Source organism: Schistocerca nitens, chromosome 9 (genome assembly GCF_023898315.1).
Source record: "Schistocerca nitens isolate TAMUIC-IGC-003100 chromosome 9, iqSchNite1.1, whole genome shotgun sequence".
Lineage (NCBI taxonomy): Eukaryota > Metazoa > Arthropoda > Insecta > Orthoptera > Acrididae > Schistocerca > Schistocerca nitens.
This window is the reverse complement of record NC_064622.1, coordinates 276,763,628-277,020,518: the sequence shown is the minus strand read 5'-3', so window position 1 is coordinate 277,020,518 and position 256,891 is coordinate 276,763,628. Positions and strand designations below refer to the sequence as shown.

General features: G+C 39.0%; 2 protein-coding genes across 5 annotated transcripts; one reads left to right on the top strand and one right to left on the bottom strand.

Annotated features, from left to right (window-relative positions):
* Nucleotides 1–16,449: 16,449 nt before the first annotated feature.
* On the top strand, nucleotides 16,450–253,153 carry LOC126202895 (calcium uptake protein 1 homolog, mitochondrial). 4 transcript variants are annotated; one of them, XM_049936969.1, is made up of 13 exons: nucleotides 16,450–16,545; nucleotides 61,282–61,509; nucleotides 65,401–65,578; nucleotides 99,079–99,244; nucleotides 150,144–150,181; nucleotides 168,483–168,539; nucleotides 193,889–194,003; nucleotides 236,247–236,407; nucleotides 238,119–238,235; nucleotides 241,900–242,024; nucleotides 242,140–242,267; nucleotides 242,609–242,698; nucleotides 252,157–253,153. In XM_049936969.1, the coding sequence occupies exons 2-13, from the start codon at nucleotides 61,283–61,285 to the stop codon at nucleotides 252,309–252,311; spliced, it is 1,557 nt and encodes a 518-aa protein (XP_049792926.1). In that variant the 5' UTR covers nucleotides 16,450–16,545; nucleotide 61,282; the 3' UTR covers nucleotides 252,312–253,153. The 4 variants fall into 4 exon arrangements, with proteins under 4 accessions (XP_049792926.1, XP_049792927.1, XP_049792928.1 ...); XM_049936970.1 differs by lacking the exon at nucleotides 99,079–99,244 and adding an exon at nucleotides 86,316–86,475; XM_049936971.1 differs by lacking the exon at nucleotides 168,483–168,539.
* Nucleotides 201,798–224,128, bottom strand: LOC126202897 (carbohydrate sulfotransferase 11-like). Its single transcript, XM_049936973.1, has 6 exons — nucleotides 223,573–224,128; nucleotides 211,362–211,574; nucleotides 208,582–208,819; nucleotides 207,099–207,375; nucleotides 206,553–206,789; nucleotides 201,798–204,146 (listed from the first exon to the last, which is right to left on the bottom strand). Exons 2-6 carry the CDS (start codon nucleotides 211,566–211,568, stop codon nucleotides 203,993–203,995), a joined length of 1,113 nt encoding a protein of 370 aa, XP_049792930.1. The 5' UTR covers nucleotides 211,569–211,574; nucleotides 223,573–224,128; the 3' UTR covers nucleotides 201,798–203,992.
* Nucleotides 253,154–256,891: the final 3,738 nt, after the last annotated feature.

Genomic DNA, 256,891 nt, shown 5'->3' with positions numbered 1-256,891 from the left:
TAATGTTCGGAGATTTTGCAAATGTTCTGCTTCTGTCTGTCCTGAGATCACAATATCGTCCAGATAGTTCGCAGCAGTAGGGACCGACGCACAAATAGTTTGTAAATATTGCTGAAACAAAGCAGGGGCGGATGCACACCCGAATGGCAGTCTTTTGAAGCGATACAAGCCAAGATGCGTGTTTACCACCAAGACGCGCTGAGATTCTTCGTCCACAGGTATTTGCAAGTACGCATCTGCTAGGTCCAACTTTGAAAAATATTTTCCCGGGCACAGTTTGTCAAAAAGATCTTCCGGGCGGGGCAAAGGAAAAGTAGCAGTCACAAGTTGAGGATTCACAGTGGCCCTGAAGTCCACACAAAGTCTCAGTTTACCGGAAGGTTTTGGCAAAATTACTAAGGGTGAGGCCCAGAGAGAAGCCTGCACACGTTCAATTACACCTTGAGATTCTAAATCGGCTAATGTTCTTGCGACCTCATCACGCAATGCGTGCGGAACATTGCGCGCTCTGAAAAATTTTGGTTGCGCGTTGTCTTTCAGTTCCAAATGTGCTGCATAGTTCTTAGCGCAACCAAGGCCCGGTGCAAAAATGTCTGCAAATTCTTCACAAAGACTAGAAACACTGGCGGAAGGCACAGTCTGATTCACTGATAGGACCTGATTTACTATAGACATATTAAACAATTTAAACAAATCTAAACCAAACAAGTTCACTGCAGTAGAAGAACGAAGAACGTAAAATGACACAAGTTTTGTTTGTCCCTTGTATGTTGCAATAAGGCTGCACTGTCCTAACACAGGTATATGCTGTCCTGAGTAACTAGTTAACTTAACATTTGCGGCACGCAATGGCGGTTTGCCCAGTTGTTTGTACGTGTCGTGATTGAGCAATGAAACTGCAGCTCCGGTATCGAGCTGGAATGGTATCACTTTGCCTTCAAAGTCTAAGTCCACAAAAAGTTTATTGTCCTGTTGACGACAAGAGCGACTGTCACGTGCAATGTGAACTGATACAGGTACAGAAGCACTTGCGACTTTACGTGATTTCCGGCGACGTCGACGCACACTGTTTGTGGGACGAACACAGTCACTGTTAGCTAAAGTGTCACTGGACGGGTGGGAATGAACTACATGAATGTCCATGGGCGAAGGTCCACGAGCCTGATTGTCCTGGGTTCGATTCCGGCGCGAAGCAAAAGGCCTGGAATTTGTGTGATTGTCTGATCTAAGCTTTTTCTGGCAAACACTTTGAACATGTCCTTTCTTTCGACAGTAAAAGCAAATAGCTTGGCGTGACGGACAATCTTCACGCGAATGTCTAGTTGCACACCGCGGGCATGATTTCACTGCAGTTGCTTGCTTACGCGGCGCACGTGTTTGCAAGGTAGGCTGCCGCTGCTGCGATGGGCGCGAGGGCCGCTTAGCGTCCCGGGCAGCGCGGCCGGCGGGCCGGTTAATGTGACACACTGCTGGCGAAGTTTCAAATGAGTCCTGAGCAAAGTCAAGTGTGTCTTGCCTATCCAATATGTCTCACTTGTTGAAGGGAGGGATTAACTAGTTTCAAAATCTGTTCCCTTATGCGAACATCAGAAACGTTCTGTGCTATTGCATCACGCACCATAGTATCTGAATAAGGGAGGCCACAGTCACATTCAAAGGCACACTCCCTAGTAAGTCCTTGCAAAGTTGCAACCCACTCCCTATTAGTCTAACCGGCCGTACGTTTTGTACGAAAGAACGTATACCGTTTTGCAACTACATTTACTGTTTCTTTGAAATAGGCATCTAAAGCAGACAAAATTTCGTCGTAGGACAGAGTGGCTACGTCGCGTCGGGGAAACAATTTCACTATCACACGGTAGGTAGACACACCGACACAAGAAAGCAAAAACGGCTGCCGCTCGTTACCTTGAATCCTGTATGCTGCTAGATGGAAGGCAAATTGTCGGGACCACTCAGTCCACGACTCTTCGGCCGCCACGTATGGCCGAAAGGGAGGTGCAACAGCGTTTTGTGGCAGCTGTAGCGAAGAAGCGGCGGCTGCCGCATCGGTTTGCAGCGCACGTTGACCCTGGACGAGCTGTCCTAGGGCTTCCAATAACGCCTGCGTCTGCTGATTCTGCAAGCGAAAATATTCGGACAGTACATCTGGAGATTGCGGCGAAGCCATGACACAAGCAAATCAGAGCAAAGTACAATCAATTAAGGCAACGTGGGCGCGGCACCACTCCTCGGCGCCAAATAATGTTGTGTCTATTTCAGAAAGCATAGACACAATGAGGTAGCTAGGTGCACGCTAAACTAACGCAGACGGGCTTGAAGTTCTGGAACATGAGACTTATTAATGAATAAGAGGAAAAGTACGTAGATGCGTTTAATACTTATCTTTATTCTCTTGTTGGAATACATCTCTCTTGAATATTAGTACGCTATTAGCACTGATACAAATGGCGCCTTGCTAGGTAGTAGCTATGGACTAAGCTGAAGGCTATTCTATCTGTCTCTCGGCAAATGAGAGGAAGGCTCGTACGTCTGGTCGCAAGCAATGTCGTCCGTACAACTGGGGCGAGGTCTAGTCCGTGTCTTGTGACCTGCCATGTGGTGGCGCTAGGTTTGCGATTACACAGTGGCGACACGCGGGTCCGACATGTACTACAGGACCGCGGCCGATTTAAGTTACCACCTAGCAAGTGTGGTGTCTGGCGGTGACACCACACTGTTCCCATTCCAGCACTACACAGCCCTCTATTCCACCAATGCATCCAGTCTTTTTACAGGGTCCAGCAATAAAACCTCCTGCATTTGATGTAGCCAGCGTGTGAGTTGTAGTGAGGATACTGATGTAGCGTGTATTTTGTTTGAAAGCAGCATATGTGCCATTTTCAGTGTGCACCATGCTGTGGCTTGGTGAGCATCAAGCGTTTGTTGTGGAGGAATTTATTCGTAATAGTGGTTCTGTGATTAGTACTCTGTGAGCATTTTGGAGATGATTTGAACTGAATTTGTCCTGAATAGAAAAACTAATCAACTGTGGGTGTCAAGCTTTAGAAAGACAGGTTCAGCACTGAAAAGAAAACCTACTGGCCATCCTTGGACTGCAACAACACTGGAAAATGTTGCACGTATGAGAGTGTCTGTGCAACATTCACCAATTTATTCAGCACTTGAACATGCAGCGGCCCTAGGATTATCTGATAGGAATGTAAGAAGAATTCTTCATAGAGAACTTCATTTGCACTCCTTCAAAATGATGGTTACCCAGGAATTAAGTGAAAGAGATTTTTGAACTCACAGAGCTGCATGTGAGGAAGTTCTTCAAAATATTCCATCTGACACTTCGTTTATTTTTTCAGATGAGGCCCATTTCCACTTATCAGGAACTGTAAACAAACAGAATTTCCACTACTGAGCTGCCAAAAACCCTCATGAAATTCATCAGCAGTCACTGCACAGCCCTCATATGACAGTTTGGTGTGCTGTTGCTGAATGTTTTGTGTGGGGAACATATTTTTTTGAAGAAGGTGGACACATGGTAACAATTAATTTAAACCGTTACTGTAACATGCTGGAGACCTGCCTCCAACCCAGGCTAAACCAGTTTATTGCAGATCATGAAGATCAAGAAGTGTGTTTCCAGCAAGATAGAGCAACATCCCACACCTCTTGGCGTTCTACGGAAATGTTGCACGAGTTGGTTCCAGATCATCTCGTTGCTTTGTGAGGAGACATTGCGTGGCCCTTAAGGTCACCTGATTTATCGCCTTGTGATTATTTCTTTGGGGACACTTAAAGACTCTAGTGTACAAACATCATCCACAACACTGCAAGCACTTAAAGAGGCCATTACCCAAGAAGTGGCAGCCACTCCAAGGAAAATGACACCATGACGTATGGAGAACTTTTGGGATAGACTTCATCAATGTGCCAACAATGGAGGACATCATTTAGCAGATATAATTTTTAAAACCAAATAATCCAAAATGGGAAAATATTTATTTTTCATAAATAAAAGTAATTTTTCTCTATCATATTTAGTTTTTCTGTGACAAATTATTAAAATGAGGAATGATGGAAGTTTTATTGCTGCACCCTGTACTTCTTTCCTTTTCTGCTTACCCCCCCCCCCTCCTCTGCCCTCCCTCTCACCTCCCAACTGCATCTACACTACTGGCCATTAAAATTGCTACACCAAGAAGAAATGCAGATGATAAATGGGTATTCATTGGACATATATGTTATACTAGAACTGACATGTGATTACATTTTCACACAATTTGGGTGCATAGATCCTGAGAAATCAGTACCCAGAACAACCACCTATGGCCGTAATAACGGCCTGGGCATTGAGTCAAACAGAGGTTGGATGGCGTGTACAGGTACAGCTGCCCATGCAGCTTCAATACTATACCAAAGTTCATCAAGAGTAGTGACTGGCGTATTGTGATGAGCCAGTTGCTCGGCCACCATTGACCAGACGTTTTCAATTGGTGAGAGATCTGGAGAATGTGCTGGCCAGGGCAGCAGTCGAACATTTTCTGTATTCAGAAAGGCCCATTGTAATGGTCCGCCTGGTCGTAGATATTGCTAATTGCTGTAATCGCACTATTTCACTCCAATTTATGGAGCTTGTTAGCACTTGATGTTAGGTTGGCGCCATTGAAATGTATTGTATTGTAGTAATCGCTGCTGCTTGCTGGATCGCTGCTGTGTCTCGATGCTGATGCTGGCTCTAAATCTGGTTGTCTAGGGTAAACACATGAGGTCCCGTGTTTTTCATGTGCTTTTGATGATAAAGAACGAGCGAAACCAACACATATGTAAACATCAAATATTTATTACTTTGGTGGCCATATTAATTCCACTGTCCACCAAAGACCATAACACAACACAAAGTAGTACTTCCTTTACATGTTCTTTGCATTGTTTTTCCATCCCAAACAATAACACAGAAACACACTTCACCAAAGTGACATTCCGACTGCCCCCGACTGCCTCCGACTGCTTCCGACTCTTCTCGCTGCTTGTATTTATAACATTGTCAAAGAACTACTAAAAAGAGATATAGTTTATAAGTCACATGTACATCTGTTATCATAATTTGTGCAGAAAAGTAATTAATTTGCATCGAGTGACATAATTTAACATGTTATGAAAATGACAGACAGATTTGTTGACTTGACAGAATAATTCTTTGTTACAAAAAGGCCGTTTTTTAGAAGTTTGTCAACTGACTTCTCTAATTTGCATAAATAAGTAAGTAACATGAATTATTAAGAATTACATTGGTTTTCGTCTAAAATAGGATTGATTACGTGAATACTGAGTGAAAACGCTCCTAGTGAACAAATAGGTTTCACTGGGTGATTTTTATTTAAGGAGATCCAAAATACCTAAGTTGGCCACTATTTTTCGTACTTCATATTAATTATTTAAGATAAACTTAGTGTTTTTCATGATGACATTTGCTGTATCAGTGATCAAGTGATATAAACTTTTGTGTGGGTCAGTTATTCAGTGTAATTTAATGGGTTGACTGTTTATGGAGACATGTTGTGCAATCATTGTTAACATACACAATAACTTTTCTATAATCATAAATACTCATTAAACTGGTTGAATTTGGAGGGTATCGCATACTTTGGGAAAGTAAAGCCTTTAATATGTTCCGTTACACCATACAGGACCTGCAACATGCGGTCGTGCATTATCCTGCTGAAATGTAGGGTTTCGCAGGGATCAAATGAAGGGTAGAGCCACGGGTCGTAACACATTTGAAATGTAATGTCCACTGTTCAAAGTGCCGTCAATGCGAACAAGAGGTACGAGATGTGTAACCATACCATCACGCCGGGTGATACGCCAGTATGGAGATGACGAATACACGCTTCCAATGTGCGTTCACCGCGATGTTGCCAAACACAGATGCGACCATTGTGATGCTGTAAACAGAACCTGGGTTCATCCGAAAAAATGGAACTTTTCCAGGGTCTATAGGATGAGTGGTAGTTGCTATTTGACACACCCAGTAAAAACTTTGCTGATAACATGCTTTAAGGAAACTGGGGAAGTAACTGTATTCAAACAGGGAAATGTGCTTAATTATGTTTATATGGTTTCAATTCAGTGATGTTTCTTAATCCAAATAACCTTCTTGATCTGGGAAAGATAAGTCTATATGCATTAGGATGTGGGCTTTCTTTTATTTCAAATGGACAAATGTCAATGTTTACTTTAACATATAGCCAATCTAGATCAACATCTTTGTCTATTTCAGTATTTTCAAACAATATATCATTTTCAATTTCTTTAGTTCCTAAGTCTAATGTCTCTTTCCTACATTTAGCCACATCCCTCTCTGTTTGCAAAGCATTGACATTTAAACATAAACCTTTGTTTTCATCTGTTCCTCTTAACACTGTGTTGCCACTCAACAAACTATTGTTTTCACCCCATTTTTTATAAAGTCCGCTACGGATTCTTATCCACCATATAGGATACAAGATTGCACTTACCTTTGCTAATTCTTTCCAAAAGGCATCTTTCTTTATACAGTTTCCATAGTTGTTCCACAAAACTTCTAAAAACTTTTCCCCTTTTTCTTGAACACCAACATTTACATTCCATCCCTTTATATTTTCTTTAATATTATTCTTATTACCATTCTCATAGATTAGCATTTCATAGTTCCCAATAGGCAATAGCTTGTCCTCAGATACACATTCCCTAGTCTGCATTTCACTTAAATTAACCTCATTATTACCCATGTTTGTCACATCACTTACCTTTACCACAATCACTTTTCAATTCTGCAAATACTTTTATTTCTTCCTCTACACTCTCATCAATAACATCACTTGATTTAGGATCATTATTTAAATGTCCCTCTATTTCTTCTTCCTCCTCCTCCACAACAACCCCATCTTCAGTTTCCCCCCTATGTATCTGAATCTCAGCAATTGAGTCTTTGGCTCCATTAAACACTTCGCCATCCCCCTTCTTATCAAATAAACCCCCCAAAATAGATTCTACTTGTGGTGTGTCTGACTTGTTATTCACACCAGTATCTTTTTCAGCCCAACTATGGAACTCTGCAATACCTTCAACTTCTGCACTTTCACTAACTACCTGTGCTTGAACACAGTTTTTATTAACTGAATCACTTTTACTCATAGTATCCCAAAACCTTTTATTAAATTCTAATTTATTCATTCTAACAACATCAGTATTTTCATGGTATTTAATCTTTACATTGTATCCTCTCATTTTCCAGTTTCGGTTATGTGTTGTCCTGTCATAATATTGTCTAGCCCCAAAACTACGGACATCTAGTGGGACTGTCCACCGTTTCCCGGCTGGTTTCCTCGGTCTGTCCGTTTGTAGTTGTCGTTTTGTTCACTAGTTTCAACAAACCCCCTTCTCTCTTGTTCTCTTCCCCAATACCTATTTCTATCATTCCTGTTATCTCTCCTCCATCCTCCCTCCTGTGTATTGTTTCTGAAATCATTTTCATATCTCCTATCTCTCCTATTTGGAGCATTATTTCCAGAATCTTCAAAGTCTCTCCTCCCATAATAATCTCTATTTACATTCCTGTTCCACCCCCCATACTGGTTGTTGCCAGAGCCAAAACTTTGGTTACTTTCTCTTTCCAAGGCCCTATCTAATCTATCTACAAATTTCAGGAACTCTTCCATTGAATCATCTGGTCCATGGACCAATTCCCACTGCAGTCTCTCTGGTAATCTTCTTTTTAAAACATCAATTTGTGTCATAATATCAAAAGAGTTATTCAAGTGAGCAAGTTTTTTCAATTGATCTCTGCAAAATTTTTGCATTCCCCCTACTTTCCCTCTATACACTGGTCCATTTAGAAATTCTGACTTTAATCTGGCTTGTATGGACTGTGACCAAAATTTACAAATAAATTTAGCTTCAAACTCTTCAAACGTATTCCAAGAATCATTATTCTCATTTGCCCAGGATAGGGCCTCCCCTTCTAGAAACCGTTTTACTAACTTAATTTTTATGTTATCTGACATTCCTACAACAAACATATCCTTACATTGGTGAATAAAGTCAATAGGGTGCAGATTTTCACCAGGAAAGCATTTCACTTGGATGTGCCCATACATTGTATTTTGATTGTAAATCGTTTGTTTGGACATCAATGCGTCCTCCAATTGTGTATATTTAGTGTGTATATTTTCTACTTTTGTATCTACATTAGTGGTGTACAGGTTGTATTCCTGTTTAAGGTTTTCTGATGTTTTGTCTATTCTCTGATCTAATCTTTTAGCTTCAGTATCTACTCTGTTGTAGATGACAGCAATGCTGTCTGTGTTCGCTTGTATGTTTTCATTTAAACTTTCAACTTTAACTTGAAATTCCTTTTCTGAAGTGTATCAACTGTTCGCTAGTGTTCTTACTGAGGGTAGTTTTAATTTCCTCACACTTCTCATTGAGATGAGTACTTAATAGATCAAAATCCAAACTTAACTTATCCAGTCTATCTGTGTTTTCTTCACTTGATTGTTTAAAATCCAAACTTAACTTATTCAGTCTATCTGTGTTTTCTTCAAGTTTCAAACTTACTTGTTCACTCGATTGTTTAAGTTGCGAGCTTATTTGAGTTGCAAACCCTGCTAGCCACTCTGTTAAGTTTAATTGTTCGCCATCCCCTGGTTCAATTTTTACATTTCCTACGATCTCATCACTCTCAGGTAGAGACATGTTCACTAATAATTTTGTAAATGACAACAACAACAAAATACCTTGCTTTATGGCTATGCTATGATGTCGTGGTCGGTGTTCTTGTTGGCTTTCTTCACTTATATTCGGTTTTATTGAAGCTGAAGTCTTGATTGATGAATTCCATTGACATAATCCAGACGTTAATCTTCCGAGCGGTGTGATGATAGTTTTTCGTAGTCGCACAAACACACTTTATTTATTTATTTTTGACATATTTTCACTGTTGCCACAATGCACAAATAAAATTTTTTTGGAGTGCTAAGCACTTACGAAATTTATCGCTGCACTATTATCATCGATGCACTTAAAGATCCCGGACGAGCCCCCACTTTTGTAAATGGACCGCCAAAAGTCGTAGATATTGCTAATTGCTGTAATCGCACTATTTCACTCCAATTTATGGAGCTTGTTAGCACTTGATGTTAGGTTGGCGCCATTGAAATGTATTGTATTGTAGTAATCGCTGCTGCTTGCTGGATCGCTGCTGTGTCTCGATGCTGATGCTGGCTCTAAATCTGGTTGTCTAGGGTAAACACATGAGGTCCCGTGTTTTTCATGTGCTTTTGATGATAAAGAACGAGCGAAACCAACACATATGTAAACATCAAATATTTATTACTTTGGTGGCCATATTAATTCCACTGTCCACCAAAGACCATAACACAACACAAAGTAGTACTTCCTTTACATGTTCTTTGCATTGTTTTTCCATCCCAAACAATAACACAGAAACACACTTCACCAAAGTGACATTCCGACTGCCCCCGACTGCCTCCGACTGCTTCCGACTCTTCTCGCTGCTTGTATTTATAACATTGTCAAAGAACTACTAAAAAGAGATATAGTTTATAAGTCACATGTACATCTGTTATCATAATTTGTGCAGAAAAGTAATTAATTTGCATCGAGTGACATAATTTAACATGTTATGAAAATGACAGACAGATTTGTTGACTTGACAGAATAATTCTTTGTTACAAAAAGGCCGTTTTTTAGAAGTTTGTCAACTGACTTCTCTAATTTGCATAAATAAGTAAGTAACATGAATTATTAAGAATTACATTGGTTTTCGTCTAAAATAGGATTGATTACGTGAATACTGAGTGAAAACGCTCCTAGTGAACAAATAGGTTTCACTGGGTGATTTTTATTTAAGGAGATCCAAAATACCTAAGTTGGCCACTATTTTTCGTACTTCATATTAATTATTTAAGATAAACTTAGTGTTTTTCATGATGACATTTGCTGTATCAGTGATCAAGTGATATAAACTTTTGTGTGGGTCAGTTATTCAGTGTAATTTAATGGGTTGACTGTTTATGGAGACATGTTGTGCAATCATTGTTAACATACACAATAACTTTTCTATAATCATAAATACTCATTAAACTGGTTGAATTTGGAGGGTATCGCATACTTTGGGAAAGTAAAGCCTTTAATATGTTCCGTTACACCATACAGGACCTGCAACATGCGGTCGTGCATTATCCTGCTGAAATGTAGGGTTTCGCAGGGATCAAATGAAGGGTAGAGCCACGGGTCGTAACACATTTGAAATGTAATGTCCACTGTTCAAAGTGCCGTCAATGCGAACAAGAGGTACGAGATGTGTAACCATACCATCACGCCGGGTGATACGCCAGTATGGAGATGACGAATACACGCTTCCAATGTGCGTTCACCGCGATGTTGCCAAACACAGATGCGACCATTGTGATGCTGTAAACAGAACCTGGGTTCATCCGAAAAAATGACGTTTTGCCATTCGTGCACCCTGGTTCGTCATTGAGTACACCATCGCAGGTGCTCCTGTCTGTGATGCAGCGTCAAGGGTAACCACAGCCATGGTCTTCGAGCTGATAGACCATGCTGCTGCAAATGTCATCAAACTGTTCGTACAGATGGCTGTTGTCTTGCAAATGTCCACATCTGTTGACTCAGGGATCGAGACATGGCTGCACAATCTGTTACAGCCATATGGATAAGATGCCTGTCATCTCGATTGCTAGTGATACGAGGCCGTTGGGATTCAGCACAGTATTCCATATTACCCTCCTGAACCCACTGATTCCATATTCTGCCAACAGTGATTGGATCTCGACCAACATGAGCAGCAATGTCACGATACAATAAACTGCAATCGCAATAGGCTACAATCCGACTTTTATCAAAGTCGGAAACGTGATGGTACGCATTTCTCCTCCTTACACGAGGCATCACAACAACGTTTCACCAGGCAATGCTGGTCAACTACTGTTTGTGTATGAGAAATTAGCTGGAAACTTTCCTCATGTCAGCACGTTGTAGGTGTGAACGCTCTTAAAAGCTAATCATTTGCATATCACAGCATCTTCTTCCTGTCGGTTAAATTTCGCGTCTGTAGCACGTCATCTTCGTGGTGTAGCAATTTTAATGGCAAGTAGTGTAGCTGCCCTACCCTCTCTCCAGCTCATCCCTGCATACTCCTGCAGCAGCATTTTACCAACCGTCTGTTAACCTGCTATCCCTCCCCTTACTTGCCCCAACCTCTTCCTTACCCCCACCCAGCTGGCTCTCCCATCATTCACTGCAGTTTGTAGTCTAGCTTCAGCTGCCAGAGAATGTGGTCGTGTGTGTACTAGTTGTGTTTGTGTGTGTGTGTGTGTGTGTGTGTGTGTGTGTGTGTGTGTGTGTGTGTGTGTGTGCGGCGTGCGCGCACGCGTTCTCGCTTGTTTTTTTTTTTTTTTTTTTTTTTTTTTTTTTTTTTTTTTTACAAAGGCCTTGTTAGCCAAAAGCTTATTGTGTGACAGTCTTTCTGCTGTGCCTATCTACGACTCATCATCACCATTATTTTAGCAGAATGTACTCATAATTTTATTCTCAGACGGGATTTCTTGCAAGCATCACAAGCAGTCGTAGACTGTGAGAGATCAGAGCTCCAGACTGAAAAAGCTGTTCCATCACACACTCATAATGAAGTCTGTTCTGGGTGGTTGTTTGCCATTGAGGACATAGTTATCCTACCATCATCAATGAGATGAGTTCATGTCATCAGTTTGGATGCTCAGTTAACCTGTGACACTTTTTTGTATTGCAAAAAACTACTGAGACTCATGAAAGAAATTTATGTGGCAGCAACAATCATATACATTACAAGTGGTCAAGGAGAACTTTGGCTCACTATCTATCATGAGCAGCCACAACTCATCCTGAAAAGTATGTATATAGGAAAAGCCGAACCAGTCCAGGAAGGATGGCTTAGTGTTGTTGACAAAGCATCTTGATTTACTACCACTACAGATGACTCAGGGGAGAAAGTTACTATCAAACTTCCAATAGGATCTGGCCTGACTGAGGAACAATGTTAGCAAGTGTTAGGTGTTCTGCACCTATTTTCAGACACTTTCAAATCCAGAGTGGAGAAAAGACTGACCAAGTGGTTCATGGTGAGATACCGTATCAATGCTGGTGATCATCTACCAATGTCTACCTGCTTAGCTGGGTGGTAATGTGCTTGCCTCCCATGCAGTGGATTCGGGTTCAATTCCCGGTTGGGTTGCAGATTTTCTCTGCTCTTGGACTGGGTGTTGCGTTGTTCTCGTCACCATTTCATCCTCATCACCTGCCACAAGTAGCCCAATGTGGTGTAGATTGAAATAAGACTTGCACTTGGCGGCTGAACTCCCCCAGATGGGGCCTCCCGGCCAGCAATGCCATTCACTCATTTCATTCATCTACCAATTAGCCAGCACTCATGCAGAGTGTTGCTGGCTGAACAAGAGATAATCTGTGGGGAAGTGAAAAAGATGTTGTAAGATGATAAAACTGAACCTTTAGAGAGTCATTGGTCCTTCTCCGGGGACTTTGTGAAGAAGAATGGAACATGATTTTCTGCATTGAATACTGATAACTCGACAAAATCTTGGAGGGAGATGTATATCCTTTGCTGCACATTAATGGCACCCTAGACTGAGTGGAAGGAGCAAGTATTTCCAACTATGGACATGTAGCAGGCTACTGGCAAATCGAGGTAGGAGAGGCTGTCTGGGGAAAGACTTCCTTCATAACTCCTGAGGACCTCTATGAGTTTATAGTTATGTTGCTTAGATTTTGTAACACTTCAGCCATCTTCAAATATATGATGGACAACTTGCTTTATCCGTTAAATGGACAGCATGTCTTTGATATCTGTATGAGATTTCCATTTCTTCTAACACACTTGGAGGACATATAAGCTGGCTGACAACCGTGTTGAAGTGTGTTCAATCTACACGCCTCTGCATGAATTCAAAAAAGTGCATCTTTGTCACCCAACATATAACAACCTTGGTGCACCTAGTGAACATGGATCAAATACGTCCAAACCAAAGAAAATAAGAGCAATCATAGATTTTCTGACTCATTGATGATGTGAGAAGTTTTCTCGGAATGTACTCATACTACCGGTGATTAATAGGGGATTTCTGTGACAAGACATATCCCTTGAACAAATTACTGCAGGGAGACACCAAATTTTCCTGTAATGAGATGCAAGAGAAATCATTCCTTGTCATTAATGAGGCCCTAACATCTACTCCAGTCCTAGTACTGAATGACGAGAATGCCAAGTGAGAATTTTGCACAGAAACTAGCAGCTATGGGATAGGTTGGTTGGTTGTTTGGGGAAGGAGACCAGACAGCGTGGTCATCGGTCTCATCGAATCAGGGAAGGATGGGGAAGGAAGTCGGCCGTGCCCTTTCAGAGGAACCATCCCGGCATTTGCCTGGAGTGATTTAGGGAAATCACGGAAAACCTAAATCAGGATGGCCGGACGCGGGGTTGAACCGTCGTCCTCCCTAATGCGAGTCCAGTGTCTAACAGCTATGGGATGGATGGCAGTTCTAGTGCAATTAAAGGAAGGAGCAGAGAAAGTGGTAGTTATGCTTCCAGAGTAAGTCCTAGATGAACTGCTCAATAATTGCTGTTATTTGGTCCACAACATGTTTCAGTCGTATTTATTTGGCTTACTATTCACCACTGTAATGGTCCACCATTCTCTGTGCTGACTTACCACCTGAAAGATCCACATGGTGAGCTGGCAAGATGGCACTGACGCTTCAGGAGTATGATGTCACAGTGATACAGAAAACAGACATAGACAAAAGGACACTGACTGCCTTTCAAGGAATCCTTTGGCAGAACACAAAAGCGTGGACAGATTCTTAGCTGCCCCTGAGTTAGCCGACATTGCTTCTGAAGAGAAGGAAGATCCAGCACAGTTGGAAACCACAGATGTCTTGAAGAAGGACAAGGTGATGAGAGGAGAATTCGAATTAATAAATGAAACATTGTGTAAGAGGAAGTACCAGCAGATGGAGTGGAAATTGTTGCTCATCATACCAGTTCTGTTATAGAAGTTACTCAGAAGTTTTTCTGTGAAACATCTGGTCCCCTGGGATCTGTGAAACTTCTAGACAGAATCACATGCATGTATCACTGGCCAGACTTCTACCAATCTGTTGACATTATTTGAGCCACTATAAGGAGTGCCATTGACTGAAGCACTTGCTGTAATTACATCCAGGCCATCTGATACCAATCCCATTTGTAAAAGTCTTATTCCACTGACTTAGAGTTGATCTCTTGGGAAGATTCACGAAGATGACAGATGGGAATCAATGGACAATAGTCTGCACTACTGCCTCACCTGCTATGCTTTCACAAAACTGCTGACTGCCAGAGCTATGGAAATTTCAAAGTTCCATATAGAAGTCACTGAGAACCCCAGGTTTTGTTCTCTAATAGTGGAAAAGTTTTCCAGTCGAAGCAAATATCAGAAGCAACGTCATGTTGTGATATCCACAGGATGACAGCTGCCTTCCGTGTACAGTCGAATGACGTCGCAGAAAGCTTTAATAAGATGTTTGCACATATGCTCTCGATGTACATTGAGATCGAGCAGAGAGATTTGGATACAGTACTGCCTATCATGACATTAGCATACAACACTGCAAAGCAAGACACCACAGACTCCATGCCATTCCTACAGCTTGATGGTCACAAGATCGAAATGAGAACAGGTACACAGTTCCGCTTTCAACTGGACAATAATCAGGATGATTTCACGAAACACTTAATCATGCTTGATGGTCACAAGATCGAAATGAGAACAGGTACACTGTTCCGCTTTCAACTGGACAATAATCAGGATGATTTCACGAAACACTTAATCACCAAGATAGAAGAAGCAAGGCGGATGGTTCACATACGGACCCTGGATGGCTAGGAGAAAGATATAACTCCAAGCACCAGACAGTGAAATACAGGTCGGGAGACTAGGTATAGATTTTTACATTTGTCCGGAAAGTAGGCCTACTGGAAACGTTACTAAAGCGCTACTTTGTACTGTATCGAATCCTTCATCATTTGTCGAACGTCACATATGAAGTTGAGAGTTATGACCTTTCATCAAGAAGTTAAAAGCGCGTAGCGTTGTCCATGTCCTCCGTATGAAGTCCTATTACAGTCCAGAGTCGCAGATCAACAATGGGAAGTTCAAGGAAACTAGAGACCCCCTCGAAAACTGCGAAGCTTCGACGGGGACTACCCGGGACTACCTTCGATACTCATCATAGCAACGAGGATGTAACACGATCGGACAATAAGAACCGGCAGGGCTGCCATACAAATCAAGCAAGATCTAGGATGCTGTAGTCGACTCCAGTGAGAAATTCGGAAACAGCGGGCAATTGTTTCTCCAGAAGACGGAGCAATGCTGTGGTACGTGCGGTGTGGAGTAATTGTTAGCGCCGTTGTTTGGCGTGCTGCAGGTCGGTGGTGCAAACCCAACCACAAGCAATTATTTTTTATTTAGTATTTACCATTTCTGGAAGGTTCTTGAAATATGCTTGTACATCATGTAACATTTTATTTTTGTATAAATACCAGCATTCTGGGACATTCGATGTTTGTATAAATTGCTGCACTCTCCGTTCAGGAGTTCAGTTCTGTTCTGGCTCCACGTTGGTGACCGTAATAAACGTGCTTTCAGTGTTAGTATTGTGTTTCACTGACGGCCCTGCTTTGGGATTTGGACTATAATGTAATTACAAGGTGATATTATTACAACCGCTTACACATCGCTCCCAAAGGGACGTGAACAAGAGATTAGACTGATTATAGCGCACACAGAGGCGTTTAAGCAATTTTTCTTCCCGTGCTCCATGCGAGAATGGAACAGGAAGAAAAGTACTACAATTGGAAGTAACCTTTAGGGTGCATTTTACAGTGATTTTCAGAGTATAGATACAAATGAAATGTTTTATGCTATCAATGCAAATATGTTATACACATATTAATCTTTAGCTTCTAAATAAATTTTTCGGGCGTACCGGTACTAAAGTCATTGCTCAGTAATTGCTAAATTGCAAAATCGAAAGCATATAGCAATAATTAAATACCGGTTTCTCGATCATCAATTTCGCTCAAACTTATCAAACATATTAATTACCATATCACTAGAGTTAACTCTATTTATATGATAAATTTCGCTCAAACAAATCAGAGCTCTTATTTCACAAACATGTGAAGCAGCATAGTGGACAATAACTAATATGACAAACACGTGACACCTGATACCATCTACTATATCACTTTTCGTCAATTATTTTAAACTTATTACATTTATATTGTCCCTCTCCTGCCGCAATACAACCAAAGAAATGCGTAATTGGCTGGCTTGTATAGTGAAGATCTGTGGAGAGGCGTGTTTAGTTTAGCAGTAGCAGAAAAGCAATAGAGTTGTAAGAAGGACCAGGAGGCAACAGGGAATCAAAGTAAGCACAGAGAAACTGTTGCTGCATGATCGTATATTGACTTACGAATATTCTCTATTCGTAATGACTATTATTTCTGTGCTCCTTTGCGTATTGCAGCTTCAACAAATGCTGGTAAAGTTATTGACCTTGTTGAAAGCTGAAGTTAGGCAATCCCCGTATAATAACAGCTATGTAAGTTTTGTAGACGTTTAGTTAATTGAAACAGTATTTTTGCATAGCGAAGCTACTACACAATATGAGTTAATATTTAATTATGAAGTATTTCATATCGGACGGAGTTTTAAAAAGTTTACAGAAGATAACTAGCAAAAATAAAGCTCACAAATAAGTTGACACTTGTGCACACCACCCACATTTCGTCCAGTCAACATGGATTCTAATAAATAAATTCGTCGATGAAAGACTTCATTGTCCCAGGAAGTATGTTAAACTGAAATTCAGGTAGCCTAACTGTGTTCCCACAGAGTTGAACACTAGAGTGACAAACGTAGGCAATAATTTTGCGAACTTAACGAATAAGGCGTTTGCAACGTACGTGAACAGTGAAACAGTCTACCTACATAATAAGACCGGCGAGCTTTCACTGAAGATGATGGTATTGAAGTTTATTGTACTGGAAACTACGCTTGAGCAAAAGGAAATCGGGAATTAACCTTGTGTAACCGATAGTAAACGAGCAAGCAGAGAAAATTACATACAGTGGCTTGTAAAATGTCCCAAGGAAGTTATGTAGTTAAAAGAATAGTTTAATGTAAATAGAATTCGCAAGATAAGTGCACATTGTACGCTGTGCTTGCACAATTGTTACGAGTTTACAAAAGAAATAAATGGACAGACAGTAAATGGGAGTCTGTTTTTATTCTGTGAAAATGGTGAAACATGAACCTCTGAATACATCACCATTAAATTATGGGAGTCAGGCCCGCAAGATCTTGCACCTAGCAGGTCATTGTAGTGCAAATCTTTATCTGTTACTTGGCTGACTCTGTGGTGTGCTTCCACTGGGATCAGAATTGTGAAGTTTGAGGGCATCAAAGGGCGGCTGTTCAATGTGTCCTAGGCCCCACAGATGTGTGCTCGGCATCAGGTCTAGAAGTGCTACTGACATGGTAGTGGTTTACACTCTGCTTATATATAACCTACAAGAAGTCGTCATATATATGGTAATTTGCATAAATAAAAAAATTTATTCTTGATGTTAATTTCATTTATTAATGCTTAGCTAGTTTAATAGATTTCTTTCGTATAGGCCTATTAAAAAAAAATCTAAATAGTGAAGAAAATACATTCAATGTGTTCTATTATGAAAATTCCCTTCCTTCCTTCTGGCTCTCCACAAATTAGTATGTAACACCACTTGAACAATTGGAAACAGGATGTATGATTTAGATATGTGTTGTATTATGCACCTAAAAATACCAACTTGCCTCATCAACAGTAAGATGGCAAGATAACTGTGAGTTGAACAGTTACGATGAAAAACAATATTACAGAAAGTACTGAGATGTTGATAAAGGAAACTTTATGAAAATAAGATACTGATAGTGTAAGGAGAACATTAAGGGCCTACATTACAATTAAAACATTCTTGTCTAGGAACTAATAATGTGCATAGTGAGTGTGCTGCAGTGAAAACCAACATGCACATTACAACTGCATAAGACACCCACCTTGCATAGAAAATGGGGTGAAACACTGGTTTTCTCCAAATGTGTACAAATACAAGGGAATTGTGCTTTAGGTGTAACCAGAAGGATTCTTGCACTTGTGAGGACAGTGGTTCCAGGTTCTGAGAGGATGGAGTCCCATACTCTTTCCAGACACCCTTATTTAAATTTTTGATGGTTTTCCTAAATTGTCAGGCAAATGCTGTGATGGGTCCTTCAACAATTCTGTGACCAACCATTTGTCCTCTCCTTGTTAAGTATTATGCATACAATGATATCTCTTGTACGAGTTACATTTCATTTCTCTTCATATTACCAAGCGAAGCTGCACAGTGGTTAGCGCACTGTACTCTCATTTGGGAGGATGATGGTTAAACCCGTGTCCGGCCATTCTGATTTAGGTTTTCTGTGATCTCCTGAAATCATTTTTGGCAAATGCCGAGATGGTTTTCTTTGAAATGGTACGGCTGACTTTCTTCCCCAGTTTTCCCTAATCTGATGGGACTGATGATCTTGCTATTTGGTCCCTTTGCCCAAATCAACCAATCTCTTCATATTAAGCTAGATAATTGAAAAATTATCTATGGGGTGGTAAAATACTAATGTTGTTGTTGTTGTGGTCTTCAGTCCTGAGACTGGTTTGATGCAGCTCTCCATGCTACTCTATCCTGTGCAAGCTTCTTCATCTCCCAGTACCTACTGCAACGTACATCCTTCTGAATCTGCTTAGTGTATTCATCTCTTGGTCTCCCTCTACGATTTTTACCCTCCACGCTGCCCTCCAATTCTAAATTTGTGATCCCTTGATGCCTCAAAACATGTCCTACCAACCGATCCCTTCTTCTAGTCAAGTTGTGCCACAAACTTCTCTTCTCCCCAATACTATTCAATACCTCCTCATTAGTTACGTGATCTACCCACCTTATCTTCAGCATTCTTCTGTAGCACCACATTTGGAAAGCTTCTATTTTCTTCTTGTCCAAACTATTTATCGTCCATGTTTCACTTCCATACATGACTACACTCCATACAAATACTTTCAGAAACGACTTCCAGACACTTAAATCTATACTCAATGTTAACAAATTTCTCTTCTTCAGAAACTCTTTCCTTTCCATTGCCAGTCTACATTTTATATCCTCTCTACTTCGACCATCCTCAGTTATTTTGCTCCCCAAATAGCAAAACTCCTTCACTACTTTAAGTGTCTCATTTTCTAAACTAATTCCATCAGCATCACCCGACCTAATTCAAATACATTCCATTATCCTTGTTTTGCTTTTATTGATGTTCATCTTATATCCTCCTTTGAAGATACCATGCATTCCGTTCAACTGCTCTTCCAAATCCTTTCCTGTCTCTGACAATTACAATGTCATTGGCGAACATCAAAGTTTTTATTTCTTCTCCATGGCTTTTAATACCTACTCTGAACTTTTCTATTGTTTCCTTTACTGCTTGCTCAATATACAGATTGAATAGCATCATGGAGAGGCTACAACCCTGTCTCACTCCCTTCCCAACCACTGCTTCCCTTTCATGTCCCTCGACTCTTATAACTGCCATCTGCTTCTGTACAAATTGTAAATAGCCTTTCACTCCCTGTATTTTACCCCTACCACCTTCAGAATTAAAAGAGAGTATTCCAGTCAACATTGTCAAAAGCTTTCTCTAAGTCTACAAATGCTGGAAACGTAGGTTTGCCTTTCCTTAATCTAGCTTCTAAGATAAGCTGTAGTGTCAGTATTGCCTCACGTGTTCCGATATTTCTACGGAATCCAAACTGATCTTCCCAGAGGTTGGCTTCTACTAGATTTTCCATTCGTCCGTAAAGAATTCACGTTAGTATTTTGCAGCCGTGACTTATTAAACTGATAGTTTGGTAATTTTCACATCTGTCAACACCTGCTGTCTTTGGGATTGGGATTATTATATTCTTCTTGAAGTCTGAGGGTATTTTGCCTGTCTGATACATCTTGCTCACTAGATGGTAGAGTTTTGTCAGGACTGGCTCTCCCAAGGCTGTCAGCAGTTCTAATGGAATGTTGTCTACTCCCGGGGCCTTGTTTCGACTCAGGTCTTTCAGTGCTCTGTCAAATTCTTCACGCAGTATCATATCTCCCATTTCATCTTCATCTACATCCTCTTCCATTTCCATAATCTTTTCCTCAAGTACATTGCCCCTGTATAGACCCTCTATATACTCCTTCCACCTTTCTGCTTTCCCTTCTTTGCTTAGAACTGGGTTTCCATCTGAGCTCTTGATTTTCATGCAAGTGGTTCTCCTTTCTCCAAAGGTCTCTTTAATTTTCCTGTAGGCAGTATCTATCTTACCCCTTGTGAGATAAGCCTCTACATCCTTACATTTGCCCTCTAGCCATCCCTGCTTAGCCATTTTGCACTTCTTGTCGATCTCATTTTTGAGACATTTGTATTCCTTTTTGCATGCTTCATTTATTGCATTTTTATGTTTTCTCCTTTCATCAATTAAATTCAATATTTCTTCTGGTACCAAAGGATTTCTACTAGTCCACGTCTTGTTACCTACTTGATCCTCTGCTGCCTTCACTACTTCATCCCTCAAAGCTACCCATTCTTCTTCTACTGTATTTCTTTCCCCCATTCTTATCAATTGTTTCCTTATGCCCTCCCTGAAACTCTGTACAACCTCTGGTTTAGTCAGTTTATCCAGGTCCCATAACTTGTCCTACTGTGGGAGGCGTAGGCTTCGTGTCTATCTTGGCCGCAATAATCTGTTCACTATGCTGTTTGTAGTAGCTTACCCACACTCCTATTTTTTATTCATTATTAAACCTACTCCTGCATTACCCCTATTTGATTTTGTATTTATAACCCTGTATTCACCTGACCAAAAGTCTTGTTCCTCCTGCCACTGAACTTCACTAATTCCCACTATATCTAACTTTAACCCATCCATTTCCCTTTTTAAATTTTCTAACCTACCTGCCCGATTAAAGGATCTGACATTCCACGCTCCGACCCATAGAACGCCAGTTTTCTTTCTCCTTATAACGACGTCCTCTTGAGTAGTCCCCGCCCGGAGATCCGAATGGGGGACTATTTTACCTCCGGAATATTTTACCCAAGAGGACGCCATCATCATTTAATCATACAGTAAAGCTGCATGCCCTCAGGAAAAATTATGGCTGTAGTTTCCCCTTGCTTTCAGCCGTTCGCAGTACCAGCACAGCAAGACTGTTTTGGTTAGTGTTACAAGGCCAGATCAGTCGATCATCCAGACTGTTGCCCCTGCAACTACTGAAAAGGCTGCTGCCCCTCTTCAGGAACCACATGTTTGTCTGGCCTCTCAACAGATACCTCTCCGATATGGTTGCACCTACAGTACAGCTATCTGTATTGCTGAGGCATGCAAGCCTCCTCACCCACGGCAAGGTCAGTGGTACATGGTGGGGGGGGGGGGGGCGAAAACTCCCATGCTATCTCCTCCCTTGACACCAGTAAACCTGTTAACCACCAACTTACCAGCACTCTTCTAATCAACCGACCTGGGAAAGCTCATCCACATCCTTCGTCATGGCCTATACTGCCTCTTCATGTCCTGTAATACCCCACCCCCATCGCCGAGAGTAGTTTTCCATTGCCCGCCCAACTTACAGAATGTCATTGTCTGTTTGTATTCCAATCCTATTCCAAACCTTGCATCCCATGGATTAGTCCATTGTGGCTGGCCCAGTGTAAGACCTGCCCCATACACCCACCCACCCACCTCAATCCAGTCCCAGGCATTTCTTACTCAATAAAAGGAAGGTCCGTATGTGAAAGCAGCCATGTTACATATCAGCTATGCTGGAATTACTGTACATCTTTCTATGTGGACATGACAACTAACCAACTGTCTATGTGGATGATCGTTCTCTGCCAGACTGTCAGAAACTGCAAATTTTACCATCCAATGGGGGAACTTGCTGCATACCACAACAAATTTTATTATTTTATTTCAACAATTGCTTCATTATAATGACAGTATTGATATTTCTTTCTAACATAATTTTCTCTAAACAAAATAGGCGGTAATTGCCCTGGACTTTTGCATTTCCCCTGGCCTAAATCTCCTTTGAATTATTTCCTATTGCACCACCTTACCTTTTTCATCTCTCTTCTCCCCATCCCCATCCAGGTTGTATACTGCCTTATCCCACCACTCTTCTCCCCCCCCCCCCCCCCGCCCCCACCAATATGGCCTCCACCCTTCTCCCTCTCTCCCCCCTTCCAGTCTCTCTCTTCATCACCGCTTTCCTATCCTTTTTCCCATGCCCTTCCCACTCCCCCTCCCTCCCTCCCTCTTTCTATATCTCTTTTATGCTCTACCTTCTGTACCCTTTTAGTTTTATGTTCAGCCATTGAGTCACCTATCAGAATTAGTCTCTTTCCTGCAACCCCCCCCCCCCCCCCCTCCTTTCTTTCCTATGCTCTTCTCTTCTTCAGCCCAGGCACCAGCTTTCAATAATGTCTCGTGGCAGCCACAGGAGTGTTTGTTTGGGTGTCTATGTGGTTATGTATGTACTTTTACTAGAAAAAGTACAAGAGTCAAAAGATACCCTGTACAGTGTTTCCTGTTACATGGTTCTAGGCTCCACACATCTGTCCACTATAGATGAGTGGTTGCCTTTCCCTTATTTTACATATCATTCATTTATATATTATGTCCTCTAGATCTTGCCATCGACCTAGAGTAAGAAATAGATGCAGAGACCAGGACAAGATGCATGTCTGCAAAGAAATGTTAGTGACAGGTGAGATTTGGAAATTAAAGAAGGAATGTAGAAAGAAGATTCCAGGTTAAAGGTAAAGAAAAGTCTGGCTGAAATTAAAGAACAAAATAGTCAAAAATGAGCAGCAACGAAGGAAATGGAAAGAAGCATGATAAGAAAAGAAAATGGGCAAGAAGTCATAGAATACAAAGAAATGAAAGTGAGATAGCTGGGGATAGGAAAATTCTATCATTTGAGGCCAGCTTGATAATAATAATAATAATAATAATAATAATAATAATAATGATGATGACAGGAATAAATTAGGTGCTAGCAGCAAGTATCTCATTTGCAAAGTGTTTTATGCAAAATATGTTAGGAAGTGTAGGGTAGTGTTACCTGTATAGACACAATGTTGATACCAAATTTCACTTGCATGTATAGATTTTAGCAAATTTTCAGAAATAAAGGCAGGAACATGTGTTAGAGAAAGAGGTGGGGGACACAATAGAAGCATTTGAAAGTCTGAAGACTTTAATGACCATGTTTTTGAATGTGTGTAAAGAGAGCTAGCAGCATTTCTCCTATAAAATTTAAATAGCATGTGTGTCTTGATCATAAGGGGGGGTGGGGAGGGGGGGGGGAGATCTGTTTTGTAAAAGACTCCATGGTAAGTTTCAGATGTGTGTATCCTGTTTACAAAACATAATTCCGAAAATTCAGAAAGTTACAGAAAATTAAATCATATCCAGTTGAATTAGACAGTGGGCTATGTTTCCAGTTGCGATAATTCAAAGTTGTGATATTGAGGTTAGTTAATTATATAAAATGTGTGTTAGCCAGTCAGCAGTTGGTATTTATAAGTTGATGTATTTGTAAGTTGATGCTTGATTAAAATATTGTCTATTGATATTTTCATTGAAGTTTTAATGCACTATTGAAACAAATAGTTCAGCACAATAGTAAAATGTGCTGGAATTTTAAATGGCAGAAATGTGAATTGAACACAGGTGTAGACATTCAGTGGTTTTTCTCAATAGATCTGTTTTGGATGATAGCAAAAATGGTTCCTCAAATGAGACAGCAATCGGTTCCTGTAATGTGTGTTACCTGATCAAGTGTTTAATATATAACAGCATTGCTGTTGAGTGAGGGATAAGACCCATCTTTGAAAAATAAAGTAGCAAAGGTTCATGAAGTACAAGGGAGAAAGTGATGCATGTCATTGCCTGCCAATAATGAGACACCAATATGGAAATCAGCAGTTTTTTGTTCCTCTTTTCAGAAGCTCCTTATTTATGTCCAGTAGCATTGTTCCCCCTCATTTCCCCAAACACGAGACTTGTGTAATGATCTAATGAAAAACTATAAGTAGTACACATAGAATAAAGATAATGAAAGTAAAGAAAGGCAGAGATTGGCATTCTGCTATGCTAATTAGTACTGTACTTTTTATGAAAACCCAACAAAACAGTTACAGTCTCGTGTGTTTATCCAGTACTGTACAACTAATTATGCTGTATAAATTTACAATATTCTTCTAAATAACAAAAGTTATTACTTTATTGTCACGGTTTAATAAAACTGTTAGGGAATTCTTGTGTGGTTAATGCTTTTATTGAGTAGGAGAACTTTTAGGTCACATGGAATAAAGACACTATGAACCAAAGAGCGCAAACTCTGTTACTACAAATAGAGCAATTTTCCCTTTAGACAAAACTTAAATTTATTTTTTTGCAATACAGTTTGATGTATGTAATAATCTTCTTTAGTCTATTATTTAGATCAAATGACATGCTCATACAAATCATGTGAACTTTATCTTTTATCAATTAATTTTATTTTCTTTATGTACAGTAGTGTTCACAAATCTCTTGTAAGTAAATTTCACTACTTGAAGTAGTTATGCTTAAAAATACATTTAAATGTTATAATTAAATAGCTACTCATCAGTCCTCATGTACAAACTACTTTATCAAAACACAATTTTAGAAATCCCTTTATTATTGTCTTTCTTTGAACAAAAATATAACTAAATGCACAAAGCAAAATTTTATTGTCAAAATGGACAAGTGTTCTAAGTGCCACATCAGGAATGGAGATTGATGTGAGGAATGTCAGCATTATTTTCATGAGGGTGTTATATAAATTACATGAGGAATGATACTGGCTGTTATAGGGATGCCATAATTTTCAATATAGCTACGTAACTTCAAACTGATTCAGCAATAACACAGGAGTCTGCACAATTGCATGATGCAATTTGTAGGAGTAATGTTCAGGCTAGATCACTAGACTGAATTACAGTCAACTCTTGCAAACCAGTGAAATGATCCACGAGATGCTACAAGCTTAAAGCCAACCCAACAAGTTCAGAAGCAGCTGATCGGGCAGATGTAAAGTGCAAACTAAGGGCAGAAAGGAAAGTGTAAAGAAGTTCAAATAAGTTGTATTACTGTGTACTAGTCATGGAAGGGGAATATGTAAACTGATACAGAACTCTTTGTAAAAGGATTAACAGGTTAGTAGTACAGTGTTCAGAAGAATTAGAGGAACAATTGTATCGTCTGGTATGTTAAATTTATTTTTATGCAGGTGCTACCTGTGGTTTTATTGCATGGCTTCGAATCTTCACTTTCAATGCAGGCAACGATTAAAATCATTCGCCATCTGTCGGCTGTGTCATGCGTTAATATCAGGTGACCCCTCAGAAGGAAGTGAGTACCAGTGTCCCATGAGTGCTTTAAACTCTGGTCATTATTAACAGATCTTAACAATAGAATATACTGGCCACTTAGGTTCGAATCATAGGGAAAAAGAATTACCTCACAGAATTATACATAATGAATTGATCACAGTGTTTGGAAAGAAATTGCGGAGGAGAAATTTACAAAGCACATGGCATATACAAACAATTAACTCTTTCTTAACCATACTTTTCCAGCATTTTATGTCATTTTCCACTAAAAGAATCAAAGAGACTGTGTAAAATTGAACAAAAGCAATGAAAGGTGATGAATAACTCCAGGTATTAAAGTATCTAGTGATTAAACAAAAGAGTTCTGTCTAATTCAGAGGACAAGCTTTAGGCAAGCGTTGACTGTCCAGCAGCACAAATACTGTTAAATCGTTCACTCTGTTACTGCTAAAGGGAATAGCAAAATAACACTGCATATGGAACTGTGGCCTCGGAAATTAGCTGTGGAAGAAATGACACACTGAAATCACCAACCCCCAAATTCAGTGATCAGTTTCTTGCACTGAATCTAGTAACAAAAACCAATGCATTAGATTTACTTTGGGTGACATTGCGTGTACTACCAGTAGCACTAATTAAAAAAAAAAAAAAAAAAAAGGAGCCGTTAATGTGATTACAAAATTTATCATGTCATTAAGAAATAATAATTCTGGTGACCATGGTGATGATTTTAGTAGAATGTTAAAAGCTTGTGCTGAATACCTATAGGATGTCTTTGCAAATAATAAATGCCTCTGACCAAATTGTCTGATAGACTTAAATATACTGTTGTAAAAACCCTCTATAACATTGCAGATAAGCATATCACTTCTGATTTCATTCATTTTACTTTTTCTGGTCTTTACAAAAGTTTTTGAGAAGTTATTTGCATCCATATATCTTGATTGTGATCTCTTGCTGTGCTGTGTGCGGCATCATCTTTACAATTGCAACACATATTCTTACTTAAAAATATGGCAACATATGTGCGTAAAATTCCTTGAGGTGAACTGAATAACAAGCTACAGTGGAGCTGACATGCAAATAAACTAACCAAAAAGCTCAGTTCAGCATGTTTTAGGAGTACGTTCTGTTCACTAAAGTCGAGTGTGTGTGTGTGTGTGTGTGTGTGTTTTGGGTAGTGCTTAGCTGAGAAAGATGATTGTTTTGACTAGTCTCATTCTCATCATCATCTTGCAAAGACACGAATATCTTATTATTTTGTATATTTTCACTCTCTCTCTTCTAATAGAATTTCCTCCTAGGGCAGTGCATCAAAAATGAAGAAAGTATTTATTCAGAAGAAATAAGCTATAAGAATATTGTGTAAAGTGGGTAACTGTTCACCTTGCAGATGTCTCCTTAAGGATCTTGGAATTCTCACTTGACAGTATAATACTCTGTATTGCTCTTTGTTGTTGGTATTAAAAATCAGTGTCAGTTGAACTGCGATTTGCACTATCATGATAGGAGACAAAAAATGATTTTCATCTTCACTTTACCACGTTGCCCAAGGTTCGGAGTGGAGTGATATATACTTGGCAACAAAGATATGAGGTGTGATACAGAAAGTAATGGGAATTTTTGTTCTTCAAGAATATTTATCATCATCATCCACTTTGTCCCCTTCAAAGTAATCCTCCTCAGATATACTGCACTAGTACCAGCACTTTTTCCAATCTTGCAAGCATTTCTGTAATTCACTTTTCATAATTGTGTTGAGCTCCATCAGCGATTCTGTTTTTTGTCATCAATAGTGACAAAACATCATCCTTTCATGGTTCTCTTCAGTCTCGGGAATAGAAAGAAGTTGCAGGGAGCCATGTCCAGTGACTATAGTGGCTGAGGCAGCATAATTTTTTTTTTAACACAAAAAGTCATGAACAAGCATTGAGTTGTTAGAAGGAGCATTATCACAATGCAATTTCGACGTATGGTTTTGCTATAATTCTGATGGTTTTCTTCAGATTGCTTCACACAAGCAGCACATAACTTCCAAGTAGTATTCTTTATTGACAGTACAATCGTAAAACAGGAACTCATTATATACTGTTACAATGTAATCACAGAATACAATGAGAAAAACCTTCCCATGTTATTGAACTTTTAGTTTTTTTTTTTTTTTTTTTTTTTTTTTTTTTTTTTTTTTTTTTTTTTTTTTTTTTTTTTTGTCGTGGGACGATTGAGCCACGGTTCTGATGTTATACCAATGTTTCATCACTTGTTATAACCTCCTTTATAAGTTCTGGATCGTTGTTGACTTCTTTGAGCAATCCCTGAGCAACGTCTTCACGACATCATTTTTGGCCAGTACCAACAATTTTGGAACAAACTTAGCTGGTACACATTCCATGCCCAAAGGGTCCAAAAAATTTGCTTGGCATTAGTCAGACGATATGCCGGCGTCATCAGAAACCTCTCTGATGGTGCTTTGGCAATTTGCCAGAACCATTTTCTTTAATGCTTCCACATTGCCGGCATTAATTGAAGGGCTATGACATCCAGGGCTGTCTCCGTCTTCAGCATCTTCTCGATCATTTTTGTAATACTTATGCTGCTCGTAAACTCTTGTCTTAGTCATAGTAGATTGTTATAACGTCAAGTTTAACACATATATTTCAGAACGACACAACGCATATAAGTCACAGAGTAAGTTGACAAGCAAGACATGTGTACACGTTAGCATTCAAATGAGCACTGAGTCCCAGTCTAGCGGCCGCTGCTCGGCTGGCCGCTTAGGTGGCGCAGCTGCTGCATGCCTGGCAGACAGCACCGCACGTAGAGGACGCGCGTAATTGTGCGGCGGCTCTTTGAATGATCGGCGAGTCACAACATAGATTCACCAAAACACACAATCAACATTTTGAAAGTAGTGCTGCATTTTTCAAGAAAAATTTAATACAAATTCTTTCAATGAAAATGTTTTTTGAAAGTAAAAATTCAACAAACACTCTAAAACACACACAACCTTTTCAACTGTCAGGTATAAATTAAATACATCAGGAACTTGTGTACCAGCAAGAGATATATATAAAAAACTTGAAAATTGATAGAATAGAGGGAAACATTCCACGTGGGAAAAATATATCTAAAAACAAAGATGATGTGACTTACCGAACGAAAGCGCTGGCAGGTCGATAGACACACAAACAAACACAAACACACAGATCTATCGACCTGCCAGCGCCTTCGTTCGGTAAGTCACATCAACTTGAAAATTGGATTTATATAGTCAGCAAAATTAAAAATTCCTTTTACCTTTTGATCACATGTCATATTCACCAAGCTCTTATCCAACATAAAGTAAGAAATCTGAAATCATGGCCAGTTGAAAAGAAAATTAAAAAATATATATATACTTCATGTGCCACTTTTAGAAACTGCATAATAAGTTGTACTGCAGTGTATTACAGACATTTAGATATGTAGGTATCTATTTGCAATGGAAATACCTATGTTGTGTCTATACATATAAATATCAAACTATTTGTAGCAGCTATTTTATGTAATTGAGGGTGCCCGATGTCTTTCAAAGTAAAGGCTCCCTTTCTAATTTACTAGGTTACAATTAGCTGTTGTAGTCACAGATAGTTTTAAACAGTCAGATGTTAGTTTATTATTGATGAAATGTAAAGATGAAGTTATCTTGTCTTGCTTGTCTTGACACATTCCACATCTTGAAGGTTTTCCTTCATGATGGAATCTATGCAAGATGGATGGATGGATGGATGAATGATTGAATGAACAAGCAATGAAGCAGCAGATGCAATACCCAAACTACTGACTGGTGGAGAACATACTGCAGTGTGACCTGTGCTCTGCCTCAGCTAATTTGTAGTTAGATTAGGAGTTTGAGCTGAAAGATTGCAGGAATCATAATATGATAATCTGTGATCCCTTTTTGCTTGCTGTGCTTATGTACCATGCTGCTTATTCTTGTTGTTGACTTTATGTCCCCTGGCTTACATCTTGAGGCTAAAAATGCAAGTCCAAACTATCTCTCAGCTATACACAAGAAGAGAAATTACTACTTCTTGAAACATTGTATATTGACTTAATATTGCAACAGGAAACACTGTTTGTTATGCTTTTTTGTTTTTAAACGTTGACATTCAGTGCATTAATTGTGAGCAGTCTTTTAGAGACAGAATGAATTTTCAGCTGTCCTCATGATGTCGTCCTTTTATTGTCGTGAGCTTCAGCATTCTCTGGAACACAGCGTGTATCCGAGAATGGGAGTACCTCTATGAAGTAACCAATAACGCAGCAAGTGACGAATGGCAGAAACCAGCTGTCATCACCACCCTTTCTTGTACAAACACAGTCTCCAGCTTCCTACTTTCATGCATGTACAAACAAATAGTCGTATTGTATGCATATTCACATTTTAGCCACAAATTTAGATGTACAAAAATACACAGCATTCACCAGTAACAGATAATAGTAGGTAGCGTACCACTTTTGTGAAATGATACATTACATTCCAATACAGTATTTCTGTGTGACAGCTTCATATCTTCAGTGGTGTTATTGGGGAGTTGGATAGTTTTGGATATGTGGGTGTGAGGAAAGAAATAGATTCATCCATGTGACTACAGAATATCACTGGTGAAACTTTGTAATTCTTGATCACCTTAATATAGAACACTGTCTTTTGATCCATGGTATCCAACTGTGACATACAGAGCCTCCAAACCATGACACTTGTAGTGATACTATAAAGGTATACCATATTTTGACATAATGTCATGTGTATGCTGACACAAGAGCATTAAGTGTTTTGGGTGTAGATGTATGCTCTGCCTCATCTGATGAAAATGACAGTGTCAAACACATTTTAAGGTTTTTTGAGACAATGAGACATTTAAAAACAAATTAATGTAGAAGACATAGTGACTTTCATGTTGTTTTATAAATTCCAATGAATTACATGAATAATTCAAACAAGTTTGTTGTATATTTTGATTATGTTGCTTCAATCACATTTTTACTATTTTAATTAGCATTCATTATCTAATAACATTCAGTTTGTTAATAAAGCTGGATTAATAGTTATTGAAAAGACACTAATAGTCATGTTGCCAAGCATCCAGAACCCTACAACAATACATCATCTTCAGTGTAAATCTTATCTACTAAAAACAATCATAGTGTTCTAGATATTGAATTTTTACTGTATTTAAAGTTACATAATACGGCATAAGTTCTGGAGGTAAAACAGTCCCCCATTCAGATCTCCAGGTGGAAACTACTCAAGATGGTGGTGTCATTAGGAGAGGAAAAATTGGCATTCTATTGGTTGGAGTGTGGAATGTTAGATACTTTAAGTGGGAAAGTAGGTTAGGAAGTTTAAAAAGGGAATGGATAAGTTGAAAATTTATGTAATGGGAATTAGTAAAGTGTTGTGGCAGAAGGAACATGACTTCTGGTTAGATGAGCACAAGGTTATAAATATAAAATCAAATAGATGCAATGCAGGAGTAGGTCTGTTAATGAATAAGAAAATAGGAATGCAGGTAAGCTACTATGACCAGCATAGTGAATATGGTACCATAGCCAAGATAGACACAAAGCCAACACCCACCACAGTACTAAAAATTTATGCCAACTAGCACTCCAGATGATGAAAGAGAGTGAAAGAATGTATGAAGAGATAAACGAAATTATTCAGGTAGTTAAGGACAATGGCATTGTAGAAGTTTTACTTGTGGCTTGAATCCATGTGCTCTGTGCTTGCAAGACAAATTATATGGTGAGCTGCTCCAAAGGTTAACCAAGAAGAATTTCTCAGCAGGCTTGGATAACTTACCAGCACTGCAACACTTCTGAATACTGTCTTAAATACGATCACCAGACTCACATTGACCTACGGGGGAGGGGTCAGACTTACCAATTCACCAAAATCCATCATTAATGCCTTGTAACTATCTAAATATAATCAGCAAGACCCCTGGACTGGAAAACATACATCACTAACAAATAATATTCTGTGTCTAGCTGGTTTGTAGTAACTTGTGCTGTTTATCTCCATAGACAAACCAGGATGACAGTAAATGAAATTTCATGGCTTTATTTGCCAAGTACCTGTATACTGCTCTCCTTTGCAATGTTTCCTAAGACTTGTTACAAGTTACCACTTTGAACTAAGATACTGAAATGCCTACATCTACTGATGGAGGAATGGGTACTAGTCAAACTGTTCGCATGCAACACTGCTAAGCCCCACTTGCAGGTGTCAGAGCTAGGTGGATATGGGGCTCAAAGTAGATTCTATCTAGTAACATGACACCAGTGGTCACCCAAAAGATTTTGGGACAGATGACATTACAGAAAGAGATCTGGCAGTGCCCAAACTAACTACACTGGTCTAAATTGTAAATTTGAACTGAACAGATCAGATTGGAGGAAAATTGAGTAAGAAATGAAATGGATCATACCAATCCTCAGTTGCTACACACACACACACACACACACACACACACACACACACACACACACACACAGTTAAGAATGAACAATACTGTAAATCATTCTTTACTTCAGTAAAGCAGACACTCATGTTTTCCTTATTCAGAATATTCGTATTACAGTATTAGTGTAATTCACTTTACATTCTGTATAATATGTTCATGACCATGTAGCAGTATTTTAGTCATACTATGGAATGCTTGCTGTGCTGGTACTGCGAACGGCTGAAAGCAAGGGGAAACTACAGCCATAATTTTTCCTGGGGGCATGCAGCTTTACTGTATGATTAAATGATGATGGCGTCCTCTTGGGTAAAATATTCCGGAGGTAAAATAGTCCCCCATTCGGATCTCCGGGCGGGGACTACTCAAGAGGACGTCGTTATAAGGAGAAAGAAAACTGGCGTTCTATGGGTCGGAGCGTGGAATGTCAGATCCTTTAATCGGGCAGGTAGGTTAGAAAATTTAAAAAGGGAAATGGATGGGTTAAAGTTAGATATAGTGGGAATTAGTGAAGTTCGGTGGCAGGAGGAACAAGACTTTTGGTCAGGTGAATACAGGGTTATAAATACAAAATCAAATAGGGGTAATGCAGGAGTAGGTTTAATAATGAATAAAAAATAGGAGTGTGGGTAAGCTACTACAAACAGCATAGTGAACAGATTATTGCGGCCAAGATAGATACGAAACCTACGCCTCCCACAGTAGGACAAGTTTATATGCCAACTAGCTCTACAGTTGATGAAGAAATTGATGAAATGTATGATGAAATAAAAGAAGTTATTCAGGTAGTGAAGGGAGACGAAAATTTAATAGTCATGGGTGACTGGAATTCTAAAGTAGGAAAAGGAAGAGAAGGAAACGTAGTAGGTGAATATGGGTTGGGGCTAAGAAATGCAAAAGGAAGCCGCCTGGTAGAATTTTGCACAGAGTATAACTTAATCATAGCTAACACTTGGTTCAAGAATCATGAAAGAAGGTTGTATACATGGAAGAACCCTGGAGGTACTAGATGGTTTCAGCCAGATTATATAATGGTAAGACAGAGATTTAGGAACCAGATTTTAATTTGTAAGAAATTTCCAGGGCAGATGTGGACTCTGACCACAATCTATTGGTTATGAACTGTAGATTGAAACTGAAGAAACTGCAAAAACGTGGGAATTTAAGGAGATGAGACCTGGATAAAGTGAAAGAACCAGAGGTTGTACAGAGTTTCAGGGAGAGCATAAGGGAACAATTGACAGGAATGGGGGAAAGAAATACAGCAGAAGAAGCATGGGTAGCTTTGAGGAATGAAATAGTGAAGGCAGCAGAGGATCAATTAGGTAACAAGACGTGGGCTAGTAGAAATCCTTTGGTAACAGAAGAGATACTGAATTTAATTGATGAAAGGAGAAAATACAAAAATGCAGTAAGTGAAGCAGGCAAAAAGGAATACAAACGTCTCAAAAATGAGATCGACAGGAAGTGCAAAATGGCTAAGCAGGGATGGCTAGAGGACAAATGTAAGGATGTAGAGGCTTATCTCACGAGGGGTAAGATAGATACTGCCTACAGGAAAATTAAAGAGACCTTTGGAGAAAAGAGAACCACTTGCATGAATATCAAGAGCTCAGATGGAAACCCAGTTCTAAGCAAAGAAGGGATTCAAGCAGAAAGATGGAAGGAGTATATAGAGGGTCTATACAGGGGTGATGTTCTTGAGGACAATATTATGGAAATGGAAGAGGAGGTAGATGAAGATGAAATGGGAGATATGATACTGCGTGAAGAGTTTGACATAGCACTGAAATACCTAAGTCGAAACAAGGCCCCGGGAGTAGACAACGTTCCATTAGAACTACTGACAGCCTTGGGAGAACAAGTCCTGACAAAACTCTACCATCTGGTGAGCAAGATGTATGAGACAGGCAAAATTCCCTCAGACTTCAAGAAGAATATAACAATTCCAATCCCAAAGAAAGTAGGTGTTGACAGATGTGAAAATTACCAAACTATCAGTTTAATAAGTCACAGCTGCAAAATACTAACGCGAATTCTTTACAGACGAATGGAAAAACTGGTAGAAGCTGACCTCAGGGAAGATCAGTTCGGATTCCGTAGAAATTTTGGAACACGTGAGTCAATACTGACCCTACAACTTATCTTAGAAGAAAGATTAAGGAAAGACAAACCTACATTTCTAGCATTTGTAGACTTAGAGAAAGCTTTCAAATTCTGAAGGTGGCATGGGTAAAATACAGGGAGCGAAAGGCTATTTACAATTTGTACATAAACCAGATGGCAGTTATATGAGTTGAGGGACATGAAAGGGAAGCAGTGGTTTGGAAGGGAGTGAGACAGGGTTGTAGCCTCTCCATGGTGCTATTCAATCTGTATATTGAGCAAGCAGTAAAGGAAACAATAGAAAAGTTCAGAGTAGGTATTAAAATCCATGGAGAAGAAATAAAAACTTTGAGGTTCGCTGATGACATTGTAATTCTGTCAGAGACAGCAAAGGACTTGGAAGAGCAGTTGAACGGAATGGACAGTGTCTTGAAAGGAGGGTATAAGATGAACATCAACAAAAGCAAAACAAGGATAATGGAATGTAGTCGAATTAAGTCGGGTGATGCTGAGGGAATTAGATTAGAAAATGAGACACTTATAGTAGTAAAGGAGTTTTGCTATTTGGGAAGCAAAATAACTGATGATGGTCGAAGTAGAGAGGATATAAAATGTAGACTGGCAATAGCAAGGAAAGCGTTTCTGAAGAAGAGAAATTTGTTAACATTGAGTATAGATTTAAGTGTCTGGAAGTCGTTTCTGAAAGTATTTGTATGGAGTGTAGTCATGTATGGAAGTGAAACATGGACGATAAATAGTTTGGACAAGAAGAAAATAGAAGCTTTCCAAATGTGGTGCTACAGAAGAATGCTGAAGATTAGATGGGTAGATCACATAACTAATGAGGAGGTATTGAATAGAATTGACCGGAAGAAGGGATCGGTTGGTAGGACATGTTCTGAGGCACCAAGGGATCACCAATTTAGCATTGGAGGGCAGCGTGGAGGGTAAAAATCGTAGAGGGAGACCAAGAGATGAATACACTAAGCAGATTCAGAAGGATGTAGGCTGCAGTAGGTACTGGGAGATGAAGCAGCTTGCACAGGATAGAGTAGCATGGAGAGCTGCATCAAACGAGTCTCAGGACTGAAGACAACAACAACAACAACAACAACAACATGGAATTAGAAAGAGAAAGAGAGAGGGCTGGTATAGACTATTTGGTAATTCTGTGCATGTTGCAAGAGGCAACTGAACTAAATCTTACACCTAGTAAAGCTCTTATATTGATTATTCAGCTATTAGTAAGACACCTGTCAGTGTTAGCACCTTTCCCTCAATCTTTTTGCTGTAATTATTTATGTTCTTTTTGGGTTTGACCTCTACTTTTCTAAATTTCATGGAAGTGTGGGTTGGTTGCAGGACACCTTATCAGGAGTATAAACTATCCATCGTGCGCTATAATCTTCTGCACCTACTATTAGAGTGGATTAATATTTGCACCCAAAATCCAGTGTGTTAGCTAATGCATCATAGGGGATTCGTCACTTACCCTCATGGTTGTAGCCCCTCCTGACAACACAGAGTTTGTACTGACAATGCCTGAGCTGTAACATCCCCATATATGCCAAGGAATAGGTGCCTTGCCAATCTGGGGCACTGAGATGCCCAACCTCTACTACGCCAGGTAGCCTTTGACGTGGTGGTATGGAATCTGTGGGGAGAGCCTCTGATCAAAATGTGTGGCATCATGACAGAAGAACTGCAATGAAATGGGTCAAACTCACCTTCACTGTGACTATGCCAACACGGCTGTCTTGGTAGATAGAAAGCAAGATACCAGTACAGAGGCTTACAACTCCATGGTGTTTCCACCTTTCGCCACACCACAAGGTGAAAGTCAGACAAGGGGAAATGGAGGCTGACAGTTTGCCCAGTTCTTGGTATGCTCTAGAACTGGTAGAAAATCTTTTGCCATCTCATCTCATAACAAACTCAGTGGGATTCAAGATGTCATCTTCCATTGGTACCTAATACTACAAATAGATGAAGAACTGCATGCTGACCTGGGTTGCTATGGAATACATTTTGTTTGTCACTTTGAGAGAGGATCTAAGGGTAATAGGATGGACTGTGAAGCTTTTGTCCTACATTTCAGTGAACATGTTTTATGTAAGGAAGTTAAGGTCATAATGTATAGGTATGATGTCAAACACTATTTTACTCCTCCTATGAGATGTTCAGAGATTTAGACACATTCTCCCACGGTACTAACGAGGCTACTTGTGGAACATATGGAAGGACAATGCATGAGAGCAGCTTTGCAAACAACCAGTTGTGTGTGTAAACTGCCCAGAACACCACATCTGTCATTCACGGACATGTTCAAGTTGTCAAGTGGGAGAAGAAAAAGCAGAGATGTAAAACAAATGCTCACCTGTCTTATCACGATGCAGAGGAAAAGTTTAAATGACTCCTCCCAATTGCAAACATTGTGTCAAAATTCACACCTTTCATGATGACAAGGTGTCAAAGAGCAACTCCTGGCCCTAGGCAACTGTTTCCTCAGGTGGGGGAGGTGATATCAGCTCACTCAACACCCCCCCCCCCCCCCGGCTATAGGTCATAGAAAAGAACAGTCCTCTTCTTTCCCAGAACTCAAGATAGGAAAATTCTCACAGAGGCTGAAAACTTACAGGGGCAAGAAGGGAAAATTCCAAAGTTCAGCTGAATTCTGCAGCTCCTGTTGATCCAGATCCCACCCTCCCCAAAGTTGAAACTATGAGTATTGAAGGAGAACCTCACATTCATAAGGAGCATTATTCATCCCAGCAATATAATTTGTACCCCTCTTTCCCCTTCACTGCTTGCTCAGGACATTTAGTGGAGTTTTAATGCACGAAATGTATTCACAGTTGGAATATCAGCTGTATAATGGAATGATGGCAATGAGATCTGTGCCAGACTGGGACTTGAACCTGGGTTTTCTGCCTATTGCGAGTGGTCGCCATACCATTTATCTATACAAACATGTGTGCATATGCAAAGGAACATTGCATCATAATTCGGAATAATACAGGCACTGCAACATTGTATTTATCCACTGATGCTGGGCGAGTGGGCTTAGAGTAAAATGTCTCCCATACAGGGAATATATTTAATGGTTGTTGGAATACAGGTTGTAGATGCATGGCTGACATATGGAAGTTTGTGTCTGGCCATGAGTCATGTTGGGGTAGCTAAATGGTAAGGCGACCACTTGCAATAAGTGGAAAATGAGGTTTAAATCCCAGCCTGGCACAAATTTTCATTGTCGTCATTCCATTGTACAGCTGATGGTTGTCCATATTTGCAACTGCAAATACATTTCATGTATTTCATAACGGCTTAATCGCAACAGTGCCCATTCCTTCGGAATTAAATGGGCACTGCAATATCAGAACTTTAATGACTACCATCACCATCTGGTCCAGCTCCAACTATTTATTGCTTCTTAGTCCACAGTTGGAGTGGCTACTCAAGAGACTGGTTCTCAGAAACCCCATTAAACTGTGTGGATTTTTGTTTAAATTCTTAAATTTCTTGCATATTTGTGAATCTAGTAGTCACAGTTCTGCATTTTAATAACTGTGTTTTGTATGTATTTGCTGCTTGTGTTGCAACAGGCATTTGTTTTTGTGTGAACAGCCGTTACAGTTGTAGATCTTGCTTGTTGTGCAGTATTGTTTTGGTGACCAGAGTGGGGGCTTCAATAACTGTCTAGGCTACACACTGAGGTGACTAAAGTCATGGGATACCTCATAATATCATGTTGGACCTACTTTTTCCCAGCATAGTGCAGCAACTTGATGTGCTAAGGACTCGACAAGTTATTGGAAATCCTCTGCAGAAACACTGAGCCATGCTGCCTCTATAACCATCCATGATTGTGAAAGTGTTACTGGTGCAAGATTTTGTGCACAAACTGGCCTCTTGATTATGTTGGATAAATGTTTGATGAAATTTATGTCAGGCAGTCTGGATGACCAAATCTTTCACTTGAATTTTCCAGAATGTTCAAGCTGGTGACATGGCAATCTCACCCATAAAAATTCTGTCATTGTTTCGGAACATGAAATCCGTGAATGATCTCCAATTAGTCGAACACAATCAGTTGCAGTGAATGATCTGTTCAATGGGCCCGGAGGACCCACTCCATTCCACATAAACACAGACCACATCATTATGGAGCCGCCACTAGCTAGCACAGTGCCTTGTTGACAACTTGGGTCCACGTCTTTGTGGGCCCTACACTACACTCAAACACTACCTTTTAGCACATTGGACGCGCATTTGAGAGGACGATGGTTCAAACCTGCCCCAGCCATGCTGATTTAGATATTCCGTGATTTCCTTAAATTGCTTCAGGCAAATGCCTGGATGTTTTCTTTGAATGGGCATGGCTGACTTCCTTCCCTTATCCGATGGGACCGATGACCTCGCTGTTTGGTCTCCTCCCCTAAATCAACCATTTGAACTGTACTATCAGCTCTTACCATCTGAAATTGGGACTCATCTGACCAGGCCACAGTTTCCCAGTCATCTAGGACCCAACCAATATCCTCACTTGCCAAGGAGAGACACTGCAGGTGATGTCATGCTGTTAGCAAATGCATTTGTGTTGGTTGTCTGCTGCCGTAGCCCATTAAAGCTAACTTTTACCACACTATCCTAATGGATACATTCGTTGAGCATCCTGCAGTGATATCTGCGATTATTTCATGCAGTGTTACTTGTCTGCTAACACTGACAACTTAAGGCAAATGCCGCTGCTCTCAGACATTAAGTGAAGGCCATCGGCCACTGTGTTGTTGATGGTGAGAGGTAATGCCTGAAACATGGTATTCACGGCACACTGTTGACACTATGGATCTTGGAATATTGAATTCCCACATGCTTTCAGAAATGGAATGCCCCATATTACTAGATCCAACCACCATTCCACATTCAAAATCTGTTAATTCCTGTTGTGCAGCCATAATCATGTCAGAAACCTTTTCACATGACTTGCCCGAGTACAAATGCCAGCTCCACCAAATCACTGTACTTTTATACCCTGTGTGTATGATATTAGCATCAGTGGTATATGTGCATATCGCTACCCCACAACTTTTTCATGTCACTTTAGTTCCACCACCTTTAGTATGGATAGATACTGTGACTGCTGTAGTCAGATGTGAGCTGATTTGGTGACTTTTAGTTTGCAGCTCCAGATGCTGCTGGCTTCAGTTATACAGCTTGAGACTGTTTCCTATGGGCATCACTCTAAGGAACCAGATCTGGGGATCCGAGGTACTAACAGTGCATGCATGTATCACCCTATCGGTCCAGGACTGGACTCTTCCTGTTACTGGCCACATTGAGAATGACCACGAACCCACGACCAAGTGGGATTTCATTTCAGTGTGGCATGCAGCAAATGACTTTCTGGGGGACCTGTAGAAAGGCCTCCCCTGTTCATCTGACAAACAGGTTTCAAGTGCTGTCTGTGGCTGATAAAGATCCTGAGCCAAATGCAGTTGCTTGCCCAGTGTCAGAGGAAGCCTCAGGCCAGCAAGGTATGGCCATTCGTAGAGGGTAGGATTACTAGTGGATGGGAGCTCCAATGTTAAGCGTGTAATGGGGCCCTTTATGGCTAGGACTACCAAGGAGTGGAAGAAATGCAGTGTGCACTCTACGTGCATAATGGGTGGAGTCATTCTGGATGTGGAAAGGCTGCTTCTGGATGCCGTTAAGAACACAGCATGCAGCCTACTGCAGGTAGTGGCTCAAGTTGGTTCCAACAATGTGTGTTGCTTTGGATCATAAGAGATTCTATCTGATTTCAGGTTGTTAGCTGAAGTGGTAAATACTGCTGGTCATGTTGGGCAGATGAAAGCATAACTCACCATCTGTAGCTTCGTTAACATAGCATTGTTAACAGGACTGATTGTGGGCCTTCAGTGCAGAGCCGAGTGGAGAGTCTGAGTCAGAGGCTCAGATGGTTCTCTGACTGTGTAGGGTGCAGATTTGTGGTCTTGCTACATATGGTGGTGGGGTTCATGTTCCAGTTAATAGGTCAGGAGTCAACTCCATACAGAAGGCAGCTACATTCGTAATGGGGGCTGTATAGAATGCACTGGGCAGTTTTTTTAGGTTAGAGGGTTTCGGAAAAGCAAAAGAAGGGGCTTCAGTCTTGAAAGATAGAGGGCAAACGCAGGGTGTGGGTAGACATAGCAACAATAAGTATTATAGCTGTAAATTGTGGTAGCCGTGTTGGGAAAGAACCACAGCTCCTAGCACTAATAGAAAGCACTGAAGCTCAAATCATTATCAGAACTTAAAGCTGGAGATAAGTTCAGCTGAAGTTTTTACCATGGGCCTAAGGGTAGTCAGAAAGTATAGATTAAATACAGCTGTTATGACGTGTTGGTTGCAGTTAGAAGTAGTTTATCTTGTATTGAAATTTAAGTACATAGCTCCTTGAGCTAGTGTGGGGCTTGACAACTGGAGTAAGTAATAATTGGTTCCTTTTAACCCCCCTCCCCACAAATCAGATGATTCAGTTACTGAACAGTTCAAAGAAAACCTGAGTATCACATCAAATATGTGCCCCACTCATACACATATATTTGGTGGTGATTTCAGTCTACTCTCTGTTTGTTGGTGAAAATGTGTGTTCAATTATAGTGGTAGGAATAAGTCCTTGTCAGATATTGTTCTAAATTCTTTCTCTAAAAATTATTTTGAACAATTAGTTCAGGAGCCCACTCAAACTGTAAATGGTTGCGAAAATGTTCTTGACCTCTTAGTGACAAATAATTCTGAGCTAATTGGGAACTTCACGAGGGATACAGGGATTAGTGACCACGTGATCATAATAATGGGACTGAATATCCCAACATCCAAATCAACCAAAAATGAACACAAAATATATCTATTTAGAAAGCATATAAAAATTTACTTGACTCTTTCTAACAGACAGCCTCCACTCATTGCAAACTAACTATGTAAGTGTAGACCTGATGTGGCTTACACTCCAAGAAATAATATCAACAGAAATTGTGAGATTATTGCGAATAAAGTCATAAAAGATGGCACTGAACCCTTATGGTATACAAAACAGGTCAAAACACTATTGCAAAAACAACGAGAAAAGCATGCCAAATTTAAAAGAACACAAAATTCCAAGACTGATGATGTTTTACTAAAGCCTGAAACTTAACATGGACTTCTATGAAGGATGCATTTAATAGCCCCACAGTGCTGTCTCAAAATGTACCAGAAAATTGTAAGAGATTATGATTATGTATAAAATACACCAGCTGGAAGACACAACCAATAACTTCACTGGATGATAGCAATGGTAATATTACCATTGACAGTGCCACCAAAGAAGGGCTACCAAATACAGTTTTCCAAAATTCCTTCACTAAAGAAGATGAAATAAATATTCCAGAGCTCGACTCAAGAACAGCTGTCGACATGAGTAACTTAGAAGTATATATCCTAGGTGTAGTGAAGCAGCTTAAATCACTTAGTAATGGCAAGCCTTTTGGTTGAGGTTGTATACCAATTAGGTTCCTTTCAGAGTATACTGGTACAGTAATTCCATACTTAGCTATCATATAAAACTGCTCGCTCGACAAAAGATCCATAACAAAAGACTGGAGTTGCATAGGTCACACCAAGTCAAGAGGGGTAGTAGGCATAATCTGATGGATTATAGACCCAAATCATGGACATCGATTTGCAGTAAGATTTTGGAGCATATACTGCGTTCAAACATTATGAAATACTTTAAACAAAATGGTCTGTTGACAAATAGTCTGCACAGTATCAGAAAAAAAAATCGTCATGAAACACAAGTACTCTTTATTCACATGAAGTAATAGATGCTATCGCAGTGAATCTCAAATTAGTTCCATATTTCTAGATTTTCAGAAGGCTTTTGACACTGGTCCTCAAAAGAGACTTCTAACCAGATTACATGCCTGATGAGTATCACATCTGTTGTGTGAATAGATTCATGATTTGATGTCAGAAAGGTCACAGTACACGGTAATAGATGGAAAGTCATGGAGCAAATCAGAAATCATATCTGGCATTCCCCAATGAAGTGTTACAGGGCCTCTGCTGTTCCTAATGCAGATAATGCTGTCATTTATCATGTAGTGAAGTCATCAAAAGATCAAAACCAATTGCAAAATGACTTAGACATGATATCTGTGTGGTGTAGAAAGTGCAGTTGACTCTGAGTAAGGAAAAGTGTGGGGTCATTCAGATGAGTACTAAAAGAAATACGTTAAGATTCAGTTGCACAATAAATTGCACAAACCTGATAGCTGTCAATTCAACTAATACCTAGGAATTACAATTACAAACAATTTGGATTGGGACTATCACATAGATAATGTTGTAGGGAAGACAAGCACAAGACTGAATTAAGTTGGCAGAACACTTAGAAGGTGCAATAGATCTACTAAAGAGACCACCTACACTGCACATTCTCTGTTCTCTGCTAGAGTATTGCTGTGTGGTGTGGGATCTTTACCAGATAGAATTGACAGAGGATGTCAAAAAAGTCCAGAAAGGGCAGCTTCTTTTGTATTACCATAAAATAGTAAGAGTGTCAAGAGTATGATAAGGGAATAGGTTGGCATTTACAGTGTGCAGAGGAACTTTTCATGAAATTTTAATCATGAATTTTCCCCTCTGAATGTAAAAGTATTTTGATGGCACCAGCCCACATAGCGAGAAATGATGATCATCATCATAAAATAAGAAAGAAAAATTGAAGCTGCTAGGGAGAGTGTGTTAATTATTTTCACGAGCTGTTACAACAACGAAACTGTAGAGAAATAGTCTGAAGGTGGTCTGAAGAACCCTCTGCCAGGCACTTAATTCTGTTTTGCAGATTAGTTATGTAGATGTAGAAGTAGATTTAGAATAAAAAATCGTACTGTAAATATCAGATTAACACAAAGAGGGCAGCTTGGGAAATCTGCACCGTCATACGCTCTGACACTTTCAGTGAACCAGTGTCATTAACCACTGCCTTAGAAACTGTAGCCATTCATCAATACAGTATCACGAGCTGGTGGAGCTAATGGGACAGCTGCCTCCATCCTTACTCTTGCTGGGTGACTTCAGTGCCCAAAAGCCTCTTTGAGGCAGCCAAACTACGTCTAACAGGTGCCAAGTAATAGAGCAAGTAATTTCAGACCTGGAAGTCTGGCTACATAACACCTTTCAGTATGGTCCATGGAACATAATCAGCCACAGATATTACAGTTTGCAGCTCGAGCATCTCACCTTTGATCCAGTGGTATGTCCATAGCGACCGCTGCAACTACTACCAGGTGCCCACCACTCTCTTTCGCAAACCACTGACCAATAGAACATGCACTACATTTGTCACTTTAGAAGGCCAACTGGCAAGCTTTCACATCCAAAGCAATTTTTGAAACCAGCCAAGATAAGGATATCAAGGGAGTGGTACAAGGTACTATTGACACAATTACACACACTGCAAAAGCAATGATACCCTATCCGTTGGTCTCTCCCTGCCAGAAATGTGTGCCATAGTGGTCTGAAGATAAAGCTGCAGCTATCACTTTAGTGACACAGATGTTGCCCTCAGAACACTTGCTAGCATTTAGGAGACTTTAAGTGAAAGCACAATTTTTAATAAGAAAGAAAAGGTGTTGGGAACTGTATGTATTATCTTTAATTGCCAACACCCCACTGTCTGAAGATGGACCAAAATCTACCTCATTTGTGGCTGCTCACCATCCATATTAGTTCATGGCACCTCCCTCTGTGGCAACATCTATGCTGATACACTGAGGTCATTGCTGAGTGTTTCGTGGCACACTTTGCTGAAGTGTCTGCTTGCAGTAGCTACCATCCTAACCTCCGGACCTGGAAATGTCAGGTGGATCAGAACTATTTAATCCCCCTTGCAAAAGGCTTCAAATCACACATTGTCCTATTTAGTGACTGGGAGTTCTGCAGCACTTTAGTTGATTGTTTGGAGACAACACCTGGACATGATAAAATCCAAAATCAAATGCTTATACGCAACAGCATAAAACAAATGCTCAGGGTTTTCAATTGTTTTTTTTGGGAAAGGGAGTTACCTTTCCAGTAGTGGGGTGGTACAATTATGCCAATCCTGAAACTGGGAAAAGGCCCTCAAATTTTGACTCATTATTGACCAATCCGTCAATGAAATGGGCTGTGCAAATTATCCAAAATAATGAACAACTGATGACTGTGTTGGTGCCTGGGACCTAGAGAACATATATTGCAATTTCAAAGTGGCTGTCAGGCATTCCGCTCCACCACAGACCAATAGATTCACTGTAATCTGTAGTGCGCACTGCTTTTGAACCTTGCCAACACCTAATCGCTGTGTTTTTTGATCTGCAGAGGGCTTACTATATTATCTGGCGCCATCAGATGTTGTCTACACTGCGTGAGTGGGTCTTTATTCAGAATTTCCTAACCCTACGTTCAATTCCAGATGGGTTGAACATTCAGCAATCAATGTTTACAGGAAACTGGGGGTACCTCAGAGATCAGTCCTGAGTGTAACTCACTTCGCCATCACAATCAATGGTATTGTGACTGCAGTGGGACCCACGGTCTCAATGTCACTGTGTGCCAACTTCAGGAGGCTGTACAGCAAGTACATAACTGGGCTGTGAGTCATGGATATAAATTTTCTGCCATGAAAACTTGGGTTATTCACTTCTGTCAATCCAGGACTACATCCGCATCCAGAACTTAACTGTGGTAACCAGTTACTTGTAGTTGTGGAAACTTTCAAAGTTTTAGGCCTTTTATTCGACAGTAAGTTAACATGGTTGCCACATGTACACCAGCTCAGGGCAAGTCACATGGGGAAACTTGATACTCTCAAATTTCTCAGCAGCTCCTCCTGGGCACAGACTACACTGTTCCTCTGGGGTTTTGCAAAGCTTTGATGTTATCCCACTTGGACTATGGATGTGTTGCCTATGGGTGAGCAGCATTGTCAGAACAGAGCTTGTTACACTCTGTCTGCCAGCAATGTGTGGTTAGTAACAGGAGATTCATGTACGAGCTCTATAAAACAACCTCCTATTGGAAGTTGGTAGCCCACCACTGAAGGCCAGGTGTCAGCAACTGTTGGCAAACTATGTGGTCACAATGTGTCAGGTGCCTTCACATCAATGTTGCTCAACTGTTTCACAAACAACAGTTTTGGCTGTTTAAGAATCTCTCAAAAATGGATAGACCAGCTTGGATATGATTGGAGGTTTTATGCAAGACCTCAAACTACCACTGATACTCATATTAACGGAGTTCCCTCTTGGCACCCCCATGATGTGCATCCAGCCCTATGATTCTGATGGGCTTCTTCTGCAGCCCTAAGGAAACTGCTGACACCACCATTCTCAGACATCATTCTGTCTGGTTCTCCACAACAGTCCAAAGTCGACATGCATCTGCACCGGCGGTTTCCAACCCTGGGGGTAATTACCCTCATGGTTAAAACAAAATTTTCTGAGGGATGAAAACAAAATTGTTTGACTCTGTTTTGCTTACTGTGATGTTTGCCTGCTTTATTTCTTCATTGATAGTCCTTGGTGTTGATACTGTATTGTTATATGGGCTGGGTTGAAAAATGGGGGGTGGAAGTTCAACAGTGACTACTGTAAATGATGTAGCCGACAGTTACACAGTTGCATTTCACAGTTCTTTACTTTCACTGTTCACAACCCCACAATATTACACAGTTATATGGCCAGTTCACTATTGGTTAACTTTTGAATAGCCTCATTAATAGTTTGCAGGCAAACTTCAGCATACTGCTACAACAGTTTACTTTTGAACATCTATGAGCAGTAAAAACCTAACCACACAGTTCTTGAAGAATAATACAGTACATGTGAGACTATTGAACAGAAACTGTCATTATTTTAACACATGGCCTATTTGTGTTACACCTGTTTCACAGTTAAGTTGATGCATTGTTGTTGATGTAACCAATACAGACAGGGTTTTTGTCTGAAAATCAGCTGTGGGCTGACTGTCTCAGGACCAAAAATCAGGCCTTTATATATCCTCACAATAACAGGTACTGAAAATATACATTGTTTGATGTTTAATTTACAGAAATTACAACTACGACATAACTCACTCAATTAGCTGAAGATATCAAAAAATTCGTCCTCCTTAACAGTTCCTTCTATCGCAAAGGCTATGCCAAATTATTTGTTTAAATAATGGAATTAACAGATATACGGTAGTTATGCAAATAATGCTTTTGATAAAACAGGTAATTATTTTGGAATTAATTAAGGCCTGGCTTTGCTAATATGTTTTCGAATAGAGCCAAATAAATACTTAAAGAATCCTAGTGTGGTTCTTCCACATGTTTATAATAGTACAGAATTTATGTTTGTTTATAAGTCAACAGTAGAATTTAAGTTATGAAGCAATTACTGATTTCACCCGATAACAGAAGATATTAACTAGGAATAGTCATAATAAATTAGGAAATTAATTACCTATGCAAAACAAAGCACAAAATTAGATCTGGTGCTATATTTCTTAAGACTGAGGGCCAACATTTCTCTTTTATGAAAATGCAGATTATACTCATGTATGTTAATGGTAAGTAGCCAAAAATGAAAAAATGAATTTAAGGAGGCGGGTGGCAACACAAAACAGGAAGTAAAGAGATCCCAGCTTGCTTTGTCACAAAAACTAAATTACTTTTAAAAGACAATAATTATTATTATTACTATTTCTTAAGGCTGTGATACCGATTTCATAAGTTATCAATAATTATATATTTTTTCAAATACTGGCAGTAATTCATGACACAATGAAGTGTAGATTACAGCTCGTGAAGTGAATGTATGAACATATTCTTCCTCACTAGCTCCATCCATTACAGATATGCTTTGTACCATGAATCTGTTGTTGTCGTTGTTGTCTTCAGTCCAGAGACTGGTTTGATGCAGCTCTCCATTCTACTCTAGCCTGTGCAAACTTCTTCATCTCCAAGTAATTACTGCAACCCACATCCTTCTGAATCTGCTTAGTGAATTCATGTGTTGGTCTCCCTCTGTGATTTTTACCCTCCACGCTGCCCTCGAATACTAAATTGGTGATCCCTTGATGCCTCAGAGCATGTCCTGGAAAACGATCCCTTCTTCTTGTCAAGTTGCGCCACAAATTCCCCTTCTCCACAATTCTAATCAGTACTGCCTCATTATTTACATGACCTACCCATCTAATCTTCAGCATGCTTCTATAGCACCATGTTTCGAAAGCTTCTGTTCTCTTTTTGTCTAAACTATTTATTGGCCATGTTTCACTTCCATACATGACTACACTCCATACAAATATTTTCAGAAAAGACTTCCTGACACTTAAAACTATACTCGATGTTAACAAATTTCTCTTCTTCAGAAAAGCTTTCTTTGCCATTGCCAGTGGGCATTTTATATCCTCTCTGCTTTGGCCATAATCAGTTATTTTGCTGCCCAAATAACAAAACTCATTGACTACTTTAAGTGTCTCATATCCTTGATGCTTTCATCAATTAAATTCAATATCTCTTCTGTTACCCAAGGATTTCTACTACCCCTCATCTTTTTACCTTCTTGATTCTCTGCTGCCTTCACAATTTCATCTCTCAAAGTTACCCATTCTTCTTCTACCGTATTTCTTTCCCCCATTCTTGTCGAATCATTTCCTAATGCTCTTACTGAAACTCTGTGCAACCTCAGGTTCTTTCAGTTTATCCAGGTCCCATATCCTTAAATTCCCACCTTTTTGCAGTTTCTTCAGTTTTAATCTACAGTTCATAACCAATAGATTGTGATCAGAGTCCACATCTGCCCCTGGAAATGCCTTACAATTTATAGCTTGGTTCCTAAATCTCTGTCGTACTATTATATAATCTATCTGAAACCTTCCGGTGTCTCCAGGCCCCTTACACGTATACAGCCTTCTTTCATGATTCTAAAACCAAGTGTTAGCTATGATTAAGTTATGTTTTGTGCAAAATTCTACCAGGCAGCTTCCTCTTTCATTCCTTACTCCCATTCCATATTCGCCTGTTACTTTTCCTTCTCTTCCTTTTTCTACTATCTAATTCCAGTCCCCCATGACTATTAAATTTTCATCTCCCTTAACTATCTGAATAATTTCTTTTATCTCATCATACATTTCTTCAATCTCTTCTTCATCTGTGGAGCTAGTTGGCACATAAACTTGTACTATTATGGTAAGAGTGGGCTTTGTGTCTATCTTGGCTACAATAATGCGTTCACTATGCTGCTCATAGTGACTTACCTATGTTCCTATTTTTTTTATACATTATAAAACATACTCCTGCATTACCCCTATTCGATTTTGTACTTACAACCCTGTAGTCACCTGATCAGAAGTCTTGTTCCTCCTGCCATCGAACTTCACTAATTCCCACTGTATCTAACTCTAACATATCCAGTTCCCTTTTTAAACTTTCTAACCTACCTGCCCGATCAAGGGATCTGACATTGCACACTCCAATTCATAGGACGCCAGTTTTGTTTCTCCTGGACACAACTTCCTCCTGAGTGGTCCCCACCCGGAGATCTGAATGGGAGACTATTTTACCTCTGGAATATTTTACCCAAGAGGACACCATCATCATTTAGCCATACAGTAAATCTGCATGACCTCAGGAAAAATTACGGCTGTAGTTTCCCTTTGCTTTCAGCTGTTCGCAGTACCAGCACAGCAAGTCAGTTTTGGTTACTGTTACAAGGCCAGATCGGTCAATCATCCAGACTGTTGCCCCTGCAACTACTGAAAAGGCTGCTGTTCCTCCTCAGGAACTGCATTTTTTCTAACCTCTCAACAGATACCCGTTTTTTTGTGGTTGCACGTATGGTGTGGCTAGATGTATTGTTGGGACATCCAAGCCTCCCAACCAATGGCAAGTTCATGCATCTGTGACAGTAAAATTGAGGTACACAGTATACATCAAATACACTTGGATACCTCATGAAAGTGCCTTCCCCGAGGTGCATGTAGTTCCTGCAAGGACCAGAAGTTGCTTCATTACTCACTTTGCAACATGTAAAGAAACTAATTGAAAGCACAAAGCAACACTAAGTAATGGCTACTACATTCAAGTAGCAGTGGACAGATGTAAAGTATTAGCTTTATGAAGTATTCTAGTTTCTACCAGTTCACAAAAAAGAAGTGCAGCAGTCATGTGATTTAGAAACAGTAAGAATGTAGTGCACAGTGCACACATTTTTTAACTCTGGTGGATTTGAAATTGGGGTGCAGGATGTGGGTCAAGCAGATATTGATAGGTAGAGGAGTGATGCAGAGAGAGCATGTTTTGTAACAAGTGTGTACCCTTGATGTGGATAGTTAGTATTCTTTTCCAAGGATGAGTTGCAGGTGGTATTCACAATATGCTGAGAATTGCTACATTATTCTACAAATTTCTTGTTAGAACTAAGCTGTACCAATTGTCTCATTAACATATGAGTTCACGGTTTAATGAAATACTTACAAAAAATAAATATGATTTATCTCCATCGTTTTAAAAACAAATGTATTCAAATAAAAATTATTGTACTCTGAAGTTTGATTATGCGCTAATGTTGGTGTTGAAAACCAATGGTGGTTGGGAACTCCCTAATATCTGGTTAACTCAGAGGTAATGGTCTCAGAAAGGTTGGAAACCATTGATCTACACAGATTGATTGAAAGTCAACAACGGTGTTGGATGTGCTTCTGCATACTCATGGAATGGCAGGCTACCACAACCCTCACAACATTTCTTTAGAGTAAGTGGAGTTTATAGTAAAATTTAATGCACCTCAATATTTGGTTTTGGGGTGGATGTGTGAGGATTGGCTATCACTGCAGTGTGTGCCCCAGAGTGGCCTCCAGCTATTGTCTTCCTCTGTACCGGCATGCATTTTAAGTTTCTTATGTATGTATGTATGTATGTCATTTATCTAACAGTTGATGCTAATTGACTCTCTAGTCTGTGCAGTCTTAATATTTTCACATCATTTTAGTAGTATTATGATGAACCTTCATGGAGCTTCATTTGGTGACCAGCTAAAGTTTTTAACTGCTTGTGTTTTATCTCACTTTTAACCATTTTGCTTTAGCTACTGCCATGAAAATTTTCATCTATGATGGCAAGGTTATAGACACTGGAGTTTACAGGTTGGCTCATTTGTGAAGTGAGATAAATATTCCTATTACAGGTTTGAGTCGGCCTCTCAAATAGAATTTCAGTTTTAATATTAATGTGACTTGGCACTTTTATGGTTTCTTTCTTTTTAATAATTTTTGCAAAGCCTTGAAGGAATAATGACTCTCGTCATTAAAATAACTAAAATGTCATTTTGTAACTTATGGTCACTGGACAAGGAAACATCAGACTTCGGTATTTAAAACAGACGGGTTGCTGGTCTGAAAGGATACATATTATAATGTGAGAATTCTAATAAAACATTAGTTAATGACCATTATCCTTTGTCAATTATCTTAGTGGTAACTGCTGCAAAATATTACTACACAAATACAAATTGTTTATGACAGAAGCAATTAGGTTCAGTATACTGTCATTTTAAATAAAACACCAATACTTTTGATGACTTACTTTATCAGCTAAATTATTGTACAGTGTCTGGTAGATTATGCTAAGACATTCCTCTGAAAGCTCTGATAGAACAAAATAATAATAATTGAAAGTTTTTGTCTTTTGTTTTAGAAACAAAAATTAGATGCCTATCACATGTATATAAATTAATTCTTTGCCACCACTCGGCATATTTATTCCATATAGACTTTTTCTTTTCTCATTAAACGATTTATTATAAGTAGACAGTTCTTTCTTTCTTGTTCCACATTTTTTTTTGTGAATTTCAGTTGCAACTAGGAACTGATTATCAAGATGCTCACCCCCCTTTAAACCCATAATCATCATCATCATATCATCATCATCCATCACTGTCACCAGGTGATACTCACTGTGTCCATGTTATTTTCAGAAAAACCACGTTTCCTCCTCCTTCCCCTTCCACCATCCTGGTTGTTTTAAATGGGAATCACTTCAGGAAGCTTAGCCTTCATCAGCTGGGTACACGTTTGGGTAGCCTGTGTTTCCTGAGCTAGGGCTAAGGACTGTCACCAGTCTTTTATAACTGTAAGCTGTGGGCATACAACTGGACAGCATAGCCGTGTGGCGGAACGTTGTCTGTCACAGGTAGTGGAGCTCTTGGCTGAACTACCCAGATTGCAAGAACAGGTATATTCTATCAGCGTGTTCTGCATGGAGGTGCATGGCTCTTGAAAAGAAGCAGTCATTAGCAGGCAACCTCTAGCGAATCTGTTGCGTGTCCCTCAGTTGTATGAGGCTTACACAGGCAAGTGGGCCTCTGTCTGGGTGGACTGTTGTTTTGATAGCTATTCACGGAATGTCTATAAAGCCTCAGAGAGATGTGAACAATAACTTAAATCTATCAAGAGGCTGCTTTATATAAGATTCTTGGTTGAAACAATAATGAGTACCCAACTACAAAAGCTACTAAATGCTAAATCACTGTGGGAGTGTGCTATCAAAAGTGAGCTGTATACTGCACTAAATTGTTGTAAGGGAGTTGTAACCTCTAAGGATATCATGGATATTGGTGCTGAAAACTGCATTAGGAATGGCAAAGCAAAGACATCAAAGTCAAGAAATTTCATGAAACAGACTAATATTGAGTTGGAGAAGACACCATCTTTGATTCTGATTTTTGACCTTCGAAGTAGTCCAACTACATTACAGGTTTTGCCCACCTTTAAGTTAGGCTCTATGACCTGCTTAATTTGTCAGCTCTTTTGGCACACCACCATGATATGCAAAGGTTAGGCTACATGCAGAAGATGTGGTTCAACTGTCAGTGAACCAGGCACTCAGTGGATTTGCCTCAGCCATGTGTGTCAGTTGTTCCAAAGTCGCTGTTTTGAATAGAGACTATCCTGTATTCCAGCAAGAGAAAAAAAATCCAGTAGATCAGGGTTACCCAATATACCTACTACACTGAAGTGAAAAGCCATTTCCGGCCACAGAGTCACCTTTATCCGTCAAATCATTCTCATCAGCATTAAAGCAGCTTGTACCAAAGACTGATGCTGGTACTAAGACAGTGACAGTTGAACAGTGTACAACAACTTGCAGCTGTAAATCTGGCTGCAAACCTGCACCAGTGGTTACACAAACAACTTTGCCTACTACCAAAACCAAAACAATTTGTCGTGGCAGAATGTGCTGTCGAGAAGAATAATAAACACTTGTGGCAGACAGAAAAACAGAACAAGAAAATTTCTTCTGTTAAAACAACGTTACCAGTATTGCCAAAATCCAAGCTGGGGACAAAAATAACAGGCCAAAAAGAGCAGATCGAGAACTTTCAGTCTATCTGACCTTGGTCTCGTCTGATATTTCATATGATGACCATACTATTGTTGGTATGAATATTACCTGAGGGAACCCGCTAGCCCCTCTGCTACAAACTCCCCATCGTGGAGAAATGACCAGGCGAAAGACAAGGGAAAAGCTCATCAGTATGATTGTTCCCATACTGCTGTGTAACATCAGTGCTTTCAGAAGACATGTGGAGTGTGTGTGTGTGTGTGTGTGTGTGTGTGTGTGTGTTTATTTGTAAGAGACTAATTTTAAATTATCCTTGGACAGCTCCGTGAAAGGAGCTTTCAAGGACATTCTCTTATTTTTGTGTGAGTCTTCCTCCCACCAAACTGTTTTAAATGTTGAATTGATGTTGTCCTCTCACACAGCTTTGAACAAGAGAACTGGGTCCCTCAATGTAGTCAGAGCTGTTATTAACAGTGCACTGTTGACAGTTAAAAGTTCTGCCTAATGTTTATTTTGGACAACTGGTCCATCTTTTGTTCTTCCTGTAGCCTAGCAACGACAACTCGTCAACTGCAGTTGACTGTAAGAAGGTTGAAGGAATGGGCAGACATGAAAATAATATCTAAACTGAGAAGTCTGTGTGTCCTTTTTAACCTTCACATTCTGTTTTTAACTTTTGATTTGAAAATGGACATTGTTTTTAATTTAAAGAAATGTTGAGGTTTCTGTGCCTCACATTTGATTTCGAGATTGACTGGTTACCAGAACTTAGGGACCTGAAAACTTCAGTCACTAAGAGCTGAAAATATTTTAAAATGTATCAGCCATAGTTTATGGATGGCAGTCCAAACCTGTGTGCTCCAGTTTTACATAGCCTTTGTGCAATCACAGCTCGATTATGTGTATGTAACATATGGATCGGCAAGACAGTCATATTAAAAAATGTTGGACATGCAGCACCATGAAGGAAATAAGTTGGCCATCTTTAGAAACAGTCCCATACCAAGTCTCTGCACTGAGGCTGCTGTGCCGCAGCTCAACATCAGGTGCAACTCCTCATGATGTGATAGGTCCATAAGGCAATATCTACACTACAGGCATACGGTTGCTTGTCCATCAATGGAAAGACTTTTTGATGATCAACAGTAAGCAGTGAGGCCCTATGGGATTTGTGTCTGATTTGAAGGTGTTACATCAAGCTTGGAGCAGATTTCCACCTGGGTCCTAAATAGGGCCAGAGTTGTTTTCAGTTTAACAAATTTTAAGAAAGATAGCACACCAGATTTTGTGTTTTAACCTTTGTTTTATAACACTGTAGATTGACATCATGGTTTTAAAGCTGTGTACACTGTGCTCAGAGCAAAGGTGCTCCATTGGCTGTTTAGTGGTGTTTCCCCAACCAAGTCCTCAGAATTTGTTTCTCCTATGAAAGCACCTTATTCGCCATAGAGATCCATGCAATTCTGAAGGCACTGGAGATGATGCAGCAGCTTCAGAGGTTAAAGTTTCTCATCTGCTACAGTTCCATTAATGCGCTACAAATATTGTAACAAAAGTACACAGCAGGGAAAATGAGACAAACAGTTTGAGCTAACTTGCATCTTCAGCAGCAAGGGAAGCCTGTATCATTCTGCATTGTTACCAGGTCATGTGAGAGTCTGGGAAAATGACCAACAGCCGAGGAGACCTGCAGGAGACATGATGTGACACAATGTGCCATTCTCCTGCAGGATGTTATTTTGCTGTTGTGCCAGAGAGTCGTGCAGCTTTGCGGGAGGAGGAATGGTTGAGAGGAGGGGCAGTAAGCTGCAGTCAGTGGAGTCAACCATCTGTCTGTGACATTCCTCGTACTGGTCACTCTGGCGGGAGGAAGTGACCCTGTCCCTCCTCCAAATTGGCCTCTGTCACTATGTTTGGTCCTCGTACTACGGCAAGAGGAGAGGGAGCCCCCCCCCCTCCCCCCCCCCCCCAATGTCATCTGTGATGTCTGTGGCATACAAATTACTATCACTATGCACTCATTTTAACCCTTTCAGACCTGATTTTTTTTCTAGAGCAAGGAACATTTTTTTAATGCGGTAGTCTCTTAGGTAATTTTTAATGACGTTCGATGCAAGATTTATACAAAAATATGTAGCCGTTTTCAAAATATGCTTTTACACTTGGCTTCATCTTATGGACTAAAATAACTAATCAAAAAGTATTCTCTAGCATAATAAATAAAATGATCATTCAGTAATTACCATGCAAAATAACTATAACAGTGTTCAATTATACAGTGGAATATAGCAAACCAACCACACTCGTGTGTTCTGTCGGCCACAAGCTGCCACACATTGCAACATTGATTTGCTAATATTTTCACTGTGATACCCAACAGTTGGCAGCAATTTCACATGATGAAAACTTTGAACATTTACAAATGTATACCTGGGGAAAAATACTTCTGTTTGAGTTAAGACATAGTAAAAGTTAATGTACACTATTGCAACCAGAGGGTCTGAAAGGGTTAAGTGAGGGAAGCGCAAACTGTGAATTTTGTATTCAAGAAATCCATGCCTTGTTCTTCTCCAGTTTCTACGGATTTTGCAGATTGACTGAAGCTTTCAATACCACTTTGCCTGTTCTTAACCTGTCACCATTCAACCTAATCTAGACCTCAGTCTGTGCTGCAGATCAGTCTTTCACCACATCCTACATTCCAGAAAACAATATAGATGCAAAAGAAATGTTGTCATTGTTGTATCTTTTTGTTTGGGCATATGTGAGATCACATGCCACTTCGTGATTACAGTACGACATGTAATATTGTTTGTCAGTTGACCTCTTTTTGCCATCTGTGCATCATGTGAAACTTAATGCCATGTAGCCAGCATCTCGTCCTCTTCCAGAAAATCTTCAATTTTTTTACTTTTTATCCTCCAGTTACTCGTTGAAATATATTACTTAGCATCTTCTTCTGTAGAAGATTTAATTTTAGTTTTTTGATGCCATTTCTGGTCCTACACTCCATTCCATTATAATCATCTGTGAAGTTTTTACAACTTCTTTTGCTTTCGATTTCATGGTCCATATCAATTTCAACATCACCCCTCCCCATGAACCGTGGACCTTGCTGTTATAGTCTGTCTGTAAACTCAAGAGCGAGCAGCGCTTTTGGTGGGGGACATGCCCTTTCCCGGAAGAACGCTGTCACTGGCCTACAGGGGCACCCAAAATCAGTTACCCGTTACCTGTCCAGCGGTGTAGATCGGCGTGCAGAGATATACGGTGTTTCTGTTCGGGGATCGTAGTTTCCAGTATCAGTCAGTTAACTCTGTATACTCACTGATATACTTAGGTATCCGGAAGTGATGGATAATCGCCCTGCATTGCAAGAAAATGTACAGAATAGGAAGACGAGGTATCTGCGGAGTAACGAGCGTTCAGTCGTCTCTAATGTTATGACAGCGTGTGCAAGGAGGCGACACAAAAAGAACTGTTAGCTAGTTTTACCAGTCCCATTCAAAGGGCTGCAATTTATGCAAACGTCAGCCTCGCCACAATAGGATACACAAGAAAGGATGGTTTACTGGAATCGCCACGAAAGAAAACTAATAATTTCGGGAGGAAACCCATCGTTATAGACAGTTTCACAAAGTCGGTCACACGACAAACGATGGAGGACTTTTACATGAACCAAAAACTAGTGCCGACATTACGGAAATTGCTTACTGCCGTAAAACAAAAAATTGAATTTCCTTGGCAGAAAGATGTTTTACACAAGACACTACGTGAAATAGGATTTACGTGGAAAAGATCTGTAACTAAAAAAAAGATTCTGGTAGAGAGAACGGATATAATTGACTGGAGATCTAAGTACCTGATCCAGGTGAGGAAATTAAGGGAGCTAGGCATTTTTATAACAAAATGTAATACAGATTGTCTAATCTATTTTTATACAACACAAATAATCGTTGCTGCTATCAAAACACACAAACCTTTTTGACAACTGATAACAGAGTAAGTACCCAATATGCATAACATTGTACAGACACTTTTCAAACTTGTCTACGAAGACAAGCGAAAAATGTAATACAACACACGAAATTATAAATTTCTGGTTGCTTTTTAAACACACTTCGTATTGCAAGAATTGTTAAGTTTCAATGCAGCCCTTCAAAGGAAACTTCTAACATTAAGTAGACACACAAAGTAGGAACAAACCTTAAATCCTACATATTGACTGCAATATATGGGATTCGTTTTACGAATAGCAATGGAGGAACACACATTGACATGAACAGGCATTCGGTTCTATGTTTGTAGTAGAATTCTGACTTCCGGTCCTTTGTTAATATTATTTACTCTATAATGTTGTTTTTCAGAAGAAGCTATCGTCGTTTGTATTCCTGATAGTCTTAGTGCATTTGTCTAAAAATAAACGCAGTCGGAACGTATCTGTACACGGCGTCGCCACAGATTCAAAGCGCGCGCCGCGGCAGGGCCGGCACTACGTTGTGAAACAACGTGTAGAAGCGCCTTGTGACGTAGATGGGTAGGCAGAGTGGGGACTCGCTCGCTCGCTCGCTCTTCAGTTTACCGACAGACTATAGTGGGGAGGCTTGCATTACTCAGTGATACATCTAACCGCACCATATACACAACCACAACAGAGGGGTATCGGTTGAGAGGTCAGACAAAAATGTGGTTCTTGAAGAGGGGTAGCAGCCTTTTCAGTTGTTGCAAGGGCTACAGTCTGGATGATTGATTGATTGATCAGGCCTTGTAACGTTAATCAAAATGGCCTCGCTGTGCTGGTCCTGTGAACGGCTGGAAGCAAGGAGAAACTACAGTCTCAATTTTTTCCAAGGGCATGCAGCTTTAGTGTATGGTATCTGCTTGGGTAAAATATTATGGTGTTAAAATAGTCTCCCATTTGGATCTCCAGGCAGGACTACTCAGAAGGACGTCATTTTCAGAGGAACAAAACTGGCATTGAATGGATTGGAACGTGGAATGTCAGCTCCCTTAATTGGGCAGGTAGGTTAGAAAATTTAAAAAGGGAAATGAATAGGTTAAAGTTAGCTATAATGAGAATTAGTGAAGTTTGGTGGCAAGAGGAACAGGACTTCTGGTCAGGTGAATACAGGGTTATTAGTACAAAATCAAATAGGGTTAATGCAGGAGCAGGTTTAATAATGAATAAAAGTAGCTTATCTGAGTTTCTATTCTATGAACAGCACAGTGAATGCATTATAGTAGTCAAGATAGACATGAAGCCCACACCCCCACAGTAGTAAAAGTTTATATGCCAACTAGTTTTGCAGGTGAGAAACACATTGAGGAAATGTATGATAAGATAAAAGAAATTATTCATATAGTTAAGGGAGATGATGTAGTCATGGGGGACTGGAATTCAATAGTAAGAAAAGGAAAAGAAGGAAAAGTAATAGGTGAATATGGACTGGGGGGAAAGGAATAAAGAGGAAGCTGCCTGGCAGAATTTTGCACAACATAATTTAATCGTCACTAACTCTTGGTTTACGGATCATGGGAGAATATTGTGCACTTGGAAGAGACCTGGAGACACCGCAAGGTTTCAGATTGATTTATACAAGGGTAAGAAAGAGATTTCGGAACCAGATTTTAAGTTGTAAGATGTTTCCTGTGCCAGATGTGGATTCTGACCACAGTTTATTGGTTGTGAACTGCAGATTAAAATTGAAGAAACTGCAAAACGGTGGGAATTTAAGGAGATGGGACGCGGATAAACTGAAAGAACCAGGGGTTGTAGAGAGTTCCACAGGGACCGTTAGGGAACGATTGACAAGAACAGGGGAAAGGAATACATTAGAAGAAGAATGGGTAGCTTTGAGAGATGAAATAGTGGAGGCAGTGGAGGATCAAGTAGGTAAAAAGATGAGGGCTAGTAGAAGTCCTTTGTAACACAAGAGATATTGAATTTCATTGATGAAAGAAGGAAATATAAAAATGCAATAAAGGAAGCAGGCAAAAGAGAATACAAGCGTCTAAAAATGAGATTGACAGGAAGTGCAGAATGGCTAAGCAGGAATGGCTAGAGGACAAATGTAAGGATGTAGAAGCATATATCACTAGGCATAAGATCAATACTACCTACAGGAAAATTAAAGAGACCTTTGGAGAAAAGAGAACCACCTATATGCATCTCAAGAGCTCAGATGGAAAAACCAGTCCTAAGCAAAGAAGGGAAAGCAGAAAGGTGGAAGGAATATATAGGACGTCTGTACAATGGAGAGGTAGTTGAGGGCAATATCATGGAAATGGAAGAGGATGTAGATGAAGATGAGAAGGGAGATATGATACTGCATGAAGAATTTGACTGAGCACTGAAAGACCTCCAAGTCGAAACAAGGCCCTGAGAGTAGACAACATTCTGTTACAGCTGCTGATAGCCTTAGGAGAGCCAGCCATGATAAAACTCTTCCATCTGGTGTGCACAATGTATGAGGTGGGTGAAATGCCCTCAGACTTCAAAAAGAATATAATAATACCAATTGCAAAGAAAGCAGGTGCTGACAGGTGTGAAACTTACCGAACTATCAGTTTAGTTAGTTACAGTTGCAAAATACTAGCACGGACTCTTTCAGAATAATGGAAAAACTGATAGAAGCCAACCTTGTGTAAGATCAATTTGGATTCCAGAGAAATATTGGTACAGGTGTGACAAAACTGACCCTGCGACTTGTCATAGAGGATAGGTTAAGGAAAGGCAAACCTACATTTATAGCATTTGTAGACTTAGAGAAAGCTTTTGACAAAGTTGACTGGAATACTCTCTGTTGTGGATTGGCAGGAGAGCCAACCCACGAATGTTAGAGGAAGCTGAAAGGCACGTGTTTAAGCTCACGCAGGCTGGCGTGAGGTCTGGAACAGGACAAGGAATTTAGAACTTAGAAAAACAGACGCAGATGGTGGAATACTTAACTTTAATCCATTAATGTTGAACGTAGCTCTTGTCTGTACATTATTTACAATATCAATTGTAACTGAACATGGCGCCTTGCTAGGTCATAGCAAATGTTGTAGCTGAAGGCTATGCTAACTATCGTCTCGGCAAATGAGAGCGTATTTTGTCAGTGAACCATCGCTAGCAAAGTCGATTGTACAACTGGGGCGAGTGCTAGGAAGTCTCTCTAGACCTGACGTGTGGCGGCGATCGGTCTGCAACCTCTGATAGTGGCGACACGCGGGTCCGACGTATACTAACGGACCGCGGCCGATTTAAAGGCTACCACCTAGCAAGTGTGGTGTCTGGCGGTGACACCACACTCTCTTTCAAATTCTAAATGTGGCAGGGGTAAAATACAGGGATTGAAAGGCTATTTAAAATTCATACAGAAACCAGATGGCAGTTGTATGAGTTGAGGGGCAGGAAAGAGAAGCAGTGGTGGAGAAGGGATTGAGACAGGGTTGTAGCCTATTCCCGATGTTATTCAATCTTTATACTGAGCAGGCAGTAAAGGAAACAAAAGAAAAAAATTGAGGAGGCACTAAAGTCCAGGGAGAAGAAATCAAAACTCAGAGATTTGCTGATGACATTGTAATTCTGTCAGACAGCAAAGGACTTGGAAGAGCAGTTGGCATGGACAATGTCTTGAAAGGAGGATATGAGATGAACATCAATCAAAGCAAAATGAGGATAATGGAATGTAGTCAAATTACAGCAGGTGATGCTAGGGAATTACACTTAAAGTAGAAGATGAGTTTTGCTGTTTGGGAAGCAAAATAACTGATGGTGGTCGAAGTAGGGAAGACATAAAATGTAGACTGACAATGGCAAGAAAAGCATTTCTGAAGAAGAGAAATTTGTTAACATCGAGTTTAGATTTAAGTATCACAAAGGCCTTTCTGAACGTATTTGATATGGAGTGTAACCATGTATGGAAGTGAAACATGGACGATGAACAGTTTAGGCAAGAAGAGAATAGAAGCTTTTCAAATGTGGTGGTACAGAAGAACACTGAAGATTAGATGGGTAGATCATGTAGCTAATGATGAGGTACTAAGTATAATTGGGGGGAAGGGAAATTTGTTGCACAACCTGACCAGAAGAAGGGAGTGGTTGGTAGGACACATACTGAGGCATCAAGGAATCACCAATTTAGTACTGGAGGAAAGCATGGTGGGTAAAAATTGTAGAGGCAGACCAAGAGATGAATACATTAAGCAGATTCAGAAGGATGTAGGTTGCAGTAGTTACTCAGAGGTGAAGGGGCTTGGGCAGGTTCAGAAGACCAGTCTTTGGACTGAAGACCACAAGAACATCAGTTTCAATAACTGCATTCCAGATGTGTGATGGCATAATAGCACAATATGTTCCGTCTTTTCAGCTACCAGTACTATTATAGCTAACAATTGTGAGGGTGATGTATATCTCTAGACAACAGTCTTTTATACACAAGTTACTTTTAACTTGTTGATGATTATCTAAAGTAGCATCACAGCAGAATACTTGTACATTGGAATCTGTAGCCTTAGAGTAATAATAATAATAACAATAATAATAATAATAATAATAATCACTCTCATAGTCAAAGGATGTTGAACTCCATACATATTTTCTGTTTCCCTAATTCTATGTTTGAATTTAATCTAGGATGTGGCGAGCAGTGCGTGTTGCTCGCACCTACAGTCATCGCCTGTTGCAGTCCTCTGAAGACCTAGGTCCACGATCATTGTGCATCTCACAAGTAGACGGCCATGAAAAGCAAAAGAGAGGTTACAAAGATTTTGGACACCGCCCAACTCCAGAACCCCTGGCCACAAAGATATTTGCTACATTCATTGGAGTCAGTTTCTTTTTGACACTGGTCGACTACAAAAAGTAAGTGCCATATGACTTTTGTAACTTAAAACTTTTCATAAGATACCAGTGCTTAAGTGACTGATCAATTGATTCCTTCGTTAGTGTTTATAGTGATGTTTTACCACATATATTCATCCAAAACCATTAAAAAGAACATAGAGAATGGGAAAAAATAAGTCTCACATTTTGAGCCATCAGTGCTTTGATTGCGGAATGGAAATATTGGTGAGAAAGGTTCAGTAGTTTTATTCAGCACTGCCATTTTCTGTTAAAACAACTTGATTTTGTTGCATAAGTTTCACTCTAAAAATATTTTTTCAGGGCCAGTGCATCAGTGGGAAGATAAGTTGACATTCCAGAGGCACTTAAAACTTGCACAAAATACAAAAATAATACACAGAGGTTTTTGTCCCTTTTCCCTACACTTGACTCATATCGTTCAGCAATATATGTCATCAGAAATGACAACTCCAAATTCTCTCCTACCAGAAGAGTATTCCTATAGTGCCAGTTTTTACAATTTATACTGTCAGTTAGTACTACAACAACATAATCTTCTTCTACTACTACTACTACTGTTACTACTACTGCAGCCAATGATTACTACTCCTCAGCAGCAGCAGCAGCAGCAGCAACCTTACTGCCATTGTAACTTTCGCCTACTCCCTCACTTCTGACCACCTCACCTCTTGCAGCCCTTCCCCCACCCTCAGTCCTTCCACCTCTCAATATTCATCCCCTCACTTCTCTTCTCTTTCCATTTCTCCTCTGTCACCCTCCCCCCTCTGTGTTGTCCCTGTATCCTTTTCCTCAACACATTCTCTTTCCTGTCAGCATTTCCTCACACCTATCTCCCCCCCCCCCCCTTTACCCATTTTCACTCATGTAGCCTCTTCACTTCCATTTCCCCTCTCCTCTCTGCTTCCTCGCCTATTCTCTCTTCCTTTCCCTCTCTCCATATCCCTATCCCCAAGTATTGTCCCACAACCCACACCAACCTTCACCCCACTTCTCTCTCGTCTCTCTCTCTCAATCAACTTCTCAGTGAATCTGCTGACACCATCTCCTAATCTCTATTCCCATTCCTGTTTGGATCCCTATTCCCACATCCTAGATCACTGGTACATTAATAACTATTGTAACCACCAGAATGTTGCATGCAAACATGCAAGCATTGTGTTGTGTAGGTCTTGGATGTTAGTTTGTGGGATGGAGTTCCATGCTTGTTGCACTTGTTCAGTCAATACAGGAATGGTTAATGCTGTTTATGGATGACGCTGGAGTTGTCGTTCGATGATGTTCCATATGTGCTCAGTTGGAGCCAGATGTGGTAATTGAGCAGGCCAAGGCAATGTGTTGACACACTGTAGACCATGTTGGGTTACAACAGTGGTGTGTGGGGAAGCATTATCCTGTTGGAAAACACCCCTGGAATGATGTTAATGAATGGCAGCACAGCTAGCTGTATCACCAGATTGATCTTATCCAAGACCATAACTTATGGTGTAGGTCAAGTGTGTCCAGCAGGCCCTCAATTGACCAGCTTCTAACCAACATACGGCCATCACTAGCACCAAAGCAGAACCATCTTTCATCGGAAAACACAACACTCCAGTGGGTTCTTGCTTGACACTACTGAAGTCACAAATGGTGGCAGTTTGGGTTGAATGGAATGCGTGCTACAAGGCATCTGGCTTGGAGCTGTCCTTGAAGTAACCAATTTGTGACAGTTCATTGTTTCACTGTGGTACCAACTGCTGCTCAGATTGCTACTGCAGATCCAGAATGATGCGTGAGAGCCATACACCGAACACCAAGGTCTTTCCTCTCAGTAGTGCCAGATGACCATCTGGAACCATCCTGTTGCAACCAGAACCCAGTCTTCTTGCGACTGTACATTTTCATTACCATCGCTGCCAGCAATGAAGTACAGTTGCTACATTACTGTCAAGTCTTTGTGCAGTATCATAGACATAACATCCAGCTTCTCATAGCTCTTATTATATGACCTTCTTCAACCTCAGTAAGGTTTTGATAATGGTGTCATTGTCGCCTGAAAGACGTTGTTGACTAACATCAACTCACCATGTCCAATCTCAAACATAACTACCACTCATGACTGTTACAGTGTGTATATAAAGCAAACCTGATTTGCAGCCTCATAGTGACACATCAAATGCCACTCTTACACGGCAGGCTTGTGATTTTAATAGGCATCATTATTCAGAAGTAGAAATGCCTACCAACTTACATTTATGTTGCACAACTCCTCCTTGGTGTTGCACTCTTTTTCCTAGCAGTGAAATGTGTATGATTACTAGGTAAAGATATTTTTCTTCCAATAAAATAATCAATCAGCTATTGCGATGTTTTTTAAAGAAATGTTGTTACTTTCTAGCCTATCATTTAGTAATCTGTTGCTGGGTACTATGCGGTGAATGAAAATATCTAATTCTTCATGTAAGTCAGTTTGGTGTCCCTTGTCCATTTTATGCAATGTATAAAATTCATTCACTATATTGTGGAATCAGTGGCCAGCATTCTTTATGTGGGTAGCCGTTGCTGATTCAGTATATTTGTATTTGTGGTTGGCATTTTTTTAGCTGCTCCGAGTTTGGGATACGTAGACATCTTTGAGTGTACAACATACAATTTTTTTGTTTTTGTAAAAGCCTGATTTGTGTGTGTGTGTGTGTGTGTGTGTGTGTGTGTGTGTGTGTGTGTGTGTGTGTGTGTGTGTGTGTGTGTGTGTGTGTGTTTGTTTTGGTTGTCTCCTCAGTCTGTGTGCGCTTGCTTAGATGAGTGGTAACAAGTTTGCCTACCATGCAGCGGGCATTGGTTCGATTCCCGGTGGGTAGGAGATTTCCTCTGCTTATGGGCTGGGTGTTGTGCTGTCCGCATCATCATTTCATCATCACCGATGCGCAAGTCGCCCAAAATAAGACCTGCATCCAGTGGCTGAACTTTTCTTGGATGGAGCCTTCTGGCCATCAATGCCACATGATCATTTCATTTCCCTCAGTGTGTGTTGCAGTACGTGTGTTGTGAAAGTAATGTTAATGTTTTGCAGTCTGAAAATTTTGTAAATTGCTGCTTACTCATATGAGGCCAGGCTGGGAACTAATGAGTGTGGTGTACCTTTTTCTGCCACTACAATGAAGTTTAATATTCACCGAAATCTTTCCACCAATTTTGACAAACTTGAGATAATATAGCCAGTTCCTTCATTACTTTACACTAGCTCCCTATGTAACTCTTATTCTCCCTAGTTCAGTCCACTGTTTTGTGACTTCCACACAAGCTGAGTTTCATAACGACATCAATTACGTAACACCTGTGAAACAGTGTTTGTGTATTTACCTAACATATACTTGGCTTTTATGAAACAATGGCTAATTCTAGGAAAAAAACAGCTATTGAGTCGGTCTGAGGTATTTTATTCATAAACCTTAACTATGTCCCTATCTCAGTCCTCATATTTGTCCTATACTTCACTATCTTGATTGTTTATGTTTTGACTCTTTATATTGGACATGATATCAACTTCTTTGATGCAGACCCCTGTATTGGAAGAAATTTTCTGAAATACTGGAAAGAATGATTCTCCATACTTCATATTAATTTATTAAATTGCTGCTGACCTATTTTCTAAAAAATTTTAGGTGTAGGGTAAAACACATTTCACATTTAAATTGTGTATGCATGTCATTCATTCAGATATGGCTGCAAAATAATATAAACAATATTTCTGAGTCAAAGTTATTTCAGTAGTTATAACATGCATTTTGATTTGTCAGGGCCACTGAAATTGACTGGCACATTGGAAGAATGGTTTAGAAATATAAAATTGTTGAGTTTTTCCTGAAATGTGTTTTAACTGACTCAGCTCTGTTTCATTGTACTTTACAGACTAAAAAAAATGGTATTTCCTGAAGTTAAAGCAGAATCCATTCTTAGTGAAGACAAAAAGTCCAACAATGCCCTTTCGGAGAAGCAGGATAGTGAAACTGAAGAAAGTGAAGAGGAGGATGATGATGAGGCTAAAAAGAAAAAGAAGAAGGCCAAAGTTGGATTTAGAGATCGCAAGGTAAAAAAGTAATTCATTTTTGTATTCCTCTTGTATGCTAGCAGTACATGAGCACTTACCTTTTTACTCTGCATTTTGACAGAATAGTTAGTTTTTAGAAAAGATGTACGTTTTAGATGGCTGCTAACTGATTAATAGTTCACAGATTTTACTATTTTTATGAACAATTATCCTGGAGTCTTTGAATGTTTGCTCTACTTGCCAGCTTGTAAGATGCATTTTTACACACATCATCATTTTGCTGATGGGAGAGTGTGGATAATATTTATGCAGTGTGGGAATGAAGGCTTTCTCAGTGAATTCCATTGAAGAAACATTCTCATCTCATCAGCTGAGTCATGGTATCCTGCTGTTGCAATGTTTCAACGAGTTTTTGAATTATCATCATCAGATGAAATATCAGCTTCATATCAGATTTGTTCAGTTATATCCAGAAGTCCCCCCCAGTGGTGTGGAGGGGGGTCTGGGTGTCAAGTGCTTGTTCTGTCTGTCAGTCGTGCCCACTGCCTCCTTCTCTTTTATGTCAGAGCTTTCCTGGTGTATTTTTGTGTATTTCACATCCCCATGGCTGCCATCTACACTCCTGGAAATTGAAATAAGAACACCGTGAATTCATTGTCCCAGGAAGGGGAAACTTTGTTGACACATTCCTGGGGTCAGATACATCACATGATCACACTGACAGAACCACAGGCACATAGACACAGGCAACAGAGCATGCACAATGTCGGCACTAGTACAGTGTATATCCACCTTTTGCAGCAATGCAGGCTGCTATTCTCCCATGGAGACGATCGTAGAGATGCTGGATGTAGTCCTGTGGAACGGCTTGCCATGCCATTTCCACCTGGCGCCTCAGTTGGACCAGCGTTCGTGCTGGACGTGCAGACCGCGTGAGACGACGCTTCATCCAGTCCCAAACATGCTCAATGGGGGACAGATCCGGAGATCTTGCTGGCCAGGGTAGTTGACTTACACCTTCTAGAGCACGTTGGGTGGCACGGGATACATGCGGGCGTGCATTGTCCTGTTGGAACAGCAAGTTCCCTTGCCGGTCTAGGAATGGTAGAACGATGGGTTCGATGACGGTTTGGATGTACCGTGCACTATTCAGTGTCCCCTCGACGATCACCAGTGGTGTACGGCCAGTGTAGGAGATCGCTCCCCACACCATGATGCCGGGTGTTGGCCCTGTGTGCCTCGGTCGTATGCAGTCCTGATTGTGGCGCTCACCTGCACGGCGCCAAACACGCATACGACCATCATTGGCACCAAGGCAGAAGCGACTCTCATCGCTGAAGACGACACGTCTCCATTCGTCCCTCCATTCACGCCTGTCATGACACCACTGGAGGCGGGCTGCACGATGTTGGGGCGTGAGCGGAAGACGGCCTAACGGTGTGCGGGACCATAGCCCAGCTTCATGGAGACGGTTGCGAATGGTCCTCGCCGATACCCCAGGAGCAACAGTGTCCCTAATTTGCTGGGAAGTGGCGGTGCGGTCCCCTACGGCACTGCGTAGGATCCTACGGTCTTGGCGTGCATCCGTGCGTCGCTGCGGTCCGGTCCCAGGTTGACGGGCACGTGCACCTTCCGCCGACCACTGGCGACAACATCGATGTACTGTGGAGACCTCACGCCCCACATGTTGAGCAATTCGGCGGTACGTCCACGCGGCCTCCCGCATGCCCACTATACGCCCTCGCTCAAAGTCCGTCAACTGCACATACGGTTCACGTCCACGGTGTCGTGGCATGCTACCAGTGTTAAAGACTGCGATGGAGCTCCGTATGCCACGGCAAACTGGCTGACACTGACGGCGGTGGTGCACAAATGCTGCGCAGCTAGCGCCATTCGACGGCCAACACCGCGGTTCCTGGTGTGTCCGCTGTGCCGTGCGTGTGATCATTGCTTGTACAGCCCTCTCGCAGTGTCCGGAGCAAGTATGGTGGGTCTGACACACCGGTGTCAATGTGTTCTTTTTTCCATTTCCAGGAGTGTATTACAGATTGTCGGTAACTCTTATGGATTTATCACTTTAATTATGGATCCACAGAAAGCTAATAAAATTAGAGAGATAGGTGCTTTACAGTTGAAGTTAAAAAATTGAAAAAGGCACTGTTTACATTTTGCTGATGGTATGGTACTAAAATGTTTTACAGAGTTATAATGATTTCCTTCTTGAATATGCAGTACACCTGTCTATGGGTGATTTCATCACCATGGCTTTCTGAATACATGTTTACAATGAGTTCCAAACATATTCTGCAACACTGTTTGCAGCTAGTACTGGACTACCTATGTTTGCAGCATGTTGTCAAAATCTTGACAATGCAAACCAGTGTTCCACGACTGTGATGATACAGATCAAAGGAACATTGTTCCTGACCTGCTACTACTAAATGCCGGCACTAGTGTTTGTTTTTGCATGTTATGATTGTTGTCTTTATGTGTGTCTCTTTGTGAAATGTGAGCGGACAAGAAGCAAAATTTATGAATTCATCACTCTCTGAGGCATGAGAGTGCCTCTGGAATGTTCGGAGTCATAGTTATCAAAATACTAAACAGAAGCATGGATCCCTACAATAAATTGCTGCATTGCTTTGCACCAGTGACAGTGACATAGATAAAAAACTAAGTCTTCCATTTTCCGTAGCAGCAACAATAATGAGTACAGGATTTGATATCCGACTTGGTAAAAATTTGTCGTCAGCAAATTACCTGAGCTGCCACCCTACAGAAGGGAATTGACAACAGAAAATATAATCACGACATTTTCTATGAGGCAGAAATGAATGTATGTAGGAGGCAGCAAAAATTTTCTGGCAGGGAGGGAGTGGGTGCTGAACATCCCCCCCCTCCCCTTTATTTGCTACATGATTATTGACGCCTCCTTCTCAAGATTGGCAGCTACGCATCCCATGTGGAGTGTGGAGCTCACTTGGAAATGGCTATCCCGATTGGTAAGATCATCATGTACTCTTATTTCCACTGCCTCTTTGGTGACTAAATATCTGAACCCACTGGCGTAGAACAGCATCTTTTTCTGTTCAAAAACGAATGTCCCTGTCTTTACAGATTGTCTGTTTGGCCAAGGCGAACATTCCTCATGTGTTTAGAACACTACTGCGAGATGGATCACTGCATCTGGGTGAAGTATTGCATGACACACTCACAACTGATGCTGTAGACACCAGATGCCCATACCATTGGTTGGTCCATGACTGATCCAGGCGTATTCTTGATTTTAGCCATTGAGGGTAAATGGTTTTTGTGTCATGCTTCCCCATTCCCATGACAGCCTCAGCTGTAGCTGGCCCTTCGTATAGACAGAATGGCTGGCACTTGGTTCCTTCTTCTGGATTGTTTTTTTTTTTTTCTCTTCTTCTTCTTCTTGCTTGGCTGGAGTGCTTGTCTTATTTCTGCCTCTGAGTAGCAGTTGTTGTTGAAGGTTTCACACAGATGCTGTAAATCGGTAGGCAGCCTTTCTTATCGCATATGGCTTGTGATCTGTGTAACAAGGTGGTGAGCACAAATTTGCATTGTGCTGGGTGGTGGCAGCTATTGGCATTTAGGGGTATTTGTGTGTGTGTTTTCTTACTGTGGACATAATATTGCAGGGCACCATCAGTGTTCTTTTTTTATCAGAAAGTACAGGAACAGTACGCATCCTTTTTCTTCCACTTCCATGGTGAACCTGACATTATTGTGTATGCTATTTATGTGCACAGGATTTCCTGTAGGTTTTCTTCACCATGGAGGTAAACCATGAATGTGGTGTTGAGATATGTGTAGAACGCCTTTGGTTTCAGGTGCACAGTTCCTAGAACGGTTCGCTCGGAGTGTGCCATATGTGGGGTGTACATAAAGTTCGGGAACACTTGTAATTATTTATTGCACAAAAACTTAACATTGTACAGATGTCATACATATTACATTTTGAAGAGAAACTCTTTAAATTTTTTTTACAAACATTCGATTTGCGAACCATGAGTGACTCAGCAGACGTCAATACGGTAATCAAATTCTTGCCATACCCATCCCAGCACGGCATCGTCGATTGTGGCAGTCACTTCCCGTATTCTCTCCTGCAGCTCTGCTACATCATGTGGTAGAGGCAGTACATACACCAGACCTTTAATGTGTCCCCAGAGAAAAAAAGTCACATGGAGTGAGATCTGATGATCGGGGAGGCCATTTCATAAAACAGCTGTCCACTTCTGTAGCACGGCTGAGCCATGTAGGCAGCAGCTCAGAGGCAGCAGCTCCATGTTCAGGGTCCCACGAACTTCACGATGAAAATGGGGTGGAGACCCATCCTGCTGAAAGATGAATGGAGAGTCCGATTGCATTTGAGGCATCAGGCATTGCTGCAACATTTCCAAGTAGAAATATCCAGTGACAGTGCTCTCGGTGAAGAAGAATAACCCGTACAGTTTTTGACGTGACAAGGCACAAAAAACATTTACCTTGGGGGATTCACACTCAAATTCAGTGCATTCGTGTGGATGCTTTGTACCCCAGATTCAACAATTATGCCTGTTCACTTTCCCATTAGTGTGAAAAGTGGCTTCCTCCCTAAAAATTAAGCGATCAACAATGCCATCCGCATTCTTATTCAATTGTTGCAACTGCGAACAACTCAAAACTCTTGTCTTTGTCGTCGTCATTGCGCTTCTGCACTAGCTCCAATTTGAATCATCTAATAGACAGCTTCTGTTGCAGGACTTTCCACACTGCCATTTTCAGTTAACGGGATGCACGACGCACCAATTTCTTTGGACTCCTTATGAATGTTTCTCGTATGCGCTCCACATTTACTTCGCTCATACTGGGACGTCCACTTATCTTTGCCGGGCACAAACTGTACTTGGTTCTAAACATCCATTGAAGAGATGTAGCACACTTGTTTTTGTCGAACTCCAACACACAGAAAGCTCACTCTGCATCTGAACTTGCCGTCTTTGCAACTAGTGCTGACTATCGGCAAATTACTAAACTATGCTGTGAAGGTATACATTAAAAAAAACTTTCAGGATTTCTCTTCAAAATGACATATGTATGATATCTGTACAATGTTTGGTTCTTGTGCAATAAGTAATTGAAAGTGTTCCCAGACTTTATGTACACCCTGTATAGGTTAGCAACACCTGGTGCTAAAGGGGATTCCATGGAGACTATGTCTGTACATAGATCTTTCTACCACTTTGGAAGTAGTTGGTGGTGAGCATGTGTCGAAAGACATTCATTGTGTCATCATCAAAGGATTCTCTGGTAATACCGTGTTATCTTCTAGTGGCACCCCTGTGAAAAGAGATGTGATGCCAAAGTGTCAGAGCTCGGCGTCAGCGAAGGGCAAACTCGTTATTACACAGACAATCCCATAGGGAATAACATGGAACCCATGCCCCGGCTTACGGGTGAAGAGGTTAATGGTAGCAGTGGCGGAGAAGAAAGACTTCAGAACGGTGAAGCTGGCAGATGAGGCAACCACTGTGTTGTGGTGGAGGAGAAACTCCAAAGGCTAAAGGAGACAACACTAACAGAAAATCTGTTCTTGCATTAGGTCTAGCAAGGCAGTAGGAAAGTCTTCATATATTGCTTTCAAAACACGGACGAGCCTTGGAATGAACCACTCAGGATTTGACCCCACTGCTTCTTCAAGTACTGGTGCGAATGATGGGAGACATGATGATATTCATATGTACAAGAAGATGAAAGCAAATGGACTAAAAAAGAACCTAAATATTGCCCCCCTTAATATATTAACCCTCAATGGAAAAATGGAAAAAATCGCAGATGTACTAAAAAAGAGAAAGGTAGATATTTTGGGATTAAGTGAAATGAAGTGGAAGGGAAAATATATATACACACAGGATCATAATCTGAAATCTGAGATTCCAAAAAGGAATGCTAAAAGTTATCCAGATTTATGCACCTCAAGGGGGATGTAGCGAAAAAGAGAAGATGGATTTTGAAAATGAGAACCATATATAGAGTGCTAATATAGTGATGGGCGACTTTAATGCAAAGATGAAAAGGGATTTGAGCAAGTATTGAGATGTTTCGGATATGGAGGCAGAAATGAAGAAGGGGAAAGACAGCTGGATTCGTGTCAGAGGAATGGAATGAAAATAGCAAACAGCTGGTTTATGAAGAGAGGAAGTCATGTTATCACCAGATACAGTTGGGATGGGGGAACCAAGTGTGTAATTGATTATATTCTAGTAGATATGGAATGGGGAGAGAAAGTAACAAATGTGAAGGTAATTCCAAGTGTGAGTGCAAATGGAGACCATAGGGTACTGGTGGGTCAATGGAAAATGAATCAGTGTGTGAAAAATAGAAAATACAAGAAAGTGAAGAGGAGAGTGAAAGTGCTGAGAAGTATAGAGAATTAATCACCCAAAAATTTCCAAAAGAAGTTTTCTGCCATGTAGAAAAAGAATAGAGTTTATTCAGAAACACTTTAGTCGAAGCAGCACAAAAAGTATGTGATAGAACATCTGGAAAGGAAAAAAGTAAGGCAGACAAGTAGGTGGGATGATACCACAATCCAAACAGTTACAAGAAAAAATGTAGCATGAAGAAAGTGGTGGAAAACTAAAAATGACAAGGACCATAAAAGATATATAGAGGAAAAGAAGAAGTGCAAGGAAATATTGGAAACAACAAAGAAAAAGGCATCGGAAGAGTTTACAAAAAAACTTGAAGATGTGAAGAGCAATAAGAAAATGTTCTATAAAATGATGAAAAATAAAAGGAAGGCTTCTGAAGTACCAACAAAGATGGAAACGGAGGATAGTACTGTGATTGAAGCTCCAGGGAATATAAAAGATCTCTGGCGAGAACATTTTAAGAAACTGTTAAATGCTGAGGAGCAGGTACACGAGGAAACAACAAATAATGGAGAAACTGAGAGAAGTTGGGAAGCAGAATTAGGACAAATTACATGGGAGGAAATGGAAATAGCTGTTAAGTTGATGAATGTGGGGAAAGCCCCAGGACCTGATGAAGTATCAGTGGACATGAGAAGAGCAGCAGGTCCTGTGGGAAGTCAAAGTGACATCAAATCACGAAGTTTAATTGATGTATCCATACGGAACTGAGTAAGATATTTAAAATTCCATCACAAGCAGCCATACTGAGGTGTTACTGGAAATATTGATTATTTATGCTTTGCAGTCTCTATATGTATATTGTTTGTTTCACCAGACAAATTTGAGGGCTGTATTGAATAGTCACATAAAATTATACTTCAAGCAACATTTTGTTTTAATGAGAACCAAAATTATATACTCTATTGATGGTGCCCATTACATAAAACACCTTCAGTAGTAGTATTTCTGAGAATATCTGTGGAAAGGAGAGGTGTGACCTGGCAGCAAGTGGAGGAAGAAGAGTGGTGGGAGGAACGAGCCAAATGGAGAGACTTCACAACATTGTCTAGCATTAAATGTTAAGCCTCTCCACAATGTATTGTATAGTGAGGGTACATAACACTGTTCATGGCGATCTGTCCTTTGGACAGGTATGTTAATCTCAGTGGCTGCCTTGGTGCTATTCAGGAGAATCAGGCTCTACATTTGCTCCTGTCCTAACTATTCTACCCCAAGGAGTTTTTCATGCATTTACTGTGCTGTTGGACAGTTCATACACCTGCCACAAGGATCAAATGTGCCACAATACCACAACACTGTAATTCTCAATAAACTTCACTTATACATTTCCAAAAACAAAACTGACATCTTCATAATCTCCAGCGTAAAACTGTTTGGGAAGAAGGGTACTGGGAATCCTTTTGTTCCAGCTGTAGCATTATTTATTATGCAAAGATGTAATCTTCTTCCTGAAGATCCCTTGGATTCATTGCATTTTAAACATCTTGCATCCATCTGGTAGTTGGTTTTCCAAATTTCCTTCACTCAGTTGATGTGAATTCATAGATTGTTTTTGTCCATCAGTTATCATCCATTTGTTGAAGGTAGTGAGCTCTCTTGTAATTCCCTGTGTCATATCATTTCTGTCATGTTACATTCTAGAGAGATGACAACTTCTTCACCAAAAATCCAGCTAAAGGAACATCAATTTATTTTTCTCTTTTCTGGTTAGCTCCCATATTTCAGTGTCATATGTAATGATACTATCTATGATTGACTGTACAGTAAGACCTGCATTCTCTTTGTAAATTTGTCACTCCGTAGAAAGGAGTTAAGTTGGCGAATTACTTTTTTTTCTTGCTCAGTTTCATTTGTGAAGTCTTGTATGCTTCTTCTATTTATTGTATAAGCTACATGCAGGTATTTAAATGTCCATAAATTTTTAATTTTGCAGAATACTTGGTCTTTTTCACCACTACCATCTACTCTGTCTCTTTTGTGTTTATTGTTAGACCTCATTGTGAGCATTCTTTGTGCAGATTCCTCAATGTGTAATTGGAATGGTCTTTGTCTTAAGCTGTCAGCACCTGGTTATCAGCGAAGACTAAAGTATACAGTATTTCAGAGGGATCCTCATTTCACAACATTTTCTCTTCCAATTTTGCAAAACATTTTTTAAGTATTTCAGTTTACAAATAATGATGTATAAAATTTATTCTTTCTTATCTTTAAAGGACAAATCTAGATGGGGGAAAGAAAAATGCACTTATGACCTCGTATCAGCACAAATCAGTAACAGAATAGCACTATTGTCTATTTTGCCACATAGTCATGTCCATTAAGTGCAAGCTCTCTGCTAACAAATAAAGTCACCATTATCAGTTACTCTGATGACATGAAATCCTGTTGAGTGTACACCTTTTATTGTGATGGCCCTCCCCTACTATTAAGACTCTACATGTAGTGTCAATTTTTTGCAAAGGAGAAAAAAATGGATATTACTACAGGTTCTCTCTCTTCGGTGTATGTTGCTGTTTTGGGAATGACATGCTGATATCTGATGTCCATAACTGTCATATTTTTTGCTGTTGTTCCATTGAATGGCATGTGATATGATTACCTGTGAAAGATATATTGCAGCAGTTTCACCAACACACATTCCAGTTAGCAGACTTCTGCTGTTAAATTAGACCTAGAGAGCTACCTTTGCTGTATGATTCAGTGAAGAGAGAGGCTTGTCATGCTTAGAGCAATTTGTTTTCCACTAAGTAACTAAAACATACATATGCTTCTATATAATCTACAGTCAAATGAGTTTCCTGAAATGACTATAAACTGGACACACATACTATTTGTTCTAGAGATCTAAATACAAAACTGAACATTTCAATGATGTATTTGTAAAGAATGGGTGTTACACTCTTCATGTCAGAAGTCAGAGTGTTATCAGAAAACATGATCCCTATTGACTTATATAGCTAAGGTCACTGATGCACAGTTTTGTGTCTATGCTTGACTTGGAAGTAGCCAGAATTCTGGTAATGGGAAAAACATGATATCAAGTATTTGGCCGTCAAGCAGAGGAAAGGTGGTGGTGTAGTAGTAGTAGTAGTAGTAGTAGTAGTAGTAGTAAGTTCCTAATCATCAGACTTCACAACATTGTCTTAAATGTTAAGCCTCTACACAATGTATTGTATAGTGAGGGTACATAACACTGTTCATGGTGACCTGTCCTTTGGACAGGTATGTTAATCTCAGTGGCTGCCTTGGTGCTATTCAGGAGAATCAGGCTCTACACTTGCTCCTGTCCTAACTATTCTACCCCAAGGAGTTTTTCATGCATTTACTGTGCTGTTGGACAGTTCATACACCTGCCACAAGGATCAAATGTGCCACAATACCACAACACTGTAATTCTCAATAAACTTCTTTTTTTGCTTCCCAGCCCTTGTAGACTTTACTGGGTGAGGTATAATACACTATTTGGCTATAGAACAGCTCTCTAACTGAGGGATATTGTGAGGGTACATAAGTTGGCACAACTAAATTTGGGACTTTTGCCATATGCATTAGATGTGCAAAATCTTCTGTACACTCATCGTTTGAAAATAAACAAGTGTGTTTACAACTGATTTTATTGACTGTACTGGAAAGCAGAATAGGTGGCAATCTGTGGCAGATCTTGTGACAGAATACAGTGCTGGTTCAGGCTCAGATATTTTGTGAGCACACTGTTCAGTGCGCATTGCTGAATGGCTATGCAGCAGATGACCCCTTTGTGTCACCGTGTTAACTCACTGACATCATCACTTAAGTCTCTGTAAGTCTTTGTACAAGATGGTTGAGGGACTTCAGATATGCAATGTAAAATCACCTTCAGCCATCTATATTTTGAATGTCCTTCAAAATGTAGACAGGTGAAGGAGTTTTTATGTTTACGTTTCATCAGTTAAGATTGCTGCAGGCACAGGATCCTTTGAGGTTGGACAGTTTTTCAATAAAAATTTTGTTGCACCAAGTTGAAATTCATGTTCAGATAAGGTGTCATTTCTTCCAGATACATTATAAATTGGCTGATTTGTTGGGCCTTAAGTCACCTTTAAAAGGTTCTTGCATTCTCACCCTGCTCTGTTTTACCATCTTCCTTATTATAGTGAACCATGATTATGTTGTTTCATAACGGTGATTCATTGTTGGTAGTGATTATATTTTTCTTCCTTTGTGATATTCATGGTTGCATTAGTTTTCTTTCTTACACGTTTATGGTAACTAATTCTGAGTAGACAACCAATCCGTAATGCCTCATGGCTCAATATTTATAAGGAAATACATACAACTACTCCAGAGCTGTCAGTTTCATTTGAAATGTCAGCTAGTGGAAGACCGTCTTGAGAGAAGCATTCATTTTTTACTGAATTTCCTGGCATATTATGATCAGATGAATCTTCTTCTCAGACATGTGGACTCTAATTTAGGCTGAATGGAGGTCAAATCCTTTTGCGGCCATTCAGTTTTACTTTTCCATGGGCTCTCTAAATCACTGATAATGAATACTAGGATGATTCCTTTGAAAACTTCTTAGAAACATTTCCTTTGCCCTTCTGGTCTGATCCAACCTTATGCTCTATGTCAAATGCCTAAACCCTACTCCTGATTCTTTTAGTAATTTTCCTCTTGATCTGTACTGTGTACTTTTGAGAGAAAGATCCCCAACAGTGAGAACTAGTTATTTTTTAATTTAATATTTGTAAAAATGTTTTCAGTGTTAATGGCATGAAGCTTGTAATTTACTTTTTTATGTGATAAGTAGTCTTACAGCTGGCAGGTGCAACAGTAGTCTTAAATTATTTCCTGGAAGTATTTATTACACATCTTTTCATCTAATTATAAAAAAGAAATTAAGTAATTAAAATATTTCAGAGAAGTCAAAAGAAAGAGTGTAGGAATGTTCATTTATGGTTGTAGTGTAGTGCATCTCTGAAGTAAATTATTTCATATTGTTGTTCCCATTTCACTTGTTCAGAATGTGGAGTTCCTCAAAGATGAAATAAAAACTGTGGCATAATGTATACACAATGGAGTGTCTACAAGCAGTATAAACACAAATGTGGTGCAGATTCATACTACTGTCTATATTATAAATAGCCAGAAAATGAATCCAATAACTGTTTAAGTCTATGTGACTTCGAAAGAAACTTAAAGGGGAAAACATACACACATCAAAAAAAGTTTTGCACCCTGGTTCCCAGAACTCCTGAAGATAGACATTGACTGTGGATACTGTATCACATACACAGTCCCTTTGACTGTTCAGAGACGTCATTAAACCTGCCCAAAGAAGTAAACAACCATGCATGAGCAGCGCCTATTAGACGGAGGGGGTCTGTCATCCTATCAGTTCCAGTCATTCCACCAAGAAGGAGGTACATGGCTCATGTTGTCTGTAGTTCAACCATGCCTAGACTGTCAGTACCCGGTTCTATTGCATCCACATTGTTACTTTATGCCAGGAAGGGCTCTCAACAAGGGAACTGTCCAGGCATCTCGGAGTGAACCAAAGCGATTTTGTTCGGACATGGAGGAGATAGATAGGAACTGTCGATGACATGCCTCACTCAGGCCGCCCAAGGGCTATTACTGCAGTGGATTACTGCTACCTATGGATTGTGGCTTGGAGGAAACTTGACAGCAACACTACCTGGTTGAATAATGCTTTTCATGCAGCCACAGGATGTCGTGTTACGACTAAAACTGTGCGCAATAGGCTGCATGATGCACAACTTCACTCCTGACATCCATAGTGAGGTCCATCTTTGCAACCACGACACCATGCAGTGCGATACTGATGGGCAACAACATGCCGAATGGACCACTCAGCATTGGCATCACATTCTCTTCACCGATGAGTGTCACATATGCCTTCAACCAGACAATGGTCGGAGGCAACCCGGTCAGGCGGAATGCCTTGGCCACACTGTCCAGCAAGTGCAACAAGGTGGAGGTTTCCTGCTGTTTTGGGGTGGCATGTGGGGCCAATGTATGCCTGTGGTCATGGAAGGCGCCGTAATGGCTGTACAGTACGTGAATGCCATCCTCCGACCGATAGTGCAACCATATCAGCAGCATATTGGTGAGGCATTCGTCTTCATGGACGACAATTCGCGCCCCCATCGTGCACATCTTGTGAATGACTTCCTTCAGGATAACGACACTGCTCGACTAGAGTGACCAGCACGTTCTCCAGACATGAACCCTATTGAACATGCCTGGGATAGTTTGAAAAGGGATGTTTATGGACAATGTGACCCACCAACCACTCTGAGGGATCTACACTGAACTGCCATTGAGGAGTGGGACAATCTGGACCAACATTGCCTTGATGAAAATGTGGATAGTATGCCATGACGAATACAGGCATGCATCAGTGCAAAAGGACGTGCTACTGGATATAAGAGGTACCAGTGTGTACAGCAGTCTGGACCACCACCTCTGAAGGTCTCTCTGTACGGTGGTACAGCATGCAATGTGTGGTTTTCATGAGCAATAAAAAGGGTGGAAATGATGTTTGTGTTGATCTCTATTCCAATTTTCCTGTACAGGTTCCAGAACTCTCAGAACCAAGGTGATGTAAACCTTTTTTTGGTGTGTGTATTTTAATGTGGTGAAATTTGATTGAACAATGGAAACTCCAGATAGGAATATCAACAATGTAGGACAAAAAAAAAATTTGCTTCTTACCATAAAGATGACATGTTAAGTTGCAGACAGGCACAATTAAGACACTTACACATAAGCTTTTGGCCATAGCCTTCATCGGTAAAGAGAAGCACACACGGTTCATTCACACAATTCTGGCATGAGTTGTCGGAGTTGGTGGTCATGTATGCATGAGGCGTGATTGCTCGTATGAGTGAATGGTGTGTGTTTCTCTTTTTGTGATGGAGGCTGTGGCTGAAAGCTTATGTGTAAATGTCCTTTAATTGTGCTTGTCTGAAACTTAATGTGTTTCTTTATGGTAAGTAGCAATTTGTCTTTTCCTAGTTTGTTGAACTTTGAATTTGGGGAAACAATCAGACATCAAACACTTAAAATCGTTGTAGAATAACTGCAGTATCAACATAAACTTTTATTTACTATACTTATTTCAATTAACTCCCATTTAAATGTAAACTTGAAAATTCAGTACCTTCTGACCAGATACAGAGTAGTTTTTAAAATGAGTATTGCTGTAAATGTGGAAGTATATTCTGTACAGTATAATGTAATCGGGTGTGCCATAGTTGGAGTAAACACTTGAAGGAAGAATACCTGTTTGCTAAACAAAAGGGAATGACTTTTTAAAACTGAATAGAAAGTGTCTGTGTAAAAATGACTGTGCTATGAGCATTTAAGATTTAGAAAGTATCACTCATCCAAAACACAGCTTGCCCTTTACTCTCATGATATCTTGCAGATCATGAATGAAGGCTACAGTCAGGTTCATATTACTAGGTTTGCAGAAGACATTTGATACAGTGCTCTACTGAAGATTGTTAACAAAGGTCTAAGCATATGGAATAGATTCCCAGATACATGTATGAGTGACTTGAAGACTTCTTAAGTAATGGAGCACAGTTCATTGTTCTTGATAACGAGTATTCATCAGAGACAAGGGTATTATTGTGAGTGCCCCAGGAAACTGTAGTAGTTCTGTTCTTGTTCACTATATAAATAAATGACCTGATGGATAGGGTGAGCAGTAATCTGTGACTGTTTGCAGCTGATGCTGTGGCATGCGGGAAAGTATCATTATTGAGTGACTGTAGCAGAATACAGAATTTCTATTCGGTGTGATGAATGGCAGCTAGCTCTAGATGTAGAAAAATGTATGTATGTTAATGAAGATGCGTAGGAAAAAACATACTGTAATTTTTGAATAAAGTGTTAGTGTTGTGCAGCTTGGCACAATCACTTCGATTAGATTAAATATCCAGGTGAAATGTTGCAAGGCAATATGAAATGGAATTAGCACACAAGGTCATAGTAGGGAAGGCAATTTTTTTTTTTTTTTTTTTTTTTTTTTTTTTTAAGGAAAGTGTAGCTCATTTGCTAAGGGGCGATTTCATCTCAAATCATAGAGGTCAAAAGCGAGTGTGTCGCATCACTATTTCGAAGTTTGCTGAAAAAAATATACGTATGTTGAAGATTCACATGATACATCTCCAAAACTACAATATTTTGATTTTCTGATGATTTGTTAAAACGCTACAGACTTCTCTAAATGACAGTATTCGTGAAAATGTTGTAATGAAAGGGAAAATTGAAAAACTGTAATAAAGAAACCAAAAGTTATAGAGAACTGAATTTATTTTCAATAAATACTTTGTTCCCAATACTATGAGACATGATTAATACATACACACTGCAGAGCTTGCTTGCCCCCTCACCGCTCCACCTGTCTTTTTTTTTTTTTTTTTTTTTTTTAAGTATGAATAGTCATAGGATGTTAACTGTCTTGAGAAATGATGAAATGGAAGGGCTGCTATCTGTCAGTTATGACATTAATGCATGAAATTCTCAAACTGTCAAACTATTTGTACAGAAAGTTTTTGGGTATTTAAAAATTTTCTCCAAAATCCCCATCCTATATGTTCTAATAGTTTCATGGTATGTTAGTCGGTCATTGTACTTGTGGAATACACAATCAGAGTGGACAATACTTGTTTGTACAAAATGTGAGAAATTTTTTAGGTAGACTTTACTCTCAAGGTCAAAAAATCTATTTAAATTGATCACTGATTTTAAGTAAATGTCATGCAAATCAGATATTTCTGAATAAAAAAATTACTTTACGACATTACAAGTGAGTGCAAAAACAGTTCATAATTTTGTTAGAAAGCATTTTATATCATAAGTGAGGTATATAATATTTATATCCATTTCTCTTTTTATGATATTATTTACAAATTATTATTGTCTTCTGTCATGATTTTACTTCTTCATGACTTCCCATGAATTAAAATTGCTTGCAGTGTAACAATCAACACTGCACTGTTGAAAAGAGTTTTTTTTTTTTCATCTGCTGCTCACCAAACTTGTATAGCCAAGTGGATTTTGCACTTAGACAAGGATGAGTCAACAAGAGGAGTACATGGAAAATGGGAACTGCACACTGACATTTTGATGATGGCCATTTGAAAGCATTCACAGGACCGTGGGGTGTCATAAACGATACAGTTATATCTTGCAGCTCATGACACAGTTATCTGTCCCACCCACCACCGAATGTCATACACATAAGAAATCAGATGGCTCACTACAGAGTTTTCTAATGTCTCTGCATTTCACACACAGTAACAGACTGCATTTCATGGAGAACCATTCTTGAAATGTATATGCCACTCCGGGATGCAATCCAGTAGTGACTTGATTAAATTCTGACCATTAGCTTCGTAGCAGACTACTCTTCTGTCTTTTATTAAACAAAATTCCCTTAATGTACTTTTATTTAGAATTAAGAGTTTCATGTTTGGTACTAATGTTGATATGGTGTGTGTAAATCCAATAGTATCTCTTATAACATCAAGAACTTCATGCTGGAGATTAAACCTTGTTGCAAGATGTTTACAAAGACCTCATACCCCATCACATGCGTATTTTCCATGACCTGTTGCTGAAAATAACCCTTTTTTGTCTTAATTTGTGTACAACAGTGCTGACAAAGCTCATAAAGCTGAAAGCGGTTTTTAAAATGAGATGCTGCGCCATCAGTCATATACACATGTTTAGGAAATGCATGGCCTCTAGATGCTATGTCATCAATTATCATGTTGACAATGTAGAATGAATGTGCATTGTCATGAATGAGATCATTCCTGACAAAAGCAAAACAGTGTGATGTTCCGAGGAAGTGTGCAACACATGTGAATATTGGTACCTGTGATGTCTGCCAGTGGTAAATTTGAATTTTGTTCTGTAAAGCAACAAACCAGTTCACAGCAAGGTCGAAATGAAGGACCAATGTGTCAGTATTCTGGGATGTGAATGATTTTACTTCTGCTATGGGCTCTCTCTGAGTCCTTCAGATATGATGGTGAGTTATTCCTTCCATGGCCCAATGCCTAACTTCTGTGGCTCTACTGTCTTCTTCACCAACTCTCCTCCCTCCCACAGTGCATAGGTTACATCATTGTCAGTATCCTGAAGGTGGAATGCTTCAGCAGTCTTTACTTCAGCACCAGGACGCATTACACACCAACGTTTATCTTGCAGCTCATGACACATACCCAAAAGCATCAGGTCCGTCTTTGTGTACTTCTTTCCTGTGATACTTCTTATGGTGAAGGAAACAAGTCTCAAATTAGTGCAGTAAATACATGTGCCTACGTCCTTCACTGGCTGGCATTTTACCCATTTTGGTCATAAGGAGTAGAATTTTGTGTGACTAATTTTTAAATTTGGGTTCTACTTTTTCATTAGGAGATATACTTCTCTTATAGAACTTGTCATATATCTTTTTACCTTTTAATCTTTTTCATCATTTTCACTATTAGAGATAACTTCAGCTTGGTTAGGACTTTTCTCGCTGTAATCTTTGTCATCACTTACGTAATATTCCAGAGCAACAGTAAGAATATCATCCAGCAATGGATGCCCACAGTAAGAATCTGGGCATGCCCAAATACCTTTCTCATTCTTTATTTTTTGAGCTTTTGAAATCAAATAATGTGAGGTGGGTATGTATTTCGTATCTACTGCGTAGAGTATCTACCTGGTATCAGTCTGTACTTTCTCAGTACAGGTTAGCTTTGAAACCAGTTATCACATTTTGTGCACAGATCACTTTCTTCAGGTTCTGCACCAAGTGCAACTACATTATACACTTCACTAAATTTTGAAGATGTTGCTTGTGTAAAACCTGTTTCAATTTCTTCCATTTTTCTTTTTATTTATTGTTTTCTTTTTGTGCTTGTTACCTTTCCTGGACATTTAAGGGGGCATATAGTAGAGGCTACAGCAGAAATGCTAACATTCAGTGCATCAACAACTTCACACTCAAGAGTATGAACATCTGCTCTGTCTTCTTCAGTTCCACTGTCAAGTGATGCTGATCGTTCAGGTCGGTTCTCACTAAATTTCTTCTTGTAGTGGGTGTAGCAATTCCTGAACAATGGATGTGATGCTGATACCATTGCTTTTTCGGACCAAGATATTTTAGCAATAACTCTGACAGATTTCCAACAACTGTGAAATGTTTTTCACTTTTTTTAAACACCATCTTCTTGAGTCTCTTTTCATAGTCTAACCACCTCACTCTTTCACTACTGTATTTCCTCACTGACATTGCATCTAACAAAAAGTTCAAACCAAACCCAAAACTCGATGCAGAATGGTTTGTGTGCAAGTTCTCACTCATTTGTTTTAAACAGAAAAGCACTGGAAACAGTGTTGCCAACATGCATATTTTACACTAGAAATTCAGTGATGCAAAATATAGAGAATGATGAAAACTTTTTTAACACTTTACGCAGAAATATATTGCACCCTGTGTTCACACTGACTACTAACATATCAATCAAACAATATTTTGTGTAATTCTTAAAAGTTTATAGGTTTGGGTTTCTGAGTAAATAATTCATTAAAACTTGTAAAAATGCAATTTTTTTTTACATTTTTAGTAATAAATATTTACATAATACAGATAGCTGGAACAGAGAAGATACTGTTTATAATTACATTAGTACTATCTGGTAATATGACAGAAAAGATATTGTTCTGTGACTTTCCAAATTAGCAAAAAAAATTTTTTTTTTGGAAAATTTTTAAATTTCGTATTTTCATCTTAAATTTGTAAGTTAAATGAAGCCCATAAGTGTGTGGGTGTCAGCTAAATTTCAACGCACATCATCTTCCAGTTCTCCAGTACTTTTGGTTTATTACTTATGTTTTTTTCCCCTCTCTACTGTTGTAACAGTTATTTACAAATTAATCATTTTTCAAAGGGCTGTACCCTATACCGAAATTAAGATAAAATGAAAATACTTTATTTCTTAACACTTATGGTGTAGAGGTCTAATATATATTTTTCCCAGACAGATTCATGACCTCGCATTGACATGAACTGTGTGATTTAAGATGAAATCACCCGAAGGAGACCTCATGTAGAATACTACTATGGTCAGTTCCTGAGTACTGTTCAAGTGTTTGAAATCCTCACCAGGTCACATTAAAGAAATACACTGAAGCAATTTCGAGGCAGGCTGATAGGTTTATTACTGGTAGGTTTGGTCAACACACAAGTGTTACAGAATAGAGATGCTTTTTGATCTCAAGTGGGAATCCCTGGAGGGAAGATCGTGTTCTTTTCACCAAACATTTTTGAAAAAAATTAAGAGATCCAGCATTTGCAGCTGACTGCAGGATGATTCTACTGCCACGAACAAACATTTCCTGTAAAGACTGTGAATACAAGTTAAGAGAAATTTAGAGGGGGATACAGATTGTAATTTTTCCCTTACTTCATTTGTGAGTGGAAGAAGAAAATGACTATTAGTGGTTCGAGGCACCCTTAGCCATGGACCATACAATGTCTTGCAGAGTATATATATATATATATATATATATATATATATATATATATATATATAACAAAAGCGCTGGCAGGTCGATAGACACACAAACAAACACAAATATACACACAAAATTCAAGCTTTCGCAACAAACTGTTGCCTCATCAGGAAAGAGGGGAAGGAGAGGGAAAGACGAAAGGATGTGGGTTTTAAGGGAGAGGATAAGGAGTCATTCCAATCCCGGGAGCGGAAAGACTTACCTTAGGGGGAAAAAAGGACAGGTATACACTCGCACACACACACATATCCATCCACACATACAGACACAAGCAGACATTTTCCACGTGGAATGTTTCCCTCTGTTTATATATATATATATATATATATATATATATATATAGGGAAACATTCCACGTGGGAAAAATATATATAAAAACAAAGATGATGCGACCCACCAAACGAAAGCGCTGGCAGGTCGATAGACACACAAACACAAACACACACACAAAATTCCAGCCTTCGCAACCAACGGTTGCCTCATCAGGAAAGAGGGAAGGAGAGGGAAAGACGAAAGGATGTGGGTTTTAAGGGAGAGGGTAAGGAGTCATTCCAATCCCGGGAGCGGAAAGACTTACCTTATGGGGGAAAAAAGGACGGGTATACACTCGCGAGCGAGAGCGCGCGCGCGCGCACACACACACACACACACACACACACACACACACACACACACACACATATCCATCCACACATATACAGACACAAGCAGACATATTCAAAGACAAAGACTGCTACTCACCATATAGAGGAGAATTGAGTTACAGACAGGCACAACGAAAAGACAGCTTTACATTTAGCTTCCAGTCAGAAGGCCTTCTCCCATGCTCATTCACTCAACTCTCTCTCTCTCTCTCTCTCTCTCTCTCTCTCTCTCTCTCTCTCACACACACACACACACACACACACACACACACACACACACACACAAAATGACCACTATCTCTGGCTGTTGTGGCCATAGACAATGGTCATGTTAAAGTTTGTGTTGTGTGAATGTGTGTGCATTTTCTACTTCAGAAGAAGGCGTTTTGGCTGAAAGATAAATGTATAGCAGTGTTTTGATTGTGCCTGTCTGCAACTCACTGTCTCCAAAGTATGGTTAGTACCAACCTATCTTTTTCATAATGTTGTAGTTATTCCATCCTGGACTTTCCATTGTTTCATACTATGTTTCTGTGTATTATAAATTTGTCAAGCTGTACTTAAAAAGAAATCATATGCTGCTTTTTAATTTGTATTACTTTTACTGTTGTAAAAATTATCTGTGTAGTGCTGTAGATCTTTGATCATGGGTGCTTATTAATGTGTATTAATTACACTGTTGTAAAACTTGTCTGTGTAATTTTTGCTGTAGATCATTTTGTTTGTAGCTCTGTGTTAGAGCAATATTGAATATTGTGTTGTCATTCAGTGCTCACATGTCATTATTTGGAGCATTTGTGCATGCAGTAGCTGTAATCACTGTAGTCTGTAATCACTGTTTGTAACTTTTTAGTGTTCCTTCTGATACAGCATTGTCTCTCTGTACATTAGCTCCAATATATTTACTGATACCAAGTAGTTTATCTACTTAAACAGTGACTATGAAGTTTCACCTTGCTTGATGTGTAGAGTGTTTTTCCTTGCTGATGATAGTTTGTACGTGTTTGGAATACCCCAAAGTTATTGTCATAATATGGAGTAGGTTTCACTATACAGAAAAAAATTGGGCTCAAAATGTTGGTACATTACACTATCAAATGTTCACAGATAATTGAATATGAGAACAGGATACGTAACTTCTCAACGCCAGACAAAATTTTCCGATACTTTGCAACAGTTAAAGTCATAAAAGGTGATGTTGTGGAGATCTACATGACCCCAGATGATTTCATGCGATCCATCTGTCCAGGTGCAAAGCAGCCTGAAGGTAATGGTATCACTAACCATGTGTAAGAATATCTCCGTGTGTTGTGCACCCATTCATTTTATAACATTCAGATTTCACTCTTCTCTGTCTCATTGAGGCATATTAATGATCAGCCCTTCTTTATTTGAATTTATATTCCCAAAAGATTACTGCAGATACATCTTTCAATGAAAATATTGAGTGGACAACATAAGTTAACAGCAGTCCACAATTTATGATTGTCAGTCAATTGAGTCATCAAAACATTGCACATTGGGTATTTTAATCTGCATGATTCTCCTCCCATTCTTTTAATTATAGTGAAAAGTTTTTTTAATCTCATCACTTTTTTGACTTATTTTCAAGAATGGATTTCTCAGTTGTCTTAACAAGTATCAGTGTGTTCATTAGAATATTTCAGCTGGCAGTTTGTCTTATGCTTATTAACAGAGCTCTTGTTTACATTTTCAAGGGGAAAATCACTGATGAGCTTATGTTAGTATCATATACATGATTGTTTGAGGTCATTTTTGGTAATAATAACCTAAACCTTAGGGTCATATCTGGTTTGTGAAATATGCGGAGGCTTGTTTTTATAACTGTTTTCTTTTATATTTTTGCAAGTGCTTGCAATTTATGCTAACTTATGGAAATGGCTATACTTTCAGCTGACTTCTAACTTTCTGTTACTTTTAATGTATCATTGATATTTATCAGGAAGATTTGTAGTCCAGCCTTCAACTTTCATGGTAAAAGTGTATGCAAACCTACTTCATAACAATTATTTAAATATGATGTTTTGGATTATTTGCAAAGTAAAAACTCTGTGAAAAAGACAACATGTGTCAAAAATGAAATTCTATCCATCAGGTTTGTCTGAGTTCTTTTGTCCAATTGATACTACAGCTCTTTTGTCCAATTGATACTACAGTGTATGCTTATCTCATATTAAACACATCTCTCTTTGTGTGTATCTTCATGTTTTCATGGCACCATAATTGAATCACTAAAATTCAGGTGCGAATGAACATGAACCCTATTTTTTTTCTAATATTTTGACTGTATTCCCTTTTGGCCATCTTCTACATGTTGGCCCACTCTCAAGGTGACCAACAGGAATGTACTGAAATATTATGAGAAGGAAGAGGGTTTAGGAGGCTACACACTTGAACTTTAATAATTCACAGATCTCTCTGTCTCCCATAGCCACCATTCCACCATTCTAAGTTATCTTTCTCCATCATGTTGTTGTGTGTGATTAGTGCTAGCCTTTTATAATGAGAAAAACAGAACCTGTGTAGCATTTAGGAGCTATGAATTTGACTGGTGGGCATGCTTATATAGGTCATTGTTTCCAGTCAGCATATCATTTCAGTGTGTCACAATTTTGTATTGCATCGTAAATACTACAATGTCCTCTTTGAAGCAGGTCATTATATGGAACAGAGAGAAAATAGAAAAGTATTTTTTAATCAGAGGCAAACAGCCCTGTAAAGTGTGAAACTGATCATACATTTGTGTGCAGATATCTTCTGTGCAGACATTTCAGTGTGTACAGTTAAGAAACATTTTGCAAACAGTTACAGATAAAGTTAGGTCTCAGTGCTGTAATTCTTCTAAGACCACACAGTAAAAATAATGAAAAAATTGCTGGATCTGTCTGTGATGAAGGACATGGGTCCAGATAAATTTAGTGTTTACAAGAAGGTAGTTGAACTTATGGTAGTGGTAGCTTTATACATGGAACTGTTTTGTTTTGCATTTTGTGATGTTGTCCTGGGTGATATGCACGAACCCGAGCGCTTACCGCTGCGCCACTATGCTGTAGAAAATTATCAGTCGTAGAGAGTATTTCACCGCAACGGTTTATTTTAACTGTCGATTTTCTCGACAACGGCTGAGAAGTGCATCTTGGTGCTTTGCCACATTACACCTCTGGCCATGAGCTTGTATTATGCGCAGTATGAATCGAATCTGAATTTCACAATTGGTGACCTCCCTTTGTTAGCATCTATCCCACAATGCCATGTCTTGTAGGCGATGACATCTCGGTCGGCGAATGACTCCGATCCAGGTAGAGAGGCATTCTCACAACGGACAATTGCTAGAATAAACCATCCACTTCCAGTATTGCCTGTGCCAGCATCAAGACTGAAATTAACACGACATCCACGAAAAAAAAAGGTCCGTTCAATATGACACTTTGTGCAGTTCCATTAGTTTCAAGTTTATTCTCCAAGCTTATTATGTGTTTGTAGACTGGCATGCGATGGCACCATTGATGATACACATGTCGGCGAGGCATAGTGTTTCAATGCTGTTGCTGATAGAGCTCACAGCAGAATGATTCCGCTGGCGTGCACTGCCCGCTTATATAGTGACTGAACGACCTTGGTTACATAACGCAGCTGATAAGGGACTTAGACTCTGCAGGCACCAGCAGGTGGGGGTTATCCCGGACGCGCACACTAGCATCACTAGGTGTGCGCGTCTGCTGATGCGCCAGCCTGGTGCCGAGCCAACCGGGTTGCGTAACCAGCTGGCTAGGCGCCCAGCGGGCAGTGCGGCACTATGCTTTTTTTTTTCAAACTGTTGCATCCTTGAGCCCCCGGTTCGAGATGTACCCTTGTCCAGTTAATGGCTAACGCTACAGATCACACTTTATTAATAATTATAATACAAAGTGAGGAGGATTTCAGGCAGAAAGTCAAAGCATTCAATTACTGTCATAATGAACAACTGAACTTTTCATGTTAATCCTACTGAATAGACCAGAAAATAGTGATTTATTAGTCAGAATAATTTCTGCTGTATGTTGGTATTCTGGTCTTCATTTCAAAAGAATGAGCACTGAGATGGGGAGATGAGTTGAAACTTCAGTTCAACCAACAGTTGTGCTTACGAAATCCATTTACTGTATGGGGTTTGGGTCTGTAAGCACAGACCAGATTTTCTGTAGTCTCTGTCTGGTTGCATGTCAGTCTGTTGTCTTGAAGCTCAAAATCTTATTCAGTATTTGACAATGTTTGCAGAAAAAAAACCACCACCGCAATTTTAGTTTCATTTTTTCACAAATTTTACAATCTCCAAAGGTCATATTGGTGGAACGATCAGCAGTTTTTCAACTTCATTAAATTGTTAATACTTACAATCACGTCAGCACTCGCAAACAACCAAGAGTCCAATGGGAGAATTACTCAGATAAATTGTAAGGTCACTGCAGCATAAGTTAATGAAACACTGTCTGATAAGCAGTAGTAGTCCTAAAATATCACTAACCAAATATTTAAGTTTAGCGCAGAACATGATTCATATTTACCTCAAACGTTACAGTTCACATACAGTATTGACATATAGTAATTCTTCAGGTAAAAGTACATTACAATAATTTACTTAGCTCAGTTCCTCACCACACTCAACAAGAGCTTGTACAAATGACAATGACAGTTCAAGCCTACTAATAACCAAAATACAATTCAGACAAAATATCCATTAATTTGAGTTACAAAAATCACTTGAAAGTTTTTGCACATTGATATTACTGAGTTTTCGCAGTTGCCAGTACATGTTTCTGTGAACAACAAGTGTACAGCTATTGCATGAGTAAATTCCTGGAGTAGACTTGACATAAATGTTTCCTGTTTGCAACCTCAATCAGGAGGCATAGACTGCTGATCTCGAGTGACATCCGACTGTGTAAAAGACTAGCATTTGAACAGATTGTTATTGCAGAAACTCCACAATTATTTCCTCCAAAAATGGCCAGGTTAAATTTTGTTACTCAAAATGGATTATAAGTATTGATAAAAATTTGATTTACAAATTATGTGGTAATTTAAGAATTTAGAAAATTGGTGGAATCACTTCATGCATCTGCATTGGGAATATCTTACTTAAGGGTACAAGCATCATATAAAAATTATTGTAAGTTATTCAGAAATCCTAATTAATGGCTCAATCAGATAATGAAGTACATCACAGGGTGCATAAAAATCAGGCCGAGAAAATTATAATGGTGATGGTCAGAATCTAACAAGCACTGAGACAAAATCTGCAGTGGAAAATGCAGCTACTTTTAAACTGAATATGTAAATTGAATTTGTAAATTAATTAGTTTCAGAGAATTTGGAGTACATTATTTGTAAGTTGAATGAACAGTCTTCATAAGTAGTGGTATCACTATGATCAGAAATCACAGTACAGCTCATTTTATTATGTATTGTGCTAGAATCTGCAGTTAGGTGTAATTTCTAATTAACTCATTTCTCAGTAAAACTAAATGCATCATTAGAATCAGCACATCAGAAACATTACATTGGATAATGAATCTAAGTGGGAAACAGTTTTGCTGATGTTTTGATATATTGAAACACTTCCTACATATACAATACTTACAAAATGAACAAGATCTGAAAAATAAGCAAAGGTGGGAAAAGTTACAAGTTACCAGTTTGCTTTGTCACAGCTTTTACATGTATGGAACTTATGATGCATCACCTGGTCAGGTGAAGATACATTATGGCACATTACAACTTGAGCTGCTAATATTATTTTGGACATGATGTGGGAAACCAAAGGACAGTTATGTGAAAACATCTCTAATTTAAAATTCAAATAAAAAACATGAATAAAAATAAAGAAATTGTATTAACAGGAGTGATGTCTATACAGTGAGAATTTATCAATTTTTAAGCAGTGTGTCAGTCATGTGATATCTTCCACAATCATTGCATTGTTGTATGTGACTTCAGAAATTCTACATCACTGTAATGAGCGTTCCTTGAGGAATAAGACCAATTTTTTCGTGTAACATTTCTTAGGGCTGGCAAGGTCTTCGGCTGATGTTTGAACTCTTCAGATTTAAGATACCTGTATAGAAAAAAAAAATGCAGGGTGTAAGGTCCAATGATCATGTTGTCAAGGGGACATCGCCACATCTGGGAATCGTCTGTCTTAGCACTTGGAGAGTAATTTGAGCTATGTGAGCAGTGTGTCTGCTGTACTGATAACATACCTAGTCAGTCTGGGATGCATTGGGTCTTGGTGCAAAAAAAAGTGTTGATCATGTTAGAGTATAGTTGAGAGTTTACTGTCCCAGTAGCATCATCCTCTTAAAAAAAGTAAGGTCCATTTGTCCTGACTCCTGTACTGTGCACGTTACAGTTACTTAGTCATTATGCTATGCATTTTCATGCAGCTCATGAGGTTTCCATCCACTCAGATACTGGAAATTTTGACAGTTAACATGTCACAATCAATAAAAATGTGCTTCATCACTGTAAAGGACTGCAGCATCTTCAAGCTTACTTCCAAGGATATTTGCACACGATCTTATGTGATTGTCATAATCACCTTCAAACAATTGTTGAATAACGAACATGTTGTAGAGATGAAAGTGCAAGTCCTGTTGAAAAATTTTACCCTCACTTGGATGAGAGAAATGAAGAGCTCTAGCATGTTCCCAAGCTGATCTCTTTGGAGACTGTTAAAACGAGCACCGTACTGTGTTAATGTTTTCTGTATTTCGAACATTGCTTGGACTTCCTCCTCTTTTTTTAATCATGTCACCACTAGTTCCAAAGTTTGCTAACCATAAGCTAACTGTTTTCTGAGATGGAACTGTCCCATAAAGGGAAATCAGCAAGTGTCTCCATAAGCACACATTGCAGGAACAGTGGAATGACTGTCTAACAGAAGTTATTCAACAGTGTAACATGCTCTTCGCTCATCCACAACATGTTTATAATTCATTATGGATTACAATTTACACTAATTGAAGATCAGTTCTGTTTTTTCAATGTCCTATTCAGTCTTCATTGTTTTAATATTACTATGCCAGTATTTAGCTGTCAAAGTGCATGTAAACAAAACTTCCCACTCCATAGACATTGTTCATGTTAATGCAGGTTCTTTGTTTTGGCCCCTCTGTTTTTTTATTTGAACTTTAAATAAGGGATGTTATTTTGCTGCACCCTGTAGTTTTGGATTTGTGGAAATTATTCAGCATTGAAACTTTTGAACAACTATATTTTCGCAATTTATTGTTTTAATATTTCACTTCACACCTATGAAGGGAAAACTGTTGTGTGGGCAGTCACCTGGCGGAGTGTCAGCTATAAAATCTAGGAACATCGTTACATTAATAAATATGGCAATGTAAAGTCATGGTGGAATGTAAATAGTTGATGGAGTGAAGATTACAACTCACTGAATAGTATAGGTGTTGAGTCATTGAAAAGCATACAAACAAGACTGAAAACATTGCTAGCGTTTGAATGAATCCTTTTTACATGCACACGTACACAGTTGTCGACTGAGTTGAACGTAGGATCCAGGGCAGAAGTAGAGATGGCTGTGGGGCAGGGTCTTGCAGAGATTGAGAACAGTTGCAACGCATCCTTTGATTCCGTACTCCTCTTGGCATCAGTCTCTGAATCCCCAATGCCCCCATACCCACTTCCACTCCTGCCCTAGGGCCCTAACTTCACTCCTACTGCGCATACACCCTAATCCTTACAGTCTCCCCTTCCTCTGTTCAGTCCCCCCTTCCTCTGTTCAGTCTCCCCTTCTGCTGTTCAGTCTTCCCCTCTAAAGTCACTCCTCTACATCATCATCATCATCATCATCATGCATTACATGAACTCACAGGTGCAGGTGCCTGTGCCACATTCCTATGCCATGCACCTTCAGCCTCTCACTTGCAGCCATCAGCCACCCTTTCCTAACCCTCCCTCCAGCCCCCAGTGTGCTGTATCATCATTATCATCATGATGTGGGGTCGGCATTGCTTTGCTGGATCCTTCTCTTCCATAAATGCCTATCCAGTGCTTCTTCTCTGAGTCATCCACTGTTCTCCTGATGTACTCATTCCTTAGTCTATCCTTTTGTGTCACCACACTCATCCACCTTAACATTATTATTTCTGCCACTTCTATCTTTTTCTCTTGGGCTTTAATAATTGGCCAAGTTTCTACGCTATACAGCATCACAGGCCTCACCACAAACTTGTAAAGCTTTCCTTTCATTCTGCAGCTAACCTTCTTATCACACAGGAGTCTGCTTCAGTTTCCTCCAGTTCATCCATCCACAATTTATTCTGTGCTGTATTTTGGCCTCCAGTCCTCCATCACTTTGCATGTAAGACCCTAGGTATTTAGATTTCTTGACCAGCGTCAGTTGTTCTCCTTGCAGGTTAATATATGTATCTTTGGCATCCTTGGTACACATATACTCGTGTTTTCATCCTGCTAATTCTCATTCCCCTTTCCTCTATAGCTCTCCACTGTTCAAGCTTGTCTTGAAGTGAAGTGCCTCCTGGGTGGGTTCAGAGATTACAACATCATTGGCAAACATCATGCTTCAAGGTGCCCCAATGGGCCTTGTTCTCTCTGATTCCACCCAATACAACCCCTCACTCTAGCCAAGCTGGAGAACTGCAGTGCTGTTATGCTTTTTAGTCAGTTGTCAGTTTTGTTTTTGTGGCTTTTGATGACCAAACGTCTTTACTAATTGGTGAGTTGTGGGCTGTACTTGTAAGTTATTAAGATCATTAATAATTTAGACTGTAGGTTCTGGAGATATTGTGTCACTGCAATAATAATAGACCGTGTGGCAATCACGCACCCAGGACAGAAAGAGATCCATGATGTACAGGTACGCAGGGGAGACAACACAACATTGATTCTGACTATTACCTAACACGCATCAAAGTCAAGTTCAGCCCCAAGAGAATTTTCTGTAAGAAAACTCCCCTACTGAAATTTGACACAAAAAAAGCTCTGACTCTGGAGTGAAAGAGGCTTGGGAAAAACAACTGGAAAAACTTCCACAAAAAAAAATCACAGAAAAAGCACAAGCCCTCATTCCTCTGAAGAAGAACACTGAGCACCCATGGTGGGACACTGATTGTGAGAATGCACTCGTCACCAGTAAATTGGCATACCAGAAATAAAATAGTAACAAGTCCTCAGAAAATTTACAGTTGTTCAACGAAACACAAAAGATAACAGCAAAAATTATTAGACAATCCAAGAGGAAATACCTGAAGGAACAGCTATAGAGGACAATTTCTGTAACTACAACGCAAGAGACTTCTACAAGACGTTTGCAGGGCACATCTGAGGATACGCACCACCGAACCTCAGCTTTAGAAATAGTGATGGATAATTGGCACTGACGGATAAGGAGAACTGTAAGGTGCTGGCACAGTACTTCTCAGAACTTCTCAACTGTCCAGAACCCACAGAGAGATTTCCAGAGGAAGAACCTACAGACAGACACACAGACTCACTACCCCCGACACAAGAGGAAGTCCACAGGCACATCCTCAGCCTCAAAAACAACAGGACATCTGGTGAAGACAGCATAGTGGCCGAACTACTGAAAAACCTCAGACCAAACTCACTCGGAGAACTCACACAGATCATCACAGGCGTATGGACATCAGAAAAGTTGCCAGACGACTGGAAATGTGCACTGATCCACCCTCTGCACAAAAAGGGTGACCCCACAGATGTGAACAATTACAGGGGAATCTCACAAATACAAGTCACATGCAAGGTACTCTCAGTGTGCCGACTCCAAAGAACACGGAACCAACTGGAACATAAGATTGGCGAGTACCAGGCAGGCTTCCACCCTGGTCGCTCCTGTGCAGAACAAATCTTCAATCTGGAGACTACCCTGAAAATCAAAGCCCTCAGGAACATTCCAGTCATATGCACCTTTGTTGACATCAAGAAGGCAGATGACTCCATCAACCACCAGTCATTGTTCAACATTCTACATGAACAAGGTTTGGACAGCAAGACACTGTGACTGATCAGACACTGACAGACACGATATCCAAGGTGAAGTTCAAGGGGGAAGTCTGCAAACCCTTTGAGATCAAGACAGGCGTTCGCCAAGGTGACGGACTCTCACCGCTCCTCTTCAATCTAGTGCTAGATAAGGTCATCAAGGAATGGGAGAAAGAGCTGCACCTAGTGCTAGATAAGGTCATCAAGGAATGGGAGAAAGAGCCGCAAATACAAGGCCATTGGAAGCCAGTGTGACTTGGACGACCCAAGGACAAGCTGGAAGTCGGCTGTCTAGCCTTCACAGATTATCTGGCACTATTCATAGATAATAAAACTACATCAATCAGACTGATGGAAGTACTCAAAGAGTGCACAGAAAAAGTAGGACTACAGATTTATTTCCAGAAAACTGAGTTCTTCTGCACGAAATTGAACATTCCAAATTTGAACACAAAGTATGGCAAGATCAACAGGATCACACACTTTTAAGTACCTAGGTGAAGTACTCGAACCAACAGGAAAGGAGAAAATTGCCCAGAACACTAGGTTATTGAAAATGAAGAGAGCCTTATACAGAACACAAGGTATGTACAACAAGAAATGTTTGTCCACCTGCGCCAAAATTCATCACTACAACACTGTAATTAAACCTGAAGTGCTATACATCAGTGAGACACTGATGCTACACACAAAGGCCGACCTTGAGAACATTCTCACACAAGAAAGAAAAATCATTAGGAAAATTATTGGGCCAAAACTCATGGACGATGGATATAGGCTTCACTCCAGGGACACCCCAGAGAAGTTCTCCAACATTGCAGCCGACATTAGAAAGAGGTGACCAAAGTTTTATGGACACATAAACAGACTCCCACAGACCAGACTCACTAACAGAATCCTCAGGTACATCCAGAGACTCAAGACCACTACACTGTGGATGACAAAAGTCAAAATTGAGCTGGAAAGAGCTCAGATGATTCAGTAGATGTCGTGGACAAAGGCATCTATAGATACAAGGTGTACAATGGGAAAAGTGATGTCAGAGAAAACAGCACCTAAAGCCCGTGCACGGAAGAAAGGAAGAGAGCCTTTAGTGAACGAATGGAGGAGTACTGGAAGAACAGAAAGAACAAGTAGTTATGAATGTAACGCGTGGTCTGATAAGTCCTGTAACGTGTGTAATAATAACAACAACAGCAGTAACACCAGACATCACAACTATGGAGAAGTGAAGGAGGAGGGATCATTGACATTGCCATATCAGTGATAGCACCATCAGTGAAAAAAACAACTCTTAAAAGCTGATATGGGGAATTGAAAATTGAACTACAGCAACTCTGGTGTAAACCAGTAAAAGCGGTGGTCCCAGTGGTTTTCAACACATGGGAACAGCACCATAAGATTTTAGTGGGTTCTTGAAAACCATTGGTATTGATAAAATATCCATCTGCCAACTACAAAAAGCCACTTTACTGGGATCTGCACGAATTCTCCACCTATACATCACACTGTTCTAGATGGTTGGGAAGTGTCTGACTTATGTTAAAATAAGAAATCCAAGCTGTTGAACACATTTGCCGTGTTTATTATTGTAAATAATGTGTGTGGTGGTGGTGGTGGTGGTGGTGGTGATGCAGATGATGATGATGATGACGATAATAATAAAACAACTACTTCAGAGGGAAATATTCTCAGAAAGCCCCATGAATTAGGCGTCATGAACATGCTCCCATATTTAATTCATCCTTTCTCTCCCAGATTTACTTTAGATATTGAGATAATAGTTTTTTCTGCTTATTTTGAATGAATGAATGGGTGGGGGGTCTGCCTAGACAGTTGTTTGATTCTGCAAGTAAAGACAGTTGTCTGATACTGCAAGTAATAGTATAACTTGTAAGATGTGGAGTATGTTTCACCTGCTCTTTTCCATGCCTTATTTTCTATACCTCACTCTTTGTCTAGCCCCACAGCAGAGTCACAAAAACATTGTGACTAATTGGAGAATATAAATATAGTCTTCAGTATTCCAGAGAAAGAAATTGACTTTTGAGATACTGGGGAACCAACCTTTCTTTTTGATTTCATTGATGCAAAATTAACATTCATCAAACTTCATAATGAGTTACTACTGCCATTTTTTAAGTGTGTCACAAATTTTTAGGAATTCTCTCTCCAGCAGTACATGAGAGCTGAAACATGTCCTGCTGGAACTACTCTGGAACTGAACCATTGTTTGTTTTGGCAGTTTGGGTTCCATAAGGCAAAGTGTTCATTGGGGTACAAACTATAATTCATTTACAAAATGTGGCAAAAAGTAGGTACACAATGATGACATGACGACATGAGTTCCAGTAATTTAGAAAATAGAAATTGTGGTGATTCCTAATTTAGGGCAGATATAAATAAATGCTGCTTATCTTTCTCATCTTTACTGTTATTGAAGGGGAACAGTACGAAGAAAAGAAAAAGAAAATGCACTTTACTAAGCAGCAACTAAACTACACCTCAATCTTCTGTTCCAGTCATTGAATGTAATTATACCTCTTGGTGTTACATTAAAATCTCTGTGGTTTGTGTTATTTTTGCTTTATTGAAAATGTGTGGCCACGGAATTGTATTATGTAGTGTGCATGTATGCATTCTTGTTATACTAAATGTTTATCAAGTTGATGTAGCCAAAACCTGGGGATTCACAAAGCTTGTTTTGTTGGTAGTTTGCTCCATAAATATTGTAGCTGCATTCCATAGTGAGTGATGGGTAATGCCATTGTAGTTTGTGATTTTGCTTGGTATTTTTTTTTTATTACAGTCACATTTCAGCCTTCGCAGTATAAATTCATAACAGCTAAAGACATGAATGATTGCAATACCTAATAAATGGATAATGTTTTACAGTTTAGAAAGTATCTGGGTGTTCTGCACAGAGTTTTGTCTAGTCTACTAATGAACATTAAACACAGAAAATTGGGCATGCTTTTGTTCTTCCTTGCATCTATCTCCTTAAGTAGAATGAAACATTATTTCAGAAATGAAGTTTGAATATGAGTAATTTGTGGTTGCATTTACAAGTATTTCTTTCTACACTTAAAACGTTCTGCTGTTTCTGTACTTCTGCTATTATTAATTACGTAATACTACACCATAAAGAGATGTCACAACAAACAATCTAGCACTCAGGAGACTATTGTATAATCATTTGATTTCCTGTGAACAAATGACTATTTCTGGTGCTAATTTATGATGAATAGGTGGGTGTTACAGAAATATCTGTGCTAGTTGTTCGGTTCACCTGTACCTTCTGTCAACTCTTCATATACCCATTTCATGGGTTACTTGCAGGAACTGCAGAATAATGAAGTTTATTGGTAGTTAAAAGAATCAAGCAGTATTGCATCAGCGTCATAAAGGACTCTCAAGAAAATTTATGGGTCCATTCCTACAGTGATTAACTATAAAGAGGTATCATTGTAAACATTGTGTTTTATTTTGTGTATTCTTTTCCAGAAAACAGTTTCTCCTCCCCCTCCCCCTTTAAAACTGTTATATATTTGTGTCTACTTGAAGGAAAATGATTTTGAATTATGTGAAAAGTACAGATCTATTTGTGTCCAAAGCAAACATAATGTGGAATTTTGTGTGGCATGTAATGACACTTTTGGATGCCAGTAAGTGGTGTTTTTAACTGCTGTATATGAGTTTTCATCCTGTGTTGTGACTTACCTTCATAGCTTATTTACTGAAGTTCAGCAAATACTAAACTTGACTGATTTTGCTTTCTGGCTTCCTAACCAACCCACGGTTCCTCCCTGCCTTGATGTGTCTGCAGATTATGGAATATGAGAATCGCATACGGCAGTACTCCACTCCGGACAAGGTGTTTCGTTATTTTGCTACCCTCCAGGTGGTTCATCCCAGTGGAGAAAATCATGAAATCTACATGACACCAGATGATTTCTTGAGATCGATGACTCCTGGCCTCAAACAGCCCGATGGTAAAAAATGGAAGTTGTGATTGGAAGCTATTGCATTTATCCTGTAGCTTTTTGATGTTAGCTTGTGATGTTGTAGTCCTGCTACATACGTCCTTACAAATCACACATATTTAGCCAACCAGAATACAGGAAAGAAATGTCAATGTTATGTACCTGATAAACAAAATTACACTAAGCACTGGGATTGGTGTCAGGAGGAAGGGGAAATAAAGTGACAGTTTTGTTTTGTTTCCTTCCCTTCTAACTAGAAGAATGTTTTTAATTTTTATATTGTGTTGTATGTTAATTACAGGAAACTAACTCCATTTGCTCTCCTAGTGAAATGTTTCAGGTAGGCAAAAACACATTTCTTTCCTGAAATATTAAAGCCTGCCTAGCTTGTGATCATAATAATTATGCCTTTTTAGTCATTGTATTTAATGTTCATGCAGTGGCACCAATTATTAAGACTTTTGACAGCAGTGTGGTGCAGATTTGGTACCACTGCATTTTCTGAATTATAAACCTAGACAGTAGCTAAAAACTGAACATTGTCATAAAAATGTTTAGTATAAAGGTAGACACTTAACATTTAATGGTGTCTGCATTGTTACAAAAATTATTTTAGGCCTATAAAGAAAAGAAATGTAACATTATTTTGAGATTGAACAGTAATCTTTACATATAAGATACTTAAGTAAATTTCAAAACACAATAAAGCAGAAAATGTAACAAAAAATCACACCACTCCATCTTTTCTCTAATGGTACAGCAATATCTTGAGATGTTCAAGAAGAAACAGGCAGTTACAGTTGCAAAATGGTTTTTTATTTGTTAATTTGTGATGCACTTCATTCTCAAAAGAACATCATCAGACATCTTGAAGAAGAAAAAAAGTTTCTTCAGTACAAATTTATGAGCCAGAAATCAGCTTTATTTAAGTGACTATGCAGCTTTATAGTTTATTCCTGGCTCATAAATTTGTACTGAGAAAACTTGTTTTTCCCCCAGATGTCTGATGATGCTCCTGTGATAGGGAAATGCATCACAAATGAAGTAAATAGAAAACCATTTTGCAACTGAGCCTGCCTACTCTTTCTTGAATGTAACTGAAGGTCATAGTATTTACTGCTAAGAAAAACAGAACTATTATAATTTTCAGTAGGCCTGCGTGTGACAAAACCATCTAACCCATGAAATGAACAGAAATATATATTTACTTCTTACACATTTTGTCACATACATTGATTTTATTCATAATAATGGTATTTGCTTCCAAATTCACGACTCTGACATAGAATTGTGGTGTTAGTGATCTGCACACACAAAACAATGACAGGTACTGAATTTTGTAGATGTAAATTTGTTCTTAGCTCCTCCACAAAGTGCACATTTTCCTCTCTTCCTTGCTGATGAAGTTCTTTTAGCTCCCACTCTTGTGGGCTACATCTCCTCAAAAAGTCTTCAAGTGTAGTGGCAGTGACACAGTAGTTGATTCAATAATTAGGTTAATTAGGTATGGTTTCTTCATCTGATTAGCTAAATTCTTCAAAAATGTTCTTGTACTGACTGGTTCATTTTGATGATTGGCTTTGTAAATTATGAATGCATTTATTGTTGCTATGTTGAGTAATGCTTAAAACAAAGCCAATGGTCATTTCCTTGTCACTTGTCACTTGGAAATGCTGTATGTGCCACATAACTCATCCGCTGTGTCTGCTTCTCCTTTTGTCATATTATAATCAAAAATTATCATAGGCTTCCCTTTCTTTTCATCCAAGCTCCACCATGCACTGTTGAAAGTAGCAACAATTTTTTTTTTTTTTGGAACATGTGAGACAAGAGTTAAAGCTTTTTGAAAGGCACAAATGTTAAATGGTACAAGCAACTGCATGCTGATTGTGTGATAGAAACTGTCTAGGCACTTTTATTTTATTTTTAGGCAGTATACCAATAGTAATGATACTTTTCTGTAGGAGAGAGAATGTTAACGAGTGTGTGATCCTGAAACTGGCTCTGTCAATCTGTTTGGAACATGAGTGGGTTTATTTGATTGACAGAGGCCCATATGATTGTTTCCCAAAGCAGTCTTGTAAGTTGTAAGTACAGAAAGTTTCAGCTTCACAAGCATCACATACAATTTTTCATGCCAAACTTGACAGGTTTGTTTGGGACGTAAGACATGAAGCTGCATCTGCCTTGGAATTGTTCTAGCTTTTCATAGTTGTTATATATTCACTAGGGTTGTAGTAACGTGAAGAATTTTGTGTAAATCAAGGGTTTTTCTTGTGGGTGCTAGCTTATTTTGCTCCCTCCCCTCCCCCCCTCTCCTTCCCCAATATAGAGTAAATCCAATAGTGCCATAATTTTCCCTTTCGTTACTTCTCTGTGGTTACTGTATGTGGAATAATTAGGGTCAGCTGTGCTCTGCATTATATATAAGTTAGTACATGTAATTACTTCATCAATCATGTTATCATCTATCATGAGTGAGACACATTGCTTCTCTGACCTCGAACCCCTGGTGTTCCCTTTTGGACCAGGAAAAATTTTTGGGATATTCTTTTTCAGTGTTTTTTACTGACCTTTGTATGGAATTTTTGCCCCAGAGTGATACCATCTGTCCTCACAAAAAAATTAGCATGGTCTTCTAAATCAGATTCATTGTCACTGAAATCATGTGCAGAATCCAAATTATGAATTACATCATCTTGAATTATAATTTCCTCTTCATCATCTGATGAGTTCAGACAAACTTGATTAAGATGTTCATTAGTTGTAGAAAGAAGTTTTTCTGTTGCCTCATCTGTTAGGCCCATACCACATCTGAGCCTGAAGAGGAAATTATATACTGTAATCGAATAATACCCATTTTCATATTGTGTGATAAATTTATTGAGAGTTAAACTAATTTTTACAAAATAAAGTTAATTTTTGGTGCATCCCAATATATAATTAAACTTTATACAATAAATAATTATTAAAAAGAATTACAAAATCAATTTACAAGGAAAATTAGATATAATATGAAACAATTTAAATCTTATACCTGACAGGCAGTGTGGTGCAAATCTCCACCAGTCATGCACACTCTAATAAAACTTTATTTAGACAGACACAGTTAAGCACAGGAAAGTCAGAAACTTCAGTGAATAGGTAAAAAAGAAATACGGCATCTTCAGTATTGCAATGAAAATTAGCATTAAAAAAGAAAAAAAAAGCTGGTAGCATATTTGCACAAGCACTGCCGATGTTTTCATCAGTGTTCACAAACTTCTGTTGCATGTGAGTTAATTTTTGCATTCCAAATCCATTTTATAATGTTGAGTTATACAGAAAATGTTCTGCTCCCTTCTTTGTAGATGCTCTTCATTAAGCTTTATTTTAATTCTGTAGTTCATTGATTCTTATCTCCTCCTCCTACCAATGGCATCTGATTGTCAGGGCTACCATGTTTGTGTTAGTGGTTTAACATTCTAGAAACTGCTTGTAATTACAGATAATCTGAATGGTGTGTATTGTAATGTTGCACAAACACAGTATCAGAATTTCAGACCGTAACTTTATTCAGTTTCCACTTGAGGGATATGCTAAGACACCGAATGAAGTAGTACTTAGTGCTTAACACACTTAATCAAGAAGTACATTAATGCACAGTCTAGCATGGAGCGTACATCTGTTGAATAAACATTAGTCTGGCAAGAGCCCTGGTGTGCTGGCTTATATACAGCTGTTTGGCACATGGTGCAGCACTTGCTGTGCCATCTGTGCCAGTGTGTGTGGGCTCTTTAGGCAGGCCATGGAGCCGTATGCTGTTTAATTGTGTGTGGTGTCTGTATAAGTTTACAACAGTGTAATACAAGGCAAGATCGGAAAGTCTTACTCAATAATTTTTTTTCTCTCATGGTATTGCAGCTGGAATGTTGAAATTTCATGATGATACAGTTTGAAATTTTTGCTGCAGAGGGTGTTTTTATTTCATTTGCAACTCTAGCAAGAGAAGCCTGGGCTACAAAACATACATGGCACACTTGTTACCGCCATCCATTTGTGAAGAGCAGCGAAGTGTAGTTCAATATTTGTAGGCCAAAAGGCATAAATCAAGTGAAATTCGCAAAGGGGATAACTGTATGGACCTCAGCAGTGTCTATAGGTGATGTGCATTCTTCCAAGAGGGCCGTGTGAACCTTAATGATTTGCCCAGTCTGGCAGCTGGTAATAGCTGCAACCCTGTGAAATGTTGGAGCTATTGAGGCAGCAGTTTTGAATGACTGGCATGTGAAACTGCGAACATTATCACAGCAGTTCAATATTTCCTATCGTGTGGTGTACGCTATTGTTCATGACATGTTGAAATCTCATGAAGTTAGTGCTTGTTGGTGCCTAAGAACCTGACAGACAACCAGAAGCGCCAGTGAATGATGACAAGGTTGGATCACTTAACACATTATGCCGCAGGAGGGCATGACTTTCTGAAGGGAATTGTCACTGATGAGTCGTGAGCATACCACTACATGTCAGAAACCAAGCAGGCTTCAATGGAGTGAAAACATGCTGGTTCTCCAGTACCCCAGATCACACAAAATACAGATTGACTGAGTGTGTGATCTGGCAGGCAACCCTCATCAGGGAACAGCCACCAGGCAGTGACAGCCTTACTTGTGGCATCAACTGCTAGATGGCACTCCACTCAATGAAATTTGTGGCAACCTTGGCCGACTGCAAGCAGCCGCAAGTCACTTTATACTGGCTAATTTCTGCGTCACTAGCAGATCAAGTTACCTTATCAAGTACCTGCTAGTACATCAATCATGGAAGGAACAGGCAGACAAGTCATGAACTAGAAAATTCAGGTTTCCCGTCAAAGATGAAGAAAGATTTCAGAAGTGGATTTTGACTCAATACTGCTCAAATTTTATTGAAATTACATGATTATATAATGCGGCAACTGTACATGCTGCACAAAAGCCATATGATACTTTTAACTGAAATCATTGCTGCCATTTGACATTTATTTCACTGTTGCGATTTCAGCTGTAAGGACATTTTCAAGTGCAGGGTGAAAATTGAAACCTATGAAACATATGGCTAATGAAGTGCAAGGCATAACGTAAAAACATTTAATAAACAATACAGTTTAAGTAGTAGTATTTAGTTGTGACATTGCACCTTAAAATAGCTCCACAGCTGAAACTTCGATAGTAAAACAAATGAATGATAAAAACTTAGTCTGATTAATGGTGGCAATTATTGTATTTAAAGGTATATTATGACTGTTGTTCCTAGTTAAGGAAAAATCATCATATGAAATCATTTCATTGTTCTAAAGCCTGGTACATACTACAGTGAAAGAAAGTGAACGTGAGTGAACTAGCGTAAAGCCTGGTATACAAAGCAGCATATGGAAGTGAACAAAAGTGAACTAGCATTTAGACAGATCACCACTGTTCACAGGAGAGAACACAAGAGGGCGAGCATAACTTGCCAAACCTGCTAACTGTACATATTTTTTTTTAATAACCCTCTCACATTTCACACAATAACAGCACTAGTTATAAAAAAGATGTGAATCTTTTATGTAGAGGAATGATTATTGTGCGTGCTGCTTTTGATGAAGAAAGCAAAAAGGAGTAGTTAAATAAGTATGTAGGTGTCTGAATTCTTATGCAATTGCGAATTGTGTCAAGATAGCACACTTAATGCTGAATTGCAGCTCCAGCCTTGTTTAGCATAACTCTGAATCTTTGCACATACATCAGTTGAAGCTTTTCACCTGTTCCTCATTACACTCGAGGAGGAAATTTAAAATCAGAGCATTAATAGCTGATTAATCACCAAAAAGCTGTTCACAAACAAAACAGTGGAAAATGCTAGCACCAAAGCAGAGAAGACACGAGTTTCCTTTGATGCTTCACTAAAAGACCAGCAACTAGCTGACCACCAGCACATGAATGCGAATTGAACATGATGGAATATTTTCTTACCCACCATTTACACCTCGCTCTGGTGAAAACCAGGCTCAAGGAAGCAATTCATTAGTGCTCTCTGCCATTTCTTCTATTATGCGGTGTCTGTCTGATGAGCATTTACATGATAATTAATGGAAGGAACATGACAGAATGAGAATTTCATTATGCAAACACTTGCAAACATTGAAATAATGCATTCACTGTTAAGTTGTTTCTTTCACTAAAGGGAAAATAACATTTTAGACAGGATCTGTTTCACTTAAAAAGCAAAAAAGTTACCTTAAAGGAAGAAATTGAAAATTGGTTGATTCTGAACATTTTCTAAAAAATTGGAAGCATTGTGGATAGTGAGTGAACTATGACTCAAACATGACTGAATGTCATTTGCTCAAACTTACCTACCATTTACAGATGAGAGAATGCGGTTTGCGCTAATGTTTGTTTGCTTAGTATCAACCAGGCATAGACACAACATTCTCAGAATTTAAGGACTGATATGTAATGTAGAACAGCCTCTTGTATGCATGCTAATTTATGTAACGATCTGAAAATGAAAGTATTTAAAGTAGTGCAAAAAGTTTGAAAGTAGAGAGATCTGTTTGCAAACCCTTGACGAAAAACTACTTTTTATAAAGCTAACGCTGCTTAAACTATCAAGGTTATTAATGAAATATGAATATATAGTTTGCATTTTCTCTGAGAGACAGTTACGAGGGTGGTTTGATGAGTCTGGTAAATTCACACAAAAGAATTTTTGTTGTATCTTAATGGTTGGTAAGCTTGACTATTCCGAGGATCATACCAAGAATTTCAGTGATGTCAGCATAAAGGTGTCTGTATCGGCCACATAGGAAACCATCGACAAAATCCATAATATGGTAATGCAAGGGCACTGAATAAAAATTCCTGATATTGCTGAGACTGTAGGCATGTCAGCTAAGTGAGTGCATAATGTCCTGCTAGAAGAAGTGCCTATGAAGAAGCTGTATGTGAGGCGGGTGCTGCAAATGCTCACAGTCAACTAAAAGTGCATTCAACACAACATTTCATTCATGTCTGGCTGTGTCTAATCACTATGTTCAAGACTTCTTGCACCGATTTGTGACTGCTGTCGGAACCTGCTCCATCATTTCACACCAGAGTCAAAATGGCTGTCAGATCAATGGACCAAGGCTGGTGAAAGTGCACCAAAGAAGGCAAAGACCATTTTGTCAGTTGGTAAGTTGATGGCCACTGTTTTTTCAGATTCCCAAGGAATAATCCTCCTAGATTACTTGGAAAAAGGCAGAATCATAACTGCACCCTATCATGCTGCATTGTTGGATAGTTTGAAGCTTTTGGCTGAAGAAAGACCAAGGTCCTCATGCAAAAATGTGCTGTTTCACCAGGATAATGCATCATTCCACACATCAGTGATGGCAGTGGTGAAAGTGCATGGATTGGGCTTTGCATTATCTCTCCACCAACCGTATTCTCCAGACATAGCCCCTGTTTCCTAACTTTGGCTTGTTGGGAAGAATTTTTCTTTAACTGAGGATTTTAAATCAATTTGCTAAATGCAAATTATGTTAAAGTTGCAGAACTATATTCAAAGACAAGTTTCGTAAAACTTTTTCAGAACTTAAGATATGAAAAGCTATGTGGTTTGCTTACATTGTGTTGAAGTGACAAATAAAAAATCAGTACACTACACTAATCCAGTTCATTGTATTTCCTTCATCATTCTGCCCCATTTAACTCAAAGGCGATAACGTGTTTAATCTGAGCAAAACAGTACTGTTCGTGACCGTAGTAGATGTGTTGACAGTATATTGAAGATGTTTAAAGTATCACAACAATTTTTTTAATAGCATTTTTGAATACACAGATGTTCAGTGCATAGATGAAATTACAGTCATTTACATCCAATTGTAATCAGATGCAAAATGTGGTTGTGGTTAAGAATGGCTAAAGAAATAGTTACAAAGGAAGCCAAAACTGTTTCTTAAGCTTGTTTACTGCCTAAGTGAGAAAAATTAGGGTCATTATAATTTAGCTAATGCCAATACATCCACTATGCACAATAGAGGCTAATGTTGATAGTGTCAGGACAGACACACAATTGTACTCACATTGTACTTACTACAGGAACTGTGCTCAAATCATTTACTTGAATAGCAGTTGTAATGAGCTGTCTGCACATATTACTCATCATTTTAATTTTTATATGGTGCAGTGAAATCAGCGTGTGGTGTTGTAGATGTTCATTTTAATGTCAGGCAGGAGCAGTCGGATGTAAAACACAGGAAACAAAACAGTGGTGGGTGCCTGTGTAGTTGGACCATCCACAATTGTGTAGCACTGCAGCTCATGGATGATTGCTTATATTCAGATAAATTTATTCATACTGTTCCTAACATCTGATAAACAGGAATCACCAAGAATCACTATGATATTATTGGCAAGTGATTACCAACAGTAAAGAGTGAAGCAAGAAACAAATTACTGAGACACGTGTAACAAATGTTCTACAGGACTTCGAACTGAAAACCAGTTGGCTTCTGACAGTTACCTATTCTTTGTTTATACTAGCATTGGCACAAAATTCTAAGAAGTTGAGAAGAATGTGAGAGCTTTTAGTGTAATATAGCACATGGAGATACTTTTACCCCCATAATCCAGGGTGACAAATGTGTAAACCATGAAACTGCATAAATGTGACAATTTATCAGAAAGCCTTTATGGCAGTGCAACTTGCACACAAGCACTGCATCAGTGGAAATGTTTATAAGCATCCACTTTCCATTCATTTCATTTATTTATTCCACACATAACTGTAAGAAGTATCCCTACAGCAGAAATAATTTTTGACTGTAGAATTACAAAAGTTAATTGGTGACTTTCATTCTTCAATTACAGTCAGCTTTGGGGTAAATGCACTCGGCTTGCAGTGCACTGGCCTTCTGCTAAATGCCAACAAATCCATCCTCAAACACTTCACTGTAGAAATAGCATTACTAGCTCCGTGACATGTATAAGTCAGTGACCATCATAGCTCTGCCTGTGGCACCTGTTGTCTGATGGAAAAACTATATATGCAGTTGACTGTTCCACTGTAAAGGACAGTCAGTCTATTTATTCTGTGATCTGGGCCAGTATGTATGAAAAAAATTCAGAGCAATTCAGTCTGCCAGGAAAGTGCTTGTGACAATGTTCTGGGATATGCATGGTGTATTAGCGGTGGGTTTTGCTGAACACAGGACCACTACAAATGCTGCAGCCTACATTAAAACTTTGGTTAAGTTGCATTATCTCCTTCATGATAAATAAAACAGTAAAGCTGACAATGTCAAACTTCTTTGTGGCAATGCTTGGCCACATGTTACTGCTCCTATTCACGAGAAAATCACCAAATCTGGGTGGGAGGTGTTCCAGCTTCCACCTTACAGTCCAGACCTTGCACTGTCAGACTTTCATCTGTTTGGTCCCATGATGATATTTCTGGCCGGCCAACGATTTGCAACAGATGCAGAAGTGAAATCAGCAGTCCTCAGATATCTATACTCCAACCAAACAGACTTCTACGAACAGGGCATATTCAGACTGCTACCACAATGGGAGAAATGTGTTCAGAACGTTGGTGACTATGTAGAAAAGTAGATAAAAGATGTAAGTTCACTTGTGATTTTTGTTTTGTTACCAATTATACATTTTGGTTATAAAATTATTGTGCGCTACTTTCCAGTTTTCGCCGGCCGCAGTGGCCGAGCGACTCTAGGCACTTCAGTCTGTAACCGCGCAACTGCTACGGTCGCAGGTTCGAATCCTGCCTGGGACATGGATGTGTGTGAAGTCCTTAGGTTAGTTAGGTTTAAATAGTTCTAAGTTCTAGGGACTGATGACCTCAGATGCTAAGTCCCATAGTGCTCAGAGCCATTTGAACCATTTTTTTTCCAGCTTTTCTTCATATATTGCTTTATTCCCAAGGCAAATTTTACTCCCAAGGCAAATTTTCGATTATTATTGTTGAATGAAATGGTGAATATTGTGAATGCTAAAGCTATTGTGGATGTAAATATATTTTTTCATACAGTGCTTCTAACCTACTGCCACCACGCCACTTACCAAGAGCTCTGATGACAGGCCAACAGTCCAAAAGAGAAACAGTGTTTCCTAGTAATATTTATAACTGTTCATGAACAGATGAATGTAGTTGCTAAGGAGAAAAAAAACCCAACTCTCTTGTGTTGTTTGATATGGTTCACCGTGTCCTTACATCCAACCGCATATCATTAGTCTTCATAATGTACGGAAATTTTAATATAAAAATATCTTCCCGATTCATTTTACACATACTTCTTGCATTCTATGTTTCATACTTTCCCTTTGTGCATCTGATGTTTAAACTTAATATATAAGGTGGCACAGGCAAAGTGGAAATTTTGAACATTAGTGTTGTCAACACTAGCACTGAAAGTTGTTTGGAACTGATATGTAGTTGTAAGTATGTTGCCATTAAGTAAGCATGCAGCAGTGGAATGGCACAAAACATTTTATCGCTGTGAAAGGATTTTACAAGCAACATGATAATGTGACTACTGCACAAAAGGTATTTCGACAGTGTTACCAGCTAGTTCATCTTGGACATGTCCCATTTGCTCATGCAAATACAATGAGGGGGGCATAATTTTGAAGAAACTGATTCAACCTTGAAAAAGAAGCCTTCAGGCGGAATTTGGACAGTACATACCCCAGAGAACTTTGCAGCTGTTTCCATTGAGAGGAGCTCTTGCCACTATGCCACTATGTCTGCTAGTGATTGGGTGATGAAGAGTACAAGTAATACTGCACACATTAAAGACTGGGTAGCAATTAAATGTACAGGACCCTGTGTCGCATACAGAATTTAGTGAATGGCTTTTAGCTAAAATCATTGAGTCCGCCAATTTTCTTAACAACATACGGAAGTGAGATGATGCCCACTTCCACTGTAATGGATACATTAACAAACAGAATTTCTGTTTGTGGCCACAGGAAAATCCTTGAGAGTTTCAAAAGCTTCATTACACAGTGCCAAGGTTGCAGAATGGTGTGCTGTATCATGTCATGGTGTTGTAGCCTTTTTGAGTGTAGGATAGTGTTGCAGCAATACGTAACATCTGCTCAGTATGTTGATATGCTTTTGAGACATTCTGTACACTGATATTCTGTACATCGAGACATTGAAAACATATTTTCAGCAGGATGGAGCCAAGGCACATACTGCCCAACAATCAGTGAAAGGCGTGTAATTTCATGTAATAGTGACATTTCATGACCTGCGAGATCCCCTGATCATAGTGTGTCTAATTTCTTCCTGTGGAGACATCTTAAAACCAAAGAAGTGCACATATCATGCAACTATTCATGAACTGAAACAAGGTTGAAGAAGAAATCACTACCATACCCCAAGGCATCACTACCATACCCCAAGGCATCACTACCATACCCACTGAGCATTCCAGAGTTTCCATAACAGGGTATTAGAATGCGAACACCAAAGGGAGCACATCTTTCTGATATCTTTAAAAAGTGAAGAGACAGTTTGTGCATTTCATAATGAAAACATAAATTAAATACTGCATAAATGCACTTTTGTCAATAGAAAAATGTTTTTCCTGTGTTTATTACAGCAAATTACATTACTTCAAAATTTCCCATTTCCCTGTGCTACCCTGTATTGTCAAATTTTCTATTTTTGTTGCACATCACCAGTGAAATCAGAGCATTTACTCCTTACACATCATCATTTCAACATTTGAAAAAATTCTGAAAAGTAGGTTAAATGTTAACATATTTCCAGTGTTAGAGGAATGAATAACCACATGTTAAAGATGAAATACTAAATGCCAGTGGTGGCGTGTGATCATATGTTAATGTGCTGCTGTACACTGTAAATATTGCACTAAAATCATGCCATTTATCTTTGAATGCAAGCTGGAAACACACAAAAATTTTGCCATTTCTGTTCGAATGCATGATGGTATGCAAATAAAACAGAGGAAAACATTTTGTAGCGCTCTCTCTGTGATAACTATATACCATTGTCAAGTGTGGAAATGGTGCGAGTCCCACTATGAAGATCTCGGAGAAAGGTAGCAGCTGTCTGTTTTTAACTGTACGTGCTCTGACGGGACATCATCTCGGCTGGCACTAGGGTGGTACGTTGCTTCAGTACCACACCAGTAATTTGCTTTGGAAGTGTGTGTAAAGCATTGTGCCAGCATAAGTGAAAAAATCTGTAGATTGTCTGCAAAGAGGGCCTTTTCCAGTAGATTTTTTGAGGAGAAAAATGAGAGCTTTAATTTCTTAGAATATTTTATCTGAGTAGGCCATATGAAAAGGTAAAACACTGAAGAAATACAAATAGAGTGTGACGAATCTTTTTAGTAGCATTTTACATGTCATTACAATGCTCAAGAGCATAGATTGGCAATATGTTGGCTCAGGTTTTAATTCCACTGCTATAACCCTCCTCCCCCTTTTTTCTCTTATAATGTTAAACTATTAATTATAAAATTTAGATTTATTTAAGATTACTACCCTTGCCAGTCAAAACGCTATATGCGATAGCATAAGGGGGTACACGAGGAAGTTAAGTATGAAAGTGTCCAAAAAGAGTTGGATCTGCAGATGTGATGTTTGTAATGCTATGAGTGTTTCAGTCTGTAAGGAAACTGGCTGCACCTGAAAGACACATTGCCGAGTGACTGACTTCTGAATTAACGTGTGGCGCACTGATTTCCATAATTCCATAATATTTGTTATTCAGGAACTGTGATGCATCATGTACTGGAGAAGTGAAAGTTCTAGTACATATTAATGCTGTAATAAAAAACATAGTGAAAGTTGTAAATATATAAACAGTATACATGATCTTAGTATATTATGTAAGCTAATATTGCGACAGTATTAAGTCACACCTATCATGATGACATAGTGAAACACAGTCTGCTTATTTTTGTAATATTGTAGCACATTGGCAAAATTTTGCACAAGCTGCCACTGCTAAATGCAAACATGAGGCAGTGGATTTTATAGCATCCCTGAAAGAAAATGACAGCTCACCAGAAAAAGTACTGCCAGAGCTGTTTGTTTGGAAAAGGCCGAAACCAGTAGTTTGTAAATGTAATCCTCTCCTTACTATTGAAAAATTGTCAAAAAAGAGAATTTGACACGAAATATAAAATAATGATGTGACCATCTGCAAATGTCTTCCATGTTGATAGACCATCTAGTGTGTTATCCTCTGCTTATTAGTTTCACGTAACTATCATTGTCAATGACTCGGTATTTTCAAACAACTGATTTTGTAGACTTGTTTGTTTCTTTCAGACAACAGTCATAATCAGAGACTCAGTTAAAGACTTGGTCTTCTTCTTTCTCCAAGTTTATTATCCCAAATTTGAAGTCCTTAAATTCTACTCATATACACCTTATGCGTCAAGTTTAAATGCCGCATTTTGTGTGGCATTATGTCAATACACTTACTCCTTCCTGCCAAATGTGTATTTCATTTTAAAAATGTGGGAAGATGAAGCTCTCATCGACTTGGTCATGAGTTCGAGTCATATACGAACTCTGATGAAGAGCTGAGTTTTGTAATTGATGGCTCTCTCTTAGGCAGAATTCAGTATGCGATACAAATAAGGGCATGTAACCAATCTCCATATGGAGGAGGCACTGGATATTATGTAGACTCATATACAGAAACTGGAACATGGTTGCTCAACTGACAAACTTCAATTATTCACAGCACACAGACAGCTCCATACACATACAACTACCCTGCCTGTGCACTGCACTTTAAATTAAGTGAAGGTTTGTCTGTTGGTGTGTGTGTGTGTGGAGGGGGGAGGGGGGGGGGGTTGGTGGAGTAAATGATGAACTAAGACGAGCTGAGGGGAAAGGGAGAGCAAGGACAGCGAGAGGCATGGACAGCAAGGATTATACGTATCTCGTCCTGATGTTGGCCGAGTAGTGATGTTGCACATTGTGGGGTAGAAAGCAAGTATCTGCTTGGGAGATGGTAGTGTATTGGCAGAGGCAGACCACTGTTAAGCTTGACAATTGTTAGGGAACAATGTCAGTTGTTACAGAAAAGCTGACAATTGCTGCAGAACTGATGCCAGTATCCGCAGATGCAGAACAGCTGCCAATTGCTGTGAATACTTGACCAATGAAATTGGAAGAAATGTGTAGGGTGGGATGTGTTAAACTGCAGCAGAACCTGTGCACAAACACTCTGTTTGCATTCGACAGTTCATGCAGTACGGTGTCTGGTGAAGGTTTTTGTGGAATCAATTAGTGCAACATTCCGTGTGGTACGGTGTCATATCCGCAAGATGACATTTGCATGCTTATGATTGTAGATAAGCAGTAGCACAGATAAAGCCAGTCAAAGTGTCACTAACGTTGACACTATATGGGTGTGCCCAGAAGTGTCATGTCATGATTTAAAAAAACTGCCGAAAGTGGAAATTGTGGTGTCACAGCCAGACACCACACGTCCTAAGTGGGTTTACATCGGCCGCGGTCCTGTAGTACATGTCGGACCCGCGTGTCGCCACTGTGTGATCGCAAACCTAGCGCTACCACAAGGCAGGTCTCGAGAGACTGACTCGAACTCAGCCCAGTTGTACGGACGACAGTGCTAGCGACTAGACGTACGAAGCCTTTCTCTCTCATTAGCCGAGAGACAGAATAGCCTTCAGCTAAGTTAATGGCTACAAACTAGCAAGGCGCCATTAGCCTTACAGTGATTGTAATTAAAGTCTCCTTTGTATCGTCAATAGAGATGTACCAGAAGAAATTAAAGTTAAGTATATGAGAAGCTCCGTTCTTTTCTTCATAGCATTAATTACGTATCCTGTTCCAGTACTTCACGCCCGTCTGCGTTAGTCTAGCGTGCATTTTCAGCCACCTCTATCTACAAGGTGTTGGCCCAGCTGCCGACACATCAGAAATGCTATGCAAAAGCATGCCAGTGGTCAAATATGGACTACCACACTGTAAGAGGATCAATATGTAGCCCTAGTTGCATAAAGGAATGGGCATATCACTCTTAGGCAGATTGCTGCATAACTTGTGACCACTGTTGGTACACTTGTCTCTGCCAGAACCATCTGCCCAAACAGGACAGCTGAGGTGTCAGACACACTGGAAGGTGAAGATATTGAACATATGGAATAGCCTTCATGCTCTCCGGACCTAAACCCTATAGAGCATGCCTGAGATGCTCTTGGCAGATGTGTTTCTCAATGTACACCCCCTCCCCAAACTGCAAGAACTGAAAAATTCCTTGAACCTTGAGAGAGGAGTGGACAATATCCCCACCCCAAGGGCTTCTCAACAGTTTGGTAGCCAGCATGAAATAACAGGTACTAAATGTGCATTAGTGCCTGAGGAGGGTATATTCCTTACTGAGAGTCCGATATCAACCTTTATGTTGGGAATCTGACCTGTGTCAGACATAAATGATGTTTATATCTGCTATCTTGCTTTTCCTTGTGGTGAAATCTTTACCAACTTTAGTTATAAATACACCATTCCACCTCTGTTATGTATGTACTGTGTCTCATGTTGTCCATCATTGCCTGTCATTATTCCTGTCCAACAGTCTCTCTGTTCCTTAGCAGTTGACTATGATGAAATATAAAGAAGAATTGTGGATATCAGTGCACCATGCATTAATTCAGAGATCCATCCCATCAACAGAAATTAGGAAAAGAATTGCAATGGCAAAAGAAGGATTCAGGAGGAAACAGAAATTACTTTGTGGGCCACGAAACAAAGATCTGAGGAAAAGACTTGCCAAATGTTACATCTGGAGCATTGCACTATATGGTGCAGAGACCAGGACATTGAGGAAGGAAGATGAAAGAAGATTGGAGACACTAGAGATGTGGATATGGAGAAGAGGGGAAAAAGTGAAATGGGAAGACCGAGTAAGGAATGAAGAAGTATTACGAAGAGTTGGAGAAGAAAGAAAGATGCTGAAAGTCATCAGAAAGAGAAAATGGAACTGGATTGGACATTATTTGAGGAGGGACTGTTTATTGAAGGAAGGAATAGAAAAAATGATGGAGTGAAAAAGGGGAAGAGGAAAAAGAAGATATCAAATGCTGGACAATATCAAAGGAGGCAAATATGCAGAAATGAAAAGACTGGCTATGGACAGACAAAAGTGGAAGAGGCTTAACCCATGACAAGACCTGCCGTAAGACAGAATACCATACATACACAGTCACTTAGCAGTGTGTCTTTCAGGTGTGGTCAGTTTCCTTACAGATTTAAATACTCATTAGTGAAATCTCTATATATAAAAGGAAATGGACTCACTCACTGACCATCACCCAGCCCAAACCACTAGGCGTAGAAGCATGAAGTTTGGAGAAGTTGTGCATCTTATGACGTAGGTGTTTAAGAAGAGTTTTTTTGAAATTCCAACCCGAAGGGGTGAAATAGGGGAAGGAGGTTTTTTTGTCAAAAATGTTGCTATTAATGCAATTTTGAAGCTAGACCTATAAAAATTGTATTTGGTTTCTTGGTCAGAAGTAAAGAAATATGTGTTTCAGCATTTTTGTAAATTTAACCCTGTGAGGTAAAATGAGGAGTGAAAGTCCTTTATGGAAATATTTCATTGTGCAAGCATTTTTGAAGCTAAGTCTATGAAAATTTGTATTTTGCTTCTCTGTTAGAAATAAAACATGTGCATGTCACTGTTCTTGGAAGCTCAGACCCTAAGGGGGTGAAATATTTTATGAAAATACAAGGCGTTCCTTTTATCTGATGACTGCCTGCCCAGGCCGGCCATGGAAGCCATGCCTGCCAGTCGAATGGATCCCACAGAACTTCAGTATGCCTCCCCCACCCTTAATTTTTTTTTTTTTTTTTTTTTTTTTTTTTTTTTGGGAGGGGGCTGAAAGGCGTAATCAGTCTTAAATGATGATGATTATGATGGAGGGGGGGGGGGGGGGGAGGAGGAGCCTGAAGGCCGTACAGGCATATGCTCCTTGTCAGCCTGTGTCATTCGAGCAGTGAAACAGGCATCATGAGTGTAACACTGAAGTTTGCGAATGCAGCTATGGCAAGAGCAAATTATTCAGTTCTACCAGTGCTTATTTATGATTCAAATGTGCGTACACTTGTACTGTTTGGAGATAGTATAAACAGAAGAGTTCAGAGTCGTATGCAGTTCTAAAATTATTGAATAAATTTCATGAAACAGAAAGCATTCAAGATAACAAGTGTAAACGATGACATTCAGTGCTCATAGAAACTCATCTCAGTGACACTGTGTACCACCTGGAAAATTCACCTAAAAAGTCTTGGATGTCTTTTGCAGCAAACACAAATTTCGCACACCTCAGTACAAAGAGGTGCTAAGCTGCATGGGGTAAGACCCTATAAAGTATCAGTAGTTCAAGAACTTGGACCTAGTGATCCTGTGCATGGGTTTAAGTTTTGCGAATGGGTTTTAAAACAAGTGCATGATGGTGAAATGGAGTCGAACCTCATTCTGTTTTCAGACGAGGCTTGGTTCCATTTACCTGGGTATGTTAATTCCCAAAACTGTCAACATTGGAGCACCGATAGACCTATAGTGCTTCATGAGGAACCCCTTCATGATCAGAAAATAGGGGTGTGGTGCACAGTTAGTGATGACAGAATAATAGGCTCAATTTTTTTAATGACCAAAACATTTTGCCAGTGTTTTTAATGAACTGATTGAAAGAGAATGAAGCTTCGCATTGTTTTCAACAGAATTTGGCTAGGGCTCATATGGCCAGTGTTTCTTTGCACACAATTCATGATGTGTTTGATGAACGAGTGATTAGTAACAAAATCTGGCCTACTAGAAGTCCTGATTTAACTCTGTGCGATTTTTATTTATGGGGTGCACTGAAGGACAAAGCATACACAACAAATCCTCACACGATAAAGGAGCTCAAGTATAATATCTATGAATCAATTAATTCAATATCTCAGAGAGAATTACATCGTTGATTAATAATTTCTTGAGTAGATGTCAGAAATGTGTGGAAAATAATGGCAGGCAGTTTCAGCATCTTCATATGTGACATGGGTGAGTACAAAATTTATTCGTGTATGGTTTAAATGTAGTCAAGTGGTACCGCAGCAGTAGACGGGCGACACGGCATCTGATCGCCAGTCAATGGAGCGCTCACTGCCAGGCATCTACCGCGTTGCGCAGGCAGTCATCAGATAAATGGAATACCCAGTATTCCATTGTGGATGCATTTTTAAAGCAATACCTTTGAAGTTGATGTTTGGCTTCATGGTTAGAGATGAAAAAAAATATGAGTTCACTGTTGTTGGAAGCTTAACCCCTGAGGGGGGTGAAATAGGCTCAGACAGATTCACTGACTCGTGACTGCCCAGCCCAATCCTCCTAAGTATAGAAACTTGCAGTTTGGAGAGGCTGTGGATTTTATACTGAAGGCATCATTTAAGAAGGAATTTCTGAAATTCCACTCCTAAGGGGGTGAAATAGAGAATGAAAGACCTTTTGAAACTATGTCGCTATTAAAGGAATTTTGAAGCTGGAACTTCAAAAACTGGTATTTGGTTTCTTAGTCAGAAAATAAAAAATATGTGTTTCAGCATTTCTGGTAATTCCACCATAAAGGGGATAAAATAGTCGGTGATTGCTTAAAAAATTAAATTACTGAACAGCTACCAAAGTATTTTTAAGGCTACATCTATGAAGTTGGTATTCGTAGGCCCATCACAGAATACCTCCCCAGAGTCCATCTCTCTGCTCACCCCTACCATTCTCCACACTCCTGCCTTTTATATGCTTCCTAAAGTCCAGAAACCCAACCACCCAGGATGCCCTATTTTGGCCAGTTGCTTTGCCCCCACTGAGGGAATTTCTGCTTTCATAGACCAACACTTTCAACCAATTATCTGGAACTTATCCTCCTATATAAAAGATACCAACCATTTCCTCCACTGATTCTCCACAATCCCTGTCCTCCTGCCACACTTTGCCCTGCTCATCACTATTAATGCCACCTCCCTTTACACTGACAACTGTAATGCCCATGGCTTATTGCTATTGACCACCACCATTCGCAGTCGCCATGACCAACTATACCCTCACCCACAGTTACTTTTCCTTTGAAGACATTACCTACAAACAAATCCAGGATACGGCTATGGGCACTCACATGGTGCTGTCCTATGCCAACCTATTCATGAGCCATCTAGAGGAATCCTTCCTAAACACCCAGAATCCTAAACCCCTCATCTGTGTCAGATTCATTAATGACATCTTAGAGATTTGGATCAAGGGTGAGGACACCTTATCCACATTCCTCCAGAGCCTCAACAATTTCTCTCCCAGTTGCTTCACCTGGTTCTACTCATCCCAACAAGCCACCTTCCTAGATGATGTCGTCCACCTCAAAGATGGCTACATCAGTACCTCCATCCCTATCAAACCGACTAACAAACAACAATATCTCCACTTCAACAGTTGCCACCAGTTCCATATCAAGAAGTCCCTTCCATACAGACTAACCACCCATGATCTTCACATCTGTAGCGACGAGCAGTCCCTCTCAAAATATACCGAGGATCTCATTGAAGTCTTCAGGAACCATAATTATCCTCCCAACCATGTACAAAAACAAATCTCCTGTGCCTTATCTTTCCAGTCTCCCACCATCTCCCAAAGTCCCACTGTCCGGCCGCAGAGGAGCATCCTCATAACTCAGTACCACCTAGGGATGGAGTAACTAAAAGACATTCTCTGCCAGGGTTTCAACTACCTCTCGTCAAGCTGTGAAATGAGAAATGTTCTGCCCACTACCCTTCCCACCCCTCTCACAGTGGTATTCCACTGTCCACCAAACCTACACAATATACTCGTCCATCCCTACACAACCCATGCTCCCAACCCCTTACCTCATGGCTCATACCTGTGTAATAGACCTATAGACCTAGATGCAAGACCTGTCGCGCACATCCTACCATCACCACCTACTCCAGTCCGGTCACAAACATTGCCTATTGCATCAAAGGCAGGGCTACCTGTGAAACAAGTCATGTGATCGACAAGCTAAGCTGCAACTACTGTGCTGTATTCTATGTGGACATGACAACCAAAAGCTGTCTGTCTGCATGAATGGCCACTGACAAACTGGGGCCAAGAAACAAATCAACCACCCTGTTGCCGAGCATGCTGCTGAACATGACATCCATCATTTCAGTGACTGCTTCACAGCTTATGCCATATGAATAATTCCCACCAACAACAGCTTTTCTGAATTGCATATGTGGGAACTTTCCCTGCAGTATATCCTACATTCCTATAACCCTCCTGGCCTTAACCTTTGTTAGTCATTGTCCTCTCCCATCTAGCCCCTTCTCTGTTCCCATTCGAGCACTACACTGCCCTCATTCCTCTATAGCACCTAGTCTTTTTACTTCTGCACTATTCCCCCCCCCCCCCCCCCCCCACACACACACACTGCTGCCCTCTGTCTAACCTCCTGACTGCACATAGCTGCTGTACCCTCTCTTCACCTTGTCCTTGCCTGCTCCCCAGCAGCACTTCACTTTTAGCCTTAGTTGACTGAGACTGTGTGTGTGTGTGTGTGTGTGTGTGTGTGTTTGATCTAATTTTGACAAAGGCCTTACTGGCTGAAATCTATATACGTGACAACATTTTTGTAGTGTCTATCTGCAACTCAGCTTATGGTGAGTAACAACTATCTACCAATATACACTCTGTAAACCACTTTGAAGTGCGTAGCAGAAGGTACCTTCCATTTTACCAATTATCTTTCTTCCCATTCCATTTTCATACGTAGTGCGCAGAGGAGGATTGCGTAAATACGAATATGTGCTGTAATTAGCCTGAACTTGTCTTCATGGTCCCTGTGAGAGTGATACATTGGCAGCTATAACATGTTTCTAGATTTTTCACTCAATATTTGTTCTAGAAACTTCTTAAGTAGAAATTTGCAGGACATTTGGTATCTATCTTCAAGCATCTACCAGCTCAGGTTTTTACAGCTTTTATATTGATCAAACAAACCTGTGAGCATTTGTACTACCTTCTTGGTATATGTTCAATATCTCCTGCTAGTACTATTTGCAATGGTTCCACAAACTTGAGCAGTATTCTAGGATTGGTCATTCCAGTTTTTTTGTAAGTAGTCTTTTTCAGTGTCATATTTTCCCAGTGTCAATGAACCAAAGTTGCCAACTGCTTTACTTACACATGAGGTTATATGATCAGTCCATTCTGGGTTCTTACAAATTTTACCCCTTAATATTTAGTGCTTACCTTTTAAATATTTGAATATTTTGGAAAATAGATGCTCAATTGATAAAATTTCTCTTCCGTAATTCATCTATTGGTAATGTCAAAATAATGGCTGAATATCAAGGAAATCACTTAACAATATGTACCAAAGGAAGTGAAAAGAGCATGAGTAAGGAAAAACATAGTGGATTTGAGACACAGTAGTGTAAGAATAGAGAAATAGTTTATGTTTGTGTTTCCTGGCTCTGAGCACTATGGGACTAAGCATCTGAGGTCATCAGTCCCCTAGAACTTAGAACTACTTAAACCTAACTAATCTAAAGACATCACACACATCCATGCCCGAGGCAGGATTCGAACCTGCAACCGTAGCGGTCGTGCGGTTCCAGACTGTAGCACCTAGAACCGCTTGGCCACTCCGGCCAGCTTTGTTTTTCCTGTTTCAATCTTTCTGCTTCATATCTAAATCACTGGAATGAAGTTGATGGTTTATGCATAATGACATCTGATTGCATCAGTTATCTTTCTGAAATAAGAGTCACTGAATCATGTAAGTTATCAGATGTACTTGCTTTGTATCTATTTGCATCCTTCTCCTCCTCTTCCCCCTCATTGTGAAACCCTGGGAGAGATGCCTTTTCATCAAAATGTTTCCAGCAGATTATTAATTCTCTGCTTCTGCTTTCCACTTGAGGGAAAAGTTAACTTTTGAAAAACTCAGATGACTGTGTTTACTTTTCAGTTACTGTGACTACTGTAGTATAAATCCTGTTGTATTGTTAACAGTGCGGCTTTTCCATGCTTATTTATTATATGTGGTTTTATTGCATTTGGCTTTTGCTTTTCTGCTTCTTAATAGGTTAGCAATGTTTTACAGAAATTTGTTGCAAAATTACAGCTTCGTTGTTTATATACCAATGTTGCAATTTCCTAATACACTGACGAAAAAGAATCACAACTCCAAAAAATAACACAGGCCAACAATGGAAAAACTTTTTTGCTGAAAATACCTTATTCTTATGTTTTTAGGGTGGGAAATCCAAATATGATACTTAAAAACTGTGTCACCCACCGTTTCTTCACATTTTATAGTTAAATTTATTAAATTAAGTGTTTTTTAAAGAATTTAACAGTTTTAAAAGGAGGCGTAATGAATGTAGATGATGTTGGTGGGACTGTTGAAAAACATTTGCTGGCAAAAAAAGGTGGATTCGATTTTTGTGTTAACAGATGGTGTTTTGTTTACTGTCAGCCTAACCTCACGTTCCCGTTTCCTGTACATGTGCTCAGTACAATGTCTAATAATGCTTGTAAAAACTCAGCTGACAGTTTTTGTTATATTTGTGGTGAATTTGTGGTTAAAAACACCAAAGAAACGTTACAGACTTTGTGAAAAAGGTTTATCTATCGTACTTTGGATCTAAACATGGTGATCAAGATAAATCTTGGGTACCACATAAGGTATGTTATGTATGTGTTGAAGATCTGAGAAAATGGTCCAAAAAGGAGAAAAAAAGCCTTTAGATTTGCTGTTCCTATGATATGGAGGGAGCCAAGAAATCATTCCAATGATTGCTGCTTTTGCAGTGTTGATATTACTGGCCATAATTCAAAAAACAAGAAGATGATAAGCTACCCTAACCTTCCGTCTGCCATCCGACCGGTAAGGCATGGTGTAGATTTGCCATTTCCTGAACCACCAGATGATATAAATTCTATTCCAACAGAAGTGTTTTGTATTGTACAATCTGATTTAGATGAAACAGATGATGATGAATTCCATTGTAGTACAGAAAGTCTAGAGCCCAAATTGTTTACTCAGACAGAGCTTAATGATTTGATTAGGGATCTGCACTTAACCAAAGAAAAGCTGAATTTCTTGGCTCTAGATTAAAAGAAGAGAACTTATTGGCAGTTGGAACCAGCATATACTTGTATAGGAAGAGAGAGCAGCAATTTTCCAAGCTTTTTCAACAAGAAGCTGATTTAGTGTACTGCTCAGACATTCCCAGTCTGACGAATGAGTTTGGTATTGAATACAAAAAGGAAGACTGGAGGCTGTTTATTGATTCGTCCAAAACTAGTTTAAAGGTTGTTTTATTACACAATGGTAACATGTATGCATCTAAAAGAAGGCATCTTTGTCGTACCTCACATTAGAAAATTGATGTTAACTTTGAATCCACAATGACCTTAAATGAGAAAGAAGCATGGGTATCATTCAAACAAGTTGTTACAAAGTTCTTAGGACATGAAAGAGACCCAGAATATGTTTCTATTATAGCTACAGTGTTAAAGGAGTTTAAAACTTTAGGATGTTTAATGGGCCTGAAAGTTCACTTTTTGAACAGTCACCTTGATTACTTCCCGGACAATATGGGAGATGTTAATGAGGAGCAAGGAGAGCATTTTCACCAGGACATTAAAGTGATGGAAAAACGCTACCAAGGCCGCTGAAACACCAACATGATGGGGGACTACTGTTGATCACTTCTCCGAGAAGTTCAGCAAGCGACCGATCGTAGAAAAGCTACAAAAGAAGCTTCAAGGAAAAAAGAGAGAGAAAATACAAACCAATTCCGGCTGACAAGTGAAACCTCTATTAACACATATCATTGTTTTAAGTAGCTTACTGTAAATACAAACCATGCTTATGTTGTAACAAAGCTTTTCATTTATTTCCCCATCCACCGTATAGCATAGGATTTTTATACTATATAATAAAAAGCATATTGCTCAAAAACTAGCATATTGCTCAAAAACTATGGGTGATACAAAAAAACTAAGGCTAGATTTGGATTCACCTCATAAAAATCTATGAAGATCAGCTATCAAAGCAAAAAAAAAAGATTTTTTAAAAAAAATTTTCATTGGCCTGTGTAATTAATATGGAGCAATGATCGTCGGCGTTGTCGTCGGCGTTGTGGTGTTCAGTCTGAAGATTGGTTTGATGCAACTCTCCATGTTACTCTATTCTGTGCGAGCCCCTTAGTAACTACTGCAACATACTCCTTCCTGACATTTAAATCTATACTCGATGTTAACAAACTTCTCTTCTCCAGAAACGCTTTTCTAGCCATTGCGTCTACATTTTATATCCTCTCTATTTCAGCCATCATCAGTTATTTTGCTGCTCATATAGCAAAACCTGTGTACTTTATTAAGTATCTAATTCCCTCAGCATCACTTGATTTCATTAGACTACTTTCTATTATTCTTGTTTTGCTTTTGTTGATGTTCATCTTATATGCTCCTTTCAAGACATGTCCATTCCATTCTATTCTTGTTACAGGGGTGTGAAAGATGAGTAAAACATAATGCAGGATCACTATTGTGATTACTGTAAAATTGTAATTCTGCAGGCTTTCCACGCAATAGATGATGTGTTGAATAATTAGGTCTTCTGCTGGCCATTAGCATCATCCCTCATGATGTTTTGACAGTGTGACTTAATGTCTTCTTCAGGTGCTCCCTGCAATGACACCATCAAATGGCAGAAGACCCAATCATTTAACAGACTATGTAGTTTTTCTGAAAGGTTGCCACAAAGATTAAATGTACTTATACTTTCTGTACAATGTATTGTTTTTAATCCATCCAAGAAACATGGAAGTTTTCTGTAATATGTACCTGCATTCACAATTGATAAAAATACAGAATTTAAAGAAGGGTTGCATATCACTTACTCTCCTTCTCCGTCCGTCAAACATAGTCCCCACTACTGCCTGCATCATTTTTGAGCCTCTGTCTGTTCACCAGTCTTCTTCTCTCTTATCTTTCAATCCCATTCAAGTCGCTTGGAAAACTCCATTGCTTCTTTCCAAATCTTCTCAAACCTCATGTCCCTGTAATCCTGATTTTTCCATCCATTCTCTCTTCTTTATTGCACCCCCTCCCTCCCCCCCCCCCTCTCTCTCTCTCTCTCTCTCTCTCTCTCTCTCTCTCTCTCTCACTCACTGTCTCTCTCTTCTCTGACATCACAGCAACTGGTCCTGTCAACTTCTTGCTTTTCCCTCTACATCTGCACCATCTCTCTCTCACCACTGACATATTTTCCTCACTGTAATACTCATTCTCCCTCCCCATGCAGCATCCTCATCCTCCACTCTCCCACCCCCCCACCCACTCCACACTGTCCCAATATTCTCTCCCTATGGAAGCGTCATCTCGTAGTGCCCCAAGCCCTTATTCTCTAACTCCATCAGATTCATCCTCACTCTTGTTGTATTCATCCTCGTCCTCTGTTCATCATAAACTCTTGTCATCTGCATACGTTCTCCTCCTCTGTCACCCTCGTGCTGTTTCACATTACCCCTCCATCCTGTCATTCTCATACTGTCTTCCCCTAATACCTCTAAATTATTGTCATACTCCTCATGTCCCAGCCCCCACCCTGTCCCCTCCCATGAACCATGGACCCTTGCTGTTGATGCCAGAGCATTACAGATTGCAGTACCATAGGTGCAACCACAATGGAGGGGTATTATTGAGAGGCCAGACAAACGTGTGGTTCCTTAAGAGGGGCAGAAGCCTTTCCAGTAGTTCCAGGAGCAACAGTCTGAATGATTGATGGAACTGGCCTTATAATATCAACCAAAACAACTGCATTGCTGTGCTGGTACTGTGAACACCTGAAAGCAAGGGGAGACTACAGCCCTAATTCTTCCCGAGGATACGCAGCTTTACTGTATGGTTAAATGATGATGGCATCCTCTTGGGTAAAATATTCCAGAGATAAAATAGCCCCCCATTTGGATTTCTGGGTGGGGTCTACTCAGGAGTATGTCATTATCAGGAGAAACATAGATGGTGTTCTACAGATCGGAGTGTGGACTGACAGATCCCTTAAACTGGACAGATAGGTTAGAAAATTTAAAAAGGGAAATGGATAGGTTACAGTTAGATATAGTGGGAATTAATGAAGTACAGTGCAGGAGGAACGGGACTTCTGGTCAGGTGAGTACAGGTTTATAAATACAAAATCCAGTAGGGGTAATGTAGGAGTAGGTGTAATAATGAATAAAAAGTAGGAACGCGGATAAGCTGCTATGGACAGCATAGTTAATGTATTATTGTAGCCAAGATAGCCACAAAGCCCACGCCTACCACAATAGTACAAGTATATATGCGAAATAGCTCCATAGGTGATGAAGAGATCGAAGAAATACGCTGAAGTGCCAGAGAAACTTGTATAGGCATGTATATTCAAATACAGAGATGTAAACGGGCAGAATATGACACTGCAGTTGGCAACGCTCATATAAGATGAAAAGTGTGTGGCACAGTTGTTAGATCGGTTACTGCTGCTATAATGGCATGTTATCAAGATTTAAGTGAGTTTGACCATGGTGTTATAGTCAGCGCCCGAGTGATGGGACACTGCATCTCCGAGGTATTGAAGAAGTGGGTTTTTTCCCGTGTGACCATTTCATTCGTGTACTGTAAGTATCAGGAATCTGGTAAAACATCAAATCTCCGACATTGCTGTGGCCAATAAAAGATCCTGCAAGAGCAGGACCAATGATGAATGAAGAGAATCGTTCAATGAGACAGAAGTGCAACCGTTCTGCAAATTGTTGTAGATTTCAATGCTGGGCCATCAGTATGTGTCAGTATCTGAACCATTCAATGAAACATCATCGATATGGGCTTTCAGAGTGAAAGACCCACTTGTGTACCCTTAGATGACTGCACGATACAAAGCTTTACACTTCGTCTGGGCCTGTCATCTCCGACATTGGACTGTTGATGACTGAAAACATGTTGCCTGGTCTGACGAGTCTTATTCCATTTTGTATTGAGTGGATGGACGTGTACAGGTATGGAGACAACCTCATGGATCCATGGACCCTACATGCCAGCAGTTGACTATTCAAGCTGGTGGAGGCTCTGTAATGGTGTGAGGCGTGTGCAGAAGAAAGAAGTCTGTGTACATGGAAGAGACCTGGAGACACCGGAAGGTTTCAGATTGATTATATAATGGTAAGACACAGATTTAGGAAACAGGTTTTAAATTGTAAGACATTTCCAGTGCCAGATGTGGACTCCGACCACAGTTTATTGGTTATGAACTGTAGATTAAAACTGAAGAAACTGCAAAAAGGTGGGACTTTAAGGAGATGGGGCATGGATAAACTGAAAGAACCAGAGGTTGTAGAGAGTTTCAGAGGGAGTGTTAGGGAACGATTGACAAGAACAGGGGAAAGGAATACATTAGAAGAAGAATGGGTAGCTTTGAGAGATGAAATAGTGATGGCAGCAGAGGATCAAGTAGGTAAAAAGATGAAGGCTAGTAGAAATACTTGGGTAACACATGAGATATTGAAATTAAATGATGAAAGAAGAAAATATAAAAATGCTGTAAATGAAGCTGGCGAAAAGGAATAAAAAAGTCTAAAAAATGAGATCAACAAGAAGTGCAAAATGGCTAAGCAGGAATGGCTAGAGGACAAATGTACAGATGTAGAAGAATGTGTCACTAGGGGTAAGATAGACAGTGCCTACAGGAAAGTTAAAGAGACCTTTGGAGAGAAAAGAACCACCTGTTTGAATATAAAGAGCTCAGATAATAAACAAGCCCTAAGCAAAGAAGGGAAAGCAGAATGGTGGAAGGAGTGTATAGAGGGTCTATACAAGGGCGATGTACGTGATGGCATTATTATGGAAATGGAAGAGGACATAGATGAAGATGAGATGGGTATATGATGCTAAGTGAAGAATTTGACAGAGCATGGGAGTAGACAACATTCCGTTAGAACTACTGATAGCCTTGGGAGAGCCAGACATAACAAGACTCTTCCATCTGATGAGCAAAATGTATGAGACAGCCAAAATACCCTCAGACTTCAAGAAGAATATGGTAATTCCAATTCCAAAGAAAGCAGGTGCTGGCAGGTATGAGAATTACCAAACTATCAGTTGAATAAGACACGGTTGCAAAATACTAATACAAATTCTATAGATATAAGGAAAAACTGGTAGAAGCCACCTTCTGGGAAATTCCGTAGAAAAGAAGGAACACACAAGGTAGTACTGACCGTATGACTGATCTTAGAGAAGATTGGGTAAGGAAAGACAAACCTACGTTTACAGCATTTTTAGACTCACAAATGCTTTTGATAATGTTCAACTGGAATAATTTCTTTCAAATTTTGAAGGTAGCAGGGATAAAATAGGGAGAGCGAAAGACTATTTACAATTTCTGCAGAAATCAGATGGCAGTTACAGGAGTCTAGGGGCACATGAGGGAAGCGGTGGTTGAGAAGGGAGTGTTCAATCTATATATTGAGCAGGCTGTGAAGGAAATAAAGAAAAAAAAAATGGAGAAGGAGCTAAAATTCAGGGAGAAGAGATAAAAACCTTGAGGTTTGCCAGTGACATTGTAATTCTGTCAGAGATGGGAAATATCTTGGAAGAGCAGTTGAATGGAATGGACAGTGTCTTGAAAGGAGGATATATGATCTACATCAACGAAAGCAAAATAAGGATAATGTAATGTAGTTGCATTAAATCAGGTGATGCACAAGGAATTTTATTATGAAATAAAATGCTTAAAGTAGTAGATGAGTTTTGCTTTTTGGGCAGCAAAATAACTGATGGAGGTCGAAGTAAAGAGGATAAAAAAATGTAGATTGGTAATGGCAAGAATAGCGTTTCTGAAGAAGATAAATTTGTTAATATCGAGTATAGATTTAAGGGTCAGGAAGTCTTTTCTGAAAGTTTTTGTAAGGAGTGTAGCCATGTATGGAAGTGAAACATGGATGATAAACAGTTTAGAGGAGAAGAGAATAGGAGCTTTAGAAATGTGCGCTACAGAAGAATTGTGAAGATTAGATGGGTCGTCATGTAACTAATGAGGAAGTACTGAATTGAACTGTGGAGAAGAGAAATTTGTGGCACAACTTGACTAGAAGAAGGGATCGGTTGGTGGGACATGTTCTGAGGCATCTAGGAGTCACCAATTTAGTATTGACGGGAGGCATGGTGGGTAAAAATTGTAAAGGGAGACCAAGAGGTGAATACACTAAGCAGATTCAGAAGGATGTAGGTTGCAGTAGTTAATTGGAGATAAAGATGTTTCCACAGGGTAGAGTAACATGGGGAGCTGCATCAAACCAGTCTTTGGACTGAAGACCACAACAATAACATCAACAACAACTACTCCTCTGTCGCCCTCGCAACACCCTCCGTTGCCCTCGCAACACCCTCCGTTGCCCTCGCAAGACCCTCCGTTGCCCTCGCAAGACCCTCCGTTGCCCTCGCAAGACCCTCCGTTGCCCTCGCAACGCCCTCCGTCGCCCTCGCAACGCCCTCCGTCGCCCTCGCAACGCCCTCCGTCGCCCTCGCAACGCCCTCCGTCGCCCTCGCAACGCCCTCCGTCGCCCTCGCAACGCCCTCCGTCGCCCTCGCAACGCCCTCCGTCGCCCTCGCAACGCCCTCCGTCGCCCTCGCAACGCCCTCCGTCGCCCTCGCAACGCCCTCCGTCGCCCTCGCAACGCCCTCCGTCGCCCTCGCAACGCCCTCCGTCGCCCTCGCAACGCCCTCCGTCGCCCTCGCAACGCCCTCCGTCGCCCTCGCAACGCCCTCCGTCGCCCTCGCAACGCCCTCCGTCGCCCTCGCAACGCCCTCCGTCGCCCTCGCAACGCCCTCCGTCGCCCTCGCAACGCCCTCCGTCGCCCTCGCAACGCCCTCCGTCGCCCTCTTCTATTCTCTGCTTGCTTCATGCCCCCCCCCCAACCCCCTCTCCAAATCCCCACCCATCCTAACTGTTGCCCCCTACACCTCTCCCTTCCCCAACAGCATAGCACCTCCTTTTTGTTTATGTTTACAGGTCTAAAATTTCTCTCTCTCTGCCAGTCTTTTTCCATTGTCCTCCCTAGCCATCAGTCCCGACCCGTTTGCATTCTCTTGTTTCCCTCTGTTCCATATTCAAGTTTTAAGATTTGTGATAATGTGCTCTAAAATTTTTCTTTACTTCGGTTATTGCACAGTGTAATTATTTGTATACTATATCAGTAGAACTTTGTTAAAGGAATCTGGGTCATTCCACACCATTGGTAACCACCTGGCCATCTCCAATCTGAATAAAATTTTGCACAGGGATTTCTTATTTAACTAAATGAAGCTGCACAAAATTAGGAGCACAGTATACAAAAAATTCAATGTTTTATGATGGTTTCAGTAAGGGGCTGCAAAATGTTGACAGGAGTATCACAGTTTTGTCCAAATTCAAGAAGCTTAAAATTGTAACTGGCAGTAATTGAAGTGAGTTGTTTGGATCACATGCAAAATGTGTGTGCTCTTAACACCATTATAATTTCAAGCCTTTCACATTCATCATATTTATGTTACATGAGGTCAAAGCTGAGAAAAAATAAATTGTTATAATTTTTCAGCTCTTTTGTAAATGTAACAATTTTCGAACTAAGTGTACTGAGTACTCTTTAGCAGTCCTGTAAAGAAATTGCTTGCTATAATTCTAACAAACTGTGGCTGTTACTTGTTGAGTTTTAAAGAAATTATTTATATGTAAATGTGCCATTACATTTTTTATCAAATTTATGTATAATTTGATGTCATATTGTACTGTAAAGATCATAGTTTGTTTGTGAACTCTTTGAGATGGTTAAAAACAGACAACAAAATTGCTATTTTCAAATGTTTGCAAACCATCATTTCAAAAGCTGCATTTTATATGAGAATCTCAAAAATGTTAGTATAGTAGTTACATTCTTAATCTGTGATGTACAGCTTCTTCAAACAGTATTATTGTACTTGCACAGAACGGTTCATTTAACACATTTTCATTCTGGCTGTATTGTTTCTTGAAGGAAGATAAAACTGTGCTTCCCTCATCATCTTTCCTGTACTTTTTGCCAGGCGTTGTTTTATAACCACTAACCCATTAAGCCTTCTAGCTTATTGACCATTCAGCTTGAAATTGTAAGTTGAGAAGCCATTTGTGGAATTGACCAATTTTTTGGTAGAAGTGTACAGTGTTCCACTTCTTTTTCATTGTGATATTAGTTGCTCAGGAGTTACAATTTGTTGTTATTCATTTGCTCATCACCTTATTTCTTCACACTGGCCAGTTTATCTTGGTTGGACTTCGTTATTACTGGAAATTAAGAGCATAACCCAAAATCCAAATTCTTAAATAAATATGATGCTTCTCAAAAACAACATGTTGTGTATTGTACTCTCATTTACAGTGACCATGCATAAGGAAGTTTGCTCATTGTTTGGAACATCACATATATTTTAATACGGACTCGTCCCTGTGACATCATTGGCATTGTCACACCCATTCTTCATCCATGGCTCGCATAATATCTCCTAAGCAGGACCTGCCAATATGGAATCAGTTGCCCAACTTGCAGGTACCACAGATGAGATAAAGTTTCTGTCATCATCCAAGCTTGCAGATACACTATCTCCATCCATTCCAAACATACATTCTAATTCATTACTTAAATAAACTTTTTATGGTGGCGATCATCATTCGTTGGTTTAGTAAAGGCTTGTGTAGCATATCACTTCGAAAATCTCAGAGTTTGAAGAAACTTGCATTTCTTTTTGCTTCAACCCATTCAGTTGGTCATAACAGTCAATATGGTAATGGCGTTGCTGATCATTAGAAATTTACTGTACAAGTATATGGTATCTGGCGTGTGCAGCAGAAATTGAAATCTGTCTACAGATTTACTTTGTACTTGGTAAATATTGTACTGTATGTCACTTATGACTCTTACTATAAGACTTTCTGATATTTTAAAGTATAATGCCCCAGACTTTACAAATTTGTGTTGACCCTTTCTGCAATTTTCATTTGTCCATCAACACTTGAATCATTTGTAGGGGATAAAAGGAACACTTCAATCACTTGTAGGGGAGAAAAGAGCAGCATATGTCTTGTGAACCTCGCTTTTAGCATGTTGGACACAATTTTTGGCGTGATAAAATATTTCATCTAGTTAGCTTTATTACTTCAGCCACTTTTTCTTTATCAGGTCCGCTTAAGCATATTTTAATGATGAGAATTGTTTTTTCAAAATGATTGAGGTAGGTTTATTTTTTTTTTTTTTATTTTTTTTTTTTTTTTTTTTTACAAGAACTCAGAGTGTGGATGAGCATTTCATGATAGAATCAGATCATTGACTCTGTTTCAAGGTCATAATCAGAGTGTAGTTTCAGTGATTCAGGTCCTTTTTTAAGATTAGTAAAAGGGGCCCATTGGTACGGAATTGTCCACACAACCAATTGAGCAAGGTGGTACGGAAGGACCACCACTAACATCCTTCTGTCTTACACAAAATAATACACCCTGATTCTACAACAACCTGAAGCTGTATGGTGAACAAACTTTTTTTTGTTGAGTTATCAATCTTGTGACTGGTTTGATGTGGGATGCCATGAATTACTTTCCCGTGCCAACCTCTTCATCTCAGAGTAGCCCGTGCAGTTTATAATTATTTGCTGGATGTATTCCAATCTCTGTATTCCCCTATAGTTTTTGCCCTCTACAGCTCCCTCTACTACTATGGAAGTCATTCCCTGATTTCTTAACAGATATCCTATAATACTGTCCCTTCTCCTTGTCAGTGTTTTCCACAAATTACTTTCCTCTCCGATTCTGGGCAGAACCTAGTCATTCCTTAGCTTATCAGTCCATACAATTTTCAACATTCAACTGCAGCACCATTTCTCAAATGCTTCAATCCTCTTCTGTTACAGTTTTCTCAAAGTCCATGTTTCACTACCATACAATGCTGTGCTCCAAATATACATCATCATCATCATCATCATTTAAGACTGATTATGCCTTTCAGCGTTCAGTCTGGAGCATAGCCCCCCTTATAAAATTCCTCCATGATCCCCTATTCAGTGCTACCATTGGTGCCTCTTCTGATGTTAAACCTATTACTTCAAAATCATTCTTAACCAAATCCAGGTACCTTCTCCTTGGTCTGCCCCGACTCCTCCTACCCTCTACTGCTGAACCCATGAGTCTCTTGGGTAACCTTGCTTCTCCCATGCGTGTAACATGACCCCACCATCTAAGCCTGTTCGCCCTGACTGCTACATCTATAGAGTTCATTCCCAGTTTTTCTTTGATTTCCTCATTGTGGACACCCTCCTGCCATTGTTCCCATCTACTAGTACCTGCAATCATCCTAGCTACTTTCATATCCGTAACCTCAACCTTGTTGATAAGGTAACCTGAATCCACCCAGCTTTCGCTCCCATACAACAAAATTGGTCGAAAGATTGAACGGTGCACAGATAACTTAGTCTTGGTACTGACTTCCTTCTTGCAGAAGAGAGTAGATCGTAGCTGAGCGCTCACTGCATTAGCTTTGCTACACCTTGATTCCAGTTCTTTCACCATGTTGCCATCTTGTGAGAATATGCATCCTAAGTACTTGAAACCGTCCACCTATTCTAACTTTGTTCCCCCTATTTGGCACTCAATCCGTTTATATTTCTTTCCCACTGACATTACTTTCGTTTTGGAGATGCTAATCTTCATACCATAGTCCTTACATTTCTGATCTAGCTCTGAAATATTAGTCTGCAAACTTTGAATTGAATCTGCCATGACAACTAAGTCATCCGCATATGCAAGACTGCTTATTTTGTGTTCACATATCTTAATCTCACCCAGCCAGTCTATTGTTTTCAACATATGATCCATAAATAATATGAACAACAGTGGAGACAGGTTGCAGCCTTGTCTTACCCCTGAAACTACTCTGAACCATGAACTCAATTTACCGTCAACTCTAACTGCTGCCTGACTATCCATGTAAAGACCTTTAATTGCTTGCAAAAGTTTGCCTCCTATTCCATAATCTCATAGAACAGACAATAACATCATTCTAGGAACCCGGTCATATGCCTTTTTTAGATCTATAAAGCATAGATACAATTCTCTGTTCCACTCATAACACTTCTCCATTATTTGCCGTAAGCTAAAGATCTGGTCCTGACAACTTCTAAGAGGCCTAAACCCACACTGATTTTCATCCAATTGGTCCTCAACTAATACTCCCACTTTCCTTTCAACAATACCTGAGAAGATTTTACCCACAACGCTGATTAAAGAGATACCTCTGTAGTTGTTACAATCTTTTCTGTTTCCATGTTTAAAGATTGGTGTGATTACTGCTTTTGTCCAGTCTGATGGAACCTGTCCCGACTCCCAGGCCATTTCAATTATCCTGTGTAGCCATTTAAGACCTGACATTCCACTGTATTTGATGAGTTCCGACTTAATTTCATCCACCCCAGCTGCTTTATTGCACTGCAATCTATTGACCATTTTCTCCACTTCCTCAAATGTGATCCTATTTCCACCATCATTCCTATCCCATTCTACCTCGAAATCTGAAACATTACTGATTGTATTTTCACCTACATTGAGCAATTCTTCAAAATATTCCCTCCATCTGCCCAAGGCATCCACAGGATTCACCAGCAGTTTTCCTGACCTGTCCAAAATACTTGTCATTTCCTTCTTACCTCCCTTTCGAAGACTGCTAATTACACTCCAGAATGGTTTTCCAGCAGCTTGACTCATAGTCTCCAACCTGTTTCCAAAGTCTTCCCAAGATTTCTTCTTGGATGCTGCAATTATCTGTTTGGCTTTGTTTCTTTCTTCAACATAACTTTCTCTGTCTACCTGAGTTCTAGTATGTAGCCATTTTTTATACACCTTCTTTTTCCTTTTACAGGCTGCCTTGACTGTGTCATTCCACCAAGCTGTTTGCTTCTTCCTACTTTTACACACTACTGTTCCAAGACATTCTTTATCCACTTCTAGTACTGTGTCCCTGTACCTTGTCGATTCCTTTTCCAATGACTGTAATTGACTACATTCAACTAACTGGTACCTTTCTGAGATCGCTGTTATGTACTTGTGCCTGATTTCCTTATCCTGAAGTTTCTCCACTCTTATCCTCCTACATATGGACCTGACCTCCTGCACTTTCGGCCTCACAATACCAATTTAACTGCAGATTAAATAATGATCAGTGTCATCAAAGAATTCCCTTAATACACGTGTGTCCCTCACAGCCTTCCTGAATTCCTGATCTGTTATTATATAGTCAATGACAGATTTGGTTCCCCTGCTTTCCCAAGTATACCGGTGAATGTTCTTATGTTTAAAAAAGGAGTTTGTGATTACTAAGCCCATACTGGCACAGAAATCCAAGAGTTGTTTCCCGTTCCTGTTGGCCTCCATATCCTCTCCAAATTTACCTAAAACCTTTTCATACCCTTCTGTTCGATTTCCAATCCTGGCGTTAAAATCACCCATGAGCAGAACACTGTCCTTGTCCTTTACTCTAACAACTACATCACTGAGTGCCTCATAAAAACTATCCATCTTATCTTGTTCTGTCCCTTCACAATGCGAATATGCTGACACAATCCTAATTTTCTTGCTAGACACTGTCAAATCTATCCACATCAGTCGTTCGTTTACATACCTTATTGCAACTACGCTGGGTTCGATTTCTTTCCTGATGTAAAGCCCTACACCCCATTGTGCTATTCCTGCTTTGACTCCTGACAGGTAGACCTTGTATTCTCCCACTTCCTCTTCTTTCTCACCCCTTACCCGAATGTCACTAACAGCTAAAACATCCAGCCCCATCTTACTTGCAGCCTCTGCCAGCTCTACCTTCCTCCCAGAGTAGCCCCCATTGATATTAATAGCTCCCCATCTCATTACCATTTGTTTGCCAAGTTGTATCTTAGGAGTCCCTGGTTTGTCAGTTAGAGGTGGGACTCCGTCACCTCCAAAGGTCCGAGGCATTTTGCTCTGATTGTTACCAGCATCATATTTAAAGTACCAGGGAAGCAGGTTGCTAGCCTTACTTGCCCCGAGTCCCATTGGGTTTTACCCCTAACAACTGAGGGACTAACCGGTGGATTTGGTAGTCTTTGCCGTATGAACACAAAGGTGACCACGACTCAGAATATGTCCGAGATGCCCAGCCTTATTCCAAAGTAACTGGTATCCTGACTGTCGGGACCACTTACTTGGCCACTCATACGTTACCCGTGGTTCATGAACTAGGACATGACTGCAGGAACCCACACCATGAATATACATTCTCAGAAATTTCTTCCTCAAATTAAGGCCCATATTTGATATTAGTAGACTTCCCTTGACCAGGTATGCCATTTTTGCCGTTGCTAGTCCCTTTTTGCCATTGCTAGACTGCTTTTGGTGTCCTCCTTACTCTGTCTGTCATTGATTATTTTACTGCCTAAGTAGCAGAATTCCTTAATTTTGTGACCATCAATCCTGATTTTAAGTTTGTTGCTGTTCTCATTTGTGCCAATTCTCATTATTTTCGTCTTCTTCAGTTTATTCTCAATCCATATTCTGTACTCATTAGACTGTTCATTCCATTCAGTAGATCGTATAATTCTTCACTTTCACTCAGGATAGCACGTCATAAGTGAATCATATCATTGATATCCTTTCACCTTAAATTTTAATTCCACTCCTGAAACTTTCTTTTATTTCTATCATGGCTTCTTTGATGTACTACAGATTGAACATCCCTGTCTTACACCCTTTTTAATATGAGCACTTCATTCTAGGTTGTCCACTCTTATTATTCCCTCTTGCCTCTGGTACACATTGTGTATTACCCGCCTCTCCCTTTACTTTACCCTTATTTTTCTCAGAATTTTGAACATCTTGCACATTTTACATTGTGGAATGCTTTTTCCAGGTCAACAAATACTATGAACATGTCTTGATTTTTCTTTGATCTTTCTTCCATTATCAACCACGATGTCAGAATTGCCACTCTGGTGCTGTTACTTTTCCTGGAGCTGAACTGATCATTGTCTGATACATCCTCAATTTTTCCCCCATTTTTCTGTATATTATTTTCGTCTGCAACTTGGATGCGTGAGCTGTTAAACTGATTGTGCGATAATTCTCGCATTTGTCAGCTCTATCAGTCTTCAGAATTGTGTGAATGACATTTTTCCAAAAGTCAGATGGTACGTTGCCTGACTCATACATTCTACACACCAACATGAATAGTCATTTTGTTGCCACTTCCCCCAATGATTTTAGAAATTCTGATGGAATGTTGTCAATCCCTTCTGCCTTATTTGATTTCAAGTCCTCCAAAGCTCTCTTAAATTCTGATTCTAATACTGGTCCCCTATCTCTTCTAAATCGACTCCTGTTTCTTCTTCTATCACACCAGACAAATCTTCCCCCTCATAGAGGCCTTCGGTGTACTCTTTCCACCTACCCTTGCTTTTAATTTCACCAAAGGCTGTTTAGACTTTCCTGTACGCGAGTCAGTCCTTCCGACAATCATTTCCTTTTCGATTTCTTCACATTTTTCATGCAGCCATTTTGTCCTAGCTTTCCTGCTCTATCTATTTATTTATTTCCTTCCTCAACGACTTGTATTTCTGTATACCTGAATTTCCCAGAACATTTTTGTACTTCCTCCTTTCATCAATCAACTGAAGTGCTTCTTATGTTACCCATGGTTTCTTAGAAGTTCTCTTTCTCGTACCTATGGTTTTTTCCAACTTTTGTGATTGCCCTTTTTACAGATGTCCATTCCTCTTCAACTGTACTGCCTACTGAGCTATTCCTTATTGCTGTACCTATAGCCTTAGAGAACTCAAGTATACCTCTTCAGTACTTCTGTATCCCAGTTCTTTGCATATTAATTCTTGCTGATTAATGTCTTAAACTTCAGCCTACTGTTCATCATTGCTACATTGTGAACTGAGTCTCTATCTGCTCCTGGGTACACATTACAATCCAGTAACTGATTTCGGAATCTCTGCCTGACCATGATGTGATCTAACTGAAATCTTCCCATATCACTCCGCCTTTTCCAAGTATACCTCCTCTTCTTATGATTCTTGAACAGGGTATTCGCTATTACTAGCTGAAAGTTATTACAGAACTCAATTAGCCTTTCTCCTCTCACATTCCTTGTCCTAGGCTCACATTCTCCTGTAACCTTTTCTTCTACTACTTCACTTACAACTGCATTCCAGCTCCCCAAGACTACCAGGTCTACCGGTAGGAAATGAGCATTTTTTTTTTTTTTTTTTTTTTTTGTGAAAATGAAACACCAATTTTGAATTGAAAAGTAAAAACATTCTATTCAAAGTACTGACCATGGCTTTCTATACATTTTGACCACCTTTCTGGCAATTTGTGGACACCACGCCAATAGAAATGTTCGTCTTTTGAAGCAAACCAATCAGACACCCAATTTTCGACTTCTGCGTAGGAATCTAAGTGTTCCTCAGCCAATGCATGTCCCATTGATGAAAACAAATGGTAGTCGGAAGGGGCCAAGTCTGGTGAATGCGGCGGGTGGGGTAGCAGCTCCCAGCCAAGTGTTTTGATTGTATCCTGAACCAGTTTTTCTTTGTGTGAAGGTGCATTGTTGTGTAAAAAGATTACTTTGCCATGACTTCTGACCCATTCTGGTCTTTTTTCGATCAATGCATAGTTCAAATTGATCATTTGTTGTCTGTAGCGATTAGTATTCACAGTGTCACCGGGTTTCAGGAGCATGAGATACACCACACCTTTCTGATCCCACCAAAACACAGAGCATTGTCTTCTTGCCGAATCGATCTGGTTTTGCAGTCGATGTTGATGGTTGTCCCGGATTAACCCATGATTTTTCTCATTTAGAGTTCTTAAAATAAATCCATTTTTCATCACCAGTAACAATCCAATGCAAAATTGATTTTCTTTCATGTCTTTGAAGCAAAATTTGACAAATGGTTTTTCAATTTTCCATCTGTCTTTCATTCAGTTCATGTGGCACCCATTTTCCACAGCTTTGAAGCGGTCAGAAATTGTTTGTTGTGCCACATTTAGCATTGCTGACATTTGCTTCTGACTCAAAGTATCATCTTCATCCAATATTGCTTGCAATTCGGCGTCTTCAAACTTTCTTGCTGGTCTTCCACGTTCTTCATTTCTTACATCAAAATCATTATTTCTGAACTGTTGAAACCATCTTTTGCATGTTGCTTCTGATAGAGCACGATCACCATATGCCTCGACAAGCATTCAATGCGACTCTGCAGCACTTTCTTTCAAATGAAAACAAAAAAATTAATGCTTTCCGCAAATCATCACTTTCTGGTGCAAAATTCGACATTGTTAACACAATGAAAACATATGATGTTGTTTGTTCCATAACTTGATGTATACTAAATATCTTTGACAGATGTCATACCAACAAAAAAAAAAATTTAAGGCTCATTAGCAACAAATGTTCCCTATCGGCACATTTGTATCTTAACACTCATTTCATACCAGTACACCTGGTATTAGATTTCATACTGTATTGCCCATTCAGTATTGTCATATAATTCCTCTAGTTCTTCATCTTCAGCTTATGATGTCGTCATATATACCTGAACTATCGTTGTCGGTGTTGGTTTGCTGTCGATTTTGATAAGAACAACCTTATCACTAAACTGCTCACTGTAACAAATTCTCTGCCCTACCTTCCCATTCATAACGAATCCTACTCCATTTATACCATTTTCTGCTGCTATTGATATTGCCCTATACTCATCTGACCAGAAATCCTGGTCTTCTTTCCATTTCACTTCACTGCCCCCTACTGTGTCTAGATTTAGCCTTTGCATTTCCCGTTTCAGATTTTCTAGCTTCCCTACCACATTGAAGCTTCTGACATTCCACATCCTCACTTGTAGAACATTATCCTTTTGTTGGTTATTCTATCTTTTTCTCTCTTCCCGGAGATCCGAATGGGGGACTACTCCAGAATCTTTTGCCAATGTAGAGATCATCAAGACATTTTTTCCATTACAGGCCACATGTGCTGTGAATACATGTTATTTGTCTTTAATGCAGTGATTTCCATTGCCTTCTGCATTCTCGTGCTGTTGTATCATTGCTGATTCTTCAGCCTTTAGAGGCAGTTTCTCACCCCAAGGACAAGAGCTTGCCCTGAACATCTGTCCGCTCCCCTGCCCCCTTTTACAAGGCTGTTGATTGAATGGGCGTGACTTTTTATGCCGAAAATCTTTGGGCACCAATGCTGATTATTAATCAAAATTTAAAGCAGCAGTGGGTTTCGATCCTGGGACAAAGGACATTTTGATTATTAATCAAAGATGCTACTAGACCACACATGATGGCTGGCTGAATAAATACTCTGGAACATATTTCTCAATGTGTCCTTAGACACAAAAGTGACTAATTTCTGGGTTGTTATTTAAAAAGAACAAGCTACCTCCATCCTATAAATGATTGTGCAAATGAATTCTTTAGCTACTAAATGTATTTTACTGGCTACTAAGAGCTGCATATTAATTTTTGATAGCAGCTGCCAAGAATTATCTCTTTAATGACCCACCCACCAACAGTTAAAATGTAGTCAGTGGCGGTGCCGAGGTGGATACATCAATTCTCATCAGATCACAGAAGTGGCTAGCACTTGGCTAGGTGGCCGTGCAGGTACGCCATGTGTTGTTGACATTTTTCCCTTTTACCTTTATGGTTGAAAGCACAGGAGAGATAATGGCATGGAGTCCCTGATCACCAGTCACTGTTGATGGTGATCCGTCCATTGGATGGAGATGTTCAGCCCGGTGACCCCCCCTTTCTTCTCTTCAAGAGGAGTCGGCTATGTGCCAGCAGCAAGTCTCACCCTTTCCTTTCTCCCACCATCTCCAACACACTCAAAGACACTACACTACGCACACACCCCCATTACAGTCACCTACACTTAATACCTACACTTACGCACACAGCTCTCATACTTTATGCAGGAAAGATGCCTGATGGTGTGAATGATAGCGAAAACCTTTCCATTTAGGCAGCTGACCTTCCTGTTGGGGACTTTTTCTTGAATTCCTAGCAATCATTGTCTGTGACTCCACTAAACTGGAGATCAGAAATTGTGAACCATAATGAGAAATACTGCAACCAGTACATATCTTGGGTTTTCTTAGATGTCACTTTGGTCAGGGGAAGTTGTGCTGATTCCTTTGTGTGGCAGCAGTTTTGGCGCAGATCTGCAGTCAAGATGGATATGAACCTTTAGAAAACTGAGGCGAAGTAACATCTTTTTCTGTTACTTTCTTGTTCAGCCCTATCTGAGGTGCAGAAAGGAGACTGTCTAACACTCTGGCACAGGATTCCATCATGATTACCAACACATAAACATGGCAGTAATATACATGGCAGTCATCCATCCGCAATTTCTATAAGGATACATCTTCTCCTTGATGCTCAACAGAATCACAACAGCAGCTCACCATTTGTCTGCAGAAAAAGAAAACCCGTGATAGCTTGTTGATCCTGCGTTCAGTTTGAAATGTCCATCACATTCATCAGAGCTCGAAAACGCTGAGAGAATTTGCATCATGGAATATCAGTGCTGGCTCTGAAAAACATTTTGAATCTGTTATTCGGTATGGGATAATAGACAGTACACACCTACTAATTCTTCAGAAGAAAATCATTAGAAACGTGTGCTGCCCACAAAAATGAGTCATATTGCCCATTGTTCAAGAAATTAAAAATACTTACAATTACTTCATTGTACATTTTTGAAATTTTAATTTTTGTTTATAATAATCAACATTATCTTGAAAAGTTCCGTTTTAAGCATAGGTATAGTAGTCATCGCTAGGAAAACTTCAAATTTCCTTCTCATCACTTAAAGCTTAATGCTCAGACACCTCTGCACATGGTGCTAAAAATATATAACAAATTAAAAGGAAGAAACATATTAACTATGGGCCTTGGTTTGCTGAAAAGCTTACTCCAAAATATTTTAATGGATAAATGTTACTACACCATTGAAGAATTCATGGAAGACAGGCTGACACTTTGAACAATAAAAATCTATAGCTAATATTGCAGTGTTGTCTGTGTACAACAAAGGAAATTGGTAAACTGTTAATTTATATTAAATATTGTAGTGTTGTATTAATTGGCATTAATCTTAAAATACTGCAAAAAAAATTCTGTAAATCATTATACATTATATTTTTGCTAAACTTGACGTGTCTCCTGTACAACAGATCATATGATCTGTACAATGTATGTAATGAGACTAATAAATCACATTTACACATTTACAAAAGAGCATCATAGAGCGAGCAGGCATCGGGTGTCAAACTCGGCTATAAATATTGGTGTGTGACCAACTATCATCCACAGTCTGGTTGGAGTCCAGGCAGCAAATACACATAACAGCAAAAATTACAGCAGCTGAGGAAAATGGCTGAGGATCAGTCTTCAAAATATTGTACATAAAATGGAAACAGCAACTCAATAGAACAACCAGAACAACACAATTATATATAGATGTTTACATCAATACTTAATCCAAAACACACAAGATGAAAAAATAAAATGTTGTTCTCTGCTCTAGAGGAGAGGGGAAATTGTGAAATTTCAAGTTCGAAGAAACGTACTCTCCAGGCGCACACACACAGTCGCAGTGTGACTAATCCTGCATTCCAGCTGGCGCATAACACAATAATGTGACAAACTGAGGACTCAAGGATTACTGTGGTGCAGTCGTAGGCTGCTAATAGTCAATTCTTCTGGTCAATTTGATGTTGGTTTTGGGAAATTTCTCACATTCATCTAGTCTTGTATTGGCCTTGAGAAACACTTTACCTACATGATCCAAAAATTTTACCTTTCAGAACAAATTTTGTTCGTCTTTTGTTATGTCTGTCAAGAATAAAAAAAATAGAATTCAGGAAAATGAAATAAATCCATTAATGTGACTAGATGTGTAGTTTTATGAGCAAAGAAAGTGTTAAGGATGGCATCAGAGTTTAATAAACTTTTTGTTAATATTTATGTCCTTTTTATAAACTTCAAGGGGTATTAATATGGCATTTTTGCAGATATTCACTAGGAACTTCTCAATCATTCTGTATTTTTTCCTGTTTCAGATTTTTACTTTTTAGTCTCAACCTAACATTATGGGAGTATGAATAAATTGTTTTTGTGAATATTTTCTAGATTTATTTCATAACTCATTGGATTTAATCACCTGAGGATGTAACATCAAGTTGTTGAATCAAAAAGGTGGCATTTGTATTAATAACACACAAAGACTTGCTCGGATACACTATTGCTGAAATACGTTTACCTTTTAGTACCGATAGTAATCTGTCTTAAAAATAAAAAGTAGATAATTAACAATCTTTTGAGGTACATATACTTTGGGTACTTATTGTCAAGTTTAATTCTTGGAGCATGACATATTTTAAACCCTCCAAATCATTTACATCAAAACTGGCGAGATTTGAATCTTGCCCCCTCTTGAAAAAATTTCTGTAAATGTCCACCACCACTACAATCTTCGACAGTTCCCAGCTTGTGGCTGGGTGTGCTTGGAATGTAAGCATATCCGTCTGTTCCTGTCCACCCACTGTATTTCCCTCTCCACCCTCTTCCAGTCTTCTCCTCTTATCGTCACACATTCTTTCACTTCAACAATCCATCTTCTCTTCGTCTACCTCTAGGTCTTTTGCTGCTATAGTTGTTTCATGGACCTGTCTTGGTATTCTACAACTCTCATTCTTTTAGCACACCCACACCATCTTCATCTTGTCTTTTATGTGGAGTCTTGCATGAGCTCCTCTTTCACTATTTCTCTCACTGTCTCATTCTTTACCCTATCCATTGCTGTAAGTCATATCCTGCTTCTTTGAAATTTCATCTTGTAGCCCCGTGACTTGCTCACCTTCCTTTTCTTCATTACCTGTGTTTCTGGCATATAATGTAATTGGATAGATCAAAAATGTACTCGCCAAGCAGCAGCAGGGGAACACATAAGAGAAAAAAGAAAAAAGTTTTACTTGTGCGAGGTTTTGGAGCCAGTGGCTCCTTTGTCTGGCAGAAGAATTGACGGGGAAGGAAGAGGGGTGAACAGAAAGCAACTGGAGAGGCTTAGGAAAAAGGGTAGAGTTAGGGAAAGTCACACAGAACCCCGAATCAGGCGAGACTTACTGGACAAGATCAGAAAGAAAGACACGTATGTGTCTGATACATGTAAGAGTATTGGAGCGTAATAAGCTCAATATAACAGTTGCTTGCTTTTTTTGTGGTACATCCCTTCTCCACACCAGGCCTCTTACACTCTGCAGGAACCCATGTGTTTACGTTCCCCCATTGCTAACCTACTTATCATACCACTCACTGTCTTCTATTATGCTCTCCTGGTACTTGAAACATTCCACTTTCTTCAATAGTTGCCCACTAATGCTTATATCCATTGTAGCTTAGCTTCACACGTCTTTACATTAAATTTTGATCCATACTCTGCCATCATTTCCTCCTATACATTAGCCCTTCTTGTACCTCTTGTTTTCCTATATCTCCACATCATTAATTCATCTGCAAACACCATTGCTTTCATATTTTCATCTCTTGTTCATACTACCACTTCTGCAATATCTCATCTGTAACAGTAGTGAAAAATAACTAGGGTAGTATGCTCCTTGCTTCAGCTCATTTTTCTTTTCTAAACAATCTGTCTTCTCTCCTCCTGCTTTTAGACAACTGTCGCTTCCTTGATATGTTTCCTTTATTCTTCTCATGGCTTTCCAGTCTCCCCCCTCCCCCTCCCTCTTTTTTAAATAGTTTCCCAGTTCTTGCTTTTTTTCCACTATCGGATACATCTTAGTGTCCAGGAAAACCGACCGAGCGAGGTGGCGCAGTGGTTAGGCACTGAACTCGCATTCGGGAGGACAACGGTTCAATCCCGCATCCGGCCATCCTGATTTAGGTTTTCCGTGATTTCCCTAAATCACTCGAGGCAAATGCCGGGATGGTTCCTCTGAAAGGGCACGGCCGACTTCCTTCCCCATCCTTCCCCATCCTTCCCCAATCCGATGAGACCGATGACGACGCTGTCTGGTCTCCTTCCCCAAACAAACCAACCAACCAACCAACCAACCAGGAAAACCATTGATAAATGCTAATTCATAGTATCCATCTTGCAGCTACCTTAAATAAAAACTGTCAGTCTTCCTCATGGTAACCCCATATTGTTTCTCTCTGAGTTATCACCTTTTATCTTCCATACTTGTACTACAGTAGTACAAGTTTATATGGCAACTAGCTCTGCAGATGATGAAGAAATTGAAGAAATGTATGATGAAATAAAAGAAATTATTCAGATAGTGAAGGGAGACGAAAATTTAATAGTCATGGGTGACTGGAATTCGAGTGTAGGAAAAGGGAGAGAAGGAAACGTAGTAGGTGAATATGGATTGGGGCTAAGAAATGAAAGAGGAAGCCGCCTGGTAGAATTTTGCACAGAGCACAACTTAATCATAGCTAACACTTGGTTTAAGAATCATGATAGAAGGTTGTATACATGGAAGAACCCTGGAGATACTGAAAGGTATCAGATAGATTATATAATGGTAAGACAGAGATTTAGGAACCAGGTTTTAAATTGTAAGACATTTCCAGGGGCAGATGTGGACTCTGACCACAATCTATTGGTTATGACCTGTAGATTAAAACTGAAGAAACTGCAAAAAGGTGGGAATTTAAGGAGATGGGACCTGGATAAACTGAAAGAACCAGAGGTTGTACAGAGTTTCAGGGAGAGCATAAGGGAACAATTGACAGGAATGGGGGAAAGAAATACAGTAGAAGAAGAATGGGTAGCTTTGAGGGATGAAGTAGTGAAGGCAGCAGAGGATCAAGTAGGTAAAAAGACGAGGGCTAGTAGAAATCCTTGGATAACAGAAGAAATATTGAATTTAATTGATGAAAGGAGAAAATATAAAAATGCAGTAAATGAAGCAGGCAAAAAGGAATACAAACATCTCAAAAATGAGATCGACAGGAAGTGCAAAATGGCTAAGCAGGGATGGCTAGAGGACAAATGTAAGGCTGTAGAGGCTTATCTTACTAGGGGTAAGATAGATACTGCCTACAGGAAAATTAAAGAGACCTTTGGAGATAAGAGAACCACTTGTATGAACATCAAGAGCTCAGATGGAAACCCAGTTCTAAGCAAAGAAGGGAAAGCAGAAAGGTGGAAGGAGTATATAGAGGGTCTATACAAGGGCGATGTACTTGAGGACAATATTATGGAAATGGAAGAGGATGTAGATGAAGATGAAATGGGAGATACGATACTGCGTGAAGAGTTTGACAGAGCACTGAAAGACCTGAGTCGAAACAAGGCCCCCGGAGTAGACAACATTCCATTGGAACTACTGGCGGCCTTGGGAGAGCCAGTCCTGAGAAAACTCTACCATCTGGTGAGCAAGATGTATGAAACAGGCGAAATACCCTCAGACTTCAAGAAGAATATAATAATTCCAATCCCAAAGAAAGCAGGTGTTGACAGATGTGAGAATTACCGAACAATCAGTTTAATAAGTCACAGCTGCAAAATACTAACACGAATTCTTTACAGACGAATGGAAAAACTAGTAGAAGCCGATCTTGGGGAAGATCAGTTTGGATTCCGTAGAAATACTGGAACACGTGAGGCAATACTGACCTTACGACTTATCTTAGAAGAAAGATTAAGGAAAGGCAAACCTACGTTTCTAGCATTTGTAGACTTAGAGAAAGCTTTTGACAATGTTGACTGGAATACTCTCTTTCAAATTCTAAAGGTGGCAGGGCTAAAATACAGGGAGCGAAAGGCTATTAACAATTTGTACAGAAACCAGATGGCAGTTATAAGAGTCGAGGGACATGAAAGGGAAGCAGTGGTTGGGAAAGGAGTAAGACAGGGTTGTAGCCTCTCCCCGATGTTATTCAATCTGTATATTGAGCAAGCAGTAAAGGAAACAAAAGAAAAATTTGGAGTAGGTATTAAAATCCATGGAAAAGAAATAAAAACGTTGAGGTTCGCCGATGACATTGTAATTCTGCCAGAGAGAGCAAAGGACTTGGAAGAGCAGTTGAACGGAATGGATGGTGTCTTTAAGGGAGGATATAAGATGAACATCAACAAAAGCAAGACGAGGATAATGGAATGTAGTCGAATTAAGTCGGGTGATGTTGAGGGTATTAGATTAGGAAATGAGACACTTAAAGTAGTAAAGGAGTTTTGCTATTTGGGGAGCAAAATAACTGATGATGGTCGAAGTAGAGAGGATATAAAATGTAGACTGGCAATGGCAAGGAAAGCGTTTCTGAAGAAGAGAAATTTGTTAACATCGAGTATAGATTTAAGTTTTAGGAAGTCATTTCTGAAAGTATTTGTATGGAGTGTAGCCATGTATGGAAGTGAAACATGGATGTTAAATAGTTTGGACAAGAAGAGAATAGAAGCTTTCGAAATGTGGTGCTACAGAAGAATGCTGAAGATTAGATGGGTAGATCACATAACTAATGAGGAGGTACTGAATAGGATTGGGGAGAAGAGGAGTTTGTGGCACAACTTGACCAGAAGAAGGGATCGGTTGGTAGGACATGTTCTGAGGCATCAAGGGATCACCAATTTAGTATTGGAGGGCAGTGTGGAGGGTAAAAATCGTAGGGGGAGACCAAGAGATGAATACACTAAGCAGATTCAGAAGGATGTAGGTTGCAGTAGGTACTGGGAGATGAAGAAGCCTGCACAGGATAGAGTAGCATGGAGAGCTGCATCAAACCAGTCTCAGGACTGAAGACCACGACAACAACAACAACTATTTTGTTCTAGGATTTTCTCATACACCTCGGCAGCATGTCACATCAAAGTAATTCCTTTATAATTTTGGCATAGTTTCCAACAACCTATCTTAAAATCCGGCACTATGAGTCATTTTTTCAGGTCTCCAGGTGACCTCCTTTCCCACATAACCTAATAGAGTCATTGCACTACAACAGCACCAGGTTCTCTTATCATCTCCACTTGCTTCATCCAGTCCAGGTGCTTTTCCACCTTTAATGATCTTCATCACGTCCTCTATTCTGTCCAGTTCGACTCCATCTCAAAATTCTCTACATATCGACACTTCTCAGTTCTGTCTTCCAATTTCCATTGGTGTTTAGTATCTCATCCAAATATTCCTTCCACATCTCCTTGATTTCCTGTACATTCTCAGTTTCATTTCCTTCTTTATTGATCGCTCTGACATTTTCCATCACACTTCTCTTCTTAATCTTAACTGTTCCATAGAGAACCTTCTTACTCCCCTCACTGTCCTCTTTCTCATTTTTGTCCACTGTTCCATCCATTCTCTCTCTCCTCCACTGCTACCAATCTCTCAGCCACCTTCTTCTTCTTCTTTTCTTCTACTTCTCAGTGTATTCCTTTCTTGCTTTCTCTGTTCTCTCTAGAAACCATAAACATAATGCTTTGTTTTTATTTGCATTTTCCTTTCTTACTCTCTCATTCCACCAGTGTTTTTATTTCTACCTTTTCTTATTACCTATTCTTCTACACACTTTTTTTGCTGCTTTCACCATCAATGTTTCACATCTTCCCCATTTGCTCTCTGCTGAGTGCACATCATATTTTAGTGTTTTTCTCTTTACTGTTTTCTGACATTCTTCTTTGCACTATTCCTCTTTATTCAACTCCCATATTCTTATCCCATTTTCCTGTCTTTCTGGTGCCTTCTCCTCATTAATTGTTTTGCCACAACTAAAAGACATATCACTACCTAAGGCTACAGAATATATTACCATGATACCTCCCCCCCCCCCCCCCCCCTCCCAGCCTGGTTGGTCACATATCATGTAGTTTATTGCATATTTACCATGTTATCTTTCTTCTTAAATCTTCTTAAATCAGATTTTGTTACTTGCTAGTCCATTTCTTTTACAAAAGTCTTAACAATTTTCATCCTTCCTCATTTCACCTTCCTCACCCTTCCACCCCCATTGCTCCTTCATATGTTTCTCGTTCCTTCCCATGTGTGCATATAGATCTCCCATTAATTACCCTGATCTTCTGTCCAGTTAGTTGTCTGCAGTTCTTCTTCAAAGTACTCCTCCTCTTCAGCAGGACCTTCAACTTGTTGTGCATATCCTTCCAGAATTTCCATACCCATTTCTTGTTCTTTCACTTTGACCTTCATGACCCTGTCATATAGACCTTCATCACCCTGTCACTTATTCTATTAACCTTCTCTTTTCACCACTATATGGTAACTACTGCCACTCCATTTCTTCCTTCTTCCTCATTCCCACTTCAATAGAGACTCTACACGTTCCTTAATTCTGTTTCCACTATCCTTCCATCTGGTATTTGAGAATCCTAAAGTATCCAGTCTCCTACTAACCATCAAGTCCACCATTTGCCCCACCTTTCCTGTCAGCATGTGTACGTTCAGTGTATTAGATCTTAGTCCTTGTGACTAGTTATGTAGTATTCCATTATATAAATTTTTTCCTATGCTTGTTCTGTGTCTGAAATCATGTGGTTTATCCACTACCGGCTTGCTGGGCTTTCCGTAGTTGCATTTGATATCTGTTCTCCCCCCCCCCCCCTCCTCTCCACCCCCCTCAGGCCTTTTTGGTGCACTTGTACGCATCAACTGCCAGGAGCTACTGATGAGCATTCCCTTATCTGGCACCTAGGTGGGGGCTCTTCCAGGATTGTAATGTGTAAAAAAGTAAATTTGTAATCATCATATATAGAGTCTCCTTTTTGAATTATTTCTATCCTGGTCTCTATTGTAATAATTTATTGGTTAAGATTAGATATAGATGATGAATTAAAATATTACAGAACCAATCAACAATAAAATCTATCAAACATTAAATGAAATAATAAGTTTGCAAATGTTTGACAGTAGAAGTTTCTAGCTCATTTTTTAAACTTTGTTTAGTGGATCTTCAAAACAAATTAAATCTTTTACAGTACAGAAAACCTGCGATTTGTAAAGAACAATAACAAAGAAAATATGAAATGATAATTTTTAGCATTGTAACATCAAAGGAGGCACAAATTTGATGCAAAAATATGTAATGGCACATTGATTATTTCTAAAATACTCACAGATAACTGCTACAACTACGTTGAACTGATAACAAGTAGCATCTCTGTGGTTACAATTAGTTTCGGTTTTAAGCTATCTTAAATATAAACAAAACTGTCATAGAGCTCACATGTCAATGTGCAGTTATCCATCAAAAGTCATCCACAACCTTGAATTTTTGTGTATCTTGAGCTCCAAGTTTTGCGTAGCTTACTTGTTATTACAAAGGGAAGATTTGTGTGGTCATTTATTCCTCAAATTAGGCCACTTGGTGGAGAATGACCCTTCTGTCTTGTGTGTGTGTGTGTGTGTGTGTGTGTGTGTGTGTGTGTGTGTGTGTGTGTGTGTGTGTGTGTGTTTTGCATTTTACATCCAAGTTTTATAACTTTTCATATAAGATATTTAAAATTTGAAACAATGTTATTCATAAAATTTAAGAAAACTACATTTTGAAGGAGATGGAAGTTATCAAATTTTGTTAGCTAGCCTAATTAATTTTACCCACTCCTTAAAAAAGCTTGTAGCTTTTGTTATTTGAAGTTTCCTTTCCTCTCAGTAAATGAGAATGTTACCTGTAACGTACTTATCTTTTATATTTGTACTTCAAATATTGTGATCACTCAAACTTTTCTTATCTTTGTTTTGTTCATAGGATTGGGCCTTGACCAATACAAGAGGTATGACCCCAAGGTAAGTCACCTGAATCAGAGTTGACAGAATTCAAAATCCTTACTACTTTTTACCTTCATCTTTGTTTATTAAATATTCATAACTAATACAGAAGATAAATACTAACTCGTAAAATGTAATTAAATTTCCTTGTATCACGTAGTGTAGCACTGAAGCATTCTTTTTAAAAACTTGATTTTCATTAACTTACAATTGATTTTCTTCTAAAGTAGTCAGTTTTGTCTCTACTTACTGTTTACTAATTTTCAGTCTCCTGCCCCTCTTTGTCTGGATCATTCATCATACAACTATTTGCAGAATAATTATTCTGTCTCTGGAGGTAAATTTTGGTTGGAGGAATCCTGCTGATTAAGGATCAAAGAATATCTGAGAATCTAAGGACACAGAGTAAAAATTAAGAGCACGAGACACGAGTCTGCCGTGATTAAAGTAAAAATGTGTGTTTAACATTTAGATTTTTTTAAACTAATCCATATTTAGGCAGTTACAAGCACTGAAATTTTCCATCTTTGTGAGGAATAGTTGCAGTTTTACGAGACAGTGATGTCAAATATACACTGGTTCAAATGAATCCTTAATTTTTTTATCTGCATTTTTTTTTGGTTCAGAGAACTAATTACAACATTTCAAGACATTATACACACATTTCATTAGTTTCAAAGTATGGCAGTAGCTTGTTAAAAGTGTCTTTTGTATGAACACATTTTTACATTTCTTCATCAGTCAATAATGTTTGGCTCCATTGCCTTTGACAGTGACTCGTAGATATGAACATTTCTGTCAGCTAGGGGATGTACAACAGAATGTTAGATTTCATATGCTGGATGATATCAACAGATGACTGACAGTATGGTGCCAGTGATCATGCACAGGCCATTATCTGAACTCAGAGGTCATTGTTGTTTAGCTCTAGTTAAGAGATAGAATGAACTCTTTAAGTAGATCTGTGTACATAACACTGTTCACCACTGGTCCCCGTACATAATCTGTTCAAAAATTTACCATCTTTATCAGAAAAAGAATGAGCTGTCACCATAAGTTTTCTTGCTGATGTTAGGTTCCTCAGCATTATTTTATTATATGCAGGGCTCCAGACATACAGTTACAGGGACTCCTTTCTCAATTCTATACTAATAGAATTCTTTTGTTGAAAGGAACTTTGTTTCCATATGCCAATTGAGAGCTGACGTGTTCTTCCCTCTTTTCTCCATCCTCGATGAATTTTAGCAGTGGTAACTATTTCGCATAAACTTCTATTGTTCTTTAAAGATTGCTTGCGTCATTACTCCTTCAATATACAAGTTAATAACAGTGGTAATAAGTAGCAAGCCTGTACTACACTTTTCACAACACAAGCTTGTCTTTCATGACATTTCATTTTCATTACTTGAAATGAGTTCTGTAGATGTGAATTACTCATCTGTCTTTTACTTTACCCCCTTCATCTCACCATTCACACATTGTATTTCATCTTATATTGTGGAAAGGTTTCTTAAGAGTCACAAATGCATAACTGTTTCCTTCACAGTTAAATGCCAATTGTCTTTGACAATGTCTTGCACTATGGCATCACTGTTCTATAAGCGCGGCATTGTCATGAAGCGTCAGGTGTACAGACATGGTCATTGTTTTTTAAGCTTGATGTACTCATAGTTCTACTGCTGCAGTGGCAGACACACCCATTCTGCAATGGATTTCAGATATTTTTATGCAATCACTACTTAAAGTGTGCAGCACATTTCTGTTTCATTGATGTATATCAGCAATGGAAGTTTCATCTTTGCACTGTCTTTGCTACTTGGTGTACTTCCAACGTATCTTACTTCCATCTATCATTCTGAAACAATGGGTACTGCTGTTAACATTTCTGAAACTTTTGCTTCATTTTCTATATATATTTTTTTAAATTTTTAAGGTTCTCATTTGAACTATCCTCATATTGTCTGAGCAAAAGTGTGTGATTACTGTTAAATCTTTCACAACTCAGCTCTAGGTCACCATAAATGGTTTATTATTTAGTTTTTTGCAATGTTGACAGAATAAATTATTATATTATTGAGTGGTAGTTGCCATATTGTTTATGAAGAAGTGTATTGTTTTGAGAATATAAAAGATGATGGTTATCATAGAGATATAATATAAGCAAACACATAAACACAAATAATAAAACAAAATAACTCTTATATGGGAGGATCTACGAGATGAAAAGACTGAGACTACCAAGTGTTGAAGCAGAACTTTAACTAAGGCCTACAGAAATGAATGATTAATTTCAAGAAAACTGACCAGCAAACATGATATTTTTAACGTTTGTTGCTGTAGGTGAGATAAGAGGGTGGGAAGTGTTGGGTTCCTTTTTACATCCTAACAACCTCAGTAAAAATATGGAACCAAAAATGATGGGTTTCATTTTATAATTTTTCATTCTTTTATGATTGACCCCAGCATGATTGATTACCTTTTGTTCACCTCTTCCAGTTTAATAACTAGGTAGGAAAAGTTAGATTGCTACTTACTGTGGAGATGACACATCAAGTTGCAGATTCAGGTCTGAGCTGCTGGAGTTGGCACTCGTGTGTGCATGAGGTGTGCTTGTTTGTGTGAATGAATGGTGTGTGTTTCTCTTTCTTTCTCTGATGAAGACTGTGGCCTAAAGCAAATGTGTAAGTGTCTTTTTAATTGTGCCTGTCTGCAGTTAACATGTCGTCTTTAAGGTAAGTAGCAATCTATATTTTCCTATATTGTTTGATTCTTTCAATTTAATCTCTGTTAATTTCATAATATAAGAAGCACTTGGTTGTGTTTAGTAGAAGTCATATAAGGAGATTCCTCTGTTTCTTTTACTTTTAAATTGTATTTCTATTAAGAACAAGAAATTCAATGTTCTCTAGATAATTTTATATTAATTGTAATACTTCGATCATTATTCTGGTCTTAGACACAGAATTAAGAAAATTTGATAAGCAATAATGGCTGGACAGTGACACAAGATTGATTCTCTGTTGCACTATGTTCATTATGGAACACAGATTTTTTTCATAAATGACATATCATTTAAAAATACACTGCCTGGCAAAAAAGTGAAGCATCCAGAAGACATGGTCAGATGTTAATGTAAATTCATGTACATACATGCCATCAGCAAGTATGTAAATGATAGAGAGTTACAATCCTTGTGACAGAATTATCCTCAGAGTGCTTTAATGTTGTTCGTGGTTAGTGTTGTTACTGGGCCTGGTACGGTATATAAGAGGACACGGAGATGCTGCATGCTCATATGACACACTTCTATAAGCACCTGATGTGTTTGAAAGGAACCATTTTGGGTCTTTATTTGGCCATCTGTTGAAATTGTGTCGTATCTGAATTTGTGGGGCATTCAGATGTGACAGGGGCTGATATTGTACTGCACAGAATGTGAGGGAAGGCATACTCATCATCAAGGCTCCAGTCAACCATTTCTGACCACTACACGGGGTGATTGGCATATTATACACAAACATCATAACCCCTTCACATCTGCGTCAGCCATCTGTAAACACAAATGGGTGCTTTTGGAGTGACGTTATGACAGAGAAGCACAGCTTGCTGATAAGTGGCATTGGGTTGTAGCCTGCAAATAATTGTGGATCTGCACTACCTCAGTTGATCATCATCAGCGAGTATGGTGGGATCTGGCAGGGAGGTCCCATTCTTCCAATGTTTCGAAGAGATGCAAAGGCTTTACTCTTGAGCCATTGGTGATGAGAGCAGGTCACAGCTGGTAATGATTGAGGGAGTTCTGAAGATACAATGGTACACCACAGACATTGTGCGCCTCTTGTGTTATCTCTTATATGACAGTATTGTGGTGTCATTTTTCAACAGAACAATGTTCATCCTCACAGCACATGTGTCTATGAACTATCTACATGATGTTGATGTATTCTCATGGCAAGCAAAATCCCTGTATCCATCTCCAATAGAATATGTGTGGGACCAGTTGGAATGTCAGCTCCAACCCAGTGCCAGTATCCAGGATATCAAGGACCGGTTATAACAGTTGTGAGATTTGAGAGAGAATACCTTGTCTTTATTACATCCTTCCCAACTTAATCAGTGCATGATCCAGGCCAGAGGAGTGCAATATCATACTGATAAGTGGGCTTAACTGCCAAGTTCCTTGTAAAATTTGCTCGAATTTGTAATAACCCATCAAGTTTCATTTCTTATCCTCCTCCCTCTCCCTCTCCCTACGCCTCTCCCTACACCTCCCCCTTCTCCCTCCCCCTCTCCCTACACCTCCCCCTCTCCCTACACCTCCCCCTCTCCCTACACCTCCCCCTCTCCCTACACCTCCCCCTCTCCCTACACCTCCCCCTCCCCCTCCCCCTACACCTCCCCCTACACCTCCCCCTACACCTCCCCCTACCCCTACCCCTCCACCTACCCCTCCCCCTCCACCTCCACCTACCCCTACCCCTCCACCTACCCCTCCACCTACCCCTCCACCTCCCCCTCCACCTCCCCCTCCACCTCCCCCTCCACCTCCACCTACCCCTCCCCCTCCACCTCCCCCTCCCCCTCCACCTCCACCTACCCCTCCCCCTCCACCTACCCCTCCACCTACCCCTACCCCTCCACCTACCCCTACCCCTCCACCTACCCCTACCCCTCCACCTACCCCTACCCCTCCACCTACCCCTACCCCTCTCCCTACCCCTCTCCCTCTCTTCCTCTGAAGCTCCTCCTCTTCCTGTCCAGTGTGCTTCACTATTTTTGTTGGGAATTGTAAATATAATATTTAAAGTAACTTTTATGCTCTACGCAAAACTGTCCTATTGTAAGAGGACAGCAATGAAAAAATCAGTTTCTGACATTATATGTAATGGGATAGATAAAAGAGCTACTCACCAAGTGGCAGCAGGAGAACACACACATAAAAAAAAGGGTTTTACTTTTGTAAGGTTTCAGAGCCAGTGGCTTCTTCTTCGGACAGAAGGGTTGAAGGGGAAGGAAGAGAAGTGAAGGAAAAGGACCAGAGAGGTTAAAGAAAATGGGTAGAGTTCAGAAAAGTCACCAGAACCCTTCCTGAGTGACTTTTCTGAACTCCACCCAAATTTGTAAACCTCTCCTGTCCTTTTTCTTCACCCCTCTCCCTTCCCCTTCAACCCTCCTGCCAGAAGACGGAGCCACTGGCTCTGAAAGCTTGCATAAATAAAACCTTTTTTTATGTGTGTGTTCTCCTGCCACCGTGTGGTGAGTAGTTTTTTTAATCTATCCAGTTACATTTATCTTTTGTAATAAAAGATTATTGCAGTGATCATACTCTTGTTACAAATTTTAAATAACACAAAATCTTCAAAATTTATTAAACCATTGTTCCATTTAAAATTAGCATCTATTTCTTCTCTGGTTGTTGAAGTTGTAGAGTACTGCTCTCACTTTAAACTTTTTATTTATCTTTTAATTAATTAATTTTCCTCTGGTGCAAAAATTTGAGTAATTATGAGCTGACACACTAATAGTCTTACAAAAAGTATTCTCATTTACCTCTGAACTAGGTACTGCTTTAATGGAACACATGTATTCTATATCACTCCAACCACAAAACTCCATTTAACTTGAGAGGTCTTTTTTAAATATTCTATGCTCCGACTAAAAACACTCGAAGTTGTTTTTAAACGTTGCTTCACACTGCTGTTTCCTTTTGCAGAAAAGATACAGTTTTCTGCGGAAGAGAATACTGAACAACTTGATATTTCAGGCTCCACCGTGTGGCCTGTGCTCTACAAATCTAAACCCACTTAAAAATGTTCCTACTTGATACAACTGATATCCACTTATAAACAAAAATATCTCTATGGCATTCTAACATGATATTATCATTCTTTCGAAAATTGTTGTTGTGTTCGAAAATAATCACCATTTAATTTGAGTGTGAGCCCAACTGTAACAGAAAACAAAAAACAGTGAAAAATTAATTTTAAAGCAAGTTTCCCTTGAACTGTATCTCTGACTACTCTTTCTCTCCTATTGTTAAAATATCCACAAATTATCACAATAAAATAGACTTAGCAGCTTCCAACTTTTTCTTTGAAATGGAAGCATTTTCTGTGTGTTCCTACATTATCATTCAGTGATTGCAGTACCTGTCACCAGAATTTGTTAATCAGACTAGACTAACTCAGTAGAGTAATAAACTATACTCATGACTGTCCTTCACGTCACATGGATGAACACTTCATTGGTGCAATATTTTCTCTACGGCCCAATGCGTATCATTTCCAACTTCTTCCTCGGCTGGTTGTCAAAGGGCTGTGCTTGGTTCAAGGAGAAGTTTCATTTCACAAGTTCAGGATGATCACCTTGTCCCCAAACATTGTTTCTCACAAAATGTGAAGTAATTTTACTGTGGTTATTTGTTTATTTTACAAACAGTTAAATTACATTTTTGTAATAATTCTGCCTACCAAACAATAGCCTCATATGCTAGATACAAATGCTATACTCATAGATGACAAATGTAATGAAACTCTCTTTGGATCATCACAGAAGGCAGAGAAATGAGCATGTGTTGCAGATAGAAAGCAAACTCATTGCAACCACCAGATAAAGGCATTCGGCAGATGACTATATCTGTCTGGCAGCTATGTAACTTTCCTGTATTCTTTCATTTTCCCAGTGCAACCCTTCTGTTCTCAACGAGGCCTCATTATCTGATGGAATCTCCACTAGGTACTAAATAATTTGTTTTAGTTAATTAGTTCCTCTCTTGGCCACAGTGTATAGATTTGCCTTGAACAGAACAGTTTTGTCTCCAATTAGAAAAGGGTACATGTCATACCCATGTAAAAAACAAGGGACAGGTAAACTGATCAGTTGATTATTATTCAATATCACTTCTCTCTCTTTGTAGTGGGTTTGTAGAACATAGTCCAAGTTTAAACATAATGATCTATCTTGAACAAACTGAGCTGTTCCATGGAAGAAATCGTGGAGTCTGAAAACATTGATCATGTGTAAGTCACACTGCACTCTTAATGCTAGAAACCCTGTGTCTACACTTTTGAAGCTCTACTGCACTGACTTCAACTAAAAAAAAAATACAGGTTTTCAGTTGAATTGAATACTAACTAAAAGCAGAATGCAGCACTTGTTTCTGGAAAAGGAGATCTCTATGTAATAATATCTAATATGTCCCATGGCAGTGTGAAAAGACCATTACTTTTCATGTTGTATGGTAATAACGTAGTGAAAAGTATTTGTTGTACTCTGACTTTGTAAAGCTGATGTAGCTATGTACGGGGAAGTTTCAAATTTTAAAACTTGTGATAATATGTAGTGAGGCTGTGACAAAAAATCAGTCTGAAGTGAGAATTATCAGCTATTCGTGTTTAGAAACATTGTATTACTCTCAAAATAACAAATAGTGTGTAATAGCCTTTTACTGCATAATAAATGAGTCACCATACACCAGGAAGTCTTAATACACCAGGAAGTAAAAATATGTAGAAGCATGAAGTGGAATAATTATACGGTATATAAACTCAGATTTAGATAACGCAAATAGCAGGCTTCATTCTACTGGTAGGAACAGGGAAACTGCTATTTGTCTATGAAATAGATAACTTAAAAACACTTACATGGCCCACATCAGACTATTGCTTAAATGTGTGAACTCTGAATATCCTTCGGCCCCTAAGTATTGGCAACACAGATATTCTGAATATAAAATTATATTTACAGCAGCTCACACAGAGACGTACCAGCAAACATTCTTCCCCTAGTCCATCCATGAACAGAATGTGAAGAAACCATATTAAATGGTACCATAAAAAATGTCCTTTTCTGCATACTTTTATATTGATGGGAAAATCAGTTTTGACTTTTTCATTAAGAGCTACCAGCTTCCATACTTTGATTTGATTACTGTTTTGTTTGCAGTGCAGACTAATGGGTCTGCATCTAACTCATGGCAAAAAGCAACAAACCAGAACACAAGATTAGTTTGATTCATCTTAAAACAGTGCAAATATTTTTGACAAAAATGTTTTCGCAATTGCTTTTGGTCTGCATTTAAGAAATGCAACAGGAGTTCCAGAGAGCTTTCTCATAGTTGATTATTCATGTAAAATGCTCTCTCATCTATCTCCATATGTACATTTGGTATTATTCAGTACTAAACTATGGAATTTCTTGATCTTTTCTGTAATAACTTCAAGTGGAACAAATATATTTGAAGGAAGATGCAATACATGAAAGTCACAGATCAAGTAAACAGAGTAAGACGTGTATACACTTTAACAGTCAAATCATAACTGAGTCCAAGTCTAGCGGCCGCTGGCTGGCTGGCCGCTTAGGTGGCGCTTCTGCTGCATGGCTGGCAGACAACGCCGCATGTAGAGGACGCACATAACTGCGTGGCAGCACTTTGAAAGATCGGCGAATCACAACACTTTTCCCCTCTTTGAATTTTTTGCACAGGTCTTGATGGAGGTGGCCTGTAGATTGCTAACGCCCATAGGTGTTGTTTGACTGGCCGTAAAGTCCCGAGGAGGAGGCTTCCCGCACGGACGGAAGTGTCCCCAATGATAACGGGTCGAGATGACAGGAAACGTAGGGGTCAAATCTGCTGGGGCCTCGTGCACCACTCTGCCCGTTGCGGCAAGTCCGGTTGTTATAACAGGAGACATGGGTGATGTGTCCATGTCCGTAGGAGGAGGAGGCGAGTAGCATTGCTCCGACAGATGATGGTCATCTGGTTCCTGCATGGGCACGTCTCCTGGTGGCGTCAGTTCTTGTGCTGGCACCGATATGATGGTGAGAGGACTGCGTTGTGAGTAATGAGAAATTCCAGTATCCTGAGCGTCAGGTAGAGCCAAAGGTGGTGTAGCGGCATCTGGAACAGGCGTTGCCGGCACATGAGGCCGAAGCTGGTCCGAATGATGCAATGCAACACCTGTGTCCGTCTGGATTTCATACAGGCGTTGGCCACAGTGTCGTAAGATGCGGCCAGGACTCCATTTTGGCCGCCTGCCATATCCCCGTACCCATACAAGGTCGTCGGCGGTGAACCGGCCAAGCGAAGGCACCCGCGGCCGTGAGGTAGAAGGCCGCAGAAGATGAAGTAGCATGCGGGGCTGTCGGCCATGTAAGAGCTCAGGCGGGCTGTGATCGTCCATGGGGGTGAAACGGTTAGAAGCCAGAAATTGGAGAAGCGCATCATCAGCAGAAAAAGTCAGGAGTTTCCTCATCTGAGCCTTAAATGTGCGGACCAGTCATTCAGCCTCACCGTTTGACTGTGGATGGAACGGAGGAGCCGTGACATGCCTGACGCCATGACGGGCACAAAAATCTGCAAAATCGGAAGAGGCAAATTATGGACCATTATCGGTAACAAGAGTAGAGGGAAGGCCTTCCAAAGAGCAAATGCGAGCTAGAGCATTGGTGGTTGCCACGGTGGTAGGCGACGTGCAACGGACAATGAAAGGAAAGTTAGAGAAGCGTCAATTACGAGGAGCCAATAAGTACCTAAAAAAGGTCCCGCGAAGTCAGCATGAATACTCTCCCAGGGCTTCTCAGGCGAAGGCCACAGTGACAAAGATGACTTCGGGGCGGCGGCCTGTGACGCACAAGGGCCGCAGGCAGTGACCATGTGTGCGATTTCAGAGTTGATGCTGGGCCAGTACACATTACAGTGCACCACAGATTTTGTGTGAGACACACCCAAGTGCCCTTGGTGAAGGAGGCGCAAGACCGAAGCATGCAAAGACGCAGGTACCACAATATGCGCCAAAGCATTGTCAGTGGAAAGTAGGATAACACCATCCCTAGCCGTGAGGCAGTAACGCAAAGCGTAGTAGTTCCGCAACAGATAAGAAGTCTTAGTGGACGGACGATCTGGCCAACCCTTCTGAATACAGCAGAAAACCCAGGAGAGGATAGGGTCAGAACCTGTAGCAGCCGCCAGCCGGTCCCCGGTGATGGGGAACCCATCCACAACCCGCAGCTCGGCAACATCCAGGTGGAAACACAAAAGTTCGTCCCTATCGAATGCCAGATCAGGACCCGTGGGAAGGCGAGACAGTGCATCAGCAATAGCATGTTGACCCGTCGGCTGGAAATGAATCTCATAATTGAAACAAGACAAGTAAAGAGCCCAATGCTGGAGGCTGTGTGCAGCCTTGTCGGGAAGTGAGTTTGATGGATGGAACAAGGAAACAAGTGGTTTGTGATCCGTAACAAGATGAAATTTGAATCCATAGAGAAAAACACCAAACTTATGAAGAGCATAAATAATGGCCAAAGCTTCTTTTTCAATTTGAGAATACTTTTGTTGGGCATCCGTGAGTGTTTTGGAGGCATAAGCAATGGGTTGTTCAGAACCGTATTGAGAGGCGTCCGTGGCAAGAACAAGATGTTGGCCAGGTTGATAAGTACCCAGGCACGGGGCCTGTTTCAGCATAGTCTTCAATTTCTGGAAAGCCGCATCGCATGACGCGGACCAGTGAAAAGGCACGTTTTTATGCAACAGGTGATGCAACGGCTGAGCCACTGAAGCAGCAGACGGTAAAAATTTGTGATAGTATGCTATGTTCCCCAAGAAGACCTGCAGTTCCTTAACAGATGTAGCACGAAGAAGGGCATCAATCGCAGAGACAGTTTGCTGAAGCGGCCGAATACCATCCCGAGAGAGTTGAAACCCCAAGTACGTGATAGATGCCTGAAAAAATTTTGATTTCTGGAGATTACGCTTAAGACCGGCAGTCTGTAAGACATGAAAAAGTGTGCGGAGAGTTTGAAGATGTTCGTCAGTGGTGGAGCTAGTGACAACAATGCCATCCTGGTAATTTACACACCCAGGGACAGTGAGCAATAATTGTTCCAAGAATCGCTGAAAGAGAGCAGGGACACTGGTAGCCCCGAATGGCAATTGTTGGTATTGATAGAGGCCAAAAGGCGTGTTAAGGACCAGAAACTGCCGACAAGCAGCTTCGAGAGGAAGTTGATGATAAGCTTCTGACAGGTCAAGTTTAGAAAAATACTGGCCTCCAGCAAGTTTAGTGAGCAATTCTTCAGGTCGAGGCATAGGGTAAGTGTTGATAAGGCATTGAGCATTTGCAGTTGCTTTGAAAGCGCCACAGAGACGAGTATCACCATTTGGCTTAGCAACGACGACAGGAGAGGACCACTCACTGAAAGTGACAGGAAGCAAGACCCCTGAAGCAGTGAGACGATCCAGCTCCCGTTTGACCTTATGACGAAGGGCCACAGGAATGGGCCGAGCCCGAAAAAACTTAGGCCGAGCAGTGGGTTTGTGTGATATGAGCTTCAAAGTCGTTTGCATGGCCTAACCCAGGAGAAAAAAGGGACGAAAATGTCGTCGACAAGGAATCCAATTGAGCATAAGGAATAGCATCAGAGACGATATTGACAGAGTCATCTATGGAGAACCCAAAAACGTGAAAGGCATCGAAACCAAAAAGATTCTGTGCGTTTCAATGGTTGACCACAAATATGGGAACAGTGCGAACAACAGATTTGTAAGATACCTCAGCATCCAATTGTCCCAAGAGAGACATCTTCTGTTTATTGTAAGTCCGTAATTGCCTAGTGAGAGGTGACAGGATTGGAGAACCCAACTGAAGATACATCTGGGAATTGATGATAGTGGCAGCAGAACCAGTATCCACCTGCATGCGAACATCTCGACCAAGTATTTGGAGAGTGAGGAATAACTTCCCTGAAAGGGAAGAAGTACAATTGACAGACAACACAGAATCAGCGTCAGCGTCATGTTCATGAACATCATGTATGCAGTCGGATTTGTAAACGGATGACAAATGACCCTTTTTTATGCATTTGTGACACACGCCCCAACGTTGTGGACAATCTTCTTGTGAATGTTTGTAAAACACCGCGGACATGAAGGAAGTTGCCATGTGTTTTGCTGCAGTTTCTTAGAGGTTTGTTTACGGTTAGGCCGAGGCTGTGCTTGGGAGCATACTGCGGCCACGTCGGCCGGCGGGGACACGCCACACACTTCGTCAACATCACACAGAAGTTGTATTTCCCTGACGCCACCCCATGCCTGTATTTGCGCTCCAGTGGCGCGAGAAATTTCAAAAGACTGAGCAATGGATAGGACTTCATCTAGAGTCGGATTTGCCAACTGAAGGGCACATTGCCTAACTTCTTTGTCGGGCGCCGATCGGATAATAGCATCCTGTACCATGGAATCGGCATAGGATTCTTTGTGAACTTCAGTAACAAATTGACACTTTCTACTGAGGCCATGGAGTTCAGCAGCCCAAGCACGATAGGTTTGATTTGGTTGTTTTTGACAACGGTAAAAGGCAACGCGAGAGGCTATCACATGCGTTTGTTTTGAAAATAGACGGACAGAAGTGAGCACATTTCAGCAAAGGACAAAGACGCAGGATCTTTCAAAGGTGCCAATTGCGACAACAACCGATACAATTGAGGTGAAATCCAGGAAAGGAACAGAGACTTACATGTTTGTTCATCCGCAACATGAAATGCCAAGAAGTGCTGCCGAAGACGTTTTTCGTAATCAGACCAGTCTTCCGTCGTCTTGTCGTAAGGAGGAAAAGTAGGTAGAGACAACGATGAGAGACATCCCGCATTTGATGCCGCGACAAAATCACGAATCACATTTGCGAGAAATGTTTGCTGTTCTATGAGACCTTGCAATAGTTGCTCTAAAGTAGCCATGGAAACATGTGGGTGAACAATGGAAAAGAAAAATCACTACCTTGTCGCCAATTGTAATAACTTCAAGTGGAACAAATATATTTCAAGGAAGATGCAATACATGAAAGTCACTGTGGCCGTGCGGTTAAAGGCGCTGCAGTCTGGAACCGCCAGACCGCTACGGTCGCATGTTCGAATCCTGCCTCGGGCATGGATGTTTGTGATGTCCTTAGGTTAGTTAGGTTTAACTAGTTCTAAGTTCTAGGGGACTAATGACCTCAGCAGTTGAGTCCCATAGTGCTCAGAGCCATTTGAACCATGAAAGTCACTGATCAAGTAAACAGAGTAAGACGTGTATACACTTTAACAGTCAAATCATAACTGAGTCCAAGTCTAGCGGCCGCTGGCTGGCTGGCCGCTTAGGTGGCGCTGCTGCTGCATGGCCCGCAGACAGCGCCGCATGTAGGGGACGTGCATAACTGTGCGGCGGCACTTTGAAAGATCGGCGAGTCACAACATTTTCATCTATGGTTGCTATTTTAGAATGCCATTTACATGTGTTATGTTCAAGAGAAATTTGGAATTCAGCAACCTACTTGACAACTGTTGAAAATGAAAAAGTTTACTCCTTATAAAACTTCACCAAGTTTGCTTTAATTTCTGTTTATGGCAGTTTGTTCAAAACAAAGAATGTCAGACTGTGCTGTTTTTTCTCTTCACCCATTTGAACAAAATAAACATAATGATTACTTTAAAAAATAGTATAAGGAAATACATTCTTGTATTGAGTTAACAGTTTTCTTAGATTGTTGCGTAACAATGAAATTTCGTTATCAGTACAATCTCTTTGCTATATATATATATATATATATATATATATATATATAAAGAAAGATGATGAGACTTACCAAACAAAAGCGCTGGCAGGTCGATAGACACACAAACAAACACAAATATACACACAAAATTCAAGCTTTCGCAACAAACTGTTGCCTCATCAGGAAAGAGGGAAGGAGAGGGAAAGACGAAAGGATGTGGGTTTTAAGGGAGAGGGTAAGGAGTCATTCCAATCCCGGGAGCGGAAAGACTTACCTTAGGGGGAAAAAAGGACAGGTATACACTCGCACACACACACATATCCATCCACACATACAGGCACAAGCAGACATTTGGTCTTTAAATATGTCCGCTCCCGGGATTGGAATGACTCCTTACCCTCTCCCTTAAAACCCACATCCTTTCGTCTTTCCCTCTCCTTCCCTCTTTCCTGATGAGGCAACAGTTTGTTGCGAAAGCTTGAATTTTGTGTGTATATTTGTGTTTGTTTGTGTGTCTATCGACCTGCCAGCGCTTTTGTTTGGTAAGTCTCATCATCTTTCTTTTTAGATATATTTTTTCCACGTGGAATGTTTCCCTCTGTTATATATATATATATATATATATATATATATATATATATATATATATATATATATATATATATATATATATATATATAAGTTCTCCTTGCGTTTGTAGTCATATGATAAATGTCTTTATATTGTACTCTGAAAGACTTTTGCCTACATTTGCTCATTTCTGTCCATTTCCTTCCTCCTAACAGTATCAGCAACAATTTTTTGTGAGTTTGCAAAGAATAGCATGACAATGAAAATTCCAAGATGGCAACAACAAACAAGAAATGAGGAAAGGCAGCCAATAACATGCAGATGAATGTTGTTATGATTGCATTACAAGATGTGTGACAGTTAATTAGTTTCATGTTCATAGTGATTTAATGAGCTATTCTTAAACTAAAGCTTAATCTTCTCTACAGCAACAGATTCCTTGTGAAGGAGATTGGTTTTGGAGTTCTATATCTACTGTTAGTGTAAGAATGTCTTCTTTCCAATTTTCACATTGCAGCTGCATCAGTGTGAGTGGATGGTAGGGACGCATTAGTGTTAAGAAACTATAAATATGGATATCCATGTTGGATAGTTTTACAAAGCTCTTGATATCATAGTTTGTGTGTACCTGATCATTGGTCTTACCGGTTTTGGTCCTAGGATAACAGTGCGGCAGTCTAGTGAGAAAACCTGATAAATCCTGTGATCACACAAGTGTAAATTACACTATTGATTGTTTCTGCCAGCAGATCATCCAATATAATCTTCAGCACACACAGTTTCTCAAGACTTAATGGCTTTGTACCACCCACACAAGCTGTAAGATTGCAGTATTAAGTATATATTGGACCTGATACCTGCATCATTCATCTGCAGGTGAAGGGTTTCCTTTCCTCATGTTCTGTGCATTTCATTGAAAAGAAGAAAGTAAAATTAGAATGTAGTGTCCCACCAACAATGTCATAATAGATGGAGCACATACCCCTTTTCAGAGGAACAAGACTGGTATTTGTGTCAAGCGATGAACGGAAATAATTGAAAACCTAAATCTGGTTAAGTGAACAAGAATTTGAACCATCGATCTCCTGAATGTAAGTCGAGTGTTATGACTGTGCCACCTCATTTAGTCTATTTCATAAACTCATTACATTACTTATATTATTTTTCATTATTGTAGGCTGTAGCCTACCTTCTCCTGCTTCAACAATGGTAATCAGTCTTTACACACATCCCTAACATATACATATATAAAGTTATTAAATAGGTACATTTTCCTGATGTTCTGCAAAATAATGTTTGTATGATTGTGAACTGGCTTTTGACTTCTCAAGTTATCATTAGGTGGGAACTGAATGTTGCAACCACAGATAAAATGACGTGTATCATACAGATACAGTGTGTTTATGAAAGAAGGCATCAATTTTTTATGTTATGCATAAATTTTCACATTTAACTTCTTATTAAAAATAAAATCAAACCATGGAAAATCCAGGATGGAATGTAACAATACCAGAGAAGGAAAGTTGCTACTCACCATGTAGCGGAGATGCTGAGTCGTGATAGGCACAACAAAAAGAAAGATACCAACCATTCCCTCGACCAACTCTCCACAGTTCCTGTTCCTTTACCACACGGAGCCCTGCTCATCACTATTGATGCCACCTCCCTGTACACTAACATTCCTAATGCCCATGGCCATACTGCTATCGAACACTACCTTTCCAGATGCCCTATGGATTTCAAACCAACAACCTCCTTCCTAGTCTCCATGACCAACTATATCCTCACCCACAATTACTTCTCCTTTGAAGGCATTACCTACAAACAAATCTGCAGTACAGCTATGGGCACTGCATGACACCATCCTATGCTAACCTATTCATGGTCTATCTAGAAGAATCCTTTCTATAAAACCCAGAATCCTAAACCCCTCACCTGGTTCAGATTCATTGATGACATCTTTGCTATCTGGATTGAAGGTGAGGACACCTTATTCACATTCCTCCATAACCTCAACGACTTCTCCCCCATTTGCTTCACCTGGTCCTACTCAACCCAACAAGCCACCTTCCTAGGTGTTGACCTTCACCTCAGAGATGGCTACATTAGTACCTCCGTCCATATCAAACCTACTAACCACCAGCAATACCTACACTTCGACAACTGCCACCCATTCCATACCAAGAAGTCCTTTCCGTACAGCCTAGCCACGCATGGTCGTCGCATCTTGAAATATATCCCTCTTGAAATATACCGAGGATCTCACTGAAGTCTTCACGAACCCTAATTATCTCCCAACCTTGTACAAAAACAAATCTCCTGTGCCTTATCTTTCCAGTCTCCAACCACCTCCCAAAGTCCCACAGTCCAGTCACAGAGGAGCATTCCCCTCGTAACTCAGTACCATCCTGGACTATAGCAACTGAATTACATTCTCCGCCAGGGTTTCGATTACCTCTTGTCGTGCCCTGAAATGAGAAATGTCCTGCCCACTATCCTTCCCATCCCTCCTACCGTGGTATTTCATTGTCCACCGAACCTCACTATATACTCATCCATCCTTACACAACCCCTGCTCCCAATCCCTTACCTCATGGCTCATACCTCTGTAATATACCTAGATGCAAGACCTGTCCCATACATCCTCCTACCACCACCTACTCCATTCCGGTCACTAACATCACCTATCCCATCAAAGGCTACCTGTGAAACCAGTCATGTGATTGACAAGCTAAGCTGCAACCACTGTTCTGCATTCTATGCAGACATGACAACCAACAATCTATGTTCCCGTAACCCTCCTGGCCTCAACCTTCGTTAGTCACTGTCCTCACCCATCCAGCCCCCTCCCGTTCCCATTCCAGCACTACACAGCTGTCATTTCACTGCCACACCCAGTCTTTTAATTTCTTTTTATTTCTATCCTTTCTGCTACTTGCCTCCTGCCCCCTCTGCACCTTCTCTCCTGCCCTCCATCTAAACTGCAACACTTCACTGTCCACCACTCCCACCATACTGTCCCTCCCACTCCCTGCCCCAGCCTCCTCCTTACCCCGACCCAGTCGCAACTCCCATCATGCACTGGTGCTGCTGCTCACAGTGTGGTTTCAGCTCTGAGACTGCAGACATGTGTGCAAGTTGCGTTTGCATGAGTTTGTGTATGTGTATGTGCATGTGAGTATGTGTGTCTACTGCTGACAAAGGCCTTAATGGCCGAAAGCTATAATTGTGTGAATCTTTTTGTTGTGCCTATTGCGACTCAGCATCTCCGCCATATGGTGAGTAGCATATTAAAAATAACATTTTTTAACTCACTGCTCATGGAAGCCCACACTTTTATAACAGTTTTTTTAATGGATTATTGTATCTTTTACATTTTGTTAAGAAAATATGATCCTACTGGAGACACTTGGAATAAAAAACATACTACACAGAATGCCAGCTTAGTTGTAAGTGATGAAACACGATTTCCTTTTTCCTCTCTGTTAAACTAAGTTTAATTACACATATGTTTAAATATAACAGTTAATTCAATTTTTTCATCTTTTGTTACACATAATGTTCACATAACAAAAAAAATTATTTGTAGTGCTTTCTTAAACATGACTGTTTCTGCATAACATAAAAAAGTAATACTTTCTGTTGTAAATAGTCTGTATCTCATCTTTTTAAGTCACATGTCATTTAATGTGGTTGTGATATCCAGTTGTGACCTATGGGTTTGTGGTCAAATAAATACCATTTTTGCAGAACATTAGAAAAGTGTTTCCTATTTGATATTATTGCCACGATCTGTCAATCACCAATGACAAATTCAGTTAACCCAATATAAAAGTCAATTTGTTTTATTATTTATGTTTTCTGTACAATATGTCGTAATAAATCTAAAATTTTGTGCTTGATTATGAAGTGTTACATTTCCATGTACATGACATATCACAACTCTGATATTAACATAAAAAGTGTTGCTTCTGTTTTTCCTGTTAAAAGGAATGACAGTACAGTCTATAAAGATAAACTTTTTGACATCAGGTCACTGCCCATGAAATGTATGATTTGTAAATGGCATAAGCTGGATATTTTCCAATAATGTGGTTGCATTGGAAAGTAACAGGGCCATTTCCCTACATATAAGGAGTCAGTAGGTGCTAGCATACCATGTGATCATACACACACATCACGGACATAAGCCAAAAATGTCTACTTTTTTGTACTAGGTTAAACATGACTACAAAGCAGCCAGAAACCTCAGCAGACTACATGGAAATGACACAGTAAGTAAAGTATCGTTCAAGAAATTTTTGATGTGATTGTATATGACTGCTGAAAGGAATCACATGGAAATGCACTATGATACAGTTACAGTAATAAATCATGAGAAGTTACTGTATCTGACATACACTGTTCTTCAAGGTCATAGCACACAACATTTGATTTTCATTATTTGAAGCATGTTGAGCTTACTGAGCAACTTATGGTGCATTTTCTCAAAGCATGCCTTTCTATGCTTCCAAGGGACAGGATATTTTATTTCTAAGACAGGGTAATGAATGGTGATAAATAACTGATATTATATTGTCATGTGCTAACAGTGATCCCCTACCAAAGGAACATAATGATGGCTTAATGGTGTATTGTTGATATCATTCGTGAAAAACGACGAAAGAGTGAATGCTGAGAAATACACTGCCTCACTGTAGAAAATTTCACAGACACTACAAATTAGTCACCCAATAAAATTTTAATACTCTTTAACGTTGCTTCACATTGCTAGAACCACTGTGCAAAAGCTACACAATGTGCACTCGTTCTCCTTCATCTGTCATATTTCTTGCATACACTTACAGCTTGTACATTAACTATAGAGCATCCACTCACATATTTGCAATTGCTGGTACCTGTAAATCACATAAACACTTCGAGCACAATTCAGTAAAATTTCCAAGGCATATTCACTCCCACCTTCACTGTCACTGGCACATGAGATCACATCAGCCTTTCAAACTCGTGTTGCTTGTATATTTACCACAGCACTTGTCTCTTGCGCTTTCCCCATCACAAGTGTCTTATTACATGCCATTCCACTATTACAAACCATTCATACTCCTGTCTTGTCTCAATCTTGTATCCATATTATAATTTTTGCTTTAAAAAAGATTTCACAGTGAAGTAGCAATCAGAAATACATTTGGGGAGAAAGTCCAAAAATTCAAACTTCTGCTAAAGTTGAAGATATGTGGAAGAATTTCCTCCAGAAAATGTGTAACATTCAGTGACACCACTCTTGATTGATAAATAATCCTGTAAACCATGTTCTAATTTGATATTTTACTTCAAAAACTGAAAACAACAAAAATCCCATGCAAAACGATTAATGATCAGCAGGAAGCTTTTACCATGTAGTTTCATCATACATACACTAAGAACAGAAATGCAAATATGTGATATCTGGAGTTTTTCATTTTTGATCTTGACGATGACCTACGTAATCTTTGAGAAAGCAACAACAGCGAGTGAGACTGTGAAGCATCTGGAAAGAATAAACAGTTCAAATGGCAATAAACATTTTGTGAATACATTTCTGCTTTTGATTCTGACACAACTGAAGAATTGTAACCAGAAGAGATGAAATTAGTAGGAGTTCTACAAACCATCCGGTAGTAGAATGATATCTCTGTACAGACTTGTATTAAGAGTGCAGGTCTACTATATTACCACAGGGGAGGGTTCCTGAATTAACTTATGCTCAGCATACAGTGAAGAAGAGGAGAATTTTAATACGGAACTTACAAAAATACACACATATGTGTCTTATAATTGAGATGGCAATCCTGCACTCCTGTTTCAGACCTGATGCTGTGTGGTATGAAGCCACAAAAAGAGTAAGAGTTGATTGTATGACCATGTCTTTTACTGGTGCTATTCTTTAGAACAGGAAGATATAAACACACAAACATATGTTGCTGCCATTGTCGTGTGATTGGTGAAAGTGCTAGTCTAAGGAAAAAATGGGAAAAACAGAAAAAAGGGAGAGGAGACAGGAGGTGAATAATCATATGTATAAATTAGAAGATAAAAAGAATTGTCATACAATCCAAAATGATGTTCTGCCTCAGGGATTTCTTTTTTATCCATTTTGCAAAACATTTTTACCAAGCCACAGCCAAAATAGATACAAGAAAGAAGATTTATGTAAACTGGCAGCACTACCATTGCCAAAGGAAGGAGTTTTGAAGAAGATAAAAAGACTAGATAAATCGTTTAGAGAACCATGTACTCAATGTAAAGCTAAATGTCTGAAGCCTAGCCCCAGCAATACCCAAATATGTGCCTTACATTTACAGAGCAAGACATTTAAATGTGAAATCATAATCTAGCACTGTGACCATGAAAAATAGCTGGAGGTGAAGATGGACTGTATTCTAGCATCTAAAATTCTGAAAGGGAAGTAAATGCAAGGAAAGTCTTTAAAAGAAAGGTGACAGTTCGGCATAGGGTACCCAATTAGCAGTTTTGTTTACATCTGTAATGTAGCCACACCATTCTGGGAAGCATTGTTCACACAAACCTAGCCAATATAGGTCTGAATAAATCAGAGTGATCAGTAAGACCAATCATCATATAGAAACTTTATTTCATGAGTTGTGTAACACCAGTTACAATGGAAATCCAGGATGGAATAATGACAGTATTATGAAAAGGAGAGTTTCTGTTCACCATATAGCAGAGATGCTGATTTGCAGATAGATACAATAAAAACATTGTAAAACAAAAGCTTTCGGGCAAGCAGGCCTTCATCAGAATTCTCACGCGCGCGCGCCCACACACACACACACACACACACACACACACACAGCTCTCGCACACATGGCCATAGTCTCTGGCCGCAGGGCCTTATCAGCCAGAGACTGTGGTCATTTATGTGCAAGTTGCATTTGTGTGTGTGTGTGTGTGTGTTGTGTTGTGTTGTGTTGTGTTGTGTTGTGTTGTGTTGTCTAATTCTGATGGACACCTGTTAGACCAATTACCATTGTGTGTTGAGCTGCTAAAGAGAATAAAAGGAAGAAAAATATGATTGCAGTAGAACACCTATTGAATAATTAGTAGGTAACAAATTGGAAAACGTAACTAAACTCCAGATGGTAGCTGTGGCAACAGTGACGACACATTGAAGCCATTGATCACCAAATTAAATTTTTATTTCTGCACAGTGTTGCCAGACGTTGTCTCTAGTAATAAACAACCAATACGTTAAATTTTCTCTGTCAGACACCTTTTACACTGCAGAGAGACACCAGTTAAACAATACAACCATTAAGGCAGTATTAAAACCAATATGAATTAAGAAGTGGACACTAGTTTGGCTATGTTGGTGTTTGTAATTGAGGATTAAAATCTTATGCTGACTTGGTAAGTGTGTCCTTGAGCCATTTGTAAATTTGAGGATTAAAATCTTATGCTGACATGGTAAGTGTGTCCTTGAGCCATTTGTAAAATTAGTCAGGACATTTTCTGGCAGACTCAAATATGTAGTACCAGTGCATCTCAGTTTGGCTTTTGCAAAGAATTCTCAATGGAGAAAGCCATAAATGAGCTCACACGTTATGCTCTTTCAGAGTTACACAAGAAAACTTATTCTTTTGGTTTATTCTGTGATCAAGACAAGGCGAGGTAGACTGTACGTACTGACTCTTGCAGGCTTCAGTTCTAGGTTCACTCTGGGGTTTAACCTGTTTAAATGTACTTCTACTCACTTTGGAGAACTTTTCAAAACTGGAATGTTTGCTGTTACAGTGTACTAATAAAGGAGCAAAATCCACCATGCCAGACATCCCATCCTTCCATTTACATTTTTGTGGTTATTTTTCCTACTTGGGCCCCCCTCCATGCATGACCACGCCTGTGCCACCATTCACATCTGAGAGTCATCCCGGCATTCCTACATGCTGACCTGTTTCATCTTCCTACCCCGGCTCTATGCCTTCTTCCACAACATTGTTCTTCCAAACCTATCCTGCCATTGTCAGTATAGATGTCAACTTGCCCCAACAGCACAACATTACCAGGAGTATGTGTTCATGTATGTATTTGAACATTCTTAATGTTAAGCAACATGTTTCTGCCCACCCTTAGGCAACAAAATGAGTTGCTTGTTTCCATATAGAATATTCTGTTATTGAAATAAATGCATGTTTCGTGTATTTTAATTGTTCAGTGGGTTAACTTGTGTGTGTGTGTGTGTGAGAGAGAGAGAGCGGCGGGGTGCGACGGAGGGCGGGGGGGGGGGGGGGGGGGTGTTTCCTTATTCTGCTGCCTGGAGACAGAATAATTGCACTGCCAAAGAAAAAATTCTTTTTTACTATTATACTGCTGAGATTATATAAAATAAATTGGCCAATTTTGTTATCTGTGTATGCCTTGAGCAATAACTCAGTTAAGTGGAAACAAGAATTGGCCAATATCTGTAAGATGAAACTGCAGACCACAGGAAAGAAAATAATGTAGTTCTGAGTTTGGGCTTGATTATTTATCATTTTCAGTCTAGTTCTCTGGCTGGGCTCTAAATACATTTTATATTTGCAGTTAGTAATATGTTTTCCAATTGATTGTTTTATGGACAACATTTTGGTCTTAACGTATTTTGTTTGACACATGTTCAGTTAAGTGTCCTTGTAATGAATGATCCTCTGTTCTTTTTCTATTTTACTGCTTGACTCATATAATGTGGTTCACTTTTATTTCTCATCTGTGTGTCACAGTAAAAACCTACCTATATCTCTTGATGTGTCTGCAACTTTGTTTTATTCTAACTTCTTTCTCTCTGTCAGTGTAATGAGTCTTTTACCTTTTCTTTGTATCTTTCCAGAACCATGATGAGGTATTTATTGAAAAGAACTCACATTTCATTATTTTCTTTGCATGCTCAGGAATGGCTTTTTCCTTTATTACTTTATTAGCATTAAATAATTTAACATAAACACGTGAACATAGCAGACAACTCTCTCATCAGTTTCAGACACGAATTAATTTAACTTTGGCATCAGTACTTCACCCACTGAAAACATTGTTCAAAAGCTGTAAAAACTTGTAAATTTTCTTGCTAGGATTTTAAGGTAAGCTCTTCCATTTAATGATTACTTAGCATAATGCTTGCACAATCTTTCTGACGATATATCCCTTTTGTCATGGTTTCTCACAGACTAGTGTTGTTGCTTGCTGAGTCTATATAGTTGATAGTCCACAAAACCATGTGTGAGGTTAGCTGTAGGTTTCTGCTAGGAAACTAGACTGTCATCCCAAAGCACAGATCAACCTGCAGCTTTGAGCACACTGAAGACACTCTTCCTAGGCATGATGTAATTATGATTAATTCCAATGTAACCTGAGTGCAATAGGCTTCTGTTTAAAGTGCACTTCTAGCTTTCATTTGTACAGCATTTGGACATATTTTTGCTAACAGTTCCCTGCATATCTTAGTCAGATTGCTGTACTATTGGCATTTCTACAAAATCTGCTGCCACTAAGTATTTATATTTTAATTAAGTTTAGTAACTATAAAGACCCTAGAGCTGCTTCATTCGAGATCTGTTATGCTATTACAAACGTTATGAAAATACATTACTTGAGAACAAAAAATTGGATTCTAAACTGTAGTTTGGTAGTTTAACAACATATGACATAATGTTCTGTCCATCTAACACATTACTGCTTTTTAAAGCTACCATAAAACGACATACTAAGAATAATAAAACTTGCAATAAACTCATGAAAGCATTTATGTAACACAAAATGTAAGTCAATGTGTATCAGGTCTTGGGAAACTGAAAGAGAGAGAGAAAGGGAGAACATACATATGGCAGTCTGCTCTGCTCTGCTCTGCTCTGAATACAGACAAAATTAAATAGAAAGCTTGCAAAGAGCTGTTAAGGGAAGAAATATTTGACTGTTGAACAGGTACTTCAAAGTATTACCAGTTCTCTGTTGGAGATCCTAATTGAATATAAACAGTACAAAGGCAGTGTGAAAAGTTCTTGTCATAGCAATGAGAACTGTGTTTTAAAATTTAAAATTGGCTTGTTGCTCCAATATATCCCTCTTTCAGGCCAGTGCACTCTGTACACAGTTTCCTCCACAATGAAAATGCAATTCTCGAAGGTCTGCAAAATACTCATTTACAACTACATAATATCCACATTGAATTCGAGACTTTTCCAGTCAGGTACCCCTTTATAATAGAAATAGGTGGATATCAAAGTGTGCTAAATCTGAAACTTCCTGGCAGATTAATACTCTATGCCAGACTGAGACTTGAACTCTGGATCTTTGCCTTTGTAGCACTTGCCTGTGTGAGGCAAAAGTCCTGAGTTTGAGTCTCAGTCCAACACACAGTTACTGCCAGGAAGTTTCATATGAGTGTACACTCCAATACAGACTGAAAATTTCATTCTGGAAACATCCCCCAGGGTGTGGCAAAGACATGTCTCCACAATATCCTTTCTTCCAGGAGTGCTAGTTCTGCAAGTTTTGCAGAAGAGCTTCTTTGAAGTTTGGAAGGTAGGAGACGAGGTACTGGCAAAAGTAAAGCTGTTAGAACGGGTCCTGAGTCATGCATTGGTAGCTCAGTTGCCAGAGCACTTGCCCGCGGGACGCATAGGTCCTGAGTTCGAGTCTCGGTCTGACACACAGTTTTTGTGGTGTCACCGCCAGACACCACACTTGCTAGTTGGTAGCCTTTTAAATCGGCCGCGGTCCGTTAGTATACGTCGGACCCGCGTGTCGCCACTATCAGTGATTGCAGACCGTGCGCCGCCACATGGCAGGTCTAGAGAGACTTCCTAGCACTCCCCCCAGTTGTACAATCAACTTTGCTAGCGATGGTTCACTGACAAAATACACTCTCATTTGCCGAGACGATAGTTTAGCATAGCCTTCAGCTACGTCATTTGCTACGACCTAGCAAGGCGCCATTATCAGTTACTATTGATATTGATTCATGTACCGTCAAGACCGACGTTCTTCATTAATGGATTAAAGTTAAGTATTCCACCAGCTGCATCCGGTTTTCTAAATTCTAATTTCCTTGTCCTGTTCCAGACCTCACGGTTGCCTGCGTGAGCTAAAACGTGTGCCTGTCGGCTTCCTTGTAGTAACACGGCGTTGGCTCTCCTGCCAACCAAAACAGTTTTAATCTTCCAGGAAGTTTCATATAAGTGCATACTTTGCTGCTGAGTGAAAATTTCATTCTGTGCTAAATCTGCTCCTCAGTTTTCCCATTTCTGAAGGGCCTCTTTGTGAGCACGTGCATAGTTCTGACGGAAGATGACTTTTGTCTCAGTCAGAAGGTTTGGTTAGTTTCCATCAGCACCCCCCACCCTCCCCTCCAGCATCTGCAACTGACTGTAATATTTCCAACAGTTTAAACAGACTTCTCTTTCATTGGTGCAGGGCCATTGTCATTCATTCACAGTTTGTGTTGCTGTTTCACTCCTGAAGTGAAATGGTAAACCTATGTAACAGTCAGAAAGTGCTGCACAAATTTGTTTCAGTTCTTATCCAGAAATTACTGACAAATTTGTTTTCGCATTTACTTTTTTCCTAGACCTCTCTGGTTCTTTTCCTCCAGCCCTCTTCCATCCTTCAACCTTTCTGACTTAAGGAAGGAGGTGCTGGCTCCAAAAGCTTGCCTAATTACAACCTTTCTTTATGTGTGTATTCTACTTCCGCTTAATGAGTAGATTTTCTATCTACCCCATTAAATTATTTTGCAAAAATTGATCATATTATTCATTTTGCTATTTTTTTAGTGTCAGATATTTCATAAGCTTTTAGTAGTTGATCTTGCAATGCCACATTGTCACTTTCTTGATTTAGTGTCAGATATTTCATAAACTTCTGGCAGTCTTTTACATGGTTCACCAAAGACTTTTGTTGTGATAAAGTGTTCAAAATTATCTCTTCAAATGAAACACAGATAATATGACTGTCTGAAAAAAGCCACATAAAAAAACTTATTCTGCAGATGAAGTAGAGTAAATTTTTTGTGTACAGCATACAAACAAATGTAAAACATTACTTCATTGATTCAACTCATCAACTAGAACAGCACATCAAACTAATAGATCATTTCTTACTGATGGTGCATAAGGTAATCTGTCTTTTAATTGTTCAAAAATTTTCTTCTTATTGGTCCCGTAAATTGTATTCTTACTGAGTCATCCAAGAGAAATGTTTGTGGGAAGAAGGAAATTGGTATAAGTGGATGATAAATGCCTGCCTTGTGTGACAGAGAAAAATTTCTGCTTGAAAAACATAATACTGTAGTTAAAGCTGCTTAGAGTTGAGTGAACATTGCAATTAGAGCCACAAAGATCGTACTGGGGAATAAAGTGGAATACATGATGCAGGAAGATAAGAAATCATCTGTGTAATGCTATAACTATTTTCCATCCTTTTCACACTGGCACTCACTTTTTGTTTCTTATGTTTGTGAACATTTGAAGTTTTGTGATGTGTTTCTCTTATTTGATTTCTTCTACTTCTTCATTGATGCAGTCAGTCCTTCATAATGTACTGTACATCCCATCATGAAGGAGAACCTTCAGGGTTCAGGGATGTATAATGAGTCAAGTTACTTGTTAAAAAGGTAGAGCAGCTGTTAGAAACTGTGTAAATTATTAAGTACCATTAAATTTTCATAAACAGATCGTGCTTTAAAAAAATAAAACACACACTGCTTCTTCATGTATATGAGTAGCTGCTGTATATCTCATACTTACAACCTAATGTCTGATTGAACAAATTGACATTTATTATAGAACAGCTGTTGTCTGTATTCCATGTGGACACTTTTTTACAATGCTTGTGATGCAGCCAACAGGAATCGTCATTCCTTGAATCTAAATAATCAGATTATTTGTGAACATTGTGGCTAATAATTTATGTTCCAAATGTTCTTTTGCATTTATAGGTATTCTCAGTTTCTTGTTTTATGAGGTCTGAGGTTGCTGAAGACCTACACACCAGAATACAGAACCCATGTTGAGTCCTAAAAAATGAGGGAAAATGTACTTGGAAATTACTTTCCTATCATCTGTTGTGATTATATACATCACAATTCAGTCGAAACTGATTGTTATTATTAGCAACAATTACCACTCCTTGTGAATATCTCCAAAGGAAATTATTAGAAGATAAGTAGTGTAATGAAATGGCAAATCCAGTGTCTGAAAAAGGTCTTCTTTTGTATTTTCCAGTGTCTTTAATTTACAGTTGGAGATGTGCTGCATTACCTCACCTTGTCTGCTTCCAAGTTATTTCGCCAGCAAAGCAGGCCTTTTTTCTGCAACTCATTGTTTGAATTTATCTTGATATAAACTATTAGCCATTATCTTTCCTTGTGTCAATTCAGGTTGCCTATTGAAGCATCTTTAATTGCCATTATGCCCCCATACAGTTCCCAAACCAACTTCATTCCAACCTCTCAATCTTTTTTAGTATTTGACTCGATCCATACCCCATTTTTAGGCAGCCTCATTTTTTTAGTGTAGTCTATTTGCATTTCTCCAGACCAGCATTTAAAAAGCTAGTAAACATTTCATATCTTGCCCTTGTTGTAGCACCATGTAAGGCTGCAAAGCCTTCCAATATTTCCCATAACTGCTTACTAAAAATGTAGGTATAGTTTCCTCATCTTCTACCAATCTGCTCCGCCCCCCTCCTCACACTTCGTCACATATGATGACATGACTAATTCTGCATCATAAAATCTTTCTTATCTGCCATTCCTCACATTATTACCCGTTTCCATTGTGAATATTGTTGCCTTCATTTTTTAAACATTTATTTTCATACCTTGCTATTCACCACTATTTTCCAACCGCCTCATCTTAAACTACATATTGTAGGCAGATTTTTTAACATGTACATATAAATCATTAAAGTCTGTGCATCAACATGCTCACATTTTAATGATTAGGTCGCAGGCCTGTGTGAAGAATTGCAAAAGCTGATAAATGACTGCAGATGTCACTATTACAGGTTAAAGAGAAATTTTAATGCAAAAGTAAGACAATTTTTCAGAAGACTCATGTTTCAAAAATTTGTTGAGAACAGCAGTGTGTTTGTCCATAACACATTCTTCCAGCAAAAACACTAATAGAAAATGGAACTAAAAATGAAAATGGCTACATTTTGTGAAATACTAAAGAAACTGCAGAATATCACTAAAAAAAAAAAAACCTTTATGTTGCAAGTGATCAAAGAGCTGCAAGTTGAAGGGTAAAAACAGGTACATATACAGGAAGAAACAAATTCATCATGCAGAAAGTCAGACATGCAGATTATGATTATTTTTCTTGTAAATTATGAAGGCAAATAGTGCTGTATCCATGGGTAGCAGATACCGATATGCACTTTGTAGTTCTGGAAGAAACGGAAGAGCCACTGGGCAGGAGAAGCACCTGCAGAAGAGTAACTCAGACTAATGGCAGGCAAGTGAAATGCAACATTTAGACTATGGACAAACAGCAGACCTTGACAAGGACAAACAACCTAAATGACAATGATGCACTAAACTAAGGCTTCACTACAATAATGATGACAAGGCTCAGAATAGTGTAGAGACAAATCCAACACACAACCAAAGAGGGTAACCAAGTGAAAAGCAGCACGGTTATCAAGCAGTCCTAGAACAGTGAAGCTAGATCCAACAATCTCAGATGTGAGCATGGAACTAACTAGCTGTGCGCCAGATGGCCGCCTATATACGGGCTGTGTGGAATGCTACAGGCTGCCGTATTCACATGGTGGGAGACAGCGGTGCACTTGCCATGCAATGACAGTATTGGGTGGCCATGATGATGCCCCCTAAAGGTCATCTAAGCCCATCTCCTTCCGCGACCATTCAACCTTCATGGCGTCTGATACCAGAAATAGTTCATGTGGAATTGAAATAACTGCTGAATACAAAGTACAAGTGTTCATGAAGATAAGATGAAAAATTCTTGGACTTTCAGAGATGGCATTCAAACCCATAAAATTTTAATTTTGTTATGTTGGCACATGTTGCACAACAGGGTAAGTAAATTAAAGCTTGATTTGTGGAACAGTTTGTTGCTCTCACTTTTTAATTAGTCATGTTGCATTATTTCATTCAAAATAATGAGCTGGAATACTCTGCCATGATAAAATTCTTAGTTTTGTGTGGTGTCTCATCAATAGAAATTCATCGTAAGCTGGGGAAGGTTTGTAAAGAATGTGCTGCTTCATTTCTGAGCATTAAAAATATGAGCATATGTATTCAATGCGGCAATACTTGGAGATGATCGATGCAAAGATGGCCCTGTAACTGCAACCACAGTTATATGTGTATGAAATATGTAATAGCATAATAAAATCAGGAGAGAGAATAGCATATTTTACATGAAGTATTAATTATGCGAAGACAGTAGAAGATGGGCACTGAATTTGTTGACTGCTGGATAAAAGCAAATGTGAAAATGAAGCTCTCACCTAAGTAATGTCTCAATAAATTACGTCTGTCACTACATACATACTTGACAAACCAATGTATGGTGGATGGCAGGGGGGATGTTGTAGGTAATTTCCTTTCCTGTTCCATTTGAAAATTGAGTGGGGGAAAGATGACTGTCTACATGCCTCCATGCAATCCTTACTTTCTCTTATCTTGTCCTTGTGATCCTTAGGTGAAATGTACGTTAGCAGCAGTAGAATCATTCTGCATTTGGCTGCAAATATCAGTTCTCTAAATTTTGTCAATAGTGTTTCATGAATAGAATGTCATCTTCCATCCAGTGATTCACATTTGATTTCATCAAGAATAGGTCGCACTAGAGTGTTATATGTGGCCTCCTTCATAAATGAACTACACCTTCCTAAAATTCTTCTGATAAACTGATGTCACCCATTTACTCACCCTGCTAATGTATTTATGTGCTCATTCCATTTCATATCACTTTTGCAAACTTGAACCTGGCCATTTAATCAACATGACTGTGTCATACTTCTCTGCATTAACTCACATTTTTCTGCATTTTGAGCAAGCTGCCATTCACCACACCAAATAGAATTTACAAGTCATGCTGCATGCTCCTGTAGTCACTCAACAATAACACTTCATCATATACAATAGCATCAGCAGCAGCCACAAATTTCTGCTCATCCTGTCCTTTATATCATTTATGTATGTAGAGAATGGAGCAGTCCTGTCACTCTTCTCTGGAGCTTTCCTGATGATACCTTTGTCTGTGATGCAACAATATTATGAGAAACAAAGTTGCTACTCACCATGTAGCGGAGATGCTGAGTTGCAGATAGGCACAACAAAAAGACTTTCACAATTAAAGATTTCGGCCATTGGCCTTCGTCAACAATAGACACACACGCACACACATGCAAAAGCAACTCACACACATGACTGCAGTCTCAGGCAACTGAAACCGCACTGCGAGCAGCAGTACCACAGCATGATGGGTGTGGTGACTGCCCACTACCCTTACCACCCCTCCCACAGTGGTATTCCATCCACCGAACCTACACAACATACTTGTTCATTCTTACAGAACCCATGCTCTCAATCCCTTACCTCATAGCTCATACCCCTGTAATAGATCTAGATGCAAGACCTGTCCCATACATCTTCGCACCGCCACCTACATCAGTCCGGTTACTAACGTCACCTATCCCATCAAAGGCAGGGCTACCTGTGAAACCAGTCATGTGGTCTACAGGCTAAGCTGTAACAGCTGTGCTGAATTCTACACTACTGGCCATTAAAATTGCTACACCAAGAAGAAATGCAGATGATAAATGGGTATTCATTGGACATATATGTTATACTAGAACTGTCATGTGATTACATTTTCACGCAATTTGGGTGCATAGATCCTGAGAAATCAGTACCCCGAACAACCATCTCTGGCCGTAATAACAGCCTTGATACGCCTGGGCATTGAGTCAAACAGAGCTTGGATGGTGTCTACAGGTACAGCTGCCCATGCAGTTTGAACACGATACCACAGTTCATCAAGAGTAGTGACTGGCGTATTGTGACGAGCCAGTTGCTCGGCCACCATTGACCAGACGTTTTCAGTTGGTGAGAGATCTAGAGAATGTGCTGGCCAGGGCAGCAGTCGAACATTTTCTGTATTCAGGAAGGCCCGTATAGGACCTGCAACATGCGGTCGTGCATTATCCTGATGAAATGTAGGGTTTCGCAGGGATCAGATGAATGGTAGAGTCACGGGTTGTAACACATCTGAAATGTAACGTCCACTGTTCAAAATGCCGTCAATGTGAACAAGAGGTGACCAAGACGTGTAACCATTGGCACCCCATATCAACACACTGGGTGATACACCAGTATGGTGACGATGAATACACACTTCCAATGTGCGTTCACCGCGATGTCGCCAAACACGCATGCAACCATCATGATGCTGCAAACAGAACCTGGATTCATCCGAAAAAACGATGTTTTGCTATTCGTGCACCCAAGTTTGTCGTTGAGTACACCATCGCAGGCGCTCCTGTCTGTGATGCAGCGTCAAGGGTAACCACAGCCATGGTCTCAGAGCTGATAGTCCATGCTGCTGCAAACGTCATCGATCTGTTCATGCAGATGGTTGTTGTCTTGCAAGCGTCCCCCTCTGTTGACTCAGGGATCGAGAAGTGGCTGCACAGTCCATTACAGCCATGCGGATAAGATGCCTGTCATCTCGACTGCTAGTGATACGAGGCCGTTGGGATCCAGCACGGCGTTCCGTATTACCCTCCTGAACCCACCGATTCCATATCCTGCTAACAGTCATGTGGATCTCGACCAACGTGAGCAGCAATGTTGCGATACGATAAATCGCAATCGCGATAGGCTACAATCTGACCTTTATCAAAGTTGGAAATGTGATGCTACGCATTTCTCCTCCTTACACGAGGCATCACAACAACGTTTCACCAGGCAACGCCGGTCAACTGCTGTTTTGTGTATGAGAAATCGGTTGGAAACTTTCCTCATGTCAGCACGTTGTAGGTGTCGCCACCAGCGCCAACCTTGTGTGAATGCTCTGAAAAGCTAATCATTTGCATATCACAGAATCTTCTTCCTGTCGGTTAAATTTCGCGTCTGTAGCACGTCATCTTCATGGTGTAGCAATTTTAATGGCCAGCAGTGTAGATGTCTGTGCAGGACGTTCATTCATGGTTAATTCTCTAACATATACAACCAGAATTCTTATAGTTGCTTCTTTATACCAGGGACACTTATTAATATGTCGTCCAATAGTAGTCTGTGAAAAGGTCAAACGATGGTACGCCTGTATAATCCCCCTGTGTGAATGATATCTTAAACGTGAAATTTAAAACTTCAGCTTTCATTTTGGTTTCTTCTATTGCCACACCAGACTAGTCGACAAGTGACTGGACTGAAGCCTTCAACCCAATTAGTGATGTTATGTAGGACTAGATTATTCTTGGGTTCTCAGCAAGATCTTTTGTTGAAATATGATGGTGGCAGTTGTATGCTTTTTGCATTGACCTTTTTATAAGTGTACAAATTTCTGCTGATATTCAGATGTTGACATTTCTACATCCTTTTTTTGAACCAAGAGTGAAACAACCTCATCTTCTCCACCATTTTCTCAATTTCGTTATTAAATTTTGGTGGGTTTTTTCCATCCCTTAACTCACTTATTTGGAACATACTTCTCCAGACCTTGATTTACAGCCTGTTGAAACTTTGCCCACATTTCCTCTGTGCCCATCATGCTGAAACTAAATGATGTCCTTTCATTTTCTAAGTAGGATGCTAACACTGCTTATCTGCTCTTTCCATTGTAAATACTCTCATAGCCTTCTGGATGGGTGTATTAACTTTTATGTCCCTCATTGCTATATCATCATGATCACTAATCCCTATCTCTATACTAATATCATCGATAGGGTCAGGAATGTTTGTAGCTATGAAGTCTACAATATTTTCATTGTGCATGGATTGTCGAACTAGCTGTTGAAGGCAAATTTTAGGAAACATGTTCAGAACTACTTCCGTCTGTTGTACCTGCTTCTGTCTGTTCTACATGCAATGAGATCGTATATGTCCCACCTTATACCCGGTAGGTTAAAGTCATTTACAACTAATATTGCATGATTGGGGTGCTTCCAGGCTACTGAGTGTAGACTTTCTTTGAATGACTCTACAACTGCTACCACAGAATTAGGTAGCTGGTATAAACATACAAAGGTTAACTTGAGTTCACCTGGGCTGGTTGCTTGTGTCCAGATAATGAACACTTCTGTGGCTTTTAATTGTTTTCTTTCTGATGTATGCCCCATTAAATATTTTAGAGTTTTCTTCTTCAAGTTTTGCCCATCTTTCAGTTTTGAGAATAATTTGAGCTTGACAATTTTCCTGGAGGCCAGTAAATTCAGGAACTTTGTTACAAATGCTTCAGGAATTTAGGGATAAAATTTTGACAGTCTAAATGCCTTTATTTTGTACATGATCTGATTTTGCTCCCTCTTTTTGAACTGGTGAGTATTCATGAGAGGACATCAAACTTCTTGTGCCTAGCTCTTCCCCCCCCCCCTCCCCATCCCCCCTCCACACACACACACACACACACACACACACACACACACACACACAGACACGACACGACACGACACCACTTCCCCTAGCTGCCCATTTGAGCTGATAAGGGCCTCAGAATCCAAGCAACAGGAATCATTGGTGCCAACATGAGCCACAGTGTGCAGATAATTGCACCCTGCACTTTTGATAGTTATGGGCAGTGCCACCTCCTCATTTCAGATCAGACCCCATGACAAACATACAGTGTACACATGGGATTTCTTCCCAGGCCTGGATACTATGTCTTTAAGGGGCTCCAAATGTGCCTAAAGTTGGAGATCCCAAAAAGTAGCAAATCCCTCTCCCATGCACCTGTATCCTGCTGAAGGAGCAACTACTTGTCCATTCACAGGGTGAATGGTAGCAGAGCCTGTGGAGGAAACAAGTGACACCTGAGATGTCGTATGTGACACACCAGAGTCTCTGCCACCACTACACCCCAAGACAGCAGCCTGCAGACAACTGACCTCAACGAATGCTCTTTTCAGCTGTTTGCGAACCTTAGTCAGCTCCCCTGCATTCACACACACCATCCATACTACTACTACTACTACTACTACTACTACTACTACTAATTTAAGAATCAAACTATAAAAGCACCCAGTAAAAGCTAAATATTTATTTTAAAAATTATCCAACTGATGTGAAGCTGGTGATCTTGCACCTCAATAGATAGTGTTTATCCTCTAATGAATAAGTTACAGTCAGTTTTTGTTGGAAAACTAACATAGTTGCTTGTACTAATTTCCTTGCAAAGGAGAAAACTATAATTGATGAATGCTGCACAAATGTTGTCAGTCTGGTGGATGCAAAAATGTGTGAGCAGTGGTTGTATTGAAACGAAAAGCAAAAACAAAAAATATTTGTTGTTAGGACAATGCAACTGCCCACAAAGGTGCTTTGGTTATGAGAAAACTGATGAATCAGAAATACGAATTTAATAACATCTGCACATTCACCAGATTTGATACCCATTGACTTCCAGCTATTCTGAACCCAAATAAATAATTGGCTGGAAGTCCTTTTGAGGCCAAAGGACAGGTTACAGGCTATGCTTGGGTATTATGTTCTGCAGACCAAAAATCTGCTGTTTAGCAATCAACATAGGTTCTAAAAAGCAGTTGTGTGAAACCCAGCTCACTCTGATCGTCCACAAGACCCAGAAAGAAGCAGATAAAGGTGCCCAGGCAGTACTGTGTTCCTTTACTTCCAGAAGGCATTTGACACTGTTCCACATGGGCAACAAATGAACAAAATATGGACTTATGGAATATCAGGCCAACTGTGTAATTGGATTCAAGAGTTTCTAGCAAACAGAACACACCACGTAATTCTCAATGGAGATAAGTCTTGAGACATAAGAGTAACTTGGAGCATACCCCAAGGGAGTGTTAGAGGACCATTACTATTCACAATTAATTTAAATAACCCTGCAGACAATGTCAAACGTTCCATGAGGCCGAGTGGCAGTTGATACTCAGTATAAACCAATGTAATGTATTGTGCATGAATAGACAGAAAAGCCCATTATTATATGGTTTCCCGACTGCAAAACAATCACTGGAAGCAGTTACTTCCATAAAATAACTAGAGTTATGCGTACTCAACTATTTAAAGTGGGACAACCATGTAAAACTAATCCCAATTAAGGCAGATGCCAGACTGAGGTTCATTGGAAGAATCCTCAAGAAATGAAGTCCATCAACAAAAGAGGTTGCTTAAAAAAAAAGCTTGTGTGACTAATGAGTTGGATATTGCTTGTCAGTCTGTGATCTGCATCAGATAGAATTGATAGAGGAAATAGCAAAGATCCAAAGATGAGCATTTCAATACATGTTCATGTAGTAAGCACGAAAGCATCACATAATTGCTGAACCAACTCCAGTTGCAGGTGCTACCTGCATCATGGTGTGGTTTACTATTAAAGTTCAAATTCCTAGAAGAGTCAAGCATTATATTTCTCCCTCCTATGCATATTTTATGAAAAGACCTGAAAACATAGAGAGATTTGAGCAAACATGGAGGCTTACAAGTAATCTTTCTTCCCGCAAACAGGAAAAGGAGGGGGTGACACTGGAACACAAGGTACTCTCCACCAAACACTGAAGAGTGGTTTGTGCAGAAGAGATGTAAATGTAGATAGATAGGTGTTTTTTCTGACTCTTTAAAAGCACTCTTCGTGAATGGAATCTACTCACAGGAAAAACATATGACTACATGCAATGGACTGAAGCTGAACTATGTTGAAGAAGCGGCATGAGTTTGACTCAGAAAATACTCTCTCTCATTACTAGGCTAAGGAATTTTCAACTTCCTGTTTTACAGACACAGTAGTTCACCACTAAACATTTTGTTAAGATGACTGTAAAGAGAAGAGCAGTGGAAAATTGTAGGAAAACATTTCAGAGCTAGGAAAGTTGATTCCTGTTCCTACCTGGAGTTTCCTACCTGGAGTTTCCATTGTTCAATCAAATTTCACCACATTAAAATACACACATCAAAAAAAGTTTTGCATCACCTTTGTTCCAAGAGTTCCTGAAACTGTACAGAAAATTGGAAGAGAGATCAACATAAACATCATTTCTGCCCTTTTTATTGCTCATGGAAAACACACATTGCGTGTTGTACCACTCTACAGCGAGACCTTCGGAGCTGGTGATCCAGATTGCTGTACACACCAGTACCTTTAATATCCAGTAGCACGTCCTTTTGCACTGATGCATGCCTGTATTCATCATGGCATACTATCCACAAGTTCATCAAGGCAATGTTGGTCCAGATTGTCCCACTCTCAGCGGTGATTTGGCGTAGATCCCTCAGAGTGGTTAGTGGGTCATGTCGTCCATAAACAGCCCTTTTCAATCTAGCCCAGGCATGTTCAATAGGGTTCGTGTCTGGAGAACGTGCTGGCCACTCTAGTTGAGTGATGTCATTATCCTGAAGGAAATCATTCACAAGATGTGCACAATGGGGGTGCAAATTGTCGTCTATGAAGACAAATGCCTCACCAATATGCTGCTGATATGGTTGCACTATCGGTCAGAGGATGGCATTCACATATCATACAGGCATTACGGCGCCTTCCATGACCACCAGCGGCGTACATCGGCCCCACATAATGCCACCCCAGAGTAGCAGGGAACCTTCACCTTGCTGTACTCACTGGACAGTGTGCCTAAGGCGTTCAGCCTGACTGGATTGCCTCTAAACATGTTTCCGATGATTGTCTGGTTGAAGACGCATGTGACACTCATCGATGAAGAGAATGTGATGCCAATCCTGAGCAGTCCGTTCGGCATGTTGACGGGTCCATCTGTAACGTGCTGCATGGTGTTGTGGTTGCAAAGGTGGACCTCATCATGGACGTCAGGAGTGAAGTTGCACACCATGCAGCCTATTGCGTACAGTTTGAGTCATAAGACAACATCCTGTGGCTGCATGAAAAGCATTATTCAACATGATGGCGTTGCTGTCAGGGTTCCTTCAAGCCATAATCCGTAGATAGTGGTCATCCTCTACAGTAGTAGCCCGTGGGCACCTGAGAGAGAGAGACAGAGAAACATGTCATTGATAGTTCCTGTCTCTCTGTATCTCCTCCATGTCCGAACAGCATCGCTTTGGTTCACTCGGAGACACCTGGACATTTTCCTTGTTGAGAGCCCTTCCCCACCCAAAGTAACAATGAGGGCACGATCGAACTGTGGTTTTTACCATCTAGGCATGGCTGAACTACAGACAACATGAGCCGTGCACCTCCTTTCTGGTAGAATAACTGGAACTGATCATCTGCCAGATCCCTTCCATCTAGTAGGCGCTGCTCATGTGTGGTTGTTTATATCCTTAGGCGGGTTTAGTGACATCTCTGAATAGTCAGAGGGACTGTGTCTGTGATAGAATATCCACAGTCAACGTCTATCTTCACGAGTTCTGGGAACCGAGGTGATGCAAAACTGTTTTTGATGTGTGTTTTAACAACCCCCTTAAAAAGCTCAGTGGTTACTTTGGAGCAATATAGATAGTGTAAAACTGATACCAAATAGACGTGTACTTTTGCAGTGAACTGGAGTGCATGTATATGTGGGAGCATGCAAGTATGCACATGCAAATAAGTGCACCAGATGTTTGTATGAAATCACCACAGTAAAATAGTTTAACATGGAGACACTACTGAATATCAGAAAGGTCATATTAGCTTTGGACGTGTCCATGAACACACTGTAGCTGAAGTTGCTTGATTTGTTGCTGCATACATGAAAACTGTGCAATGTGACTACAAGGCTTGGTGTACCACTTGCAGCCATTTAACTTGGTGTAAGAAATGCATTTGGATAATGATCCTAACTGATGAGGCTGAGAGACAAGTGTCTATCAGCGAATGCAGGTCCATGTCAACCAGTTTTTTAGTAAACATTGCTGGAGTGTGTGGGGGGCTTTGGGGATAGCTATTTTAAAGCAAAAGATGACCTGTTGCAATTTGTAGCTGAGAATATGATATAGTTAAAAATGATGAAAACATAACTCTTATATATCATTGGATTCCAGGAAGATATTCAGTATGTGTTTCTTTTTACCACAAAAAACCCTCTTGATATGTAATTATCAATGAAATTTGCCAACAGCTTTGTAATTAAGATGTTATTTTATTTTATTTTATTTTGACTACCAATTTCAGCATTCCTCTATGCCATCTTCAGGCCCCATATGCATCTTTCAAAAATAAACAATATTGTCATACAGTGCCATATGTTACTGGACATAGTGAATTGAAAACCAAATTCCAAGTTCTTTATTCGAAGACTTGATTGCAACTCAAGTGCTTCGAATGAAGCATCTGGGATATGGTTTTGAATTCAAGACATCCAGGAATATATGGCACTGTATGATAATATCATTTATTTTTGAGAGATGCATATGGGACCTGAAGATGGCATAGTGGAATGCCGAAACTGGTAGTCAAAATAATTTAAAACAACATTTTAAGTACACAGCTGTTGGTGAATTTCAATGTTAATTACTTGACCAGCTGATGTCCGATGTCCATGGTGCATCAGCAGAGACTCTTGATATGTTGTTGGTGTTATCAATCAATTCTGGTTTATCTTTCAGTAATAAATGAGAACTTGAAATCTTTTTACTTAAAACTTTCTGAGGAGAAAAATATGGCTTGTGGTAATGGCATAATTGATTTACTTACTGTCCAAATTTTGGAGACTAATTGAATAAGTAGAGATGGGTGTCTTATTTTATAGATGCATAGCATCAAACAAAGGTAATTATTTAATTGAGATTTTGGGAAGAGCAAAAGACAAACTTGCAAGAAAAACATGAGTTCTAGTTATGTAGCATGAGTACTACTTGAACCTACCAGAGTTTGTAATGCAACTCTGATCAAATGGTTCTTTACATTTAAGTAACTTTTTATTTGAAGTTGCCTCTGTTCCTGTTGCCGATTAGAAGATGGGGGAAGAGAAAATTGGTCATCTGGCAAATTAGACTCTAGAATAGACTATTTCTCCCTGTGTCAGTACTTTTCCATATAGCCTTAATGTTACTCATGTGTAGAATGAATAATGAAGTTACAGAAATATATTGCTTGGATCCATTATGCAAAGTTAGCAAGATATAATTAAAAGAAATGTAATAGACTCTGGTTCATATCTGCAAGTGATTTCTGAGTGGAAATTATTTTGCCATCTACAATTAAAACTGCAAGTCTATTGTTTTGATTAGCTTAGTGATGTACCAGTTTAGTAATCAAAGTTTGATGTTATGCGTAGGTGTATTCTCTGGCACTTTAAGTGACATGTTCAAATTTAAGCCCCCCTAATGGCTGGGTGAGCTGATTTTCAGATGAGAAGTTGGCAGTAGCTCACCACCTCCATTAGCACAATTCCCAGTAAAGATTATGATGTTCATATGAATCCTTAGACTGATGACAGATTTCTGTTTAAAATCAGATTAATATATGTGGTAAAGTAACTAAAAAGAGTTCCCTGAAGTGCAGTGTGCCAGTGTACTTATTCTACATCATAGTGGGAGGTCACAGTTTTGATGTGTGGAACTTACAAATAATTAACCAACCAAGATTGGACAAAATGTTTCCAGAATTACGTACAGAAACAATAGTAGGTATCTGCTGGCATCCCCTAAAATGTTTCCGTACTTTGACATTACCAGTGCTCCAGATTTAATTATGCTTTTGTGGAAGCAAACTATGTCTGGATATTCATTGAAATTAGTTGTGCACTACAAGGAAGCCAATGCATGTTCACATAACTCCATGCACAGAGAAGTCATCATAGCTTTGGAGTGCATAGTCAGCCTTTTATGTGTATTCAGAATTTTGAGTTGTTTCCTTCCTCAGTATGTTTTAAAAACTGATAATGTCCATATCACTGACTCAGTTTGGATTATAAATACTATGATTTTGTGTGTCCTCTGCTCTTGTGACACTTGTCATAAATATTTTAACCTTTTAGATACAAAATTTTGAAGTTATGAAAAGAATAAAATGATGATTGTTTGAAAATTTTGTGCTTGATATAATTTACTCATCTATACAATTCATTCTCATTAAACAGCATGACAAAGCTTATTTATTTGCATGGGCTATTCAGTAACATCAAACCTAATTTAATCTCAGGTTTCAATACTATCAAACACTTGTCAAACTGGAAGTCTCACAGATTATACTCCTTGCATTAGATCGGTCACAACTATATTTCCTCTTATGACACCCTCATTGTCACTCAGTCAAGAATTGCATTTTCCTGTAAGAATGATATGGATGCTTGTAGAAGTGCTTCTGGTAGCAAATTCACTCTGACTTGCTTTCTATAGTTAGTTATTTCTACAGTCATAAATTTTGTGCATTTTCTTTAGGTATCTATCAAACCTTGTAGCATTTCTTAATAATATTCAGTAAATAACAAATTATTATCAAAGCAGTGTAATGTCTAAGCATACATACTAAAATGACATAATAGCTTCTCTAATTGAAATAATAAACTTCAGTCATCATTTGCACGATTAGAAAATGTATTTCACAAGTGATGGCTGAATTTTATTCTGAAATATATAAAACAGTTGCTGAGAAAATAACAGCTGTGCATAAATCATGAAATAATAAAATTTGTAGTAAACCACAGTGTGTCTGTGTTATTAGCAGTGCACTTATTACTCTTCTTTAATGATCATTCTTGTCATAACCACCATAACTCTTGAAGCTGCAGGAAGCACATATTTAGTTGTATTACACATTTCTACATAATGGAAGAGTAATTCATCCTTGATGAGTTTACGTCACTTTGCCTCATTAGTATCATCTTTAATATGTGTGCACTAACATAAAGCCCATAATTGGATAATGTATCATAATGAATGCTGGTGAGTATCAGCAGATATTTAATGCTGTGACTGAATGTAAGAGGCTAACATATTCATGTGAATTTTTGTTTGCTTTCTGTTCCATCACTTTCTTACCCTCCTTTCCCTCATATAAAATACGTTTATATTTTCAATAAAATGACATACAAATAGATATCAATGCTGGAACAGCAATTTAGTGTTATTTAGAGTATTTTTAATGTGATCAGGTTAGCGAGATAATACTTTCTTTGCATTTGTTCACGGAAAATGATTTGAAAAAGAGAAAATTGTGTACTTGAGATCCATTAAAGGGTCAGTTTATGTTAAAAGGTATAGTTGTAGAAGTATCTCTCCAAAATTCATTGTATCTTTAATACAAAGATCAACTTTTGTTGTTAAGAGGATATCTAATTCAATTTGAACAGCAGTTCATGCTCTTAAAATTTTATGAGTTCAAATTTGAACAGAACAATATTGAAACTGAAACAAGCACAGAGAGTGATGTCAGTCGAAGAAGTGATTCAACTACGTAGGGGATAAAATTAATGTGTATGGGTTTGTAAACTTTTGCATCTGGAGTGATCATAGTTGTTCAGGTTGCTAGTACGTAAGTGGTAGAGTGGCGCATAAATGTTCAAATTGGCAGTGTGTGAGTATGTTAAGTACTAGAAATGTGTGTTTCCTGAATTTGGAAAAAAAATTACATAGTTTGTGCTGAAATTATTCAAACTGTTGCTATTTCCCAAAATTCTTATGCAAAAGCAAGCCATGACAAGTCTAACAATGACATAATAAGATAAGGAAAATTGCGATGCACAAATGCATTTCTCAATTCATGTTCTGTAAAAGGCGCAACAATTGTGTAATTTGTCATCAAATGGAGAGAAGCAATCATCTGTAATAGTGTGAAATCACCTGTGTATAATAAGAAAATGCCACAATATAAGCCTTAATACAAGGGTTTTGTGAAATATCAACAGTGCGACAGAATTTTTCAGCTACAACAATTTCTTAAACGTACCTAAGTTTTTGGCTACACTACTCCATTGTGTTGCCATAGTTATGCTGGATTGTTGAAAGTTATTTCATTAGAGGTGAAATTGAAGAAAATACAGTTTCATAATTTTGAGTTTGCTAATTGCTGCTGCTGAGGATGAACTGGAAAGTTTATGATTATAGTTTACTCTATAAACCACCCAAAATTACGTTTTTAGAAACGCACATCAAATCATCCTGCCATGCACCTCACGGTGGTTTGCAAAGTATAGATGTAGAGTGAAATGAGTACTGTCTTAAACGGATTAATTGTAGAAGGTCCCAGTAAATTCTTAATTAACATTTTAGGTCAAATACCTTACTGGTAAAAATCAGTGAAAGGGAGTAGTGATTAAGTGGCAAATAGGAGCAAGTACATAATTCCCATCATTGTACTGTGTGTGGCATAAGGTGTGTATACTGATAAGCTTTTTCGATGACATTTAATGACAGCTATTTTTATCTCATTCTTATAATTACTTTGGACAGTATCATTACATTACAGTTTTGCTATTGCATCTTTTTGCTCTTGTCACAGGGGGTGTGCTCTAATGGGGAAAGGTGCTTGTGGCTGAACAGTGTATCTTAGAATTTCTTCATATTGTTTGTTCAAATGATGCCTGTAAACAGCACCAGATGTTGAGAATAAATTTTCAGATGCATTATTCCAAATGAAAATTCCAAGAAGTATTAGCAGCTATTAAGCAGGATGCTATAAAAAATATGCATCAATGAGGTCTCCAATTTAAATGACAATTCATACTTGACTCTCTGTATAAAACTTTTAACTTTAATTGCAAAGTTCAAACTAGGAAGCTAATGAACAAGGAGACAGAATTTCTCTCCTTTAGTTACCTTGAAGAAGCAAAATGTACAGTGGTGCGATAAACACCCATAAAAGTAAAAGGGCTTTCAGAACTAATAATTACTCCATTGGGGAGGAGAGTGGGATACTTTGGGCTATGTTAAAAAGGAACGACAAGTCACTCAGAACACAGGATTGACACACACCCACTTGTAGTGGGGCCTCATCTTCAGGCATCACTTTTACTTGTAGATGTGTCTATCAGCAGTATTACATTTTTCGTGTCCTGAAAATAAGTATTGGCCAACAATTCTGTCTTATAGTTTAGCATCATCACAATAAGCAGTCAAAAATTTAATGAGGCTTAATAATTCTTCATGCTCTCATTAAAGCTCAGCTCTTTTGTGCATTGTTTATAATTGGGTTTTATTGATTAAGAAAATGATAATTTAAAGTAATAGATAATGAACTGGTGGACCCAGAAACTGCTTTTATGAAAGAATCAACTTCCACATTACATTTTTTGCAGTGTCGTATATGAGCGTGACACATTATGCGATGTTATCACTATTGAACATTGTGCTTCATTGTAAAACATTTGGAATATTGTTTAATCATAGGCACCTTTGGAAATTTTTTTCATACAGTCAACGTGCCAAATTTCTCTGCTGTGATGAAATTTGAGTTGAAATTTATTTTTGTTCTGCAGAAATGATATACACTGTGAATTTGTCACAGTATGGAGTATTAATAGCAAATATCTTTCACAGAATGTCCATATGAAACTGGAACTTGCCTTAGATGAGGACAGCATTTTTTACAAGCTTGGAAGTGCTGGTCTGATCACATTCTCTGACTACATATTTCTACTTACTGTCCTATCAAGTAAGTGCTGTCTTGTTTGTAAATAAATTCCCTAGTGTTGTGATATGTAAATGTTTATTTTTGTATGTGTCTGCTTGAGAAACTGCTATGGAAGCAAGTGAGCTTATCTTCTGTATTCAGGTGAGTCATTAGCTAGAGCAGCAATACAAAATGCTGACTATGAATTTTGCAAATAGCCTTAAGTATATTTATGTGTGGTTAGGTGTATAAATAATTCCTACTGCTGTGATAACAGGCACTGATATCACAATCAGTATCTGATTAAAAAAACATGTGAATCCTTAAGTAAATGTTTCCTTCATCAGATGTCAGAAAGACATTGGAGATACATATAGAGAAGTTGTAGAGTAGAGCATTGCATCAAAGAAGGTGATAAAGAGAAATTATGTGGCACAGAAAAAACACAAATCTGAAAAGCTAACTTTTTGACTGAGTTTGTCTCGTCTACCAACACCATGCTATGTGTATAAGTGTGTGTGTGTGTGTGTGTGTGTGTGTGTGTGTGTGTGTGTGTTGGCGCGCGCCAGTTGTGACTATGAGAATGAAATACAGAAATGCAGAATGATAAAGTTTAGGAGACAGGTAGACAAAACAGTATGTTCACTGGGGAAATAATGAGAAATGATCAGATGATGAAGAATATTGAATAGGTTTTTTAAATACATGGAAACAAGAGAAAGAATGCTACTGGAACTTCAAAGAAAAAAGGCAAAGGAACTAAGAAAGAAGTTAATTTTTTAAAATTATTGCCATTTCCCAGGAGAGGCAACTTGTGCAGCTCTCAGTTGTAGCAGACAGCGTAATGAAGCACACTGATATTTTATTTTCCATTGCTATATTGACATCATTGACTCCCATCAGATACACGTATTACAATATTTCAGTCTGGCACTCTAAACAAGGTGTCATTGTGATAAAGCATAGGACTTACAATTAGGAAGATTGGTTTTCATATTCCCATCTAGCCTTTCATATTTATACTTCTGGGATTTTCATGAATCACTTAAGGCAAATGCGGGGATTGTACCTTTATAAAGGATATAGTCGAAGTTGATTTCCTTCCCCAGTATGATCTTGTGCCCTGTCTGTAATGACCTCATTGTCAATGGAAGATTAAATCCCAATCTACTTTCCTTCTTTCTTAAAGTCTGACAGTGATATTTCCATGTGGAAGTGTTTGTGATATGTCAGAAACCTAAGGTGTCAAATGTAATGTTTCTGCAGTCTGTTATTTCAAATCATTCCCCCATCCTTTCACATCAATTGTGAGTCACTTTTAGTGTCTGCGTATATTGATCTTTACATAAGCTCATGTTCTGAATTGAAAATATACACCTGTCTGTGAATTGTAGATTCTTTCCTTGGCTTTTTGCTGTCATTAATATGTGCTACTGTCGCGTTTTGTGTTTTGGAATAATGAATCATTGTCCTTATTTTGTACTGTGACTATTTTAATTCTGTTCATCTTTAGAAACATCAGCAAACGGTTCAGTGTATCCTTAAACTCTGTGTGGTTCACTTGTACAAAGAACTGCAAGTTAGTTAGTTACTTAATGGTGTATTAGTAATAAATTATATACATAAACTTTTCTTCTGTATCAGTCTATTTATTAGTGAAAAACTGTGTCAGTGGTTCCTCGCATTAGCCTTCATATATAGGCAGAAAAATATGGCAAGAAAACCCATACTGGAATAAAAATAATATGGAAAGGATAGATTGCTACTCACCACATAGAAGAGGTGTTGAGTCACTGACAGGCATAATGAAAAAGAACACTAGAAATTTGTTCAACTTTCAGACAAAGTCCTTCATCAGCAGTAGACTCTCACATTTAAACAACTCATTTGTTGTACAAATGTATGAGTCTTGTGAATGTGTGTGAATTTTATATCTGAAGAAGGACTCTGTCTGAAAACTGAAAATATTTCTATTGTTCTTTTTCATTGTGACTGTGTCTGACTCAATGCCTCCTCTATGTGCTGAGTAAGAATCTATCCTTTTCATAGACCTGTACATTACCTACTTTTTTAAAAAATATTTGTTTCTTCTACATGCTAAACATTTAGAGGCTTTTTCTGTATTAATGACTCTTTCTGTTTAGATATTTATCTGTGATGTTGGAAAAGTTTTTAAGGAAAAACATCTTTAATCCACATTTGAAAAGACTTCTGCTGATTGTTAGACTTTTATTCCCGTGGCTAGATTGTCAGTTTTACAGCTTTCTGTGCCAAAGTTAGTTGCATTAAAGGGTAATTCACATCAGTTTTCTTTGCAATGTTGTATGTGTGAATATCTCTGTTACTTTCAACTTCAGATGGCTTGTTGATAAAAAGAATTTGTAACTGAATGGATGTACTGTGAGGCTGAGGTTAATGTTCCCACTTGCTTAGAGAGATACCTGGAAAATGTATTAGTATGAACTCCACCCATTGTTCTAATTACTTTCCTTTGCACAATTAATACTTTTTGTGAATGTGAGGAGTTTTTCCAGAATATTATCCCATAAGAAATCAGTGCATGAAAATATGCAATATATGGTAACTTTGACTTCTAAATCTCTGAAGATGGCAATTATTCTTGCTGCAAAAGTAGCCAAACCTTAACATATTAGTGAGTCTGCTGTACACTTTTTTCACTTTTAAATTCCTCTGAATATGCACACACAAGGATGTAGTATTTTCCATCCTGCTTATTATTTCTTGTGGATGCTCTAGGTTAAAAGCAAAAGGGATATTTTTGACAGCACAGAACTGGATGAACTCCCCCCCCCCCCTCCCCCCAATGTTTAAAGTTAACCCATTTGTGCGAATCCAGTTAGTAACTTTCACAAAAGTATCATTTATTATTTTCATCTTGATGCTTCTTTGCTCGGGTTCAAAATAATGCTTATATTACTAACAAACAGAACTAATTCTGTCTCCTGATTTAAATAAGATGGCAGATCGTTAACATAAAATTAGATTGCACCAATGATTGCCCTCTGTGGGTCTCCCATTACATTTTCTCCATATGAGTATGATGTGGCATCTCTCTTTGTATTACTCAAAGAATGTAGGGTAACTTTCTACATTGTTTCTTAAGTAATGACTGTACCATACTTGTGCTGAACTATGTATTGCATAAAAAATTTACTTATCTAATGGAATATAATGATTGATGCAATCAAACGCCATCAGTAAGCCACAGAAAATCCCAATTGATGAGATTTTATCATTTGAAGATTTTTATATGTACTCAGTAAATTGTATAAATGACTCAGTAGAGTTGTGCTTTTGAAATCCACACTGTGATTGGCTAAGTATCTCATTACTACACAGGTGGACAACAACCATCAAGCTCATTACCTTCTAAAAAGTTAAAGATTTGTGCAGGAGAAAAACTTCAATCAAATTACTTGCTCAGCCCAACCGCCCACCTTTTCATAATCCTTCCAGAACATGTAAATGGTATTGTACCTCCAGGAAAATGGATATAATGAAGAGTGTGGAGTTAGTTCTGTCAAGTGTTTTTTTTATTTATTTATTTTTATTTATTTATTTATTTATTTATTTATTTATTTGCCTTTTCTGTGTATTTTTACTTCAGGTTGCCATTTTTTAACATTGCCACTGGTAGGTGAGATGCTGAGAATTGCAGATTTTCACAATTTTCTATTGGAAGAGTAGAAATAAAACTTTAGTTTCTATGTTCTTCAGCTGCAATAAATGTAAAAAACAGAGAAATATATTTGAACACATTGAAGATGAAGTGTTGTTCATATATTGCTATACTTTCATTTAAAATATTGTTTTGGTAGTATTTTTCTGTAATATTTGAAGTATATACATTTGGTCAATTGACCACAAAATAAAAATGAAAAGAACTTAATTGTTAGACAGCTCTGAAATATCATTGCTAGAGTGTCACTGTGGTTTTAACTCCCCAGTAGACAAAGCCTCGTTAATATTTGTATTTTATTCCAATGTTACAAAACTTCAGATAAGAAATACACTCCTGGAAATTGAAATAAGAACACCGTGAATTCATTGTCCCAGGAAGGGGAAACTTTATTGACACATTCCTGGGGTCAGATACATCACATGATCACACTGACAGAACCACAGGCACATAGACACAGGCAACAGAGCATGCACAATGTCGGCACTAGTACAGTGTATATCCACCTTTCGCAGCAATGCAGGCTGCTATTCTCCCATGGAGACGATCGTAGAGATGCTGGATGTAGTCCTGTGGAACGGCTTGCCATGCCATTTCCACCTGGCGCCTCAGTTGGACCAGCGTTCTTGCTGGACGTGCAGACCGCGTGAGACGACGCTTCATCCAGTCCCAAACATGCTCAATGGGGGACAGATCCGGAGATCTTGCTGGCCAGGGTAGTTGACTTACACCTTCTAGAGCACGTTGGGTGGCACGGGATACATGTGGACGTGCATTGTCCTGTTGGAACAGCAAGTTCCCTTGCCGGTCTAGGAATGGTAATACGATGGGTTCGATGACGGTTTGGATGTACCGTGCACTATTCAGTGTCCCCTCGACGATCACCAGTGGTGTACGGCCAGTGTAGGAGATCGCTCCCCACACCATGATGCCGGGTGTTGGCCCTGTGTGCCTCGGTCGTATGCAGTCCTGATTGTGGCGCTCACCTGCACGGCGCCAAACACGCATACGACCATCATTGGCACCAAGGATGAGGTGACTCTCCTCGCTGAAGACGACACGTCTCCATTCGTCCCTCCATTCACGCCTGTCGCGACACCGCTGGAGGCGGGCTGCACGATGTTGGGGCGTGAGCGGAAGACGGCCTAACGGTGTGCGGGACCGTAGCCCAGCTTCATGGAGACGGTTGCGAATGGTCCTCACCGATACCCCAGGAGCAACAGTGTCCCTAATTTGCTGGGAGGTGGCGGTGCGGTCCCCTACGCCACTGCGTAGGATCCTACGGTCTTGGCGTGCATCCGTGCGTCGCTGCGGTCCGGTCCCAGGTCGACGGGCACATGCACCTTCCGCCGACCACTGGCGACAACATCGATGTACTGTGGAGACCTCATGCCCCACGTGTTGAGCAATTCGGCGGTACGTCCACCCGGCCTCCCGCATGCCCACTATATGCTCTCGCTCAAAGTCCGTCAACTGCACATACGGTTCACGTCCACGCTGTCGCGGCATGCTACCAGTGTTAAAGACTGCGATGGAGCTCCGTATGCCACGGCAAACTGGCTGACACTGACGGCGGCGGTGCACAAATGCTGCGCAGCTAGCGCCATTCGACGGCCAACACCGCGGGTCCTGGTGTGTCCGCTGTGCCGTGCGTGTGATCATTGCTTGTACAGCCCTCTCGCAGTGTCCGGAGCAAGTATGGTGGGTCTGACACACCGGTGTCAATGTGTTCTTTTTTCCATTTCCAGGAGTGTATTAAACCAAAGTGTCAAGAGTGTCCAGGAAGATGACGTCTACTTATAATGGCATACTAAATTTTTGTATTGAATTATAGATCATTCATGACTCTGATGATGGCACCTTTTCATTGCATATCCCATTTGAAGCATATGCTATTTAGATGATATTATGACAGTTGCCCTCCCTTAGACATTAGATGATCCTGCAATGCTTGTCACCATCTTGCTAAAGAGAACCAGTAACATGCAGTTTTGTATCCATTGACAGATGCTGCTGTTGTCTTCATGTTAATTCAATAATTCCGCAATGACCTTGTGCAACTTTTAGATGAGTTACTGCATACAGATTCATTTAGTCTGCCACAGAGCTCTGTGCAGCCTGAATTTGCATTCTCACACATAGTTCACTCTTTTCACTAGTGAAAGAAATGTATATTTTAACAGTTTATTATAGAATTGGGAGGTATACCAGAAAATTAAGAAACTGGTTTAGCATCTTAGACAAAAGGAGGTTATGCAAACATGGCTGAAAGGAACAACTATTTAACACAGGTAGTTAGGCAACTGTTGGCATGAAGAAAGTAAATGGAAGGAAAATCTTGGAACAGTGCAACTACTGAAGAGAAAGTGACAGTTTTAAGCGGAAAAAAAAATGCTGAAATAAACAAAATTAGCCTATTTGAAAATGTCTTTGTGGGGATGTGGGAAGATGCAGTGGAAATTTGATTGAACAAATAAACACTAAAGTGTTAAGAAAATAAAACAGGAACTGATAATTAAAATCAAATGAAGGAAAATCCAGGATGGAATAATGATAATGTTATGAAAAGGACAGATTGCTACCCATTATGTAGTGGAGATGTAAGAAGCACCTTTCCTCTTCATAGTATTATTACATTCCATCCTGGATTTTCCATTGCTGGAAAGAAAGAGAAAAACCTCTTTGGGATTTCAGTAGGGCTGTTTGAAGTTCAAGGATAAGTGATACAAAAGGAACTTGGAAAATTAGAAAGTATTCAGAGGAAGACAATTCTCCAAAACTGAAACAATGCTATAATTAGCATTAGAAGCTGTGGAGCCATAGTACAAGAAATTTCTATAGTTGTTTTACTCTATGATAAAGGTAACAGACTGATGATGATGATGATGATGATGATGATGATGATGATGATAGATTTCATGAGACTGCTGTGGCTCTGGTGATCAACCACAATTATGGTTGATGATATATATATCATCAAAGCACAGTGAGGTCCATCTCATGTATGAGTGCTATTATCCATATTTTACACCATTCTCATTTACAGTAAAATAATAATGGAAATTCCTGAATGGAACAACATGTAAAATAAGGGAAAGGCAATGATTCTTTTATAGCAAACTAATTTTTTTATCATAGAAACACACATAAAAGAAAAGAGCATTCACACCATCTTTTGAGCTCTTGCTCTTTCCCTAATAAATGTAGTAACATTCATATACCCAACCCCAAAGACATCCAGATAAACTGAAGGGTAATTATGCAACTTGATCCTTAATTAGTTGACAAGGGTCTTGTTTCACATATCTCATGTGACTTTAGAGCTTTGTAGAAAGCAGTTATTCTAATAATGACTAAACTCACAATCACAGCTTGTGCATGCATCCAATCCGTGTCCCTCTTTCATGTATTCTTCTTTTCAGTAGCCTAGCCAGTCACACTTTGTGCATTTTTCCTCTGAATCTTGTTGCTGCCTTGGCCATCTATTCATTCATGTTTGTTTCCCCAAAAGTCACATCAGGAAGGAGTTTTGTTATTTTGTTAAGTAACATGGTCATCTCATTTCTAAACACCCTGAACCCCATAGTGCTGACATTCATATATAATCAACACTATCATTCATGTTCACTACTGAACTTCCACAGATCAATTGAAAATCCAGAAAGTGATGTAGTTATTTACTTGGTAGCATAGCATCTCTTCTGTTTGGTGAGTGATGATCAGTTCTCATGTACACAATTAAATGAATTGTAATGGATACATTTATACTGTACCAAACATTTTTACCATGTGGTTCATATGATCTTTACTTGAATTAACCTTATTGCTGCCTACCACCAAACACCATACAATACAAATAGAATATAAACTTGAGTTTCCATATATTTCTTTTTTCCCCTGTGTTTGTGCTTATCATCCTATAGCAAAAAGTTTGGGAACATTTCAAGTTATTGAAGTTTGTTAATTTTTTCACTACCATAAAGTAGATTTTTCAGTGATTAAAACAATTTTATTGCCTCCATTTGAGCTTTTAGTACATTCAGATATAAAATGTAGAAATGTTTTTAAACAAAGTTTTGGTACACCAAAATATCAAAGTTTTTTTCTAAAATACTTATTGAATTATTTTTGTTAGAATACTAGATAATATCATTGCTAAACAGTGACAGTTTGTGTTACATTTTTATGCAGTTCTTGTATATAGTTGTGGCTTTCAAATGCTTTTACAATAGATGGACAAGATTTTTCTCTAACTGGAAGTAATATAGTTTTCAGAATGTTGCTGCATTGTGTGTACATTTTGAGGAACAGTCATCATATATTATTCTTTTGTGCATGTCTGTTCCAATGTAAAGAATGTGTATGTCACATATCAACTAATGAGATGTTGAACTGATGTGCACCACAGACTAACATATCTATCATCACCAGTATCCAAGGTTATCGGAGACAGTGAATCTAAGTGCATTATCATCTTGCATTATAGTGGGAATTACCAGTTTGAGATAAAAATATGCTACTATCTCTATTTTAGCTGAATGTAATGGTTTAACTGTTGGAAAACATCAGGTACAATACGTATTTTTTCCATGGCACAATATACTTAGGTAGTATTAGTGAGGAAGTTGAAAACTTAGAAATTAGTTTAAGATAAACAATATAGAGGAGTGGTTTTCACTGCCAACAAAATTTTATTGTTAAATGTATGTCTTAGTAAGCCCCTTTCAAATAACTACAGTGTAACAGTGTCAGATTGGAAGCAAAATTCCATTACTTTGTATCAGTGTTATATCAAAAATGTCATGCACTGTCTACACAATTACACTTTTTGCGCTATGAAGAAAGCATACAGAACAAAACAATAAAGGAAAAATGCACATGTAGTAGAAGATATTGGGTAAAGTCATTGGATAAACTCCTGCACTGTTTCCATAACTGTGTTTTAAATTTGCCTGTCTTTTTTCTGTAGCTACACGAAATGAATATTCAGGAACAAGCACTGTTACTTAGATGATGATATTCATATTATCATAAATATTTTACATTTCTTTAGTGTACTATAAGCTGAAATGTATAATATTGTCTGAAGAATGTAAAAGGCAACAAGAGAAATTCAAGCTCGTACATGCTTATCTGTCTTATACGCTTAACTGTCTTTCTTCCCACCCACTATTTGCAAAGGGAAGAGAATGAAAGGGAAATGACAATGATACCTGAAGTAACCTCGCCTCCTCCACATACTGCAAGGTGGCTAGCATAGTGTAAATAACTGATGGCTGGAGGGAGCAAAATAATCCAAAATTTTTTGTTACTCACTACTATTATTATGTTTTTTTTTAAATGTAGGGAATATTTTATCTATAATAACCCATGAAAATTGTCGGTCAAACTTGCAAGGACTGCATAGTGCTTGCAAACAACAATTATCACTGAAAGCAGAAGTAATTATTAATGTGGTGCAGTATCAAAGGAATTGAAGTACTGCATATGCTTAAACCATTAAGCACTTAACAAACTTCAAAATGGTTTGTACTGTATACAACTAATTCAACGGGAGTAAGGGACCGATATTATCTTCCTTTCTAATCATGGATGAATCTCTCAAAATGCCATACTGTAGACCTCTTCATTTACATTTTGGACATTTTAATGTTGCCACACTTCACTAGTTTTAATTGTTTTGTAATATGAACATAAATTTCTGAACATTGTTCAGCTGAAAAAGTTTCAGTCATACTGTAAGAATTAAGTGGTGGGCTGTCTTAGAAGGTGTTACACTCACAATAACCAGTTCTGAAAACTATTTTACTTCTTTTATCATGCAAAAATGTAGTGTTGTTATTTTTATCTATCTCATCATCATTTTATTTTTATTGCAATCGTAACTGCTGTGATTTGGTCCAAAAGGATTGGAATGGTTAATCCAAGTATTTGCTCTCCATGTGACTCAACTATTTTACAAAAGACACAAAGACAAATTAAAGCTGAAGTAATCATTAATGTGGTGCAGTCATCTTATTGACAAACTGACTCTGCTCTTCCAGTGTTCATAAATATATTGTAACATACTGAATTTGTTCATATATTACACTGAAAACATTAATGACGACTTTCAACTTTTCAATAATTTTTATAGTATAACAGGCACAAATATTAATAACATGGTTATTCACTTTTGATTTGGGGTGTATAGTGTACAAATATTGTGAATAGCATCTGTAACAGTAATATTTACCTAATTTCCTGTAAATGATTAATAATTTAGAAAGCAAGAAGCAAAGTATCTCTTCTTATTAATTCCATGATTTGATGTAATGCAATAGACACATAACTATAGTTCAGATTGCGTAAAAGTGAAGTACTTCGTTGCATTGTAATCAAACATTTCAAAATCAGTACCATAGATTTTGTGTAACTTCTCCATTTGTTTTTTTGTCAGTTGTGAGTAGTATTTTTCCACTAGTGCAGCTGTAGCTTTCCCATCCCTGCAAGAAAGAAATATGATTTACTTTATTTGGAATGCCATTAATGCTAAAGAATTTAGTTTAGTTGGTATTATCTTCTTTACCAGCACAGCAATTTGTTACCTCAAGTATATGGAACAATTTTTATTTACATTTGTTCTGAGAAAAAGTACATTATAAAGCTGTTTAACTTGTAACTGGATTCCTGAAAGACTCTTCTCCTAAAGAACTCTGCTGCCTTTTTCCTTCACATACTTAGTGTCTCCATTTTAATTTCTTGTGAGTTAACCAGGTGTTTCGTGAATATCATGAGTGTGAGAGAGAGAATCTAAAAATTGTTAAAATGATATTAAGAGTACTTCCTGTAACATCTTCATTCCGAACAGTACCAAACTTTTTTTCTTTAGTGATGCATAAACTAATGCTGCTCTGCAGTTGAATACTATTTATGCTATGCAGGCAGACAGTCTCCTCTACCAGATCTTGGTCAGTTTGTTTTGTGAAAATACTATGCCCATTGTGTGGAAAGGTGGTATTAGAGTGTGTGTCACAGCCCTAAATATATATGGTAGTCCTGAAATTCAGAAAACGAATGCATGTTGGCGTAAAGTATGAAAAATTTGTGTGATACTCTTCCTAACTAATACCTCTAAAGCATAAGGGCTGTTCACATAATTTATTTTCGTATAATGTCTCCACTGGAGATACTTCTGTAGAGAACACTTTAATATTCAATTACTGCTGTATTGCTCTACTACTGAATCATTAACTTATTTCCCTTTCATACTCCCTTAAGGCGTCCAAACTTCGGTTAGTCACATGGGAGTAAGCCAAGGTGGTATGCAAGGTATCCAATTAATTTCACCCAAGTTTGTGGTTTTTTTGGGACCAAAGATTTATGTGGAGACAATTATCAAGAAACGAGAATAAGTTGTTAGTGTTACTTGCTGCAGTAAGTATTTCTCATACCAGTAAGCAGTTATCAGTAGCACACTGCATTCGTCATCCCTCTGTCTTGGAAAAAAATCACCAACACATCTTTTAAATGTCAAAGACAATTCTGAGAACTTGCTCTGATAATAAGCAAATTCTAGCGATGATTTTGGCGTCTTTTCTTGTACGTTTCAACTCCAATTTGTTCTCCAGGATGTAGTGCTGTATCATGGCCTCATTATAAGTTACAGTTATCTTAAAAATGCTTTGCCTTCTTTATCAAAATGTTTTGGAATCCACATACACTTGTTTCTAGGTTCCATGCCTCAGTCTGTAAAAAGGGAACCCTTATAGGATCACTTTGTTGTCCCTCTGTATGTCTGTCTGTCTGCTTGCCTGCCTGCCTGTTAACAACGCTTTTCCTCAGGAATGAGGATTCATAACTAGTTCAAATTTATGACACATACTAATGTCTATCGTCCCTTGGCGGTGTAAAAATTGTAAGCTTCTAAGTCACTTCAGTCAAAAGTTATGACCATTTATGTAACATATTTTGATACTTGAAAACACTCATCAAAACCTATAGGGTACTTCCTGTTAACTTAGAAACATGAAATTCGGCAAGAAGCAAGGTTTCACAGTACATGTAAAGTAAAGACTCTGAAACTTTTTAAATTGTAATTGTATCAAGTAAAAACTATCTTTTGCAATTTGAACATACATCGCACTCATCGTCTGTCAAAAGCACAATAGATAGACATCACTGCATGCAAACATAAAATGTTAGTTGTAGTCATGTTTCAGTAATTAAATAAAAGATATTATATAAAATCTTCTCTCTCTACATATATAAACTGAAGTTATGTCCGGGCTAGAGTGAGGAACTACTGTAGATATTTTGATACAGTCTTGGAATTCCTGGCACTAATATCGTGGCATTATCAATATTGATAACAGGCAAAAATTGTTGAGACCTCGATGAATGGACTATATGATACATAATTAAGTTTGTACGTAACTGTCAGTGTGTGAGTCCTACTTGCACTTGGTTAGTTTTTGTGTCTAGTGTTTTTTCAAAATTTCAGCTTTCTGATGTAGTTAAGAAATGAGATGATAATATTTTGCATAGTAAGTGAAGGTGCCTCTTGTTTCCACATTGTGCTGCTACCAAGAGAAAGATGGGATGATGGAGGGGGAACTAGCATCACTCCCATCCATGTATGTTCTCCAAATGAAATGTTTTTAAAAATATTAGAAGAATAGCTTTTCCTCTTGAAGGTACAGCACAAAGGTTCAGCTTACATTCAAGTGATGTTTGTATCTCACTGATTCAATCAGAAATAATAATGTGTCATGTAAAATAATGTTTGTAAGACCTATTTAATAAATTTTTCTATTAAATGTGAAAAGTAACAAATGAAATAGAAAATTCCCTGTTAAAATGTTCCACTGCAGATTTTATGCAATGATTTAGTGAACAATGGATGTACATACCTTGCCTTGTTGATTGCAGTTCTTGGCTTATAACGGAAGTGGGAAGGTAACAGCAGTCTTTGTAGACCAGCCTTATGGATGATATACTCCTCATCTCGATCTAGTGTTTCCATTTTTGCAATAACTGTAAAGTTTACATGGCATGGAGTACAGAATGAATGATAAGGTGCCCAATGTTCATCAAACTTTTTACTGTTGATGATGTAATCAACAAATTCTGGAAATGTGGGACCTGACCTGTAATCAAAATGTTTCAAATTTCTGAGTTTCCACATTTATATTTCTGTTTACCATCTCCACTAAATACAAATTTTCTAGTATGTTTCGTCAATTAATCACCTAGCAGGAGTTCTTTGTTGCTTTTGATCTTTATTTTCTGAATATTTTTATTTATTTACTTATTTATTTTTAAACAGTGCATCGAAGACAAGCAATTTAGTGGACTAAACGTCTTTTTTAATGTGTTATGTATTGCACTAGGAGGCTGTTGTATGCATTTTGTTGTTAGTTATTATTTTGTAAGAATAACTTTATGCTGCTACTCACCTTACACTTTCTGGCACATCAGTCATCGGATCTTGCTTGTACCGATAGTGCTGAGCAATATGTTTTGAAAGTTTTCGGTAGTAAGGATTCTTTGCCCCCTCTATCTTGTTACGATAAGCAGAAAGCAAGCGTTCATATGGCTCTCTGACAATCAGGAATGAAAGTGCGTGTGGAAGTGTCTCCTGCAATTGCTGAACAGATGGTCGTGGAAAGCGAGCACGTGCAAGGCTCATTGGTGTTTTGCGTGTTCGCCTTAGAAATCTCTCGTTGTAGCCAGCTAGATAAAAAAAGGAATGTTTCTTTAGTGTTGTATACATACTTACAACATTTTAGAGAGCATTTTTCATATTGTTATTTATGTTCCTGTTATTTCAAATAATAGTACTGCAAATTTCTGCCTCTGACTCAAAAACTACCTTTAAAAGTAATTACAATTTACATTTCCAGGGAATTTATTTATCTTGTAGGTATTCAATGAAAGACAAAATAAGATGATAAAATAAAACATCTTTAATTTTTTTGCTTGTAAAAGGGATCAGCTCTTGGGATGATTCGATGGTTCCACTATTGTACCATTTTGTCACTAAAACCATCAATGTTCTTACATCAAAGCTAAACTCAAGTTTCTACAATCCACATTAGATACTGTCATAAAGAGCATCGCATTTAAAACATTGTTGTCAGCAGAAGTAATACAATGCCTGTGCTGAGATCAGTATTATACGTAAGTTGTTTGTCATGACAAGGCATTGTGAGTGCTGTATTCTAAATATGCTATAGATATTTCATACATATCAGCTATTAGTTATACAGAGAACTCTGCATGCCAGTGAATAAAAATTATACTGACGGTGTCTGTAAGATTGGTTGAACATGGTATCTGAAGCCAAATAGAGCTGAGTTTGTCCTTTTGCAAAAACAGTTCCTGTTTAAGTGAAAGTAGATCAGTAAAAACACTAGCCATGTCAGCCTCTTTGATTCCCAGATCATTCGTCCTCTTTGATTCCCAGATTATTCAGCCATGTGTAGATCATGTAACAGCTATTTCAAAAAATAACAAAATCATGTTGTACTGATCCCTCAACTGACCAAAAAGACCTATGGACAGATGTTTGGAGATCTAAAGCCATTCGTGTTTACAGTCTGTAAGTAAAGTGTTAACAAACTCTTGGGTTATAGGCTGGCCTATGAAAACTTGAGTACAACCTAAAGATTACATGGTGGCTCGGACCACTACAATAGAGGGGGGCAGAAAATCCTGTGTGTCCCCTCTCTGGTCCCGCCCCCCCTCCCTCACCTGCCCCCCCACCCCCCAGTCGCTCTCTCTTAATGACAAAAATGAAAAAAATTACATGAAGATAAAGTAAGTACCTATAATTTTGAATTAGAGCAGTTAGTGGTACAACTACATGCTAAATTTCTCACCAAGTCATTTAGTTTTCAGTCAAAATAATGGATGTGACTTATACTTTCCTGTACCCACCTAATATATTGAAATGATACATCCATGTTGAACTAGCAGCCTTGAAGATACTACACCAGACCAGATGGTGATCCTTGTCAATGAAAAATTCCCAGGCATTTGGCTGTCCTCTGGTGTTCAATCCTTTGTCGACACATACTTCCCATACATGTTCACGTCTCATCTCATATATTTCTTCCAAATACCCTGGGTCATAATTATAGTTGTAATTTTCTGTTTCCCAAACTGCATTTGTGTCCTGTAGTGGAAAGTGTGTTATACTGGTGAAATGTTTCCACATAAAATCAAAACCAACATTTACAACATTGACTAGACTTGTTGTGAGTGATTCTGACCAAAATCTTTCTAAAAATATGTATTTGTCCACTAATCAGCCATAATCACACGTGCATAGGCTGCACAAAACCAAAACTTAAAGTGTGGGGCATAAAGAGTAGAACATAAATGAAGTGAAGATTATATATAGTCATTTAATGTTAAACAACTTGTTGTAATGCATTTGAAGGCTTCCACCTAACAGTTGTTTATATGATTCCATAACATTTCATCTATATAAGCTGCCTATTTTTCTCAGTATAGTATTATGGTAGTTACAACAGGTGATATGTTTCCCAGAGAAATGAAACTGGATTGCCAACAGTGCCTTGTCTGTCATAATTTGTTCATTGCCCTGGTGTGGCCGTGCGGTTCTAGGCACTACAGTCTGGAACCATGCGACTGCTACGGCTGCAGGTTCGAATCCTGCCTCGAGCAAGGATGTGTGTGATGTCCTTAGGTTAGTTAGGTTTAAGTAGTTCTGAGTTCTAGGGAGCTGATGACCTGAGAAGTTAAATCCCATAGTGCTCAGAGCCATTTGAACCATTTTTTCATTGTCCTACTGTTTATCTAAATAAAATTACTTATTCTTCATTCAAGCTTATTCTGCAGTCTCCTGATGATGCTATTAATGTCACTATGTTGTATGCAGTCTGCCACTAAGGTATTAAACATGTACATTATTTGTGTGTCATATCTGAAGGCCTCGACGTATGTTGTAGTTGCAGTTACAGAGGAAGTCATCTGTTGTTGTTTTTGATGATGATGATGATGATGATGATGACTTCTTTAGTCAGAAGAACAGTTTGGTGCAGCCCTCCACGGTAGTGTATCATGTGCAAGGCTCATTATCTCTGGATAGCTACTGCAACCTACATCTGCTTGAACCTGGTTAGGTTATTGAAGCCTTGGTTTCCATCTTCAATTTTTACCCACAAATCTTCCCTTTATTACCAAAGTGATAACTTCCTGATGACTCAGAATGTGTGCTATCAATCAGTCCCTTTGTTTAGTTGAGCTATGCAATAAATTTCTTTTTCCCCACTTCATTTCAGTACCTCCTCATTTGTTATTCGAGCTTCAGCATTCTCCTACAGCACACCTTTTCAAAAGCTTCAGTTCTGTTCTTGTCTGAACTATTTATCATCCACATTTCACTTATGTACATCCCATGCAAATATTATCAGAAAAATCTTTATACTAAAGTCAACAGATTCATCTTTCTCAGAAATGCCAGTCTGCATTTTATACACACTTTAATTCAACTGTCATAAGTTATTGTGCTACCCAGATATCAAAACTCATAGACTAGTTTCAGTGTCTCATTTCCTAATCCAATTCTATCAGTGTCACCTGATTTTCTTCTATTACATTCCATTACCCTTGTTTTACTCATGTAGCCCTGCCTCACTCCCATCTCAACTACTAATTTCCTTTCATGTCCTTTGACTCTAATGTCTCTACTCTGCTTTCCATACAAGATGTAGATAACTTTATGTAACCTATGTTTTACCTCACCTACCTTCAGAATTTCAAAGAGTGTTGAAAGCCTTACCAGAATCCACAAAAACTATAAATGCAGATTTGCTTTTTTTTCAGTTTACCTTCTAAGATAAGTTTTTGGAGCAGTATTGTCTCGTATTCCTACATTTCTCCAGAACTGAAATTAAAAGTCTCTATTCCTACATTTCTCCAGAACTGAAATTAAAAGTCTCTGAAGTTGGCTTCTATAGGTTTTCCATTCTTCTGTAGCTAATTTGTATCATTGTTTTCTTACCATGATTTATTAAATGATGGTTAGATAATATTCACGCCTGCCGGCACCTGCCTTCACTGGAATTGGAATTATTTCATTTGAGGGTATTTCAGCTATCTCGTATATCTTGTACATCAATATGAGAAACAACACCGAAATTGTGTTCTTTGTTCACTCTGTTATGATTTGTATTCTGGTGATATTTAGATTGTGTTGATGTCAAACTGAACTGCACTGACTCATTAGTTGCCAGTAAACTGCCCAATATGCAGAGTCAAATGATTACTGTTCAGCTTCCTCAATGGAGCTATGATGAACAGGAGACATCTAAATGTTGATCTCAATTTTTGTATTGCTCTTCTTTTGGTAACAAATTACTGTGCATTGAGAGACAGAAGTTGACAATACTGTTGCCTTCTGGTGGTTTGGAAACTGTAACACAATGATATTGTGCCAGAATACTCTTTAACAAGAAAGACATTATTACAGTATCCATCAGACTGACTGATTGCAATTACTCTATGGGCTCTTTTTTCCTAATTAAATCATCTTTACTTTCTTATGTACCTTGCCCACAAAGGGGAGAAAACTATTGGAATATTCACAGCATGGTATTTTATAGTGTCGACTGTGTGAATTAGCAGAAAACTCTGTATCAGCATTTAAAGATTGTGAATGTCATGTTGAGTAGTAACATTTCTTTACTTACTTGTAGTTTTGGTTCATCTATTGTTACATTCAGATAAGTTAGAGAAAACCGAGCATCAGCTGCACGAAGTTTGGCCACCGCAAAAGAACCCAGAGCAAAACAATAGGTCACAACAGCTGCTGCAACACTCGCCATTTGCAGTGTGCTGCGATAGCGAGAGAAGCAGCGTTGTGCTGGTCGTCCAGTGCAGCCACAGGTGCATCTCATGACATCCTATTGAGACAAACAAGTACGCAAACGTTGTTAGTTTTCCTTGGTGTATAGAATAAGGACAAATCGGAAAAACCTTATAAGGACAAATAAACCACACACACACACACACACACACACACAGTGAGAGTGTCTTTCCTAAGAGTCATCAGGCAAGTTTTTGCTGGTATTTCAGCAGATATCCACAATTTAATGTTTGCAATGTGTAGCTGGAATCAGCCCAAACAAACACCAGTTATCGTATCTTCATTGTGAAGCCCAGTTTCAATGAAAAGTAATAGTTTGTTTCCCATTACATACAAAATTATTTTTAAAGTGGAATTTTACATACCCAGATTACTCTAGTGTGATACTTGTTTCATCAAAATGTGTTATCAGAGAGTAAACCAGGAAGGATAACCAGTAATCCGACAGTGACTGAGCAGGCAGCACGGGCCAGAGCAGTGCTGTCACTGCTGGAGCACTGGTTATTCTTTTTAGTTTATTGTCACTCTTAATACACAATGATGAAAAAATATCACGCTACCGAGCGAGGTGGCGCAGTGGTGAGACACTGGACTCGCATTCGGGAGGACGACGGTTCAATCCCGCGTCCGGTCATCCTGATTTAGGTTTTCCGTGATTTCCCTAAATCGCTCCAGGCAAATACCGGGATGGTTCCTTTCAAAGGGCACGGCTGACTTCCCTCCCCGTCCTTCCCTAATCCGATGAGACCGATGACCTCGCTGTCTGGTCTCCTTCCCCAAACCAACCAACCAACCAAATATCACGCTAGACTAATTTGGCACTGCTCAATCAAATGCTCGCATAAAATTCAACTTTTAAAAATAATTTTGTTTGTAACGGGAAAGAAAGATAAGACTTTTTGTTGACACTAGGCATCACATTCGTGCAATGAGCAATATTTGTTTGGGCTGACTCCAGCAGTACATTGTAAAAATGAAATTGCAAGTGTCTGCCAAAACAGCAGAGAAAAAAAGCCTGGCGACTCTTAGGGGAGACACCTGGTATGTATGACAGTGGACACATTAACAGACATGTTCTTTTATGTCTCCATCATATTTTGGTAAATATATATATCCTAGTGCAAGGAATAGTCCATTCTAAAGTTACATTTTATTCTTTAGTTAATTTTATGTCTATGGAATGAACACACAATCAGTATTATATTGTGCAAATTGACAAAAATTTGATTACAATTTATATTTAACACACCAGCTCTTTTATTGAAAATGTTATATCTGAGATTTTTTAGAGAAATGGGTTTAGAGCAGCCATTAATGACAGATTGAATGTTGAATCTCACATTCCCTGGTATCTGCTGAAAGCTGGAAGAAAGTTAAACGGGATAAAATCAAGTGGACAGATGATATAAAATTTGTGTCAGTTAGTGGAACTGATTCTGTATCATCAAAAAATCTTGCTGACAGTGACAAATGGAATGGTTTCAAAAGAAAGAAATGGCCTCTTTGTAATATTATGGATGTGATTAAAATTACCCTGTTTTCTAGCGAAGAAGTAACTGTTCCTTCCAATTTCAATTTTAAGTAAGCTAATCATTTGCTATTTTCGCAGTGGGTATTGATAACTCATTTAGAAACTACTTTTTGTTTAAAAAACATTAGGAGAGAGCACATTCACCCATTTGATTTACTGTGAAATATGTGAAAAATGTTTTCTGCCTCATCCGAATTACAATTGTGCTTTGTTTTCATGAACTTTGGGTACACTAAAGTCTTTCTGCAGCCATCAGTAACCAGTATCTAGATCAGTTCATAATAGGAAACACTGACATGCATAATTCAAAGAAATGCAGTATTAGTATAATGTACCTCATAAATAAAAGTAAACAGTGAATTAAATACAATCTTTCATTTAATCTCCCCTTTTAGAATATTACTGACACACTGTCACTGATGTGTCTCCAAAAATCAATCAAGTAGAGTTAAGGCTGGATTCTGTCTCCACAGCATTTGATCAAAATTATGTTATTATTATTATTATTATTATTATTATTATTATGGTTGTTGTTGTTGTTGTTGTAAGTACACCTAGTTACTAAGGATAAATTACTAGGATAATCCATTGATTAAGAAGTAAATGTGTTTGTTTCTAATCTTTTTTTAAACAAAAGTTTTAAAGTTGGTAACTTTCAACTGCTGAAATGACAAAAAGTGTATTTATTTATTAAATCAGGGTAGCTAAAAATTAATTTTCACTGTAAAAAATTAAATGGATGTATTTAAGCACTATCATCATGCTGAAAACGTTATGTTTCTTACCTTAGGAATTTGACAGTTTGTTAGTACTAGGTTGAGTTTTTGCATGTACGGTGAATCAGAGCAATATACCAAAATATTATGGGTAAAAAATTGCTTAGTTTTGAGAATTCTCTTCAGTGCCACTATTTATTTACCACTGTCTCATTTTAAATTCTGAAGTTGTTTCCATTTGTTCCAGTTTTGAATCATTTCGATTTCTATGATGACCTGAATACAGTTCATGCCTAAAGGCTTACCTAAATTGCATTTTACACAAAAAAAATTGGGGCAGCTATGTTTGTGGCATTTACAGTTATTTAATACAGTGTTCACTTTTATTTATGAGGTACATTATACTAATACTGCATTTCTTTGTATTATGCATATCAGTGTTTCCTATTATGAACTGATCTAGATGTGCCAGCTGCTAGAACAGTTGTGAACACTCCCATAGATACATAATTTCATTTATTTTATTGTTACTGTAGTTATGTAGTGCACAATATCAAATGGACTATGGCTATTATTATTTCTATTACTGATGTGTGTCTTTCAGTGTGTGATTGGCTGACAAGTTAGTACAAAATTGTTGAGAAAACTTATTTATTTTTTCAACAGTGAACTACAGAGTGAAATTATATTTTCTCATGTTCATGGTGGATGTCTTTTACTGTGTCACACTTTCTTACAACTGCACAATTTCTGTGAAATACTTTCCTCTTCATCACAACAATATTTGGATGGAAGTTTCTGACTGCTATGTCTCAATTATAGATGAGGTGATTAGACATGTTTCATGTGAGCCAATGGATTAGCTGCATGTTGATGCTGCTTTGTGTGTCTTAAGATTATCGTAGAGGACTACATCTTACATGAAGTTACAAAATTTCAGTGTGTGTATGTGTAATTAAGCTTATTTGAGGAGCTGAGAAGGCTACCAGAACATTCCCGGGCCATATAGGAGCCAAACAAGGTGCAATTTAATGCCAGTTTGCTATTTTGACTGCTGTTTTGTGTTCTTACTGCTGAAGTGGCTCCACATTCCTTCCACTCTCATGATTTTTTTTTCAAGAAGTCAGTATTTGATACTGAGAGCACAAACAAAATTTTAAATCTGTATTTATTTACTCTGTTGCAGATTTGAATCCATCTTTGGGACACACTTGTCATGCATACTGCTTGGTCCTAGGGTCTCCATAACAATGTGATTGATTTTTAATCACCGGAGGAGCTACTTGTTGGCTGTGGAATTCTAAAATTCTCTACCCTCCTACCCGTTCTTCCTTTTTTTCTTATGTCCAAGCTGACTAAGTGAGCAAAATTGCAGTTGGTCTTTCTTCCATGACAGTCTTCATTATGGATTTATGGCATCGTTCTTGCACTTAACTGTTGCATATGAAGTACAGTATACACAAATCAACTGACAGTGAGTTTTCTATAGCATTGGTGAAAGTTCATAACAGTGCATATTTCACAAGCTGAAGTGGACTTAGTGGTATCAGGTATGTTTCTACTTTTGTTGCACCATAACACTTGCAGGAATAGAGTGCATTAGGGGAGTACGTGGAGGAAGGACTTACTCAACAGTCTACAACTCATTCAGTATTGCATTTTGTTTATGCTTGTGCACCAACTGAAAATTGAAAGAAGAAAGTTAAAGAAAAAAGTAATTTATTCACATTTGCTTCCCTCATTTGTGTGAAATAAGCCATGAAAATTTTAGGTTGTTTAGAAATGGGAATTTTATATATACAAGTCCTTTAATAGATTCAAATTGTGTGCTAGTCCAGCACTCCAACTCCCAAATAATGGAATCATACAGTTGTAGTTATTAAACTTGTCAATTATTTTAAATTTATTTTCACTATTGCACTGATGGAGTGGTTAGTTACTGGTAAAGACTTTGCCAAAGAGTTTTCTCATTGCAAGACATTACCAAGAAAGAATCTGCTTTTGGTGGAGAGAATTATCTTGTTGACTCTGTACAGGTTCATGTTTAAGTGACAAGCAAACAGCGCAATTATTCATTTGGGAATTTAACTAGTCAGTGTGAATGCTAGAGAATGGTCCGTAGGTGTTGTGAACAGTCTGGAAAATGAGGTTTGGTCATTGTCAAATGTCAGTGTTGTACTAGGACTGCTTTGGAGTAAGCAATTTACTGCTGTATGTATCACACAGTGAGAGGTGCAGCAGTGTGTGTCGTGGTGGGTTATAGATACCATCTCACTGCATCATGGCACTGCCTAATGGATATCCGTAGTTTTCATTTTCCATTACATTGTACCCATGGTTTTTCTACCTTTTTGAGTTTGTGGTTCCCCTGACCAGTTATGTTGTTTCCATGGTTCCCCTATAGGTTACTGTGTAAAAACTGGAAAAATTAATAAAAAATGTTGTGAATAAAATACTACTCGTCTCAGTACAATGCTTGAGCTTGCTTCTTCTTCCCCAACTTGTCAAATCTTAGCATCAAATGAGATACAGCTATCTTCATTTCCTTCTCCACACAAAGTTTTGATCTGTACTTAGTTTTAATGACTGTAACTCCCAAAAATCCACTCTAACAAAGATAGGAGGTTGCAAGAGGAATTCATACCTTCAATACTTTCGTACTCAAGCTTGGAAACTCTTTTCGTACTGAATATCAAAATGTTTGCAATGTCACTTGTGAAATCTTCATTTCTAGTGAAGAATCTGTGAAAGTTCTACCAACTGTTACTCTTCTGCAGTACTGTGAAGGAATTTTGAACTCACTGAAACCTATTTCATTTCTCCTCCATCGTTCACTCTTCTTTCTCAAACAACCAGCTTCTTTTTGAAGACTGAAATTGTGTCAATAACCCGAATGAAATGAGTTTCATTTCCAGAGACTTTTTCAGTTAGTCTAACTGCTCAAATATACCACATAAGTATCCAAATTTTAGTTGATTCAGTGTCTAAAAAACCCTTAGTGCTGATATGATTTTCTTCTGCCAGGCAAGAACAAACATCTTGACTAAGTTAAAAAATGCATGATAATACATTTCCCCTGGAAAGCCAATGAATGCTGCTATAAAAGAAGAGAGCTGTATGTTCATTGCCCATACTGTGACTAATTGTCCAAAAAATCAAGCTTTCTGTGGACAAGTTATAATAAAGTTCACCACATTTATGACAGTTTTCAGTACTGTATTTGATTCAGGTCAGCACTCATGTGTTGCGAAGTAAGTGTTTCTTTATGGATGGTGTAATGGGTTCTCATAATATTGGGAGCTGGTTGCAAATTGCAAATAATTGCTTGTAGACCACTCTAAACCCCCCCCCCTCCCCACCTCCCCCCCCCCCCTAACCAACATGGACCACACATTATTAGTACACACATCAACACAGAGAGCTCAGTTAATTTGGTTTTCTGTCATGAATCTTTCTCTGTCATACCTGTATTTATATCTGTAAAAAAAAAAAAAAAAAAAAAAAAAAAAAAAAAAAAAAGTAAGTTGTCTTAAAAATCACCTTAAAATGCACCTAGCAAATTGAGTATCTCTATTGCTGTCAGTGGCCTCATCAAGCTGCATACCAAAATTCCAGCCTCTAATTTTTTCTATAACTTGTTCATGAATAGCCCCTCCTGAATCTTGAATTTGATGATAAATTGTAGTGCCAGACAAAGGAATGGACAAAAGCTGTTTTGCCATGGACTCTCCAAGCATAATGGACACTTTCTCAGTAGCACACTGTAGAATTAGTTCTTCTTCAATCAAATAGACTTTCTTACATTTTGCTACCCGCTAAGCTACTTTGTAGAACACTAGATGTGCTTTAATCGATATTCTTATCTGCTTAGAAAATGATGATTCTTGTTCTTTCATTTGACTCAGTTTTCTAGAAAAATATTCTCTTGGTTTGACCATGTCATTCTTATGAACATTTTCTGAATGATGCTTTAATTTGCTAGGTAGCATACATTCAACAGAAAGTAATTTCCAAACACAAAACACACTGAGGATGCCCTTCATTGTTCACAGCAGTGCATGCAAAACCAAAATCTAAATAGCTACCATTGTATTTTCTGTACTTGTGTTTAGGTGCTAAGTATAACACGCAATACTTCAGCTTCTATGTTATGACTGCTTACATTGGCTGATCAGCATCTAAAATGGAATTCCTCCGATGCCACACAGGTGGACACCAGAAATGAAATTTTCATCGACTGTCTTCTATGCCACGAACTATGAAGCAAATCGATGGCACCCCAGGTCGTCAGTCATGGCACACGAGGGCGCTACAGTGCACAGGTTAAATATCACTACATTGGACCTTGATGATTTCACAATTTGAAGTGAATAACATATTGTTACCATTTGGCATTCGTCCGTCTCCATTTACGATGATGTTTCATTGGGAGGAAGGTTTCGGTCATTGATTAATAATGATAGCTGCCATAGTGAATGAGAAACATAGAAGTTATTTTACGTGGAATCATTCTGAACAGTGCTGTCAGACACAGCATGTTTTGCGGCAGTACCTTGCTGGTGTAAATTCTTCATTTGTAGGATACTGTTGTGCTAAAAAGTGGTTCTTGTTGAGTGGTCAGTGTCACCTATGTTCAAGAAGTATGTATCCTTTGTTTCAGTTGTGAGACTGTGAGGCTTTCTGTTACCTATTCAGTGAACCATGCACTTAGCTGACTGCTGAATCCATGTTGTCATGTTGTTGTGGTCTTCGGTCCATAAACTGGTTTGATGCAGCTCTCCGTGCTACTGTATCTCGTGCAAGCCTCTTCATCTCCAAATAACTACGGCAACCTACATATTTCTGAATCTGCTTACTGTATTCATGTCTTGATCTCTCTGTATGATTTTTATCATGCACACTTCCCTCAAATTCTAAATTTGTGATCCCTTGATGTCTCAGAATGTGTCCTATCAGCTGATCCCTTCTATAGGTCAAGTTGTGCCACAAATTTTTTGTCTTCCCATTTCTAATCTGTACTTCCTCATTAGTTACATGAATCCATATATCTCTCTTATCGCTCTAATCACTTGCCACATCAATGCTATAAACTGTTCACAGGATTAAAAAAAAATCAATTATGCCCCAATAATTGTGCCACACTGGAAGTCACTTGTGTTTGGAACCGACCTATGATGTGTTCAAGTTAGTTATTGCTTGTATCAGATATTGGAAATTTTGGTAGTCACTGGTGCCGATTTCAAGAGCAGTGAATTCATCATCTGAAAATCTCATTGTTGAATTATCATCATGTATGCTTTGTTTTTGAAATTCCTCCCCATGAATCCTTCAAACATCATGCTTTCTCATACAGGGTGTTACAAAAAGGTACGGCCAAACTTTCAGGAAACATTCCTCACACACAAATAAAGAAAAGATGTTATGTGGACATGTGTCCGGAAACACTTAATTTCCATGTTAGAGTTCATTTTAGCTTCGTCAGTATGTACTGTACTTCCTCGATTCACTGCCAGTTGGCCCAATTGAAGGAAGGTTATGTTGACTTCGGTGCTTGTGTTGACATGCGACTCATTGCTCTACAGTACTAGCATCAAGCACATCAGTATGTAGCATTAACAGGTTAGTGTTCATCAACAACATGGTTTTGCAGTCAGTGAATTGTTTACAAATGCCCATTTGATGTATGAATTAGCACGGGGCAATAGCCGTGGCGCGGTACGTTTGTATCGAGACAGATTTCCAGAACGAAGGTGTCCCGACAGGAAGACGTTCGAAGCAATTGATCGGCGTCTTAGGGAGCACGGAACATTCCAGCCTATGACTCGCGACTGGGGAAGACCTAGAATGACGAGGACACCTGCAATGGACGAGGCAATTCTTCGTGCAGTTGACGATAACCCTAATGTCAGCGTCAGAGAAGTTGCTGCTGTGCAAGGTAACATTGACCACGTCACTGTATGGAGAGTGCTACGGGAGAATCAGTTGTTTCCGTACCATGTACAGCGTGTGCAGGCACTATCAGCAGCTGATTGGCCTCCTCCTGCGAATGGTTCATCCAGCAATGTGTCAATCCTCGTTTCAGTGCAAATGTTCTCTTTATGAATGAGGCTTCATTCCTACGTGATCAAATTGTAAATTTTCACAATCAACATGTGTGGGCTGACGAGAATCCGCACGCAATTGTGCAATCACGTCATCAACACGATTTTCTGTGAACGTTTGGGCAGGCATTGTTGGTGATGTCTTGATTGGGCCCCATGTTCTCCCACCTACGCTCAATGGAGCACGTTATCATGATTTCATACAGGATACTCTACCTGTGCTGCTAGAACATGTGTCTTTACAAGTATGACACAACATGTGGTTCATGCACGATGGAGCTCCTGCACATTTCAGTCAAAGTGTTCGTACACATCTCAACAACAGATTCGGTGACCGATGGATTGGTAGAGGCGGACCAATTCCATGGCCTCCACGCTCTCCTGACCTCAACCCTCTTGACTTTCATTTATGGGGGCATTTGAAAGCTCTTGTCTACGCAACCCTGGTACCAAATGTAGAGACTCTTCGTGCTCGTATTGTGGACAGCTGTGATACAATACGCCATTCTCCAGGGCTGCATCAGCACATCAGGGATTCCATGCGACGGAGGGTGGATGCATGTATCCTCGCTAACGGAGGACATTTTGAACATTTCCTGTAACAAAGTGTTTGAAGTCACACTGGTACGTTCTGTTGCTGTGTGTTTCCATTCCATGATTAATGTGATTTGAAGAGAAGTAATAAAATGAGCTCTAACATGGAAAGTAAGCGTTTCCGGACACATGTCCACATAACATATTTTCTTTCTTTGTGTGTGAGGAATGTTTCCTGAAAGTTTGTCTGTACCTTTTTGTAACACCCTGTATACATTGCTATTTGCAAGAACTGATCACATGCTGTGTTTTGAGACAAATTGAATCAGATGCAGCAGGTGATTCTAACACAATATACGTAGAATAGTTATTTGTGAAAACTGAACTTTGTTAGACTTGATAGTATGTATGTTAGAGATTTTTCATGAGACTTTTCACCAAAACGTTATTTTCTAATACCACAAATTATGTTCAATTTTACCTGTTGTACTCATGTATTTAACTGAGACTTTTATTTTTCTTATTGTGACTTAATTTTGTATGATATCTGGGATGTACACTTACAGAGTATATCACGATGTAGCAACTGTTACGTTATTGCGTAATGCCAGTAGTTACAGGCACACTTGTAGCCTGGTGAACAATGACTATCTATTATAAGGTTCCAGCTATTAACTTCAACCATCAATATCCAAGGTGCAGTTCCCTGTATTATTTAACTGAAAACTGATAAATTTGTTCAGGCATATCACCCAGTGAGCAATGTGGTGAGATGTTAAGACAGTGTACTCACATTCAGGAGGGTGGCAGTTCAGATCTTCAAGCATTCAGATGTATGTTATCCAGTCACTAAAATGCCTGAGGCAAATTCTGGGATGGTTACTTTGAAAAGAACACACACAATTTCTTTTCCCATTCCTCCTCAATCCAAGCTTATGCTCCATCTCTAATGACATCGTCGTCTATGGCACATTGAGTCTTAATGATCCTTTTTGTGTGTATTCAACCCATTAATTATAATATGTGTAAAGAAATACAAATAAAACTCATTTAAATTGTCCTGCAGATACACTGAATATTGTTTATTGTGTGTCTACAAAGATTATCATAAAACTGTTCATGAAAACAGTTGTAACTGTCAGTCTTCACCAAGAGGTTTGGACCATTTCATGATAGGCAAGCCTGTTAAAAATGAGTTGAGATTGTTGCTTCTGCCTCCTTTTTGCCTTTCATTAAACAGATATGTTATTCAGATAATCTGTGATTTGTTTGGGTCCCATGTAATAGCCACATTTTGGACTTCCCCTTTCTGTTCCCAAAATACTTTTGTTTTAAGCAGTCATAACTTTTTCTATACTTCATCCTTATCTTTTCTTGAATTTTGTGTTACCCTTGTTCCTAATTGTCCATGAAAAATTTCATATAGCAAGTAAGAATACATTTCTTGGTCATAAGTGTCCAGTAATTCGATACCATAAAAATTAAAATTATGAGCAATATCTGAAATATTGTTTAACTATTTATGTCATTCAGAAATTTTCTGTTGAAACTCAGCAAATGTGGCTTTGATATCCTTTATAATCATGCCTTTGCAATTAACCTAATGACTATGACAGTATTGAATTATTGCTTCAAGAAAAATTGTAAGTTAATATTGGCAATCTTACACATTTTAAAACAGAAGGAAAAAGTGTCCGTCAGTACAAGATTTTTCCCAAAACTTCCAATTATCAGTTAATCTATATGTGGAATTAGAGATGTGATATTTGGATGAAGAAAATCCACTATGATAAAATCTAATTATTCTGGTAGCTCCTAGCTGGTAGCTCATTTTTCGTCAAAAATTTATTTATAACTACAGATTTTAAAATGAAGCCAGGTACACAGCATGAAAAGGAAGGATAAACCTAACATGAAAACAGCTGGCTGACTGTTAGTTGCTTTTGTCACATCATTGTTCTCAATTTGTCATTGTTTTCCTCAATGCACATGACAACAGTTAAGAAAATTTTGTGTTGTCAGGTCAGGTAGAGGTTCACGTAATTGAAAGTTGTTAACCAAATCTAGTGCCATTGATCAAGAGATTTTTCCCCTTCGTACAACTACTCATTATCAAGTATTTTAAGAGTAAAGGAGATCACTCACCAAAAAATAGAAGCATTCTGCTAGAACTCTCCTGCTATAGTCGTTATTAAGTATGAAGTTAAAAGAGATCTTGCTAACTTAAGTATGACTATAGTAACTTGTATGGTTTGTGTGATCTACTGTGCCACATTGTTGGCAACAGTTTTCATAATTATTCACTGTTACTAACAAATCTATTGCAACAGTGTGATCTTTCAGGAAGATACCAGTCTGTGTATTTCTGTTGATTTAAAGTTTTGTACATTTCTTGTGAAACATATTTGTTTTATTCTCTCCATAATGATTGTATGATGTCTATGCTGCTGAACAAATGGTGTTTTTTAAACTGTCAATGTACTTTAGGACAGTCAACTTTTGCTGTTTTCATCATACATAGTTGCCTGAATTCCACATGAAAAAAACTGATTCTTAGATACGTTTTTCTAATAATTTCGACTTGTGTGTTAGAATTTTAATGATTCTTTCTTTCAGTAACTGAATTACTGACTCTACCTTGCCTTCTAAGTGCCAAGGGACAAAAGCAATTGTGAACAGTTTATGTGGGCACTGACAAGGTATTCCATTTAAGGAAACACTCTGTAATTATAAATAAAAACAAATATTTTGTGTATGACATTAATTTCAGTGTCTTCTTTGATCTTTAGTATAATGAATAAAAAGGAGACTCACAAAAAACAAATACGAGAATACAGAGTGCTAGTTAAACCTTAAGGAAAGAGATGGTTGAAGCAACATTGTCTGCAGCTAGCCAAAATAAAGAAACAGTAATAATAATAATAATAATAATAATAATAATAATAATAACAGAAAAAACATAAACAATCATCATAAAGGAATTCAAGTTCAAACGCTCTCTTTAAATGGGAATAATAGAAAATAATAATAATAATAATCATAAATAATTTGAAATAAAATTGAATATTAAGTGTAAAGATTGATGTGTGCAGATAGCCTCCAGTTATATGATGAAGATAGCAAAAGGATTCAGAATATAGGAAACATACTTACGTAATTCTGGTAGTTGACTTCATAAAGATGTATGACATTACTGTTGTTAAATTCTACTCTGGGCAGTACCTATGATGTGCTGTCACATATTTGTTGTGTCAGGGTGGCGATGTAGTGGGAACTCTTTTAAGTTGAGCAGTGTTGTATTCCCTCCCACCTACTCCTCACTTTTCTTCTCAGTCCATTTATTTTTAATCAAGTACAGTCCCTATCATAAAAACACAGTAGTATCACTTCTTTTCAATTGTATCATGTGTTATTTGTTGAAAACCATAACAGGGTGTGCATGACAAAACTTTGCTGAAAATTTAGTGAATTCTTCTCATCTCTTGCAAACCACTTACACTTCTCTGCTCTCCCACTTTCAAAACCCTACCACACACTTAGACGAGGGGAATAAGGAAGTTTACACAGTAACAGAGTGTAGCTAATTAAGTGTTAACTGCTCCACAAAGCAAACTTGGCAGTCAATGTACTTTGCTGTTCACATACACAGTTATTCAGAGACTGACATGACACACATCTGTAGATGCACTGTTGTGAGGCAGCCATTGCCCTGCCCTGTTTCAAGTGTGGTGGTGGGGGAAACTGCCAGTATTGATTACTGACTGTCTGCCTGCCTGAGAGGGAGAATTGTGGAAGAGGAGGGGTGGAGGCTGTGAGCACCTGTCTGAAAGTGGTAGGGGAAGCTGGAACAAAGAAAAAGAGAGGGGGGGGGGATTAATTAATAAGAAAGCCAATTTGTCATTTTTGCACTTGAAGTTTATCTCATTGTGTTGACTTGAACATCAGATTATTTTGCATATTTTCAGTACCTGTCACCACATGCAATTATCTTCTGGAACAGTGCAGCTAATATAAGCAAAGGTTTTGACTCAGCAAATATTAACAGTAAGAATACTTTGTAGAGAAGGTAACCCAACATTGTACTGGGACCTCTACAGATATTTTGGAATTATTATACTAATTTCCTAGTACATTTGCTCCTTCATAGCTCTTTTTGGGATGTAAAAAAAGCAGTTTCAGATTATCTGTGATTTCCACAGCCTTAACACTGGACTTGAAAACAACTTTCATGTAGACCTGGCCTCATTGTGTAGGTTTCACATGATGCACTGTGTTTAATGTAAAGCTCATAAAATGCTCTCATCACTCATAACGTAATAAATTGGAAATCCCCATAAATTCAAAAGGAAAGTAAAACTATTTTGTATTATGCTCTCCTACAAATTATGTAATGATTTAGAATGTGGAATTTAAGACTTTGAATAGCTGTTCGATGTTCATTACAAGCAGATCGCTGTTCTTACTGTTTGTGGGGAACAGCTATACCCAGTAAATATCAGTGTAGCCATAGAAGTAATAAGCAGCCACCAATAGCAGATAAACAGCAACCGATTACTAAAACTAAGGAAGTAGAATCTAAAAAGTTGTGGGTTTCTTTCTAATTTTCCTATGAAACATTTAGGCTGTTGAGCATAAGTAGTGTATAACAGTTTGATGGCAATTAATCATAAATGCAGTTCTTAAAATCAACTTTTCTTCTGTAATTTATGTATTATGACACTGTCCACAGTCCTGTAGGTTCTCCATATAACAAGATGAATGAATGAAAGAGAGAATGGTATTAGGTTTTGTTTCAAAATGAAAATTCTCTCAAGAAGACAAGAAAAGTATGAGACTGAATTGCTGGCCTCCAGATGGGGAGAGAGAGAGAGAGAGAGAGAGAGAGAGAGAGAGAGAGAGAGAGATACTTTTGTCTTCCCTTCTCCTCACAACAGCAGGATCCCCCTCATGTCAGAATTTGAGTGACCTTTTTAACCTTCTGTAATTCTCCTGAGGAAGGAACTATTAGTTCCAAAAGCTTGGATAATGTATATGCTTTTATAGGTGTATGTCAGCAGGACTAACAATTCTCTTGAAGGTAAATATGGCAGCAATTCTGTCCCACAATTTTATGGTAATAGGTTTTCTCTGACTGAAGAGCTGATTAACACCTATGTGTCAACATATTTTCAACTTTACCAGATGTTACCGCTAGTAAAGGGGAAGGGGGAGGGTCAGCCTGCTCAGTAATATAATGTGTTTTTGGTATCTGGAGGAAAAACATGTATTTGTCATAGCACTTCATTGTGAATTTATGTACATGCAAACAACTAACTTTGGGGTGTCCCTTTTTAGTGGCAAATTATTTACAAACACATCACAGAAAATAAAATTCTCTGTTCTGATAACTGAGTGTAACCATACCTGTCAGCTACTTATTTCCCAAACAATAAGCAGTTAACCTGTAGACAATGAGGCTGACCATACAACATTTTTCAATGTGACCTCTTTGTGATCCATCTGTTGTGTGATCCCACTGTTTGATACTGCAGTGGTTGGTTTGATCCTGTAGTGGATGGAAAACTTCTATTGACCAAAATGAATCATGGCAGTGGTTTTCCTAAATATTGTCAGTTATTTCCGCAATGAACTATGCCAGTAAGCAAAAGTTTGAAAGTTTCATTTACTAATGGAAGTATGGACAGTCAGAATGCACTTAACGAACCATAGTGGAATATGAAATTAACTAAATGCTCAGAAGAACATCATCCTGTATGTATTTTGTTAATCTGAGATTCTGAACCAGGCTCTGTATTGGCATATTTTATATAAAATCTGAAATAATGATTCTCATTTTAGTCATTTAATTGGCCTTTTCTTTTTTATCTTTCATATTTCTTTTTCCTTTTAATTACTTACAGGACTGAATCTTATGGGCAGATTGTAATTTTGGCTTTAATCTGTGGTAAATAAATGTTACAATAAGAAAATGTATGTTTTCAATTCTATTTTTAAGAATGAGTAGTCTACATATTTTGTACCATAACTCCACTGTTTTCCATCTTCATAATTTCTCTGCTAAACAGTGTCATCTTCTCATTCCAAAAAATTATTGAACACTGTGACAATGTGACTGGTGTGATCAGACTGCCATTATTACAGCATTGCTGTCTTGAGTGGAAATGGTCTTCACAGGTACAAAGAAAGAAAGAAAGAAAGAAATTGGTGATTCCAAGCATTCTTGCAATATATTGGTTTTGTGTGGCATAGTACTACAAACATGCCTATGTTGGAAACTACAATTACTTTACTGAATTTACAAACATAATTTCTGCTGTTCTGTGTCATTGTATTCCTGTCCATTATGTAGTTCAATTAGTAAGATTGCGCTTTTGTCCAAATGAAAAAGATAAACTTTTCTTCAATATTTTTGGATTTTCAGCATAAAATGAATTTGTGCAGGTAACAGAAAAACTAGTAGATCTGCAGGAATACACTACAGCTTAAATTGTGATGTTTATTGCAGTGTTTGTATATATTATAGTAGCATTCTTGCTGACCATTCTTGGAAGGCATCTCTTTAAAAAAATATATACTTGTTTTGCTTTAGTACATATCAGAAACATTGCTTTGTGAAGTGATAAGAGTGTAGCCATTTGTTTCAAATTGATTGCTTCATTCAATGAAATTTCCTCAAGACAAAACAGTATTAAATGGCAGTTATAAATTGCTTTCTTCTGCTGTTTTAATTTGAAGTGACTTGTGAAAATAGTGTCTTCCAAGTAAGATAACTGACCTGCAGTGATAAAACTGATTTATTCCTCAGCTACACAGAACTCCTGCCACAGAGAAGAATAACCCACAGAGGATTGTCTGTGATAAAAGCAGCACCATTTATCTGCAGGAAGTAGTAATTTTTTCCTCCCCAGGGGGATGGGTAGTAATAACTCCCTTGGTGCTCCTGCTAGAAAATGTTGATAAATTAAGAGCCCAGCCGGAAGGTGATGGGGGTTGTTACTGGCAGCTGTTTATTTCATATTTTAATTTACTGAAATGTTCTATGAACTACATTCACACAAAATTATATGTCGACTTACTTAATTGTTCCAGTCTTACGCATTTTCCTTTCAAGAGCCTGAATAATATAATTGATTTGTGATTTTTGTAAGTGTTATTATGTAACAACATTTCAGGGAAGACAGCTACATGATTCTCAGGTTATTGATTGAAATCTGTGCATGTGAGCTTCTAAGAAAGTGTCATTGGCTATGGGCATCAATAGGTCATTTGTTATTCTGTGAAAAATTTCTTACAATCTCTATTTTGAGTCTCAATATGGTTTATGAATATATTTAAATAATAAAATGCAGCATATGCTCATTTGTTAAGAATAACTATACATATCACAAATATTTACCATTTTTGTTGTCCCCACCCCCCCCCAATTTCTTACACTGTTCACTACAACAGCTAACAGGGTATGGAATAATTGTCTGCATTAAAAGCTATGCACTGATGTCATTGAATATTTGGAGATTTTCAGCATCATACTTTTTCAAGCACCCAGTGGCATATTACTCTTGATTATAATATTATACTCATAGAAAATTTATACCCTGCCCAGTAAAGCACAAAATGCATCAGTCTGCATGACAATTTGTGTTGTCAGCTTAGTGGATTGAAATGATATGATGTGATACAGCCTGATGCATGGAGATGCTGAACAAATATTTGTGGCCTAGAGTCTTGGCAATGCTATGATGCAAGTCAGGTGCACTGTCCAAGGATATGTCACATTATAACACAGTGGCTCCCCTGTAGCTCCAACTTTCATAAAGGCTGATGTTTAAAGCTTAGGACTGATATCCTGAATCAAAATATGCAAAAGTCCTTGCAAAACATAGGCAAAATGACACTTGATATTCTTCTGTGTAAACATAAGGCCAAAGGGGAAATATGAAATGTACAACACATCATTGCTGCATCTAGTGCATTGAAGTTCATTCACTACGTACATTTTACTGTTTACATATTTAATACTAAGTACGGCATTCTAGAGTGTTAACTGTGCTGCTGTCCATTTTAGAAATCTCCATTAATTCATTTACATTATGCACATCGCTATTCACTATAATATGCATTCAATGTTCCACACAAGTCTCCCAGCAATTGTACAAAAAACTGGTGTGCAAAATAATTTATGTTCTCATCCATTACTATTTACTCCTAAGAAACCATTTCTACATTTTAATACTAAAATCTTCATGTCACTGCACATTATTTAATTCTGTTGATACTATTATAAAATCTTGCTATATACATTCCAACGATCCCATCACTCATGTTGATAATATTTCTTGGTATTTTTCACATATGTGCTGTATGGTTCTTCAGGTATATTGCATGTGACCTCTGCTGCATTTAGTTGTACGCACTATTTGTTGAACAAGATATCTTCTTCTTCTTCTTCTTCGTTTTTGTTTTCTTGTTCTTATAACTTCGTTTCTTCCACTTTGTTGTTTGTCATTTGCACTTACCTTCTCCTTTTCTATCTTTTTCTGATTCTTTTCCTTTTGCACCTTGTTTCTTCTGCCTCTTATCCCTCTCCTTTTCTCTTGCAAGAGCCAGATGTAAGAGTAGTTGAAAGTGCTAAATTTTTAGGGATCACCGTGGACAGTTGTTTAGGATGGAAAGATCATATTTCCAATATAAGCAATAAACTTAGCAGTGCTGTTTTTGCTCTGAGACAAATTAAGCCACTAATAACTGAAGATGATGTGCGCATGGTGTATTTTTCATACTTCAATGCTATAATGAGCTATGATATAGAAATTTGGGGCCACTTGACTGAGGCAATTAAAATATTCAAATTACAAAAGAGAGCAGTTTGAATAATAGGAAACAAAAGAACAAGAGATAGTTGCAAGCCTCTTTTCAAAAAATATAAGATTCTAACCTTCTACAGCTTGTATATATATATATATATAAAATTCTGCTCCTTGCTTGGGATCATAAAGATAAATTCAACAAAAATGAAGATGTACACCACCACCACACCAGAAACACCAAGAAATTAAGAATTGCGCAGCATAACACAATTCAGTATGAGAGAAGCAGTGGTTACAAGGCAATAAAGTTGTACAACTCTTTACCACCACACGTCACTAATGGCAAATCGAAGGACAAGTTTAAACAGTCAATCAAACAACTGCTATTAGAAACTCCTTTATATTCAATCAGAGAATTTCTTTCAAATGAAAATAACTGAAGCAAACAGGCATAGTACACTAAAAGAAAAATGTACACCGGTATAGAGAAAAAGAAAACTTCCTAATTTCCTAACAGCATTGTTTTTTCTAAAGATTTTGTTTTTCTACAGTATTATTGCTGTTAATTTTTTTTTAAATATATAAATGTAAACAAAACGGGATCCAGGATATGTATGTGCTATGTGACTGTATTATACCGTGTATATAAAATGATGGACCCATAGCATAGAATTATTGCAAATAAATGTTCTGTAATTTAGGTACATAGTTTATGTATGCCTCATAAAATCCATTCAGTTTACAGTACCCAAAATTTGGTAATTCTGATGTTAATTTACATAAATGTTGTTGCTGAAATTTATTAATTATCTTAGCAAAACTATAGTTAGAATCAGTAAAAGTAATGTATTTTATTGGAAAACTGACAAAGCAAATATGTACTTGGACTTACTCCATAGATGTACATCATAAGCTGCTAAATAAATAAATAATTTTTTTACATGCTTTTCTTTGCTTACGGATTTCCTGCTTCTTTGTTTTTTTCCTCCCCCCCCCCCCCCTCCGCCCCTTCGCCTTGTATCTATCATATTCTTCTTTCCTTGCATATATTCTGCTTCTTCATTCTCTCCTTCAGCTTGCAATGTCACTTGGTTGCAGACCAAAGTGCTGTGAGAAGACTCTTCAAAATACTCAGAGTTGTTATGATGATCTGCAGCTTTGACGCCCCACACATTGATTTCTTCATGAAAGTTGTTTTGATATGATTTGATTTCATTTTTAAAAATAAAACGAACACACACACACACACACACACATATATATATATATATATTAGGAACATTAAATTTCATTGTTTTATACTAGCACTCATAAATTCCTCTACAGAATAAAAGTAGTATTCATGTAACACCAAATTTATTTTGAGCCTGAATCCTTTCTGAACAAACTTTAAATATCCAGGTAGCTTCTTGCACATAAGTACTCTCCATGTGCCTAACACTGCTGTGATGTTTTCAAAGCCATTGCCCAAGTCTAAAATTATCTTAAGAATGACAGCTTTGATGATGGGGCCATCTTTATTTTTTGTTAAGAGGAGTAAATTTCATGAATAAGCAGACTCTTCCATTGACACATGTTACCAGCAATATATTGAGCTCTGTAAAGAGGTATCTTGTGTTGGAGTGGAGAGGCACTTGTTTCCTCATCTTAATTATTTGCTTCTGCTTAATAAAAATTCTGTGCACCAGATGTCTCAAAATGATATTCAGTATCTGGTCACAGAATGTGCAAAGTAGACATGTTTTAATGTTTCTACCTCACAGATTTCACTAACAGTGCAACTGCACAAACTGCCCAGTCTGTCCAATCTGTTTAATAACTCGTGTTTGTGTATTATGTCCCACTGCAGAGTATTGTCTGTTCACACTCCCAGGAATTTTGTGGCTACTTAAATATGTATAGCACATATATACATCACAATAGAAAGGGCACAGCTTTTGCAGAAGCTTCGGTATGGGGTGAAAACAACATATGGCAAGAAAAATCTGTCACGGAATGCCAAATTGCGACATTATGTAAGAAATGCTGCTCTGTACACATCAGAAATGATCTCACTCGACAAGAGAGTTGGAGGAGGAGGAGCGGAAAATTTTTAGAGACATATGGGGCACCAAAAAACATGAGGATATCTGGGTACACGGAACACGACAGGAACTGAATGAAAATGTTGAACCCATATTGAACGAGATACGTAAGAGGTGGTTACGATTTGTTGGGAACATCATGAGGATGGATGAGGAGAGGTTGACTAAGAAGATATGGAATGTAACATGTCATATGGGAAACAAAGGAATAAAAGAAAGGAATCTGCAGGTAGTAGTACAGGACAGGGAGAAGTATAAAGGGTTAGTGGATGGTCACAGGTGACCAGACACTAAAATCAAAGTTGTCTTAACAGAAGAAGAAAGAAACAGAAGCAGCGAGAGAATGAAGAGGTATTGAAAAGAAAGGAGACATGCAAAACAAGCCACACGTGATCCTCAAGGGTCCTAATGAAGCAGAAGTAGTATCCATAGATTGTACCTTTTGTGATATTCAAAAATTTATGTGCTCAGTTTTGTCTTTATTTAGTAGCTATTTGTTTGTATTTAATTTGTTTACTAGCTTGCAGTTTGTATCACCAATTATAGTTTTGAGTTCATGAGTACAGTGAATTAATTATAATGTACACTGTAATGACTAGTGATACTAGCAAACATTAATGGTAAACCTTCCTGCAGTTCATTTATAAATGTAATTAACAGAACTGCATCGAGTATAGAACCTTGGTTAGTTCTTTGTCTTAGTACTTAGTCAAACGACTAAGTACTTTCACCATTTTTAAGGTAAATATGACTTCTTGTAACTCTGTCCAAAAGATACCATTTAACCCACTCATTGCATTGTTTGTCTAGTTCTGTTTTTTTTTCTCTAGAAGTAGTGCTTTATTGATGAGGTCAAAGGCCTGTATGAGATGAAAGAATACTAGTGTTGCATGTTTTCTTTCATTGAATGCATTATAGATTTCATATAAAACTATACACAAGGCCTGATTTATACATTGCCATTTCTGAAAGCCAAACTGATGAAAACTCAGTAAGCAGTTACTTTCTTGGAAGCAAATATAACGTGAATTGTTTATAAACTGCAGTTTGTACATTTTCTTGACTACAAGGATAACTACAGTATTTTCCCTTTCTCCGTTGTGACCAGTCAATTTAGACACTGCCTTTAATTAACTTTTACTGATATTTGTGCTGTATGTAATGGCATCTCAAGTCAATGTAAAAGAATAAAGATTTGCAGTTGTTGATATATTTGCACATATCTGACACTGTAGTATCATCTTAATAGTTTTTTTTAAAAAATCATAATGTCACGTATTTTCTTCAACACTTTGAACAAATAACTCTTGTTGTTCATCCAACTTGCCTTCATGTTGTAACATTCCAGGCTTATGGTTACCACCCCTGCATTATGTATTACTAGGTCAATAATCTTATATCTCCAGCTATAATTAAATTAAATTACTTTTTGATAATAGGAAAAAGGCTTTTAGAAGAATAATAGCAATACAAAACAATAGTAGTTACAATACCCTTTGTACCATAAACAATCAGATTCAGGAAATTAATATATGGAAAATGTTTAGATAAAAGAATAATATATTTCGTTCTCATCATCTGTAAATAGTAGGAATTAAATCTTGAGACTAATCAACGAAATATAGATAATTGATTGTTCAGCATTGTTAGAATGCTTATTTCTGCAATTTCAATATTAATGTGATTTTTACGTGTTTAGAACATGTGTTAAACTTGTTCTAGCAAAGTAGGGAATATTATAGTGTGTTTGATAATGTTGTTAAACTATTTCATATTATAAATTATGTTTTGCATTATTATAACCAGTATTACTTTGTAGGAAGAGTGTAAATATTCGGCCTCGAGTATTGTTGGGGCAGATGAGTGTAGGACCCACTAGAGGACAGATCTGTGCATACAGTTCAGATACGTTCTTGGTGCATGATTCGGGTTTGGATTTACAATAGAGCAACTCGTGTGTTGGACATTGTCTAAAACAGCATATTAGAACAGTGCAGTGGTGGATTATTTCAGAGTGTTAAACAGTTTGACTTAATATCGCAAAAGGCAGAATGATATGTGACTTTATATTCATACTGTGTTGAACAATGCAGTGGACCTCACACATGTATTTCTATCAAATTGCTGCGTCTGGACTATTTAATATCGCCAGTGTAGTACGTGCTACCATCGGTAAGCTCTAGTAGTAACAAGAAGACTTATTACATCGAAGATTGAGCATGAGCTCATAAGATACAGGTTTTGAAGTGAATAAATCTACGTACTTACTTTACTTCAGTTGAGCCCTACATCATTGTAGTGAAATCCATTATGGTATCCTGTAATTATTGAACAAGCATATTTTATTTCATGTATGCAGTCGTGGAGGGACACCGATTCAAGATATTCTCAGGTATTTAAACCATTTTTAACTTCTCACTAGCTGGTGGGACATTACACTGTCAGGTTAGCCTCCTACCAGGCTAGTCTACTTCTCAAGAATAATGATGGGCAGAAAGTCCTCTACTCTTGTTTAGTAATTTACAACGTTGCATACAGTCTTTATTCAGCAGGTCAAACTGAATGAAGAGGTGCTGCACTTAAAGACACTGGGCTCCCATTTGGGATGAGTAGGGCTCAAACTCTCTCCTCCTCCTTCTCCAGACATATACATTTATGTTTTCTGTGGTTTCCACAAATCAGTGAAGGCAAATACTGGAGAGATTCATTTGACAAACACACAGCCAATTTTCTTCCCCATCCTTGTGAATTTAGAGCTGATATTTGCTCTATTGTAGTCTCATCACCAATGGGGCCTTAATCCTTGATCTTTCTTATTTTTCAGTGCAAATGCCACATTCATTGATTCTTAAATACATAAACAAATGAGATACTTCTATCAACCATTTGCCAAGAGATTAAATCTGCAGAATATTAATAAACTGTGTAAAATCTCAAGAGTGTGATTAAGATTCAAAAAATATGTTGCTGTCCCATGCAAATTTGCATACAGAACAAAGTGATTTAGTTAGTTAATCAAGTAGATAGTTGTTTATTCCTCCACAGATCATTTACAAAATTATTATATACAAGTCATCTTGCAAAAATAAAAATACTTGTAACACTATTCATTTTATTACATCACACAACTGTCCGTGCCACACACACACACACACACACACACACACACACACACACACACAAACTTTGTCAGCTGGCATCAGGACGCTGATGATACTTCTGCCATTCTACTGAATTCTTCATGTTGTCCCTTTCACCCATCTGAAAAAGCTGAGTCAGTACGTCACCTATCTCACCACAATGACTTAAATTTTGAGCTCCAGAAAATGGAAAAGGTTTAGAACAGTCCATCACAGACGCTAAGCATATGATTTTACTGTAAGAATCATTAAACTATGACAGTTTACTGTAAAATGACAGTTGTTCATTAGTAAATAGTGTTAATTTTTATCGTTTTCTGTTCTGTGTTATCTAAATAATCCTTGATTTTTTTTTAGTAGGAATTATTTAAGAGGTAAGCTTTTACTGATTTTCAAGTAATTAAATTTTATTTCTCTCTTTAAACTCCTTGGACAGTTTATTGTACAATTTTAGTCTGGCTCTTGTTCATGAATGCTGCTCTTTGTGAGATAATTACTGATGTTCTTCTTGATGTACATAATGAATTGGTAGATATACTCACATGGTGCAGGGAGAACTGCAGCTGTTAGAACATATCTTTACAGTGAGTTCAGTTACTAATTTTAGTTATTATTCTAATGGCCGTTTACTGTCGTTTTGAAGACACTCTGCATGTTTTGTGTATGGGACTCCAAAAAATGATTCCATAGCTAAACGTGGAGTGTGGTTTTGAATAGTATGTAACTATAAGGTGTTGTCTGTTACACAGTGATCACAAAAATATAAGAGGATAGCATACTGCTGACATTTTCTTTGCTAGTGTATTTGTGTGTTCATTCCATTTCAGGTGACAGTGAGTGTTAATTCGTAAAACTTTTGTTATGTAGCGTATGAAATTTTCATCTACATTTCGTTTTACAGAATTATTTTTCACATGTAAGCAGAAATTCACCCTGTCTGATTTTTATATTCAGTGTAACTTTATTGCATGATGGTGACTAATTATAAACAACCTGTAGGGTTTTATTGTCTTTCTCTATTAAGACTTCTGGAGTGTTGTAATCAGCAAAAACAATTTTCTCCCATGTCTCACTTTGTGTGGAAAGTCATTGATGGTATCAAAAATAATTATGTCAGTTAATGGGGCTTTTTAACTACTTATGCATTCTTTAAGTATGCAGACTAGCGCTTCATCTACGTATTTATTAATTTTTGTGTCCTGTTTTCCTGATATTTATACTGTGTGATGAGTACCACCACCATTGTACGTGCCATATAATTTTTTTACCAGAACACCATAACATTTGATCTAGTGAATTTTTTTTTACTTTTTCTTTTTTTTTCTTTTATTTGCTATACCTGAAAAATTATTCATTCAGATTTTCCCCCTTCTTCATCTTCTTCGTCTTCTTCTCTTCAGATATTAGGTGAAATTGCCCCCCCCCTTTTTATTCTTTTTTCAGCAACAATCAAGTTGCCTCGCAGCGACATATATTAAATCCTGACATATCCAATGAATTGGGAAGAATATCTACTAATCATTATATTCATCATGTTTGTTGCTAGTTTGCTTTTATAAAAAAATAAAAGAATATTATGTACTGAGAATGTCACAGTACGTGTGTGTGTGTGTGTGTGTGTGTGTGTGTGTGTGTGTGTGTGTTGTGAGCAGGGTATAAGTCTAAGCATCTGTAGGTATCCTTACAGTACAGTACAATTGTCAACACAGTCTCTCACTATGACTGGGTTGCATAGTGATTGGTTACTTGTTACATGCTTTATTCTATGCTTACACTATAATTTTCTTATCGTGCAGCATCACGGCGACATTTTGAGATTGCCTTCCGTATGTTTGATCTGAATGGTGATGGGGATGTTGATTCAGAAGAATTTGAAAAGGTGGCTACACTCATTCGACAGCAGACGAGCATTGGCAGCCGACATAGGGATCATGCCAACACTGGAAACACTTTCAAGGTTATATGATTATACTTTTGTACTTTTCATGATACGTTAAGCATTAAGTAAACTGTATTTGTTTCTTCCCAGTAGAAAATATTGTCACATTCTCTTTATACATATTAGACTAGAAACAAACTGCATGAGAGAAATAACGCATGTTGGTCCCTAATTGGTAAATTGTTTTATTTATGTGTGTATAACAACAGTAATAAACTAATATTCTTACCTTTAATGGTACATGATTGTAGTTTCTTCTTAGTAATGCAGATAGAAACAATAGTATTATGAAAAGGCCAGATTTGTGCTCACTGTAAAGATTACACATTGAGTTGCAGACAGGCATAACGAAAAGACTTATATGTGAGCTGGAGCAGCGGGAGATAGTGCTCATGTGTCCATGAGATGTGCTTCCTTTTGTGTGTGTGTGTGTGTGTGTGTGTGTGTGTGTGTGTGTGTGTGTGTGCGTGTGCGTTGCTACTCAGCATGTCATCTTCATGGTGAGTAACAGTCTATCCTTTTCATAATATTTTTGATATTCCGACATGGACTTTCCATTGTTCAAATAGAAATAACTTGGATCAGATCATATGAGCTGTGCCCTGTTCATCATATGTTACCCTTTATTTTCATGCTTAGTCACGGTGAACTTTTCTTTCATGAAACAATGATTTTGCAGAACCCGCCCCCCCCCTCTCTCTCCCCCCCTCCCCCCTCTCTTTCTCTCCCTCCCCCTCTCCCTGCCTCCCTCTCTTTCTCTCCCTCCCTCCCCCCCCTCTCTCTCTCATGCATATACGTACATATGTGTGCACACATATACAATTGACCTATGCTATCTCCTGCTAGCCTCTGTTAAGAAATGAATCGCTTAACTCACCTTGCTGGCTGCATACAGCTCTCAGATTTCAGCATAAATTTCCAAGACTTTTTTTATTAGTTATTTTAAACATTTGATCAGTCATTTAAGTCATAAAGTCATGGATGCACTCAACATCATTTCTTCAGCATCATGGCACTTTCATGCTATGTTTACACCTGGCCTGTGCAGATACCTGGAATGAAATGTGATGGCTACTCTGTAGAAGGAATATACAGCATGACCAGATGTTTTCAAATTGTGTAATCTGATACTACTATATCATTATGTTGTTATTGTTTGTATTATTTGAAAGCAACTTAGCTAATTTAAAGTACTCAAATGCACATGCATAATGCTTGTTGTACGTAGCCTGAAGATAAGCCGTGTTGTTAATACCAGATGTCAATTTCACATTGGTCTCATATTTCACAGGAAGGTAGTTCAAATTGTCATCTGGCCCTCCAGGTTTGGTTTTCCTTGATTTACCTAAGCCTTTTAACACACATGTCGGGATATACTGATATCCTTCATCGTCCCAAATCTAGGTGTGTTCTCTGTCTCTAGCAATCTTGTCACTGACAGGACATTCTAAACTCTATACCTCCTTCCTTCTTATTGTTGCCTTTGCTGTAGAAGGCATGATATGGATTTGTAATTCGGAAATCAAACCCCTAATTGTTTTAATAACTAATGCAGAGTGCATCAAATAAACCATCAACAACACAGTCATGTTTGTTTGGTAATGTTAATTTGAATTTTTATAAGTTTAAAACTTAATAAAAAGTTAAGCCAGTCATCATTTCCTATTCATTTTCACAAAATAAAATTTTTTTTATCTATTTTACTTATGGTCATGAAATTCATTTGTAGGGTGTGAATTCTGCGCTGACAACATATTTCTTCGGACCAAACCATGACCAGAAATTGACTATTGAGAAATTTCTCGAGTTCCAACAACAATTACAGAGAGAGATACTGAGTCTTGAGGTAAGTACCTAATCATCACAGTGGCTCCTTAAGTTTAGTGCTATTAGTAAAAGTGAGTGTAAGTATCAGTTTTCAAATTGCTGCTCTCTGTTAATAGATGAAAGAACATGGTCATTATTTATGACACTCTATGCCTCTTTCAATTTACTCAAACCTTACCACAACACTTTGGTAGGTGAACAATTCTGCTCCTTATAGAAGAGGAGGAGGAAAAAGAAGAAGACAGTATGAAGCCAAAGTTGATCATTTTCACCCACCTCTCTCTGCTGCCTTGGCTCCCCTCCCCGTCCTATATGTTGTTTGGTCCTACTGACTGCTGTTTATGTGTAATGAAAATCAGGCTAAAGGCCGGCTGGTGTGGCCGAGCGGTTCTAGGTGCTTCCGTTTGGAACTGTGCGACCGCTACGGTCGCAGGTTCGAATCCTGCCGTGGGCGTGGATGTGTGTGATGCCTTTAGGTTAGTTAGGTTTGTTAGGTTTAAGTAATTCTAGGGGACTGATGACCTCAGATGTTAAGTCCCATAGTGCTCAGAGCCATTTGGCACTCAGGCTAAAGTTGTGTCCTAGCTTCCAGCTAATTTAATGTAATGTTAGTTATCATGTATTACATATGGAAGTTGATCACCAGTCAAAGATTAATGATAATTGTCACACAGTTGGTGACATCATTAGCAACAGTCAACATAATTTAAAGAAGGTTAAGAAATGGTAAAGATTATAGTAATTTTTTTCAATTGAGGCACTGATAAGAATGAATAGCCTTAAGATTCTATAGTTCATTGTCATCCTGATTGTCATTAAGCTTGTGCAAATACACTGCCGAAAGTAACTTTTTAAAGGGGTATAACTGTAAAGTGTGAAAGAGCTAGCAAAATCATAAACTATTTTTTGCAAATTGTCTATAATTATTGGTTGTATGTCCAGTGAACATCACAATGAAAGTGCACTGATAATTTGTAAGCTCATTTATGGATGTGAAGAGTCCATTTGGAAGCTAGTATTGTAGCTTGCGTCATTTGTGGATTTCGGTTTTTACTTAAAATTTATTTTTGTCATTAGTTTCACAGTACCAAGGACAGTATAGTTTAATGATGATCTGTGGTGAAAAAGATGGGTTTGCAGTGTCACATTTGAGCTGCTGTCTGTGCTTGGTACATTCTCACCATGTTTGACCTGTCAATTACCTGTTATATATCTTGCAGATGAACGGTTGTCCTTAGAAATTGTTCTGGTGGTGCAGCTACTCCATCCCACCACATTTTGTAAACTTCCTTTTCTTCTAGACTTCGATCCTCACTTGGTGATGTTGAAATGTTAGATCATGAAAACTACTTCAAGCTACTAAATAAACTCCCAATTCTAATGTGCACTCATCTGTATTTAAAGTCTTTGAGTCTAACAATGACAGATCCCAATGATGGTGACTCAAAATAATTTAACCAAACATTAACAAAGGCCGTACATCAAAGTTCTTTTTTAATATAAAGGTGGTTCATTTGTTTTTATTGGACAGGCTAGTGCACTATGAAAATTAAAACATGTAATGTGTAACCCAGCTGATACTAAATAATCTGGATATTCACAAATGTTGACATTGTCGACAGCCCTCTTACTTGGAGCCATCCATGACACCACCTAAGTGCCAAAGCATACATTTAGCATTGTTCAGCAAGTGAACACCGTGCATCGTGTGACTGCTCACCACTGCCCTCATTGTTCCACTGCATGTACCCTCTGTACTAACACAGACTGGAGTGCACAGTATCTGCTCCTGTTTTATACATTACACAACAAATGCCCACTATCACAGTCATCTTTAGCTGATACGAATACCCATAGTTGACCAGAATATTTGATAAAATGCCCTGTTACACTACAAATCAGAATGTGAAAAGGCAGAAAAAGGAGACATAAATTCCATTTAAAGAAGTAGCTTGAGTGAAAATTGCCAAGTTCCTCTTAAAAACGTAACTATTATATTCTATTACCAACTTTATTTTATGTTATTTATTTCTTCTGAGCAAAGCAGTGCAGTGCTTATGTTCTGCCTCTAAAGACCTTTTCGTAGATGGTCGTGCGGTAGCGTTCTCGCTTCCCACGCCCGGGTTCCCGGGTTCGATTCCCGGCGGGGTCAGGGATTTTCTCTGCCTCGTGATGACTGGGTGTTGTGTGCTGTCCTTAGCTTAGTTAGGTTTAAGTAGTTCTAAGTTCTAGGGGACTGATGACCATAGCTGTTAAGTCCCATAGTGCTCAGAGCCATTTTGAACTTTTCGTAGATGGAGTGGGTTTACCATTCTTTGCCTCTTTCTATAGAATGAGTGCTTGATCATCCTGAGCTGCTGCCTTGCATCAGGTTATTGTTCCATAATGGGAGAAAGTGCAGAAGTATGTTGTTATGTGCACAGTATGTTCAGTGTGTTATGCATGTAGGGATATATGTATTATCAATTTTAGTTTGATGAATCAATTCAAATATGCGATAAGAGTTCATAAAGCATTATGTTACATTCCATCAAGATCTGTAATAATTATAATTAAAAGTATTATTATGAAAAGTATTTCATATTATATTGAGCAAATAGTTGCACCTGCCTGGTTTTCTGTTCTTGTTCTTCTTCTCATGCTTTTGTGAATTTTCAGGTGCCTGTGTGATTTTAGTTGCAGTTGTTTCGATGAAGTCAGTTCAATATTATACAAATTAAAATTATTGCTCTGGAGCCAAACGTTTGCAAATATTCAGACAATTTTATATCAGTTGGGTTACACATTAGATGTTTTATTATTCATAATGGAAACTGATATACTACACTTAAACTTGCACAATGATTTTTGCCCAGCACTTATGTGACAGCTCAGACAAGAGATATTTAGTCACTGTACGTTAATTTGAAGATGAAATTAAGATCTTAAAAAGTAGCAAAAATTTAATACTCCATACTAATATGCCTCTTCTGCTAATAAAATGAAATACATTGCTATCAGCAGCTGATACAGGTGCTCAGTTTTATGGCTTATCATTAAAATGTTTCTTTAAAGATAACTGTAGGCATAGTATTTTATTCATCAAAAGATTCATTTTAAAGGAAAACATAAATGTAGTGTGCCTTGTTATTCAGAAATATTTTACCCACTGTCAGAAGCAGGACATCATAAATAAGATTTACAGTACTCTATTTTCAATTAAATAGTTGCTGCTTATCTCAGCTGTGGGTTTACCTTTATTTTGTACATGTATAATACTCATAAATTTTGGAAACAAACCTCAAAATCCTAACAAGCCAGTAACTGCTTTTAGAAATAATACAAGCCATGCATTTTTTGTGTCGTGAAGCACGTTTTTCATGTTGCACTTGCAGTGTTTGTGAATATCAAAAGGCATCTCAGAGCAGAAAGATACATATTGATCTTACACTATCTCATAAAAATTCTAATTAATTCTAGTGCTTCAACCTTCTGTTGTATTGTTATGCATTTACCTGGGTTCTTTTTACATAGTAATGTAGACAGTTGTATCATAATCGGTGATTTGGACCTCAGCTTATTTCCTTTTGGTTTGGTGTTAAGTTTAAAATCTTCAGTGGAGAGTGCAGCAATATTTAAATATGCAGTGAAAGTTCCATCTATCTACCAGCATGAAGTACTCATTAGTTTATGTTCTCTTTCAGTTTCTAAGGAAAGGTCCTGATGAAAACGGCAACATATCTGAGGCTGATTTCACTGAATTACTTTTGGCGTATGCTGGTTATCCACAAAAGAAGAAAACAAGAATGCTGAAAAGGGTTAAAAAAGCGTAAGAACACACTTGTTAAGTTCATTCCAAATATTTGATGTTTTCAATCATGAATTATGTAATGATAAAAATCATTCTTTATACTGATGTTTCATAGTACTGTTGTTCATTACAGGTTCAAAGAAAATGCAAAAGGTATAAGCAAAGATGATTATCTCAAGTTTTTCCATTTCTTGAATAATATAAATGATGTGGACACTGCACTAACTTTCTATCACATTGCTGGTGCCTCAATTGACCAAGGTAACTGACAGAGATTTGTATCTTTTACTCAACATGCAAGTGTAGAAAAATGCTAATAGTGTTTGGTGTAGAGAGCTACAATCTTATACTATCCTGAGATTGAACATTCGTTTCCAGTAAGATCTTCAAAAAATGTAACTTTAACTTTTCATTAATGAATTATTGATTAAAACCAAACAGCATCAATGTTGTTAGTGGAGAGATACTATTATACTTTTCACAGTTTATAAACATTTCTAATAGAAGCTCCTTAGAACCTTAATTCAAGTGTCTAACTTTACCAGTTATAAAGTATAGAACACTAAAATCAAACTTCTAATGAATGTCTTTCCATTTCACAGCAACTCTAAAACATGTGGCCAAAACTGTTGCACATGTTGACCTGTCTGACCATGTTATAGATGTGGTATTTACTATTTTTGATGAAAACTGTAAGTATCAACTATTTTAAAATATGAGTTAAGAAGATAAGAGTCTCTTCTTGTTACCTTTGATGGGTGTTTGCTGCATAAGTATGGAATTTTCCCTATGACTTAGATACATTGATACCAGTTATTTTTTATCGATTTGGACCTTTGCAGTAATGACACTTGATCACAGAACATTATAACATACACAGAATTCACAAAAAGGAAGAGAAATCTGAATGTCAAACTGTTAACCTTTGTTGTCACTATAGATGGGGCTTTCTACAATTTATCGTACTTTCCTCCACAGGGAAGGAATTATTAGTTTTGAAAACTGGGATAAAGTGTGTACTTTTATGTGTGTCTATCAGCATTATTGACACTTGTCCGGAAGGTAGTGCTGGCCAGTTATTCTGTTTTATAATTTTATAGTTTACTTGAAAGAATTTTCCTTTTGATACTACTACTACTACTACTACTACTACTACTAGTGAACCTGGCAAAGTTTTGCAATTGCTTAATGTGTATGGGAATTGGATATACATCTTACTCTCCATCTCACCCCTTACTTTGTCCATTTTCTCTTTCCCTTCTCTCTTTGTCCATCACCCACTGAGCCTCTCTCTGTTCACATCCTCCTACCCGCTGTCTTATCTCCACCACCTCCTCCTTGTATCCAAGCCGCAGCCTCACAACCCACACAGTGGGTGACATTGAAACTCAGGTTTGATAGTTGCAGTGATTAATTGAAATTAATTATGACAGTGAAGTTGAAGTTGGTAGCTGGAATGTAATAACTTCTCATTTCCATATTTAACAAGTGTGCTAAGAAACTGCTCACATAAAAAAATGACAATATGTTTCATTTGCTGGCTTCAAAATTTTGGTCTAGATTTATCTTGGTTCATTAAGTCAACTGTGAGCTCACAGATGTGATACGTCTGCAAACAGTAGTGTTTCTTAGACTATGCCAACAGCATATGAGGGTACGCTGAAAAGTTTCAGTGAGGAACTAATATTAAATGACTGGGTGCAATAGACATCTGAAGTAAGAATTCAGCATTTGCTGTTTGAACAATTAACTACAAAAAATTTGTGAAATATGGCTTCAGAATTTGTTAAATGTGAACAGCTATCAAATTTAAAAACTTCATTCTTTGACAGTGTATGAACCATTTTAAAAAGAAGTCAGCTGATTGCCTTACAATTTGCTATTGTGTATCAGTAGCGGGGTCCACCCCTTCACACGAAGAATGAAGTAGCAATGAAACCAATCATTGAAACTGGGTGAGGTGGCATAGTGTTAGAGGCATAAGACTTAGATTGTCAAGGAACTGGGCTCAAATCTTTATATACCATACAGATTTAAGTTTCTTGTGGTTTCCTCCAAGAAAATGAGGAAACTGATTTCCTCCCCTGTCCTCAACCCAGCCAGGCTTGGCCTCAGTTTCTAATGACCTTTTTGTCAATTAGACATTAAATCATAATTGCCCTTTGAAAGCATGGAGTACCTGAAGAGCTTGTTGGGTGGGTCAGACTACTCTACCAGAACCTGAGGAGCCAGATACAGTCAGCTGCCAGACTATCTGATGACTTCCCTATTTCCGAGGGAGTTCATCAGGAATCTACTTTCTCCCCGCTACTCTTTATCACTGTCATAGATGCCATCACAAAAAATCTGCGGGAAACCTCCCCCTGGACGTTACTGTATGCTGGTGATGTGCTACTGGCCAGTGAAGATAAGAATGATTTACAACTTCAAGTTCAAGCCTGGAATGACCACCTTCCAGACGTAGGACCACGGCTCAATGTGTTGAAAACATATTACCTTTTCACAGATTTAAATGATTCTGTAACCATCAGAATCAATGGTGTTGACCTCCCAACAGCAAGGACTTTTAAGTACCTGGGCTCGACAATTGCTGCCGATGGAAATCTCACTGCAGAAATCTCCAACTGCCTTAGCAGTGCGTGGCTCAAATGGTGTTCTGTTACTGCAGTACTATGCAACACGAAACAGGCTCAAATCAAAAGTATATCGATCGGTAATCCATCCAGTTGCACTGTATGAGGCTGAATGCTGGCCTTCAACAAAGGAATTAGAGCAAAGACTTGATGTGATGGAGATGAAAATGCTTAGGTGGACATCGGGATTAACATTGCATGACCACGTCACAAATAATGAAGTTCACAGGCTGTACAGTGGTGCACCAATAGTAGACAAAATGAAAGAAAGCCACCTACATTGGTACAGGCTTGTCCTTAGAGCAGACGAGGAAACAGTGACAAAGACTAGTTTCAACCTAAATGTAAATGGGAAATGGCCAGCAGGATGACCAAGGCAGTGATAGCTTGACAACCTGCATGAAGACCTCAAGATCTCAGGCCTTCACCCTGATCAGGCACAAGATCGCAAGAAGTGGCGACAACGAGCCAATACAGCGGACCCCACTAGCACGCAGGACAAATGCCAAGGAAGAAGAAGAAGAAGAAGAAGAAGTTAAATCATAATCGGCTAAAACATGATGAGCCTACTCCAAAACATATGAGGTTGATTTTATTGGAAAGGTTATGGACACAATTTTCCAGAATATGAAAGGGATTCTACTTATTTATTACTTTGTAAAGGTTGAAAAATAACTGCCAAATAACGCAAGTATTCTGTACCAATTAGATGATTAAAAATAAAAGTATGAATTTTTAGAACATGTACACTATTTGCCAGATTGACACCTCACTAACTTCCACATTCATACGTGTCATGGAGAACAAATACAACTTTTGGGATTCTCTGCTAAACTGCTACACTTTGTGGCACAAAATTACTTCCACCAGCGTAAACTGCTCAAGCAAGAAAGTCTGATGCAGGAAACAGAAATTATGTACCAAAATCTTGCAACTGGAGTGAGATTGTTTGGTTATTTGAACAGGTTGTGGTTTGATTAATTTCAGGTGTTTTCAATATTAAGAAGTACAAAATGTTACTGCTTTTATTCTGAATGGCATGAAAAAAACAGAAATCAGGGAAATGTACAAAATTTTCCTCATTAAACGTTTCCAGAAAAGTGAATTGCTCATGGATGACCAATGACATTTTTTATGGGTTTGCATCTAGAATCATTGCTCATAATTACAATTGGGGTACCAAATTTTTATACTTATCCTCTGTTAACTGGGTGCAGTGCCTTCTAGTAACAGGATAAAAACAAGTTTCAGTTGAAAGTTTGTAAGGTTGTAGTTGTTGTAGGACCGGTACCAGGTGGTCATGTGAAGCTTCATCGCTGACGGAAGTCGCGACTGTGATGGGTGTATGTGCCAGTCAGTGGTATGCAATCAGCGCAGTAAGGTGGGTCGACAACGTGGCAGAGTGGCAGAAAGGAGCACTTCTGTTTGGATGTGCCCATGACCACACTGTGAATTAAGTTGCCTAAGTTATTGATGTATCAATGTGGACTGTCCAGCATGTCTACAAGTAGTAGTGTACCACTCACAACCATGAAACCCTGTACTAACTGATAGGGGCTGCAGATGAGTGTCACACATTACCAGTCACAGTATTTTGAAACCAACAGGAATTACTGCCATCAGTTTCTGGAACATTTAAAAGGGAACTCTGTGACTGGACATTTGGAGTCAAGTACCTCTAAAAACATATTGCTCACAGTGGCACATAACCCTCCACACCTTAAATGGCCCACACTGGACAGTAACAGACTGGAGGCATACTGTGTGTTCTGATAAGTTGTAGTTTATTTTCAAATGGTACAAGGCATCAAGTGCACCAAAGACCCAAAGGGCTGTTGAATTAGAATTTTGTTAAGGCCATAGTTGAGGCAGGAGGTGGTTCTGTGATGGTTAGGGGCTGTTTCTTGTACCATGACTTGTTCCTATTCATTCAGGCTTGTGTCAACATAGATCAGGATATTTATTTAAGCATTCTCAGTGACCAAATGTTGCCCTTTGTTCTAAATCTTCATGAGGAGTATGCTGTAGACACACTCTTCTTCCATGATGACAGCATCCGTCTTCACAGGGCTGCATCATATATGCACTTGATGAACATTGAGGTACCTTATGGCACATCAGTGAACAGCTGTAGCCAGATATATGACCCTGAAAAACCTTATAGACTCTCCTCCTTGCCAAGTTGAGGCTAATATCAATGTTAAAATTAGTGTTATGTGGTATTAGCATGATGTCTCTCAGGCAGACTAATTTTTTGTGCATTGTGCTTTGTTTCAGGATGAAACACAGTATAATGACTGTATTAATTTTTAATTGATCTTCCATAATGTTTTAAATATTTCCAGCAAATACGATAATATATCTATGTGCATTAAAATGGAAACAGTTGTTTTTGTAATTCTCTCACACACACACACACACACACACACACACACACACACACACACGACTGCAGTCCCAGATAACTGAAGCCACAATGTGAGCAGCAGCAACAGTGCATCATGGTGGTGGCAACTTGGTGGGAGTAAGGAGGAGGCTGGGGTGTGGAGGGGGAGGGATAGTAGGGTAGGGATGGCAGACAGTGAAGTTCTGCTGAGGAGCGTGCAGGGACGAGGTGGAGAAGGAGGGTAGCTTGTGCAATCAGGAGGTTAGATGGAGGACAGGAGACAGGTATGGAAGAGGGAGGACGGGGCTGAGGCAAAACGGAAAGGGAGATAAGTAAAAAGACTGGGTATGATGGTGGAATGAGGGCTGTGTAGTGCTGGAATGGGAACAGGGGAGGAGCTGGATGGGTGAGGACAATGACTAATGAAGGTTGAGACCAGGAGGTTTACGGGAATGTAGGATATATTGCTGGGAAAGTTGCCACCTGCACAATTCAGAAAAGCTGTTGTTGCTGGGAAGGATCCATATGGCACAGGCTGTGAAGCAGTCATTGAAATGAAGAATGTCATAATTGGCAGCATTCTCAGCAACAGGGTGGTCCACTTGTTTCTTGGCCACAGTTAGCTGGTGGGCATTTATGCGGACAGACAGCTTGTTGGTTGCCATGCCCACATACAGTGCAGCACAGTGGTTACAGCTTAGCTTGTCGATCACATGACTTGTTTCACAGGTAGTCCTGCCTTTGATGGGATAGGTGATATTTGTGACTGGACTGGAGTAGGTGGTGGTGGGAGGGCGTATGGGACAGGTCTTGCACCTAGATCTATTACAGGGGTATGAGCCATGAAGTAAAGTGTTGGGAGCAGGGGTTGTGTAGGGATGGACGAGTATGTTGTGTAGGTTTAGTGGATGGTGGAACACCACTGTGGGAGGGGTGTGAAGGATAGTGGGCAGGACATTTCTTATTTCAAGGCATGACAAGAGGTAGTCAAAACAGTGGCACAGAATGTGTTTCAGTTGCTCCAGTCCTGGGTGGTACTGAATTATGAGGAATGCTCCCTTGTGGCTGGACGGTGGGACTTTGGGAGATAGTGGGAGACTGGAAAGATAAGGCATGGGACATTTGTTTTGTGCGAGGTTGGGAGGATAATTACAGTTTGTGAAAGCTTCAATGAGCCAGTGAGGCCCTTGGTATATTTCGAGAGGGACCACTCATCACTGCAGATGTGATACCATGAGTGGCTACGCTGTGTGGAAGGGACTTCTTGGTATGGAAGCTGGCAGCTGTTGAAGTGGAGGTATTGCTGGTGGTTAGTAGGTTTGATATGGACGGAGGTACTGATGTAGCCATCTTTGAGGTGGAGGGCAACATCTACGAGGCTGGCTTGTTGGGTTGAGTAGGACCAGATGAAGCAAATGGGGGAGAAGTTGTTGAGGTTATGGAGGAATGTGGATAGGATGTCCTCTACCTTGATGCAGATCGCAAAGATGTTGTCAGTGAATCAAAATCAGGTGAGGGGTTTAGGATTCTGGTTGTTTAGGAAGGATTCCTCCAGATGACCCATGAATAGGTTGACATAGGATGGTGCCATGTGGGTGCCCATTGCGGTACCCCAGATTTGTTTGTAGATAATGCCTTCAAAGGAAAAGTAATTATGGGAGAGGATATAGTTGGTCATGGTGACTAGGAAGAAGGTTGTTGTTTTGGAATCCTTTGGGCATTGGGAAAGGTAGTGTTCAATTGTGGTAAGGCCGTGGGCATTAGGGATGTTAGTGTAAAGGGAGGTGGCATCAATACTGATGAACATGTGGTAACGGGACAGGAAATGTGGAGAGTCAGTAGAGGAAATGGTTGGTACCTTGTATGGAGGAGGGTAGGTTCTGGTTAACAGGTTGAAAGATGTTGGTCTATGAGAGCAGAGATTCTCTCAGTGGGGGCACAGTAACCAGCCACAATAGGGCATCCTGGTTGGTTGGGTTTATGGACTTACGGAAGCTTGTAGGAGGTAGCATTGCAGGGAGTGCTAGGAGTGAGCTGAGAGATGGACTCCATGGAGGGTTTCTGGGATGGGGCTAAGGATTTGAAGAGTGACTGGAGATCCTGCTGGATTTGTGGAATGGGGTCACTGTGGCAAGATTTGTAGGTGGACATATCTGACAGCTGGCAGAGTCCTTTTGCCATGTAATCCCACCAGGTTATCCTTGCAGTTCAAAACAACAGTGGTGGAGAGTTTTTCCACAGGTAGGATTATAATGTCGGGATCAGGTTTGAAATGGTGGACTGCGGTTCTTTCTGCAGATGTAAAGTTTGTCTGCATGTTGAGGGTTTTGCAGAATGATGGTGAGGCAAGGCTCAAGATTAAGAAATCCTGGAAAGTTAACATGGGGTGATTTGGGGGCAGTGGGGGTGGATGGAGGAGTGAACTGAGTTAGGCAGGGTTCAACCATGGTCTTTGTTTCCATTATAGGGACCAGGAGAAGGAGAGGAGGTCTTTAGCAGGTCCTGCATGATTGAATTTGGGAGTGGGGCAAAAGGCGAGTCCTGTGGAAAGAACTGATATTTTTGTGGGGCTAAGACTTCTGGAGGAAAGGTTCACAACTGTATTGCGGCTGTGGTTAGGTTCTGATTCTGTGTGGTGGTGGGAGGGAGTTTTGGAGGTAAATGTAGTAGGTCTGCAAGACAATGTTTGTCAGCTATGAGGGGACATTGTGGAGGTTTAGAGATTGTTGTAGAGCTGGTGGACAGTGGTACTCCAAGGCATGAGGAAGTGAGCAGGGTGGAGAGTTTTTTAAGGTGGTGGTGTGTATGTTGCTCTATTTCCTGTGGGGCAAGAGCTTCAATGTGTGTTATGGATTCAAGGAATTTGGGGTGGCATAGCAGGATAATTTTACGGGTGGAGAGAAGGTACTGCAATAAGGTTTAGGCTTGGCAGATATGGTTTTGCAGGACTGTGTTGATGAGGGCTAAGGATTGGCGGAAACTGGACAGATGCAGATCATTGTGGAAGGAGGCAGAGATGGGTAATTCGATTGTAAGGCCATTTGGGGGGGGGGGGGGGGGGGTGATTCCACAAGCCAAGTAAAAGTGCAGGAACAGTATGTGGGACTGGGTTCTGGCTAGGAATAAGGAAATTTTTCTGTATTGATGCAGATGGAAGGAGCAAGGATCCATGGTGATGGAAAAAATGTGAAAAATTACGTAAATAACATAGAATTACATCCAAAAAAATTGCAAAAATACATCCACATGTGCGTGAAATACCCAGGAAGTATGAAATGGATGCAAAAGGAGGAAACAAGATGAAATCTGAAGGAGTCGATGATAGTGAAAAACTTCTATGCTAACATAGACAATGGTTACAGCTGTATTCATGAGTGCCTTTAATAACTGGAATACATAAGTAATTTAGTGAGATGAAATAAATCGCACATCTAAATCTTGATGATTTTCAGAAAGCATAGGACACTGAAGTTATGTTGCCTATGCTTTATTAATAAATCATAATGAAATTCCTAAATCTCTCAGCTGTGTTCGATTCCTTGATGAGGTTTTAATGCTTTACCTTAGAGTCAATATCCTCAGTCCACAACCATCTACAATGTCAACACATCCTGTTCTGTCTGCTTCAACTCTCTCCCTCTCTCCCTCTCTCCCTCTCCCTCTCTCCCTCTCACTCTACACTACCATTTTACATCTGCATAGAGAGCTTGTGCAGTCATAAGCAATCAGGCAATTCCTCTCCCAATAACCAATAAGATAATGAGACTGCCAAGGCTATCACAGATGGGTGCTACCTGGTAAATGCCTTCCATCAATCTCTTCCCCTTTCCTAGTGCCCTGCACTGTTCTTTTCCAGATTCCTTCCCCCCTCATATTTCTCCCTGCTTTACAGTTACTATATGTAGACGATAAGCCTCCTTCTTACCATCTCCACAGTTGTCTCTTTGCCCCCCCCCCCCCAAAAAAAAAAAAAAAATCCCTAGACACACCCCTACTCTCTAAATGCGGACACAACTTGCAGCTACCTTGGGCTGCACATGGATGAACTCTGTCTGCCACAAAACTCCTTCTGTCTCTCTTCCCCTTCATTTCATTTTCCTCTTCATTCTGCTTTCTCCTAGCTGCTTAAAGACAAGGAACTTTTATAATAGAAGGAAATTGATAGTGAAAATAATAGGGAAGTAGGGTTATCTGGTTGTGTTAAAAAAGAGCCTTTCATAGTTTCATCATGTAATTGATAGTATTTTAATGTAAACTTCATAAAAGAAAAATTAGTACCTCGTGTGGTTGCATACAATCACATAAAACTTTAAACTTTCTGTGCCAATAAACTTTCAAATACTCCCACTGCTCATTGTGTGCCCTCACAATTAAACTATTGTGTGGTAGCAAATGTTTTTCATTGAAAATAAAACTATCACCACTATAAAAAATTATGATAGGCTGAAGATAGTGAAAGCAGTAGATGCAGATCATCTTTTCTTTTCTTTGCACCTACACTGTTGAAGGAAAACGCATGCTTAAGGTTCTTCTGTAATTAATATAAATAATTTCAAAATTTTAGGTTTTGGGTTGTCTAGCTATGTTCAGTAACACAATTATGTATCACAGTCCTTGCTAGAATCAGTGACTTAATTTTTCAAGTGAACAGCTATGAAAATAAAATGATTCTAATTGGATAAATGAACTGTTCTTTATTATCAAAACACCATAGTAAAAAACTTGATATAAATGTGTGTTATTCATTGATATCGTGAGGTGTTAGGTATTATGTCAGATATCACCATCATTCATGCACTGTATTTCGGCAGTGTGACTTATTACCTTCATCAGATGCTCATCAAGTGTTCGGGTCCAGTATTTTTACCTACAGCCTTCCCCTTCCATTTTTAATTGCTCTTTCATGATGAAGATCTCGAGTCACATTCTCAAAATATTGTGCTTGAATGATGCTGATATCCAGCAAGTTACCCAACAACCCAGTATGTCAATGGATTGCTGGGAAAGCTTTTAAGAATTGTTTTGTTCATTGTTTATGATTTGAATATCTACTGTTATGTGATCATTGTAACACAATATTACTTGTAAAAACAAAAAACTCTAAAAGTGATTTCACCTATTTTTTTTACAGTGGATGGTCAACTGAGTAACCGTGAGTTTGTCTCTGTGATGAAGAACAGGCTTCTCAGAGGTCTTGAAAAACCAAAGGACACTGGATTTGTAAAACTCATACAGTCCGTGACAAAATGTGCTCGTGAAACAAAACCAACACTGCTCGACATCTAAGAAAATTCGCTTGGAATCTCTCCTGCTACCATCTGCAGAAAAATGATTGTTGTGTTTCTTGTACTTAATGTCTTCCTTCACTTAAAATATATTGCACATATGAGATGTGTGAGAGTGATAAATACAAATGATAGCAGGTGGGGAAAGTAGACCCCATAAAGACAACAATTTCATTAAATATTGCTATGTAGCAGTCATGGAAGGTACAGCATATGTGTAGGATTTTTCTTCGTACCATGCAGACTGTACCACTAGCATTCATTGTGATCTGCACTCCACGACTGAAGTTGCTTCTGGTGTCAGATGTGTACTTACTCTCACATTAGCAAGAGCAGCATGTATTTCATAGAAGTGGGAGATAAATTAAAGCTTAATTCAAGGAACTAAATTAACAAAGTTAATGAAGTTAACTTACGCATAACTGATGATAATTCATCTACTTCCTTTTGACATCTTCCTGTTTTGCTACCAAGAGCACAGTGTTGTGGTTCAGAATAGTTCACACCAAACAGCTTTGCAACAGTGTTTGCTGTTAGAATATACCATATTGGTAACTGCACAAAACTCTAGAAAATAACAACTGAGTGTAAATAAAATCTTATGAATTTAATACATGTATAAATTATTTTCTTTTTCTGTATTTTTCCTTGTTTTTAAGTAAGTAGGTTGTTGCTCTATACTGCTTAAAGTTGTGTTTCATTAAACTTTAACACTGTTAATGTACTTAAAATTTTATTTGAAAGTGTACAGTGCAGTTGATTTGTCGTCTTTGTCTCACTCTGTTATTTACTGGAAAGTTCGCTGTTAGCTACTAACAATGTGAATAAATTTGTTATACTAAATATGCATTTCAGTAATATTTTCTGTGTGAAAACAAATAAAACAGCAACATTTTCATGTGGTCTTTCAGGTTCTCTACCATTTCAGATAAATCAAAATAACTTCACAATAAAGGTAAAGTAGCAACTATTAAAATACTAAGTGGATTCTTACAAATAATTATAATATTTTGGACATATGCTGGTCAGGAATGTCATTTTCTGTTTTAGAATAGCAACATTAGTAGATTTGTTTCTGCTTGAATAATGGTATAGAGTAGTGCTAGGAATTTCAAAATCATACTTATAAACCTAAAAACAAAATAAACAAATTGTAAACATAGATAAAACATTATGCAGAAACACAGGGAAATACATTGTGTGTAGACTGAAAGCACTGATATTTAACCAATTATGCATAATACATAGCACAAAAACTTGTATTTAGTTTCTTGCTAGTGACACACTCCAGCTTCACTTGTGTAGCACAAATTAATCTATGGCTGGATGACTTGTGTAGTGTAATTTGTGTAGTGTAATTTTATTTCCAGGATGCTGCATGTTGGGAAGGTATACAAACAAATCCATGGCACAGCCATAGGCACCAACATGGCAGCTTCTGTTCTGGATCATCTAGAGGGAGCTTTCCTAGCCTCCCAAAATCCCAGTCCCCTGGTCTTGTTCACATTCATTGACAATATCATTATTATCTGGATTCAGAGCCAAGACAACCCTTCCTCATTCCTTCACAGCCTCAACACCTACTCTCTGATTCACTCCACCTGATTCCCCACAATCCAAAGTGCCACCTTATTGAATGTTGACCTCCTCCTCTGTGATAGTTCCATCCATGCCTCTGCCCACATTAAACCCATCAACCACCAACAGTACCTACATTTCGACAGGTACAATCCCTCCCACATCAAAAATCCCTCCGACACAGTATGGTCCCCCATGGATGGCATATTTGCAGTGACAAAAACTCCATTGCCCAATATGCTGGAAGTCTCACAAAGGCCTTCACAGACAGGCACTACCACAGGAAGCAGCTACAAAGGAGCACTCTCCGTCCCCCCCCCCCCCCTCTTTGTTACCCAATACCACATCAGACAGGAACAACTGAACCACACCTTTTGTCAGGGCTTTGATTATCTACAGTAATGCCCTGATAATAAGGGACATCCTAACCAAGATTCTCGCAGCCACTCTAAAGTGATATTTCATTGCCCATCCACCCCTGTGCCATTCCCAGTCCCAACCCCTTGCCACAGTGATCACATCCCTGTGGAATTTCCAGGTGCAAGACCTGCCCAATCCATCCACCCAGCACTTCCTATTCCTATCCTCTCATACTTATCAAACCCCGTCAGAGGCTCAGCCACCTGTGAAAGCAGCCATGTCGTATACCAACTCTGCTGTAATTATTGCACAGCTTTTTATATTAGTTGGACTACCAACTTTCTATCTACCAGGAACACCCATTGCCAAACTGTGACCAAGAGAAAAGTGGACCATACTGTGGCACAAAATGCAGCAGAACATAACATGCTCGATTTTAATGGCTGCTTCACAATCCAGATTATCTGAATCCTGCCCTGTACCACCAGCTTCTCTGAACTGCGCAGATGGGAGTTACCCTTATGACACATTCTCCACTCCTGAAATCACTGTGGCCTTGACCTAAGGCCTCATCCTTCACCCAGTAGTTTCCAACCCCTCTGTCCTATCGCCTCCTCCAAATTCATGTCCCCCACCCTCATAGTGTTCTGCTCTGTGCCAGCACCACTGGTCTTTTCGCCTCTCTGCTGCTCTCCTGTTCTGCTCCCCATGCCTCCCCCTCACACCCTTATCTGCCCCACAGCCTCTCGACGCGAGCCATAACCTTGTCTGGGCACCATATAGCTCCTGCACGCTCCTTCGGGCAGTGCTGACTCCTCTCCCCCAACCCATAACGTGCTGTCCCTCTCCCTTTCCTGCCCCCACTCCAGACTGCTGCTTCCACTCGACATGATGGCACTGCATTCTGGCTGCAGCAGCCAGAGAGAACTGTCATGTATGCATGAGGTGTGCCTGCTTGTATGAATGTGTGTGTGTGTGTGTGTGTGTGTGTGTGTGTGTTTCCTTTTCTTTTCATCTTTTAGGTGAGTAACAGTCTATCCTTTTTGTAATATTGTTGGTATTCCAGCTTGGATTTTCCATTGTTTGACTTTGCAAAACAACCGTAGTTAACTGAATATCATCACTTTCATATAACTTAAATGATTTAAACAGCAGATGCCAGTTAAGTTCTCAGGGGGCATGAATGTTATCTGCTTCATATTTAATTTGCATTTGGCGTTACATCTCATAGCAGTTACAGGAGCACATCATTATGTAATTACTCTGATTAATACAGGGTGAATAATCTATGTGAATCATGGATGCAAAAGAGTGTGTGTGTGTGTGTGTGTGTGTGTGCACGCACGCGTGTGTGTGAGTAAAATAAAGAAAAAGACAGGCTTTATGTAAATATGCAGCCCATGACAGCTCCCCTGTTGCAAAGCTTAGTATGCACTGATGCATTGGTGAGACTCACTGTGCAATTCTTTATCACAGACCTTTTATGGCAGACATAGTCACCCTACCACACAGATAATTATGTTTAAATCTATTTTTATTCAAAGAAAGCTGAAAGTTGAGTCATCTGCTGTACTACTGAAAAACTTTTTTTACATAAATGAAGCAAAACTGCATCTGATCCTGCAGTTTTTTTGGAAAATGTTTTACTTTCCACATAAAAAATTGAAAACCACAGATTTTGGATTGACATCATTTTTCACTAAGCAGTTGTTCTTAAATGATTGCAATCAACCGGATTTCACTAAGGCAACTTTCATGTCTCTAAGTAGTTATCCAGCCAGGGAACGGGACCTATAGTTTAACGTGCATTTCTGGCAGATCTCCACAAATTTGAGAGGTGAATGCTAGGTTAAAAGGTAGTGTGGGAAAAAAAGTGCAGCTGGGATTTGATCCCACAACCTTTCACTTCCAGGCATGCATTTCACCACTAGAGCACGAAGCCTGGTGTGGAATTTGGTCAAGCTTTGTTGCAAAAGGTAGTGTGGGAAAAAAAGTGCAGCTGGGATTTGATCCCACAACCTTTCACTTCCAGGCATGCATTTCACCACTAGAGCACGAGGCCTGGTGTGGAATTTGGTCAAGCTTTGTTGCTGTCTTCAAGTTGCTGCCACTCTCTAGGCTTGTGACTGTAATGGTAGGTGGCAATGGCACCGTTTTCACAGCAGGCGGGGACTTCAGTTCGTCATAATTCAGAAAATTTCCTCAAAATATTTGTAAATTAAGTACACTAACCTCCCTCACGAATCAATGTTTCTATTAGCCAGAATCTGTACATCAGTTCCCGAGATAAGACAAAATGTTTAGATGGAAGAGCAGTGACTTCAATTCATGTATATAGAGACAGAGCATGTGTGCACTCTTCTATTCTTATCATTGCTATTGCTCTTCCTGCCTGTCCTCACCAGGAAGTTGGTTTCTGCAGGTACTTGCAACTAATAAAATCCAAAGAAAAATTAACATAAGCATCCTCAAACAGAATGAACAATTTTGTATTTCAACAAGAAATATGATTGAAAAGTGTATGATGTAATTATTTCATAGAAGACGTGTATTTTTGTGTAATCCTAGCAGGCTGCATAGTCAATGCAATTCACATGCCACATTATGCTTTCTAGTGCTTTGAAGTTAATGACACATTTGATA

Bases quoted from the DNA above. Each gene is read 5' to 3' on its own strand.
- LOC126202895 (XM_049936969.1), top strand. From the start codon at position 61,283: ATGTGGCGAGCAGTGCGTGTTGCTCGCACCTACAGTCATCGCCTGTTG. The intron at 65,579-99,078 runs GTAAAAAAGTAA...ATGTGTCTGCAG, and splicing joins TTGGATTTAGAGATCGCAAG to ATTATGGAATATGAGAATCG. The intron at 168,540-193,888 runs GTAAGTAAAGTA...TATCTTTCACAG, and splicing joins GACTACATGGAAATGACACA to AATGTCCATATGAAACTGGA.
- LOC126202897 (XM_049936973.1), bottom strand. From the start codon at position 211,568: ATGAGATGCACCTGTGGCTGCACTGGACGACCAGCACAACGCTGCTTC. The intron at 207,376-208,581 runs GTGGGTACAGGA...TTTTTTATCTAG, and splicing joins GTATCATTTCAATATATTAG to CTGGCTACAACGAGAGATTT. The intron at 206,790-207,098 runs GTGAGTAGCAGC...TTTTGATTACAG, and splicing joins GATGTGCCAGAAAGTGTAAG to GTCAGGTCCCACATTTCCAG.